A 288,358-nucleotide genomic window follows, 5' to 3' on the forward strand; every position below is an offset into this window, starting at 1 on the left:
TGGAATGAGGGTTACAGGGATGCCGGAATAGTATGCCCATTATTTTGAAATATTTTTCAAAATAACGGGTGCGTTTCAAAGAGGCAGGATAAATAGCCCCGCTCTCTAGACGAACCCTTAGAGATGATTGGGAAAGCCTTGACAAAGAGGGTGGAAACTGATTAAAAACTTCATCCCATTTTTTTTTAAGCAGGGCCAATGACACCCTTCTTTGTGGTCCTCGTTCTTTCTCCTCCCACTCATCTGTTCCTACTGCTGCTAGTTAGACTCTATTAATCTCTTGCTGCTCACTCACTTTCTTCTTTTGAGTCAAGCTCGTCATCCTCCAGGGCTCTTCAGTAATAACCCTCGCCTATTTCTCTGCTCGCAGTATAATCTGTAAGTGGCATTCTCATTGCGAATGATTTGCTGAGAAACTAGACTGATCACGTTTTGCATTGCTACTACCTAATCATTATAATAATGCAAATTTGTAATTCACATGGGTGACATTTTTGCCTTCCGGGTGAGCTTTCCCCCTGCATTGCAGGCTGATAAGCAGCTTGCTACAGGATTATACCAGTGAGAATTTACTTCATTTTGTTACGGGGCAAGAAAGAAAGAGAATGAAGAAGATTGGCCATAAGGGTCTCCAGAGATCTGTATTAATTTTCAGCTTCTACAACAGACTTCCTGTGTGACCTTCAGCAAATAACTTGATCTTACTGTACCTCAATGTCTCATCTGTAAAATGGAGATAATACAGTTTTTCTCCAGCTCTTAGTCTTGTGTAATCATGGGGCAGGGACTGTCCCTTACTAGGCAGTTATATGGTGCATAGTATAATAGAGCCCTAATCTCAGTTGAGATGGAATGAAAGTTTTTAATCAGTTTCCATCCCTTTCCACACTAGTGCCATAATGGAATAAACAGTTCTCTGTTCGTTACATTTGATCAACCAGTGTCATAGGTCAGTGGTTCTCAAAGTGATCTGTGACCATCTTGCAAATAACCTGAGTTAGTGCTCCAGTCTCTCCCCTACCCCATGAGGCTGGAGCGTCAGCTCCCCACTGCAGGGGGAAGAGACTCTCAGGCTGGATCCAGCTTGCGGGATGAGGAAGCGGCTTAGTGTGCTGTCGCTCCCCTTCCTCTTGGCTTAGGGGAACAGTAGCATAGGAAACTGCTCTCCTGGAGGCTTTCCCTGCTGCTCTCATTGGCCGGAACCACAGCTAATGGGAGCAGTGGGGGGGTATGGAGCCAGGTAAACCTGAGGGGCTGATTATTTCAAAATAATAACTCCTGCTCATCATGAGGAATAACACTTACTTCAAAATAGCGGTAGAGTGGTCACTCGGCTGCTGCTATTTTGGGATAACTACTCCCCAGAGTCATTCAAAGTAATCGCTCCCCAGTGCTTCCTGGTTCTCTAAGTCAAGGTAGCACGTCCACAACAATGGAGCCTGTCTCTGACTAATTTGGAGGCTCTCCCATAGTGGGGGCCTTCTGTTTTGATTTTGTTATTTTGGAGTTATTTCAAATTTAGTTATTTTGAAATAATTTCCTGTAGAAATGTAGACATGCCCCAATATAGCTACGGTCCACAGGCTTCCACTAGGCAGGCCCAAACTAAGACTCCCAGAGCTAGGGAGCACAGCATTCTCAGGACTGGAAATCCCAGCTGTGGAGTTCTTTACCAAAGTAGTTGTAGTTGTCTGGCAGCCTCTGGCGGGTATTGGGGCAAATCCCCAGTGTAGACAACTTCATCAATTGAGACACAAATTCCCTCCTCATTCATCCATAAAAGTCCCCCAATTCTCATGTGTATTTTGCATCCGCCAATACAAGATGGAAAGTCAATAGAAACGTGAAAAGTTAGCTGTTAAATCATACCCTTAAAAATGCTATTCAACCTTGCTCAGCAAGGTACTAATAGCACGGAGGGGGGAAATCCTATATATGTGGCATGGTGAAATAGCATTTGAAGGTCTAGTAAATCTCAGTACCACAGTCTAATCTTCTGAAACCAGGCAGATAATAAGAGGCACTACGGTTTTATTTTTCGGTCGAGTAACTAAATGGCTAGGGTGTGTTCCAGCTGGATGAGGACCCTATAATGCAATGTCTGAAAAACAGCTCTATATCTGCCATTAGATCACACTTCATTGGTAACCGAATAATTACTATATAATTTAATGCCAATGCAAACAAAATAAGCTAATGTGTTTGTTCCCCTATAGATCATTTTGTCCTTTAACTGTAACTCTACTAGTTCTTAAAAATCATCATGTAGCTCTTTGTGTTCCCTTGTCACTTTTACGTTATCTCCAAAGCAGGATATGAAAAAATTCAAAAACTGTCAAAACCTGTACCATATAAGTAAAGATTAAATAACTGGCCAAATTCCACTTTCCGTTCAGTCATGGACCATGGGCTGAGATTATAAATTCAGGACTCCACAGCCCCCTCCATCCACAAAAGCACATCTCTAATGTCAGCGGACAGACTAAGGTTAGAATTTGACCATTCCTGAGGTAATGAAATGTTTACTCTTACTGTATTTATGAAGCACTGTAGTATCAATTTCTGTATTATTCCTAGGGAAAATATGCCCCTCCATCTTGGGCCACTGCTGTTTTTTTACCTCTCTTGCTCTTCCTTCTCTGCCTTGTTCAGTTTCTTCCACCTCTTTTATGTGGCTTGTGTTCTAGGCTCTACAAAACAATTCCAAGTTTTAAACAACAAACACACCTCCAATAAACTGATTTTAGGGTGTGATCATGTTTCAGTTCCTGAGAACTGTGCAATAAATGGGGATAGCCTAAGTCTCCATAACAATGTGCTTAGTGACAGAGAACCATATTTCATGTCAGTTTAGATGCTTAAAAGTCCTTGAAAGCAAATTCCACCTAAAAATGGTAGTTTGGAAATAAAGCTGCACAGTGTATTGCCATGGACCCTTCTGTGATGAGGCACTGTGATGCACCATGGCGATAGCAGAAACACAACTGCATCACAGAGCTTCAGGAAGATGCTAGTGATGCATCGACTGCTTTCCTCTTATACACTGTAAAATTCCTGCTTTTGAGATTTGAAAGGTTTGAAGTACTGCCAAGGTTCGCATTTAGCACAACAACGTAAGAATGGCCATTTTGGGTCAGACCAATGGTCCACCTAGCCTAGTATCCTGACTTCTGACAGTGGCTGATGCCAGTGCTTTGGAGGGAATGAACAGAACAGGCAATCCTCAACTGACCCATTGCCTTTCATCTACTCCAGGCTTCTGGCAAACAGAGGGTAGAGACACTTGGGGCACTTAGGTCAAGTACCAAAAGTAAAAAAAAAAGCTTATTTTGGATTTTCACAAGCAAAACTTCCATATCAGATGAAAGTCTATGACTCTGTATAGGATTTTACTAGAGATTCCCATAGTCAGGTCCACTGATTGGGGGAGGGAAGCGAAAGGGGGCAATTACCTAGGGGCCTGGGCAATTTAAAACAGCCTGGGGACCCTGGATGCTGCCAGTATCAGTGCAGCGAGGCTATGGCCCAGCCTTGCTCTGTGTCGCTCCTGAAAGCGGCTGCCACATCCCTGCAGCCCCAGGGGGATGTTTCTCTGTGCACTGCCCCCTACCCTAAGTGCCAACTCAGCAGCTCCCATTGGCTGGTAACTGCAGCCAATGAAAGTTGTGGGGCAGTGTCTAGGGTTAGTGGTGCACATCCCCCACCTAGGAGCTGCTGCAAATGGGGTATACTGGATGCTTTTGGGAGCTGCTGAAGGTAAGCACTGCCCCTGTCCCACCTTCTCTCATAGCCCAACTTCCTGCCCCAGTCTAGAGCCTATGCCCTGCACCCACCCTCCTCTTCAGAGCCTGACTCCTCTTCCCTCCTCCATCCAAACTCCCTGCCAGAGCCTGTACCCTGCATCCCCACTCACACTCCGTATGCTAGCCTTGTGAAAGTGAGTGAGGGTGGAGGAGAGTGAGTGATGGAGGGAGGGCTGATAGTGTGAGCAGGTGGCAGGGCCTTGGAGAAGGAACAGGATGGGTGTGGTCTAAGGGGAGGAGGCAGGGCAGGGACGAGGCAGGGTCTTTGCGTCTGCAAGATTAGTTAGACATTTGGCCACTCTTATCAGGTGGGCACATAGAAGCATTGACTATACTGGAAGGCTACGTCTAGACTGGCATGATTTTTGGAAAAGAGCGTCTAGATTGGCACGGATGCTTTTCTGCAAAAGCACTTTTTGCGGAAAAGCGTCCGTGCCAATCTAGACGCACTTTTGCGCAAAAAATCCCCGATCGCCATTTTAGCCATCGGGGCTTTTGTGCGCAAAACAGTACCTGTGCTGTCTACACTGGCCCTCTTGCGCAAATGATTTGCGCAAGAGGGCTTTTGCCCAAATGGGAGCAGCATAGTATTTCCGCAAGAACACTGACAATCTTACATGAGATCGTCAGTGTTCTTGCGGAAATTCAAGTGGCCAGTGTAGACAGCTGGCAAGTTTTTCCGCAAAATCATCTGCTTTTGCGGAAAAACTTGCCAGTCTAGACACAGCCGAAGAGTGCACCTAGCAGTGGAGTTGGCAGCTTGCTGGGCACCAGCTAGTGCAGGAGCAGTACTGCCCAAATGTCAAGCAGACCACGTCTATGTGGATGTGGCTAGTGAGTGCGTGGGGCCCAGTGACTGTTCTCACCCATGGCCCAAAATTGCTGTTGGTGTGTTTGGCCATAGTAGAGTGGCATAGTGTGTCATGTCACAGAGAGGCCAACAGCAGATGTTTCAAAGGTGTGAACTGCTTTTCATCACTAAATTCAGCAGCTACCTCTGTTCAATACTAAACCATCAGAGGTTTTGGATTGATTTCTTCTCATTCAAAGTAGGCATTTAATTGAAGTCCTTGGTTAGGCAAAGCACCCATTGACTTCAACAATGATGTTTTCAGGAGCTGAAACATTTTTTAAGTCACTGGGTGCTTTGCCTAAGCAAGGACTTGAAACTTTGGGGTCAAATCTTCAACCGGTGCAACTCCCTGCTAGAGGATTTTGTGAAGACCAGGACTTTTAACAGGATTCAAAGAAGAGCTAGATAAATTCATGGAGGATAGGTCCATCAATGGCTATTAGCCAGGATGGGCAGGAACGGTGTCCATAGCCTCTTTTTGTCAGAGGCTGGGAATGGGTGACAGGGGTAGGATCACTGAATGATTACCTGTTCAATTCATTCTCTCTAGGGCATGTGGCATTGGCCACTGTCAGGAGACAGGATACTCACCCCATATCGCCAATTCTTATGTTCCTCCTGCCCATCTCCCCATCCTTCAGTAAAAGGTTAAAGTTCGTTTTGCTGTTTAAAGCTCTGATGCAGTGAATTTTGAAACAAGGAAAGAAAACGAGATTACTTACCTGTAACTGGAGATTCCATTTTCCACTGAGGGTCCACATGCCCTGCATCTGGAGCCAGAGAATTTGAAAGTCGTAGTGTCCATTGTCCCCATATTCATCCTTGCTCTGCCTCATAGTTTTGCCCGAGGCAATAAAGAGCAGGGTGGACAAACTGTGCCCTCCAGTTCTGCTGCAGAATCTTGGATATAAAGGCTGGCTGCCCTAATATGTCAGGAAGCAGTACACCATGCAAGGCAGCTGTCCTTGATACATGCACCCTCACGTAATGGGCTCTGTCTCCAAGAGGTGGGGGCAGTTCCAATAACCAATAGCAGAGAGTAATGTACCTGGAAGTCACTTGGAGATTCCCTGTGTGGAAATGGTCTGACCTTTAATTTATTCAGCTATAGTGATAAACACTCTAGATAGATGACTTCCTAAGTGGTCTTGTCTTCCGCAGGTAGAAGACCAAGGCAATGTGGACATTGAGGGACTAAATGTGCTTCTCCTCTGCCAAGATATGAAGCTTCAGAAAGAACATAGATAGGTGTATAGGTCGATTGTGATGAAAGTGTGCTACCACCTTCAGTAGAAACTCGGGGTGTAGATGGCAGAACACTTTGTTCACTATGAAATGTGGTAAACGGAGACTCCACCATCATAGCCTCCAATTCTCCTACCCTTCTCGCAGACATAACAGGTACCAGGAAGGCAATCTTCATAGAAAGGGAGCATGAAACCAGAGTTTAGAAGGGCAATTTCATTAATGTCAAGAGAACAATGCTGAGATTCCATTGGAGAGTAAGAGGTAGAACAGGTGGCTACATTTTAAGGAGATTCTTCCAAAACCTGGCAGTCAATGGGTGAGTAAACACAGAATGCTGTTCCACAGGGGCAGGTATTCGTAGTAGAAAGTACGAATGGATAGAATTGAAAGTGAGCCCCGAAGTCTTCAGGGACAGAAGGTAACCTAATAGATGGGGAACATCTATGTCCTCAGGAGCAAGGCCCCACTGTGGTGCACAGGAAGTTAAATGCTTCTACTAGCAGGCTTGTTGACTCTTTCCTGGTACTTGAGCTGAGGTCTTAAAACACCAATGAACAGTCCTGTTCAAGTGAAGATGCCCATTCAAAAACCAAGCTCTGATGAGACGTGTCGGTGGGTCAGGAAGCCTGATCCTTCCACTGTGTCACACGAGCAGTTCTGGTAAATCTGGCAGTGGAAGTGGGGGATGTGCTGACAAGCAGAGAGGGTGGGTTAGGCCAAAATGGGGTGACCAGAATAGTCATGGCCCTCACCCACCCGATTTTGTGGTAGACATGCGGCAGGGAGCAGTAGTAGGGAAAAGGCATAACTTATCTGGTCTGACCAGTGTATGAGGGAACCCCCTTGAGAATGGGTGTGAGATCCTCTGTGGAGCAGTATGAGATGCACTTGTGGTTGGCCAGGGAGGCAAAAATGTCCCTGGCTGGAGTTCCCCTTTGGTTGAACATGTTGCTGATTACAGTGTTGCAAGCTCACATTCATGGTCGATGACAAATTTCCTGCTGAGAATGCCTGAAAACATGTTCTGAGTCCCTGGAAGATAGGCTGCTGGTAACAGTATCGTGCGGGCAATGCAGCAGTCCTACATCTGCAGCGCTTCTGCACAAAGTGTCAGTGACTATATGCCCCCCTTATTTGTTGATATAATCAATGGCAGTAGTAGTGTCTGACACTATGAGGCTATGATGGGAGCGAATAGATGGGAGGCCTGAATGCATAACATGTTGATGCACATCATGGATTCCCAAGTGGTCCAAGTCCCATGTGTCATGTGCTTGCCCAGGTGGGCATCCCATCCAGCAAGTGATGCATCTCTGGTGATTGTCATGTCCAGGGAGGACAGAAGGAAGGATATTCTGCTGTGGACTTGACCTGGTTCTGTCCACCATTGGAGAGAGGAGAGTACAGCAGGGGGAACTGTCTGCAGGAGGTCAATGGTATGTCACGTGGGAGAACAGACCTTCTGAAGCTACAGCTGAAGGCAGCAAAGGTGCGGACAAGCAAAGGTGGTGACACATGTGCAGGCTGGCATGTGGCCAAGGAAAAGAAGGCAAGTCCTCATTGGGACAGATGGATCGGTAACTACTTTGGCAATCAGTTCCTGCAGGATCTGAAATCTGTTCCTTCGTAGGAAGGCTCATACCGAGACCACATCAGTGGAGGCCCCAATGAATTCTAGGGACTGCGTGGGATCCAAAATCAATTTTTCAAAGCTGTGCTCATCCCCCAGGGGTAGGCGAATGAGGAATGTGGAGGTTGAGGCTCAAGCCCGTTCCCTGCTAGGAGTCCATCACTGAGATGTGGGCATATAAGTACTCTCTCCTCCCCCAAGGCTGCTACTAGAGAGAAAATTTTGGTGAAGGCCCATTGAGTGATGAGCCCAAATGGTAGGATCTTCTTCTGGAACTGCCAAGACTGACTGAGAATCTCAAGAACCTTCTGTGGGATGGATGGATGTCAATATTAAAATAGGCACATTGAGAACTGTAAACCACATGCCTTTTTCTAATCAAGTTTCATATGGTTAATTTTTTTCTCCTAAGATGATCATATAAAACTTCAGCTTGTGTATGAACCAATTGAGACAATGGAAAGTTTACCTTCTCTTTTAACTTAGTCTAAAGTAAGAGACAAAATAGGGAAGATGACAATAATGAACAGTAGGGATGTGAACGAGTAACTGGTTAACCAAGTGATGCTTACCGGGTAATGGTTAACTGGTGCTTGGGAGCAGCCCCCCACATGTGGCCTGCTGTGGATGGTGGGCTGCTCCAGCCCCTCTGGGAGCCAGCAGTCCCAAGGCAGGGTCAGGAGCTGGTGGCGGCAGCCCCACCCCAGTGCAGGGGGCCGCTCCCCCACTCAGGATCCCACTTAGTCGGTTAACTGGTTAAACGTTAGGTGAACCTAACGTTTAACCAGTTAACTGATTAATCGGGATTTTACATCCCTAATGAATAGAAGAAAGGTCTTAGCCTTAGGGGGAGTGCAGGATTCAGAACAATGAAATCCTGAAGTGTTTCTTCCCAAATCTAACATGGGAGGAGAGATTGGGGAGGGGTCAATCCTCAGAGCCTTGCTCTCTCACAGCCTGAAGGGGGGGCCACTGGAGGCCAGGAGCAGACCCCAGAGCCTAGCCCACCCCAAGCAGCCTGCAGACAGCAGCAGGGCCCTGAAGGCCAGGGTCAGCCCACAGAGCCTGGCCAGTCCCCCGGAGCATCCTCCCAAACAGGCTGCAAGATGGAGAGGGTCTCTGGATGCTGGGGGTAGCCTCTGAAGCGCTGCCTTCCCCAGACCAGCTGCAGGGCAGAGGGAGAAGAGAACTGGAGGCTGGGGTCAGCTTGCAGAGTACCCTCCACGCAACAAGCTGCAGAATGGGGATGCACTGCCCCAAGCAAGGCTCCCCCGGGAGCATCTGCAGGTTGGGGATGCCCTCCACCAAAAGGCTGCAGGCTGGGGATTGGGAGAGGGTTGGCAGCTGGAGGCTAGGGCTGACCCACAGATCCCAAACCAGCACAAACCCAGAATAATTCTCTGACAAGCTTCCTCCTCCTGAAGCAATGGAAAGCCATCTTGGCCAGATCCAGGAGACTGACAAGGAGGTCTCATAACTTTGTGGAGCCACAGATGCATGGCTACATCTACACTGCATGCTTTTTGTGCAATAACTGTTTTGTGCAAGAGTTCTTGTGCAAAAGGTCTTCCACAAGAGCATGTCCACACTGCCATGTGCTTTTGTGGAAGAGATGTGCTTTTGCACAAGAGCATCCATGGCAGTGTGGACGCTCTCTTCCACAAGAAAGCTCTGATGGCCATTTTAACCATAGAGGCTTCTTGTGCAAGAAATTCATGTTGGCTGTCTACACTGCCCTCTTGTGGAAGAGCTCTTGCGCAAGAGGGCTTATTCCTCATGGGGAGAGGAATAACTCTTCCAGAAGAAGCCTTGTTTTCCAATGCTAGACTGTAAATTTACTTGCGCAAGAACGCGCGTGCAGTGTAGACAGCCGGCAAACTTTTGCACAAGAACACCTGTTCTTGCGCAAGAAGCATGCAATGTAGACACAGCCATGGAGTGAAGGAGGCACAGAAGGCATGGGGAAAGGTTCTGGAGGAGCCAAAAGAGAGGCTGCAACCTGACACCGCTTCATATATGCATGACAGGGTCTCTCTCGTTGGAAAAGGGGCAAGTGTTGGGGAAGTCTATGAACGGTGCCAGATGCCTTATGGCTCCATAAAGGAGCCATCAGCTGATCTCTCCGGTGGCCCACTGGGATTCTTCGCTTTTCTTTGGTGACAGCAGGTCCTGCCACATAGTATCAGATTGAAAAGTGAGTAAGGAATGAGACGGGGGACTGCAGGAAGAGAAGGGAGTGTCACATGGTTAAGGCAGTTAAATGCCCCCATAGAGATTTTAATTCTAACCCTGTTTCTGCCACAGAATTCCTACATGATCCTGGGCAGGTGACTTAAAACACTTTTCATAGCTGGGAACTAATTTTGTGGTGTTCGTTTTCTGGGTACCTGACTTGAGATTCTGGGGTCTGCTTTGCAAAAGTGCTGAGCATTCACAGCTGCAGCTGATGTCAGAGGAAGCTCTATATTGAATATAAGTACTATATAATGCTAGGTACTCTTACAAATCAGGTTCTATGCAACTCAGATTGGGCATCCTAAACTATAAGAAACTTTTGACCTTAATCTCTGTGTCTCAGCTCCCCACCTGTGGGATACTACCTCATCTCACAAGGGTATTGTGAATATATTCATTAATATTTGTAAAGCAAGAGATACTAAGGTGGTGATTGCCAGAAAAAAGCCCATGAGGAAATTCACAGTAGGGGTTGAATAGTTTGCAGCAAAAAAAATCTAAGACCACACATTGAACAGTTAGGGAAAAACAAAATATTGAATAGCTGGTCATTCAGTTAGCACCATCTATCCTGTGCACTGAATAAGATTCAATGGAAAAATGTGATCATGTAATTACAGACTATATCATAATGTGTATGCACAAAAGGGCAGATTTAAGATTGCCCAGGCAATCTAAATTCTGGCATCTCCTCCCTTTTTAATCTCAGAGGGGTAGCTGTATTATTCCGTAACTTTAAAAACAGCAAGCAGCCCTGTGGCACCTGAAAGACTAATAAATATATTATATTTGGAGCTTTTGTGGGTAAATCCGACTTCCATCAGATGAGTTGGAGTGGAAATGGAATGGAAATTTCCACGCCAACTCATCTGATGAAGAGAGTTTTATCCATTAAATCTATTTGTTAGTCTCAAAGGTGCCATGGGACTGTTCTATTGTTAGTGTTTGCCTTGGCGGTCTTAATAATGTTCTGTTAACATAATTAAAGCAGAAGTCTGAGATTCATGGTGTTCATATTCTTTCCATCCTAAAGGCCAGCTCCTAAATTGGTGTAAATCAGTATAGCTTCTTATAAGTCCATGGAGCTACTTTAGTTCACGCCAGCAGTGGATCTGGCCCACAAAGCTTGCTATAACCCAAGGCTCTATAACCCAAAGCTGATGATAATCTGAAGGAATAAACAATGGAGAAAGTGTCGGATTTGTGCCCCACAGAGACAAACTTGGACCTTAACTGACTGACAGACCTAGACATCAGTGGACTCTTTCCATTAGACTAGTGTTTCTCAACCTTTAATAAAGTACCCCTTTAAAAAAAAAAAAGTACCCCCCGTACCTACAGTTTTCAGACACACAAATTTTTTTTCTACCATTGCAACATATTTGTTTAAACAACTTAATCGTAGCCTGGGTGGGCGATGAAATTTTTGGGTGTAAAAAGTACAAAAATAATAAAGCATTGTAAAACTTAAAACAAAAATATTGTTTTCTCCAAATTTCAGTTGTGTTGATGTACCCCTCCAGACTCCTCTCGAGTACCCCTAAGGGTACTCATACCACTAGTTGAGAAACACTGCATTAGACTGTAATGAGCTGGCCCTAGTCCAACATCCCAAATCCAAGCACTCCCTGAAGATTATTTTAGCACATCTGCTATTCCTATTGCAGGCTGATATTTATCATCTGACAGAAATGTATTCAGGCCTTCATTATGAACTAAACAATTGCTTGTTTGTTTTTAAAGAGCTTGATTGGAGAATCTCCTTTGTAATCTTGCTCAGCCATCCATGTGGGCAGTAAAGCAGTTTCTTGTGTTGAACAGGGATATCCAAGAAATCCATTTTAAGCTAAAAAGGAAACCAGAGCAGATTTTTCCTTTTAATACCTTAAAACATAAGAATGGCCATACTGGGTCAGTCCAAAGGTCCATCTAGCCCAGTATTCTGTCTTCTGATAGAGGCCAATGCCAGGTACTTCTGAGGGAATTAACAGTGATCTATCCCGTTGTACACTCCCAGCTTCTGGCAGAGAGAGAATATGGGCACCATTCCTGCCCATCCTAGCTAATAGCTATTGATCAACCTATCCTCCATTAATTTACCTAGCTCTTTTTTGAATCCTTAATCTTGGCCATCACAACATCCTCTGGCAAAGAGTTCCACACATTGTACATTGTGTGAAGTTTCAAGAGTTTAAAAATTTTTAGAGTTTGACAAGGTATTTTAATTTGCCTGTAACATGCCCACAAAAGAGCCAGCAACCCACCATTAACAACTAACCATGCAACAACAAATTAAAGGACCTGATGTTGCTATTAGCACTTGCTATCTGTATTGTGGTAGTATTTACTCCTGAGGTTGTTCTTCGCCAAAAAATAAATTCTGTTCCCAAAACTTAAAAATTCTGCACACGATACATCAAAATTCTGCAAAATTTTGACAAACATTATTTGTCAAAATAACACTACATAATCACACCAGTTTCAATTATTTTGGTAATTTATTTCAAAATACCTGTCTACAAATATGTTTGCAACAATACAGACACACACAAAAATTCCCCCAGGAGTATGGAGTTAAAGAAACTCCCATGATAACCCAGTTCCTGTTTCTCTGCCTTCCTTCTCCCCGCACCAGAGCCCAGCTAAGGGGACAGACCCTCACAGTCCCTCCACCCCAGAGCCTACCTGCGAGCCCTCCCAACCAGTACACTCAAACCCCCTCCTCCTCAAAGCCCAAACATGGGACCCCGTTACCTAGATACCAGCACCCCCTCCATCCCAGAACCCAGCTGTGGAGGGCCGCTTGGCCCAGTGACCTGCACTCCCTAACTCCCAGAGCCCAGCTTATCCAGACTCCCATACCCCTCCCCACTCCAGAGATCTAATGGGAGAACAGCCTTATGCTTGGTCTCAGACATGCACAGAGTTTCCTGCATGCAGCCGTCTCCTTCCTCAGGGCATGCTGGGAACTGACGCTGCCAGGAATCCTTTAGTTCTATTTCCCTTCCCCCAGCTGTGACTTCTATGCACAAGCTGGGCTCTGCAGAGTCCAGTGGCCCTAGTGGCAGTTGGCAGCCCATTTATGTGGCGGAAAGGAAATTCAGAGTGCACAACATTAATTTCTGCAATACAGGAGTTCCTCGCGATTTGTGGAATCACTACTGGTGGTTCCGCTTATTTGCGGGACTTCTGTCCCAGACTGGGGGGTGGATGGTGGGGTCTGGGAGCCGCGGTAGAGTTTCCCGCAGCTCCCAACCCCTCTGGTGAGTTTGGGAGCCATGGGAAGCTCACCGTAAGGGCCAGGAGCCAAGGAATGCATCCACCACGAATGATGAGTGTTTCCTGTATTCTGCATTGTGCTGTGGCGCAAAAATCCCCCAGGGCTGTGGCTAGACTGGCAAGCTTTTCCACAAAATCATCTGATTTTGCGGAAAAACTTGCCAGCTGTCTACACTGGCTGTTTGAATTTCTGCAAGAACACTGACGATCGCAATCATTTGCGCAAGAGGGCGAGTGTAAACAGCACAGTACTGTTTTCCGCAAGAAAGCCCCGATCGCGAAAAAGTGCTTTTGCGGAAAAGCGTCCTGCCAATCTAGACGTGATTTTCCAAAAATGCTTTTAATGGAAATCTTTTCCGTTAAAAGCATTTTCGGAAAATCATGCCAGTGTAGACGTAGCCCAGGAGTATAGTATGTATGTATCGTATGTAAGAGCTCCAGTCATGGACTCCAACCCTAATATGGCAGGTGCTAGACAAACAGAAAGGTGGTCCTTAAATTCCCTAAAATGGTTGTAAAACTCCTACTGAAATCAATGGGAACATGAATGGTTAAAAGAAAGGAGGAACGAGCCCAAAAATCTTGTCTGCAAACACAACAGACAAAATCAAATGTCAATTTTAAGCTCCTAAGGGTATGTCTACACTACAGTGTTATTTCGAAATAGCTTATTTCAAAATAAGGTGTCTACACACAAAATGCATTTTGAAATAGCATTTTGCTATTTCGAAATAGCCCGTCCACACTGAGTGGACTCTGAATCGCATTTAAGGCTGGTCAGAACCAGTTCCAGCAGGGCATCAGGTCAGGACTTACTGGCTATGTCTACACTGGCATGATCTTGCGCAATAACTCTTTTGCGGAAGATTTTTTGTGCAAAAACTCTTCCAGAAGAGAGTGCGTTTGCGCAAGAGATGTGCTTTTGCACAAAAGCAGCCATGCCAGTGTAGATGCTCTCTTGCATAAGAAAGCTCTGATGGCCATTTTAACAATAGGGCTTTCTTGTGCAAGAAATTCATATTGCCTGTCTACACTGGCCTCTTGCGCAAGAACAGTTGTGCAAGAGGGCTTATTCCTGAGTGGGTGCATCATAGTTCTTGTGCAAGAAGCACTGATTTCACACATTAGAACTTCAGTGTTCTTGCGCAAGAACTCCCCACCAGTGTAGACAGGCAGAATGTTTTTGTGCAAAAGCGGCCGCTTTGGCGCAAGATCACGCCAATGTAGACACAGCCACTGTGTGAGGCTTCTGCCTGAGGCTATCTGAGGTCTGTGCTTAAAGGGACCCCCCCCAGACAGCCAGTTTTCAGGTTTCCCTGCTTGCTTGTCTACCTCGATGAGGGACAGCAAAGCACTTTGTCTCTGCGTGCTCTGGTTGCCCTGACTCAGGACACCACAGCACTCTGCAACAAGGAGCCAAAGCTGCCCCATGGCACTCTGGTGCTTCTCTTGGATGCATTGCTGTGAGCCTGGCTGCACTTTCTGCAGGCTGCCATCTGGGAGGTCCATCGGGGGACTGTCAGTATCCAGAAGGCCCTGTGGGAGAGCTTCCACCCTGAGGAGCAGTAAAAGCCTCCCTGGTCTGCCCCACAGGGGGCTTGTGCCTCATTCCCCCCCTCACGTCCTTCCACTTACCCTTCCCTAACCCCCCTTCCTGAAGTCAAATAAAATACACTATTTTCATGAACATAAACTCTCTTTATTTAACAAAACTGGGGGAGAGGGGAGGGAATGAAACTCTGGTGAGACCGGGGAAAGGAGGCAGGAGAGGGGAGAAGAGAGGGTAGGAGAGGGTAGGGGAAAGAAAGAGGAAGAAGGGGGAGGGGAAGCTCAGGACTCAGGGTTGGGGGTCTCGCCGGACCAACTTGATTGTCAGGAGAACCTGCTCCTGGGTTCGCACGTGGCCTTTGGTGGCCAGGCTGGCAGCTATCCTGCCATAGACGGCCACATTCCTTTGTCTAGTGCAGAGATCCAGGACGTTGGGAGCATCCCCCCCAAACCTGAACAAGGTCCATGATCTCCACCCTGGACCAGGAAGGTGTCCACCTTCTCCAGGCCCTGGCAGGCTTCTGGGAGCTGGCAGACTGCTCCTGGGGAGCAGTGGAGGGCTGGCTGCCAGTGGCTTGCTGGCTCATGTTTTGGGGCCACTGTGTCAGGGGCAGTGACTGCTGGCTCTGGGCTGGCAGGCTTGGAGCTGGCACAAGCACTGTGGCCAGAGTCAACCCCTTTAAGGGCTCCGGGGGGGGGGGGGGGCGGTAGGGGGGAAGGAGAGAAGTGTTCTTGTTTGAGACTGGAGTGGCTACCAGGGCACCCTGGGAAGGCTGGAGGCCCCCTATTTTGAAATAAGTGTCTACACTGCACTTATTTTGAAATAGCTATTTCAAATTTGGCATTATTCCTTGTAGAATGAGGTTTACCACATTTGAAATAAGCCCTCCGCTATTTCGAATTTATTTCAAAATAGCAGTTTGTCTGTGTAGATGCTAGGAAAGTTATTTCAAAGTAAGGGCTGTTACTTCGAAATAACTTTGCTGTGTAGACATACCCTTTGATAGTAACTACTTAGGGTACGTCTACACTGCCACCCTAGTTCGAACTAGGGTGGCTAATGTAGGCAATCGAAGTTGCAAATGAAGCCCGGGATTTAAATATCCCGGGCTTCATTTGCATCTTGCCGGGTGCCGCCATTTTTAAATCCCCCTTGTGCGGACTCCGTGCCCGCGGCTACACGCGGCACGGAGTAGGTAGTTTGAATTAGGCTCTCTAATTTGAACTACCGTTACACCTCATTCAGAGTCTGCACTAAGGGGGATTTAAAAATGGCGGCACCTGGCAAGATGCAAATGAAGCCCGGGATATTTAAATCCCGGAGTTCATTTGCAACTTCGATTGCCTTCATTAACCTCCCTAGTTCGAACTAGGGTGGCAGTGTAGACATACCCAAACAGTGCAAAATGGCAGTTGAAAGTATCAGCGTCCTCTCAGAAAAACAGAACCATTAGCAGTAGAAACTAATTTTGCTTATAATTTCCAGCCTAGCTGTGTGCAATTCATCTCTAATATGCCATTGCTGCAGTATCTATGAGCTCAAAAATACCCACTGGAGTCAATGTAAATTTTGGCATTGACTGCAAAGGGAGCAAGTAAGCTCTAAGCCAAGTTGCTATAGAAAGACTACACTGCACAATCTTTACTCTCACATTAGTTAATTTACACATTTAGCTCACCAACAGCAAAGTAAGCATTGAACAAACTAGACAAATGCAAACAAAGGGAAAATGGAATTTACTTCTCAAACCATGCGTCCCTTTCAACAATGAACTAAACAACCTTGTTATAAGAAAGCTAGCTTTAAGTGGCTCCATTTAAACCTCAGTTACTCCAGCGCCATTGAGATGGCTACTCTTAAAGATGGCTAGTCACAACTAATAGGACATTTAGGCCCCATTCACTGCAGAGATTTAAAAATAAAGGAAGGAAAAAGTTACAAAATGTTGTCTTTGTTTTATTGAGTTACAACAAATGAGCAACAAGTTAGAAAAGTTGATTTTATTTCAATTCCCTAGAATTATTTTTGTGCAATGTACTAAAATATGGATAAGTCTCCAAAAGACATCTAGTCAGATTGCAACATTTTCACCAGTTCTCTTTCATGCGTGCTTGTTCATACTAAAAATAAAAGGTTAGGGTTATTTGTAAAAAGTGCACTCAGGAATCTAGAACTCATCTAACAATTTAGTGGCAAGGGTTAAAGAGAAATCCATGTTGTGCACAACAACATCTAAAGCTGAAGGGCAGACAAAAATATAGTCCATCTTTGTACCGACTAAAGAAATAAAAACAAGTTCATTTACGAAGAATCTTCATTTCCCCATTGTCACCCCTTCTTGGGGATGTAATGCATGTAAAAAAGAAACAAAAGGTGCTCAAATAAGACAGAGACATGCTATTAAGGTCTTCAGAGGTCTGTTGCTCTAGTTGGTATTTGCAGGTTGGGTAAGGGTAAGATACAGCAGTTGGAAAGGAGATTTGCCCTTCCATAGCACAGAAATGCGGAGAGTTAAATAGTTTAGCCAATAGCGGGCAAGTTTTTTTTTTTTTTTTTTTTTTTTAATAAAGAAAGCTGAATAAGCAACAATACCACAAACCCCTTGATGCATCTGGCAGGCTTAAATGTAAACCATCATTGTGGGGAGAGGGAGAATCCAGAATCAGCTAGTGATGCACCACATTGAAAAGAGTCCGAATTTTTAATATTTTAAAACTGAAGCAGATATAGTGGTTACTAATTCTAAAAACAAAAGAACTCCAAACTTTGCAACAGTATGATCTGAAAATTAACTTGCACCAATGAAAAAGGTAACAAAATTCCCACATTGTACAAATCCGTTCCAGTAGAGGAAGAAGGTGAGAGGAAGGGAAAGTAGGGAGAAACTTATGTACAATGACCCTTTCTTCTTTAATGCAGTAGTAGCACTTTGGCACTATGAATAACTCGGTCATCAATGCTCCATGCTATTTTTCACTGTGCCTCTGCAAGCGTGGTTTGACTCAGAGCTGCAACTCATTAGTTATCTTGTCCCAAGTAGGAAAACAGACGGTTATCCTATTTTCAGAGACAGATTTCCTCCTTGATTATCACAACAGCATGACTGGCATCCCTACAAAAAGAGAGAGAGAGAAATATTTGATTTTTTAATAGATGAGCAGACATTAGCCCTGTCTAAGTACCTTCACATTTTTAAAGAGAAAACAGTTTCTTGCCACTTTAACCAGAAAGGACACTCTCTAAATGACTTAGCCACCTGCATTCTGCTACAAAGACCTTTTACATCTGCACTTGAAAGGGAATCCTCTGAACTGTCATTCATGTTAAAATTCGACACTTGCCAACAAGGACTTAACAAGAATTTGAACTATCTCACCCATTACCAAGACAGTTTCCCCAATTATCACCTGTAATACCATTAACTCACAAACATCCCACTCTCCCTACCTTTAATATCATCAATTCACAGACACTTACCTTCATTCCTCCCCCTTCCCCCCCGCCCCCCGCATTCCCCTTCTGTTCTGCAATGTGATTTGTCCTTTTCATATTTGTTCATTTTTTTTAATTGTATCCTTTGGTATATATGGTTGTGACTACTTTCTTCCACTATTTGATCTGAGGAAGTGGGTCTGGCCCACGAAAGCTCATCATCTAATAAACCATCTTGTTAGTCTTTAAAGTGCTACATTGTCCTGCATTTTGCTTCACATTTTTAGTGATATGTTTTTATATTAACTGTACTTTGAGGCCTTTTGAAGAGTGTGCCAGAGTTTTTCAATTTACAGAGCATTTAAGAGATATAGATTTCTATTGCTAACATAAAACGGACCTGATTCTGCAGTGAATCTGTATGATTTAGCAGGGCCTGATTCTTCACTCCCTTGTACCTTGTGTAGCCAATGATGCTTCTGTGAAGTGGGTATAATATTCCACTATTATTCTGCACAGGTGTCAATGATTACACAAAGTGCCAGGTAGTGAAGAATCAGGCCTTTCCGTGTTACATAATTTCAGGGCTACCCACGCTTGCTGGCTTTTCTGTGGTTTATTGGCTCCAGCTATAGGGCCGAAGCCCCGAGTGCCAGCAGCTCCCCTCCCCGACTGTGATGCTGAAGCCCTGAGCACTGGGAGCTCCTCTCCCCCACCACCGCTGCAAGGAAATATGGGATAATATACTTGTTTTTTTTTAAAGTTAGGATGTCGGAAGGAAGGCTTAAATAAGAGACTGTCCTGGTAAAAACGGGACAGATGGTCACCCTAACTATACTAAAAGACACCCCGAGTTCTCATGGCATTGTGGATGGGAATGTACTGGACCAGTTTACAAGGAGGTTATTACAATAGAGGTTTGTTTTCAAATATGAAAATTAGTGAAATGGTGAGTCTGGATGAAAGTGCAAACATCTGTTTACTCTGAACTGAGGTTGAGTAGTGGCTAATAGGCAGAGTTTTCAAAACCTATTGTACACCATTGTGTGAAAGCATGTTTAAAAACGTTGTGCTAGTCATTCATTACAGACCTTTTGCTAACATTGCTAATTAGTCTGTTATTTTCTGTTATTCATCATTCAGGACACAGGGCAAACCAGCCTATTAATGTGAAATGCTGCACATGCATTTGTGGTAAAAAATTTCCCAGGCCCGTTTGTCTTTGTTCAGCAAAACTCCCATTGAAATCATTGGGAATTTGCAATTGTTGTATTAGGCCGAGTTGTTTCATCTCTTTAGATTAAAGATTTACATCCTGCTTCTGAGAAGCACTGAGTGCCAAAAGCCCCACTGAGTGCAGAGGGAGTTGTAAATACTCAGCATCTCAGGATCAAATCCACGGAGCATTCTCAACCATGTTGGGTTCACCCAGCCTTTTCTGAGGTCAGTCTCGATTTTAGCAGGAACAGGATCAAGCACTTGGGGCAGTCCTTATCCCAATAGGCAATGATATCAAAAGCAGATGACTTTTAGGATATAGCCCTAAATCACTAAAGAACTGAAAACTTGAATAAAAAGGGAGGGAAACCCCAATACTGCAACTATCATTTTACCAAACCAATCACCCAGCTAGGACCAGGCCAGGCTATGTGACAGGCTGAGTGTGTTCAACTTTCTCATTGAAGTTGAAGCTGAGGGAGCCAGCAGGCACCATGAAGTACAGGGTCTTAATGCACAGAGTGATTTTGCACATTTGGCAAACAGTCAGAAACTTCTTGGATACACTTCCCAGGTTGCCTTTGGTAAATTTCTGCAAAGCACCACTCTGTGCCAGACTCATTTGCAAAGCAAAGAACACTGTGGCACACCTCTGCAGTGAGGGAGTGGATAAAACTGTGGTGGAGAAGTGGATTGCCTAGAACAAAGAAGGCACATGGAAGCATATCAGCAGAGGAGGAATAAGAGCCTCATAGTGGATGGAAACAGCTCTAAATAGGATGCCAACTGCCAGAAAAGGAAGAAACCACATCTTTGTACTGGTGGTCTTTGAAAGTAAAAAGCCTGCTTTGGACTGGAGAAACACTGATCTTAGGTCCGCCCCAGAGGGAGACAGCAGTGTGAAGGAAACCAGGGATAATTACTAACTTTGGTGGCAGTATCTCTTCCCATTCCCATATCTGCCCACATTTTTGTGATTTATTTAATTTAGGACCAAATTCTGCTTGTCCCTCAGGTACCACACCAATATAAACATGATGCAAATCATATCAGAATTAGACCCACAGACATCACTGTGAGTAGGATTTAGGGCCTCATTTGTGGCAAAGCTCCTTCAACAATCATTGTCTTCAATGCACCTGGCAGGAGTGAATCCTTAGCTCCTAAACTGTAATCTCTCTAAAAATACATACAGGTATTGCAATCCTATGCTATATGATCTGAGTGTTGTACCACTGCAGTCAGTGTTGAGTTTGTCGGTATAGAATCAAGCCATAATAACAGGCCTTTTTATATTCTGTATCTGACCAAAATCATTCTGTTCTGACCAAACTCTGATCATACTGAATAGAAGCATGTTCACTATACAAATAGCTACTAATAATTTAAGGACCTACTAAAATTACATTTATCCATTAAAAACAACCTAAGACATTTGTGAAATATTTTTCAATTTTTATGGAAACTTGACATGAACTGTGAAGACAACAGAAGTATCAAAGATAAATGCTGAAAACATTTAAAGTAACACTAGGAGTGCATTTCTAAAATGCTATTGAATTAACATAAAAAAATCACTAATTTTCAATTGATGTGCTAGGTACAAGAAAAACAACTAAGAATATAGAATCTAATTTCTGTAGGTTTCAAAGTTCATAAACATTACTCAGTCCCAAATTTAACTAGATTTACCTCATTTTAAATGTAATTGCATCTAATCACATTAGGAAAAGAAGGTCTCTCATTATTTAAAAAATGATCAAAGTCATCTACTATTATTAACTACCCTCAGTCAATCCTTTAATCGGTTTGGACTCTAATAATAATAGTCTACCTAGCAAGAATCCTCCTCTGCTTTCACTAAATACGGTATTAATCTTCACTTTGGCTACATGTACACTGTAGAGCTATTTTGGGATTTCAATAGATTTTGTTCCACGAAGGAAAATCCAACGTACGTACTTCCAGTGATTTTGAGTTACTGTGGATTTACATTGCTTTAAACCAAGAAAAGAATCTGGTCTAGTATTAGGTGCCTTAGGACCACAATTTAGATTTAATGTTTTTAAACAACTTGTACAAAACTTGATAAGAAGAGGGGTCATAGATTTTTAAAAATGAAGAAAATTAGAACAGTCGGTCTTGCAGCAAAAGTGAACAACTATTTTCTTTTCCTTCCAATTTGAAATCATTCATAATGTTTTTGGCAGATGTTTTAATACAGTATCTCTGTGTTCTCCCAGTAACTTGCAGTTATATTTCAGGGGCTGCCAGAGCCAGAAGAGTATAAGCAGCATGCTACTTTTAGGCAAACATACCAACAGATAACGCCAAGCATGTCAGAACCTCACATTCTGCCACTAGAGGGCATGGCCTCACATTGTGACTACTGAAGTGATATTAGATTTGTATGAAGGAAAAAAAAATAAAGGCTTCAGGCTTTTATCCAGCACTAAGGCCATTGTGCTAAGAAATGAATATACTAACAGAGGGTAAAGTCTTAATTTTTTGAATAATCTAATAGGTGAAAGTCCTATTAACTCAAACCATTACATGATAGAATCACTGTTCCTTAAAACGTATGTTTATTTTACTAGCCTTCATATAAAAATTCCTTGTAAAAAAGATAAAATAGTTGAAATTTAATAGATGTTCAAATATGTGTTATATTTTTAAAAAAGTCTCTGAACACATCACTTCAAGAATATCTTTGCATGCAAAAGATGTTGCCACGGTGTACCAATGTTACCAGCACTACTGCAATTACTCGCATCAGTGCATCCAATATTGCTGCAGTAGTAGTGGGCACTAAAAATACAGACAACTGCATTTGCACTGTTGCAATTAGTTCTTCCAGCACAGTCCCACAATGTACCTGCAGCTCCTTTAGTGATGACTGTATGCAATATGCATCCTCTCATATGCCTAGGATCATTTTCTTGCTATAAGCTACTGCAGTCTCTGAAAATGCAATGTGTGATTATTTTAAATATGGTGCATTGCATGCAATCCTAATGCCTTTTTAGTTTAAAAATATTTTTGCCATTCTCATGCTAATTTTACAAAATGTTAGTTTAAAAAAAATCTATATAGTTTTCAAAATGGTTGGTTGTTACATCTTCAGATTATCACCAGCAGATGTGTGTGTGTGTGATGCACAAGGGACTTTTGGAAACAGGCTTTATGTAGACTGCTGAAGATTGTGCACTAAGCCAAGACGGGTAGCTTGCAGTTGTTCAGTTCAACTGAACAATACAATTCTCTAGTGTACACAAGGCTAAATGTCAGTCATAGCCTTGAATCTTCTGGGTTTGCTAAAAATTACAATGTATTTCAATGGAAAATTGTTACTAATTTCCAGAACAGATATTATTTAACAATGCATTTCTAATACATGTTACTTTTTCTAATGGACTAAGGAGAGGATAGTTAAAGGAGATGCCATGTAACAGATTTTGATCTCAGTTACAGCAGGGTAAATCTGGAGTAATTTCAATGAATTCAAGAACTCTTTCAAGTCTGTTAAGTCAATGGAGTTATTCCAGACATACATTTGTATAACTGAGATCAGAAACTCATTCCACGTTTTCCAACCACCCTTTTGCACTTTGGCAGATCTTAAAAATATTCTTAGCAAAGCTCCTGCAGTTCACTGTTACGCCAAGTCTCTTATGAAGAAAAACTGCTAATCCATACTCAGGCTGGAGTGATTTCTGCGCTTCCAGAATAGTGTGTGCACCCCCATGCCTCTGTGTTGTTTATCGTTAGAAAGGTCCCCTCATCCGTAGGGGAAAGAGAGCTCATTTGCACAAGCCATTTCTGTTCCCACTTGGCTTGACATTTGGTTACTTGCTGTGGCAAGTAACAAAAGAATATTTTTGCACTGGGCCCAAGCATCAACTCAACCTCTTCTCTGAGCAGGGCAGACTGCTGCGAAGCCAAGATCCATGCTGACCTGTTGCAAAAATAGTCATGGCCTCTATTCATTGGAGATCATCATTATGTGAGCAACATGGACATTAGTAACTATGGTTACCTACTTTTCCTTTGCATGGCTTCATTGGCATGCTTTATGTCAGGCTCTAAAGTGGTTATGTGAGGTCAATTAAAGGCAGAGTGTTTCAGCTTAATGAGTGGTTCTGAGCATCCTTCCTTATCTAGCATATGACAAACACCAACACAACAAACAAAGAAAAAGTTCCCAGTTCCTCCCATATTGAACATTTAGGCTACGTCTAGACTACACTTCTCTGTCGCCAGAGAGATGTAGATTAGGCATGTTGAAATTGCTAATGAAGCCAGGATTTAAATATCCTGCGCTTCATTAGCATAAACATGGCCACCGCTTTTTTTTCAAAACGGAGCTTTTTTGGAAAAAAAACAAAAACAACCCAGCAGTCTAGACACAGATCTGTCGAAAATAAACCCTTTTTTGACAGATCCTGTAATCCTCATTCTTTAATTACAGGAATACAGGTTCTGTCGAAAAAGGGTTTATTTTCGACAGATCCACATCTAGACTGCTGTTTTTTTCCCGAAAAAGCTCCATTTTGAAAAAAAAAGTGGCAGCCATGTTTATGCTAATGCAGCGCGGGATATTTAAATCCCAGCTTCATTAGCAATTTCGACTTGTCTAATCTACATCTCTCTGGCGACAGAGAGGCGTAGTCTACACACAGCCTTAGTTTAATATACTTAAGACAGGGCAGCTCCCTTGTGCTCAAAAATCCAGTAGACACACAGTATGCATCAGGAACGTAATCCTGGGATTTAAATTGAAAAGGGGCTATTGACATTGGGGAGGACTGAGGCTAGGTCAGATTAACAGGGTAGTGGTAGTGTTACCTGTCTAAATATGGGAATTGTCTCCAGATACACTTTCAGAATCAAAATCTGCTAACTCAGCTTGGCCTTCCGGTGCAGTTTGACTCCAGCTGTCTGTACAGTCTGAGACAGCATCATCATCCTCTACTGTCACCTCTACCCAGCTCACATCTCCAGCATCCTCATTTTCTTCACTCCCATGGCCGTCTTGGCTATTGCATTCCAATCTGTCCTCAGTTTGATTCCCTAAGAAAGAGTCTTTTGGTGGTTCATAGTCTCTTGTTGACCTCATGAATAGTTTGTCCACATTCTCTTCATTCAACTTTTTATGATGCTGAGACACCTGGTCACAGTTCTTTGGACTCTCATTTTGTTGAGAGTCATTTTTCTGGTTTTGCTCATTATGACCATCAACAACATACTCCTGTTGGTACCGGTCAGTCCATTTTAATGTCCCAGTTCTTAGGGAGGATCTACTCTCCTTGAACCAGCGGACTATGTCGGTTCTTGTAAGCCCAGTTTGAGCTGCTAACTGATCATACTCTTGGGGTGATGGCCACTGGGTTCTTGCAAAGGTGCTCTTCAGTAGGTGAATCTGCTCTTTGTTTTTTTTGTTAAATGCTGCGGAGGATTCAGCTCCAGACAAAGAACTGGGTAGCTGGGAGCTGCTCAGCAACTCAGTCTGGCTTATTGTACCATTATGGAGTCCCTTGTCCATATTTTTTTTGTTGGATCCCATAGAGTCTAAGACAGCTTGTTCCATGCTATCCCTTAACTTCCTCCTCTCAGAGAACCAGGAATCAACCTCTCTTCTACTCAGTTTGGTTTCCACCCTAAGCCTGTCCAATTCTCCTTGGGTTGGAAAAGAGCTTCTAAGAAAACTTTCTTCAAGAATCCTAAGTTGTGTGTGTGTTTTCTCTTTAAACCTGTGGGGTGTGAAATCTGCATATGTATGGTACGTACGCCCGTGCCGCACAGCTGCAAGGGCTAACTGATCTTTTGCTATGGATTCACTAGTGATGTGAACAATACCTCTTTGACTTCTGTATCTGTGATCACTAAACCACTTCTTGATCTCACTTCTGGAGAGACCAGTTACTTCTATTAGCCTGTAGATTTCTGCATTGTCAGGAAATTGGCTCATGATAAAACTAGCTTTTAGTTCTGCTATCTGTTCCTTGGTTTTTTTTCGGTCGTTTGTTGGAGTCAGAGGTGCGGCATTCAGCTTGGGTGACACCTCAGGTACATGAACAACATGTGGACGCTTGACTTCTGGGGCACCTGATAAGGTCTGCATTGTCCGTTTCTGCCCTTGATTAGCAGCAACAGCAAGTGTAATTGGTGAGCAAGAAACTGTTGATCCATTTGACACTTGAGTTAAAACCAGGCCCGTCTGGCCAAGTATCTGGCAAGGCAAAGCTGTCTGGATAATTGGCTGTGGCATTTTTGCAGGTGTCAGATGAGCTGGCAGAACAGTTATGGTCTGGGGTACTGACTGGATGGTTCCATTAAACATCTTCTTTCTTGCCTCTTCGACCTCTTCTGGAGACCAGCTTATTCCGTGTTTCAAACGCTGGGTAGCAAACCAGATCCGGATTTGCTCCTCTGGATGTTTAGATGCTGCTGTCAACCAGGACAGCTCTGCCTGTGTTGGGTAAGGGAATTTATTAAAGGAGTTGATCATGGTTGCATTAGTGTCCAGTGCACAGTTGTATTTGGTACTGTTCAGAGGGACCGGGACCTTGGGAACAAGGTTGATATTTGGTGGCAGCTGTACAGAGGGCATAACATGAGCCAATACATCATGAAGAAGGTCAGCTCCATTGATACAAGCAATAGATTCAGTGGTTTCTGTAATCACACGGGGGAGGGTCCCATCCACATGGTTTTCCATACCTCCTTCTTCTGTCTTTTTGGGACCCTTCTTGGTCTCCACTTTAGGCTTTCCCTGTTTCATGAGCAGGGTTTTACTTACATTGATCTCACCATGAAGGGTTTCATCAAACTCTGCATTTTCTAGTCCACTGTTTGTGACAGTGACAACACTGTTTGTTGTCTCAATGGATTGCTCTAGCACAGTTTGATTATTGCGTTTGATTAGTTTCAATTTAAAATTGTTCTCTCCTGGGTGATATTTTGTGTTGTGATCAGACAAGGAATCATATTTTTTGGTTGTAAAGTTACATTCTGCACACACGTAGAGGGGGTTGAGGATTACGTTTGGGTGCTGTGTGTCAACATGCTCCGTAAATTCATTTAGGTTTTGTGTTGAATAAGGACAGTATTTACATTCATAGCCACCTTGGAGTTTCTTGGATTGATTCTCAACTGGAGCTTTACCATCCACCACTTCACATTCTTTGACAGAACTGTCTGTATCAGCAGCCCAGCCATCTTTAGAATCCTGCTGTGGAGTGCCTGTACCCTTTTCTTTTTGGGCTTCTCCATCCTCAGGAACAGCCTGCTCCGTTAGCTCAGGTGTTCGCAGCATACATGGAGTTGTTGACTTTCTTTTGCTAGCCATAGCACCTATTATGATATGCAACTGTTTCGGACGGTGACGCTCTTTTGGGGGAACAAACCCAAAGAAGCTCTCAATGGCTTTGATTTTCCTTGAATGTTATGGCCTGGTATGTTTCCAAAAGAGTTTCATTGCCATCTGTGATTGTCAGCTCCAACTGCCACACATACTGGGCTGCATGATACCTGCAAAAGAAGACACACAGGTACATATACAATTAGATTCTTATTTAGAACGAATGTTTAAAAAGTCACCCCCCCAAGACACATGCATATAGGATTCAATCCTGGAGAATGCTGAGCACTTTCTTTTCCTAATACTAGGCAGATGGACAAGAAAACACTGGTTTACTTCGTGAGTCACCAAGCATGAGAACATCTAATATTCTTTTCCCAATGAATTCAGAGGCAGGACCAGAGTGACAAAGAACAAAGGGAAAGAGCATCTCAGAATGAAATTCATTAAAGGTAGAAAATGGAACAGAAATGAAGATGATCAGACATAATGTTTAAGATGCATAAGAAAGCCAACATATTTAGTTGTATAAAGGAGAAGACACACAGTATTTGGTATATATGGTTGTGACTATTTTCTTCCACTATTTGATCTGAGGAAGTGGGTCTGGCCCACGAAAGCTCATTATCTAATAAACCATCTTGTTAGTCTCTAAAGTGCTACATAGTCCTGTATTTTGTTTCAGTATTTACAGATGTCTCTTTCTTTAGAAGCTACATCTTCTATCACCATTATTTTTAAGTCTGCAGGTTTAAAATGCAGTGTGTTTTACATTAAGCTTAATTACTTTCCATGGCGGCTTGCATATATATATATGGCTACTGGATGAATGTTGTAACTAATCCAGGGTAATTTCTAAACAAATTATATCATGATGGTCACTTGAACTACATTACATGTAGAATGGAAAGGAGACTTAGGGAAAAGCAAATATTTATTATACACAGCCACTCAATTTCAAAACTCTACATCTTATTTTAGATTAGGTCAAAATACACAGCAAATTGCTGCATCAGTTCTTTTTGAAAATGCTATAAAAGTTACAGCTGTATAAATAAAGTTTCCTTAAAGAACACTTTGCACTGAAAATTTACAAAGATGACTGAGGGAAATTTCTAGAAGGCCCTCTCACATCCACCCACCCTTAATGTACTTTGCCCCAACTGGTATTAGGATCGAACTACACGTTATAGGTTGAATTTTCTGAAGAATTTCCTTGGCTTCTATTTAACTATTCCAAGGGCTAAAATCACATAATGTAGGAATTTGAAGTCCTGGTCTTCTACACAGATTTTTATTTTTTTAGAAATAAAACATTAATTTAAGAACATGACATCAGCACCAGTCAGTACAATAGCAAACAAAAAGAGAGTGACACAAGTTGTATTGTGAACTCTGTGCTGATCAAAGGAATGGAATGTAAGTGTCAAAATACCTTAATGTATCTAAAACAAAATACTGATGTTGGTGTAAATTTCACTTGGAAGCATTAAAAAGGGACAAAGACCTTCTGAAAAATCTGTTTCTAGGTAAAAATGGCAGATTTTTCAGAGGTGCCGAGAACCTGATGTTCCTGCTGAAGTTAGACGGAGCTATGGATGCCCAGAACTGCTGGAAATCAGGTTAAATTCCAAAAAGGCCAAATGCTACTCTTGGTCAACACAGGTATAAATAAATCCAGAATAACCACACCCCTTGGCTTCAACACCAATGGATTTATCTCTCTTGTTCAAACTCAGGTATAGCTACTTCAGAAATAGACTTTAAAAACCTTGAAAATGCTGTTCACGTTTCGAATGGTTCCAGCTCTGAAAGTGCATCTCACTCAGGAACAGAGGCATTTCTCTAATTCACTATCAGACTTGGGTTTGGTTCACTTTGGGACCACTCAGGAGTTCAAGTTAGTGCAGAATAAGACTGCTTGCCTGGTGCGTGGTGCATCAGGCAGAGGCACATAACACCAGAGAACTGCTTCCATGTACATTTCTGGGGGGGAGGTCAAGGTGCTGGTTTTAAGCTATAAAACCCGAATGGTTTGGGACCGGGCTGACTGACCCCTTTCCTTATGCAGTGTTACCAGTCATTAGCAAAGACATGCACTTGAACTGAAGCCCCCCTACTGACAGAATGTTTTCTTTGATGGGTCCTTATCTCCAGTTTGTTTCTTCCCTTGATCAGTCAGAACCTGGATTTTGTAAAATGCTGTGCATGCTACAGAACCCATCTTTAACTAACTGGCAGCCAGGGTTCATAGATGGAGAGGCTGGATACGGAAGTGGACTTACGGAATGAGTAGACAGAGGGACTTTATTTTTGTGAGAAGACAATTCATTGGAGAATTTAGGGATCAAGGTATTGTATGGCCTGTTTTTAAATGCTCAGAGGAGCACAGAGCAGGGATGTAAGCAACCAGTTGACTACCCAATAAGCATATACTTATCAGGTAGTTGAGTAGTCACTTGACTAGTCGCTCCCCTCCCCACCCCCCTTGTTGCCTCTACTAGAGAGAGGCAGCAAGGAGAAGGGGAGCAGGAGCCACTGCTGGGGGAGCCGGCTTAAAAACCAGTTCCCCCCGGATCCTCTCCGAGGGAGACAAAGACATAGTGGAGGGACCGGACGTGAGCTGGGAATCAGCTGTCCCCCCTCTCACTCCTCTTCCTTTTAAATGTAGTAAGAGCCTGGCAGTTCTTAATACAGTACATTTAAAAAGCAGAGGTGTAGCATCTGGGATGGAGGCGCAAGCTGGGACAGCTGATTCCTGGCTCGCGCTTGGTCCCCACTCTGTGCCTTTTACTTTTACATGTATTAAGAGCCTAGTGGCTCTTAATACATTTAAAAGGCAGAGCTGCAGCAACTCTGCAGTTTCCCCCTTATCAACTAATCAAGTAGTTGATGGAAATTCTATCGACTACTCGATTAGCTGATTAACACATCTAGTGCAGAGCCTTTCAGAGACACCGGATGAATCTAAATTGAATAAATGATATTAAATTCCATAGCAGTTTTAACTGGAGACAGTGTTCTCCTGTCCAGTCCTACTTTGCACTATTAAGCATCTCTGGCATTCCAGCCCAAAGGTGGCTTCATTTCAAGGTGGGTGAAGTGATTCCCTATATTTTGCAGTGTGGAGCACTTGGGCATGAAAGCCTCTTACTGAATGTGAGTTGTTAAAATGATACAGCTAAAGTATGGAGGAAAACCCGGCTGAAATTGCTGTTTGTTACATAACAGATGGCTTAACATACATGCATCTATGCTGTCTTGGTCACAGTCTGCTTCTTCTTATCATCTTTTATTAGTATGGCCGGCTCTATTTCGCATGCTATCTGAGACCATGCTTTGGTATCCTGGGGAAGTATGTGCATTTGTCCCCAGTTCAGCAAAGTACTGATGCATGTGCATAAGTCCCATTGGCTTCAATGGAAACTAAGCACATCTTTATGTGCTTTAATGAATAGGGAAGGGACTATTTCACATGCTTCAGGTTAAGCATGTGCTAAAATGCTTTGCTGAATCAGGGCTATTATGTTCCATTTCCCTCTAAGCTGAGAGCATTGTACACCAGAAAGGACAACGCTATCCATTTTCCCCAGCCTTGTGGTGTCTGAAATGGTACATCAAGGAACTATACATCTGGACTGACACATGTAAGATTTCGCCTTTTGTTTGAAGACTTCACACAACGGGGCAGAATTCAGGATGCACAGCATTTGTATGCATTATGATACATATATTAATTACATGGTCACATACTATTTTTACTACAGGATGCTGTCTGTGTTGAGCATCACCGGTAGCAACAGTTATTTTGTGGAAGTAAAAAGGGCTCACGTATTTTCATGACCATTGTGCCTAAACCTGCTCATAGCTGAGTTAGATGCTGCAGTGGTGAAATCTTTTACCACCACTGGTGGACCTGAGAGATTTAGAATAGTGCTGGGTAGGGGTGGGGGGAGGGGTTTCACAACCATCTCTCTTCATCTCCCCCTTCGTATGTGGCAGACTATTCCATCAAAAAGAGCAAATTCAAATTTGTCCATTGAAGAAACAAATTTTTACACTGCAGTGACCACAGTCAGTTTATTAATAGATTATAAAGCCATGAAACCAATCTGATCTGTGGTACAACAAGCCATGGAAATTCCCTGAAATAATTCCTCTTATATGTTTAAATTTCCATAATATGGTAAAATCCAGACATTACACAATGGAATACAATTGCAGACACTTTTTATAATTATTTCCAAGCTTCTATTATTCTTGTTCTAAAATACAGATTAAAGGGAGGGGGAAGAGAGAAAAAGAGGCCATTTTGGTTTTTAGACATCTCGCTTTCTTATTTTTGCTTCACTACTCTGAAATAACAATGCCACCTAGTACCTCAATCATCGATCTTAAAGTGCATTACCCCTGCATTATTATTATCCCCATTTTACATATGGTAAAACATACACAGAAAGGTGAAGTGACTTTCCCAAGGTCTCTGAGCAGGCCAATAGCAGAGAAAGGAATAGAACCTAGATCTCCCAATTCCCAGTCCAGTGCTCTATTCACTAGGCCACAGTGCATCCCTAAGATGATGATTTATTTTATTTTGTTTTATTTTTGCTAGAAAAACCCTGAGGTAAAACCAGACTAGAAGAGAATCAAGGAGGCATCAAAGCCAAAACAACTTATTAAACGTGTGCGTAGGTGTCAACTCTGTGGGTGCTCTGGGGCTGGAGCACCCGTAGGGAAGAATTAGTACATATTGGCAACCAAGCTCCCCTTCTGTTGCCTGCCTCCTTGCACCTCCCTTTGCTGTGAAACGGCTGTTTGGCAGCATTGGGACATGCTGGGAGGGAGAGGGAGGATCCTGCAGGAATGCAGCATGATCAAGGGAAGGGACTTGGGGTGAGGGACTGGCTGGGGACAGAGCAGGGATGGGAAGAGGCAGACCAGGGGTTTGGGGGAAGTGGTGAAGTGGATGCAGGGCAGAGACAGAGCAGGGGCAAGAAGAGTCAGGATGGGGCAGGGTCTTGGGCGAGGGGTGGGGTGGGAGGAGTAGGAGGAGTAGCAGGGAGTGAGGGGAAGGGGTGGAGTGGGGCCAGGATGGGAGTCAAGCACCAGGTGGCTAGGGGAAATCAGTGTCTATGAGTGTGTGCTTGTGAGGATACTCAGATAGAGTGGAGAAGCTGAGATCCACAATGCTGGGTACATTATAAATAGCTACGTGGACAGATGGGCAGATAGATGTAGGAGAAAGCAAGACATTGTTCCAGTTAAGATTGTGATGATTATGGCTAAAAATTGTACACGGTTCAACTTGGGCTTCATCTCAAACAGCTCCCACACAAAAAAATGTGGAAGGTCTTTTTCTTCCTTTGAACTACTGTTTGTAAATTTTTTGTTAAAAATTAGTTCCACTCAAAACCATTATGACCCTATGTGCAAATTAAAGACAAACCGTTTGCTTCTCATTAAGGATTTGTAAAAAGTTATCTCCATTTTGAATATAAGTGTCTATTTTCAGGAAAAGAGCCTTGGATATTCTCCCCAGTCCCTGATATCAGCGAGATCTTTGTGATGGCAGAGTGAACCACCTTGACCTTTATGTGAAATGGCCTGCCTGCAAAAGGAGGAAAAATAGGGCACAAGTCTCCACAGCCCCTGGAGATGTATCTTAAACCAGCTGATGCATACACTGCCTTTTGCTGTCAGGGTGAGGAAAACATCTCTCCAGCATTTGACCTCCTCGATGGGATGTCTGCCAAAGTGCAGTGGTGTTCTGAATTCAGACGTTCATGGCGCCTGCCCCTCTGATACCTTGCCTCACGTCTCATTTGTGATAAGTTAATATAAAGTTGTTAGGAAGCCCCCTCTGGCCCTGAAGCTACCAGTCAGTTCTCATACGAAATGAGGACCACATATGCCAAATCTCAAAGAATCACACCTTATGAATTTGGAGGGGCTGCCACATCTAATTTAATAGCTTTTTACAGGCAATGTCAGAGAAAATAACAGAAGTGTCTCAGAGCTTTCCAATAGAAGCATATTGTTAGGACATCAAAGCCCTCAAAAGATGGCTTTTAGCTTCGTCGGGTCTTCTGACAGAGTTGTTAAATGATTCTGCCTCTGCTCCTCTGAAGTGGGAGTCTCACAGATTCTCTTGTGCTTAAAATATAACTAAATCAACAGCAGCAGCAGAATTCCAACTTACTAGCACGGAGACTCTCTCACCTTTTTCTTTCTGAGGCCCCTCCCCCCACAAAAGCTCCACAGCCCACAATACAGGAAACCCCTGACTTGTGACATGATTGCTTTCTGGGGAAGTGTCACAAGATGGGGGCGTCGTAACTCGAGCCCTCATTTACGATAGGTGCCGTGCGCCGTCATAAATGCGGGCTGAGGATGTAAGTCAGGGGTTTTCGGCCTCTTCCGCACTTACAAAAATGGTTGTAAGTGCGGGGGGTCGGAACTTGGGTGGTCACATGTCGGGGGTTTCCTGTAATGTATTCTACATATAAAAGTCAGGGGTGGCATTAGAAGTTAATGAGTAGGGCAGCAGCCTGAGGCACCATGACATAGGGGTTCCCACAAAGCTACATTGCTTAGGCTTTGGCTTCAGCCCTGGGTAATAGGGATCAGAGCCTTGGGCTTCAATCCCTTGTGGTGGGGCATCAGCTTTCTAGCCGAGGCCCTTGACTCTTGAGTCTAATGTGGTCCCTGCTTGATGGCCCCCCTCTTGAAATCTACTTGCAGCTTCCTCAGGCAGGGGCGGGTAATGATTTTCTCAGGGGAGCCATTTAACCGATAAGCAAAAGCGTATAGGTTAATGCTATAGACTACGCGCATTTCCCTCTCTCCTTGCCAGTTTTTAGTAGGCTGGCCAGCAGCCTGGCTCAGTCCTGGCTTGCAAGGGATTTGGGGACCTACCCCTGCTGTGACTCTGCATTTAAAGTATTTTAAGAGCTGGACAGGCGGGCAGCCTGACTCAGTCCTGGCTCACGCTGGGTCTGGGACCTACCCTCGTTTCAGCTCTGCATTAAGAGTCGGGAGGGCAGGCGTCTCAGTTCTCGCACACTCTGGGTCCAGCAGCTCAGACCTCCCGAGACAGGGGTTGCTGCCACCCCGCACTGCTGCCTCTTTCTCAGAAGCAGCAGCACAGGGCAACAGGCAGCCAGTTTGTGAGAGAAGCTGGATTTTAAACTGTCTCCCCTCGCGGACCAGCTCCCACCTGGCACCCTGCGCTACTGCCTCTCATACAGTGGCTGCTGGCTCCACCCCCAGGGACTATAGAATAGTCGACTAAGCGATATAATGAGGTTACTCAACTATTCAATTAACCGATATTTAACATCCCTACTCACAAGCCGACTCCACCCACCATCCCCAGAAGGGGTGGAGGGTGGAGTGGAAGGGGCGAGGCTGGGGACTAACCTCCCTCCAAAGTTCTCTGGGGTCAGAGGCTTTGAATTAAAAACACAGAAAAGGGCTCCTGGCCCCACTGCTATCATATTGCTTGGCAGCCGCTGGCGTTGCTGCAGCTATTAAAAAAACTCAGAGCTCCAGGTCCTGCTGCGGTAGCGCTGCTACCAGGGGCCATTTAAATAAGATCGGTCTGCCTAAGCCACCATCTGGAAATTCGATGGCAAGGGAAGCAGGATAAAAATAGAAAGTGGCCCGAATTAGGGTTGCCAGATGGTTTCAGCAAAAATACTGGACACACAGGAAATTACATCACAATCTACATTACATCTTATTTAGAGAATACCAGACATTTATATTTTCTCAATTTGTTTCCCAACAGTAAGCTCAAATACTGGACTGTCCCGTTCAAAACCGGACACCTGGCAACCCTAGGCCTGATGCAGTCTGCAGGCCGGATCAAAGTGTTTGGTGGGCTGGATGTGGCCCCTAGGCCGCATCTTGTCCAGCCCTGTCCTCGGCGTTCCTAGACCCTGGTTGACAACCATTGTGCAGGGGCTAGCATGAGTACACTGTACCTACAGATAGCTGTTTCTGTAACCAGTAAGGATTTAAAACACACATAGATGCTCTGCTACAGCCTAGCTTTGTTTCACAGCAACAAACAAATCTACATAGAGAACAAAAGTTAAATCTCATCTCACAGCCTTCATTTAATTTTTCAAAAAAGATTTTTGGAGGCCAAATTCATCCCTGGTGTGAAGCTAGCGGTATTAAGCCAGGAATGGAGTTTTTGCCCCAGTCATGCACAGCCACCCTCACAGCCTAGCCTGTTTTGTTATTCTGGTTTCATGACCACTGGGAACCCAGAGACCTGACCTTCCTTTCAGTTGCTTTTGTTGGCAGCAGCAGCCTCAGGCTGCATGGAGTGCAGAGAAGAGCTATTGTTACTAGTGTTCCATTACAGGAGCCATGGAACTCCATCCCAGCAAGCACATCAGGCAGAGAGGCCTGAAAGGAGAGACTCATTCAGGCGGAGCATAGATGATTCACCCGGATGAAATGCAGACTTAGCACAGCCAAACCCTTCTTCCTGCACCGCCATCCCTTCGAGCAAGGCTGCCATATTTCCTTTGTGTCTTGCCATGCTTGAACACAAAATCCTGATTTTGGGCAAGCTAAGACACAGTAAACTAAAGAGCAAGTTAAGAAATGAGACTACTTGTCTCTAACCAGACAGCTGTCTGCCTGAGCTTGGTCCAAATCAAATGGTGCTTGTAGTAACAAGAGCCTTTGATTTGCTCTGCTGCTGACACCTGGTTTGAGCTGGGTGCATACAGGTCAAAACTGACCTGCTCCTTTAAGTATATCTTCTCAAAATCCATTACAGGCAGTCCCCGACTTACGCGGATCCGACTTATGTCGGATCCGCACTTACGAACAGAGCTTTCTCGCCCCGGAAGTCGGGGCGAGAAAGCCCAGTTCGTAAGCTGCTCCGGTGCCCCTGGTCTGCTGGAGACCGTCTCCAGCAGACCAGGGGCACCGGGCGGGTTCCCGCGCTTCTGAGGCTTTGCCAGAGCAAAGCCTCAGAAGCGCGGGAACCGCTGCTGCTGCCCCTTGAGATCCGGTGCCTGTGGTCTGCTGGGGACGGTCCCCAGCAGACCACAGGCACCCTGACTGAAGCCGCAGCCGCGGGGGGGTCCCACGCCTCTGAGGCTTTGCCAGAGCAAAGCCTCAGAGGCACGGCACCCCGCTGCCGCTGCGGCTCTGCTCCCCGTGTCCCTGGTCTGCTGGGGGGGGGGGGGCGCAGCTAGTGTGCCCCCCCCCCCAGCAGACCAGGCTTTTGTTTTGGACTCTGGGGCAGAGCAGCTGGGGCGCTGCCGATTTGTCCTGCAGCGCCCGTGGGCACTACTGGACCAACCCGGAAGCACCCCAGCTGCTCTGCCCCAGGTCCTGATTCAGCCGCTGCTGGTCAGTTTCAGCAGCGGCTGAATCAGGACGTCTGGGGCAGAGCAGATGGGGTGCTGCTGGGTTGGTCCAGTAGCACCCCAGCTGCTCTGCCCCAGGCGTCCCCAAGTCAGCTTCTGCTGAAACTGACCAGCGCTGACTACAGGAAGCCCGAGGCAGAGTTGCTCTGCCCCGGGCTTCCTGGAATCAGCTGCTGATCAGTTTCAGCAGCAGCTGACTTGGGGACGCCTGGGGTTCTTAAGTTGATTCTGTATGTAAGTCAGAACTGGCGGTCAGTTTCAGCAGTGTCTGAATCTGGACGCCAGTTCCGACTTACATACAGATTCAACTTAAGAACAAACCTACAGTCCCTATCTTGTACGTAACCCGGGGACTGCCTGTATAGCTTTTGCAAAAGTGGTCCCAGTAAATGACTTTGTTACTGTTTACCTCTGGGTCAGCAATAACTCAACGTCCCCCTCACAAGGACTTTTTATTACAGGGAAATGGTTCTACAGATTTGATTTGGGGACAGAGGGGCAACTGCTTTTGTCCATCTATGTGAGAGAAAACCCTAGATATCCTAGCTGGGTCGACAGGCACTGAATAGAGGACAAGGTTGGGGCCATTGACTGGGGTCTTAAGAACCATGCAGAGCAGCAGGCTGAGGAAAATGAACCAATGCTTGCGCCAAACTTACACTAAAAAAGGTTTGCCAATATATAGCCAATACCAGGGTAACTATACCAGCAAATCCTTCCAGCATAGATTAAGCTTATACTGGCAAAAAAGTTCTTTTTCTGATACAGCTTAAGCTCGTTCCCTGAGCTAAATAACTTTTACTGGAAAAACCACTTTGATGTCAGTATAACTGTATCTAAACTAGCACTTTTATGGATATAGAAATGTGAAAAAAATACACTCTCCTATCTGATGTTACTGTATTGTCAAAAGTCTCTAGTGTAGACCTGGCTTCCAGAGTTATTCTAGCCTAGGACTGATCAGACCATGAATCAAAATTCTTCACCTGTTGAACGCTGAGGGTGTGTCTACATGGCAAAGTTATTTCGGAGTAATGGCCGTTATTCTGAAATAACAATGCGAGCATCTACACAGCCATTCCATTATTTCGAAATAATTTTAAAATAACAGATGGCTTATTCTGACTTTTCTAAACCTCATTCTATGAGGAATAGCACCTATTCAGAAAAAACTATTTTGAAATAAGGCATGTGTAGACGCTCTACTGCTGCTATTTTGAAATAGCCTCTCCCCAGGGCCATTCTAAGTTATTCCTCCCCAGGGCCTCCTGGGGTTCTATGTTGAGATAGCACATCCACATTAGGGAAGCCCACCTTGGACTAATTTTGAGGCTTCCCTGCAGTGCAGACATGCTATTTTGAAAGAAGCTATTTCAGAATAACTATTCTGGAATAGCTTATTCCGAAATAACTGGGCAATGTAGATGTAGCCTGAGATTTTTGAGAAGTGGGCATTAGCCCTTCTTCATACTCTCACATTTGTCTCTTTCAACACTTGTGGCCTGTACCACTGGCCAGATGCACCTTCTAAACCTATTTTTGTGCTCCTTCCCCACAATTATCTGTTTGAGAAACAGTGCTCGCTGTAAGCTGGCTTCTCAGAGGAAGAGTCGGAGTGGAAATTTTCTGTAGCAGCTGAGACACTGTCCATTTGCACAAAGCTCAGTCCACAATCCAGAGAAAAGCAAGTGCAATCAATATGGCAGAGAAGGCGAGAGATGTCTTTGATACCAACATGCAGAATAGGAGAGGCACCAGAAAGGTATTTTGCCACATCATCAGAAATCTTAAGAAACCTTTCCTTACAAAGCAGTAAGGTGAAATCTGTGTTAACTTGGAGAAAGGAGAAAGTCAGCAGAGATGGGTCCATGCCACACAGCATTCTGCTAATGTATCAATACTGGCCAGATATGACAAATGGGTAAGAGATGAAACCTCAAACTCTCTGAAACTCTTTCCGGGGTGCATAATACTTACTGCAGACTTGATATCTGAGAGGTCTGTCTATAACTTTTCTTTAAAATAACTCAACCTCATCCATCAACACACTTCAGTATCACTTAAATAACTTGTCATGCCACAGAATCTTACTAGGGTTGTTAGAGGTTAACTAGATACATGACCCCTAACCCTACAATGGCTCATCTGGCAGGACCTTGGCCATGGCAGGTGGTGGGGCTGGTGCAGTCTTCGCGGCTGCAGTGAGAAAGATCAGTCCCCGCTGACTGCGGGTGTGGAGAGCTGGGGCTGGAGCAGCCCCCACTGCCCGCAGCCAGTGGTTAACAGGTTAAACAAATTGTTTCTACATCCTAAATCTTACTAATCTCTCTTACTCAGTTGTCTGCTCTGCTATACATCATTATAGAGAGACCCAGCACCTGTCTTCATCCAGGAATTTGTGGCAGGGGAAAGAACAACAATAATCAAAAGAAAATATAAATTCTTATACACACAAAAAATTGGGGTTTTATTTCCAAGATTTAAAAAAAAAAAAAGGTGTTTTTTTTTGCTAAATCTTCTGGTTTAACTGATCAGTAGCCTAACCTCCATAAAAAGTATGTTCTTGATGATAAATTTCCTGAATACAACAAACATCAGTAGCCACAATTCAAGGAATTGCTTCTTGCGACTCAAAATTGCAACAATGAAAAAAAAAAAAAGCTACAAGAAACAATACCTGAGCTTGAATGTCTAATTTCACTGAGGGTGTGTCTAGACTATACCAGCGTCTACACTACCGCTGAGTTCTGTCGACATAACATCGACAGAACTCAGCAGTTTTGTCGATGCTGGTATACCTCATTTTACGAGGCATAACACCTTCTGTCGACAGAACTCTGTCGACAGAAGGTGTTATTGCCTGTAACACTGCGTCCAGACTACCGAGTTCTGTCGACAAAGCAGCTTGCTTTGTCGACAGAACTCAATGTGTCTGGACGCTCTTTGTCGACGGAAGTTTTGTCGACAGTATCTGTCGACAAAACGTCCGTCGACAAAACACGGTAGTCTAGACGTACCCTGAGTTCTGACCTGCCTCACATAGTTCTCCAGTATTTTTTTTTGTAACCTGCTCCTCGCAGTAACAGATGAGGTTCATAGAGCAGTTGGGGAATACTTGCTGAAGCTTGCTAGAAGGGACATCTCAGACACAGAGCAGCCAAATGCAGGACAATGTAGCACTTTAAAGACTAACAAGATGGTTTATTAGATGATGAGCTTTCGTGGCCGCCAGGTCTTTATGCCTTCAGGTTTCAGGATATTATCCCAGCTTACAGTACAACAAATCAATCAGACTGAAAAACAATTACAGTCTACATTCATTCCGTTCTTAGATGCCATTCAGATATGGGCTCTCCAAATCACAAACAGCCTGAGCAGTTTATAAAGTAGAAAATCAGCTGCATTATCTCCCCTTATCAACAGAATTTCCTACTACTATCAGCACTCTGTAGCCAAGCACACCACCGTACTGCATTTGCTCTATACTTGAACTGACTGGTTAATTCCTGACTAGCTTCATTGATGGCTTCCTCTCTACTTAACCTTTTAGACTTGTGTGTGTACGTTTTCTACCAGACTCAAAGTGTGGTGGTGCATGCTTGACTTTGAAATGCTTGACTCCAAGAGGCATGGCTGTGCAAGTCATTCTCAAGGAGTTTAGGCCAGTGCAGATTTTAATTAACATTACATGGTCAATCATCATACAACACACCCCACCATTTTTCATCACACAAAGGTCATAAGAGGGGGAGAGGGTAAAGGTATGCAATTAGAGTTATTATCCTGTTCCCATTCAGAAAAACTAAATGCATGGTCTTAATGTGAGATTATATTATTCCCTCGCAAATCCAGGAATGTGAGATGAGAGTTACATTTCAGTGTTTCCTCCCCTTATAGCTGTTTTTAGTGTGCAGCTGTTACAGTAATATAAAAAAGCATATCAATTAGGATAGCGAAAATCCATTACATTCTACTGTAATTACATGCTTAGCACATTTTAATCATGCACAGGAGAATAAGCACTAGTGGACCAGGGCAAATGAGACCCCTAAGAAGGCTGATATATAGCAGCTGCTTATAACTTAAATGGTTTATAGAAGAAAAAAGTAGAAGGGAAAAATTTTGAGAAGATCTCCTACTTGGAAGTCAGATTAGGGTTTACATTCGGTCAACGTGCTGTGGAATATAGACTAGATCTTCTCAACTTCTATTTATATGAGAGCTGGCTAGAAGCTTGAGACCCTTTCAGTTCTCTGTAGGTTAAATAAAATGGAATTAGAAGATGGTTCTGAATAAGATGTATAATACTTGTATGAAAATCTTAATGTATTAGGTTAATGTTATAGATAAATTATGACTTGAATCATTCTATTATTTTAGCTTTGTGTGTGTTCATAGTGACAAAAGGAATGGTTGTGTTTTAAAAAAATATTGCCATAAACAGAGCAGAAGTTGAAAACATCCAGGTGTTTATAATTATGGCTGTTTGTTGATTTCTAGAACTCTGTGACTAAAGGAAAAATTGATTTGTAGTTTGTCTTAAAAATCACATGGTCAAGATTTTCAAAAGTAACTAGTGATTTGGGGGACTTTTGTTTTTTTGGTACCTAGCCTGGGACACTACAAAGGCTCTGACTTTCTGACAGCTGCCACTGAGCACGTCCTGAAAATCAGGCCCTCTTAAGGTATTTCAAATTGGGGCACCTCCACCCAAAAAAGAAGGCACCCCAAATCACTAGTCACCTTTATCACTTTTTAAAGCCTGGAGCATGAACTCATCACCCTGCCAGTTGGTTAAATCCATGTTGTTGTTGTTGGGGTTTTTTTTTTTGGGGGGAGGGGGGGGGAGGCAGTGGGAGGAGGGAAAATTTTCAAAGGCACCAAGGGACATTGACTGCAGAGGAAGGATGACCCAGTGGTAACAGCACTAGCCTAGGACTTGGGAGACCTGGGATTAGGTCCTTGTTCTGCCACAGGCTTCCTGTGTGGCCTTGGGTAAGTTATTTAGCTTCTATGAACTTGAGTATTCCATCTATAAAATGAGGATAATAGCACTGCTCTACCTCGTAGAAATGTTGTGAAAACAAATGCATTACAGATTGTGATGCACTTTGAGATTTACTGATGAAGAGTGGTAGGTATTTATTATTATTATTATTATAAGTCTTATCTGACGTGGCTCAGGTCTTTCAGGGTAGGGGGCTGGCAGTGTGAGGGATGTAGGAGTTAGGGTTGGGAGTTGAAGAGGTGCTCAGGGCAGGGGAATGGGGATGTGGGATTGAGGATGAGGAACGGTGTGGGATGAGGGGTGCAGGTATCAGAGCACCAGGCTGGGGGGGGCCTCAGGCTTTCCCAGCTATGTTAAACTAAAATACTGTGTGCCATAACATTTTTTTAAAAAAATTCACAGCTAGGATCATCAGGCAGACTATTTACAGTTGATGGCTTAAAGTTAGGTTCTTAAAACCATGTTTAGGGTCCTAAATATAACTGCAAAAGTTACTCACTAGTCCCAGTGAAATCAACAGGAGATTCAAGTGCTTAGCACCTTATCAAGAAGATTACATTTAAGTGCCTGAGTATAGTGTTAGGAGCTTGCCTCCATTCAGGAAACACTGGCCTTGTTTTTGTATTTTTGCCATATGAATCATCAAGGAATAATTTGTCCAAAAGGAAGTTTCTCCTCCAATTCTTTTCACTTGATAGTTTACACCTTGAAACATAATTATTTTCAGTACAGTAATACATGGGGGTCCCACCCATCAGGAAGGCCTTTGTTTAGCAAACATTGCACAAACACAATAAGAAAGAAGAGAGTTTACAAGTGAAACAAACAAGGGTTGGGAGGGAGAATGAACCTAGGGAGGTGAAGTGACTTGTCCAAGGTCACACAGAAGATCAGTAGCAAAGCTGGGTATGGAATCCATGTTTCCATACTTCTTGTCCAGTGCTCTATCCTCTGGAATAGTTTCTGCAAGCAAGAAGGTTCATATCCTTTCATTACTATATTTTACAATATCCTGCTTTTTTATTCTAGGGTACGTCGACAGAGCAGGGCTAAACTCGAAATAAGCTATGCAACTTGAGCTATGCTAATTGCGAAGCTTAAGTCAAAATAGCCTATTTCGAATATGGGCATTTCAACACAGCACTTATTTCGAAACAGAACACTCTTCCTCTGACTTCCCTTACTCCTCATAAAATGAGGGTTACAGGAGTCGGAGTAAGAAGTCCTCCAGCTGGACATTATTCCGACATGTCAAATAACTGCTTGTGTGTAGACGTGCACTTTGTTATTTCGAAATAACATCAGCAATTCCGAAATAACAGTGCTATGTAGACATACCCCTAGTGAGTGTTCTCAATATCCAGAGAAATGTCTAACCTCTTTTCAAATCCTTGGCTTCAATTCTTTCCAATGGCGGTAAATTTCATGGGCTAATTATGTACTATGTAAAAGCTTTGTTGCTAGTAACACTGTGGTTTGTTGGGTTTTTTTTGTTTTGTTTTGTGTGTGTATAAAAAAAAATTGTATTTCTAAAAAGGATTTTTTAAAAGTTGACTCTCAATTTTCTTAATAGCAAAAGTATAAAATGACACAACAATCACTCTAATCACTCTCAATTCCCTGCCTATTCAGCTAGTTGAATTCCCATCATTGGATTCAATTTTCTCCATGCTGACTTTAACTGTAGCCATAAGATGAGAGGCACGTGATTTATGGGACCCTCTACTACACTGGAAAAGCCCAGCTGTGTCCACATTTGCTTTTATATGGAGAAAATGAGTATTTAGTTTCTTCTCTTTTTGCAGCACTAATGACACCTTTACAGAAGAGCGAATTATTTCTGGGGGGTTAAAAGAGCACTCTTTATTCTATCAACTTTTAGAAATCAACTCCATTTGTTAAGATAGCATCTAAATGGCACCTCCTGGATTTCCTTTCTTCTTCCTGTGATCTCTTCCATGATAGCTTTTCCCCACCTCAATGGGATATATTCTCACACAGAAGTACTTTTATCCACTTCAAACATAAGGTAAGAACACTATCAGGTTAAGTGTCTCCTGACCATAAGAAAAAAGCACGGTCTAAGATCTAGCCAGGTCCTTCATAATTTGATTGCTTCTCTTTGTGTGTTTACAATTTTTAATCAATAGGACAAAGTGTTTACTCTTTTGTGTTTCTAGCATCAGTCCATTCTAACACATATGTCTGTCTACACTAAGGGCTCGTCTACACTGGCCCCTTTTCCGGAAGGGGCATGTTAATTTCACCTATCGTAGTAGGGAAATCCGCGGGGGATTTAAATATCCCCCGCGGCATTTAAATAAAAATGTCCGCCGCTTTTTTCCGGCTTTTAAAAAAGCCGGAAAAGAGCGTCTACACTGGCCCCGATCCTCCGGAAAAAGCGCCCTTTTCCGGAGGCTCTTATTCCTACTTCAAAGTTTGAAGTAGGAATAAGAGCCTCCGGAAAAGGGCGCTTTTTCCGGAGGATCGGGGCCAGTGTAGACGCTCTTTTCCGGCTTTTTTAAAAGCCGGAAAAAAGCGGCGGACATTTTTATTTAAATGCCGCGGGGGATATTTAAATCCCCCGCGGATTTCCCTACTACGATAGGTGAAATTAACATGCCCCTTCCGGAAAAGGGGCCAGTGTAGACGTAGCCTAAGAGTTTTATAATCTTTGTCATAATCAGACAAATATCAACTTTTCCATGCAACAACATCAGTTTACAGGCACTCGAGAATGTTTTAAAGTTGAATTGCAAAGTTAATGAAAACATAATTAAGCTTAGATGTACCTATTTTATGGGGCATTCAGCACAGAAACAAGTTTTAACTACCTTTGGAAAAGATATTTCGTTTGCCGAAAAATATCCCATAAAGCACTGTTCTCTGGCTTGATAAACATAACATATGGCACATGTCAGGAATGATACAGGAAGCCAGGCAGTGCCCAGGGGATTTCACAGAGAAAACTTATTATTATGCTAAAAGCTCCCCATCCCCCACAAACCTGCCTAGTTGGGGGCATTCAATACATGACTGAAGTCTCAGCAGAAATGCCACAGATTAAACGTATGAGGAGACTCACTTCTACAAGTGATTCAAGCAATGAGGGTTGAGCCAGGCTGGTGGTTTGTGGTGGGAAAGCGTTCCTTGCTATACCTGCTCTGTGAATTTTGGGCTTCAGTTTCCAGCATCAGTAATCTGGCATTTTTCACAAGCATTGAAAACTGTTTATTCTGAAGAAGAAAAAAACAGAAGGGAAGGAAAACGAATCTGTGTATAATCAAAAGGACATGTTTGGATGACAGACATCCCCTCTCAGCTCCCACCCAAATAGATTTTTGTACAAGTAGGTTATTGACCAGTTAAGTTCATAGCATATAGCTTGTAAAATGGACAAATAAAAACAAAAGACCTTTAAAAACTAATGATGTACATTTGTAACCAATGACTGGGTCACACAAAGAGGTTGATAAGCCTGCAGAATCAGGCTAGAGAAGTGAGTCTTTTAGTTCCAGCATAGAAAGCATTCATGCTTTCAGATCCAGAGATTCTGGGTTTGATCCCTGCTCTGGGTGACACACCCATTATTCAGTCTTTACATACTGGACACCTGTTCAGTGTTGCCAGCAGTTGTCATTTTATTGTTTGTTTTGTGATACTGGAAGTTCTTAAAGCCTTAGCACCAGAGGGCAAATAGAAATTTTATATTATATAATTTTAAAAAAACCATTACATTGATTTAAAATAATGATTTAAAAAAAACCTCTCTATATTATATATACTTTTTTTTTTAAAAAAAAATCATGATTTAAAGTCAATTTCATGACTTAATCATGGCTCATGATTTTTGAAAGATTAGGGTTTGTGATATTACCATTGCACAGGGGTATGCTTCTGAAGGAAAATCTAGCAGAAGTGGAAAGAAAAATAAATGTTTTATACACACACACACACACACACACACACACACACACACACGCACATGCAAGGGGTTATCAAATGCTTAAGAAGTATCTGCTGAAATAATGGCAACTCATCAAGATGCACTACTAAAAAATTCAAATGGGCGGCATGATTTAAATGATTTCTTATGTAGCTGGATCACTATCAATGTTCCCTTCATTCTTTCCCATGCATGTGCAAAATTAGTTTTGTTATCTGCACCAGTATGAAGATGATGTGTGACACATGACTTCCATATTAGTGCACATAAGAAAATTCATGTGGCTGGGGTTGACCAACGGGTTCAGAGTGTGGGAGGAGGCTCAGGGCTGGGCAGAGGTTTGGAGTAAGGGGAGTGAGGGCTCCAGCTGGGGGGTGCAAAGTCTGGGGTGAGGCAGGAATGAGGGGTTCAGAGTGTGGTAGGGAGCTCAGAGCTTGGACAGAGGGTTGGCTGAGGGGGCATGAGGGCTCTGGGGTGGGGTCAGGGATCAGGGGTCTGGGGAGCAGGCTGCCCTGGGGTTGCAGCGGGGATAGAGGACTGTCCCCAGCTCTCCATGAGCCAAGAAGGAACTTATTGGTCACTACTGTAACTTTGTATTTCCCTTCTCACAGGGGCTTCTCTTTACAGTGCTGAAGGAGGAACACAATTTATCTGAACCTTTTTTTTCCCCACAAATTAGTAGAGGGTAATCCAAGAAAGGGATAGCTTTAAAATCTTCTTCCTACATGGTGGTTTCAACTTTACTTCCAATACACTGCTATTTCCCCCATTCCATTTTCTTTATTTTCATCCTCTAACAACTCTGTGGTGTCTTTGATGCCAGCTATCACTTGTAGTCATTTAAACTGGCAAGGGTTACGAAGGATGAACTTCAGTTCAGCTCAGAGTCTGTTTTGGCACCTCATGGCAGGTCAATAGTTCCCATTTTTAAAAACACCAGTTCCAGTCTGGAATGCAACCAGATTTAAAATCCCTCTACTAAAAAGTAACTCCTGAGGCTTCAGTGCCTTAATGCTTCAAAGAAGGTACAGGATGCACTCCAGGGTGAAACACAGTAGACGTATTTGCACAAAAACTATGCACTCCAAATGTTTAAAAAATAGGAGTTCTTAGTCTGTATTTTGGCATCTAAACAGTTTGTTTTCATAGGTTCTAAGCATCCAGAACCTCTCAAATTTAACCAAGAGTAGCTGCTGTGTGCTTAGCACCAAGAAAATCAGGCCACTTGTTTTGTACCTAAAGCCATGATTCAGTGAGGAGGTTCTCAAGCAGATGTCTAACTTTAAGCAGAGGAAAGTCTTTGGTACCACTCACATCCCTAAGAAACCGCGGAGTCAGGACCTAAATATGGACTTAGGAGATGAACCTCAAGCATCCATTTTGAAAATCTCATCCTTGCACTTCAGCCATTATTCTTCCCGTCACTGAGGAAAACAATTTGGTAAAGCTCCTTCCTAAAGTTTGAAATAGTTCCTCTGCAGTCAGTCAATGCTGGATGAAAACTCACCTCCCCTAGTTTTAAAAAGGAACATATCCCAAGATAAGACAAACATCCTCCATAAAAGTATCTTTATAAGATAGAGAAGCTTTTCATAGAGATCAGTTGTCCAAATTTATACTGCACCATTGTGAGTGATTACTTTGTGGTGGTAACGGTTTGCTTTTTAAAATCTAGCCAAAATGATACAATGAATAATTGAATTTCAATGGTTAGATTTTTCTAGTCTATTTTTTTAATCCCTAAGGGTACATCTACACTACAACGTTAATTCGAACTAACTTAGTTCGAATTAGTTAATTCGAACTAAGCTAATTCGAACTAACGCATCCAGACTAAAAAACTAGTTCGAATTAGCGTTTTGCTAATTCGAACTAGTATGTCCACATTAAGTGGACCCTGAACCAGGCTTAAGGATGGCCGGAAGCAGTGCCGGCAGGGCATCAGAGGAGGACTTAGAGCGTGGAGATGCTGTCTCAGGCTAGCCGAGGGCTGTGCTTAAAGGGTCCCGACCCCCACCCCGGACAGACAGTTCTCAGGGGTGTCCTGCTTGCAAAGCAGTCCTGGCTTGGATTGCCCGGAGTACCCACACTGGGCACATCACAGCACTCGGCCATCAGACCGGCTGCACTTGCCGCAGGCTGCCATCTGGGGAGAGGGGGCAATTGGGGGACTGCAGGAGAGCTTCCACCCCCAGAAGCCTGCAGAGCCAGCTCAGTCTTCCCCATCGGGGGTGCGTACCCCATTCCTCCCTCACCTCCTTCCACTTACCCTTCCCTAGCCCCTCTTCTTGATGTACAAAATAAAGGACAATTGTGTTCAAAAATGGAATCCGTCTTTATTGAACAAAACTGGGGGAGACTGGGAAAAGGAGGTGGGAGAGGGGAACAGAGAGGGTGGGAGAGGGGAGGGCAACTAAAATGATCAGGGGTTGGGAACAGGTCCCATATGAAGAGAGGCTAAAGAGACTGGGACTTTTCAGGTTAGAAAAGAGGAGACGGAGGGCGGACAGGATAGAGGTCTCTAAAAGCAGGAGTTGGGTGGAGAGGGTGCATACAGAAAAGTTCTTCATTAGTTCCCATAATTAAGGACTAGAGGACACCAAAGGAAAGGAATGGGTAGCAGGCTTCAAACTAGTAACAGAAAGTTGTTCCTCACAAAGCAAAGAGTCAACCTGTGGAACTCCTTGCTGCAGGAGGCTGTGCAGGCTAGAACTAGAACAGAGTTTAAAGGGAAGTGAGATCAAGTCATGGAGGTTGGGTCCATGGAGTGCTATTAGCCAGGGGATAGGAGTGGTGTCCCTGCCCAAGGTTTGTGGAAGGCTGGAGAGGGATGGCACGAGACAAATGGCTTGGTCACTGTCTTCGGTCCATCCCCTCCAGGGTCCCTAGGATTGGCCACTGTCGGCAGACAGGCTACTGGGCTAGATGGGACCTTTGGTCTGACCCAGGACGGCCATTGTAAGCTCAGGGCTCAGGGTCGGGGGTCTCAGTGGACCACCTTGATTTTCATGCACACCTGCTCCTGGGTGGCCAGGCTGGCAGCTATCCTGCCCTAGATGGCCACTTTTCTGTGCCTAGTGTGGAGGTCGTGGACGAGGTCCACGATGTCTGCACTAGCCCAGGCGGGTGCCCGCCTCTTGCGGTCCCGGGCAAGCTCCTGGGAGCCACCAGCCTGGTCCCGGGAAGAGGGGGAGGGCTGGGGGGCATCAGATGGGTGGCTTGATCTGTGCCAGGTGCAGGGTCTGCTGGCTGGGTGCTGGCAGGCTTGCACCTGGCACGGGCACCATAGCCAGCCCGTGCCCCTTTAAGGGTCCGGGGCCGGGAGGGGGGCATACGAGTTTCCCTGGTGTTGGCCAGAGTGGCCACCAGGGAAACCTGGGGAGGGCTAGCCTCCCACTAGTTCGAATTAAGGGGCTACACACCCCTTAATTCGAACTAGCTAGTTCGAACTAGGCTTAATCCTCGTAAAATGAGGTTTTCCTAGTTCGAACTAAGCGCTCCGCTAGTTCGAATTAAATTCGAACTAGCGGAGCGCTAGTGTAGCGCCTATTAAAGTTAGTTCGAACTAACGTCCGTTAGTTCGAACTAACTTTGTAGTGTAGACATACCCATAGTGATTAGATGACTTAGTTTCAATGAGCGGCTTTTGTACAAAAAAAACCCTGGTGTAATTGGGATCCAATCTAATCTTGTCATATATTTTCAATTAAAATGTATTTTATAGTAACTTATTTAAAGGAAAAATTATTTTCAAAAATATCATGTGGATATCCATCAAAATGCAACACCGCAGCTAGCAAACATTTTTCTTTTAGAACTGTTGCCTGGTGATTTCCATTAATGTAAGCTAAAATGCTTTGCAACAATTTGAAAAGATACCATTCTGTGTCCCCTCAACACACAGATTTCTAGCTTAGTTACTTATCTCTCTGTGGTACTTATATCACCCCCATCACTGTAATATCTGGACACCTCAATCTTCAATGTGTTTATTCTCACAACACCCAGGCTGTGTCTACACTGAATCCCTTTTCCGTAAAAGGGATGCAAATTAGACACATCGCAATTGCAAATGAAGCGGGGATTTAAAATCCCCCCCACTTCATTTGCATAAACATGGCTACCACTTTTTTCCAGCTCGGAGCTTTGCCGGAAAAAAGCGCCAGTCTAGACGGGGATCTTTTGGAAAATAAAGCCTTTTCTGAAAGATCCCTTCTTTTAAGGAAGGGTTGTGGATGACATGGCAAGAGAAATGAGGTAAGAGTATGGGAGGGAAGCCTGGCTGGTCCCTCCCTCCCATCCCATGATCGAGTGTGTCCAGTATTTGGGGGGGGGGGGATCTACCTGGTAACCCTAATTATAGCAAGGGGATGATGGGTCTCAATCAGATTATAGGGTGCTATTTCAGTGGGCCTCTCTGCAACATTAGCCTACAGGTCACTCCTGGGGAGTCTCGCAGTTGATCCATGCCGTTCCATTCCCAAAAGTAGCCAGTTGCCCCCTGCATACAGAAGAGGGGTTGGGGTGGGGAGCAGGAGTCTTTGTGCACTGCTCCTGTCTGCAAGCTCCCATTGGCTGGGTATGTGGAACTGTGTTTCCTTTGTAAAGGGAAATCAGCCTTCACTAAGGGTGTGTCTAGACTACCTAGTTTTGTCGACAAAAGTAGACTTTTGTCGACAAAACTATACCAGCGTCTACCCTACCACTGAGTTCTGTCGACATAACGTCGACAGAACTCAGCAGTTTTGTCGACGCTGGTATACCTCATTTTACGAGGCATAACACCTTCTGTCGACAGAGTTCTGTCGCCAGAAGGTGTTATTGCCTGTAACATTGCATCTAGACTACGGAGTTCTGTCGACAAAGCAGCTTGCTTTGTCGACAGAACTCAATGTGTCTGGACGCTCTTTGTCGACGGAAGTTTTGTCGACAGTATCTGTTGACAAAACTTCCGTCGACAAAACGCGGTAGTCTAGACGTACCCTAACTGTGGGAATGTGGGGGTAGGCAGGAGTGATGCTGGCAAAGAGAGTCAGCCCACAGTGCCATGCGTCCTCTGCTCATGGCCACAAGGGTGCATTGGCTCCTTCCTGGCATGGCATGAGGCCTCACTGCGCCATCAGTTGGGACCTGCTGGCTGTATGTGCTGCCTTGAAGGAGGCCACACACCAATCCCCATCCCCATCCCAAAGCCAGCAACATCCCATACCCCATTGTGCATCTCAAACCCCTGCCCTAGCCTGATCCCCTCCCAGAGACAGTACTCCATACTCTCCCCTGTACCTGAGGCCCCCCTCAGAGCAAGCATTCCACACCTGCTTCTGCACCCCTGCTCCAGCCCTGACTCTCCTCTCAGTTCCAGAAACCCGTACCTTCTCCCCTGCATGGACTCCTCTCCCAGAGCCAGTTTCCCACATCCCCTCGTGCATCCCAACCCCCCTTGAAAGAGAATCAGCTGAACTGTCATTCATACTTAATTTCAACACTTTACGCCTAAGTTTAAACAAAGACATTAATTATCTTACCAATTACAAAGACAGCTTCCCCAATTATCACCTCTAATATCATTAGCTCACAGACATTTACCTTCCCCTCCCCCCATCCCCCTTCTGTTCTGAAATTTGATTTGTCCTTTTCATATGTGTTCATTTTTTTTATTGCATCCTTTGGTATATATGGTTGTGACAATTTTCTTCCACTATTTGATCTGAGGAAGTGGGTCTGGCCCACGAAAGCTCATCATCTAATAAACCATCTTGTTAGTCTCTAAAGTGCTACATAGTCCTGTTTTTTTTCAGAATGGACAGAGATAAATAGTGGTGTCCCTGCTCAAGCTATTAATAAATTATCTGAAAAAGGGGTCTGAGGCTAAGTTTAATGTCCTGTATTGGAGACTCTGGTCTCAACTTTACAGCAAAATTTGCAGATAACTATTCTGAGTAAAAATTTTGTAAGTCCAAAGCAGACTGCAGAGAGTTACAAAGGATGCTCACAAAACTGGGCAACAAAATGCAGATGAAATTCAGTGTTGATAAGTGCCACAAAGTGCACTGGTAACATAATCCCTGTTATGCATCAAAATAATGGGGTCTAAATTAGCTTTTTCAATGCAAAAGTGATCTTAAGAATCATTGTAGACAGTTCTCTGAAAAAAAGTCTGCTCAGTTTGCAGTGGCAGTCAAAAAACTATCAGAATGTTAGAAAGCATTAGCAAAAGGATAAATAGCAAATCAGAAAATGCCTCTCTATAAATCCATGGTATATCTACATCTTGAATACTATGTGCAAATCTAGTCACCCCATCTCAAAAACAGATATACTGGAACTGGAAATGGTACAGAAAAAGGCAACAAAAATGATTAGGGTATAGAATAGTTTCCTTATGAGGATAAATAAAAAGACTGGGACTTTTCAGCTTAGAAAAGAGAGGACTAAGAGGGGATAGGATAAAACCATGACTGGGATAGAGAAAGTGAATAAGGAAATGATATTTACTCCTTCACATAACACAAGATCTAGGGGTAACCTAATGAAATTAACAGGCAGCAGGTTTAAAATGCATAAAAGCATCAATGGCTATTAGCTAGGATGGGCGGGTATACTGCAACATGCTCTGTGTGAGCTGTGAGTGGACAATAGGGGATGGATTACTCGATGACTGCCTATTCTTTTCATTCCCTCTGAAGCACCTGGCATTGGCCACTGTCAAAAGACAGAATATTGGACTAAATATATCATTGGTCTGGCGCAGTATGATAGTGTAGAGACTTTAATATATTGCTCATTAAGTTCCAGGATTCTTCTTGCTCTCAAGCAACTTTAAAGATGTATGAGCAAACAAGAGCAATAGCAATCACTTTCTTTACACTTCTACATTTGGTCATCCCTAGAACTGTCAGTGGTTCACCTGGTGTCCTGTCTCAGATAGATACAAGGCTTTTAAAGGAAGGTGCAAGAAGTAGTGAATAAATCTGTAATAACCTGTTATTAGGAACAGTTTTGTTTTTGGCTTTTTGGTAAACCCAGTCAGTTAGAGTTGCATAGAGAATAGGACAATAGACTAAGATAAATAAAGTGATTAAATATTTGCAATATAAGTAACTTAGTCTTAGTCTGGTGTCCATAAAGCCAATGAATGGACTTCCATTGAATTCCATAGACAGTGGAACAGAACTCCTTCAGAGGACCTGAGCTCCCAGGATTCCAGTTGAAGTCAATGAAAGGAACAGGTATTCAGTGCTCCTGAATATCGGGCCCTTAGTCTCTTATAAGCACCGATGAAGGGGCAGCATTAAAAAGAACAAAGAGGTGATTGTGAAAAGCAGCATAGGAGTACGGAGGCTGACATCATTGGTGGTGTGAGAGGTTGTGGATGACATGGCAAGAGACAAAAATGAGGTAAGAGTATGGGAGGGAGAGATGAAGAAGAGGAGATGAAGCTTGGACAAGTTAAAATGGAATAGAGAACTAAGCCAAGAGAAGAATTTAGAGGGTGTACTGCATGTGACAAGATCGGATCCACAGATAAGGAATGTGGTCCTTAGCAGTACTGCTTTGTATGGAATGATGTGGGAGAAGGCCCTATGGATGCAGGGAGGCCAGAGATAGGTGATAAGACCTTGGACAAGAGTTTTAGGAACCAACCTGAAAATTGCATAGTAAGCTGATTATTTGGGTAACTACATTTTTTTTAATTAGCCACCAGTGATACAGCCAGTTACCAAGGAGATGTAGTCTGGGCACCTAGTAATTTCTATAGTTTTGATGAGGCTATTGAGGGCACTATAGCCAGGCAGATGGTCTGTGTCCTTGGAGTAGAGAGACTGGGTCAGATTGTCCTGTCGTGAATCCAGCCTTGTCCCACCTTTGCCCTGGCTGGTCTTCACAATAAGAGCTGCTTTCTACTGCTGTCAGGTCCTACTGCCTGCTTTTAGCCCACGCAGCTGCAGGGAAGAAATATGTCCAGATGAATAAGACTGCTATAATGTATCTTGAACAATGGGTCAAAAATGCAGAAATAGGGACTTGCGTATTGACATTTCAGTGAGTCACAGGGATCTCTTGTTTTATAATGAAAATGCTGACAATTATACAGAAAATACCCTCTCAGAGGCATAAATCTCAGTTCCCACTTAGTAGGTACATTTGATTTGGTCTTTTTTGTTGTCGTTGCCAAGTTTAGTCACTTCACAGGTTTATTCTCTTAACAAGTACTAGAAGATTTACCTAGCATTGTTGAAGTCCTACACTCCATTTTTGGTTTTTCTTCATTTAAATCATTTCTCTGGGGTGGGGTTGGGGATGAGGGGTTCAGTAAGCAGGCTGCCCTGGTGAGAGGGGACTACCCCAGCCCTCTCTCACTACAGCAACTTGGGGCAGGGTGAGAAGCCCCTCTCAATGACTTCTACAGCTCCAGTGAGCATAGCTGGAGGAGGGGTGCATGTGCCCTGGCTGGGGCAGGTCCAGGTTTGTCTGCCCCCTGCGCTCCCCAGCCAGAGTTAGGAATGCAGCAAACTGTGCACTTTCATAGAATCATAAGAGCTGGAAGAGACCTCAGGAGGTCACCAAGTCCAGTCCCCTGCCCAAGGCTGGACCAATCCCAACTAAATCAACCCAGCCAGGGCTGACACTTAAATACCTCTAGGGATGGAGATTCCACCACCTCCCTAGGTAACCCATTCCAGTACTTTACCATCCTCTTAGTGAATAGGGTTAACAGGTAGACCACCCCAAAATACCAGACACACTTGATCATGGGCGGGGCGGGGGGGGGGCGAAGGGACCGTCCGGGAGGGGGGCTGGGCCAGTTGGGAGGAAGGAGGGTGGGAAGTGGGACTGGCGGGGGGAAGGAGGGGTCGGGGGCCGCGGGGCTGGTGGGGGAAGGTGGGGGTCGGGGGCCGCGGGGCTGGCCAGAAGGAAGGGAGGCGGGCTGGGGGGGCTGGACGGGGAGCCAGAGGAAGGGGGGCGGGAAGTTGCAGCCACTGGCTGCAGCCAGAGTCCAGCAGGCCATGCCCCCGGCAGGCACTCTCTCCACCCGGCTTCTGCACGCAACCAGCGGCTCCCAGCTGGGAGGTGGGGCTGCGATCACAGGGCTCCCAGCTTCCCAGTCGCTCTCCCAACCCCGCCAGGCTTCCACCCGGCACTCAGGCGGAAATTCAGAAAATACCGGACTTTGCACATATCTGGTATTTTCTGATTTTTTCTACCGGACAGAGGGTGCAAATACTGGACTTTCCGGTAGAAAACCAGACACCTGGCAACACTATTAGTGAAATAGTTTTTCCTCATATCCAACCTAGACCTCCCCCACTGTAACTTGAGACCATTGCTCCTTCTTCTGCCATCCGTCACTACTGTGAACAGCCTTTCTCCATCCTCTTTGGAACCCTCCCTTCAGGAAGTTGAAGACTGCTATCAAATCCCCCCTTACTCATCTCTTCTGCAGACTAAACAGACCCAACTCCCTCAGTCTCTCCTCATAGGTCACGTGGTGCAGCCCGCTGATCATTTTGGTTGCCCTCCCATGGACCCTCTCCAATGCGTCTACATCCTTTCTATAGTGGGGGGCTCAGAACTGGACACAATACTCCAGATGTGGCTTCACCAGAGCTGAACACAGGGGAAAATCACTTCTCTAGATCTGCTGGCAATGCTCCTTCTAATGCAACCTAATATGTCATTAGCTTCTTGGCTACAAGGGCACACTGTTGACTCATATCCAGCTTCTCATCCATTGTAACCCCCAGGTCCTTTTCTGCAGAACTGCTACTTAGCTAGTTGGTCCCCAGCCTGTAACAATGCTTGGGATTCTTCCATCCCAAGTGCAGGATACTGCACTTGTCATTGTTGAACCTCATCAGATTTCTTTTGGCCAAATCCTCTAATCTGGCTAGGTCACTATGGACTCTATCCCTGCCCCCCAGAATATCTACCTCTCCCCCTAGCTTAGTGTCATCTGCAAAGTAGCTCAGGGTGCAATCCATCCCCTCATCCACGTCATTAATAAAGATATTGAACAAAACCGGTCCTAGAACCAATCTTTGGAGGACTCCGCTAGAAACCGACCAGGCCCTGAGATCTGGAAGCTTCTCTCAGTAGTCTGAAGAAAGCCTTGTCTACCTCATCCGCCTGATCTATAGCACACACCAATCACAACATCACCCCTGTTGCTTCTATCTCTAAACTTAATCCATAGACTCTCAACAGGCTTTTCTTCCACTATATCAGGGTTTCCCAACCTATGGGTCGGGACATAAATATGGGTCACCATTTCATTTCAAAAGGGTTGCCAAGTGTCTCCCCAGATGGCTCTGATCCCTCTCCTCCCCCCGTTTCTGAATTGCCTTGGGTCACCACCAAATCTTCCTGAATTGTCAAAATGGGCCCCATCTGGAAAAGGTTGGGAACCGCTGCTCTATATAATGGAGCTCTGAGCAATCATACTGCTTTCTTATATACAATGCAACTCCTCTTTTTCTCCCCCGCCTGTTCTTTGTGAACAGTTTATACCCTTTCCCCTCTCTCCCTGACAAAGGGGAATAGCCAGCACCGTTCCCATATAAATTGGAGTAGGGGAAGTTTACCCTGCCCCCCCTCCTCCCTCCTTAAAGGATGCCTGGGATTGGTAGGCTCAGAACCAGAGCAGTCCCAGATAGCTGCATGCCCCCCGGCAGCCTCTTTCACCTGCCTGGTGATTCGGTCTCTTTTCTATATGGTTTTAGGAGAAGCAATCCTATTCCAGGGACAACCTATTTTCCTGGCACAACTAAGCCCTTATCTTGCTTTAAATTATGATAAGAGGAAACTGTATACTGCATTTGATGGTCCTAGCTCTTATTGTTTAGGAGGAATTCTTGAACACACAGACAGACAAACTCGCTCAAATATATAGTAAATTTGAAGAAATTATTTAAATACTTCTTGTAACAAATCCATTCCTCCAAAAGGTAAAATGTATTAGCTCCCCTCCAAAAGGATTACATTAGGATGAATGAAATACAGCAAACATAAAATAAAACACAGCTGGTGGAAGTACGAAAGTATAAATAAGCTCAAAGCTTTGCAATTCTGTGCCCATCTAAATTAGCAAAAAGGAAGCAGGATCTAGGCTCAGGTTTGAAACATCACTGTTTTCCCGCTTATGTTTTATGATTCTTATTCCTCACTCAATTTTTTTCCTTCTTCTGCTCCAACCCCCGATGCTGTTATTCCTCAGTTTCCGTATCTGTGAAGTGCGCTCAATACCACATCTCTAATTTGCAGGAATGAGATGAGGCGCTTTGAAAACCTCAGATGGAAGGTATTATAAAAATGCTCCGTATTATTATTTCAGGAAAGATCTGTCGTTCGGGCAGCCTGGACTGCCTTTCAAATTAAATGGAGTGGAAAGAGGTTTTCAGTCAGAAACCAGTCAAAATTCTGACTGAAACCAAACATTGCACAGAATTTCACAGTTTCATGTGAATTGCTCTTGGAATCTTAATTTCCAAATAACCCACAAGATTAAAGGTGAAAACAAGGGTATGAATCCCACCTGCTACCAAAAAAAAAAAAAATCATTTTTGCAAGAAGTTAATAATCCATAATGTATCACAAAGTGTGAAAAGCACAAGGACATCTCTAGACACGTCTCTAGACACATCTAAAGAAGGAGGGCAACAAGGAGATCAGACCTGGGTTGCCAAATTTCTAATTTCTGAAATCTGGACACTCTTATGCCCCACCTTTTCCCCCTGAGGCCCTGCCCCTGCTCTGTTTCTTCTCCCCAAAGCTCTACCTTTGCTCTGCTTTTTCCTCCAAGGCTCCACCCGCTTGCTTGCTCCATTTCCTTCCATTGCTTATTGCTCTCCCCACTCCTTCTTCCTCAACACTTCCTCTGCTCCAGGGTTGGGACAGAAACTGCAGCCTGATGAGGAGCCTACTGCCTGCCCGCCTGCCCATGAGATGTAGGTAGGAGGTGGCCCAGCTAAACTGGGCTGCATGGGTTGATGACCCGGTGCTTCCCTCCCACATCCTATGATAGCCAGATTTTTGATGTTCAGTCAGAACATCTGACTGGACACTGCTGGTTCTCCTTTTTGGTTGGACTTCCTGATAAAAAAAAACCCAGACCTCTGGCAACCACAGAACAGATTATATACTGGTTTCTCACTCAGTTCAGTTAACACACACTTCCACTGCTCCCTTCCTCCACTCTGCAAAAAAGGCCCCAAACAAACAGTCTTTAAACAGCGACAACAGACATATTAACATTCAGCAGTATATTTGGCAGCAAAGTACACAAAATCCTTAGACAAGGAAAAGCGCTCAACAGTTACAGTACAGGCTACAGAACTATAACCTGCTAGTGCTAAAATACATTTTGTAACCTGCTAGTGCTAAAATACATTTTGGGTTGTCTTCCAGTTTTGAAACACTTCAGTAAATTCGTGTGTGTGTTGTATAAGCTGTATAAAAATCACACAATGATGTTGCAGTTCTTTCCATGGCAACACACTAGGATACAGAGCATGCTTTTCTGCAAGGACTCAAGTGGAGAAGGGAACAGGAGGGAAAGGATTGCTAAAAAGCTCTGGCTTGGTTACTCTAACGCAAGAACAGGCCCACTGACTGGAATTTCTGGGCCCCAGGACAGAAGAATCAATGGACTCCTCCCATTTCCCTCCCTCAGCCAGAACCACAAGCCCCTACCCGTAGCCCAGAGAAACCCTCAGCTGCCTTCCCCCTAGCTGCCCAGAGGAGCCCCTGTGCCAGCTGCAGCTGCGCTTCTCCCTTCCCCAGACCCAACCCCTGAGATATTTGTTACTCAGATGCCCCAAAATTTGCACAGGGCTTATCAAAAGGGTCTTCGAAGAGACGCTTTTCCCCAGAGCAGGTTGGGTCTGGGGAAGGCTTGACTGTTGCTGGCCTGGGGCTCTTCTTGCCTGAGGATGGGAGGCACTTAGGGCTTCTTTGAGTGGCATTGCTCCAGAATCACAGGAGTGACGGGCTTCCCACATCCAAAGAAGCAGCTTGTCTTGCACAGATGCAGGTGGAGACCACCTCCCTGGCTCTAGTGAAGGACGCTGGAACTTGTTCCTGGAGTTCTGCTAGAAGGAGTCTGAAGTCAGCCCTGAAGCAATTAAACTTGGTTCACATTTTCAAGCTTTTATTTGCAACTGTAAAGGTTAGAAACAATGTTTTCCTTTTAAAGGAAAGCCTACATTTTCGCATTATCGAACTGCTCTGGTGGCTGGGGTCCTAAGCATAATATCATAGGCATATGCTTATGTATAGCCATGCCACTCAGTCCTTTAGTTTTGTGTAACTATTTTGTCTCCAAATCTGATCCCAGTTAAAGCAGTGTAAATCCAGGGATTTTCCGTCCCTTCTAAACAATATCCCACTTCCTTCTTATCACTGGCAAAATTCTACGTGGATCATGCCTGCTTAATAGAGTGTTGAAAATCTCAACGACCCAATACAGAAAAATGCATCAGTTTACTTAGTATCAATGGCCTTGAGACAAGACATGAAATAGTAGAAGCCTGACACAAAGAACAGCAGATGAGTGGGTGAAGATGGGAATGGTACCTCCTTTACAACCTTTTCCCCACACAACAGGAGCAGAAGCAGCAGCTTGTGCTTCTTTTTATCTTTTGAAACATTTCAATCCTAAGTAAAAGTTCCCACCCTTCATATGAGAAGGATAAAGAAAAAGTAGAGGAATTTGAAGAGGTACGACAGACACTTCCCAACAGATTACCTCGTGTCTGCTCATGAAAATAGACAAATACATAAAATAAAGCAAATCTGATGAAACACAATCTGAAAACAAAGAGAGACTACGCATAAACATGTTCCAGACCTACATTGGTTTCTGCTAGAATCAGTCTCAAACCAGAATCATTTATCCACCCAAACGGTGGGGTTTCAGATAAAATAGGTCCAAAATCCAAACCATTATTTTCTTTTGTATGTGTGCAGGAAGGGGGCAGAATCATCCCAAATTTATGCCTCTCTCTAATACTTGGATTATATCTGCCTGTATTGAATGTGAATTTAGAAAGTTTTTCAACTGCCAGCATTCAAACTTAGAACCTCTTGCTCTTTTGTAACATTAGAGGGCATCACATTCACTCAAAGAGGACTAGGCATTTTTTCAACTCAGGAGAAAAAAGAACAAACCCTTGATCTTAGGTCTATATCTATCTATATCTATGCACTCTGTTAAAGATCCGGGATGCTGACCTTTAAAAGAGAATGGGCCAGTTATTCACCTTGTGTAAATCTGCCTAATTCCATTCATCCAGGGTGTGTTAGACCAGTTTATACAATCAGAGGATCTAGTCAAAGTGTTTAGTGTAGTTTAGTTCAGTGTTTCTCAACCAGTGATATGACTACCCTCAGGGGTACTCGAGAGAAGTCTGGGGAAGGAGGAGGGTCCGTCAACACAACTGAAATTTGGAGAAAGCTGAATGCTTTACAATGCTTTATTATTTTTGTACTTTTTACATCCAAAAATGTTATCACCCACCTGGCGACAATTAAGTTGTTTAAACAAATGCATTGCAATGGTAGAAAAAAATGTTTGTGTGTATGAAAACTGTAGGTACTGGGGGTACTTATAATTTTTTTTAAAGGGGATACTTACAATTTTTTTTAAAAAGGGGTACTTTATAAAAAAAAATGTTCAGAAAAACTGGTTTAGTTCACCTTTTAGAAACCGATGGCCATATTGTTGTCAGTATAGATGTGTTTGAAGTTGGAACAATTTACTGTCCATAGCAAGAAATAGAAAAGTCCCTTTTTCTAAGCAGTCTAAAGAAATATTTTCATGTTTTAAAATGAAATAAGGTGGCTCCTGTGAGAAATACATTACATTCAGAATGTAATGCAAGTACAGTATTTGCTGTGAAAGAGGCCATTCCCAGTTCATGTACCAACATCCAGCTTGAAGAACGCTGTTTACTTTGTGTCTCCGGTCCTAGAGATGCAAGAACAATAAGCCACAAGGGAGAGACTATGTTATTAAACATTGAAGAGCACCACAAATTATTTAACCCATTGAAAGATATATTGGATGTGATCCAAGGTTAGCATTTTAGAGAAGAGGGAGAAAAGTACAGCCCGAGGCCTGTGTGAAAACATATTGGGAAGAAAAAGGGGAGAGAAAAGTGAGTGAAAGAGAGAGAGAGAAGTTTTCTGTCAGGTCCAGTGTGAGAAATCAAATGGATATTTAATAAAAGAAAATGTGTCTTCCCTCCCTGAGTCCACAAAAAAAATTGATGTGAAGATATAAAACAACTCTGCATGTGGTCACAATTTCTTTGGGGTGCAGCTAGCTCCAGGGGAGGAACACCTTTTAATACAGCCCTCGATCCAACCTTCAGTAGCTCAAAAGGAGCTGTCTGAAGATACACAGCACCAGGTCAATCTCTCCTAGCAGGAAAACAAGTTATAAATCAATAGCTTTTTTCTCCCCACTGATGCTTGCTGGGAAGAAGTGAAATGGGGAAAAAAAAAGCAGAGATGAAATGCACCTGTATCTCTTTAATGCAGCAGGGAAGTTCTTACAATGATGGAGCACAGAAAGGATTGGGGGGTGGGGGGGGGGAGAGATTTAAAAGAAAAATCTAGTCCATTTACACCTACTCCAGATGCTTTGAAAGCAGGCATTAGGTGGGTCAGGACATTTTCGATCAGCCTTTCCTAAAACCAGAGCTTTGATTATATTTCACAAGTCTTTCCCGTTTTTAAATACAGAGATTTACCCTGGTGGGGCAGTTTAGATTGGTTCCTGTGTATATATTGCTGCATCTCTAGCTTTGTGAGGTGTGATCTTCAGATGGGTCATGGTCACACCCCCAGCAGATGGGAAGAAAGGGGAAAATGAACAGAATTCTGAAGTCACGAGGACCCAGAGAAAATGGGGGTGGGAAATAAAGGAGCAACTTATCTCCTCCCCATTCTCCTGATGCCCTTTGCTAATCAACCACATGAGAGCGCGTTCTCTCTCCTTTCCCTCCAGTCCCAATGGAGCAACCATTCTCTCTTCCATAGCACCTCTCTGTCTTCTGTGCTGAGCCCTGAGGCAAAAGAAGTAGTTCTATGTGGGGAGGGTTGTGGGGAGGTTTAAAGCAGTCTTGGCCTAGAGAGGAGGCCGAGCCCCTGCACAGTTCTGAGAAGCTCTGTGATCTCTGGGTGTGGACTTGTGAGGAGCTAAGCAACCGAGAGTTGTAACTGAATTCCCCATATCACTTGGCGCTTCCTGTTTACAAGGGTCTTGCCAATCTCCCTTTGTTTCTAATTGCAGATGTTCACAGCAAACTCCCAAACTCTGACCAGTTTCAGACTGAAGCCATTACAAGTTGCAGATTCTGATGGAACATTCTTAATGATGTAAATCTGTCCAGGTTCTTTGAAGGGTCAGAAACCAGCCCAGGTCTGGGTTTATCATGAAACCTGGAACCAGGCAAGTTTTGCCTGCAACACAGTTGTGATGAAAGCATCATCCAGGTTTTTGATAGTTTCATCGTTCTTCCTCATGGTGAAACTGGCAGAGGCATGCAAAAGATCTGTCAGTATCTTCAAGCCTACTGATGGAAACAATCTATTGGGGAATGTGTATTAAGCTTCACTCCTTCATACCCACAGAAGTTGTGAGTCTGCTTTAGCTTAAGAGACTGATTCTTCAGCTCAAGCTCCAGACAAAGTGCATTCCTCCCACACCATCCATCTCCGAGCCCTGCCTACGAATCCTGGACAATTTAACACACACCCCTGCTCCTGGAACATCTGGTGCCACCACCGTAGCACAGGGTGTTAGAGTGAGTTCTGGCTGCTAGCTTTGCGCCACTACTGGCTTGTCCCTTTGGCCCGGGAGAGGCGTGTGCAGAGCTGTCCCATCCATAGGACAGTTCGGTACGGGCGCCCCAACCATCGTATGAATGGGATGGTCCCCCATACTCAGGTTAGCTCACGGGGCCCTGGGCAAGCTGGGGCCGGCTGCAGGGGTCGGGCCCCCCTGCACTCACTATGGCAGCGAAAGCCACAGGGAAATGGAGCTACACATCAGCCTGCTCCACTCTGCCACCATCTCCCAAGCCAGCCTGCACTGAGGCTGAGAGGCTTCGCTTCCTGCTACCTCAGCAAAGCAGCGTGACTAGGCTGCTGCATTTCTCTGCTTCCCCACAGTTTCCATTGCTGTGGTGAGTGCAGGGGGCCCGATCCCTGCTGCCACCCTGTGCCAGGCCCCCTGGCACTCCCTGAGGCCATGTCTCTCAGGAGAGGGGGCTTGAGGGAAGAGGTGCATGGGGGGGGGGAGGGCTGGGAGAGAAGGCAGAGCAGGGACAGGAAGAGACAGGGCAGGGGCGGAGCATGGACTAGACTTGGGGGAAAGGTACAGACACCCTCCCTCCTCAAGGCCACAGGGACTTACATACCAGCAGCTGTGTGCAGGCCAGACTGTGGAACTGCTCAGTCCGCAGCTAGCTCCTGGGCCATGAGTTTGAGACCCCTGCTCTAACAAATGCAGAGAACTGGTTGGTGAGGCCCTATGGGATGAAATGGGACAAAGCGAGTTCAGGAATGCAGGCAGCCTCTCAACAGACAACATTAAATGCACAATAGCAAACTATCACAAGGTGAAGAAAAATGACGAAGACTAGTAATATGTCAGGAGCTCTTTAATGACCTGAAAGTCAAAACAATTCCTACAAAAAATGGAAACATGCAGTGTAGCTGAGTACATGGAACATAGCAGGCTGGGCAAGTGAAGCCCACAGCAGGTGCTGGAACATGATCTTAATACAGACCTTCCTAGCAGAGGGGAGGTGATACCACTTCATTATAAACTACTTTGAAGGTAAAAAACATTTAGGTGCTAAGTATTGTTGTTCTCCTGAGTCACCACATCCTCCTCTGAACTCTGTTAACCATTTACACCACTTTAACATTTAAATTTGAGCAATATCCTGGAAATGCTTTACAATTGGTTGGTTGGTGGCAAAAAGCTACTTTGTCATTGATATTCATGATACCTGTCCCCTTGTATGTTTAAGTTTAGTGAAAAAAACAGGTGTGGCTAGCAGCATTATCATAGCTACCCCATCCACACTTGCTAACTAGGCAATTTTGCTCACCCCTTTTAAAAGAGTGCTGGTGATACTGTCACCTTGCAAAAATCAAAGAATAGCTTATATGGTCAGGGAACCGTCCGTTCTCTGCTACACTGGAATATATTCCTTGGATAGTCTATAAAAAAGCACTCACTTTAGTTAACTGCTATTCTGCTTAAGGTAGGGCTGCCTTCCTATTCCACCAACACATCACAACAAAATTTGGCACGAGGTTCCTGCTCAACAGACTCTCAGTATCACAGCATACTGGCAAATCTGCATGGGAAATCTTGCGCAGTGCAGCAGCACATGTGGGTGGCTCTAGCCATGGTATTGGTGTCTAATCTTCACACATATCAAATTCCCCTAGTATAGTGGCTACTGCTTCAGAATAGGTTGGACACCACATTCCCAGAGGACATGCCTCACAATTATGGGACCATTGAACTCGGTCATTTAGTGTTTTCATTTCCTTTGTGGAGTAAGATGTCCTGTCATGTGTGAAGATGCGGCAAGCCTTCTCCTCTGATCTAGGGGAATCTGCTATCTGCACAGTAAGGAAGGAAGAAGACTCTGATAAGAGTTACTGAGATAACTATCTATGGATTAAATTTTAAAAGTATTTCCTTACAAACACCACAGACAAAATGGGATTTAGGAGATGTCACCAATACAAATCTTGGTAGACATCAGGTAAGGTAATGGATCGCAGAAAGGTAGGACTGGAAGGGACCTCAATAGATCATTTAGTCCAATCTTCTGCACTCAAAACAAGACTAAGTAATAACTAAAATATTTCCGAAGCTTCAGGGGGTAGTCGAGTTAGTCTGTACAGGATAAACTTAAAAAAAACAACAAATAGTCTGGTAGCACTTTAAAGACTAACAAAACATGTTGATGGTATCATGAGCTTTCATGGGTGGGCACAGCCCACTTCTTCAGATAACCAGAATGTTGGAGTATTTCTGATAGGTGTTTGTTACCTGTTCTTGTTACCTGTTCTTGAAAGCCTCCAATGACAGACCAATTTCCCCAAGCAATTTGTTTCACTGCTTAGGTAGGCTGACAGAAGTTTTTCCTAATGTCCAGCCTAAACTTCCCTTGTGCAATTTAAGCCCATTGCTTCTTGTCCTATCACAAAAGACAATTGTTTCCACGGAGGTTAATGAAAACAATTCTTCCTCCTCCTCCTTAAAGCAACCTTTTAGGTACTTGAAAACTGTTATCATGTCTCCCGACAGTCTTCTCTTCTCCAGACTAAACAAAGCCAGTTTTTTTAATACTTCCTCCTAGGTCATGTTTTCTAGACATGTACTACTAAAAGGACTGCATGTACGAGCTCACTGAGTGCAGTCAGTGAGGCTATAGAAAAGAAGGCACAGCTTCTACCCTCAAGACAATACCGTATAAACAATGCACTGGATAAAAGTCAAAATGATTTACTTTAAAATCATCACTTACAGTGGGAAATATGCTTGAAAACTCCATAGAAGATACCTCTTTCACTGAGGCTGTGTCCAGACTCAGGGGGTTTTTCGAAAAAAGTAGCCTTTTTTCGAAAAAACCTCACCTGCGTCTAGACTGCAGCCGCGTTCTTTCGAAATTAAATCGAAAGAACGCGGCTTTTCTTTCGATGGCGGTAAACCTCATTTCACGAGGAAGAATGCCTTCTTTCGAAAGTTCCTCTTTCGAAAGAAGGCGTTCTTCAATGTAAATAGGGCTTCTTCGAAAGAGAGCATCCAGACTCACTGGATGCTTTCTTTCGAAAAAGCAAGCCGCTTTTTCGAAAGTTCAACGTGCAGTCTAGACGCTCTCTTTCGAAAGAGGCTCTTTCGAAAGTATCTTTCGAAAGAGCCTCTTTCGAAAGAGGCTTGCAGTCTAGACATAGCCTGAGAGCTTTGAAGGGAGAGAGTGTGGTTGACACAGCATCATTTCAGTGCTCAAGACAGTGCATGTGTGAACTCCTGTACAAGAGATATGGAAACATAGCCCACTGCCCAACATCACTTTTCCATTAAACATCATGCCATAAAGCACAGCCCAAAGTCCATTATGCTGATGTCAGGACCCTATCCAGATTTTTAGGTCTCAGGCATTTATTTCGGCTGGAAGGAGAGAAGAGACTGCTAGAACTGGGTTCTGTGCAAATACAATCCCTTGCATATTAATGCAGAGTAAGGTATAAAGTGCTGCCTTTAAGTCTTTTAGAAGTAAAGAGTAGAGTCTCTCTTAGATTATCTAATGTCACATTAAAATGTGTTTTAAAAGACAAAGCAATAAAGTGGTTTCGGTATATTTAAAAATATTCAGCTGCTTGAGCTTAACGATTTTGTAACAGAGAGAGAAAAGCTGTGTTATAAAAGGGAGGCGATGGAGATGGTCCCTTTGGGAGTCTATTTCGACAATCTAATTTACCATATAAATCTATTTCAGTTTTTATTCTTTTTAATTGGGAGTTTTATAAACACTGAATCTAAGCTGTGATAATATCCTGAACAGGCAGCACGAAAGGGCAGTTCAAAGGACCAGAAGTGCAGCAGCACATTCTGCTACAGCAGCAAGATGTAATGAAGCAGAATGTAATCTGCAAACTAGGCCATGGCCTGAACTGGTGACGTGAAGAGTGGCTGATAAATACTGACAGAGACGGTGCATGGAGAGAGAGAGAGAGTCTGCCTCCAGTCAAGTTTGCAGGAAACTCCCTGCCACTCCTGTCACATAAGCAGTGCAGTGAACCCTGCTTCTGGAATTCAAGTGCCTCTAGGCCTCAAAAGCTAACTCTGGCCAAGAAAACCCTGCTGGAATAGAAAGAAGAGGGATTTGCTTGTAAGGTACAGAGCTGACTCCATAAGGACCTGTGCAGTGAAGAGAACCAAGCCACTGGAATTTTTAAAGTGGCTGCGGATAACTCTACCTACTGTTGCATGGCCTTCAGACACAACAATGTTACTGTGTGCACCATACTCATGAATGAAGGTAGAAATCCTCTTCCCTTATCGTCAAGATTTTGATGTTTATTTACGCTGCAGCTATCTTATTAAATCCCTGACATGCCCATTCCCATCACAGATTTCGATTTACTCTGCCATTAAAAGTTCCTTTGAGATCACTTCGCCTTTAAAACTAGCTGTAGTTAGTATAGTAAAGGAATCCAAATATATGGCTACACCATAGTTGCTAAAACAGCAGCTGTTCATTAATTCTCCCATTTGACTCCATTTTCTCTCCCCGCTGTGTCTATCACTCCTTCAGCAGCATGTCTATGCCATTAGCACAGTAGAGGGAGGGGGTCTTCTTGGGGGCTCTGCACAGTCCTCTGCCTTGCCAGCCCAAGGCCTGAGGATGTGTCAGAATCGGTTCTCCGTTTTGGAGGGACATGTTGACTAAAGTAATCTCTCACACTGTGCTGCCATTGGTCCACTAGGAGTGACTGATCTAAACAATGTGTGTGTGTTAAATGTTTAAAAAAAAAATTCCATTCAGCTTTTTAGGATCCAAAATTACAGTTTCTGGAAAACTCACCACAGTACTAAACATCAGAGTTTGACAGCTGTATACCTCTCTAACTATCAAGGACCTAGTGCTGATCTCACTGTGCCACTCCAGTGTAAGCAATCATTGCTTAGTCCAAAAAGTACAGTGGAGCCTTGTGTGGATACAAAATTTGTATCCGCATCTGCAAAAATGAGCTGTGGATATCTGTATCCAAGGATTTTCAGGGCTGTAGCAATTACCCAGACAGGAGGTCTTGAAAGAGATACTTCCAGATTCTCACCATGCACCTGAAATGTACACTTCAGGGTTTCTGCACAGACAAGAGGCGTAAATAGCTTTGAATCCTTTCTCATTAAAGTAAATGCCAGTATTCTAGAGTAATGGATCAAAACACTGCAGTATCATCACAGTAATCAACACTGTTTCAGACCATTGCTACAGAAGGCTGCAGAAATTCTTTTCTTTTATAATACAGGCTGAGGCTTTTATTAAGGGAATGCAGAGTTACAACTTTTTTTGCATGCATATATTCATCTGGCACATTCACTTTGTCTACTTGCCTATTGCTCTAGTGCCTACCAAACACTTGGTTAAGGGCCTGATCCTGTCTCAAGGAAATCGATTAGACTTTTGCCATTGAATTAAGAGGTGTAAGATTAAATGCCATATGCATAGTACCACAAGACATATGAAACAAGCTGTCCCCCTTTCAGAGATTCAGATTCTAAGGCCGTAAGACACCACTGGGATCATCTACTGTGACCTCCTGTATAACACAGAGGCTATGTCTACATTGGCACCCTTTTCCGGAAATGCTTAAAACGGAACAGTTTTCCGTTATAAGTATTTCTGGAACAAGCGCGTCTACATTGGCAGAATGCTTTTCCAGAAAAGCACCTTTTCCAGAAAAGCATCCGTGCCAATGTAGATGCGCTTTTCCGCAAAAAAACCCCGATCGTCATTTTCACGATCGGGGCTTTTTTGCGGAAAACACTACTGTGCTGTCTACACTGGCCCTTTTCTGGAACAGTTTTCCGGAAAAAGGACTTTTGCCCGAATGGGAGCAGCATAGTATTTCCGGAAAAGCGGCTGATTTCTTACAGTACAGCGTCAGTGCTTTTCCAGAAATTAAAGGGTCCAGTGTAGACAGCTGGCAAGTTATTCCGGAAAAGCGGCTGATTTTCCAGAATAAGTGGCCAGTGTAGACACAGCCAGAGGCTATAAACATTCCAAAATAATTGCGAGAGCAGAGCTCTTAGAAGCATATCCCATCTTGATTTAGAAATTGTCAGTGATGGAAAATCCACCATGATCTTTGGTAAATTGTTCCAAGGGTTAATTACCTTCACTGTTAAAAATGTACAGCTTGTTTCTGGTCTGAATTTTTCTAGCTCTGACTTCCACACATTGGCTCACGTTATTTAACCTTTGTTAAATTGAAAAAAATTGAGCTTCTTGAGCCTATCATAGGGATGGGCAATAATTTTCAATGGGAGGCCCTGCCAAGAATTTGGTAAGTGGTCAAGGAGCTAAATATTGCACTTTTCTACAATATTAATGGAGGGATGCATGGACCTAGGATGGACTTTGGGTGCAGGAGAACGTCGTGACCTGGAGCAGGGAGTTGGGGTACAAGGGATGGGTGCCAGGTGCAGACTTTAGTTGAGAGACGCCTACCACTGGTGGGTTTTGGCCAGTGGTGCAGCAGGATCTCTGGCAGGCTCCCTGGCTGCTGCAGCCCCACACACTGCTCAAAGCAGCCAGCGGAGTGGTGCGTCCTTTGGAGGGGAACTGTGGGTCTCTGCAGCTGTGTGTGGCTGCAAGCACTTCACTTGTAGCTGCGAGAATGGTGCTGGGGGAGGAACAAGGCATGGATTCCCTTCCGCCCCTCCTCTCCCCCTCTCCCTGTAAGGGGCATGTGCAGTTCAGAGATACACTTTGAGTAGCATATGGGGCTGTGGCAGCCAGGGAGCCTGCCCCAGGATCCAGCTGGGCTGTGGGCCATATCCAAATGTTTGGCAGGCCATAATTAGCCCATAGGCTGCATTTTGCCTGCCCCTGATCTATCACTAAGGCAAGTTTTCTCATCTTCTAATCATTCTTGTGGCTCTTCTCTGAACCCTCTTCAATATACCAACAGACTTCTTAACTGTGGGCTTCAGAATTAGAGACATAGTATGTCAGCAGTGCAGGCATTGTGCTAAATACAGAGGTAAAGTCAAGTCTCTACTTCCCCGTTTGTGCATTTCCACATAGCATCACACACTGAGTGCATGCTCATCGGATAACCCACCACCACTGCCAAATCTTTTTCAGAATCCCTGCTTCTCAGGATAGAGTCCCCTATCCTATAAGTATGACCTACATTCTTCCTTCCTAGATGCATACATTTACATTTGGCCCTATCAAAGATATATTGTTAACTTACATCCTCTTTGCCAAGTGATCTGAATCGGTGACCTGCCCTCTTCATTATTTACCACTTCCCCAATTTGTGTGTCACTTGCAACTTTATCAGTGATTATTTTATTTTTTCTTCCGGGCCATTGATGGGGATGTTAAATAACGTAAGGCTATTAAAGAAGAACCCCATGGAAACAAACCTGTTTGAGTAGGGTTCCCCTTTTACAGCTAGATTTTGAGACATATTAATTAGCCAGTTTCACATCCATTTACTATGTATCATGTTAATTTTGTATCTTTCTTGTTTATTAATCAAAATATCATTGGGTACCACAAACACTTTACAGAAGCCTAAAATATATTATATCAACACTATTACTATTATCCTTATTAATCAAACTTCTGCTCTCACAGGAAACACTATCAAGTTAGTTTGACAGGTTCTGTTTTCCATAAACCCATGCTGATTTGCATTTATTATATAACCTTTCTTTAATTCTTTACTAACAGAGTCCTGTCTTGACTGCCCCATTATCTTGCCTGGGATTGATGGCAGGTTTGACAGGCCTATAATTACCCGGGTCATCCTGTTAACCTCTTTTAAAAATGGCATAATATTCGCTTTCTTTCAATATTCTGGAACATCTCCAATGCTTCAAGACTTATTGACAATCAACATTAACAGTCCAGAGAACACCAGCTCTTTTAAAACTCTTGGATGAAATTTTTCTGAACCTGCTTATTTAAAATTGTCTAACTTTAGTAGGTTTTGTTTGAAATCCTATAGTGATGCTAGTGGAATGGAAGAGGTGTACTCCATGGATACTGGAAGGAAAGCCTATTCTTGGTGGCTCTGGCTCATGTTTTGGCACACCAGAAAAACTGGCAGAGAAAAGGTTTGCACTAACAGCAGAAACCCATTAAATGGTTTAGCACAAAACCAAAAATCCACTTCCTCCTTCTGCAAAAACAAAAAACATGTTCCTTCTCACCCACTATTATATTTTGAAAAATGCCAGCATTAATACTGTACAATTCCCTGTAATACTGGATCTTAGGACTTTGGCCTTAGTGACTTCTCAAGATTGCATTCTCTCTCCTCTCCTACACACATAAACATCTTAAACTTGCTAAGTGGATACTGTGAAAAGGTACTAGGTTAAATTCACACGTGGCACTGCTGGCTGGGATCCAGACAGTGCTGAATGGCATTGCAGACTGGTTTTAGACTTTTCAGTGGGAGGACTGTACTTTGGGCAGCGTAGAAAGGAAAACATGACAGATTTGTTTAGATCTGACTGAGTGATGACTAATGTTGACAGTAAAAACTGAGAAAATTCAGACTATTATTGTACTCCAGTGTGTGCACAGTGCATTTATAAAATACTAGCCTAATTTGCTTAAAAGCAAAATCAGTGCTAAGCACAAATTAACCAATGCAAATTTCACATCACATGGGGCTAATTATGATGCAAATCACGTGAGCTGCACAACAGGGGAGTGTGACAGAATTCTGTTTCTCTAATGCATGGCTGGAGTAATAGTCATAAGCAATCCATTCTCTAGAAAACCAACCCGGAGTTATTTCCACATTCGTGTTAGCCGATGCACTGAGGAGCACTCACCAGGAGGATAGTGCTAACAAAGAGTACCTGTGAAACAATTCATTGTCATGCTATTGGTGTTATTGAAGCAGCTCTCTGCAGTGGGTCTCTTTTCCCAGTACTGCTAAAGATTATGCATTAAATAGTCTCATAGAATGAGCTATTACTGAAAAGCCAGGAGAAACTGATCTAGAAACACAAGCACTGACAATCAGAAAAGTGCAATAATGTTCCACCTAGCACTCAGTCCTCTTTCCAACAGTGGACTGTGTCAGAAGTTTCTCATCGAATTGGAAGCAACCATCACAAATACCTGCAACAGTTTTTAGAGCTGCCTTGGTATCATCATCTGTTACAGGAAACTGAATCCTGAACTCTGATCTTGGGTGCACTAGCTATTCCTATGCTTCAACACAGCAGCACAGCTGAAGCTGCACCTCTGCAGTCACTCACTACTGTGCTGGGAGTGGGTTTCCCAGTGCTGTAGTTCATTCATCTCCCACTGAATTCTTCCATCCTCCTAGTGCTATGTACACAAGGGGCTATGTCAGCTGAACTACAGTCAGTCCCCGGGTTACATGGATCCGACTTACATCGGATCCCTACTTACAAACGAGGTGAGGCAACCCCGCACTAGCTGCTTTTCCCCCTATCAGACCAGGGAGACACAAAGCTAGCGTCCCACCCAGCAGACCAGGGAGATGTGGAGCAGCTTTTCTCAGCAGACACCTCAGCTTGAGAATAAAGGACTGAGGGAAGTGAGGTGTGGGAGAATAAAACTGAGCTCTGGAGAAATGTTTGGCTAGAGTTTCCCCTACAATATGTACCAGTTCCGACTTACATACAAATTCAACTTAAGAACAAACCTAAAGTCCCTATCTTGTACGTAACCCGGGGACTGCCTGTACATTGCTCTGGGTGAGGATTTTTCTATGCCCCGACCAACATAGGTAGGTTGACCATAAGTTCTTATGCTCTTAACTAGACTGGAAAAACCTCCTAGCATAGAGCTGTCCTAACAAACAAACACATGAACTATGCTTTCTTTCCAAGTTGGCTGATCCTTGGGTTCCCCTCTCTATCCCAGCCCCCTAGCCTTTCTGCTCAGAGCTCCTTTTACCTTCCCTCTATCCAGGATAATACAGTTAACAAGCCAGACCTACCAGTTGTTAGAGAAAAGAAACTGCCCCCCCCCATTAAAAAAAGTTTGGCCAGGCCGCTCTTGTTCTGCAGTACTCCTTGAGAGAAACTGGCCGCATCCTTCCTGCATACCATTGCCTTTAGAAAAAGGAAAGGTGTGAAAAGGGGAAAATAGCTTCAGACTCTCCCACCCGTCACCTTGGCATGAGAACTGCGGGGCTTACCTGGTCGCATGAAACCTGCACAGTTTCGGCCCAACCCCTGGGACACAGACCCCCCCACTTGGTGACCACTGGGCCATATATGGTAATATGCAAGCGCGGGCAAGCGATGTGCAGATTTGGGGATAAATACCCATCGCACAGTTCGCTCTAGGAGGTCTTTGCAACACACGTACCACCGTGCGTGTGCCTTCTCGTATACTTCAAAGCGCTGCCGGCCTGATCAACCGACCAGCCACCTCCCCCGACTCTCGGGCGTAACCAAAGCCTTCGCAACCGAACCGATATCTGTGAAATGTTCCGTGTGCTGTGTAAGTTGGTATGTATGATTTGATTTTTTCCTGTTGTATAAGCTTAGTGTTGTAGTTGTTTTTGGGTAGTACATAAGAGTTTGTAGTTATCACTGTTATTTAATTACTGTAGCTGGATATTTTAAGATTAGAGACTATTCCCCTTGCCATTCCCATCCTTATATCTCTGACACGTTTTACTAGAAACCATAGAATAAATATAATAAATACTGTAAATCCATTATTAACACGGTCTATTAAAAATCTTAGAATAAATACTATAAATTCACCACTGTCATAAATATTTTTTTTATTTGATAAAACTGTCCACCTGGCTCTGTCCTTCCCCCCTTGGGTATTCATTATCGGGCCTGTGATTCTCACAACACCAGGAAACCGCAGTTATCGGTCAGTATTGCCCAGGAGGGCAAAACTTCCTAAACAGGGTGGGTCAACAGAAGAGCACTACCACTTCGTTACATCGCTAGAGCATTACCTCCAATGTCATCTCCTAAACGGTTTCATCAGCAAGTGATACACAGTGGCACTGAACTTCTGGTCTTTCCTCCCCAAACCTTCCTTCTCTCCTCCCATTCTATATCATTGCAGACAACATGTGTCACTCAGACCCATGACCTGCATCCCTCACATCTAGGTAGCACACTAATCCTGCTGCTTTTCCCTCCCTGTTATTTCCAAAAATCTGACCACACTGCTACGTCTACACTGCACAGTTATTTCAGATTAAGCTATTCCGGAATAGTTATTCCAAAACAGCTTATTTTGAAATAGCACGTCTGCACTACAGGGAAACCTCAAAATTAATCCAAGGCAGGTTTCTCTAATGTAGATGTTCTATCTTGATTTAGAGGCCCAGGAGGAATAACTTAGAATGGCCCTGATGAGGGGCTATTTTGAAATAGCAGAAGTGGAGCGTCTACACACACACCTTACTTCGAAACAGGTGTTATTCTTCACAGAATTAGATTTAAGTTGGAATAAGCCATCCATTACTTTTCAATTATTTTGCAATAACAGAGTTGCAGTGTAGATGCTTGCATAGTTATTCTGGAATAACTTTGCTGTGTAGACACACCCTGACAGACCTCCTGCATGGCCTTACCCAAGTCAGTTTCTCTCTCTGTGCCTCCGTTCTCCAACGTTAAATGTGGGTAACTGCACATTCCTATCTCACGGGGTTGTGGCAAGGATAAATGCATAAGAAAGTGAGATGCTCAGATACAACAGTGATGGGAACCACAAAACTACTTAAGATATCTAGAACAGAATAGAATCTTCTGAAGATGTCAAAGCACTCTACAAAGAAACTTAACTAATGTCCAGATAATTTTATATCAAGCAAATAGCATTATGCAACATAAATGCTAAATATTAAACTTGCATTATATAGCATTACTCATACTATGTTTCCTTATTATTTGCGAGAAACACAATAAATTCTTCAGAGGCAGCATTCTTATTAAAAAGCTCAGCAACTTTTGATACTATGTAGACAATAAAAATAAAAAATAATTTAATTCAGAAAAAGAGCTTTTAATTATTTGTTGGACTTGGTTCTCTGTTAAGATTCACTCCAGAGTCTGATCTGGATAGAGCAACTGCCTCCTCTACACTCCAGAGTCTGATCTGGATAGAGCAACTGCCTCCTCTACAAGCGTATAGGGGGGGAAAAAAGGCATTCAATCTGACACACAAGGAACATGAAACAAACAAAATCAGAATGATCTCATCAGGCAGGCAAAGGTAAAACGAGGAATTCCAGCTACAAAGAAATGTTTAATAAATGCTATCATACTGCTATGCCCTTATATAGTGGGTTGACATTACACACCGAAGAAGTGACAACCTTCAATTGCAGAGTGTAACTGCGGATTTGCATTACATTTGCTTTGTGTCTTGGGAACAGGCTTACATATCCTTACAACTAATGAATTACAGTGATTTTTCGGGAGCTGACAGTTACGGGGGAAAATATATGGCTCTGAAATATTAATCTCTGCTAACCCTTTGTAGTAGTAATTGTAGTAGTTCTTACTCTCGCTTTTCAGAAGCAGTTTTCATTAAATATTAAAAAGCTATTTGTTAAAATAATGTTACCATAGCAACTATAGAAAGCTAAAATACTTAGTGCTGCTGACTCACAGCATATTAATCAACCACTAGCTATTATTTAATGAGAGCCCCCTTGAAGGCCTCACAGTAATGGCAGCATTGATATGAATACACCAGTCGCTGAATCAATAGTCCCTTAGCGCAGTGATCATCTGTGGTTGGACTTCCGGTATCTGACCTCTTTGTTTTGGCTAATGCCTGTTGCACTCAGTGTCTGTCCTCAACATGTGGAATGTGCACCACAGGCCCCTATTAAACAGGGACTACATGATGGAATAGGGATGTATCAAGGTTTGAAGTTTAGAATGGCTGCTTTGCTCACAAGTGATGAAGGCATGAATAAACTATGCAGATTATTCTAACCAAGTGCTAATGAAACCTTTGAATAACATATAATTTTGTATGGTGTGGCATTTATGTATCATGTGTCGCAGAAAAACTATTTTAGTAAAGTATATAAAAAAAATTAGGACTGTTTCTTGTAGCTGGTGTCGTAAACTACCATAAGCCAGGGTTCCTAAACTTTTTGTTGTCATTTTAATGAGTTACTGCTTCCCACAACCCCAGACAGCATGCAAGAGATGATTCTGTACAGTAAAATGGCATCTTCCGCACAATATGACTTCACTTGCACTGCATGTGTGAAGTCACATGCATGGAGGATTCTATATTGCTCTACATAATAGCATCCTCCACACAGCATAACCGTGTGTGGGTGCAGTCATAGTGTGCAGAGGATGCCTCTTCATAGCGGGAAATGATGTCCTTCATGCATCGTGACCTTGCATGCCCCATACAAGAGAGGTCATGCTGTGCAGTGCAAAATGGCATCCTGAATACATTAGGGATTGCTGTTAGGGTTGCAAGGTGTCTGGTTTTCGCCCGGACAGTCCATTATTTCTGGCCCATGCAGTTAAAAAAAACAAAACAAAACAAAAAAACCCCACAAAAACCCAGAAAATACCTGCCATGTAAAATGTCCGGTATTTTCTGTTTCTCTCAGATGGAAGGCCGGCGGGGACAATCTTCCCTTGCCGCATCTGGTGTGGGAAAGTGAGGAGCATGGGGATTCTTAAAGGCACAGCAACCTTTTTTGGGGGGGTTTTTTTTTTTTTTTGCTCAACCAAGTATTTTTCCTGCCATGTTCGGGATTTTTGGTGAAAGCATCTGGCAAACCTAGTTGCCGTGACCACATCTGCTGATGGCATGGTTTCATTTGGGATCATGACCCACAATTTGAGAACCACTGCTGTAAGTCTAACTGGGCAGGGCTCATAAGGAGAGAAAAATTAAACCTGATAAATGTAAAATCCTTTCAAAACTAGCATAGAAAAGCTTTTTCTTTATAAATAAAAATGTCAGCACTTTTAAGTTTGATATCTCAGCCCCTGCCAGGCATTGGGCTCCATAGGGAAGGTAGAAATGTGAGTCTTACCTTTCCAGTGGCATAAAGCTCTTATTTCTAACTTTATAGGATCCCAAAATACCATATTTTACAGATATGGTATTTTATAGAGAAGAAAATAAGTCTTTGGTGTTAGGACAAAAATCTCACTTATCCTGGGCCCTGTGCAGGTAAATTTTGGGGGCATACATTTTTTATTTGGGGGAAAAGGAGGGACCTGTTCTTACCACAGGTTGTTTTATTGAAAAAACGGTGGAGTCAAAGCTGCTCCAGGGTTTGGGATGTTAGTATAAGTATTTGGGAGATGGTTAGGAGGCAGGCAATGTTGACATTGGCCTGAAATACATTTATTTATCACAGCAGTTTATTATATGGATATCGGCATGTGTGCAATTAGGGCTGGCAATAGATTTGCTAGGACTCTAGGCAAGGTGAGGAGGGGTTTGGCTTTGGGGCTCCAAGTGAGAGGGATGGAGCTGAGAGCTAGCCTCCCCCAGCAAGCCCTCTGCATTGCCTGGATGCGGGAATTTAAAGGCCCAGGGCTCTGGCTGCTGCCGTTGCTGCCATAGTAGCAGCAGGGGCACCCAGAAGCCCTAGGCCAGGGGTGGCCAACCCGTTGAAGGCAAAGAGCCACAATAGTTGGGGATATAGCGCAGAGGGCTGCAGGGAAAAAAAGACCCAGCGGTGTTTGGTCGAGAAAGAAAAAAAAAAGAGCCTCAGCCATGTTTGGTCAAGGAGAGAGAGAGAGAGGGAAAAAAAAGGACGCTGCCCCTTTAAACTAAACTCTGGGTGGCTTTTTGGCCACATCAGACTCCCATCGGCTGGTGCCTTCTTGTCGGCACCATTTTGCTTCGCCATGCCAGATGGTGAGCACAGGGAACCGGGGGCCAATGAGCCATTTTTAGGGGCACAGAGGAAGCTTCACAAGCCACAGGGAAGGCTTCGTGAGCTGCAGTTTAAGGGGAGGAAGAGCCACATGCGGCTTGCGAGCTGCGGGTTGGCCAGCTCTGCCCTAGGCCCTTTAAAATCACGGGACCCGGGGCAACTGCCCTCATAGCCCCTCTTCTCCTCCACGAGCCACCCTGTGTGCAATGACTTTTGAAAGACTGCCCACTGAACAATTACCATTGAATCACCTTCCCCCATTCCCATGGGAAAATCCTGGGCACATTAAATAAAGTCAAAGTGTTACCACTGACTTCAGTGGTCTGGATTTTACCCATGTATCCCTACCAATAGACCCAGCTGCAGGCATTCTTACTGAATCATAAATTCTAGTGTCATGGTAATGCTTAATTTTGGGGGAAGATGAAAAAGCAAGTTTTGATTAAAAACCTGCATCAAGGCATGGGAAAAAGATGGCTAGGTTTCATTCCTTTTTAAAAAAATGGAAAAAATACATAAATTAGTCGTTATTAATCAGAAGAATGTGATTAATGTAACAGCTTTTGGATGCCAGCTTTGGTTCCTTGCTGCTTTGTTTGGGTGTTGCAGGCGGTGACTATGACAACCACAAGCAGGTCTTGGGTTGATGCAATTCATGGTATCCTGCTCAATTAAAACCGGCCCTCCTCCCTACTCGCAACTTTAAAAACAAAAATTGTTTTGGTTCTTTTTCTTTTAAATGCTGCAATCAGGCCCTGATCTAGTGAGTTAGATCTGAGATATGAATGGGATGGGTGCCGTATCAAAACTTAGAACAGAATAATGGATTTCAGCTTTGCAACTGTCATGTTTTGTGACTGCTTTGTAAAATCTAACCCCCATGTGTGAGAACTATGTGATCCAAAAGGTGCCTTCCATTTCTGGTCACTCTGACCAGGCTAGCTGTATTTCAATTCAGACCCTGTGGGATTCCCCTTACTCCCTGATCACTTCCCTTGCCTCATGATCTTTTTAAGTGTGTTCAGTTTTTAAAAGAACACACAATTAGAGATGTAACTGGTTAATCAGTTATCTGGTAAGCATCACCTGGTAATGGTGATGTTTACTGGTTAACTGGCAGCCCAAACAGGCCCACTGTGCTATGCTGTGCTGCTTTTTGGTGAAAGTGCAAACGAACATTCTAGCCTTCAAGGAACTCCACAGCTGGAACTGAATCTGTCAGTTCACATAATAGAAGAGGAGAGGGAAGCCCAATAAACCACTATCATGCTGCCACATTTTGCACAGTCATTATTGTATGTACTCATGGAAGTTTCTTCTTTGCTTTGTTTGTCTACATGGTTACAAAGCGTAAACTCAGGAGTGAATACAAACCCACCCCCACCTTTTCTGTGAGTGAACTGTCAGCTACGACTAGCAGCATTTTTATATGGTTCATGGAAAATCAGAAATTTTGTGCCATACACAAAAGCACTATCTCCTGAATCCGATACTGGATGTGCAAACATGCATTTAAAGCAAACCAAACACCCTGAAGTGAACAGGGAGATATCACAAAATAAGTTGGCTAAAATCAATACATGGACTTCTGATTTACACTGGAGCACCTGAGATTAGTCCTCTTGGGCACACCAGCAGCTGTTAGGAAGCTAGGAAAAAGGATGTTCTCGTTGTAACCAAGGTGAATATTTGATATATCTGAACATGTAGAAAACATCAGGGGCCACATTCAGAGTGAGTCTAAGCAAGATTGTTAAATTCATACCCACTTAGCCACGTGTAACTCACATTCCCTCACACAGGATTTAATCTGAGTTTTACTCCAGATCCACACTTTCATGCCTGGGACCTACGTTTGGTCCCTGTGCTCGAACAAGATGCTGAACTGTGGTGGCTTTGGGCTTAGTTCCTGGATGGACTTTCAGATCTTTCTTAAGCAGCTTTTCCAAGTGCCCTTTGGGGAAATGTTGACAGGCTCCTGAGGGAGGAGAGCAAGGGAAAAAAAGACAGGCAGTATCTAGCTCTGCCTGGGTTAGGGAAAGCTTATCATGAGCTTCAGGGGGTAGCCAAGTTAGTCTGTACAGGATAAACTTAAAAAACAACAAATAGTCTGGTAGCACTTAGGCAGGAGAACTGAAGAAAGGCAAAAATGGTGACGGGATCGTAAAAAAGGATTGTCCTTCCTCTCTAAGTCTCAAAATCTCACCAGATTGAACATGACAATTACACTTAAGAACGTATTTCTGAATAACTAACTATGAGGCCCTTCAACACTGGTTACTACAGGAAACTACTCAAAGGAAATGCAGACAGCAAAGGTGCAGAAACCAAACTCTTCCAGTTCCAGTTTCTCCCCCACCTCTCGAGCAGTATCATTTCCCTCAGTCAGTGGAACTCTGCTGCAGACATTTTGCATTCCTCAGGTCATCACTCTCTTTATACACACTTCTTCCAAACAGGATTTAATGTGCCAGTTTCCTGGAAAACAGGCAGATGAGGGGGAGGGATAGTTTAGTGGTTTGAGCACTGGCCTGCTAAATCCAGCACTGTGAGCTCAATCCTTGGCTACGTCTAGATTGGCAAGATTTAGCGCAAATACTCTAAACGCAAGAGTTTTTGCGTTAGAGTATTTGAGTAAGAGAGCGTCTATACTGGCATGTGCCTTTGCGCAAAAGATTTGCTTTTGCACAAAAGCATCCAGGCCAGTGTAGATGCTCTCTTGCGCAAGAAGCACTGATTTCATACAGTAGAATGTCAGTGTTCTTGCGCAAATACTCGTGGCCAGTGTAGACAGGCGGCCGCTTTTGCACTAAATCTTGCCAATGTAGACACAGCCCTTGAGAGGGCCATTTAGGGATCTGGGGCAAATCTGTCAGGGATGGTACTTGGTCCTGCTATGAAGGCAGGGGACTGGACTCAATGACCTTTCAAGGTCCCTTCCAGCTCTATGAGAGAGGTATATCTCCATATATTTAAAAGTCTGCTCTCACTAATCTGCAATGACCACATAATTTTACAGTCTCACGAGAATAATGCACACCAATTATCAGGATGGCTTCCAAGTGGCTTGTTACCTTAGTTTAATTCTTTGCTATCTCAACTCCTCTGTCATATAGGGGCACATCACTTCACTTTCGTCTGACTTAGAAGACAGACATTGTTTAAGTTGAGCTACCAGCCTGGTTTTGAAGAGTGAGCAGGCAGATATGAATGAGTCTCCAATCTTCCTCCTGCACTCAGTGCTAATTTATTCCACTTACTGAACCTAGCACTATACTAGAATTCATAAGAAGAGAGTGGTCTCAGAAAAGCCACAGGATTCTTGCCAGTTTCTTGACTGGCCACTTAGAAGAAGTGTGTCCAGAGAAACAGCAGAAGGAAGGAAGGAATGCCATGGAGTGCATCTTTGGAAAAGTGATTTGTTACTACAGAAAGGGGGCAGTTCCAGAATATGAGCTTTATAAATCATAAAGAGATAAACCAAATAACTAAACATCCCACACTCCATTTTCAAAGGTCAGAATGAATTTTCAAAACAAATTAACGTTACTTTTCAAGCTATGTGAAGAAGCCACTTTAAAGTGGCCCTCAAACTCATGGTTATGTTCAGAAAAGAGACACTAGGTAAAAGATGGCATCTACCTAATACATGCATCCCCTGTGATTGTTGTGTTGTATCTGCTGAGTTTATTGACACAAACAACCTTTATTCTTGCTGGCACTGCACAGACAACTGGTCTGGCTCATGTATCAGAAGCAGCATGGCCTCTGAACTGACTGCAGAATCTTACCTGCTGACTGAAAGAACACAGACAGATTTTTAGAACTCAGAGGTCATTTGAAATTCTGGTCGTTTAGAGAAAAAAATTATGAAACTGAAGAATGTGTGTTATGGAAGTTATCAAGGAGAATAAAAAAATCCCATGATAACTCAGAGTCACTTTTCTAATTATAACTCTAAAAAATAGCTTCTCTTCCAAAATATTTGCCTCTTTATGGTTACTTTAATATTTTCAGTGTCTTCTACAAAAGACACAGAATTTCCTATTGCAGAATTGTTGTTTTATAACTACATTTTTCAGTTCCTAAATAATTGCTAGATATTTTAGTGACCATTTCTTTTCTCAGCATGGCTGGAATCGGTCTCTCTCTTCTTAGCAAAATACAGTCCTTGCTACTTCCCTCCCTAACTGGTTTCAGTCTGCAGTCTTGTTCTGCTCCTTTTTTGACCCATACTCACAGTCTCATTCTGCTCTCTCTATGACCCATTATTTCCATTGAGGCAAAATAAAATGCAATTGTGTTTCTACTTGAAATTCTGCTCCTTTGGAAGTAATAACAGGCATAACTGTACAGTGTGGATAAAAGCTAAGTTTACCCAGATCTTGCCCATTTTAGTACCAAAGACCACAACTTACAACATAAAAATAGAGAGTAGACTAACTTGCTTATGCGAATTCCCTCCACCCTCAGCCAAACACATATGTATCCCAGAATAACTTCACACTAAATCCAGGGTCTGGCACCTGGATCCAGCCAATATTTTGCTCTTCACCCTCCAAATTCCAATGCTTAAATGGAGAGGCACTCCTCTTACACCAAAATAAATCTGGATTCCATTACATCCTGGAGAAACAGCATGTAAATGCCTGCATCCTAGAGTTTTTGGCCCCAGTTTATCCCTGGCATTTGTGCTGCTCATTCTCCCACTCCTGTCCCAGGATCTAGTTGTTAGACTTTGATGCTATTTGCTCTGGGACAAATTTGGACTGGCTTTTTCTGGGAACAGTAGGAACAACTAGACCAGTTTTCTATTTTTAGATGCTAAGGTACAAATATCATAATCCTGATAGAGCTCCCCCCCCCACACACTTTCCCTTCAAAATATGCAGATTTTCCACCAAAGAAGAATTCTGCACCTTAGATTTCCGATGACATGAAAATCAGAATTTCATCTATCCGTGGCACAATAGCCCTTGAAAGCAGTAAACAAGCTTTGGACGGTGCCACAAATCCATTTTGTTGTCTGCTTTCTCTGTTAAACGCACCCATGTGGCCTGCGTCTGCAGAAAGACTATTATTCAACCTATGCGGTAACACAGCAAACAGACCTTATTTTGCAGTTTACAGGAGATGTCAAAAATCACACTAGTTCCATAACAGTGGATTTTCTCATTTTACAAAATCTCTTAAATAAAGGCATTTTAACTTTCATTTTTAGTCTTCCAGCTCCTTTCTTCTGTTTGACCAAACCCAGATTCCTCATTTTAAACAAAATAGAAAATGTTATCACCAGTAAGATATTCCGTACATTATGGCATTACAGTATTAATATTTTTAACGGCACAGAATATAGCAGAACTTCAGATGCTAAAAGGGGATGTGACTCAGGAGGGAATGAAAATGTACCTAATCAGAAAGGAAGAAAAAGCAAATGCCCGCCACTATTCTTTTTAACAGCAGGTAAAACAAAAATTAGAGCATGGGGGGGGGAGGGAGGTGAAGGGAGAGAGAGAGAGAGAGAGAGAGAGAGAGTGTGTGTGTGTGTGTGTGTGTGTGTGTCTGTCTGTCTGTCCGTCTGTAAGACAGAGTGTAGACCAGAAGTCTTGGAGTGCAGCTCATATAGATCCAGCATTCTTTATCTTGGTGATGTACGGAAAAAAATCCATATTGCTTTGGCTGAGCAGACAATGGAAACCTACCATACATTTTGGAATTCTAATATATTGCTGCTAATCGTATATATTAGAACTAACCCCAAAAGGTCCACCACCAATAGCCATATTCCACCAAAACACAATCTACTCTGCTTGTCCATGGAGAGATGGCACCCTGACAAAGAAGTCACACATCAAGGATGTGGTGAAAATCTGGAGGGAGTAGGGGCATCTGCTGACAGAAGTCCTGCTGCCATTTTCCTCACCCCTTACCAGAAGGACTCATCTGATGTGACCCAGATGTTACGGTTTGCTTGACCAGTCACTGTTTCTTATCAGAACGATAAGGGATGAAAGGGAAAGTGCTGTTTTCAGCAGCTATAGCAATGGCCTTGACCAAGGGTGGGCAATAATTTTTGCCCGGGGCCCACTTAAAAAATTTTTGAAGCAGCCCCGAGCTACCCAGAAAGGGGCGGGGCCTAAACAGGAAGGGGTGGAGCTACCCACCCCCACAACATGATTGGTCTGGGAGTAGGGGAGCCCCTTTGCTCCCCCTTCCCACTAAGCACCCATGCCCTGGAAGAGGCTTGGCACGTGCCCTCAGACCAATCAGGGCCTGGGAACAGGGGAGCACGGGAAGCCTCCTCCCACCCTGCGAGGAGCATATGGCACTTTGAAGTGCCGCAGACTCCTCGCAGAGCCGGGGTAGGGTGAAGGAAACCCCACGCAGCTCCCCCGCCCCCAGACCCTGATTGGCCTGGGGGCGGGGGAGCGCACGAAGCCTCCTCCACTCTCCCCCCACCCTGTGAGCAGCATGCAGTGCTTCGAGGTGCCATGTTCTCCTGGCAGGGTGGGAGGAGGCTTTGGGCACTCCCCTGCCCCCAGGCCCTTATTGGCCTGGGGGTGGGGGAGCAGCAGGGCCTCTGTGGGCCAGATCCATCCGCTTGGCGGGCTAAATTCGGCCCGCTGAGGCCCTTTTGCCCACCCCTGGCCTTGACCAAAGGTCAGCATAACTCTTAAGGGATGTGTTTCTGGGAGTCAGCCCAAGGCTCCTGCCACCAGCCCACATGTGGCTGACCTGAGGTTCCCCTTATCCTCCCCAAGCATGGGGCTGGTCCAGCCCAAGCTTTTCTCCCAAGCCCTCCCGCCTGTGCCAGGATGGTGCTGAAGCTCGCCCCTTGCACCTGGGGTCACATCCCTTTCTGTTGGCAAAACTGTGCATTTGTCCTGTTTGCTTTTGCCACCTGATCATCAGCTAGCAAGAACAAATGGGATAAATGCCCAGATTTGCCCAAAAAAGTTGGGTGGCTCTAAAAGGGGTCTGCCCAGGCAAAAATGGGAGGCATGTCACCCTAACTGCTATTAAACATCTCTGAAGCTCCAACCATGAGCCTGAGTCAGCTGACATAGGCCAGCCAGGGGTTTTCAATTGCAATGTAAACATACCCTTAGTTGTCCTAGTTACACCCCGTCCCACTCTTTTGTTCTCTGAATGCGCCCTCCCCACAGTTGTAAGACCATATGCCTTTATTATTCTTCAAAGAGAATTCTACAATTCCCTCTTTTAGACTGGGTCCCAGCCAGCCACAGTCCCCTGTGTATTAACCTTGCTCAAGCCAGCTGGGTTTGCTATCTACAGTTCTTCCCTTTGGGAGTTGCGAGCCCTGGATCAGAATGACCCAAAACAGCCTTCTTAAAACAAAGCATGTCTTAAACTTACCAGCAGGAGCAAAGCATGGCAAAAGAGAAAAGGCTTTAAAAAACAACAACAACAGGTCTACATGCACGTCTACCTTACCTACAACCCTAGACAGACCTATTTTACCCCAGACTTCTACCCTCAGGGAGGCTGGGTCTCAATCTGTTCGCCTTGACGCTCTCTCACCTTGTTGTTGAGGGTCTGGCTTTTAAATCCAACCAAAGCTCTTTGTTCTCAATTCCCCAGCCTCTTTTACCCTGCTGCCCAAAACCAGTCTGTTGAGCTCAGCAGGGTGTCAGAGGTGGAGTTTCAAAGTCAATGGCTTTTGTGATGTCCTGAGAGAGCTGTTGGATGGTGGCAATTTGAGGACAGTGTACTCTTTCCTGCCTATGTGCAGCCAGCCTCCTCTTGAATTAACCCTTTCTTCTCATAGAGTAACCTCTCCCCCCCTTACAACATTCAAACACATAGAGTAGTGATTAAGTTACAGGCAGCTCCAAATCTATCACAGTAACAATAAGCATTTCTGAACGGAGCATAACAGACAGCTTATTTTCCTGGAAGGTGATGAGAATTGTGACCATAGTAGAGAGTGCCCCATCTCCACTCTGTTTTTAAAGGAAGGATCATAACAAATCTACAGTGTTGCTACTTCTTAGGATTTGATGGCGAGTATTGCTATGTTAGATGCTTTTTGTAAAGCCCCAGCTCCTACAGTGATTCTATGACAGCCTCAACTCTAAAAAATAAGTTTCTACTCTGCATAGGAGTGGACAAAGAACTGAAACCATAACTATGGTGACCATATTTTATGAACCAAAAATAGGGACACATTAGCCACACCCCCGATCCCTTAGGCCACACCCACCTGTCACAAAGTCCCACCCCTGAAGGTAGTACTTCCGGGGTTAAGATGGACATGCGACTGGAAATAACAGGTGTTGTGTGACCACTCTAAAAACTCCTCCCACAGTCCTCGGCCAAAAGGGATGGGTTTGGCCCCAACAGGACCCTCCCATACAACTATACTGAAATTGCAATAATCCAACTTGCATTGCATTAATTTGGGGGGAAAAGCCGGGGGTGTCTATTTAAGTGGTTCTCAAACTTTTCGGCCTGTGAACCATGTTGCTGAATGTAAACCTTGCTGTGAACCACCAGTTGCTTGTAGAAACTCACTATTTATTACATAATTACACTCAAGCCATATTGCTAGTGCTGCAGCTGGGGAGAATGGTTTAATTTAAATTATTAAACAGATTAAGCATTTTAACTTTGTGATAGTTTATCAAACTTCATTTTAAATACAGGCAGTCCCCGGGTTACGTACAAGATAGGGACTGTAGGTTTGTTCTTAAGTTGAATCTGTATGTAAGTCGGAACTGGCGTCCAGATTCAGCCGCTGCTGAAACTGATCAGTTTCAACAGCGGCTGAATCTGGACGCCAGTTCTGACTTACATACAGATTCAACTTAAGAACCCCAGGCTCCGCGGCTTTGCTCTGCTTTGCTCCCCGTCCCCCTGGTCTGCAGACCAGGGGGATGGGGAGCAAAGCGGCGGAACACACGGGCAGCGGACAGCCCAGACGCGTGGGGACGGGGGACGGGGAGCAAAGCAGAGCAAAGCCACACAAGTGAGAAGCAAAAAAGCTCCTCTAAAAACCCCCAACCCTCATTGATTTGGCCCCCAACTGGGACACCTCACTCCTCTTGTGTTCCAGCTCCACAGGGTGAGGGGATGGGACAGAGAGGAATGAGGTTTAAGGTAAGGATGTTAAATTGCAATCAATTTCCCCCGGCCTTTTCTTTTAAAAAAAAGGTCCTGTGGCCAAATAAAATTGGAAAACACTGCTCTAGGTTATACAGACCACCAAACTAGATGATTACAGTGGTCTCTTCTGCCTGGACTCTATGAATCACTTGACTCCCTATTCTGTACTCTATATGGCCCATGCTGCCTTCTTCAAAGGGTCTCAAACTGAATGCAACATTCAGATTGCTATTAAAAAAAGTTGACAAGATCTTATACTAAAACTAATAGTTGAAGGATTTTTTAAAAAGTCTATTAGAAACAATTTTTATAAACACAAACATTCCCATACAGCTTTTTTGTGGCCCATACATTTTCATTGTTGGAGCTGAAGGAAACAAATCCCCAAGATGTACAAAGATCTCTGGAAATCTGGAACATACATCTAGGGCAGATGTTTCTGTGGAATATGGGGTGAAAAGAGGAAATAACGATACCTTTTAATAGCTTAGTAAAAAAAAATATTTTGAAATTAACTGAATCTAAGAAAATTATCAGTTTTGTATAAGAAAATTTTATGATAGAAGTAGGCGTCCTTGAACTGTTTGCGTTCCTTAGCTACGCTTACTCTTCAAAGATTTTTCCTAGAAGATGCCAACATGGTATAATTTAAGCCTTAGTGAAAGTCAACAGAAATGATCAGTGTGCAGCAGATAATGCAAAACATCTGCTGGCAGAGAACAGCCTTGGGACTCTCTTGGTTCCTCCTATTTAGACTTAACACAGTCCATTGGTGAGCAGATACAAACCTTCTGGTTTCAGCCTTCCCCAGGCTGTCTATGATGCAAAGCTTTAGTGGCAGTAGGGCAAAAGCAATTGGCATGTGTTATGATCCCCCTATTGACAGAGATATAAAAATAAGTATCATGAAGTGCTGCTTCCCTCCTGAGCTACAATAAGCCCACATTTCAGTCTTACTACTGAAAAGAATGGCCATTCATAATAGAATCATAGAATCCTAGGACTGGAAGGGCCCTCGCGAGGTCATTGAATCCAGTCCCCTGCCCTCATGGCAGGATGCAGTTCTGACTAGAGTTAGAACATCCCTGATAGACATTTATCTAACCTGCTCTTAAATATCTCCAGAGATGGAGATTCCACAACCTCCCTAGGCAACTTATTCCAGTGTTTAACCACCCTGACAGAAAGTTTTTTCCTAATGTCCAACCTAAACCTCCCTTGCTGCAGTTTGAGCCCATTGCTTTTTGTTCTATCCTCAGAGACTAAGGAGAACAATTTTTCTCCTTCCTCCTTGTGACACCCTTTTAGATACCTGAAAACCACTATCGTGTCCCCTCTTAATCTTCTCTTTTCCAAACTAAACAAGCACAATTCTTTCAGTCTTCCTTCATAGTAAACGAGTTCTCTCTCTCTCATTTTAAAAGACACTGTGCTGTACTATACTTGTTTGATCATGGAGTATAAAATGTCCTGATTCATAGTTAGGAAACCTTTCTCTCTCCAGATAACCAACATATTCCAGATTTGAGCAAGACAGGCTTACTCAATTTGGTGATTATCCTTCTGTCCACATGCTGTGCAGTCAGCTTTTCTCAAAGAAAATGTTCTCATCAGAGCATTTGCACTGCCCTGCCCTTTCCATGTCTGAATAGAAGAGGGCTGGCTAAAGGAAAGAACAGAGATCAGAGGAAGTGTGATAAACACTCTATCCAGGCTATGGTAACAAATATTTTGAGGCAAAGCATTAATCTGAACTTGTGACCTTTCCCAGGCCTTCCAACCCACATTCTCTGCCAACCAAGGCTGGTATGTTTTTTATTGTCTATATAGAGCTTTCTCCCTGCAGAATCACAAACTCTCTGACTTGAGTTCTGACAGGGGCAGAAGCAATTAAAATTAATCAGACCTGTATATGAGAAAGAGGTACTGGGGATGGACGGGGGAGATGCAGCTGACACCAAGCTTGCGATCCAATGTGTACTGCACTGATAGTTGCAAACCTGCCACAAAGGTAGCCAAGATCTTTGGTCCCTGTTCCAAAGATCTCCCATAAAGTACTCAAATATATCATGAACAGGACAGACTATGAACAGGAGGCAACCAGACAATTCACCACTAGTTCTGGATATCCAACACTCTGGTCATTTGAAGAAGTGGGCTGTGCCCACGAAAGCTCATGATACCATCTTCATGTTTTGTTAGTCTTTAAAGTGCTACCAGACTATTTGTTGTTTTTTAAGTTTATCCTGTATAGACTAACTTGGCTACCCCCTGAAGCTTTCAAATATAAGAAACATTCTGGTAGGCAGAGTGTCAAAAAGAGCATTATAAACATAATTCTTGAAAGAGCTCCAATAAATGAGAACCCAAGACTCGTATCTGTTGAGCATTTAAGCCACAGATCTCAGGGTTCTGATATTTTTACCCTACAACGTGGATTTCCCTAAAATTACCATAATAAAAATTACAGCCCTATTTACTTGAATTATTTGACATTGAATTCAGTATTCACAGCTGCATTGGAATTGCATGGTTTTCAGTCTGTAGATTATATGCTGTTATTATGGTATAATTAGCAGCTATAAATTTTCTGGAAATCTTCTGTCTCAACATGCTGAAAATTCAATTCATCCTGGGAGATCCCGGTTTTTCAGGACAGATATCAGTTTTAACATATACAATTTTGGTTTTCTAAGCTTATTTTAAGCACTAGGCAAGCTTTGCTGCAAGAAAATAATTTTTTTCTTCAGCTATTATTGAGCAAACCTCATACAAGTACCCTTTTTAGTCAGTAACTTTGGGTAACAATATACTTTATACGCATTGCTACAAGAACAAAAAGCACACAGAAGAGAAGTATGGCTTTACAGTGTGAGCACAAGATTGGAATCAGAGTATCTGGGAAATACATCAGTCTCTGCCACAGACATCCTGTGTTAGCCTGGGCAAGTCATTTGTACAGCCTGAACTTTACATCAATTTTCCTATTTGTAGGACGTTTACATGCTTGACAGGTGTATTAGGAGGGTTAATTAATCCATTTCCTCTTTGTTTCCCAGAAGCAAGACCCATGAAGCAAGAGAACACGTTTTATAACATTAATCAACATTAAATATAAAATAATGGAGTTAAAGAATACACTTCGGAATCTTTTACAAACAACTACAATGTCACAAGCCATGCAAAGTGTCAAACTCTTGGAAATAATAATCCCTGCCCTTCCATCCCCACTGATTTGTCCTTATCCCATCTGACTGGCTTTCTCTGGTGTTCTGAATGGAGCTGAAATGAATATGGCTATTTTCCTTCAACAGCAGCTGTTGTTGGAAAATCATAATTTCCTTAAAGGAACCCTGACATTTTACACTGCCCCCAGAGAAACACATAATTCAATAAAAGGCTTATGAACCAAGACTAACTTAGAAAATAAAGTACATGATTTTCAAATGGATGTCTGCATTTAACAATTTCACCTTACGTGCACCTTGTGTCTAAACATCTTGGTTTGTGCACAGACATCGTTGATCAAGGTCAGCACAGCTCTGGGGAAATCTTGTTTTGTTAGTTAATAGCTGCTACAGAGCCAGCCGTGGGAATCTACCAACATCCCCTCCTCCACCCACTGGGTCTCATTTGAAATGATGGTTGGTTTTTGACTACTGACAGCAGAATATTTAGTTAAATAGAGAATAAGAGAAGGACTAAAGACTTGCTACAAAAATCCTGACAGAAACTCTTTAAATGTAAGGGGGTAAAGGTCAAGAAGAAAAATTTATCAAATCCATTTGAACTATCAGGTTAATGCAACAGTAAACAGAAACAAAGCTACAGCTTAGATTGGGCTTGTTCTTTACTGCTATCCCAGGAGGGAACAGACCCCCATTTCACCCATCCCATTTGCATCATTTTGTGGGCCTGGCCACGTATATCCGGAGGAAAAGGAGAGGCACATGCACACAGCATTTGTGGTGCAAAGTACACACTTGCCCTGGACTCCAGAGTGTTCTGAGAAGCAAATGCTGGTATCCTAGGGGGGAAAACTCCACCCAATGAGCGCCAAGTCTATGACTGGAGTGCTGAGTCCTTAATAATGTTGCACAGACAGCTGTTCATTACCCAGCATCCGAAGTAAGTTTCAGGAGTAACAAACTGTTGTCCACCCCCACACTAAAACTGGATATCACGGGTTGTATTTCAGAGTTCTCTTTGGCCCTGGTCCATAGAGATATTTGCTCTCCAAACATCCATTGATTTCTAACTCCCATTAATATCAATGGAACTAAGGAGTCTAAATAACTTTGTAAGTCTGGGCCCACTTTCCTATTTGACACCTGTCTTAAATTACAGCAAGACAAACAACAGACTAGTATTTTATTTAATGTTTTTTCCTGGGAAAAAAACCTGGGACCTGCAGAGCTTAGTGCGTGAGCCTCTATCAAGATGGCTCTCAGCTAAGGCTGTAAAGCACACTCATTCTTTCTCTCTCTAAGTGGTGTAAGTGCCACTACATGACAGAAGGTGTGTGGGTTATACCTAAACCTGATAAACAGCTGCTACCTGCACATCTGACAGTAGAAATTTGTTCACCAACCTTGTGTCTCTACACTTCACCATGGTGCATGTGATCAAAGGCCCACAAAAGAGAGACAAATCATGGTCTAGTTGACTCTAGTAGAACCATATGTAGGAGGGGTTTATATTGCTGTAGCATCTGAGTGCCTGCAATGTAAAATCAATAGCAATCGATCCTTTCTGGGATTTAAACAATAAAAAAGGTACACATCTACGGATCTATTTCATCACACACTTAATTAGACAGGTCACACACACTCTCTGTTCCTCAGTATCCCCATCTTCAGATCTTACCAGAATTTTTCCTAGTGAAAAGCCTTGCTCAAAAGTCTTTTTCCCCTCAGTAGTTTTCTCATCACACCTTCTAGCTTTATGTGTTACCTGTGAAACAAACAATCACACTACCTTATTTATTTTTCCTCTTGCTTCTTTATTCCTTCATAAACTAGCCTTGTGTTTTCAGAACAGCTGAGAACTATCCTTTTTGCATGCCATTTTACACTGACAGTATTTTAGAGACAGGAGGAGAATGTTTGAATGCATAAGAAATTCAGCCAAAGAGTAGTGTTTGTCCTGATGGATTCTGGCTGACCAACAGAAATTCATTAACTTATTTGGCATGAAGCACATTTAAGTAATTTTAAAGTATTTCTCTTTACATCACCTCCTCAATTCTTCACAGTGGAGCTGGACACCCTTTAAAAAGTTACACACTATGCAACTCACTAAGGGCATGACTACACTGTAGCTTAAACTGTGCTAATATGTGTATTGGAAAGCTGTTTCAGACACACTTTGGCTGGCACCATGATTGATAACTGTTTCCCATCAAGGTTGTTGCAAGACTGTTTTTCCTCTCCAGCACACACGCAGTGATTTAAAAAACAAACAAACCGCTGTGCTATGGACCTTCCACCCAACTAATTAAATTACAACCCAATTATGGCCACTGTACTAAACAATGTTAGATCAGATCTGGAGAGATATGCTTGGTAGAAATACACAAAGGAATAGGTTAAGATTGATATTAACAGCAGTAATGAATACAGGGCTTAGCTCAGTAACCACATGCTCTTTCCCCTCACCACAGATCATTCAACTTGTGACAGAGGAAGGTAAAAGAGTAAAACTGACCATGTAGCCACATTTCAAACCAGACTTAGCTCAATCTTGGTCTGCATTTTATTGCCCTAATCATGAAAGATCAAGCCCTGAACTAATTATTGGTTAAAGTGAACTTGGCAAAATGGAAAGAAGATAGTGAACTGATTATAGTTTAATCTTTAATGAGAATGAATAGGTGTCACACCATAATGTGCATGACCAACAATAATTTCTATGGCTATTCTACATTGGGCTGCAGAGGGCAACACTCTGCCTATGCTAGAGACACACATTTTCCACAATACCCCAGTTAGGTAGGGCAGTACTATTATCCAGTAAGGCCAGGTCTATACTGGGAGAGAGAATAGATGCAAGATATGCAACTGCAGCAATGCAAGGAGTCGACATGGGGCAGTCCCATAGTGGGAGGTCAAAACAAGAAATGCTCTCATTGACTTCCCTTACTACTTGTGACAGCGAGGTGTATCGGAGCTGACAGGGATGCCCTCAGCATTTGATTTAGCATATTTTTACTAGACCCACTAAATCAAACTCCAGAGGTTTGATTGCAAGAGAATCGATCCTCCAGTAAGTGGAGAGATGGCCTAAGAGACTTTCCCTAAGTCACACAGGAAGTCTGTGGCAGAGCAAGGAATTAAAATGGGGTCTCTCAAATCCCAGTTGCTTCCCATCCACTGGTCCATGCTTCTGCTTACACACAGAAAAGTGTCCCCTTCTTTCCTTTCTCCCTAATCTGAAAAAAACCCCCAACAACAAAAAATAAAACTGAAAAGAAAATACCGAGGAGGCCTCCTGTGTCCAAATTTTGTTGTTAAAAAAAAATGTGGTTTCTCTTATCAGGCTGTTTGGACTATTTCTCGTTTTGACTGAGCTGTAGGCATCAGAGTTGCAATTTCCTGCCAAACACAGCAGCAGCCAGAGCAAAAGCAGAAAAGGAAATAATATGAGCACAGGATGTAACAATAAAACAAGAAATCACTTCACCCCTTTTCAGATGATTGTACTCGGATTTCATTGGGAGCAGCTGCCATTAGGCGTTATCTGGCCTCTCATTTTCAGTATGTGCATGTATGTATTTACATTTATGATGTTACATGAGGTGCAATTTGGACAGCAGCCCATCAAGAGCAGGCCAGGTGACCTATTTTCAGCTAAATGTTATCATCAAGGAAGCATTAAAGACTGTGGATAAGGATGTCAGGAGACCCCTTTACACTGGTTTATTTATCATTTACCATTGGTTGGTATTATGCGTCAAGTGCTCCCATTATGAGAAACTATTGAACCAGCCTATTTTATTATATAATCTGGGGTGAAATCATGAAAGAATTTCCAACGCGGAAACAACTAAAACCAAGTCTAGCCATTGTGCAGATTTTTAGATATCTCCCTAACCTCACAGTATGCAGACAATAAGAGCTGTCATTCTCAGCAATACCCTCCGAGTTGTTATTTCCTTGGGACACAAAGCAAAGGAGAATATTTTTCAGACTGAAAAAAACATAAAAAGTTAAAACAATATGCCCGGCAGGAAGCACATCCAGCCACACATCCATGGTTGTGGAAAGTCTCCACAGCGGGTCCAGTATGTATGGGTATTGCACATCATTTAACAGCTTTCGTGTCTCTTGCTATAGCAGTGTTTCTCAACCTTTTTTTTTTATATAAAGTACCCACAGTACCTACAGTTTTCAGACACACAACATTTTTTTCCTATCATTGCTACACATTTGTTGAAACAATTTAATCACAGCCAGGCGGGTGATAAAATTTTTGGGTGTAAAAAGTACAAAAATACTAAAGCTCTGTAAAACTTAAAACAAAAATTCAGTTTTCTCCAGATTTCAGTTGTGTTGATGTGTTCCCCAGATGTCTCTCAAGTACCCCTAAGGGAACTCATACCACTGGTTAAGAAACACTGTGCTATAGCATCCAATTCTGGTCCTACCCTCAGCTTGGGTTTGCAGAGGCTACTGGGAACTGCTGCTCTGTGGTCTACCACAGAGATGTCCGGTTCACAGCCTGCTATACAACTAGATACTGCACCAATGGATTTGGCTTTAAAGTTATAATATCTTGTGTCCTCCTCTCCCTTACATCAATATATTACATGTTTTTAAAAGCTGCAAATATAAAGATATAGAATGGACTTTCCCTTAGTATCCTATTTTGTATTGGTTTATCATAATCACAGTCATTCTGAACAATTATTTATCTCACATCAAACACCATCCCTGTCCCTGAACTTTAGTAGGAGTTTGGGGAACAAAAGGTACTCATGATCAGGGTGCTTACTGTAAAACAGGCTGAAATAAATTTCCTTAGAGATCAATTTTTTGATAGATTAGTTTTAAGATTCATGTGTTCTAGAAATGTTAGAGGAAACATTGAATGTGACCTAATTTTTGCATCCACATGCTGAATAATTTCATTATGTGCACCGAGGCAAGTGTGGATATGCACCACCAGTAGAAACACATGCTGCAGGCTGTGTGCGCTCCACTAATCAGCTGGGCAGCATTTGAATCTTTCCTGCATGGCCACCAATATTACCTGTCATCTGTGTGCTTGTGCGGCTGTCCAAGAGAGATTCAAATGCCACCTCGCTGATTTGTAGAGTGCCCACAGCTAGGTTTTTTTGTTTCTACTAGTGATGCGTATTCACACATGCCTTGGTGCATGTAACAAAGAAGTCTGGATGAAAAGGATTAGAGGGAACATTGGTGGCTACCCAAGAGCTCAGTTTGCAGGGAACATTGGTCACATTTGCAGCAGCAGATATAGCTGGTTTTGCAGACTTCCCTCTGACTAATAATCCAGGACATAATACATTCATCTGACATTTAAAATAGAAATTTACCATTGATTACAACTGGAGCAAGATGATACTAGAATACAGTGGAGAGAGAGACCAGATTTATTTTTTTCTCTAAAAACTGTGTTCCATTGTGACGAGTGGTTCAGAATAATGGCATTTTCACAATGTAAAAATCTCACCGAATGGGTAGCATACAAACATTTAATGAAAGAAAATGGCATTAGTCTCTCCTTCCTTAGTATATTTAATGTGTGCAAACCTCTTCTCCAACGCTCTTCTAGTATTCTTCAAATATGATTCTTCAAAGCTGCTTAGATCCTACATGTTACCTCCTTTGTGAAGGATCAGATATATTGCATTAAAAAGCATGCAGGAAAAGTTCTAGGGCATGAAACCAATTTTCACACATTTTATCTGGGTCAGAGTTTCTACTGATTCTGCTTTTTCCTTGATTGTTTGTTTTAAACTTTTTTTAGTCTCTCCCTCACCGCATACATTATAACTTAAGTCAGAACTTTCAGACGTGTAAAGCAACCTTCCTCAAGCAGTGTGCTGAACTGTAGCACACAGACACCCAAATGAGATCTGCTTTAGAGCAGTGGTTCCCAACCTTTTTTACACTGGACTGGCAAACCCATTCACAAACTCTTGGCAGACTGGTAACATTTTATTTGCGTATTTACTATGGTAACTAATTTTAAGAGGTCACATGTTATATTACATCACATCTGTATGCACACATGTTGTAACAGATCAGAGTTTGCAGATATCTACAACACTAAAAAAAAAAATTCACAGAAAGAATTCTCCTCTGGCTGCTGAGTGGGGCAGACCCTCCCACAGGGGCAACTGGTGCTTGCAGAGGGAGGGGCTCAGGAAGGGAGACCGATGGGGCAGGGAGCATGTGGGGCACCCTACTTAGCAACTGAAATGCTGTCGGGGCATAGGAGCTGGTGCCCCCTAGTGCTACCACCAGTCACTTTTGCCCTCTCCCCCCTCCCGCCCCATAGGGTGAGGGAGCTGCCATTGTATCTTCCCCATCTCCTTCTGTACAACCCCTGGGTCTCTCTCTTCCCCGGCTAGGCTGCTCTTGCTCCCACAGTGTCTCTGTGAGCAGCGGCCACGAGTCACTTCCTGCTGCGGAGGCTGAGCCCAGCCTTGGCTCCCAGTCCCAGAGCCCATGCTCGCTGCTGCTGGGTCCTAGCGAGCAACCCGCCACGCTGCAGCCTCTGCCCTTGGGGGCCCTCCTGCCCTGGGCTTGGGCAGCATCTTCCACATCAAGGCAGCATCATGCAGAGATGCCAATGCAGCTCTGGGTGCCAGGAGAAGAGACAATTCCGGGGAGAGGAGAATGGGGAAGAAGGGGGTTGCTGGGCAGACTGGGCCTTGCTCCAGAGTCCCGCCAAGCCAATCATCAAGGCATGGGTGTGGCGTGGCATTGTGCCGCGGCCTGGCAACTGGTCCCCAGACCGGCCATTGGGAACCACTGTTCTAGAGAAGCGTGATGCCATTGCTTTGTGGAAGCTGGCAATTCCCGATTGCTACCATTCAGTTGGAGTGGGGAAATCTACAGTCAAGGCACCACTTATGCAAGTGTGCAGGGCAATAAATCACTGTTTGCTGCCCAGGACTGTGACTCTGGGAAATGTGGATGACATAGTGACTGGCTTTGCTCACAAGGGCGTTCCAAACTATGGTGGGGTAATCAATGACACATTCCAATTGTAGCGAGGAGTCCTGTGGCACCTTAAGGACTCCTCGCCGCTTTTGCAGATTCAGACTAACACGGCTCCCCCCTGATACTATTCCAATTGTAGTACCACCCCACCTTGCCTCAGATGACATCAGTCATAATGGGTACTTCTCCATAGTGCGTCAGGCACCTGTGGATCGCCATGGGCATTTCACAGACATAACTGTGGGGTGGTCTGGAAGCGTGCATGATGCATGCATCTTCAGGAACAGTGGCTTGTACAGGAGGCTGCAGACTGAGACTTTCTTTCCAGACCAGAAAATTGCAATGGGGGATGTGGAAATGCCCATAGTGATCGTAGGGGACACAGCTTACCCCTTACAGCCCTGGCTCATGAAGCCTTACACAGGGCACCCGGACAGAATTAAGGAGCGGTTCAACAAAAGGCTAAGTCGATGCCATATGGTTGTTGAATGTGCCTTTGGCAGATTGAAAGCGAGATGGAGGTGTCTCTGTGGCAGGCTGGACCTTTGGGAGGATCATATCCCTAAGGCAGTGTCTACATACTGTTACTTACATAATTTGTGTGAGAGTCAGGGGGAAGCATTTGGTTATGGGTGGAATAGTGAAACACAGTGGCTGGGTACAGAGTTTGAACAGCCAGAAACTCATGCTGCCAGAGAAGCCCATAAAATGGCCATCAATATCAGGGAGGCTTTGAGGAATCACTTTGACAATGAAGGGCGTTGACATTTCTGTGTTGGGGTTGCTTCCCTGCCTCATCCCACTGCTCTTCCTGAGTGAGGCATTCCCATGAAACCCAAGGGATATTTCAGGCTTCTACATTGGCCAGAGTGATTAGTGTGGATTGTGTCACAAAATAAACCCATGGAAATCTGCATCAGATTTATTTTTATTGGTGTCTTTAAATCAGGATGCGTGGTAAGGTATGGTAAGGGTGATTGGTATGCCAACCCATACATCCTGGATTTTCCGGGACAGTCCTGAATTTAAGTACTGTGTCCTGGTGCCCCCATCAAGCACTAAAATGTCCCAAAAAAACCCACTGCATCTGGCTTGTGGAGAAGCAGCAAGCTAGAAACAGCATCGTGCACGGCCATTTCCCTTCCCCCAGCTGGCAAAGCCTTGCAGAGACTTACCTCCTAGCATGGCACAGCAGAAATGGTCCCCGTCCCCCCCCGCCGACCTCAACAGAGCATGTAGGTGGCTCCCTGCCTTGGTGCTCCAGTGGAGCATGGTTTCCAGAATTCCCCGTGTTCCAGGGCGCCTCCCAATGAATCCTGCCACCTCCTGCCCCACCACCACACACCATGCGGCTCCCTCCCTCCGTGGGACTGCCTCTGGCTTGTGGAAACGGAGGACACTTTATAGTTTCACAGTAACTTCAAAAAATGCAGTTGTAGCACATCTCATTAGGGATGTAAATTCCCATTAATCAGTTAACCAGTTAATGTTGGGAAACACTGGGGCTGCCGCCGGCTCCCAACCACTTCAGAGCAGCCATTGTCCACAACAGTCTGGACTCCCCATGGAGAGAGGCTGTTCTGGACACTGGTGCAGTCCCTGCCTATGGGACCTCTGGGTCCCCTACAGACAGGGGCTGCTCCGGACAAGAGCAACCCCTGTCTGCAGTGGGCCCTCTGTAGGGCTGAAACAGCCCCCTGCCCACAGCAGGTGGGGAGCTGCTCCAGCCACATCTGATTACCATTTAATTGTAACTAGTAAGCACCATCCATTAAGAGGACTAAGGAAGTTGTCCCATGAAATTGTGGGACAGTTCTGGATGAATCGCAGACCCTGAGTCAAATGGAACTGCATTTACAGTAGATCTCATCTTGAATCGAGATTGGACCTCTGGCACTTCCGTGTCAAGGGACCCTAGGTCTGGGGCTTGAGTTAATGGAATTATAGTATAGTGGCATGGGGGACTCCTATGGTGCCCAAACTCATCCCTATTGGTAGAGGACGGTGGGAGGAGTTGTTAGAGTGGTCACATGACACACTTTACTTCTGGTCATGTGTCCAACTTAACTTTGGAAGTACTACCCCCAGGGCTGGGATTTCCCATGGCAGGTGGATGGGGCCTAAGCAGTCAGGGGGCATGGCTAAAGTGTCCGCATTTTTGGTTCATTAAATATGGTCACTGTAGTTATTGAAAAACCTCACAACGGTGTTAACGTACAGCTGTTATGTCACAGCTGCTTTCACAGGGAGTGAAGTGTGCTGGGAAAAAAACATGACTTTATTGTGAAAATGAGTGTGTTGGCAAAGAGGGAGAATTGCTGGATAAAGAATTTTGAACATGCAACCATGGAGGCTGATGTGTTGGTGTTGAGGGACACTTGCTGTGAAAAGAGTTCCACATATTTTGACAGGGAGGTCTTTAGTTGTGTTCGCTTTGCACCTTGGTAAGACACTTTAAGAATCTTGTTTTGGTCTCCCATGAGCTTTAGCATTTGCTCAGTGGTTTGTGTTCTCACTTCCATCTCTGTAACTCTTTGTTCTCTTTTCTCTGTTTAAGCCTCGGAATGATACAGCACATTCTTGACCAGATCTTTCCTCATCTTCCATGGTTTTTTCCTTAGTTGATGGAGTCTTTCTGCTAGTGAATGTGCCTGACTTCTCATAGTCCGGTCTGGAAAAGTAGCCATTAACGATGGAGCGACTGTACTATTCAGGATAAACATTGTAACATTTCATTCACATCCACGTCTCTGAACAAAATTTGCCACTTTTCTTGTTATCCTAGAGGCAAACACAATCTCTCCAGACCCTGTGATCATGGTGAGTTTTAAAGGTGGGGGGAAATGGAGGAAGGAGTGCTGGGCATGTGTCCCCAAGAAAGTACAGTCTACACTTGTGCAGCAGTTGCATTTGGAAACAATTCCTACGCTTGTCCATAGGCTGCCATTACTCTGACTGACATATCCTTGCTGAAGATTAACAGGCAAACTTTGCATGCATGCATGCATGCATGCAGGCGGTGCTACACTCCCTATGTGGCCAAACCCTTTCCCACCTACATTCCTTGTAGTGCACAGTATGAGGAATGGTTTGGGAGAGTGTTGTACCACGGTGGTGGAGAAATGGCAGCCCTGCCATGAACTCTCTGTGAGAAAGTTGATAAATACATCAGGCAAAGCTTTGACACCGTCTCCCAGCAAGATTAGATTGATATCTGTGTGAACATCCATGCTCTGTTTGGACATAACGCAGACCCAAGCAGGACTGACTGAAATACAGACTCCGTTCGTGCCACCACAATTCCCCTTTCCAGCTGAAAGAGCAACTTCCGAAGCCACCGCTCTCCCTGTCCTATAGCCATATACAGCAATGTACTGCCCTTTGCTGCTGTCACCTGTTCCACTCACACCCTGCTGCAATACACAGCGACATGCTGCCAACCAGACTGCCACTACACTCCACCTGCCCGGCAACTTACCTTGCATCTCTTCCCTTGCTTCATGATTCTGCAGCTCTTCCTTTCTTTCCCATCTCTTCCCTTCCTTCACACATTTACTCCACGCACAGTTGCTGAGAGTCCTCGCAAACATCAGGACTTGAGAACAAATCCTCACTGCCTGGTGCATTACTGGTCACTGGATTGAGCCCAACCCCTTCGTCTGCTTCCATCTCTTCATCAATAACTTCGGTCTCTGGGACCAAGTGTTTCTGACTCTGTCCCATAACACATATCTACATTCTCCTTGAATGTGGCTGTGGTGTTCCCGCCCAGGATTGCATCCAGCTCTTCATAAAAACGGCATGTTGTGGGTGTAGCACCAGACTGGTTTTTTATCTCATTTGCCTTCTGGTATGTCTGCTGGAGTTCCTTTATCTTGGCTCTGCATTGTGGGGCATCTCATTCATACCCCTTCTCACACAGGGCTCAAGAAATGTGACCATGTGTGTCCCAGTTTGTATGGGTCATGTGCAATTGTGAGTGCACCGATTTTTCACTCCACAGACTGATAAGATCCAAAAGCCCTGCATGGCTTCAAGCAGGAGAGTGTCTTGAGCAAAAGCCATCCTTGGTTTCCCTGAGAAGATGCCAGGAGGACAACTTCACAATGAGACAGACACCAGCAAATAGATTAAAGTTCCCGGGTTTGCAGGTGGGAGGGGCACATCTGTTTGCCTGTTTATGTGGCTGCAGAGTAGCAAAGTTCAAAGCGCTGGCTAGAGTGGCTAATCAGGCATTGTGGGAAACATGCCAGAGATCAATAAACTCCACAAAAAAAAAACCTTGCTGTAGTACATACTACATGATTGTCAATGATAAAGGGAGGGGGAAGAGACAAAAAAGTCTCCTGCGGAGGTGGAAGTTTTTTGTCACCAAAACTTGGCATCTGTTGTGACTTTTGATGCGTCGCTCTCTGGGTTTTCTTGCCATAAAGGGTTTTTGGGTTACAAATCTTGCAAGTGTAGACAAAGCCTTTTGTCTTGCTGGGTAACTTCTCCTCAAAGGCAGGTGTTTTGTTTTTATTTTTATTCGTCATTACAATGTTAAAAACTTACTATGTATCTGGACTGATTCTTGGAACCACACAATTGTTTTAACACGTTACTTCTTTTTTTGAAGAAACGCTCTTTCACACCTCTGCTGTGAGGCCTACACATGACAGCTAACAATGGCTAGCTAGGTAGTAAGCAGAGTCTGCTTACTGTGAAAAAACACATTTGTGTCACTGTGTTTCTTCCACTTCTCTGCTGCAACCCCCACACCTACCCCTGTTGGTTTCATTCACTTGTTGGGCCCTGTTGAAACCCAGCTGGTAAGCCAATTGGTGCAGCAATGGTCTTTTTCTTTATTGCTTGTACCAGGAGACTTACCTGGAGTTGCCTGGACGTGCCCAAAAAGGAGGGGGCTGTGCAGGCTTCTCCCCATGGCCAACCCAGGACGTGGGGGAAGGGCTGCACAGGCCTCCTGCTGCCTTCTTCTTGGGGCAGCAAGGGGCCAGTCTGGAGCAGGGTGGGCTGCACAGCATGGTAAGCAAATGGTCCCTGGGGGCAGCCCACGGCAGTGGGGGTAGTGCTGCTTGCCATTACCTGCTCCCCGGGGTTGGGGTGCTTGTTGCCCCTCTCTGATCGTTCATGAGTACAACTGCTGCTGCTATTACACTCCTCCCTCTCTGTCTGATGTGAAGCAATTGCATTCCAAACACATCTTATTGTGCTGGCAGAACCAAACCCTGACCTTGCTTTAAGTCATGATAAGAAGATGCCAAATTTAGTTGTCCTATCTCTTACAGTTTAGGAGGAGTTCTTGAACAAACGGACTAACAGATTGACTGACGGACACACAGATGCACAAACTCTCTAAGATATGCAGTAGATAGCAGGCAATGCCATGAGATCCTGGTCCCTGATTGGCCCTCTAGAGGCTATTATAATAAAATAAATAATAAGATATCAGCATACAAGGGTTGGATACCATCCTGGGCGAGACCTGCTGCAAACACTTCCATGTGGCATTCACCTCCTGTGGACACTGGGAAGGGAAGTGGGGAACATGTGCTCAAAGAGGTGCTGCCTCTGAAACAACACAGTTGGAATTGTGGTAGCTCACAAAAAAATAAAAATAAAAAAATCACTGAACACTCAAGCAGACAGCTGAAAGGAATTTATAAGAGGCAGGGAAGACTAATTAACTTGCAATGAAAACAAAGAGCTAACGAACAAGCTCTCAAGTGCTTTTCAGGATGCAGCTCCTTTAATTCTGAGAGATGCCCTTGCATATTTTGTTGGTGGTGCAGCATCTAAACGCTGCCCAAGAGCCTGATTAACAAGTGTGCTTCTGCTGAAAGCTGGTTTAGCACTTTGGCAAGGCTCTCGTATCCTAGGGGAATAGGCACACACGCAGGAGCAGTGCACTCATATGTCCGAATGGCAAAGGCCAGGAGCAAACTGCCTAAGGGTATGTCTACACTACCCTCCTAATTTGAACTAGGGTGGTAATGTAGGCATACCGCACTTGCAAATGAAGCCCGGGATTTGAATTTCCCGGGCTTCATTTGCATAAGCCGGGCGCTGCCATTTTTAAATCCCAGCTGGTTCGAACCCCGTGCCGCGCGGCTACACGCGGCACGAACTAGGTAGTTCGGACTAGGCTTCCTAGTTCGAACTACCATTACTCCTCATTCCACGAGGAGTAACGGTAGTTCGTGCCGCGTGTAGCCGCGCGGCACGGGGTTCGAACCATCCGGGATTTAAAAATGGCGGCGCCCAGCTTATGCAAATGAAGCCTGGGAAATTCAAATCCCGGGCTTCATTTGCAAGTGCGGTATGCCTACATTACCCCGCTAGTTCGAACTAGCGGGGTAGTGTAGACATACCCTAATGTGGCTGATCTCTTTCCTGACTGCAGGGCTCAAAGAGGCAGAGGCAGACTCGGAGGGTCATCCTCGATCTGATCCGTGACTCTACCCATGTCAAGGAGCAGCAGTTTTTTTTTTAAAATGTTCCCAACTAGGGGGCTGAGAGTAGAAAGGGGAGGAACAGTTTCCAAAAACTGTTCCAAACCCATCCTTTAGGACTAATTTAATGACTGTGCATTACAGAAATGACAAGGGCAAGGTAAAATGTTACCAATTTGGGCTCTGTCTATGTACTGATGTAGCTACATCCTGTAAACCCTAGCCAGCGGTGAAAGTAACTTAAAATTTCTTACAGGTACTATCTTATTGCAGCCTGGGACCCTGCCAGCTCTTTAAATAGCTCCCTGCTGGCTTTTGCTGGGGCTCAGACAGCTCTTGCCAGAGCTGCACACCAGAGTGCACCCGCTTACCTAGTGTAAGCGCATTGTACTGGTGCAAAGCCAGGCTTGACCTGGTGATGCTGAGTCTGGCAACATGTAGAAGTCAGCTGCACAGAGGTAAGCCCTGCTTTGTGCTGGTGCATTGTCCATAACAGAGGCTTGTGCTGGAGTAACTACAACAATATAGGTAAAGTGGAACAGATTTCCTTTATGAAGACAGGCTCTAGATCCACACTCACAGAATCCTTCATAATCCACACATTAGTCATTCACTCTCCAGCCAAAGTAGCTGTTAAATATCTTCTTCTCGGTTCTCCTCCACAAATTCTATACATTTGCTTAAGTATATCTTTGTATTTTTGACTGGCGAGGTGAAGCACACTACCCTTCACTCCTACATATAGATGACTGACTTGGTCTCTCTCCCACTCTAATACTTTCCAGCAGTAAATCAGAGAACTAACACCAGTTATAGCCCCAAGTAAGGGAGCTTGCCGTAGCATGTGCCTAAATGCCTTCCTAAATCAGGACAAAAGCATCCTTAATAATGCGCTTAGGGATCCAGTTATGTGCCACCATACAAATTCTGAAATGGCCTTTCTTGTATACACTATTCATGGTTTTAAATCTAGTTTTCAATGTATTAATTGCAGGACTGGTGTACTACATTTGACTTCTGTCTTATGCTGTGTGTTAACTGATTGCTCAGAGCTTTGTGATCTTTAGCAAAAGCTCCTTGAAAAACAAGATTGGACAGAATCACATTAAACGAAGAAAGGAAAATGAACTGCTAGTTATGCAGGAAAAACTAGGCCAGGGCTCTCTTTACTAAGTCTCCAGGTATCTCTCAAACAGTAAAAGGATATGATGATCCTTAAAATATGCATGCACTATTACAATGTCTGCTGATTAAAAGATGGCTTACAGTGCTTAGTAAATTTAAAGCATTAGCAGTGAATTTTAAAATTATACAGTCATTAGTAATTTTAAAGGAAACCTTTCATAAATACTGTGCTGCTCATTTAATTCCTTTTTTTAGCTTTCTCTCTATCTGTGCAAGATATGTTGTACAAAGGTCTTCTGAAAAATGTGGGATTTAAAACATGAGTCTTGGGTTCAAATTAAAATAGTCGTTATTCTAAGATGTGCCAAAGATCAAAGGTCCCCTTTTTAACTGGCTGACGGAATGAAAACCCATCTATTTATACGGAAGGAGACTGTATTTTCAAAATAAATATGTTCTTCATGCTGACCTCTTTCTTTGATCAGCTCTAGACCCAGGGCCGTCCTTATCCATACACAGAATATGCAGTTGTGTAGGGCACTTGAAAATTTAAGGCACCACTGGGTCTTAATGTCCACCCACTTGCCACTTCCTAGCGGGTGGACTTCTGTGGCTCTGCTTTCTCCTGAGAATATCTAGTTAATAGCCTGCCAGACCTATTAGCAGAACATTGAACCTGTGAAAGAGCCATTCAAGTGGTATTGTAGCCATTTAACAGGCATTTGCCAACCCCAAGTATATACTGCCCATTTCTGAATGTACTGTGTTACTGTGCAGGACCTCAGTTTAAAATTGGCTTTACAAATATTTCATTAATATGTTGCTGAAGACTATAAAAATCACATTTCTAAAAAAATTGCCCCTTCCCCCTCAGCTGCCGTTTGGCATTGGGGCATCAATCTAACAGCAAAATAAATCCTCAAGATGGCCCTGTTCATCGGGGCTGGAAAAGCTTCACCTGCAGCTGGGAAAGGCTGAGCTTTGCTCCCCCCACGCCTTCCCTCCTCTCTGGTAGCTGGAAGGACCAGAAGGCATTCATCCCCTCTCTTCCTCACATCAAGTGAAGAGCTGGAATGTTGGGTTGCTTTATTTATCTTGCACCCATCACTTGTGAGATGCTGTGCTGCTCAAAACACAGATGTTAAATTTTACACGGTGAGGCAGGAAAGTATTATTACCCCCTTTTCACAGATAAGGCACATGTAACAAAAACGTGTATTTGTATATTGGTTATAAGCAGGGCTCGACAAATAGTGTAATAGTAGATTACGCCCCGGAAGAACTGGCACGGAGCGATCTGAGCATGCGCAGAATGATCTGCGCATGTGCAGAGCGCAGAACCATGAAGCTGGCAAGCGGGGCTTGCCGCCGCTTGGCAAGCCCTGGTTATAAGAATATAAGTATGATGCATAAGGATTTGATGTAATGACTTGCTTATAAGTTCTCTAGCTTTGATTTCTCTCTCTTTGCATCTCTCATGATTAGATAATGTTTCCTGCAAGGCCTTACTCCCTGTTAAGTATTGCAAATTAAGTTGTACCCTTAGTAACTATTGATCTTGTCTGAAACTCTATACAATTGTTTGGTGTGAATGGAGGGTGTGTGTGAGTGAAGGCCATCACAGATTCCCAGGTGTTCAAGAAGAAGTGGAAATTTTGAATAGTAATAGAGATGTAGCCATGTTAGTCTGATCTTGCTGAAACAAAAGAGGACTGTGCAGCACTTTAAACCATCTTGTTAATCTTTAAAGTGCTGCACAGTCCTCTCTTTTGTTTCTGAAACTTTGAAACATCCATTGTGTCTTGAGGCTGAATTGGATTAGCAGCATTGATGTACCCTGGAGACAGACAGAGACCCCCACCAAGAGTGAAAAACAACCATGGGAACTCTGACAATCACCATCAAAGGAACACAAATTAACACCTCTTAAGGATGGATGACTGCAGCATAACACTGCAAAACCCATAGACTCCAATGGAAACTGACATGGATAAGAAGGGAAGCTTTTGCCATGGGACTCTGGCAAAACCTCAGAGGAACGACTCCTCACTCAGTCAGCCTTGCCTAGCCAGTACGACTGACTTGAGCCAACATGGACTAGTAACTATGCATCATATGTGGGGGGAGGGGGAGGTGAGGTGTGTGTGTGTCTTTATAAAACATAGTCTAACAGCTTCTCTACTGTATTCTCAATAAACATGGTGTATTGCCTTCTCCCTTGAAAAAGATCCCATGTGCTTCTTATAAGCATAACACACAAAGATTAAATGACTTGCCCAGGGACACAAAGGAAGTCTGTTGCAGAATCCAAGTCCTTCACCTCACCTGCAATGCTCTCCTTCCTGCCTACCACCACATCTGCGATCTCCAGGATCACATAAGTCTTTGGGTGGAGAAACTCCATATTTAAATGCCTTATTTATGCCACTTACCAGGATAGTTGTACAAATTAGTTAACACATAACAAGATATGGAAATTGAACTTGAACCAATTCACTTCTTCTGAATCCAGAAATGAACAGAGACAAGTTTACTTAGAAGTCAATGGGAATGTGCCTAATGAAGCTTAGATCTGCAGAGGCTTTAAATATTTTATATAGACCTGCAATTGGGCAACATTACCTTTAATTTTTTTCCATCCACGTGTGGAATAAATTTTGTTATATGCACCAAGGTATATGTGGATGTGTACCATCAATGGAAACATATGCTACCGGCTGTGGGTACTCTGCTAAACTCTCCTTGGTGGCTGCCGAAGCATTCAGCTTACAGGGAATACTGGGTGACGTCCTTAAATGAAGCTCAAGAACCCTATAAATCCTCTCCAGGTTGTTAGAGCTCTCTTTAGCTTGTCCTTGGTGTGTTTTTAAAGTGTTTTATGAAATCAGTCATAACTTTGCTACCTGGTATGTTTCTTTTGTGACATCCTATAACATATTCGCTATTAAGTGAAGAATAGTAGAGTGTTACCAACATTCCTCGCTGCCCAAATGTAAACTGGGAACCTGTGGACGATTACATTTAATTCAGACTCAGGATTATTAATAATTCACAGTCAGCCTTCCATACACTAGCATGTTCCAGACTGTCAAGGTGTGCATAGGTAGTCTAAGCAGAAGCCTGGGACCCCAGATCTCCAGTGCTCTTGTCCCAGCTGTCAGTGGCTCCTATCTGTGATCCTGAACAAGTTGAGCTCTGTGCTTCAGTTTGCTCATCTGTAACCTGGGGACTTACCTACCACACATGGGTGTTGCAAGGATTTGCTGGTTAATGTTGAGAGATTCTCTGAGGGAAGGTGCTATGCCACCAATGCAAAGAAAGGCCCCAATCCTGCCAGCGGTTCAGTGAGACCAGGCCTGGCCCACAACATTTTGGCACCTGAGGCGGGGAGCTCAAATGAAGCCCCCATGCCCCCTTGCTTTGGCCAAAACTTTGAAAAGTCTCAATTCTGCCTTCTTCCTGTTCTACTCCTCTCATGGTACTGCTCTGCTACCTACCCCAATAAAGGAGAACTAACAACTTTAAATGCCTTGTTCAAAAGTACATATGCACCAGCAGCAGACACAATTTTCTACACTCTGGGTCCTAGTGGCGCTCCCCCCCACAGTCTGGCACCTGAAGCGGCCGCCTCAGTTCGCCTCATGGTAAGGCCAGCCCTGAGTGAGACTTTGCGTGAGTGCAGGGTCCAGCACACGAGTTAATGGGGCAGCACTTGGGCAGTCTACCTCATCCTTATGGAAAACCCGATGGTGTGGCACTATGTCTGTAGCGCTTTAATAATTAACAGCGCCATGGGCTGTTACTCGGGGAGCAGGCTATCAATCTACCCTTTTTGCAGCTCACAAAAGCTTTCCCCATTACACTTATTAGGGAGGTGTTACTTAGCCCTTCAAATCATGGAGCAGTCTGCAATGACACTAGTAAATGAAGAGTGAGAAAGTGCCCAGAAATAAAGATCCAGGGGCCAAATTCTACCACTAGTCACAAACCTGAAGCTCCCACTAGGGTTTATTGCAGAGATATGAAGGCAGAGTTTGGCTCTCAGACTTTGCACAACTGTTTGCTGCAGCACACAAAATTCCAATTTAAAGTTTTTAGCCTGTAGCCTAACCACTGACTGGGTCATCAGCTGCAAGCTCTTATTGGAAGGTAAAGCCAAGGTAGGATTTTATTCTTGGTGAATGTAAAGCAGCAACCTTTTCTGTTAATCAACCCAGGCAGACATTATAAAATTAGAATATGTATGTAAAATATACATGCAAATTACATGCAGCCCTCTGGCAAGTTATTAGTGCAGCCTTACAGCATCCTGCAAAATTATCATCCCAGCCCTGCAGCTCCTGGCAAGCTACCAGCTTGCCCCTCCATGATGCCAAGGTCCTGGATCTAGAGCTGTGGAGACGTTATGTATTTATTTGATTTTAATGTATGTTAAAGCACCTCAATGACATGCTGATAGAGGTTTAAAAAAAATGAAGCACAAATAATCCCTCCATTTCCAAAATAACTTTTATGATTTAATCAAGTGTTGCCAAATTCACCTGGCCTCTCAGAAAACACTCCAGGCTACAACTTCATCTATCAAGAACAATAATGCTTCACCCATTGCTGATCTCAAAATGCTTCACAAATGTTAATTAATCTCCTTGAAAGCCTCACTGAGGCTAACCAGATATGGAGGCAGCCTGGTCCACACTATCAAGTGAGATCGGTTTAAGTACATTGGTCAGGGCTGTGAAAGGTTTCATGTCCTGAGCATCATAGTTAAAACAACCTAAGTCACGATATTGATACTGCTAGATCGATGAAATAATTCTCCTGTGGATTAGCTACTGGTTTTAGGGTATCCATCTTACTCTCAGGTTACTGGCCCCCCAAAGCCCTACTCCATTCTTTGCCTCTTCCCTCCAACACCCCACCTCCTACTCCACCTCTTTCCCAGATTGAAAAATAGACATCAGGGCTTTTTGAATGGCACCTGGACACAGCAAACTGAAACCTGGACTGCCCAGGGGGAAAACCAGACAAGTGGCAACCCTAACTGCTTTCAGAAAGGCGCATTTACAACAGCAACAGAAACCCCCCTTCTGTAGTCAGTGTCTATGCTACAGCTGTGTCACTGTAGCATTTCTAGTACAGATATATCCTGAGATACTGGGTTACTTGTCCCCAGGACATGCAGCAAGTGAGAGGCATATCTTGGATTAGAACCCAGGAGTCCTATCTCTGTTCTTCCACAGCATACTCACAAGACTACATTCCCTAAAAATGGCAAAAATGTGTGAACCTCACCGCCCTAAATATCACTGCCTCAGAGCAGTGTTAATTTCAGAGGCTATCTAAACCCATTAAAATGCTATTGTTTAAAATAACTGCAGATGGATAGAAAAATGAGAGTGCAGAGACACCTCAGCTGAAAGGCCTTGTCTAAGCAATAAAAGCATGGGTGAGGAGTTACTTGTCATGAAAATATTTGCATTAACTTCCTGCAGATTATTCCTCACTTTAAGTCAGTCTTTGTGACATAAGACTCTTTGAGTGCGTCTACACTGCACCATTATTTTGAGATAACTAGCATTATTTCGAAATAACAATGTGAGCATCTACACAGCCATTCCATTATTTTGAAATAATTTTGAAATAATGGAGGCCTTATTCTGAAATCTACAAACCTCATTCTATGAGGAGTCACGCCTATTCCAAAATAGCTATTTCAAAATAAAGCATGTGTAGACGCTCCACTTTTGCTATTTCGAAATAGCCCCTCACCTGGATCATTCTAAGTTATTCCTCCCCATTGCTTCCTGGGGCTCTAAAATGAGACAGCACGTCTACATTAGGGAAGCCTACCTCGGACTAATTTTGAAGCTTCCCTGCAGTGTAGACGTGCTATTTCAAAATAAGCTTTTTCGGAATAAGTATTCCGGAATAGCTTATTTCAAAATAAGTTTGCAGTGTAGACGTACCCTTTATAACATAATAATCTGGGGTCATTTGCTCTTCGTTCTGATCTTTGCAGTGTTTGAAGATATTTGCAGAGTTTGGGTTACTTGTCCCTAGGTCATGCAGCAAGTGAGAGGCATAGCTTGGATTAGGACCCAGGAGTCCTATCTCTGTTCCTCCACAGCCTACTCACAAGACTACACTCCCTAAAAATGGCAAAAATGTGTGAACTTCTCTGCCTAAAATTAAGCATATGCTTAAATCTTAATGGCTTCAATGGTTCTTAAGCACATGCTAACGGCTGTCCTATTTCAGGTCTGAGATCCCTTTGCAAGTTGTCCAAATGTGATGTTTGCCTCAGTACCACCAGTTTATTATCAGCTCTTCTTTTGTTTGTAATGGTTACTACAGGTTGAACCTCTCTAGTCTGGCATCCTCTGGGCCTGACCAGTACCGAATCAGAGAATTTGCTGAACCACTGGAGGTCAAATATTGTCTAGCAGCATTACCAACACTTCCACTTCCACCATGATGAGGAGGCAGAATCAACAGGACAGCATCAGCTGCTGACCTTACTGCATGGAAGACGCCATGCTAAGACTAAGTACAATGACTATGGTTATGGTATTCACGTAACTGAAGTTGCAAATCTTAGATCGATGTGGGGGAAGAGGCATAGTGTAGACCACGCCTTAAAACACATCGCATAACAGCTCTGTCCAAGATTTCCACTCACTGAGGCATCTGGAATCCCTGGCATACACCCAACAGATTTGATTACTCAGTTTCTGTTCTTTAAAATTGTGTTGTTGTGAGATTTTATTTGCTCTTCTTATTGTGCTTGACTAATGTTACTTGCACCCAAATTAGACCAAAATTGTCTGTCTACCAGGGCAATTGGCAATGTGTATGCATGTATATGTGATATAGGTAGCAGCAGTAGTAATATGATAGGCAGCCAAATTCATATCTAGGCCCCTAAATAAATACTGTACCAAAGGTGCTGAGGATCCACAACGCCCACTGAACTGGCTGTGCTCAAGCTACTCAGACTAGAGATGTTAAATTTCGATTAATCTAGTTGTTGATGGAATTTCCATCGACTACTCAATTAGTAGATATGGGGGGCACTAGCTATCCCTGCTGCACCTCTGCCTTTGATATGTAGTAAGAGTCCCGCGCAGCTCTTGCTACATTTCAAAGGCAGAGGCGCACCAGATTCCTCCCTGTGGCCCCCCCGTCCATCTCTCTCCCGCCCCCGCCCCACACCGCGGTGCTGGGGGAACCAGTTTTTAAGATGGCTCCCCCCAGCATTGGCTCCTGCTTCCCCCTCTCTTGCTCTTTCCCCCCTCTGATATAGAGATGGTGGTGGGGAATGCGAATAGTCAATTCGACTACCCAATAAGCCTAGGCTATTCGACTGCTCTTTTACATATCTAACTCAGGCATGTGCCTAAAACCAGATTTAGGTACCCAAATTTAGGCACCTACATTTAAAAATTTGGGCAACCATTTTTATCTTGATATGACATCTCAAAATATAATAGCAACAAAGGAGACTGGAAAATGAAATGAAACAATCGTAAGAGCAGCTAAGGATTTCATGCAAGTTAAAACTGTTCAAGGCAGGATTTTGTTCAGGCCAGCGAGGATATTTCTCAACTGACATAGGTTTTTCCTTGGAAATGTATTCCTCAGTTTGGTGGGGAAAAGGCACATATTCAATCACATGAGTTGGAAGCAGCTCTTCTTTTAGTTCAAGTTACAGCACCAATAGTTAGAGGCGAACCCAATTTTTCTGTTTCTACAGACGTTTCCCACTTTTTTTTCCTTGGTAATCTGTAGGTTATAATTACATTCTTACCTACTGGAGATCTTCATCACAAAACCTGCTCCCATTGAAGTCAAAGGTACTTTTTTTGCTATTGGCTTCAGCGGGAGTAGAATTCGATCCCAGAATTAGGACCTTTACTGAAACATCCTAACCCACACAGGCTGAAAGCAGGCTTCCTACCTGGGTTCCTATAAAATGCCTGCATCAGCCCATATCTACAGCTCAAATTCATTGGGGAGCAAGAGATCTCTCATACTGCTCCCACTGATGATAGCAGAGGTACAAGCACAGTGCAAAACAAGTGCATGTCTTATGTGTTACTTTCCTGTCCAAACTTGCTCAGAGCATTATTAGAGGACACCACGGTAAAATAATACCTCAACTCTGGCAATACTACGGCTTCCATAATGTGGCCTGTGGAGTAACCACACTGGTGAAGAATTAAGCAATGTGCACCGTTGTACGGCCCAGTTATCTACTTGTTCTCTAATTTTTGAGTAAATCGCTTTAACATATTCAGAGTGCCTGGTGGTAACTTAGGGGCTTGGGCTTAGGTCCCATCAGCACAACTGACTTTAAAATTTACAAATCAATTCTCAGTGATGTGTGTGTGTTAAAATTGCTTAGTACTGAAAAATGGTAAAGACAGTGTATATTAAAGCTAAATTCACATTTTCTCTAACTAATAAGCCTATATTAGTACTTCACAAATTAAATAAACTGTGCTCTTTTCAATGTATTTTTGTTCGATCACCGTTTTCATCAACACAAGTAGAGTTTTCACCCCATCACAACCTTACCAAGAATATGCACAAACATTTTAAACATAGCAGTCGATTCCCCAAAACCCTATTTTCACTACAAAATGTTGTCGTATTTGAAACTGACTCTTCACAGTCCTTTTCCTTCACATGATGCTGACTGTGAATTTGTAGGCAGTACTGATCAAGGACAAAATGCTGAGCATCATGTCAGCTGATTGTTGCCAAACCTTACTGGGACAAGGAATCAGCCAGATAAGCTGACAGGTTACCGACCCTGATCTATTCTTGTTCTATGCTAACTGAAAATTCATGGTCACCAGAGTGTTAGCTACCTCAACTCTCCACAGTATCCCAACAGGAGAAAATTCTGTAGTGAAGATGAGCCGTTGGACAGCTGCTTTTTTGAAGGGTGAGCCTTGTAACTGTACTCCAAGTCCACTTCAACTTTGCCCTGCTGCTTCCAACAAATGGAACTAATGTGTCTAGTGAGGAAACAAAATATCCTATGAAATTTAACATGAAATGGGATGAAAACACTGTAAAAAGGGAGGCAAATAAAGGAGAGAGCATTTTAATGTGTATCTGTGTTGCCTGAATCCTTGCTGCACTTCAGTGCCAGTGGTAAATCCAGAAGCAAGAACATTAAAAATAGGCCACTTGTGATACACTCTACATGTTTAAAATGCAGAGCTCTTATTACACTGGTGAAGGCAAGTTGCACAGAAAAGGAGGCATTAAAGCTTTATACAGAATAATCTTGTTTTTTTATGATACTGTACATTGCGGTCTGTTGAGAGTAGAGATTTGCAATGAGCTCAATGAGATGGTATGGAATCCCCATGTCTGCCAGTATCCTCCAAAGACAGTCATGTCAGAGGCTATCAAATGCTTTTGAGCAGGTCTGCCAACAAAGGGGGCAAAGGGAACAGCTTTAAACCACTTTAAAGTGTTGCTACAGCCCAGGGTGACACACTCTGGGCTGCGCCAAGGGCTGGCTGGGGGGGTGGGTGGATGGGGACAACGCATAGTGCAGTCCAGGTAGCGCTGAGGGCTATCTACCCTAACCCCACCTCTTTCGCCCAATATCCTGCCCCTTCTGGGAGTGCAGACATCCCCCAACCCCATCTTGCCCAGGGTCCAGCAATTCACTCCAGTCAACCACTCCTGCTTTTGAGTTGTCGTGAAGCGCATAATCAATGGGCAACTGTATTCTGCATTTTTCAATGTGTTGCTTGGCCCTCTCTGAAATCAGCTTACACTGGTGGTACTTCTGCTTTCAGGTGATTCTGGATTATGAACAATGGGAATTTTGCTTGTGTGCACAACCTGGGAGATGATACTACTGTTACTACATCTTGTTATACAGCTCCCTTCCTTGGTCAGGGCAGAAAAATGCCTTTCATTCAGTTCTAACAATTCTGCAGGTTTGTTATCCACCCCTTGTACAGTCCTATAGCAAGTTCCACATTAGTGCTTATACAGCATCTGCCCAGAAGGTGTTTAAAGTGCTAGCACAGGTGAAATGAGAACACAAAAACTGGAATAAAATGAAAACCATTATGCTTGAAACTGTCAAAGCACACATTCAGGAAAGAGTATTGGACTGCACAATAGTTAACTGAGGAGGAGTTTGAGCTGGTGGAAAAAGGATACAGTGGAAGAGAAGGACTTGGAGATAGAAAAACAAAGGAGAAAATATAAAGAACTAAGCACACAGATTGAAAGGCAGACTAGACAAGACCGAATATATGACAACGTAACATATGAACATTGAGAATTACGAAAAATAATTAAACAAGAAGTATGTTTGTGTGGTCAGATTTTTTACCCAAATGGTTTCCCTGAAACCAAACTTAAAAGGGATCATGATTTCAGAGCCTTACTGAAGGTGATGATACTAAATACAAGTAGAGAGATTACGGTGTCAATCTTTACGTCTCACCAGAGCCACTCATAAAACATGATGACAGACAAGAGTGCATGGAGCCAGAGCCATCAATCCTGTGAGAGGAAGTGGTAAATGCTACTGAATCAAAAGCCTGAGCAAAATTTAGAAAAACCACATACATCCCCAGCTGACTGATTGCACCTCAGCCTTGGACAAACAGTTTAACCTTTGTGCCTAAATTTTCCCATCCTTAAAAGGGAGATAATAATACCTTCGACTTAAGGTTGTTGTGAGGCTTAATTGGTTTAACATCTCTAACTCATAGTCACACCAGAAGAAAACACTACAGCCAAGGCAGATCATGTGCAGATTAGATGAAACTTTGTAGGAAAGTGGGGACAAGTATGTAGGTTGTGTTGCATTGGTTATGAATCTGCTCTGTTGCAGAACTTAGCTTGGAGCATAGACAAACATACAGCTTGGGATCTGTTGACTCACTGGTGCTTCAAAACACTGTCAGTTGTATACAGGCTGTTTGACCCTCCAGCTAGATGTGCAGTGCAATGTCAGAAAGATAGAAGAAACTGCCTTGTTCATATTCATGAGCTCTTTAATAATGCCAAATGATACTTGAAGGCATGTTGTTATCTGCTGTTGCTCTTGCCCTTTGCATGTGAGCAAGTGATAAATATTTCAGGAAAGAGCCCAGAAAACTTGCAAGATTGGTTCTAGCCCTCCAGAGAATTAATGAGCAGGCCATTAAGAATTGATGAGACAGCTGTGGCTGGAGCTAGAGGAGGCAAGAACAGAAGTAATTGCCAGTGAGTGCAGTGCAAGAAGGTGCAGGACTGTCAAGACCTCATCATCAATTACCCTACCGGAGCATATCTACACTCTTCCTTACTTATAAAAACTTTTATTCAACATACATGGTAAGAACATATAGTAAGAACCCTAGAGCGAGCCTTGTAGGAGCATTAGCTATTTACTTGCTCTGAGCTGCTCCTGATGAGACAAATTCAGACTGACTCTAAGCAGGTATCGTTCCACTGTCCAGAGTAGCTACATCAATTTACACCGGTTTTGAATGAGGTGCTCTGTGCAGAAAAGAGCTTACTGAAATATCTTTTCCCTCAATTATTTTCTCATCTGACCCTTAAAGTCTGGACCTTTCCTGGTGAACTCCCATCCCCCAACCATCTCAGACAAAAATCCTACTGGATGTTCTGCTGTATGGTCTGACACCAGAAGAGACCACTATGATCACCTCGTCAGACTTACTTGCCAAGTATACGCTATAGAATTTCACCCGGCATTGAGCTCGCTAAGTTGCAGCTGCACTAGAGCATGGGTTCTCAGCCTTGGAGTTGTGACCCTTGGTGAGATCTCAAACAGGTTTCAGGAACTTGCAACCAATTTTAGGGCTAGATGGGAAGGGGGTTCTAAAACATTTTTCTGTTGCTATACAGGAGCCATGGTATGAAAAAGGTTGAGAACCACTGAATAAGAGCATCTTTTTTTTCCAAAGTCTTCCATCCTTGGTTTAAAACTCCAAGGCTGTGTCCAGACTCAGGGGTTTTTTCGAAAAAAGTAGCCTTTTTTCGAAAAAACTTCCCCTGCGTCCAGACTCAAGCCGCGTTCTTTCGAAATTAAATCGAAAGAACGCGGCTTTTCTTTCGATGGCGGTAAACCTCATTTCATGAGGAAGAATGCCTTCTTTCGAAAGTTCCTCTTTCGAAAGAAGGCGTTCTTCAATGTAAATAGGGCTTCTTCAAAAGAGAGCATCCAGACTCACTGGATGCTTTCTTTCGAAAAAGCAAGCCGCTCTTTCGAAAGTTCCGCGTGCAGTCTAGACGCGCTCTTTCGAAAGAGGCGCTTTCGAAAGTATCTTTTGAAAGCGCCTCTTTCGAAAGACGCCTGCAGTCTAGAAATAGCCCAAGTGATGGAAGCTTTACTGTCTCTCCTATTGATTCCCTCATGGTATCCACTTGATGGTTACCCTCCCTTGCAAAAATTTGCCTTGGATTTCTGCCTTCAAATGTTCTGACTTGAGCTTCCAGTTATTAGACCCTGTAACACCTTTGGCCACTAGATTGTTTCAGATCATTCTCGCAATCCTCTCCAAGTTTTTCCAACATCATTTCTAAGTCCTGGACAGTAGTACTGGACATAGTATTCCAGGAGTGGTCTCCCTGATGCTGTATGCAGAAGTAACACAGGTTGAACCTTTATTATCCACACTTCCATAGTCCAGGAACATCTGTGGTCCAACATCCTTGTGGGTGCTCACAGGGAAAAATTGGGCCTAATGCTCAGCAACTCCTCCCCTATCCTCTCAGAGCTTCCAGAGCACCACAAATGACTCATTTGCAGTGCTCAAGCGCTCAGAGAAGGAAGGAGTGGGGACTGGGAGGGGGCAGCTCAGAGAAAAAAGCTGAACTCCAGTCACCCTGCCTCTTCCCCATCCCAGTTCAGTCAATGCCAGCTCCTCTGCTTTCTCTGGAGTGGAGCCCCACAGCCAGCAGCAGCAGCAGAGGGGTTAGGACTGACCTTCCCTGGTCTGGCACATTTCCTGGTTCAGGTCTCAAGGATGCCGGACCAGGGAGGAACAAGCTATACTCACTGCCCTGCAGTGGGGCCTCAAAAGTATCGAGCACTCTTTGTTTCCATTGAAGACCAAGAGACTTGAGGGTGCTCAGCACATGGACATGATCCAGCATGCCCTATCTGGGCAAAACTCTCCTTCTTCTTAAATGGTGTTTTACTCAAGTGAGGAATGAAGAATCAGGCCCTGTACACTAAGGGTATATTTGCAGCCTTTCGGAACTGCAAATCAAGCCCGGGATTTAAATATCCCGTGCTTGATTTGCATCTTCCCGGCCAGGCACCATTTTTTTGTTTTTTGGGGTATTTTTTGAAATTTACAAGCCCGGAATAACTGCCTGCGTCTACACGCGGCAGTGAAACGGGCGTTCAAAATAAAACCTTATTTTGAACTACCTGTTAAACCTCATTGCAGGAGGAAGAACAGGTAGTTCGAAGTAGGGCTTTATTTCGAACGCCCATTTCACTGCCGCGTGTAGACGCAGGCAGTTATTCCAGGCTTGTAAATTTAAAAGAAATGGCGCCCGGCCGGGAAGATGCAAATCAAGCACGGGATATTTAAATCCCGGGCTTGATTTGCAATTCCGAATGCCTACGTTTGCAGCCCTATTCCAAAATAGGCTGCAAGTGTAGACGTACCCTAACAGCAGACTGCCAAAAGATATATCTTTTGGCAGGTTTGTTTTAATAAAAGAAATGTCTCCTGGCCATCAGTTCAAATCCAGCCCAGGGTTTGACAAAAGTTGTAACTAGCTGATGGCTGCTCAGATGGGCTGCTCAGAGGCCCATCTGATAAGAATCAGGAGTCTCCACCCGATTCTTGTTTGATCAGAGAATCTACACTGTCAGTATAAATAACTACAACTGGTGTGACAACTGGCAGTTTCAAGAGACAGTCCAAAAACTGATCAGGCAACTAAACTGGCCTGCATAGTTGCCTTAGGAGATGTTCCTTCCAGGTTGTTAGCAGGGCAGCTTGGGGGAGCTTTCATTACCCTGCTGCCTGACATGTACCTGTGCTGATGCAACACAGAGCACTTAGATTCTGAATTGACAGCCTTGCACCATTCAGGAGCTCTAGATTAATTGAGCAAAGTCTGGTCTCTGTTACACCCATGCCAATCTGGAGTTACTCTGGTACAAATGGGTGCTGGGTACATTTGGCTCAGTGTTTTGCAAACAAAACAATTTAAATAAGATTTGGACTAAGAAACCTTCACGTGGAAAAGGAGAACTAAAACACTCCTTTCCCTCTCCCACTAAAAACAACAACTCCAAACAGCCTTTTCATGTAAGAGTTTGTGCTCCTCTTAAAACTAGAAAGCAGCTAATTTAAAACAAAAATAGTCCTCTTCGTTCCACATCAACGAGATCCTGTGTGTCAAGTTTCAGTACAAAAGAGAGGGGGGTTTGATTTTTAAATCCTCAAGGTATAAAGCCCTTTAAAATAGGAATTTATTATCATAAATCATACTAATTTTTGTACTCAAGTAATTATTTATCATTTGGACCAAATAATAAAGTGCATAATTAGCAATACATTCACAAGAGTTTCCCTTTAAGACCTATGAGAAGCAACATTTTTCATATTTTAAATGTGAAATCTCTTAAATTGATTATAACCCTTGATTTAAAGACTTTAATATTTTAAACTGTTTAAATCATATTAGGTTGAAACCTGGCATACAAAAAACCTGTCGAGCCTAGATGTGTGGGTTTTTAAAAAAATAATAAACAATATTTACATCTTTGAAAATACACATTAAAAATACAGAACAGCTCAATAACCAAAAATGTCACCTAACTCAGTGATTCTCATCCTTTCCTGGCCGCTTTCTGGAGTCAGATTTGCCTTCCATCTCCCCAAGTTTCAGTTCACTTAAGAACTACTTGCTCACAAAACCAGACATAAAAATACAAAAGTGTCACAGCACACTTACTGACAAATTGCTTACTTTGACAATTTACCATACACAATAAATATCGTACTTACATTTCAGTGTATAGTATAGAGAGCACCATAAACAAGTCATTGTCTGTATGGAATTTTAAATTGCACTGAATTTTATAGTGCTTTTTTATGTTGCCTGTTGTAAAATTAGCCAAATATCTAGATGAGTTAATGTATCTCCTGGAAGACCTCTGTGAATTGCCAGCATATAAGTCAGATACTGACTTCAGATACTTTTTAACTGGCCTCCAATTTTTATATATAACAGCTTTTATTTTAAAACAAAAACAAAATAAGATTTACTGAAATTAATGTAAGGATGGAAGGTTCCTAACTGTCTGGAAAGGTGCATTATTAATTATGCACAGAAATTTTTGAATTTTGTAAGAGGTTGGGTTTTTTTTGGCTTACAGATTTTAAAATAGTAAATTGCCAATGACACTAGCGTAAGCCAAAAATGTATCAAGTTGACACCAAAGAGAGGGACCCAACTGGCAGGACCAAAAGGCAAGTGATGTTTCAAAATGAGTAGTATGTTCTTAGAAAAAGAGTAATAATGAACCATGTCAATGCTCAGTCCCTTTGCCCTGTGTACAGGCCAGCTGTAACACATTCAAGCAGAAGAATGGTCTCCCAACTGATCTATGCCAGAAAGCTAATGTCGGGGAGGTTTTCCAGAAGGAAGCTATTGCAGTGCCTAGCTGCCTGTAACAAGTGGGATGCCAGCATAAAATTACAGCATGAGGTAACTGCCTCCATCTAGAGATCCAAAAGGAGGAGCGAAGGGGGAAGGGAGACGAAAGAAGTGAATTTGTATCTCCAGTGGTGTTAACAAAATACACTGAGTTCCAAAACCACGTCATTACTGGAAAAGAGCATGATACAAAGACCAAAACAGGCTCAGCGCTAGGCTCTACCGATATCAGTCAGTCAATCTGTGCAAGCAAAGAACGCATCAGATGGGTCTGGCCCACGAAAGCTCATCATCTAATAAACCATCTTGTTAGTCTTTAAAGTGCTACATTGTCCTGCATTTTGCTTCAACTACCCCAGACTAACACGGCTACATTTCTATCAGATACAAAAGTATTTTAACAAATCGATACTATAAAACATCAATGACTTAGCATTTTACGCTTGCTGCTGATCCCTAGGAAATTTTTGGAGAAAATGGGGCTAAAACCCACATCTTCCTACTCCAAAAATCACATCCCTCCTCCAACCTGTGCTTATAGGAGAATCTGATTGCACTCTAGTGCCTATGATACAAAGGATTTGATTCCAGACAGCAGTGGCAAAGCCACACACCAGGTCACATTATATACCTTTTCAGCCAAGAAGCAACTATTAAATGCCACTTAATAAAGTATAGAATCCATCAATTTTTGGAGGTGATCTGGGAAGTACTTCTAGAATACCAATTTCAGAACCCCAATCAGAACCTTGATCCTACTTTCATTTTATTTGGCCTTCTAGGACTCTACTTTTCTCAAATAAGTTGATACAAATAATGGCAATACTGCATACTTTTTAAAAAAAATTCCTTGTTGTCACGAAACTTAAATTAACTAGATTAATTTATACCCACAAGTCAGTGCTGTGATATTCTGGTATTTGAGAAGAGACAGGATAGAGCAAAGATGTTTTGTATGTTTTGGCACAAGATTCCTTGTGACATTCCTCCCCTGCCTACTTGGAGATATCATAAATACTCTCGCATGTGGCTGGATCATCTGAACTAAGGGCACATCTACACAGCAGGGCTAAAGCCGAAATAAGCTACGCAACTTGAGATATGTCAATTGCATAGCTCTAGTTGAAATAGCTTATTTTGGCTTTTGGCACCGTCTACACATCAGGAAGTCCAAGGGAAAGCACTCTTCCTCCAACTTCCATTACCCTTCTTAAAATGAGGTTTACAGGATTCAGAGTAAGAAGTCCTCCTGCTCACCATTATGTCAAAATAACTGCTTGTAGTGTAAACATGGACTATGTTTTTTGGAATAATGTCAGTTATTCCAAAATAACACTGCTGTGTTGATATACCCTAAGGGTGCTCTCCATCAAATGGAGATAACAAAGGAGAACTATCACCAATGAGTGGGATGACAGCCATCCAGAAGAGCATATTTCACTGTCCAAGTTAGTCAACAATCACAAAGCTTCATTCAGTCTTTCTCAAGTGACAAATCTGTACATCATGGCAGGCACGAAAAGCTTCTGGAATACAATAACTTATGAGAAAGGCAATGGTTTCCAAATGGATAATAGAACACAAGGAGAGTTTAGGGTGTTTTGAATGTCTGGATGCTCTAGATGGTACGTGGTCTTGCCGTGAGGGCAGGGGACTGGACCTGGTGATCTCTCAAAGTCCCTTACAGTTCTAGTGTTCTATGAAAAGCAAATCAGTTGAGAGAGTTGATGGATTTTCCTAACCTTCTAAGATCTGGGGTTTGGAATCTGTGCTTGCCTCACACCAAACAACGTGATCACAACCACCTACCAACCCCCATAGTACAATTTGCTGGTAACTGCAATTGGGATCATCTGTTTTCAAAGGCAAATACAAGAAATCCCAGACTCAGGAGGTAAAGGAGAAGTTCCAAATAAATACTGCATTTGACAATGTAAAAAGCATGTCTGCATGGATATTTTGTTCCCCGTTTGGCATCTTAAGCAAAACAGCTTCCTTTATTTGCTCCCTTTTCACCTCCATCCCAAACAATCCTCTTCGAGAAAAGTTCACAATCTGTTCCTCCTATAAGCTAGGCTGTGCTAGACAGAGTGGGCAGGAAAATGTTTTAAGATAAAATCTTTCTAGGGCTTCTCTAGTGCAGTATTTCTCAATTTTTTTTTATGAAGTAGCCCTTTAAAAAAAATAAATTATAAGTACCCCCAGTACCTACAATTTTCAGACACACAAATGTTTTTTCTACCATTGCAACACATTTGTTTAAACAACTTAATCGTAGCTGGGCAGATGATGGAATTTTTGGGTATAAAAAGTACAAAATAATAAAGCGCTGTAAAACTTAAAACAAAAATTAATTTTTCTCCAAATGTCAGTTGTATTAACATATCCCCCCAGCCTTCTCTAAAGTACCCCTAAGGGTGCTTGTACCACTGGTAGAGAAACACTGCTCTAGTGGATAATGTCCCAAACTGGAGGATTCCTTCAAACCTGTACACTGGTAAGAGAAGTGAATGCTTTTTTCTGAAACATTTTATCACCTTTACTCCTACAAGAAGAAAATAATTGAGTCCTGTAAAAACTAAAGGGTGGGAACAATGGGACTTCTCTAACAGATTGGCCCTGGACGTGGATACTGTAGAAGTTCAGGATTGCTTTTTCAATGAACTTTACAGAGAACAAACAGTTCATGAATGAAGCTGACATCCCAGGACAGGGGCGCCAACAGGCCTGCTGGGCCCTTAGGTGAGGTGGACGGGGCCAGCTCTGTGCTCCCAGAAGGGACAGGACCTTAAGTGGACAGGATCCTTTTAAATTGCCACGCTCTGGGGCAAGTGTCTCCTTTATCCTCCCTCCTTTTCCTCTTATAGGCCCAGCTCAGGTTTTATACAGAGCATAGAGGATCTGCAAGAGCAAAATCAGGTGGTGCTAGGGGATAATGAGATCTATACCAGTGTTGAGTCAACACAATTTTGTTCTTCCCCAGATGACATTAATTTCCTCTCGCAAACTGAGGCTAATTGTCTACATGGGAATTCAGATTATTCCAAAGGGATAGACCTCTCTGCTCCCCACTATGGCAATGTAGACAGTATCTAGTACTCCAAAGGTGTCCAAATGCTTTCCAGTGATGAACCTCACAACATTTTAGTGAGAAAAGCATCATCACCCCCCATTCTACAAAAAAGGGAAGGCACAGAGAAACTGACAGACTCATCTTCAAAAGGTGCTCAGTCTTTGACTCTTCTGGAATGTGTCCGGTGTTCGCCACTTCTGAGCTCAGTTCCTAGCATTCTTGTCCAGTGCTACACAGCAAGAACGTGCAATGAGGAACCACACCCAGACTCTACTCCCAGTCCATGCTTTAGCCACTAGACCATGTTCTTGTCTTATTTTGTTTTAGGACATATTAGTAAAATAGCAGCATCATAAATGTAGTACACTAAAATGGATACTAATGAAATGGTTAACGTGGCCTGGGCCCACTAGTGAAGGCATGAACCAGCATCAATGACTACATTTGACCAAGGACCTGGGTGATCCTAAGCCTGCTACAAGACATCCATAGCACTAAGACTGAAGGTGATGACAATTGACAAGATGGTCCATCCTCTATTGTAGTCTGCTACTATCAAAAGCTTTCGATGCAAGAGAGCCAATTATTAAAACTACATCCTTGCTTCTGAATTACAGGAAACAAATTAGATTTGACTTGCTGTCACTCTGCTTCAAAAGAGTGAATTGAGAGTTTTTTTGATAAATGCAGCATCTTTACTTATGCAGCATCTTTACCCAAGATCAGAATCCCTTCTCTCTCTGATAACCTGATCTTTCATAAGTTTCAAGGAAGCCATATCAAAATGTGGAAGAAAATTAGCAACAATATTTGCACCATCAGTGCAGCCTCAGCAGAAGCGTGGAGACAAGATTAGAAGAATTCTCTGTAGCTCCTTACAGTTAGCGCTAAACAGTAGGCAGAAGGAATTCAACAACATGGGTCTGCTTTCATGATGAAAACTATTATGTCAAAATCAAAATTGCAGGTGAAAATATTCAAACCTTGTTTAGGGAAGGACAGTCTCCAGCTGGCAGTGAGCAAGGGCCTGTATCTCTGGCAGCTGCTCAATGAAAGTTGAAGGTGTTCAAAACCTTGCAAGATTAGCCCCTAACATTTCTAATCATAGAGTCTTAGTATGTGTTCCATGTTTCAATCTCAAACTTGAGATGAAACTTTCTGCTCTTTGGCTTTTATGTGTATGCATAAAGTATATAAAAAGAAGCAACTTCTAACATCTTACTGAAGTGTAACATTATGTAATTGAACTAAGAAGCATGAAATAGAAGTTTAGAGATAAGGAAGGGGGAAAAAAAATCCCAGAAAGGTTGGAAAGCAGGGAAAGAGAATACCTATGTCAAAAGGTTATGTTTTTTTTTCCTTCAGCATTGTATTAAGCCTCTTCCAAGCTGTCTACAGAATTAACTGCTAGCTCTTTTTTTTTTTCTGTGTGTGGGTTATTTTTTAAAAGAAACATTTTTTTTTTTTAAAAAGAAACAAATACAAAGATGCTGTTTAAGGAGGCAGGAATCACATTTTTTCACGACAACTTCTGTCCTAAGAGATATACCAGAAGCTATTTCTTTTATCTTCCCTACACTGGTCTAGACAGTAGGTTAACTAACTTCTAACAAGCAGTGTAAAATGACTGTAAGCTTCCTTATTTCTGATCATTCGCTTAGGCAGGTCAGAAAAGCACTCAGAATCTGTTTTACTGGTCAAAGCCCAAATGAGTGACACAGTTTCAGCATTTACTGATGAATAGCATGCTGAAAACAACAGACAAGTAAGAGGGCTTGAAATCTACAGTTAACTGGAAGGTTCAAATAATAAACGGAGAAATTATTTAGAAGTTAATTGGGAGTAAAAATAGGAATAATGGGCCTAAATTAAGAAAGGAAAACTGAGTGCATATATTAGGAAAATTTTTGTCAGCAAAAATGATACATTAGTGCATGGAACAGTCGCTGAAGCAGATCCCCAAGAGATTTAAAACTAGTCTGTATAAAGCATAGGGAAATTCTGATTCATAGAGTTTAAGGCCCATGGGCTGGATCTGGTCCCCTGCTTAATTTGATCCAGCCCATGGCAAGTCTCCACACTGAAGACTAGAAACTCCAAGCATTGGCTATCCCTGTGGGTTGAAGCACAAGCACAAGCTGGCCCAAACTGGGCAAGACCTGGCACTCCCAATTTGAATGTGTGTGAGGGATGGGGTGATTTTTGTTGTTGTTGGTTTTATTTTTTTGCTTCTCGCTTAGGAGTACGTGAGAGCGAGGGGGTTGTTTGCTTGTGTATGGACAAGTATAGAACAGGACACCAATATGTCTATACTGGCAAAGTGTTACCACCGTAGACCTGGCCTTGGGATGGCTTTTCTTCCATAGCTATGCCCAACAGGATCCTATCACCAACTGTACTCAATCTCCCCTTTCAATACCGACAGCTGAGGGAGCACTGTTGCCTTCTCACAATGGTGGGATCATGAGCACTTTGGGCAACAGAACAACTGAAGTATGATGGTACTCTGCCAAACAGCTCCTATCACATGAACACCAGCAGCAGTGCTCTACTGCTTACAAACATTGCCTTCCCAGCAGCCACTCAACACACAGGGCTCTCCAGAGTTCTGATGCTCTTTGTGTAAGCTTGAACAGCTTTTCACACCATCAGCAAAGCCTGGCTGGATGGCACGGTTGTTCCATTTTCCTCTCATGGAACGTTCCACTATGGAGGGAGGGGAGCAAGAGAGCTGAAAGTAAAATGTGGAAAAATAACCACAATCTTTATAAACAAAAGTCTAGAAAATAGACTCATATTCATTCACATTATAGGGACAGAATTCAATCAAGAAATTCTTATGGGGTACGTGGTCATCATAACTCTAGTTGCATCATTTTGTCCTTTTAACAGAGTGAAACACATTTCTGTGAAGGAGGCTCATGGAATTCTCTATTTATCATCCATGCTCTTAGCCCAGGAGATATGTGAGGCACAGATCTTTCATCAGATCCTCCACTGAATTTCACCCAGTGTGTTGCATTTAGCTGTACACAATACACAGATCTGCTTCCTCACAATTTGCTTCCAGTTTCCTCCTCAACATGTCTTGCCCAGACACGCTCGCTGTCAGCTCCTGCAAATCTGTTCCCACTACCAAACATGAAGATCCCCACTGATTCCTGGACAGCTGAATGGCAGCAGTAGCACAGGGCTGTCCTGGATCAACAGCTTAATTTCATAAGGCAGAGATGTGCTCTCACATGGGTGAATTTCAAGATCCTTTTTTGCATTGATTGCAATGTGTTTAACATTGTAATGCAAGTATTAATCTATTAGAGTGCATGTCCTCAAAGGTACCTCTTATGTAGGGTTGGAAGGATTAGAATTTTATCAGTAAGTGTTTTTATGGTAAAATGTTAATTTCACTATATACACACAATTGATGAAAAATATTTCCATCGATAATGTATCCATCTATAGATTTCTGTTAAGAAAACTGCTCCCTGAGAAATTATTAGAGCTGGATTTAAGGCTATGTACTTTGCATGTTCTGGCGGGAAGTTGACACTTTGTGTTTTAATGGCTATACAGTTTTAATCTTTGAATTGTAACAACTACTTCATTAAATAATTATTTCTGAAACTCTCCAAATTTCCTGCAACTGAAAATTTATAACAAAGACCTTAAAACTCATAATTTTATACAGCTGTGAAAATTTGTAAGATAAAAAGCTTACAAATAAACATTGATATTACCGGTCAAAATTAATACCATGGAAATTGAATTGTCACGTTTATTGTAATAAGTGTCCTGGTGTTGGCTATATAGGTTGGCTGTGTCTAGACTGCACCCCTTTTGCAGAAAAGGGATGCAGATTAGACACAGCGCAATTGCAAATGAAGCGGGGATTTAAATCTCCCACGCTTCATTTGCATGAACATGGCTGCCGCTTTTTTCTGGCTCGGGGCTTTGCCGGCAAAAAGCGGCAGTCTAGATGGGGATCTTTCAGAAAATAAACCCACAACCACTCACTCCCACCGAACACACATCTTGTGTGGTTACTACCAAGAACAACCAAGCTGGGAACAAATGGGAAGACAGCAGAGGCTGCTCTGCAAAAGCAGCCGCCTGCTACCCAAAGTAGAGAGAGGCAGTCCCCGAGGCAACACACTGGCCAGGAGGGGGGGGGAAGAAGAGGGCGCCTGTGGTTGCATGCAGAAGCTGGGCAGTGGGAGTGGCTGGGACTCCCAGCTACTCCCCTCACCCATGCCAGGCTTTTGTATGCTACCACAGGCTCCCAGAGCCGATTGTGTCCCCGCCTCCCAGCCACTCCCCAGCGCCCAGCTGGAAAAACAGAAAATACCAGACATTGCACATGTCCGGTATTTTCTGAATTTTTTTACCGGAGAGAGGGCACAAAAACCAGACTGTTCAGTAGAATACCGGATACCTGGCAACCCTAAGTGGGCCGCCTTCATGGTCCTCCATCTCAGGGGGCTACAAGACTGTCAGAAGCGAGATGGTCTCCCCGGATAAGGTAATTTCGTTAACTGCACTTGTGTATCTACAATGTATAGGGTGTGCCAACTGAACCATAGCTTTGATTGGATGCAGAGGAAACACTCAGCTCTCACAGTCAGTGTGTGTAATCAGCACGCATCTTTCTTCACGTGCTCTTGCTCTACATGCAGGTCACTTTAGTAATATCGATAGGGGGAAAAAAAATCTATGTAGATAGAAACCAGCAGAACCTGGTAACCTTCCACATGGGCAACAGCAAACAAAATGTCTCGCAAGCCACACATAGAACGCTGGTGGGCTGCATGTGGCCCACCACTGGTGTGGACAGTACCTACGCTGAAGCGAGATATTTCTCCCAAAGGTATTGTTAATCTATCTCAATGAAAGGCAGTAACTAGGTTGAAAGAAGAATTTTTCCTTTAACCTAGCACTGGCTACTTCAGAGGTCAGACTGGCTTAACTGTATCACTCAGGGATATGGATTTTTCACACGCCTAAGTGACATAATGGGCCAATCTAACTTTTTAGTGTATGCCGGGTCAGTGTTGCCAATTTTCACAATTTTATCTCTAGTCTCAGTATTTGACACAAGACATGTAAATATCATCTTTCATATAGAGTGAGATCCTTGTGGCTGGAGAGAACAGCTTGAAAACATGAACCCTAGAGGCTCAAAATGCCAGGATACGTACAAAGAACCAAAAGTATATTGTTCTTAAAAAAAAAATCTAATTTTTGTAAGTCAAACATTAGGATATTTTGGGGGCTGATTTATGATTTTTGAATGAGTGAGGATAGTCGCACTCATACTGATCTCTCCTGGATGGTGCAAACACCCTCTTCATTTCATCCAGGTTTTGCTCTATATTAAGGCATATGGCAGGGGTGGCCAACCTGCAAAGAGCCACAATAGTTGAGGGGGGAGGGGAAGGGAGAGGAAAAATTGTCGAGGGGGAAAAAAAAAAAGACGCTGCACCTTTAAAAACAACTCTGGGTGGCTTTTTGGCCACATCAGGCTCCTGGTTGGTCGGCACCATTTTGCTTTTTGCCACGCTGGACGGTGAGCACAGGGAAATTGGGCCGTTTTAGGTGCACAGGGGAGGCTTTGCGAGCCACACTTGAAGGGGGAAAAAGCCATATGCGGCTCACAAACCACGGGTTGGCCAGCCCTGGCCTATGGAAATAAAATGCTATGTCCATAAAAGCTGTTGCACATTAAGAACATTTTCAGTGCAGTTTTGGGAATCAAAAGGGCCTTCATAGCTTAAAGTGTATTATCAAAATAAATAGGCACTGAGTAACAAGCAGATGTGTAATAAATTTCAGAATTATAAATTTTTGTATCTACTATATATTTGCCAGTGTGTGTGTATGTGTCTGTTCAAGAACTCTTCCTAATCGGTAAGAGCTAGGATTACCAAATTCGGTATACAGCTTTGTTTTATCATAACTTAAAGCAAGAGAAGACTTTGTTTGTGCCGGGAAAATGGGATGTGCCCAGAATGGGATGTCTTCTCATAAAACCACATAGGAAAGAGAATCACTAGGTAGATGAAAGAGGCTGTCTGGGGGTGTGCCAAACCTGAGCCTCCCACCCCCAGCTACCCTTTAGGCAGAGCAAGGGGAGCTAACGCATCCTCCCCCGCCTCTGGTGCTGATTCGTAGGGAAACATTGCTGGCTGTTCCCCTTCATCAGAGAACATAGGGAAAAATGCACAGTTTGCTGCATTCCTCACTCTGGCTGGAGAGCGCAGGGGGCAGATAAACCTGGATCTGTCTCAGCTGGGGGACATGAACCCTTCCCCTGGCTGTGCCCACAGGAGCTGCAGAGGCCATGGAGAGACATTTCTCACCTGGCCCCAAGCTGCTACAGTGAAAAAAGGCTGGGATAGTCCTCTCTCTCTCTGGGAAAGTCTGTATACTGAACCCCTCATCCTCAGCCCACCCCAGAGCAATAATTCAAATGAAGTATGTGCATTTTCATTTTATTTTTCCAAAAAACAAAAATTGAGTTAAGAAGCAGAGCAATGCTGGGTAAACCTTCTAGTGGTTTATAACAAACAAAAAAATTAATTACAGCTGATGTAACACTCATATACACATCTGCACACCACTCTGGCTATATCTACACTGCAGTTCTTTTTCAGAAAAAGGTATGCAAATTGTGAACCGCAATTTGCATATCTTTTTCCAATTCTTTTTTTGGAAGAGGCTTTTCCAACATGTGGCCCCTCTACATGGGACCAAATGTGGGAAAAAACTCCTCTTTTGGAAGAGCCCTTATTCCTCATAAAATGAGGAATACAGGGCTTCCGAAAGAACGCGCCTGCTTTTTCAGAAACTGATCCAAAAAATGGATGTGTTCCCTGGACGTGGCAGAGTTTTTCCGGGATAGCCTCAGTTAATTCCTTTGGTGGGTTTAAATTCAGATCTATATTATTCTTGTGTTTAGTTGTATTACTTATTTTAAATGTGTACATATGCTTCCACCAGACAGGTTCACAAATTAGGGCAAAATGTCAGTCAAGTGATACTGAAGTACGGAAAAAAATCCTTTTTAAAGCCAAAATCTAAAATACACAGTCTTGACTGAAAACTTAAACCTAATTTTCCTATTATCCAACAGACATACCCTCAATTCTGAAGGGATCTGGTTTTGCTGCAATTCTGCCATAAATTATACCCATTAGATTCTTTATTTATTTCCAATAGGGGTTTTTTTGTCCTTCAAACTCAGTGGGGATTTTGAACAGTAATTTGGGCCAGGATAAAAACAAAAAATCAAACCACACCCAAAACATTAACTGTGCTGCAGCTAAGATTCTCTGTGAGAATATTCAAGAAAAGGGGGAGTAAAAAGTGAAGTCATGATACATGCAAATATTGTGATGTCATTTCTGGCATTAAAACCAGGAACTTGCACAGGGACAAGCAGATCCAGGCCTGGTCAATAGCAGTCAGATACTTTGGGGATTAAGGGGAAAAAATGATATCTTTATTACATTCATGTGCTGTCTTTGGATATAGTTTCACCAGCAAAAAGAACAAACAGATGTGATGGTACTAACATTTAATACTAAAGCCAGCATATTCGTTTTATACATGCTGCTTAGAAAATATATATTTATCAGAATTTGTAGAAGAGGATTTTTGGAACTGGTGAGGAATTATTTAGCCAGGAATGGGTTATTTTCAAACACTTTCAACTAGCAATCTACTTGGAGAAAACCTGAGAGAGTTTCTGCTCTGTATGTGGAACAGCAGGTGGGAACTTAGCATTCATTTTATACATGAGTAATCCACACAGATGCCAATTGGACCACTTATATGCTCACATTTAAACACGTGCTTAAGTGCTTTTCTGGGACTATAAGGGTACATCTACACAGCAGGGCTAAAGTTGGAATAAGCTACACAACTTCAGCTATGTCAATTGAGTAGCTTAAGCTGAAATACCTTACTTCAGCTTTTGGTGCGGTCTACACAGCAGAAAGTCAAAGGAAGAACACTTTTCCTTCAACTTCCCTTACTCCTTGTAAAATTAGGGTTACCATGAGTTGGAGTAAGAAGTCCTCTAGCTTGATATTATTTTGGAATAAAAGCTTATAGTGCAGATGCGCATTTTGTTATTTCGGAATAACATTGGTTATTCCGAAATAATGCTTCTGTGTAGACATACCCTAAGGGTTCTGGAAGAGGGGATGACCAAGTGAAATCTTCCACCTGTCTCTGGTAGAAGTTTTGGAAAGAATGAATAGGTTAAAAGGAATAGAAATAAAATAAAGGTGTTCAAACTTGAAAAAGCTTCTTAGCATTTAATTTTTCAACTGTCATACCATGGAGTACATTTGCTTTCTTTGAGGAAATTAATAAATAGTTAAAGTTATGAATATAAATGGTTTTACTGGGTTGTTAAGAGCCTCATACCTGAGACTGAAGCTTAACCCATAGCAATGAGAGTATGAAAAAAGAGCATAGTTTTAATACAGCGGAGGCAAACTACCTGTACATAAACTGAAAAGAGATCACAGAGCACTTCCACAACTAGAATATTTCCTTTTTATAAAAGGAGTTTGAATAGTTATCATTTTAATGTGGTAGGCCCTGATTGAGGAAAGAATTTACCTAAAGCTTCATACACTTGAAGATAAGCATGCTTTTTTAAACAAGTAGTATTTCACTGGTGACAAAGCACCTGTGAGAGCTCCATAACTACCTGGTGATGTTAAAAAAGACCTTTTTCCAAGATATATATTCTTGTTGATAGTCATCTGATGCTTTGTGGCATTGCTGCCCTGGGACATAAATGTAATGAGATAGTGAAATATAAAGCTCTTCTAAATATAAAGTTATTTTTTGATTGAATACCTACTTAGCTCTCCTTCCCCTCTTCTTCAGTATCTTCCCCACCCCTGTCTAGTTAAAACTTGAAGTATAAAGTGTTGTTTTTGTTTAGTTTTCTCTTTTGGCAAGTCTTCAATCCTGTACAGTTCCAAACCTCTGCAAACAGCATCCGTATTGACAAGATCAGGAACTTTCATTCAAAAAGTTACCAGAGAAGATCAATGAAAGGAAAATATGTACGATGTCCCTTTAAAAAAGCAGGCTTTGCGGAAGGCTGGATTCCCACAGTCAAAGCAAACAAAAGGCACTCAGGAAATAGTTGAGGGCAGAGATCCCCTCATGTCTTTGAAGTCAATCAATCAGGTGGAACTCCTCAGCAAATCACAATTTTCCTTCCTGAGAACCAAGTTTTATTCCTATCCACACAGAAGGAGGGGGAAAAAAATCTGTCTCCCCCCCACACTCAAGGCAGCCAGAATAGACCCCAAATTACAGATGTGATGCTTTAGAAAAATCAAACAAAAAAAAACCTGCCAGGAATCTGGAAGTCTCTTCCCAAAAGTGGATGAAAGATGCTAAGAGACAAGTTTACCAAGATCTCTGACCACTAACGTTGTCTTTAAAAAGCAAGTGGCAACAAAAGCACTGAAAACACCACCACCAGCAACGAAGATTAACATCTGAGGGGATGGTTTAAAGCACCAGCCACTAAGGGACTTTTTTAAGGAAGAAAAGAGGGATGCACTCAGCAGAGAGAGAGAGAGCAACTCAGTTTGAAGGATGATCAGTGTCGTGGCAAGTTGTATTTGGTGGTAGCGTGTTGGGGTAGGGGTGTCAACCTCTGCCCACCTCAGCAGAGAAGCACCTTCTGGCTCATGATTACAACACATCTCTGCTGCCTCTCTTCCCCCCCCCCCCCCCATCTGCAGTTACCAGGAGCTATTCGAATTTAAAGGGGCTGCACCCCAGCGCGTCATGGTGCCTGCCACCACATTAAGGACAAGTCGTCACTGAGAAAGAATAACCCCCCCATCTCTGCCAACTCAGAGGAGCGGGGCGGCGAGCGGTGCAAATGCCACGCGTTCCGGCGGCAGCCAGGGGACCTGCTCCCCTCCTCCCCCATTTAAGCACCCTGATCCGCGGGTGTATTCGCTTTAAACCAGAGGAAGCTTTTAAACCAAGGCAATAAAAAAAAATCGCCCTGCTCGCCTCTACGTAACGCCCTGTCGAAAGCGGACGCCATATTTTGTGTTGCTGATGTCGACAGCCACACAGGGAAACGTAGACATGTTTTTTCCCTTCCTCCTCCTCCTCCTCTCTTCCCCCATTCACCCAAACTTGCATTTTGGGGGTGGGTGGGTTGAAGCAAATCCTATTTTTCTCACCGGCTCCTCTCGGTTCAGCAATTTTCCTTCCCTCCCTCCGCCCCCTTTCCCCAGCCGAAGTTCCATTCACCAGCCCGCTTGGGAAGGCGCTTGCTGGGGAGGAAAAGTTGCGTGTGAGTGGCTGGCTGGCGAGGGGCAGGAGCGCTCGCAAGTGCATGTGGGCAGAGAGGTTCCGAAGGAGCCCGCTGCGCTTCCCCTGGCGGGTCGGGGTTTTCTGCGGGGGGGGGAGGGTGAATGGGAAGGGAAGCGAGGGGGGGGGAAGTTTCTTACCTGAGCCCAGGGCTTTAGGAGGCAGCAGCACGAACTTTCCCCCAGTGGAAGGGCAGTGCCTTTCGTAAGGCTGGGGAACGTGGGAGCCGGGCTCGGGATCCTGGGCAAAGCCCCCCCCCCGGTACCCCCCTAACAGCAGAAACAGTGGCAAAAAAATAAAATAAAATAAAAAAATCCTTCGATCAGTGGGGATCTACGCCAAAACCCACATGATCTCTGACGTCAGCATGCGTATTTGCATACGATACCACCAGCGGCTCTTCCACCGGGGGTCTCTTTATTTGGGAGAAAGTTAGAAACTGAAATTGACCCAGGCTCCTTTAAGAGTCTTAGGGTGATCATAAAATTTTCCTCTCCCTCCGCGATCCATCCACACGTGTGTGTATGTGGGAGGGGGGAAGATTTCCTTCCTTTTTGGCAACTTAAAGTCTATCGCTACCACCATTTTTAAATTAATTATTACTATTATTTATTAATTATGTAGCTTGGAGTTGGCAGGGCTGGGAAACAGATAATTGGATATTCCAAAAGCTGCATCTACCTGGATCCTGCTGGTGTCGTACCCCACGACTCCAAATTAACCCATTAAATAAACAAGACTTAACCACTCCCACCTCTCCTCCCCCCTGAAAATACCCCCCCCCGCAAGACATTCTTATGTAACCGTGGTCCCCCCTTCCCAAAATAAACCCCCTCCAAATCTGGCGCCTGGATCCTACTAATTTTTGGCTTCCACTTTCGAAATAGTAATGTCTCATAAAGAACAAGTGTAGACGCTCCTCTGACGCCTATAACGCCGTGGATCCCTTAGGGCCATAGCGGCATATGCAGAAATCGGAATCGGGTATGTCCAGTTTTTAGTTCTAGTTCCTCAAATGCAACTGCCTAAAGAGTGAGCAAACAGCAGCTGTTTCTGCTGCAACTTGACTATCCAGCCCATTAAGAACCCTGGCGCCACAGCACCTCCAATCTGGCATCTGTATCCTGGATTAATTTTGGCCCCCAAAACAGACACTGTGCTATCAGAACACAAAATAAGGATGACTCTTTCTCTCCCCACCCTCCATCACATCCTCTTAGCAGAGAGATGCAACCTGTATGCTTCTGGATCCAGCTGATGTGTGGCTGCATACATTATACCCAGTTTTCCTGTTTAAACGTAGTTCAGGTAGACAGTGGCATTGCTTGGCTCCTTAGGGCCCAAAACTGTGAGGGTCCAGCTCTGGGGCGGGGGTGGCGAATGGACCCGCTATTAGCAGCACTCTTTGTTCCAGGAAGCACGGTGGGTGGGGGGTTTGCTTTGTTTAGGCATTAATGGGAGGGGGAGGGTTGAATGCCAAAATGGGCATGTTCTAAGAGCGTTTAGCAGCACTGTTGGAGGAGTGCATCGGGACCGGGTGTTTTAGGAAGCAGCTCAGTTCGGTCTCTACTAGGATCTGAGGTCTTGGATACAAAGAACCAGCAGGCTTCGGGTTTTACCCAGATCTCTCAGGGACGCTCTGCTCTAGTGTGACTAGAAGGCAGGGGCGGTGAAATCGACAGTGTCCAAAAATCCCCACGCGAGTCCCATTTTCTCTATGAAAAGTTCAAGGTGTCACTGATCATGAGCTCGACAAACTGTTGATCCCGACCACGTGTAGCAGCCAGAGAAGCCGGTGAGAACAAGGAAGGAGGCAGCATTGCAAGAAGCTGGCAGCATGCTAAACAGCCTGTGCTCCTCGTTTTTTACACGCTGCTCATAGCTGCCTGAATTGTGTCTGTTGGTGAAACATAACAGACCCGAGATCAGGCAGGAATGGCAGTTCTGGACTTTTCGAGCTGTGTGACTATCTGCATTTTGGGTATCAGCTGAAAATAAAGTTCCACTCATTGTTTACATTTTAAGGGCATTGATGAATCTGTCTCCCTTATATAACTAGCTCTTTTAGAATCAGGTCAGGCTACCCAGTGAGGTAGGGTTTTTTTTCATGCTCTACTTCTAATATGGCTTTTAAAACCTTTTTTATATTTTTAAGATTTCAGATTACGCCTGTTTATTAGTTTTTGGAAATTACTGTTTCTCAGTTAATGCCTAAAATTCCCATTCATCTACTATAAGCAGAGGAATCCTTTCAACATTTAAAATTAAGATTAATGACATTTTGGCTTTAAACTACAAGGATGTAGTGCAGATAGGTTGCATGGTATTTTTTATTTACATTAATTCATTTTAAATTCATATTTACTGATTGCATCTGAGTTCTAAATACCAGCCACAGGCTAATATGACTTTTGAGAAACATGTTATCTGAACAGCAAAGGCAGGTTATTTATTCTAAATTAATATTTTAACTGCATATATAACACTCCAAAAACCCAGAATCTTGACATGCTTTTAGAACCACCCTGAAGTTTTCAAATTGGCTTTATGTTATTAGAACTGTGGGGGGTGCATATTTAGAGCCCAGATTGCAGCTTTTAAATCATCTATACAATCTTGTTTGTTGAACATTTTGTTTTTTTGCTGTCTAGAATGGGGCATTGCAAGATTAGAATGTTGGACAAGAAGCACCACGTTATTGTAACTAAATAATCATCTAAAAAGGTAAATATGTCCAAGTGATGTCGAAAGATTTCTTTAGAGGGGCACTCTCAACTGAGTAGGCGTGTTTTTGATTTCTTGATTAAGCTTAATATCTGAGAGTGATTTAATACCAAAATTGATTTCTGCCTTTCTCTGTTGTGGTTCCAACTGAGGTTTCTGTTTATCTTTTTATGCTCTAGATCAGTGGTTCTCAAAATTTTTGGCTTGTGGCCCACTCTGATCAATGCAAACTTTTCCATGGACCACCAGCTGACCACCCATGATGACAAAATGGGTGCAGGGCGAGGTGGGAGTGTGGGGTCCAGGTTGCAGGAACGGGCTGGGGTGGTGGTCTGGCTGGGATTATGGCCAATGGGAGCAGAAGGAAAAGTCTCCAGGTGAGTGGTTTTCTGCGCTGCTGTTTCCCCAGCTGGGAGAGAAGGAAGTAGCAGGGTGCGAAGTTGCTTCCCCCTGTAAGTTGGATTCAGCCTGTGAGGCTCAGGACTCCCTTCTGCAGGAGGAAGCCAACCTCACAAGGAGTGGAGGGACTTGCGAGGCTGAACCACCTGCTTGGGCTCCCTGATGAAGGGGAGATGCCCTGAGCCCATGGCCCACCTGCAAGACCTAGTGGTCCACAGACCACACTGTGAGAACCACTGCTCTAGATTTAGGTATTAGGGATGGATAGACATACCCACTCTTCACTTCTTTTGAGGGCACAAACAATGATTACCAGAGCTAGTTGGAAGTTTCCAAATTTGTATTTACTTTTTGGGCAAACATTTTTATTGGCAACATTGATTTATTTAAAAAAAACTTTTTCAATGTAATATTTTCAATTTTTCTGAGAGTGGGGGTCAGCTAGTGAGGGGCAAGTTGACTAGCTACATAGCCAGTGCTTAATTTTTAGATGTTTGAAAACGAAATAAACTTTCAAACATTTTTAAAAACAATCTTTGATAAGTGACCTCATGTACGTGATCTGTACAGTGTGTAGGGGGGAAAGGTATGTCTTGCTGCATTCACGTGTTTGTTCCAAAAGGAATAGATCAACAAAAAGAAGGTAAACATCCATCTGCTTTCAAAATGTCCAGATTTTAATTTACATTAGAGCCCCTTTAAATGGGTGGTAGTGCAAAAATATCTGTGGATGGGTGTAAATTACATTTGTGTCCATTTTAAGTCACTTGTACACAAGGTAAATGAACATAGATGTAAATGAAAATCAAGCATAAAGAGTATCCTGGACATTTAAAGGGCTGATTCTGCCCTTGGGTCCATAAAGTCATATAGCAGTGACTGTATAATTTGTCCTAACAGTGGCTTTTACAGTAAACTATCTGTTGGGATTTGTTTGTCCTCCAAAATATGTATTATATCAAAAAGTTGTCAGTCATACGGGCCATCGTTTGATCATAAATTTCTTACCATTTGAAATGAATACATTGGGAGCAAATTTCTTTGAGAGTAGCTTATTTCAATTTAATGTTGGAATAATGGATATTGCTAATACTCAGCAGATGCAAAACTTCTGCCAGTGTTGGTCTGGTCACGTGATTTTGCATATTTCATCTAACTCACTCATCCCTACAAGCTCTGTTTTGCTTTTGTACATCATGTTGATTTGTGACTTTGGTTTATAAACACAATCGATAGCCTCATTCCTCCATATGTAACCTTGAAAATATTGGTGACAGATACATGAATACTTTTCTTAACTTTCAATAGATAATAATCACTTAACACGGCTACATTTCTATTATAATTAATGCAACTTTAAAACTGTGTTTAATGGATTGATGGCAACGTAACTGAGCAGAAATTGTCTATACATTGTATAGGACCTGGTTCTCAGTGGATAACAAAACAAAAGCCACATTGATAACACAGCACAAAATACCCATGAACTACTTCCCAGGAAGGTGAGAGCAGAGATCCGTCTTGTTTTACATATTATGCTGTTTTACTTTCTTATGATCTGATTGTGTAAATAATATGATGAGTTGAGCTCTACAGGTAAAGCTATGAGCCTTGCTGTAAAGTGATACATACCACCTTGCTGAATTATTTGGATTTTTGTTTGTTACTTATGGCCAGGAATAGGCTAGGATAAGGACATATTCAATTCTTTGGTGTCTCGTATATTTGAGACCATCTTTGGATCATACAATTTCATTCAATGATTATTTATTCTTCATAGCACACTAATCAGAGTTAATATGTTAAATCTAGTAGAGAAATGACTAGGAAGTTTGTTCTGGATTGAAGGAGGTGCATAGTTTGCCCAGAAACGTTTCAGTTCAGCCAAACACATGACTTTACTTTGCATAAGCATGATAGGGGAATTCTGACCATAGCTTAAAATAAAAAAAAAAGTGAGCATGTGACTTTAGTTTTGCTGCTGTCAGTGAGGCAGAGATCCACCTACCTTTTATATCTTCTTTTGAAGAAAGGTCAGTCTTTAAGAGCATGTAAGGGCTATAGTAAGTTGTGAAACTGCTGCTGATCCTGGCAGGAAGCTCACCACAGGGTTAAATTACCTCGTAGGCAGATCAGCTTCAAATGGCGCATGCACTGCTTAAGAACCACTTATGCCTTACGTTATTAATTTCAATCATAGTAACACTAAGATCCTCACCCTCTCTCCAACCCCTTTGTGTTGAGTAGAAGGCCTGAGCAGTATGCAGGTGGCTGATAAACATCATATCAAGCTGGGAGAGGCCCTTCCTGCCTCTAGACAGTTAAGAAGATAGCCTAAAGTGGTCTGACCATGGATGGCTCCTTTCAGTACTGGGACCAATGTTCCCTCTAATCTTTTTCCATCCATGTGTGGAATACATTTCTTATGTGCACCAATGGATGTGCAAATGTGCACCATCAGCAGAAACAAAAAAAAAGTTTTGGGCACTCTGCTAATGAACTGGATGGCATTTGAATCTCTCCTGTAAGCTGTGCACTTAGACGATTGCTCAGGAAACACTGCCTGGGGCCTAAGTCTTTGGGGCTAAAAGAAGTGGTTGTCTTCTCAGCCTTTTGCTTTGGATTACATGCATAGCCATCTATTCTGTATTGTTACTAAGCAGGGTGATAGGCATTTTGTAGATTCAAAACAAAATAAATCTTATCACTATTCATTATCTCTTTGTTTGTTACAGCTGAAATAAGAGTACCTTTCCAGTGTATTTTTGATCTGCTTGCGTAATGAAAATATACTAGCTAATTTGACTTTTGTTCTAATCAGTTTTGCTTTCAGGCTTTCACCTGCTCAGCTGTAACGTTGGGTTGCCAACACAGCAGTGAAATCTAATCAAAACCTGCAGTGTATTTCCATTTATTAAAAAAAAAAAGTTAAGTATAGATGATTATACAATTAATATTCTTATTTAATTTTGTGAGATTTTTCCGTTTGAAATATTCACAAGGGTTTTGGGTTTTTTTTGTTATTTGCGCAGCTTTAATAATGAGAGTTGTAAAACATTTTGATACCCATTAAAGTAACCAAAGTTACTTGACACTGTCCCTTTTTAATATAGGATGTATTCTCTGGCTGGAGATTTGGAATTGATAGTGTAGGATGAGATCTAGCTCCTGGGAGTCTTTCAGTTGACTTCAGTGGGAGTTAGATTAGGCCCCTAACAGGTAATTTCATTATGACTGTTGTTCCCTTTGTCCCATAGTTGTGTTATGGATGCATTTATAGATCTTCCATTGAATTGAATGGTGATTTTTATTACAACTTAATGGGTAGATTGAGCCTTGTACTGTCATCTGTCTCAGTGGAAACTCAGGTACCTGCAAAATATTGTTCAAACACAAAAGCCAGAACTATTTTCTTTTGCAGAGATCATGATCTCTGTGTTAATGGCAGGAAGTGGTGTTTGGCTGATGGTCAGCACACAGGGTACAAACAAATGGTGGAGAGACAGGGTTTTATACAGTCTCAGTTTGCCCAATCCACCCTCCCCCAAAACCAAAAAAACAAACCCTAACCTCACACTTTTTTTCTTCTTCAAAGAAATGTCACAGTGAAGCTTCCTAGGCTTACCAGGGCACTTTGGTTTGACAGTTAAATATGTTTTCTTATGCATTTAGTTGTATAAATCACAAGCACAGGAAGAGCAGAGAGAGGCTGATCTGATGCATTATCTGAAAAATAAGGCATTAAAATAAATGTACAAAAAAGCACAGCAGTCTAATTAGATCAAATCTTGGGCAGAACTGACCTTCTGATTTTCCATGCCCTGTGTTGGAGGAGGCACGATGTATTCCCCTCGGGTCCTGTGGCGGACTGGACAGATTAGTTGCTGAGTCTAGAGTAAGAATCCCCAAAGTGCAACACCACTAAATATTTGCTTGTATTGCCCTAGCTATAGATGAGTCCTGGCAAGAGGCACATGTGCACTGTCTTTTTCTGTTTCAAAAGCTCAAGGAGTGCTGATCACTTATGGTGGGAACCTTCTGGTTTCTTCTTATAGCGATCAACAGCTAGTCATTGAACAAACTAGAACATGCAGCATTTCACTCTGCTCTTGATTAAATACATAGGGCTCAACCTGACACCACTGAAATGCTGATCACAATTAATACTTCAGGCATAGAAGGGAGATATTTATCTTCAGCATTCTGCCTTGAATGTTCATTTTGCCTTGAGATTGCTGAGCTATTCTGCTATGGAAGAGTGTGTATATGGTCATGCCAATTTTCTTCCACTATTTGATCTGAGGAAGTGGGTCTGGCCCACGAAAGCTCATCACCTAATAAACCATCTTGTTAGTCTTTAAAGTGCTACATAGTCCTGTTTTTGTTTTAGCTAGACCAGACTAACATGGCTACATTTCTATCCATATTCTCTGGTGATCCTTCTCCCTCCTCCCAGCTGCAGACCTCTGGAAATCAAAGGCAATGCAGAGCACTGATATCTCCAGGTGAGGTCCCGGAGAGCTGTGTGTGCCCAGCAGTTGTGAGAACAGGACCCAAAACATCTAGCTTAGAATAGTGTTTAGGTCACTAGCCTGGAGCTCTGGATTCAATTTACTGCTCCACCATTGGTTTACTGTATGGCACACCGTCTTTGCTTCAGTTTCCAACTGTAAAATGGGGATAATATGACTTCCCTACCTCACAGGTGTGTTGAGTAGATAAATATATTTTAAAGATTGTGAGAGGGTCAGATACTATAGTAATGGGAGCCACATAAGTATCTCATCTGGTTCTCCAAGTAGCCTTCCTAATTCAGGAATCCAAATCTCCCTCTTTCATTGCGAGGTGTTTTTAACAAAGCCACATGCCTTCTGCATCCCTCCCATCTACCACCTCCTGCTAGGCCTTTGCATAGCCTAGCTAACTGAAGGGTTCTTTGAGATGCAGGGAAGTTTGAATTCCATACCGTCGCTCTTGGCTTCCTGCAGTCAGGCAGATTACACAATTTTCAAGCCAGTTGGGGAACCAAAGTGCTGAGTCAGCTCATGGGAGCAGCCCCCTGACAGTATCCCTCTTCTTGGACTTGCAGCAAATGAGAGAAAGATGAAGCCATTAACCTTTAATGAGATTTGTCATCATTTTTTGTAGTGTGCTTGCTAATTACCAAAGCATTTAAAAAAAAATTAAATGAGAGGTTCCTCCCTCACAGACCATCTGCTGTGAAATCATAATGGACGTAATTTGGGACTTTAAAATCAGTTCCCACACTATCTCATCAGAATTATGTGATCAACAGAATTATGATCTCACTGCAGGATCAGTCAGGCAAGGCTGTGTTGAGATGAAGAATTAAAGAACAATCTACAATAAGGCTATGTCTATACTGCATGCATGTTCTTGCACAAGTACATTTACTGTAAAACATCAGAAAAGAGGCTTCTTGTGCAAGAGTTATTCCTCTCCCCATGGCTAAAATGGCCATCAGAGCTTTCTTGTGCAAGACAGCGTCCACACCACCATGGACGCTCTTGTGCAAAAGCACATCTCTTGTGCAAATGCACATGGCGATGTGGATGTGCTCTTATGCAAGATCTTTAGTGCAAGAGCTCTTGAGCAAAACAGTTCTTGTGCAAGAAGCCTGCAGTGTATACATAGCCGAATAATAATAGGAACTCAGCTACAAACGGGGAAATCCAATTCTGTGAAGAAGTACTAAAGCCTTATGCTGAACCTCTGCAGAGGTATGACTTTCACCCACAGTGCATACACTTATCACTTGCTTTAATGGAAAACTCCTCACTACTTGGATTTTCATATTATTTGTAGTATAAATAAGAACATAAGAATGGCCATGCTGGGTGAGACCAATGGTCCATCTAGCCCAGTATCCTGTTTTCCAACAGTGGCCAATGCTAGGTGCCCCAGAGGGAGTGAACAGAGCAAGGAATCATCAACTGATCCATTCCCTGTCATCCATTCCTTGCCTCTGACAAAAAGAGGCTAGGGACGCCATTCCTACCCATCCTGGCTAATATGTATTGATGGACCTAACCTCCATGAATGTATCTAGTTCGGGTGGTTTTTGTTTTTTGGAACCCTGTTGAAGTTCTGATCTTCACAAGAGCCTCTGGAATGTTGGGGGAGGGGCTTTTGTTCCTCGTCGTCAGCCCTGAAGACCAAAAATCCTCTTTTCATCCACAGGACATATTGTGTGAGTAGTGGCAGTATGTGTTTTCCCCATGCTACGCTACCACAATCCTTGTCAGAGAGACCGCCACTAGGGGGCAAGTGGCTCAGTTTTCAAGCCTGTTCTCTCTTCAGCTGCTCAGCTAAGATTGCTGGTGAGGGTGACAGTTGTGGGGATGTGTTGTGGACAACTGGACTGAATTGACCAAATTAATTCCACAGGGGCTACCTAACGGCCATCACATCAAATGCTATCCACTCTCAGACACTAACAACTGAAATCAATATCACTCTCACTGATTTCAATGGACTTTGGATCAGACTATCAGTTACAACCAAACTCTGATACTGCAAATACATACTCACACAAGTACCTTTAATTCACTGAGACTACTTGCATATAGGAAGGTACTTACATAGTATGTACTTGCAGGATCAATCTCCTAGGCTGGATTTGAATGAGGGATAATGATGTGCCATTAATTTTTAGTCAGAATTGATTAATGGGAAGCCTATGATGGGGATTCTGATTAAAAAGTAACAAAAGAAAAATCAATGGCACAGTATGTCCATGTTTGGCAATTTAAAGGGAAAAAGCTAATGTATGTTACTAAGTTTTGGCTGCTACACTTCTATACAGTGCTATAAGTGTGTCCATGGTGCTTTACACCAGGAATTCAGATATGGTTCCCCTCTCAAGGAACTTTCATCTAAATGGAGAACAACAAAACAGGATGCTGGCAAGGTGGAGGAAAAAATACAGAAAGTTATGCAGTTTCTTGGCACAGTATATCTCAGATTCTAATATAATATTTATATTGCATTTGTTTTCAGAGGCTCTAGCTTGGATTATGGCTTCATTCTGTTTCATGCTGAACCAGTATAGCTAGCCTCAAAATAATAAAAAAATTATGAGAGTCGACTCGCTCCCCACCATGAAATTAAAAAAAAAATCAAATCACACTTTTAGACTGATTTTGGCTTTTAAAATTCTCCTTATTTGCCAGTGTGGATATGATAATTTCAGATTAAAAATATCCAATTTAAATGTACACAGAAATTAATGCTTTTCCTTTGTGCTTTTATAGAGACTCAATTTACCCTCTTTTTGCCACTAAAATAGGAGAACTACCATCCATTCCCTATTGCCATCTAGACTCCCTGACCTCCAGGTTTATTTCATTTGATAAGAGAGCAGGATGATAAACAATGATCTAATTAATGCGTCATGGATTCACACTTGCATATAGAATTGATATTATTTGTGGGGGTTAATGAGTTACAGATATACATGTTACAGAACTTTAAACTTATCAATAGTTCATATCAATAGTAATATCACAGTAAAACAATAAAGGATTCATATAGCTGTTTGCAGGAAACAACATTCACCCACTTCTCCCACCTTCCCATTTATGTTTTTGCCTGAGACTGGGCAGAACGCCTTCTTCCTACCCCTGACCTGTCTCTCTCTGATCCTTTCTGACCTCTCAACCTTCAGCACTTCATTTTTATGCAGTCCTTACATATGCTGACTTCTTTCCCCAGTGCCTTGCTTTCCTTACTCTCTCCATGCATTTTTCACAGTGACTCTGCTGTTCCTAACATTCTCTGTTCAGTTTGCCCTGTCTGACTGGATGGTCAGCCACGTTGCCCATGGGGGTGGCTTCCTTCTAATGCAGAGGTGGGGAATGTAAGGCCCAGGGCCTTGATGCGGTCGCCTGCTTGCCTGGATCCAACCCCCACGGCTCAGAGCACCTCCCCCCCAGCACTGGGAAGTCCACACAGGCCCCCGCCCGAATGATATTTCACTGGCCCCTCACCCAAAAAAGTTTCCCCACCCCCGACCTAATGGAAAATAATGGGAGGTGGCATCCTCACTTCCAAGCATAATGATACTGGAGGGAAATGATGTTCATCTTGAAGGCTTCAGCCCACTGACTGTCAGTGGAGGTGGTAGCCATTTGAATGAAGGGAACATTCACAATTTGGTGCCTTTCATTGCATTTTGATGAGATAAGTAACATTAAAACAAACCCAGAGTCACTGGAATTGCAGGAAAATGGTGAGAGATGGCAATACAGTGCACACACACAGGACAGCACCATTGCCCCAAAATGTTCCTCTTATTTTGTAACTGTTCTAGAGGGGTAACATTAGGATGGCCATCTTTGAGGTACAAAAAACAGGATATCTAGGAAAATCCTTAGCCTATAGAACTGGACAACTGACAGTGTTTACTGAGCACCTTTACAGATTTTCCAGAACTGTCACCTCAAAAAAGGGACAATCCTGGGAAAACCAGGACAAGTGGCAACTGGTGTGCCCTGTAAGATGAACTCTTGGGTGGCCATCCAGAAGAGATTCAAATACTGCCCATTAGCAGAGTGCCCACTTTTCCCATAGCCAGCAGCATGTGTTTCTACTGGTGGTGCACATGCACACACACCTCAGTGCAAATAACAAAAATGTGTTTTGCACATGGGTGGAAAAAATTAGAGGGAACATTGGTGGCAACTCTAGTTAAAATCTCACATACTCAGTTTCCCTGCCACTGCCACTCACTACATATAATCTGTATAGCCCATGATTGCTAGTAACAACACCTACTATTTATATAGACCTTTAATCTTCAAGACACTTTACAAAGATTAGCCAATTAACCAATAAAATAAAAAAGTTGTCAAACTCTTGTTGAACTTTATTCTTTAAACAGAAGCAATTTTGGAGACACAACCACACGTTTTAAGACACAAACAACAAAAATGAGCAACACAATGGGATCATTTTCTCCTTCCAAAATTGGCTTTGAAAATACTCCTGGGCTCAGCTTTTTCATGCTAAATTTCAGCCTCTGGCAATTTTTTACTGCTGACTTACATTCCAACACCCTGAAATTAAAGCTCAGCTCCTGAACTATTGAAGCACACGTGGCCCAATTGTAATTGAGAAAGTTTCAAGAGAGAGAGGTCAAATGTTATATTAAAAACTTATGTCAATACAGTTTAACAGCAGGAAGATGTAAACGTATTTATCCTGGACAGCTTTAATGTCATCAGTATACTCTCGTTTCAGGAAAAGGATGTAATTAGTTTACTGGTCCCTGGCTGGTGTATACTAAATGAAAAAAATATGATAATTGGTGCTTTTATAGTGCCTTCCATGTAAGGATCTCAAAGTGTTTTCCAACATTAAAGTACTAAGTCTCACACTTAGAACTGAGTGAATAGATTTTTCAATTTGGTGACTGAACAAAAAAACAGAAGAAAGACAATAATTTCAGTTCACCCTGAAACAAAAAAATATTTTTTTCTCACCAAAATGGAAAACTGAAGAATTGTATTTTGGATAAAACAATGTTTTGTTCAATCAGAATTTTTTTGACCTTTTCCAACTTGTTTTTAGGTATTTTATATCTTTTTAATAATAAATAAAATCCAGCTAAAATTCAGAAGAAACATTCTGAAAAATGTTCAACAATTTTTTTGACTTTTTTTTAGAATCTCTCCCCTTTTTCTTTTAAAGTTATTCACAAAATAGCTTTTGTAAACCTGAAACTGCTTTGACAAATAAACGATATATCCAAAAACTTTGCTTCACTTTACTTAACTAGATTTGCCTACTACACAGAGACAAGATATCTCTTGTTACAGATAGGAAACTGAAGCAGAGAAATTATGGCTCTGATCCTGCAGTGACATCTCATGGGTGGATTCTTGTTCCAGACTGGAGCTACTCTGAATTAATTTTAGTTTAGAAGATAGGATACACAAAGAACAAGTTAAAAATCACTTAGGAAAGTTAGATGTCAGCAAGTCACCAGGTCCTGATGAAATGCATCCCAGGATACTCAAGGAGCTGATAGAGGAGGTATCTGAGCCTTTAGCTATGATCTTTGAAAAATCATGGCAGACAGGGGAGATTCCAGAAGACTGGAAAAGGGCAAATATTGTGCCCATCTATAAAAAGGGGAATAAAAACAACCCAGGAAATTATAGACCGGTCAGTTTAACGTCTGTCCCAGGGAAGATAATGGAGCAGGTAATTAAGGAAATCGTATGCAAACACTTGGAAAGTAATAAAGTGATAGGGAATAGCCAGCATGGGTTTGTGAAGAACAAGTCATGCCAAACTAATCTGATAGCTTTCTTTGAAAAGATAACGAGCCTTGTGGATAAGGGAGAAGCGGTGGATGTCATATACCTAGACTTTAGTAAGGCATTTGATACGGTCTCGCATGATATTCTTATTGATAAACTAGGCAAATATAACTTAGATAGGGCCACGATAAGGTGGGTGCATAATTGGCTGGATAACCGTAGTCAGAGAGTTGTTGTTAACGGTTCTAAATCCTGCTGGAAAGGGATAACAAGTGGAGTTCCTCAAGGGTCTGTTTTGGGACCCGTACTATTCAATATCTTCATCAATGATGTAGATATTGGGATAGAGAGTACTCTTATTAAGTTTGCAGATGATACCAAACTGGGTGGGGTTGCAACTTCTTTGGAGGATAGGGACATAATTCAAAATGACCTTAGCAAGTTAGAGAAATGGTCAGAGGTAAACAGGATGAGGTTTAATAAAGAGAAATGCAAAGTGCTCCACTTAGGAAGGAACAATCAGTTCCATACATACAAGATGGGAAGCGACTGTCTAGGAAGGAGCATGGCGGAAAGGGATCTAGGGGTCATAGTGGACCACAAGTTGAATATGAGCCAACAGTGTGATGCTGTTGCAAAAAAAGCAAATATGATTCTAGGTTGTATCAACAGGTGTGTTGTAAGCAAAACTCGTGAAGTCATTCTGCCGCTCTATTCTGCACTAGTTAGGCCTCAGCTGGAGTACTGTGTCCAGTTCTGGGCGCCACATTTCAAGAAAGATGTGGAGAAATTGGAAAGGGTACAGAGAAGAGCGACAAGAATGATTAAAGGTTTAGAGAACATGACCTATGAAGCCAGGCTTCATGAACTGGGCTTGTTTAGTTTGGAAAAAAGAAGATTAAGGGGGGACATGATAGCGGTTTTCAAATATCTAAAAGGGTGTCACAAGGAGGAAGGCGAAAATTTGTTCCTCTTGGTTTCTGAGGACAGGACAAGGAGTAATGGGCTTAAAGTGCAGCAGGGGAGGTTTAGATTGGACATTAGGAAAAAATTCCTAACTGTCAGGGTGGTCAAATATTGGAATAAATTGCCAAGGGAGGTGGTGGAATCTCCCTCTCTGGAGATATTTAAGAACAGGTTAGATAGACATCTGTCAGGGATGGTGTAGACGGAGCTTGATCCTGCCTTGAGGGCGGGGGGCTGGACTCGATGACCTCTCGAGGTCCCTTCCAGTCCTATTATTCTATGATTCTATGATTCTATGAATTGGAGCACCATGCAGGGGTCTGTGCATGCAAATGCCATTTCAAGACTGGGGCCGTTGGAGTTTTCCAAGATCACAAATGAAAAATATGACAGTTCTGGGTATTAATGCCAGATCTCTTGAGTTCCTTAGTTGTGCTTTAGCCACAAGCACATCCTTCATCTCAGCAAGCTGCCATTGATCTCAGCGGGACTGTTCTAAGCACTACACAGTTTTTGTGGGATCGGGGCCTAAAGTTGAAGTGGAATTTCTTCCCGTTTTCTCTATTTTAGATGTGATAATAAAAACATTCCTTCATCCTCAGAAAACAACTTCTATATGAAGTCCCCCCTTTTTTAATAGCAGAAATATTATGGTGATCATTAAAATAAGTTGGAATCTTTATTCCTTAGGGAATCAACTATAGTATGTTTCCCGTGTTTCATGAGAGACCTTTGGATGTCTGGAGTTACAAGGATGGACCATGGTAGGAATGAAGTGTTAGGGGAAGCATGAAAGGTGGTTCTAGTTACAGAAAAGCTGAGAGAATCCAAGCTTAGATGGTTTGGGAATGGGAAAAGAGATTGGAAGAAAACATAGGAACTTAGAAGTGGAGGGTCAGAAAAGGGTTGGAAGACACAAATCTAGATGATGGATATTATTAAAAAAATGTGAATAAAAGTGGAGTTTCTGAGGAATGGCATCAAGACAGACTGGAAGGGAGGAGGATTCAAAGAACTTACCCCATATAGATGGGACAAAGACTAGAAGAAGTAGACAATGAAAAACAATGAGACCCAACCTGACTCTACAGTATATATATCTTCCCTACAGGCTGCAGTAACTCCATGATTTTATTCTGGTAAGAATGCTTTGTTAGTGATTTTCTTCATGCTAATATTAGTTTTAAAAATTCAGTTTTCTTATAGTTGATGTGTTACTGAAACTGAAGAGGAATATTTGTCAGATCCTGATAAACTCTGGAAAAAATGCAGCATTTTCAGATCAAAATGTTTTGTCACAGAAGTCACCTTAAATGTCAACCTATTTAGTGACAAATTTATGGTGACATTATTTCACACAGTTAAGCTTGGCTCAAGAGTTACTTGAAAAATGTTGATTTCCCTGCAATCCCAGAGTGTCTAGGAAAAATCATGATAGAGTGTGTATATATAATTTGATTCACAAAAACATGTATTTGTTGCCTCAGCTGCTGGATGCATTTACATAACTGAGGGTGCGTCTACACTGCACCCTAAACTTGAAATAAGATATGCAATTTGGGCTATGCAAATTGCATATCTTATTTCGATTTTATTTCAAAATTGCTTATTTTGAAATTTGGTGCATCTACGTGGTGTCAAATTTAGAAATAAAGTGCTATTTCGAGCCATCCCTTATTCCTTGTGCAACGAGGTATACCAGGATGGTGAAATAGCTTGCCCTTTATTTCGAAAAATATTTTGAAATAATGGGCGGCTTGCGTAGACACAGGGTAGGTATTTCGGGATACCTTCGATATCCTGAAATATCCTTGCAGTGTAGACATATCCTTAAGACACAAATTAAATTTAATTTCATGTTGCCAACATTTATGTAGCATCTAATGTTAAGCAAACAGAGTGAGAATTAGGCTTGGTTTACACTACAGAGTTAGGTTGACACAAACCACCTTGCATCAAACTGGTTGTGCATGCCTCTACAGTTTTATCTCACACAAATGTAAGCCCTCTTTTATACTGACCTCTTCAAGTTGCTCTTAGCCATTGTTGATCTACTGACATTAACACACCATGTCGTGTAGACGTTGCCTTACCAATGCCAACATTAGCAGTCCTCCAGCAGCTGTCCCAAAATGCCACTAACTTCTCTAGGCACAGTTTTGAACTTCACTGCTCTGAGGTCACATAGACTGGCAGGCCTCCCTTCCCTTTTAAAGCCCCATGAATTTTTGAAATGCCCTTTCCTGATTTCCAGGACCTGATTGCCTAGCTTGGTGAGTTCACCTAACCTTTCTCTCTTGTGTGCAACTTCCTAGCTGACCATGCTCCAGAAGTGCTCCAGCGTGGAGGAGACAAGAGATAATGGATCTATGGGGCCTGTGTTGAGAGGAGAATATGCAAGCACAGCTAGGGCGCATCTACACAGAAGGGCTTAACTCGAAATAAGCTATGCAAATCGAGCTACATCAATTACGTAGCTTATTTTGAAATAGCTTATTTAGAGTTTTGGTGCTGTCTACACAGCATTTATTTCGAAATGGAGCACTCTTCATCTGACTTTCCTTACTCCTCATAAAATGAGGGTTACAGGAGTCAGAGTAAGAAGTCCTCCAGCTTGACAGTATTTTGACATTATGTCAAAATAATTGCCGGCTGTGTAGACGCAGACTATGTTATTTCAAAATAATGTTGCTGTGTAGACATAGCCCTATAGACCAGCCTTAGGAATGTCAACATCTATGAGCAGAGTGCATGGGGAATGCAGGAGAAGGGGTATGACCCATGTGAAAGTCAAGGTTCTGTGGCAGACATATCAGAAAGCCAGGGAGACCAACAATTGACCCAGTGCCAAGTGACAGACATACTACTTTTACAAAGATCTGCAAACTGTACTTGGCCAAGACCCCCACCAACATTCTTTAGACCACCATGCCGTTGATACTTCCAACAAGACTCCTGGCATGAACAACAAGCATGAGATGGAAGAGCATGGGAGACATACCACCAAAGGGCCCAGCTGTGCAGCAAGTCAGGACCTGTTTGAAACTCCACCACAAACCAATCCATCCCAGCAATTGAGCTAAGATAAGCCTGATGCAGGGCAAGGATCCTCAGGCAAGTGTGTAAATCCTCTTGAGATATTTTGATGAACACTACAGTTCTCTACTGAAGGTTTCTAAGCATGGCTGCCGTATTTCTTTCACCACCATGGGACATTTTCTGTGCCAATCAGCAATAATTTTGGCTGACCTGATTTCCGTATACAGGCTAGCAGCATATGGGCTTGTGAGGCTTCCTAATGGCAGGGAGCACAGTTACTACTGACTTGTGCTACCCTCAGGAGTGAGATATCTGCTAAAATCACCACTGCCTGTGGAAAATGGTGCCTATTCTCATGGTTTCATGCAACAGAGCAATTATCTTCCCATTTCCCTCACGCCCTTTGTGGACCACATCCACCCTGGCTGATGCTGGGAGTGGTGACAAGCACTCTACAGCAGAAGTGTCAAAAAACAGGTCCAATTTAAAACTTTGCCTTAGAGAAGGGAGTTCTGAATCTTCAGTTATGCTTTCCTTTGTGACCAGACTGACAGTAGTCCCTTTGTGTGTTTTATCTGCAGATGCTGCTGTTACAGCTTTCTGCGTCTCCCTCTCCCTCTCCATGCTGACAGTACACCTGAGCCACATTAGGAAGAGAAAGAGGAGGCTGCAGGGTGTTCTGTGATATCTTTGCAAGCCAGTGCTGTATGAAAGCATGCATGGGCGATGTATGTGGATGGGGGTCACAAAGGGTCATGTCCCTAACCCCCAATTTCTGCCACACTTAAGGAAGTAGCACATCTGCAGAGATGTGCCTAGGAAAGGCATCAGCAGCTTGAAATCCTGCTCACTAGGGCTGTCAGCCTAGCTCTCTGCCAGAAGGTACAGGGTAGGAATTCTCTCCCTTCTTGGCCAGTAGCTGCTCAGTGACATACTTAGATTGCTCTGCCTGTGTGCCACTGCCTAGGGTGAACAAAGCAAAGCAAGCTTGGGGAGGCGGGGTAATGGGAGGGAAGAAAGGGGGGCCCAGGAGTGGCAGCAAGACCCATAGGGTTGGTGGAATTATGTAGAGGGCTAAGGGAGGCTGCAGGTCCCATAGAGGATGAAAGGATTGTGTGCTGGGCTGTGGGGCAGCAGGGACTTTGGGATGTGTGGAGGGCTGAGGGAGACAGAGGGGCCAAGAACTATGAAAGGTGTCTGGGGAAGGCAGCCCCATGAGGTAGAATGGGTGGGGGAGCCAGCCACAAGCTTATGGCCTGGAGGATGAACACTGCAGGAAGCCTGGAGAAAGGAAGGAGTGGAGAGGAGAGAGGCCAAGGATAAGGAGAGGGAGATACATGAGGACAGGACACAATGGGGCTTCTCCAGCAGCTAACACAGATGTTGCAGACTCTGGTGACTACAGATTCAACAATCCCAGTTTCCCCTACCGCAGCAGTCAATCAAGAACTCCATTGCAGTATTTCCCTACCCCCTGCCTTAAACGTGCCAGGTAGCATCAGGGGTCAAAGACAACCACAGCTTCACATATACCAACTGTGCCTGTTACAGGTCAGTGTATGTGCAATTAAAATGGACATGAATGTCCTTTCTCCTTAAGTTCTGTTCTATTAATGTATTAAGTTTTTAATGTATTTGGTTTACAATTGTAGGGATTTTTCTTTTTATTGATTTTGTTACAGAATAAAATTATTTGGAACATAATTCAGCTTTATTTAGTTCACAACATGTGCTGTGAAATGCCTAGCAGTTCTGAAAGCAACTAATGACTTGTTACAGTATGGTGCAACAACTCATAGGATTGGTGACAAATAGAGTGCAATAATCATAAATGTACAGCAAGCATTAATTAAGTTCATTGATAGATTTATGTTTGTACATGTACATTGAGCACCACAAATTCCTAAAAGGCCACAAAACAGCAGGGCGAGGTAACATACAGTACTTACCCAATGCATTACTGTGGTTAACTGCTGAACTGCTTGCACTTCGGCCTGAGTTCCTTTCATAGCCCTTCATAGCTGAGCTGGTAATAGAATCTTTTCTTGGTGCTGTTGAAGTGGCTGGTATACAGCTTCATGAGCAAAGGGTAGACGGGGTTCCCCAGGGTCACTATTGGCATTTCAACATCAGCAGGGGTAATCTGCTGGTCAGGAAAGTAAGTCCCTGCTTGTACAGCTCTGTGTTCAATATGAGCATTATGCACCTTCCCTAAATATCCAACACTGATGTTTCTGTAGCGTCCCCAGTGATGCACCAGTTCTTGCATTGCCATTAAAGATAGAGATGTGAATGGGTAACTGGTTAATTTGTTACTCAGAAAGCACCACCCTTACTGGGTGATGCTTACTGGGGAAGGGCTAACCGGTGCCTGCCTGCCTGCCATGGCCGGGGGGCTGCTTCAGCTCTGCTGGGCCCTCTTGCACGGCTGCTGCCTCCTCTACCTGGGATCTGGTTTAGTTGGTTACATGTTAAGTTCACTGATTTAAATAGGATTTTACTTCCCAGATAGAGTGTCCCTTTGCTTTGATATCCTCTCTGGTAAGGGTGATCTGATGCCAAAATCGGGATATGTATGCAGTCGACTGTGACACCGCAGTTTGGGAGCCCCGTGGCTGCAAATGCATCCACGATGTCCTGCATATGGCTGAGAGTCACAGTCCTGTGTAGCAGGAGATGATTAATAACCATTAATGTTTCCAAGATAATGCCCCCCTCTTCCGCACTGGATAATTCAACTCCAAAATGATTTCCCCACTGCTGGTAGCAATCTAGCATTGTAAGTATCTCCAGTATGATCAGTACTTGCTTTTCTGTGATTGGTGCAGCTTGTAGTGCCCCTGCTCTGGAGGGCTGGGGTGAACTCAGCACACACATCCAAGAATGTGACCCTTCCCATTCTGAAAGTTCTGCAGCCATAGCTTGTCGTCCCAAGCCTACATTCTGATATAATCTCATGAATCAGTGCTCATTTCTCAGGCTCAGAAGTGTTCCATCTGCAGCTGCACTGTGAATGCCACCAAAAGCCTTGAATTGGTTCTACATCCTAACTACAGCAATTTGTCCTCCAAGAACTCATCACGTTCCCCACTGATTTGTCTCTTCTTGTGACTCTGCAAATACTGGAAGATCATGACTCATGTGCTTGCAGTGCCTATGCCAACAGTGCAGACTTGTGCCAGCTCCATGCTTTTGTTAGAGATAGCAGACGGTGAGAATTCCCATGGGGTTTGCTGGAAATTGGGAAAAAAAGGGGGTTGAAATTATGAGAGAGAGAGAGAGAGAGAGAGATGCACACAGGAAAGTTGAGCCATTGCTCCCAGTCACCCCAGAGTGAGTCATTTTGACCCCATCATTCATTGCCAAAACTTCCCAGAAGACAGTGCGCTGGATGGTGATAGGTTGCATACTCCCATGAACTTAACTGAATGACATTTAATATTGTTGAGGATTTGAGCATTGCATCCCTCAGGCTATGTCTACACTGCAGCCTTTGTCGGCAGAGACAATGCAAATGAAGCACTCATTAGTATTTCTTGTGCTCTCATTTGCATAGTCTCTTCTGATCCATTTTGTGGAAGAGGTTTTTGCGCAACCCCCCCCGCAGTGTAGACGGGGCAAAAAACCCCTGCTTTTTTGAGGAATAAGGGTTCTTGCGCAAAAGGGTTTTTTTTTTTGCGCAAAATGGCCTCGTCTACACGGCGGTTTTCTGTGCAAAAACCTCTTCTGCAAAATGGATCAGAAGAGACTATGCAAATGAGAGCATGAGAAATGCTAATGAGCGCTTCATTTGCATTGTCTCTGCCAACAAAGGCTGCAATGTAGGCGAAGCCTCAGAGTGCCATCAATTAACTTGCCTACCAGGAGTCAGAGATGGACTGACAAACTACAGCTAACAAGAAACTTCTATCCGTCTGCAAGCAGTGTTCCCTGTAAGCTGAGCACTTGGGCAACTATCCAGGAGAGATTCAAATGCTGCCCAGCTAGTTAGTGCCCACAGCAGCACCATGTGTTTCTACTGGTGGTGCACATCCACACATGTCTGGGTGCACATAAAGTTTATTCCAAACACAGATAGAAAAAAAAGAGGGAACATTGGTCTGCAGTAATATTTGTATGTACTGTACTGTAAACATTTAAAATAGGATGGTGGGGGTGGATTGTCTCAGCTGGGTTGTGAGTGCCTGTTCCTGCTCTTATTGAAGTAAATGGACAAAATGCTATAAAGACAACAGATTTCAGTAATAACGTGATTGGAATGTAAAGCTTCCTAGCGTGGCCAGTCCATCTTGATCTGAGGTCCTTCACATATCACTAGCTGAGCAGAGGTAATATCATTATTTGTACCACAATAGCCATCACTGAGATCAAAGTCCCATTGTGCTGGACACTGTTTGTACACACAGTAGGAAATTGTAAGCTCTCCAGGGCAGGTGCTATCTAAATAGACAAGACAAATGTGGGAGAAAGGAAGTATTACTAGCCATATTTCACATTAAAGAATGAAGGCAGATAGGCACATCATTTAAATTAAGGCCACGCTGCAGAGCTAGATATTAAACCTAGATCGCCTCTCTCCTGGACTGGTTCCGTAGCCACAAGATTAATCTTCCTTACCAACATAGCTTGCTGTTTAGACGTGTGTCTTCCTAGAACACTGAGATCCTGCTGGAAGTATGGTGATGATTCAGGAGATGGTACTCTGAGCCAGAACTGACTCATTTCCCTTGTACTATGGGCAGGTTGCTGTCTTTTAGAGGAGATGTAAAAAGTAACTGTGGTCCTTAAAGAGCCAATAGCGCTTTCCATAAAAATAGGGTGATTTACTCTTTTGTTCTAAGCAAATTCTAACAAGCTGTTTCTTTCTGCTAACTTGTATTTCCCCAGCAGTTTCCACCTGGTACCATGTCCTTTACTTTCTGTTGTGTAATCTTAGTGCGCAGTATTAAACAATAACTACAGTGCACTGTAGAAGTATATTAATTGATTTTTGTATATTTTTTGCCACACAAGGTGGTTATGAGTTATACTATCTGCAGGACATATTGAGATCCTCCAATGAAAGGCGCAACAAAAGGGAAAGGAATCTATGAAAGTTATTACATTCATAATACACACTTCTGTCAAGATTGCCAAGATCATTGGGAAAGTTGGGGCATCCTTCATGCTTCTCCCTTCTACTTATTATTACTAGCAGGCTGCACCCTGTGCTCACCCTCCCTTCTCTCTCTGGCTGCTTTCACAGCCAGAGAGCATGATGACATCATTCTGTCACCCGGCAGGAAAAAACTTTTATATACAGAGACACTAGTGGGAAGATGTTCCAGAAAAGAGAGCAAAATATTTAAAAAAAGAGCCAGATTTTGGTAGACTATAATATTTTAACAGAAGACAATGTAAGGGAGGTACAAATGTACCAACCTGAGGTTTTGCCCATAATAATCTCAGGATATGATCAAATAGAAATAGCTAATGCTTAATCTCTCTATATATACGAAAAAGTTTTTTCTGCCCAGCAACAGAATGACATCATCATGCTCTCTGGCTGCAAAAACAAAAGCAGCCAGAGAGAGGGGCGTTTGTGAGCATAGTGAGCATGGGGCACAGCCCATTAATAATAATAATAATAATAATAATAATAATTAAAAAACCCTTATACCCTAATTAAACTCTGTTCCAATATTTATCACAGTGGAAGATCTAGTTTGCTAGATTTCAACTTTAAAATGTAACTGGTAGCATAGTGAGTTGTTAAAATTAACTCATCTTTAAGTATGCAGAATTTATACCACATGAAATATGAGAAAAAAATCTAGCAAGCATAAAACACTTACTGGCTGAAAGAGAAGGCAAAGAAGCTAATTGCCAACTGGCCTCATTAAGGCCTTAGCTGTTGCTCCCTGTTTTAAATGGCCAGTGACCTAAGGAAAGCATGCTGGGAAAAGCCATCCTCCCCTCCTTAGCTTTCCCTTTCCCTCTCCCAAAATAATGAATCTAATTTGAAGAACTGATTAGTATCTGGTAGCAGATCTGCTTAATGTTAGTGGCTAAATTCCTAACACACTAAAGGTAACACAGAACAGGTGTTATTCATCAAATTGGTGTTAATGGAGTTTTCTGTGCTGATGTTATTGTCGTTCATGGTAAGTCTTACAGGGAGTTCTACTGACAAATGAACTGCCTGGGATCTTTCGATATATGATCACAGAATATTGTCAATATATGGCTGTGTGGCACCCACATTTGGGATAAGATTATTGTAAAGTTTAGACCAGGGGTCACCAACCAGTAGATCGGGACCTACTGGTAGATCTTGGAGCCTCTGACAAGTGAACCTGACTGGTTTGGCTAAGAGGCTATCAAGCACAGCACTTCAGCTGCCCCTCCCCCCACTGCTGCACCCTTTGCCTCAGAGCTACCTCCCCCTACCCCAGGAGCTTTCTGCTTGCTGTGCAGAGCAGGGAAGGGAGAGGAGGGGGTGCTGATGTCAGGGTGCCCCCTCTCCCACCCTGTATTCTATCACCACATAATGGAAGGGGGGCACAACAGGGTTTGGGATGGAGGGAGTTTGCTGGCTGCTATTGAGAGTGGTGCAGGGCCTAGGCGTGAGCCTTCCTTAGCCCCACTGCACCACCATCCAGGAGCTGCCTGAGGTAAGCAGTGTCCATCTGGAGCCAGCTCTGAACCCCTGCCCCAGTCATGTACCCTCTCCTACGCCCCAGGCCCATACCCTAGCCCTGAGCCCAAACTCTCTTACAGAGCCTCTACCTCCTCCTGGACCCCCAACACCCTACCACTGGCTTAGCTCATCGCCCCTCTCACACTCTAAATCCCTTAGCCCAAGACCAGATCTAGTGTCCCAGCCCTCTGGTGAAAAGGAGGGAGGATGGGAGAGGAAAGGAGACAGAGTGAACAAAGGCAGGGCCTTAGAGAAGAGGCACAAAAGAGGTGGGGCAAGGGTATTTGGGTTTGAGGTAGATCCTGGATTGCATTTAAATTCAAAAAGTGATCTTGTGCTTAAAAGGTTGGAGATGACGGGTTTAGACTACAAGGGGGGAAAAAGGCAAGAAATATAAGAGGTAGGCAGGATTCTCACTTACCTTCACCTCAGCACAGTCAAAATAAAATAAGAAAGAGATTAGAGTATTCTTCTGAGATAAAAGAGTTTGGAGAACATCCAAATCTCAGCTAAACTTTGGAAAATAAAAAAAAAAAAACCCCAAAACTTGGGCACTTCGTAGGATCAGAAGACCATAAATTGACCACGGGAAAGAATCTGAGTGGAAGGAGAGCAAAGATGAGCTAAGAAGTGATCTGATGTTAAATGTAAATTGCTTGATGGTTTGTACTTTGGTAACTAGCCCATGCATTGCCTGTCCTGCTGTGGCCCTGGTGCTACTTTTCGTGAGAGAGCTCTATCAAAGCTAGCTTGGGAATGCTGTCCTGATTGCAGTGTAAACACACTGCAGCAATGAAATCCTGTCCCCTGTGAAATTAATGGAAAAACTCCCACTGACTTCAGTGGGGCAGGATTTCACTCCATAAGTGCTAATCTTATGTTAGTGTGATGTTATGAATGTAAATACTCAAATGCAATAAAATGGCAATGTTAAGGTCACAGTAGCACAACTTGATAAGTAATTTCTCACAGGCCAATGTACCTGTATAGTCTAGTAGTGCTTGTGTGTAATGTGTGGTACAGCTGGATGAATCAGGAATTGGTAAAGAGCCTTCTGTATAGGCTATAAGTTCAAATCCAGCCCCAGTCAGTCATAGTATAATAGCTGTTTGGTTGCCTAGGTGACATGAGATGGGTGACTGATCAGTTCCTAGTAGATTGGTGTTTCTCTTGCAAAGTTGCCTCCTCCTGAAGCAGAAAACTGTTCTCTAGCAGCAGGGTGATGTGGGGAAGTTCGCATACCTATTCTATGGTTGGAATGCTAAGTTCAAACTTAATGAAGGCATCGTGAAACACAACAAAAGAGAGACAAATAGTGCATGAAACATGTGGGTTGTGCCCATGAAAACTCATGATACCATCTACATGTTTTGTTAATCTTTAAAGTGCTACCAGACTATTTTTTTTTAAGTTTTTCCTGTTACGGACTAACTCAGCTACCCCTCTGAATCTATTCTGATTAGTAAATATAAATATTAGTTCAGTGGTGCATATGGTTGGCCCCTACCTTGCACCAATGTAACCATTTAATCAAATACTTTTATCATAGCTACCTATTAAGGGAGAAATATATAGGGGAAAAACACAACCCAAGTTTGTGGGCAGCAAGAGAAGCAGCTTTATTTTGGAGCTCCACATCCTCAAAGATATTTATCCTCCTACCTTCCATAGAAATTAGTTGAAATTAGGAGCCTAAATACCTTTTGAGGATTGAGGCTTGACTGTCCTGGCTTTTGAAGATCTGAACAGGTTCAACTTTCATGATAATTTCAAGCAGTTTTGCAGTGTGAATAGTCAATTCTTCCTAATAGAACAATTCTTCAACTCTACATTAAAGGCTATAATAGAATTGTATGCAACATTTATCTTCAATATCTCAAAAACTGTCTCTGATCAGACACTTCGATGGATTCAGTTTGACATGTTTTCTCTGTATTAGATTCTTAAAAACTGATAGTCCACCTCCCCTTCTGCAGTAGACTGCCATTTTGTGTTTCCAAGGAGACATGTGCAGACATAAGGACCTCTTATGAACACCTTGCTTTTGTTTTTTCTTGTTTTGTTTTTTAAATTGAAAATAAAAATTATCCTGGCTGAAAGGATTTGGTTGCTATTGGTCACAAGAAATTCTGGGTTTGACTCCAAATACTACAAATCCTAAATACAAAGGGATTAAGACTAGTAATCCTCTGTTAGTAATTTAAAGAGCCTTCACCTCAAAAGCATCGTGTCCTGTCACATCTTTTTCTAAGCCAGTGTCTTGCCTTATTCAACTGGCCAGCATTAGCAGATAGTGAAGAGCAATACATTCGGAGCTGAAAAAACTTAAAAAACAACGAATAGTTCTGCATCACCTTAGAGACTAACAAAAAATGTAGATGGTATCATGAGCTTTCATGGACACAACCCACTTCTCCATCTACCTTTTTGTTAGCCTCTAAGGTGCTGCAGTGCTATTTGTTGTTTTTTAAGTTTTTTCAGTTACAGACTAACATGTAAAATGAAAACTATGAAACTGTCACAGCTATTTGCTGCCAGAGCAGAAATGGCAAAAGGGAAGTATGCTGCTATTTTCCAGCTAGCCAGAGGTGGAAAAAATAAGAATAATTATGGGCAACCATAATGTTGGTGTATCTACACAGCAGGGCTTAGCTTGAAATAAGCTATGCAAATTGAGCTACATTAATTACGTAGCTTATTTTGAAATTGGGAGCATCTACACAGCACTTATTTTGAAATAGAGCACTCTTCCACTGACTTCCCATACTCCTCTTACAATGAGGGTTATAGGAGTTGGAGTAAGAAGTCCTCCAGTTTGACAGTATTTCAATACCATATCGAAATAACTGCTTGCTCTGTAGATGCAGACTAGGTTATTTCAGAATAACGCTAGTTATTTCAAAATATTGTTGCTGTGTAGATGTACCCTTAGGCTGCGTCTACACTGGCATGATTTTGCGCAAAAGCAGTTGCTTTTGTGCAAAATCTTGCCGCTTGTCTACACTGGCCACAAGTATTTGCGCAAGAACACTGACTTTGTAATGTACAAAATCAGTGGTTCTTGCACAAATATTCCGATGCTCCCGCTCAGGGATAAGCCCTCTTGCACAAGTATTCTTGCGCAAGAGGGCCAGTGTCGACAGCTACGTTAATTTCTTGCGCAAGAAAGCCCGATGGCTAAAATGGCCATCGGAGCTTTCTTGCGCAAGAGAGCATCTACACTGGCATGGATGCTTTTGCGCAAAGCACATGCCAGTATAGACGCTCTCTTGCGCAAATACTTTTAACAGAAAAACTTTTTTGTTAAAAGTATTTGTGCAAAATCATGCCAGTCTAGACGCAGCCTTAGTGATTAACTTTTACAAGAAACAGCTTTGATATCAGAGCTAGATATATTTTTTTTACATCACCATTTAAAGGCACCACCAAGTTGATTAGTGCCACAAACATATATTTTGGCTGTTCAATTCAAAATTCAATGCAGGAGACACTGGTGGGATTCATGGTGACCTATAGGGCTGATCTTTAAAAGCGTATTGGTTAATTGGAGGAAGATTCAATTGCTTTATAAGAGCTTTGACCCTACCAGGTCCATGTGGGCTTCAGGAACTGAGGGCAAAAAAGAAAAGCTAAAGCTCTTCCTTTCCTCTCTGCTTTGAAATGTCATTTACAAGGCGAGTATCTAAAGTTCTGTGTTTTACATTTTGATTTTCCTCTTTCCCTGCTCCCCACTCTGCTGTTCTGTACAGCTGTGCCTTTTCCAAATCACCTGAGCCGTTCAGATAATAAAATACCATTAGACCTTTTGGGAGGAGCTGATACATAGTTGCCAACATTTTGTAAATGTTTTTCATGGACTAGTTTCCAAATGAACCAGAGGGGTAGGTGGGCTTGGGAGCTGCTGGAAGCCTGTGTGCTCATTCTGATTAATTTTTGATAGGCTTTAAGAAAAAAATATGAATAGCTTAACATCTATGGCCTCACATATGCTACAGGGTCTGGCTGTTCCCAATAAAGAGTTTCTTTTTTGCAAAATTAAGGATTAACTCTTACATCTCTTAACCCAGATATTGCATTGACATGATGCATATTCATACTGTTGCAAAACATTATAAGAGCAATAAATCCCATCCCAAATCCATAAAGCAAAAATGCACGTGAACCTAGTCAAGAGAGAACCCCAAATGTTTAGAGCTTTAAATAAGAATCTTAAAATTTGGTAGCCTGCTTTTCAGTGTTGCTAAGCAGCACTCATGGCACCTTTTTGAAGCCAAAAGGAGCTGCTGGTATGTGACACCCCTGGAAATGAGTCCATTGCTTCTTATCCAAATGTATGGCAGCTCTCAATAGCCCCATGCCGTTTCATGATTCCCTGACTGCCCACGGCACACTGCTAACCTCTGTCATCTAGATGAGAAGCCCCGGGGTCCTGGTGGGATTGGGAGTGGTCAGTTGGTCTGTTCTCTCTTCTGGTATATTTGTAATGTCTATCATCTCGCTCTCTCACCCTCTCGCTCAAGCTCCTATAGTCTTTCCCTGAGGTGTCCTCCCTTCTTCCATCCCTCCCTCACTCTGACACTGTTCATCTCCCCCGCTCCCATAAAATTCTCCCTTCCTCTTGCTCTCACCACACAGGGGCAATGTCTACACTGGCGAGTTCTTGCTCAAGAAATCTTGCACAAGAGTTCCTGCGCAAGAACTCTTACATAAGAACATGTCCACACTGCCATGTGCTTTTGTGCAAGAGCATCCATGGCAGTGTGGACACTCTCTTGCTCAAGAAAGCTATGATGGCCATTTTAGCCATAGGGCTTTCTTGTGCAAGAAACCCCTGCCAAGCCTCCACACTGCCCTCTTGCACAAGAGTTCTTGCACAAGAGGGCTTACACTTGTTAGAAAAGAGTGTAGCTCTTGCGCAAGAATCCCTCTCTTACCACACCTTACTTTAAATCTTCTTGCGCAAGAGCGGTACATGGGCAGTGTGGACACGCTGCGGAAGAACGTCCATTCTTGCACAAGAACCCACCAATGTCGACATAGCCTCAGTCTTCTCTCCTTCAGAGAGGGCCTTGGTTGGAGTTCAAATGGAGCTTGCTGCAGATGATCTCCCTGCTTATGACAACCAGCAGATTCTGGTAGCTGCTGTGTGATTTTTACATGGAAACAGGGCATGTTTAATCCAGCAATCAGTAGAGGAAAATGAATGTGGGGCACCTCCCGATACCAGTTTTTATAGGTCAATGTTCCGGAAAGAACAGCATTGTAATGGCTGGCGGCCCAGTGCTATTCCCAGTGAAGTCCTCCATGCCAAAGCTCCCATTAGCCCAGGAGTGGGCAATAATTTTTTGCTGGGGACCACTTCAGAAATTTTTGAAGTGGCCCTGGGTCACTCTGGAAGGGGCGGGGTCTCAAGCAGAAGGAGCGAAGCCAGGATTCCATGATTGGTCTGGGGGTGAGGGGAGAGCGCCTTTGCCACCCCCAGAGGTTCCCGCTAGGAGCCCATGCCGCTGACGGTGGGAGGAGACTTTATGCGCTCCCCCTTCTGTCCCCAGGCCAATCAGGGCTTGGAGGTGGAGTAGCGCACAAAGACGCCTCCTGACCTGTCAGGAGCACATGGCACTTCTAAGCGCTGCGAGCTCCTGGCGGGGCAGGAGCAGGGCGGGGGAAATTTGCGCACTCCTCCTGACCCCGGGCCCTGATTGCCGCATGCTCGTGGCAGGGTGGAGGAACCTTTGTGCCCCCAGGCCTTAATTGTCCTGGGGAATGAGCTTGAACGTTAATAAACTTGGATGTTAGTAAACTTGGACATTAGTAAACTCATTACATTCTTTTTTATTTTTGATTAAACTAAATTTGTGTGATTGCCAGAAGAGCCAATCTTTAGAATTGGAAAACAGTCAGGAAACTTAAACCAACAATATAGAGAATGTGTGTGGGTGACCCAACCTAGTTAGAAAGAGAGAGAGTTATTTATTGGCACAATGATATTGAGGAGCATTATGCTGAGGACCTATTTTCTTGAACTGTGCAGTTAATGGTTGTGCTAATTGGTAGCTGTCAAGTTTGTTTTGTGTCTCCTTGGAATTTCTGTGTTATAACGTGGACTTGATAGCAAATTATACAGTTAGGCTACGTCTACACTGGCCCCTTTTCCGGAAGGGGCATGGTAATTTTTGAGATCGCAATAGGGAAATCCGCGGGAGATTTAAATATCCTCCGCGGCATTTAAATAAAAATGTCCGCCGCTTTTTTCCGGCTTTTAGAAAAGCCGGAAAAGAGCGTCTACACTGGCCCCGATCCTCCGGAAAAAGCGCCCTTTTCCGGAGGATCTTATTCCTACTTTGAAGGATCCTCCGGAAAAGGGCACTTTTTCCGGAGGATCGGGGCCAGTGTAGACGCTCTTTTCCGGCTTTTCTAAAAGCCGGAAAAAAGCGGCGGACATTTTTATTTAAATGCCGCGGGGGATATTTAAATCCCCCGCGCATTTCCCTATTGCGATCTCAAAAATTACCATGCCCCTTCCGGAAAAGGGGCCAGTGTAGACGTAGCCTTAAGGTTGAAGACCATTGTGAATTATAAACCTATTTCTATGTGCTTGCAGTTTTGTGAAAACTTCATAATTTTACCTCAAGCTTTACAATGTAGCATCTGTGGGTGTTTTATGTATTTTGAAGGGGATGTTTGTAATACCTTTGGGTCTTTGAGGCAGAGACAATTTTTTTAAATTATATGTGGGTATACATATTGGTACCCAGTGCAATCTGGTCTTGATCCCTTATTGGGGCTTAAAGCAAATGCTGCAAACAAAACAGAGCATTTCAGAACCTCAGAATTACAAACACCTCAGGAATGGAGGTTGTTTGGAACGCTGAACAAAATGTTATGGCTATTGTTTCAAAAGTTTACAATGAACATTGACTTACTACAGCTTTGAAACTTTACTATGCAGGAAAATGCTGCTTTTAACCACCTTATTTTAACTGAAACACACATGGAAACAGTTTCTGTACCTTGTTGAACTTTTTTTTTTAATTCTCTTTATATTTTTAGTAGTTCATGCTTAACACAGTACTGTACTGTATTAACTTTTGTTTGTCTCTGCTGCTGTCTGATGCATACTTCTGTTTCCACATGAGATGCATGGTTGATTGATCCGTTTGTAACTTTGGTGTTTGTACCTCCTGAGGTTCAATTGTGTTTTGCTCTGTGGTGCAAATTCTATGCTTAGTTTTTGCATTTGAATCGCAGCAAATCTTTTTGCACTCCTGATGGCATTTCATTTGTCCTGCTTGACAATAGCAATTCTGGTTAACTTTGTTGGCCATCTTGTGCAATTTGAGTATATATATATTTATATATACACCAGTCACATTCCAAAATGGTAGCAAACACTTCAGGGTCATAGCGTGGGAAGAAAACCACGACCTCCACCAACCATGGACAGTGCACATCGGGGGGCAGGGACGCGGGCCATGGGCTGTCCTTGGACATTCCAGCTCACCACCCAGGGCTCCCCACAGCAGCCCGGGCTTTCAAGATGGCTCTTACCATGGACTGGCTCTAGCTTCTGGCTTGGTGAGGATTCAGGGCCTCAAGGGAAGAGAGAGAGAGTAGAGGGTGGGGGCTTGGGGAAGAGGAAGGGCAGGGAGCAGGGCTTTGTGGTGAAAGGGGGCTAAAGGGGAAGAGGAGGAGCAAGGGTGGGGCCACAGAGTGAGCAGGTGGGTGTCCCAATGCACGTGTCCCACTTTTGCCTGTTGAAAAGGTGGTCACCCTAAAGTCAGCCCAGAGCATTTTTTTGTAATACAGAATAGAAATTATACTGAAAATACCAACAGATGCTTCACTCTGGTATTGTGAATGGCATTACTGTAAAATGTCTGAGTTTGTTGCTTAAGGAAGTGAACTTGCTATGTCCTCAGAATGCACAAAGAAGAATACTGTGTTTTAGTGGGTCTTGCTATGCACCCTGAATAGGACTTCTCCTAGCTTCACCTAACCCTGATTCATATTCCAAAAATACATTACCGGGACTTCCATCCTTCATCTGTAGGGGCTGGTAGACAAACTTGCCCTTCGTCACTCTACTTGAGTAGCATGCCTGTATGTCAAAGTACTATAGCTCACCAAATGCTGTGTGAAAGTGAGTAAGTATCTTTATCTCTATTTTACAGATGGAAAAACTGAGGTAGAAAAATGTAAATGACTTGCCTAAGGAGGCAGAGTGAAACAGGGGCAGTGAGAGGAATACATAGAAACTAGAGCTCTTCGATTGGAAGTCTCTCAGAAGCTGACTGAGAAACACAGGCAGACATAAAAAAACCTCAGTTTTTAAAGTTTATCCTGTACAGACTAACTCAGCTACCCCCGAAACATAATAAAAAAACGGAGTCCTTAAAAGCTCAGTACTCCAGTGATGCCAGGGTTTGGTGCCAGAATTGAATGGATAAAGGAAGGAGTCTGCATCTACTTATGGAGAACACCTCAGTTCCAATATAGATTCTTCTGCTCACCTTCTCCCGTTTGTCTTTGTCCCCCTTGTGATATTTTTAATCAAGGCCCCATACTGCCATCTCTCTGCCCACTGAATTCCCATTGACTGTTGCATGCTCTTTGGGCTAAGACAGCAGGTGCTTTGGAGCAGGGGAGACCTGTAGTTTGAGTTGCCTGAAAAACACCATGCATGCCTGTTGAATAATAAACAGCTAGCACAAATGGTTGGTCTCTTGGGATTGGTACTCAGATTGTGTGCTGAAATGCTAGCTCCGTAGTACTGTGGCGCTGGCTGGGAGGATTAATATACCCGTCAATGGGGAGTTTAATCCCCACATTGAACAAACTGTTCTGCTTTTTTGAAGTTTAATATCTTTCAATGGCTTGTTAATTTAATTTTTTTGTTGATAGGCTTTCACACTTCCTTTGTTTGGAAACCTGCCAGCAGCCATCACCCCTCCCCCCCAAATAAAAAAAATCACATTTTCAAGTGCACCTATGTAATTTAAGAGCCTAAGTTCCATTTGAAAAAGTGACTTTGGTACTTAGAAGCCTAAGTCTCAGTGACAGTCCACAGAAGGGCTAGATGTTTAAAAAGATTTAGGTGTTTGTTGGCTGGATGCAACAATGCTAACATCAAGGTGGCAATTCCTAGTGGAATTTTCAGCCCTGAGTTAGGCAGCTTGGTGCCACCTCAGCTTCCTGCAGAGTGAATGGGGATAGTGAAGAGCATAAGACAGGATTTTCAGAAACCTTCCCGCTGAGCAGGGAATGGCCTGTGATAGTTAGGTGTGAAATACCCAGGAAAGGGGTGGGGAGAGGGCGTGAAGAGAACTTGGGTTCCATACCTAAATGATTGACCTAATGGGTCAGATGGAAGCACATACCTCCAATTGGGATCCTCAGATGTGGACCTTCTCCTGGAGTTAGGCACCCAAACCAGGTCATGCCCCAGCAGCTGAAACCGCCTCTCTTTCCAATTAAATAAAACTCCAGAACAATAACCCAAAATTCCAGTCACGGCAGTGACAAATCACAGCAACAAAAACCAAACACCTGAACTCTCCACCCCATCCTAGACCTCCTGAGAACTAAAATGTGCATTTGATAGCAAAGCCCCCCCCCCCAATGCCAGCTGCCATTTGGCTGAACTCATTTGTTCTCAGCCATTGCTAGCAATTGAACTGCAATTGAATGGTCCAAATTCTGTGGACTAGAGTTTTGGGCAAGTCATTCTGCACCTGACAACAGGCTGAATTCTGGATCTGTCATGGGCAGCAGCAGGACTGCATGGAGGGTGGAGGGGGTGGAAAAACATTGCCCCTAGTCTCCCATTTCAGAGCTTCCCCAAACTTAGTGGTGTTCCAACCTCAAGCACAGTATAGCAGTGGCACTCAGATTTGGTACTGTGACTCATGTGCTACGTCACAAAGCCCAGAGCAGGGAACTGGCCCCAGCCCTATGGAACAGGAGCCATGCTACAAGGTGAGTGCAAGGTGTACTTGCTCTTTCCTCCTACCATCCTCCCAGACTTCCCCTTAGTGATTTTTTGGTACCCTCAATGGGTGCGTGCGTGTGTGTGTGAGTGTCAGTCTGTATTTTTTCAGAAGGGCAGGGTGGAAGTTGTCTCAGTTTCAGACTTTGCCCTGGCCCTCCAAAATGTGTGTGTGGTCTTGATGGCTAGTATAAACACTGCATTAACAACTCCAGTCTCAGTGAGAATACACGGTGGATATCTGTCTTTTCTTACAGAGGCTGATGCTAAACCCTCTGGTGTTGGAAAACAGGCTAAAAGCCAGTTGTTCATATAAGTCTCACCATTCAACAGTGTCACTCTCAGTGTTAATAAAGTCATGCAATTCTAAATGTGGACATTATGGTACAATTTCTATTATTCTACTTTAGTCTCCTCTGATTCAGATAGGCTTTCTGGGTGAAACTTTTGTCTATGTCTCTTGCTCTGGCTTGATTAGTTCATTAGTTGTGGCATGGCAACATAGAGCAGATTGCTTTGAAAATTCTCACTCGAGGAAACTTGGATGCTGTGGGAACTTAGGTACCTAGGTGGTTGGTTAAGTGGCACTTAACCTTGAGTTTTGAAAATGTCAGATACAAGTCCATCTTGTGGGCACCACTATCTGCCTGCTTTGGCTCTTAAATTTCTTTTAAAAATTGTCCCTACGTGCCTAGGTCACTTTTGAAAATGGGTCCTTTAAGAATTCCAGAAAATTTTACTCAACACCTTGGACATTTTTATTTAATCAAAAGAACAATTTTAAAAGGCAGGATTTGCTATTGAATGTGAGGTAAATAGGGAGAAAATGAGCACAGTTCCCATATTGGAGATACATTAAAAGGGAAAGATGAAAGAATTTAGCATCATATGCAAAATATCCATGCTCTATTTAACAAGAAATGCTAAAAACTTGGCAGATTTTCAGTAAATGCGCATTGCTCAGCTATGGGTAATAGAGAGGCGAATGCCCCAGGATATATACAAAACTGCTTGATTTGTAAAGAGAGAACACAATAGTTTTCACTTGGGCAGGAGTCTGCTGCCTCATGGTTGCAGGATCTGATGGTTGCTCCTTCTAGTGACTGAAGCCTCCGGAGGTCACCCTACTTGGTGATCACAGTCTCTGGCAGTCACTCTATTTAGCAAGTACAGTAGGAAGGGTAAGGGAACCCAGGACCTCATGCTCCACCAGGTTCTGCCTCAGGGCTCAGTGCATCATGTCCATTAGGTGTTCTTATATTGGAAGAGCCCAAACTGCATGGGGAAGGTGGCCTTCTTTCATGACTTGACACTACCAGTAAGCTTCGTAAGGTCAAGGATAGGTATATATTTGGCGATCACTCGTCAGTCTAGTAGCTCATAATCTGGAGCATAGTCTACACACTAAACTCCAGAAATTGCTGCAGAAGTCGGCCTTTGAAACCAGCATGATGAGGTTCTTCCACTCATTATGGGTTTCCTCAACTATTCCCGGCTTCACCATGGACTGTATTTCCTGGGGGACTGTCTGCACCATTTTCCTTCACAGGAGCCAGGGTTTCTCCATGACCCTTTTCTCTGGTTTGGTGTCTACATGGTGTTGTGCCAGGGGCACATATCCCAGTGGTGTGGTGAACACTGAGGGCAAGACTTCCATCAGTGGGTGAAGCGGTACTCTTGTTCAGGATGGAAGTCTTCTCTCAGTGGTGTGGGTTCAAGATCTTCTCATGGGGTATGTGTGGGCCGACATGCAGCCTGGGTGGATATGGTGCTATGAGAAGGCCCTCTGGCTAATGCCAGGCTTTTAGCAGGGTGACATGGTACATTTGTGTCTTCCCTTCGTTGTCCGGGTGGTGTATCTCATAACCAACTGCGCCTACCTTCCTCACTATCTCAAATGGGTCTTGCCATTGGGCCATCAGTTTTTACTCTGAGGCTGGAAGGTGCAGCAAGACCCTGTCCTCAGGTTTGAACTTTCTCATCTGGGCCACCCCCGTTTATAGACTGATTCTTGGTCCTGCTGAGCCTGCAGAAAGTTTTTTCCAGGCAGAGGCTCCTAACCCCTCTGAATCCCCCTCCAGAGGGATTACCTATTGGACCGCATTGGAGTTAAGGGGTGGCTGCTCTTTCCATGTCTCTGAGAAGAGGTCCAGCACTCTGTGGGGTTGTCGACTATACAGAAGCTCAAAGGGCGAGAACGCTGAAGAGGCTTGGGAGGGAGAGGAGCAGGTGTGCTAGTGTCATGAAGCACAATAGCTTTTGTAGGCCCAGCTAGGGATGTAATAGTGTAGTCGATTAACCAATAAGCAAAAGCTTATAGGTTAATGCTATAGACTACACACATTTCTACACACTCCACCCTGCCAGTAAATTTTTTAGCAGGCTGGCCAGCCGCCCAGCTTAGTGCTAGCTTGCAACTGGGTCCGGGAGTTACCCCTGCTGTGGCTCTTCATTTGAAGTGTATTAGGCGTCAAGCAGGTAGATAATCCGGCTCACACTGAGTCCGAGAGCTCAGGCCACTCCCCCTCCCCCAGACAAGGGCTGCTGCCACCCTGCACTGCTGCCTTTTTATCAGAGGCAACAGCACAGGGTGACAGGTTTTTAAACTGGCTCCCCTCACAGACCAGCTGCTGCCTGGCACACTACAATGTTGCCTTTGATACAGAGGCAGCAGCATGGAGTGGCAGGGGATTCCTTGGGAGTGAGGTGCACTGGCTTCTGGTCCCACCCCCAGGGACTATAAAATAGTCGATTAACCAATAAGAATTCACAAGGTTACTCAACTATTCAATTAACCGATATTTAATATCCCTACTCCCAGCATAAGCACTGATTTTCTCTCTATCTGGAGAGAGACCTAAGCACAATAAAGCCTAACATTTTCTCCTTTATTATCACATCAAATCTCTTGTCTTGTGGTCAGAGCATAAAGCATAAATCATGGCAATTGAGATGAAATAATTGTGTGGTTAAATGTTGTAATATTTAGGTTAAAATGTATGTATCTAAAACCGCAAACGTGAAAATTGTGTGAAATAAACATCATATAGTACTTGCACATCAGTTTTATATGCTCATAACTATCACTCATCTTTATTTGCAGAGTGGCACATGTTTTTATTGCTAATGATTCTCATTAATAGCCTGTTTCAGTTTTATTTGTATCTCTTTTTTGTCATAAAATCAATCGAGAGGTTACAGTTATGTTTCTGGGTAAATGATGCTGTTTACATCATGCTGATCTTTATATCTTGGACTTGGCAATCCAAGTGGGATCACAGTGCATAACACCAACTAGAAGATATCAAAGGACAGAGGTAAATAGTTTACAGCCATCATCAGAGTTTATGGTGCTGGCAAAGAATGTTAAAGAAGAGCTACAGGGAAGCCTTCCCCATTCCTAGATAACACTGGAACTCCAGGGATGGAATCTTACATCCTATTGCAGCCCAGGGGCAAGAAATTTTGATTGAACTGTAGCTGGGAATCTCATATTTTCTTTCCCTGAGCACACTCAATGCCCCCTGTGTGATACTATGGTTAGAACCCATGTAGATCACAGCAACTACGCTGCTTCACGGGAAGCAGAAGATATGGAATGCCCTATGTGCTGGCTTTCTAGCTTGCCTCTACTTTTCTCCTGAGCATAGGGATGATACAAATCCTGTTGCTGCTGGAGGCCCCAAATGCTCACAAAGGCTACATCTACATTGCAGTGCTATTTTGGAATACTGGTGGTATCTCAAAATAGCTATCCTGTGTTTTAACATCAAGCCCATTATTCCGAAATATAACGGGCTTGCTATTCTAAAGTCCCTGTAAACCTCATTCCTTGAGGAGTAAGGGACATTTCGGAATAGCAGGTTATTTTGAAATTTGGCGCTGTGTAGACAGCGCCAAATTACAAAATAAGTTATTTCGAAATAAGATAAGCAATTTGCATAGATCAAATTGTGTATCTTCTTTTGACCTGTGGTGCAGCGTAGGACCCAAAGCGACAGACAGAACCATGTAGGATAAGGATGTTGGCTTTCTCTTGCCTATGGGGGTAGAACCCGTCATACTGCAAAGTGATGCGAGCATTTTTAAAGGCCCATATGAGGTCTCTAAAAGGCACGCTTTTTGCATTGTTGGGCAACATGCCTCATGAATCACATTGCAGAGTCTGGAAAAATGTGTCAACATATGGATCAGAGTTTGGGGAAAGAACTGAAAACAAACCTCAGAACTTAAGCTGTTGCTACCTCTCACAGCATTTAGCATATGCTGCTCACTCTTTTCATTTGGGCCTCTCAAGTCCCTGGGATCATACCTGCCCATTCAGGCTATGTCTACACTGCGTGGTTTTTTCGGCAGAAGAGATGCAGATGGAGCATCATTTGCATATCTCATGTTCTCATTTGCATATCCTCTTCTGATCCTTTTTGAGGAAGAGGTTTTTGTGATAAAAAGCCCAGTGTAGATGGGGCCATTTGTTGGAATCAAACCCTTTTTTTTTTCTTAGAGCCCTTATTTCCTAAAAAATGGTTTTTTTTAAAGGTGTTCTGGTGCAAAAGGTTTTTTTTCCGACAAATGACCCCGTCTACGCAGGGCTTTTTATCGCATAAATCTCTTCCACAAAAAGGATCGGAAGAGTATATGCAAATGAGTGCACGCTATGCAAATGAGTGTTTGCATATCTTCCCCAAAATAAATGCTGTGTAGACGTAGCCTCAGTGTTTCATACATTAGCTCTCCTGAATAACTTGATCCCCTTCATTTAATAGTATTTTGGAGGGCAAGTGGCAGATCTGCTGACCTGAAGAAAATGCAGTTGTTGCTGCTTACCCTTTTTGCCAAGAAGAGCTCCCTTCCCCTTATACTCATGATCCATGTTAGTTCTAAGTCTCATACATTGTGCAATCTGATAGGCACCGTAGAGGATCATACAACTGAGCCTTTAGGCAGCAGCTCAGAGTTGGCATTGGAGGGAGTGGTTGGTCTCGTGACTATATTAGTTAAGTCACTGGGCTAAGACTCAGGAGACCTGGCTATGTCACAGACTTCCTGTGTGATGCTGGGCAAATCACTTCATCTCTGTGCCTCAGTTCCCTATCTGTAAAATGAAGGTAAGGGTATTCCTATCTCCTGCTGCTTGTGTGTCTGGATTGTAAATTCTTCATTATGTGTCTGTACGTTGCTCATCCAATGGGATCCTACCCTGAGCTGTGGTGTGTAGGTGCTACTGCAAAAGAGCTAGCAAATCAGTTACATTTGAAAGAAAGAATATTTGAAATAATCCAGCTGTAGGAAAAAAGAGAGAGATGTAGAACTATCCCATCCATTAGAATAAATTTACCTGAAAGCAGGAGCTCAGCAAGAGTCCAGATTGTTAAAAATCCAAATGTTTGGTGGGACAGTCTCACTCCCGGCAGCTGCGTACTTCCTCCGCAGGGAAGCACACCTTTGAAAGTCTTTCTTCTCTGCTTGAGCTGTTCCATGAAACATAGACACCTGGGCTACGTCTACACTGGCCCCTTTTTCGAAAGGGGCATGCTAATTTTCCAGGTCGTAATAGGGAAATCCGTGGGGGATTTAAATATCCCCCGCGGCATTTAAATAAAAATGTCCGCCGCTTTTTTCCGGCTTGTAGAAAAGCCGGAAAAGAGTGTCTACACTGGCCCCGATCCTCCGGAAAAAAACCCTTTTCCGGAGGATCTCTTATTCCTACTTCAAAGGGCTTTTTTCCGGAGGATCGGGGCCAGTGTAGACGCTCTTTTCCGGCTTTTCTACAAGCCGGAAAAAAGCGGCGGACATTTTTATTTAAATGCCGCGGGGGATATTTAAATCCCCCGCGGATTTCCCTATTACGACCTGGAAAATTAGCATGCCCCTTTTGGAAAAGGGGCCAGTATAGACGTAGCCCTGCCGAATATCTTTCTGTTGCTGCTATTTTGGAGCCCCCCCACTTGTGGAATATCACTTCACAGTCTGAGACCTGAGAACTGCTGCCCATTGGGGAATCTTTTTTTCAGCTGGATTTACAGATGTGAATAGTACATGGAATTGGGGCAAGGCACGTTTGTTTTATTCTGTTGTATTCTCATCTTTCTCAGTGGGACATGTCCCACTATCCCAGTGGCAAACCATTACTTGATACCACCTTTTCAGGCCCACCTTTGTGGAGGCTATAAATCATTCTGGACTTTTTTTTTCAAAGTTGATGGGTGTATTATAAACTTTAAAATGAGTGTCTGCTTTCTGAAAATTGCACAACACCCATTGCCTGCTTCATCTGTTTATCAGGAAGGTTTTTGGAGACTGTTGGGGATAACTTCTTGGTACAAGTGCTGAAGGATCCGACCAGGGGCCATGCGCAGCTTGACCTTCTGCTCACAAACAGGGAGGAACTAACAGGGGAAGTAGAGGTGGGTGGCAACCTAGGAAGCACTGATCATGAGATGGTAGATTTCAGGATCCTGACTAAAGGAAGAAAAGAGAGTAGTAAAATACACACCTTGGACTTTAGAAAAGTAGATTTTGACTCCCTCAGAGACCTGATGGGCAGAATCCCCTGGGATGCTAACATGAAGGGGAAAGGAGTCCAGGAGAGCTGGCAGTATTTTAAACAAGCCTTATTGAAGGAACAAAAAGAAACTGTCCCGATGCGTAGCAAGAGAGACAAACATGGTAGGAGACCCGATTGGCTTACAGGAGAAATCCTTGGTGAACATAAGCACAAAAAGGAAGCTTACAAAAAGTGGAAACTTGGACAAATGACCAGAGAGGGGTATAAATATATAGCTCGAGAATGCCAAGGGGTTATCAGAAAGGTGAAAGCGCAATTGGAATTGCGACTGGCAAACGATGTGAAGAATAACAAGAAAGGTTTCTACAGGCATGTTAACAAGAAGAAGATGATCAGAGAGAGTGTGGGGCCCTTACTGGATGAAGGAGGTAACCTAGTGACAGATGATGTGGGGAAAGCTGAATTACTCAATGCTTTCTTTGCCTATGTATTCATGGACAAGGTCGGCTCCCGGACTGATGCGCTAAGAGACGCAAGATGGGATGAAGATGGATAGCCCTTGATGGGTAAAGAACAGGTTAGGAACTATTTAGAAAAGCTAAATGGACACAAATCCATGGGTCCAGCCGTAATGTATCTGAGGGTACTATGGGAGTTGGCAAATGTCATTGAGGAGCCTTTGGCCATTATCTTTCAAAAGTCGTGGAGCAGTCGGCTTGTGGGTGAGTAGGCTATCGTGCTTTCGGCCTGGCTCCTGTACACGGGTAAGCCTCTCCCTAGGGACTTACGGGCCTAGAGTAAACCCAGGTTAGGGGCCTCTGTGCCATTAACGAGGGTGCCCCGATCCTACATGTCCCCTGGGTGCGGGTGGGTACATAACAAGGTCCTCCAAGTCTAGAGTGGTTGAGAGGAAGCAGCCAATCAGAGGGGCTGCTGGAGCAACCAGTCGGGGCCAGGCGAGCCTTATAAAGGGAGCTGCAGCATAGCGCAGTTAATTAGTTGCTGCTTGGAGCTGGAGAAGGAAGCAGTATGTGCCTGGTTGGAAGAACAGCAAGCGCAAAGCAGTCTGCTATCAGGGACCAGGAGAGCAAGAGGGTCCTGGCTGGCTGCTAGGACTGAGCCAAGACAGCTTGCTGGCAGGAACTGTGGGAGTGAGAGGCTTCTGAAAAGCTGCTATGACTGAGGAGGGGCTGAGCCTGAGAGGCCACAGGAAGTGTTTCCAAGGAGGAAGCCCTGGGGATACAGCCCATACCAGGATGAGGACTACTTACTGAAATGGAGACACACCCAACCAGAGGGGATGCTCATGAGAGGTGGGTGCTGACCCTATTACACTGGGACCAACAATGTGCTTAAAGTTAGGCAAAAGCTTAATAGCTCTGTCAGCTCAGTGCTTGGATGTGATTAATGCTTTCCAAGATTGAGTCCTACAGCAGGTTGCTGAGAGATTACCATGAGACTGCTGAGATAATACTTGGCTCATGTAACATCATGACACTCTTCCAGAAATCTGCACATTTCACTGAGGATGCCTGAGCAGAATTTAGCTAAACATGTGCCTTCCTTAGTATAAGTTCTTGATTAAACGTGTGTATTCGAATCATTGTCCTGTTTAATACTGATAGAACTGCAGTACCTCGCTGGAGTGTTACCCACACACTTGGGTTTGATTCACTGTCCCATCTAGTGGCACCAAAACCACTTACAGAAAGAATGAATCTGTGCTACAGCCATAACTAAGAGCAGCTGATTTATGGTTCCTGTGGCTGAGAACCATGAATTAGGGCTCCTGAGGTCTGAGGTTTGATTCCACCTACTGGGCTCTGATAGTATTGTATGAGCATACAATGTACAGACATTTATTGTACCAGTAGTTACTGAATTTGTAAATGCAAATCTTTGAGGTTAGCATGCTAAGTATGTATGTGCCTTTCATGGAATCACAGCTTAAGTGATATCCTCTTAAAATGGGTCCATTTGTGTTCTAGTCTTGTTCTCATGATTTTTTCCTTGCTTTCATTTACTTTCTCATACAACTGGGCAGCATGGAAAAATAAAGTAAGTACTATGGAGACCTCTTCTGGTCCAAGCCTAGGAAGAAAATTGTGGCAACAACCAAGTTCAGCCACAAGTTATTGGTCTTGATTGAGGAATTACTGGGTGAAATGCTGCAGTCTATGTTATGCAGGAGGTGAGGTCACAACGGGTCCTTTTGGCCTTAAAAACTGTGTCTCTTCAAAAATATTGGAAGGGTCCGGATAGTGCTGGGCACCCACCATATATTACTTTGCATTTACTCCTAATCTCAAACCCAGATTGTAAATGCACAAAGACCATATTAACAAAAAAAGGTCCTAGTTACACAGAAAGTGGTTTTAAACTAGGGATGTTAAAACAGTTAACCAGTTAAGTGATAGTGCTTAAACAGTTAGCCATTTTAACTGAGGGCCTGCCACCTGGTCCCACCACAGCTGTGGGATCCCACCATGGCTGTGGAGTCTTGCCACCCTGCCTGCAAGGGCCATGGGGTCCCACCCCCTGGCCTGTAGACCTCTTCGTGGCTGGCCACTGCCAGAGTTTACCACCAAAGGCCAATTAACTGAATAACATCCTTATTTTAAACACAGCAAAGGTTTGGCTATTGTTTTCAGGAACAGGGGAACCTCTCTCTATTACTCCTGAAATTAGTCTTACAGCAGACAGGACTGCTATTACAGGAGAAGGTTGTGCTTTAGTATGTAACTGGAGATACTTCGTTTAGGGAGAAAGGAGGAAGTACAATTCTCAGAGTGCTCTGAAAACAGTGAACTGGGAAAGAGCATCTTTTAACTCTTCTTTTCCTGAGCCAATTGGCTTGTGTGTTGTCACGTGTTTTAAATGTAAAAACTCTTTCCCACCTCAGAATATCATTCCAAATGATCCTTAGGCCCAAGTTCATAGCAAGGCAGGGTTCCTGACAATTTTCAAGTTTATTGGATTTTTATCATTGGTGCCAGAACAGCTGTTTTGTCAGTTGCCAAAAAAAACCATAAAAAACAAAAATATATTATTACTCTGTTTCAAATGGGCAGGGTGTCAGGATGACTAACATATGCTACTTTTGCTTTTATTTTTTTCCACAATAATTTACATGGGGAATAGATATATTATACAGCAAATTGTTCTCACTCCATTCTCCATGGCAGGGGAAACTAGAAATAAACCTTTCCCTGCTGCTTAGTCCTTGTTTCAACAAGTAATATTCTTGATCTGCTAAGTCTACTTTTTAATATGTGTTGTGTCATTTAGTGATAATTCACCCCAGTTGGACCAAATCCACCCCTTGTGTAACTTCAGTGAAAACAGTGGATTATTTGCTTATTTTTTTTACCATAATTCTTTTGGACATTGCAATTTCTCTTAAAATACCCTACTAATTTCCTGGGTTCTCCTGCCATTGTATCCATTCCTCTGGCACCTTTTTGGTGTTTGTTCCTTGACTAACGCACTGGCATTCAGCCTTTTCAGACTACTGTATCCCTTTCAGGAGTCTGATTTGTCTTTTGTATCCCTGCATTTCACCTCACTTAAAAACCACTTGCTCATAAAATCAGATCTAAAATTACAAAAGTGTCCGAGCATAACTGGAAAATGGCTTATTTTCTCATTGTGACCATATAATTGTAAAACAGATCATTTAGAACAGGGGTGGGGAAATTAAGGCCTGGATGCAGCCTCTGGTTTGCCTGGATCCGGCCCCTGAGGCTCGTGCTGGCGCTCTGTTGCCCCTGCCATCCCCCTGTGGGGCTGGAGCACACAAGCTACTAGCTTGGGTTCCCCTAGGCTCTGGTGTGCGAAGGGAATGTGGGGACTGTCTTTGTCCTTCTCAGTCGGGGGCCGTGTCAGTGAGGGTTGTGGTGGTGGTATTTTTTTGCTTCTCACCTGTGTGCAGCCCCCGACTGACTGTGGGACAGTGGTTTCCAACCTGATGTAGAAAATAAATATTATACTTGCATTTCAGTGTATGGTGTATAGTGCAGTATAAACAGGTCATTGTCTGTATGAAATTTTAGTTTGTAATGACTTTGCTAGTGCTTTTAATGTAGTCTGTAGTAAAACTAGGGAAATATCTAGATGAGTTGATGTACCCCTTAGAAATATCTAGATGAGTTGATGTACCCCTTAGAAATCCTCTGCATACCCCAGGAGTACACATCCTTGGCTCAGAACCTCTGGTCTAGCGCAACTTGGGCACCAGGACTGGAACCCTGGGCATAAATCCTGCTCTGTATTGAGAGGGTGGAGGGAGGGAAGGTTCATGCAATAGAGACAGAGTTTAAGTGACTTGTCCATGGTCATTAACAGAGCTGAGAATAGAATCCTGGTCTCTTGACTCATAGTGCAATGTCTTATGCAATGGATCATGCTGCATCTTACTGACTATGGCTGTTGAAGCTAGAAGGTAAATTGTATTTTTAGTCATTTGTCTAAGAGAAAGCATTTAACTGACTCCAGTTTCAGTCTCCCTATCCTCCTATTGGCTTTGGGCTAAAAGGATGAAGCATTCAAGAAATTTGGGTTTCTAGACGGTCAGATACCCATTCAGCAGTTTTGAGCCAGGGTGCACTTTCTGGGATTTGATCATAGATGCATCCTTCCAGTTCCTGATGTTCTAAAATCAGGCTGAGTTACATTTTAGATGCTGCTGCAGGGCTCGTTAATGGAGGTAGACTAGACAGCTACCTCTGCTGGGTGCTTTAAAGACATCCTGTGTGATACTAGTGGAGGTTTTGATCCCATGATGAAGGTAGATTTTCTTTTGTGTGAGTAAATTGTTAATAAATGCTGTTTTTCGAGTTCTTTTTATTGAATTATTTAGCCTATGGATTGTCCATGTATGCATGATTCACTGATTTGCCATACAACACTGTTTACTCATTACAAAGTGAGTGACAAAGAGGTGAGTTCATTGCCTTTTATGTGCTTTGCAGCTTGCTACCTTTAGCATCTTATATTCTGTTTGGCAAGCTTTTATCATGACATGAATAATTCTAGCTATGCAGTTTGTATATATGTGATTTTGAAATGTTTCTGATTTCCTGAGATGAAGCAGTGCAGAATAAATTTCCCTCCTCCCCAGTAAACAAAATTATCAAACAGTTACCTTGAGGATTATGAGCTCACTTGTTACTGGTGATGTGGTATATGTTCACTCTAACCAGGTTACTACTACTAATAAATAAGTTCAATTTTTCAGTGGGAGCATCAGACAAGTGTAATAGTCTTTCCATTATAAAGAGGAATTTTGCTACCCACATAGACATCACAATGGAAATACATTTGTGGACTACTGGCATGCAAGGTGGGATTCTTTGATTCCGACTTTGGAGTGGATTGAGCACTGTTGGCTTACTTTGCAGGTACTAGTGCAGACACATTTTCCTTGACTGGAAAATTTTTCCTACAGTTTTTTAGTCCTTTTAAAACTCTACAAATTGGCATTGTTCATGATAGTCAAGCAACTACAAATTCATCCCTCTCCTCATTAGATTATGTTTTGATTTTCCCCAGAAATACATCTAAATAAAATAGCTAGCATTGCAGTAATACAAGCACCCAAGAGGATCACCGCAGTAGTTACACGCTGTTTCTGTGACAGTTTTTATTACTGAAGAATCCCTCTTCTTTAAACCCTTCCCTATGTTCATAAATAGGATCAAGGGTGGAATTTTCCAAAACTCTCACAGGAATTAGGCATGTTTGAATATTCTGTCCCTGGAATAGTGGGTTTGATCAAATATCTTAAACTGTTTATTTGTAAACCGTTGAAGAATGACACTCTAATAATGAGATATTATTACTGGCTTGTTCCACTATCAAGCATATATTCAATTTGATTGGATAGATATTATTTGTATTTATATTGATTATTTACACTGGGCATAATAGAGTAGTGATAGAAATGTAGCCGTGTTAGTCTGGGGTAGCTGAAGCAAAATGCAGGACAATGTAGCACTTTAAAGACTAACAAGATGGTTTATTAGATGATGAGCTTTCGTGGGCCAGACCCACTTCCTCAGATCAAAAAAAAGTGGGTCTGGCCCACGAAAGCTCATCATCTAATAAACCATCTTGTTAGTCTTTAAAGTGCTACATTGTCCTGCATTTTGCTTCAGCTACTCCAATGTAGCACTTTAAAGACTAACAAGATGGTTTATTAGATGATGAGCTTTCGTGGGCCAGACCCACTTTTTTTTGATCTGAGGAAGTGGGTCTGGCCCACGAAAGCTCATCATCTAATAAACCATCTTGTTAGTCTTTAAAGTGCTACATTGTCCTGCATTTTGCTTCGACATAATAGAGTGAAATTCTCTGAGTCTTCTTTATATTCATTGTCTAAACTATTTCTTTACTTAAGGAATCTAATAATCCCAGACTCTTCTTCCCTCCCTTCCCCAAGAATACTTATATACTTGGCCTGATTGTAACCTTAAATGTTTCACAAAATATACTGTCTGAATTTATTAACATTTTCATTCCTGAAATTGGCCACTGAAGTCTCTACTGATGAGTAGAATTTCTGCTCTATCAAAAGAGAGGTATTCAGAATCTACAGTTTTAAAATTAGAAATACTGAAATGTGCTCCAGACAGGAAACACATACTGCAATAAGAATTATGAATTGTCAAAAAATATGAAAAAATGTGTCCCTTATTATTATGTTTGTCTATTACTGCTTCTCACTCACCACCTAGGATTATTTAAATATCCTTTCTGGAAGACACATGACTGCAGTATCCTGGAAGAATTCTGAATTTGCACTGTTAAGATTGTATATACTTTCTAAAATTTAATTTCTTGGATCTAAGGCAGCTTGCAAGAACAACATGTATCTTCCCTCAGGAACTTTGCAAAGGCCTTAACCTGCAAAGATTCTCAGGTGTTTTACATGGTTTTGAGTAGTCCCATTGAAGTATACCACTTGAAGGCAATGGCAACTCACAGGGTGAAATCCTGGCTCCTTTGAAGCCAACAGAAAACTTCTGTTGACTTCAGTGGAGCCAACAGATAATATAAAGTTAAGCGTGGGAGTAAGTCTTTTCATTATCAGGACCCGAGTTTGGATGCAATGGCATACAAGACTTCTGTGAACTAGGATGTAAGTGCCTCTTCCTTTGGCGGTCAAAGAAGAATGATATAATATTCTGAGTCTACCCACATCTCTTTAATTCTAGTTGTAAGCAAGGACTGATCAAGGTCTCCCTGGACATCTAGTGAGGATCTGCGGGAAAAGACATCAGGAGCAAATTGTGTTGGCATAGAAATGCACGCTCTGCTTAGCTGTGCAGCAGATGGAGCTGCTGTGCCAAAATCATCAGTTTTGTCTGGCTTGGGGTTACAAATCACTGTACTAGTCAAATACAGGGATAATGAAATGTTATCCTTATTGTATGAATAAAGGGCAGCAGAACTGTGCTTCACTATTCTGATGGAGCGGGGCTACCTGAAACTGAACCTCACATGCTAAGCAGGAGGCAGGGATGTCAATTCCCAGTGAAGATGAGAGCGGGTGGGGCTAGGTATTTGTATCTGGTGTGGATGCGGTCCGAAGAGTCCTAGCTACAATTTGTCATAACTCTCTCCAGTGTTTAATAGCACAGCTAATAAAATTCACTCGAGTCCTTGTTTCTGGCTGGTGATTCTTAGTATTGGCATAATGGCTGAACAAACATAGAAGCTATACTTCAGATGTTGTGAGGAGATAGTGAAAGACAATGCAGAGACTGCACTAGCTGTGAGGTTCCCCACTACCTGCTGAAATCCCTGAGAGCTGGGTCAAGTGGTGGAATGTCAGACTGTGGTGCTCCAGGAGCAGTAAGTAGTGCTGGCTAGGTGTAGCAGCAGAGATCTGTGGCAGTGGAAAAGCAATGGCTACAGAGGCAGTAGTGGAAGAGAACAACAGCAGCTGTGAGCCAGTTGCAATGGCAGCAACAGAAACATTGCTTGATGCCTTCACCAGTGGTCAGAGATGAATCATCATGAAGGCACCTCTGAACTCCAATCTTCCTTAACCAAGGACAGTCAACTGTGAGTTGGATGGAGGGGGAGTGATGTGTTAAGGACGTTCATTTGTCAGACTTACATACCACAAGGTGAGAATCTGAAATAAGACACTACCTAACACACTGGTAGGTGGGTGTTTGCCTATGATCACATGCTTTTGAAGTGTGGTTGTGGTGTTTTCCTAAATTAAAGCTGGGTTCCCTTTTATTAAAAGCTCTCTCTTGTTATACACAAACTCAGTGCTTATGAGTGGAGAAATACTCTCTCCTAGAGGCATCTAGGGAGATGTTAGGTTTTCCCAGATTATTGGCAGGGGCGGGGGCAAGGGAGGGCTTGAGCCAGTTCTATTTTGTGGTAAGAGACAAGATCTTGGACTAGACAGATCTTGGGTCTGATCCACTGTAACAATTATCTGGTTTTTTTAGATGGCTGAGTCCCCCTACATCCCATGAATATATTAAATTTATGCATCATAAACAATTGCTAAATGTTGCTTTGTTGTTGTTTTTCAAAGTATGTTCTGATTAGTTGCCTGAAACAATCAAAATTATAATGACCATCAAAACATCTGTATTTAATTCACACTTGCTAAGTAACCTAATGCTTGCCTCAGTGAACCCTTCTGGGTAATCCCTGGCACAGATTATAAGGATAATTATCCTTATAGATGATGTGCTAGATCCTCAGCTGGTGTAAATTGGCCAAGTTCCTCTGAAGTAACAACACCAGTATTGTGAGACTTGCAATGAAAGCAAAAGAGTTGTCAACAATTCATTTATAAACTGTGATACAAGGCAGTCATATGGATTAACCTTCTAAATTAATTTCTACTGGCATTAATCTTAAATCAACTAAATATAATTTAAGTAAAAGGTATCAACTAGAAACCACTGTAATCAATTTATTTAGTACATTTCATCTGATCAGTTTGTTCTGAAACCTTTTATAAAATAAGTAGAAAAAAATTCATGCTTAATGGAGTATTACATTAATACTGGATGATGCAAAGGCTGCAGAGTGAAGGGATGTCTCTCTTTGGGGTATAGATTGTTATTACACTCTTGGTGCCTGCACCTAGCACAAACATAATGTCTAGTTCTTAAGTACTTTCATCAGTAGTTCATAAGCCCTTTTCAAAGGAGATCAGTATCATTATTCCCATTTTACAGACGAGAAAACCAATGTGGTCGGCTTCTGGATGCTACTGTATTGAAAATGTTTGGTAATAATTGACCTTAATGCCACACTTTTCATATTTCCACTTCTTGATTTTTTTAAAAGTTTTACAGTAGCTTAATATTTCTGGGGGGTAGCATGGTTGGTTAAATTTTACTCTTTGGCATTCTTTGAGTCTACTATCCCCTTAAATTACATTTTAGTAATCTTAATTTCATCATGATATCATTTTTGGTTTGGGAATTTACACCCCAATCCTGTAAACACTTTTATACACTTTTATGCCTAGGGAGGTTGTGGAATCTCCATCACTGGACATACTTAAGAGCAGGCTGGGGGATAGACCACCATCAGGGGTGATCTAGACCAGGAATGGCCAACCAATTAGAGACAAAGAGCCAAAATAGAGGTGGATAGAGTGCAAAGAGCCAAGTATTATATATTTATTTGTATATATCTATATAGAAAGATATATAGGTATAGTACACAAAATGTAGTGATTAAAAATAACATTAAAGGACATTTTGGACAAAAACTAATAAAAAAGTCTCTAGTCACTTAAACTCACGTCCAGTCCATAAATCTTCAGCGAACTTGACAAGGAACAAACATCAAATTAACAAACAAACAAACTTAAAAATACAGTAATATTCTCACACTTAAAAAAAAAAAAGCACCCCCACATGTATTTTAAATTTAACGCTACTGCTCTATTATGTCCTGTGAGATTTTTAAAATTAAATTGAACTGAGAAGTAAATTAGCACAATTTGAAGTGCTTGTCCCAGACTGCAAATATGAGAGGTTCAAAAACAATAAGGGCGAGACTCATATCTCAGAATAATTGCTTCAGCCTTTGAATTTTCTTTAGAGAAACACAGTGTCAACCAGGTACATGCTGATTCTTTTTTTGTCCTGGAATTTAAATATGACATCTGTGTTGGCTGCCTTATTCTGCATCCATAAAGACTTTGAGTTTAAGGTTCTTCAGCCCCTGCCCCCAAGAGTCAGGTATTCCCAGCCGCCCCCCCCCCCCAACCCAATGCCTCCCTTCTCCCCTATAGCCAGGCACTCCCAGGCTCCCCCACCCCCGCTCTAATCCAATGCTCTCCCTCTCCCCCAGAGCCAGGCACCCCCAGCCCCTCCCCACTCTAACCCAATTCTCCCTCCCTCCCCCAGAGCCAGACACCCTGCCTCACTCTAACCCAATCCCCTCTCCCTGAGCCAGGCACCCCCGCTCTAACCCAGTCTCTCTGCCCTCCCCCCGAGCCAGGCACACCCCCCCCCAGCTCTAATCTAATGCTTCCACCACATGCGTCTCCGTCCAGGTGCTGGGACGCCGTGTGTGAAGCGGCCGGCCGTGAGCACTCGCCAGGATGCCATGCGCAGAGTGGCCGGCCATGAGCATGCTCAGGGGAACATGCAAAGAGCAGCCCAGCTGTGAGCAGGTGTTGGGGCACCTTGCGCAGAGCGGCTGGCCCGAGCAGTCTGGGCACACGGCTCAGAAGCAGCAGGAGCCGCATTTTTTAAATCAAAGAGCCACATGTGGCTCAAGAGCTGTGGGTTGGCCACCCCGATCTAGACAGTGTTTGGTCCTGCAGTGTGAACAGGGGATTGGACTTGATGATCTCTCAAGGCCTCTTCCAGTTCTAGTATTCTATGATTCCATACATGTGCTTATTAATCACAAGAATGTGAATAGGCCTGTTGATTTCAGTGGAAGTACTTGCATGTTAAAGTTAAGTATATGTACAAGTATTGATAAAGATTGAGATGCTGGCCTATTAGGGCCTCAACCATAGAATCAGATTTGTAAAAGTTGGCCCCTAGGCCTGTGTGGAACCCACTGATTCTAAAGGGAAATGCCTGGATTGGATAACAGGAGTGAGGCGTAAAATACCTACGCTAACAGAAATCAGAAACAATATTAACTTTTATTAATATAAAAGTATAATTACCTAACTAAAAATATTTCCCCTCCAGGTCTTTGCCATTTATAAAATCCTTTCTGGGTTAGATACTGCAGGAGCTTAAATACATGGTTCTTGGTATACATTTCAATACTTTTTCAGGTGATATAATAAAATGTAATAATACTGAATGCATTTTGGGAGTTGAAGCAAATACCTCCCAACAAATTTAATTTAAGCAGTCGATCACAAGTCTGAGATATACTATAGCTGTTTGTAGTTGCTAGTGAGCTTCTGCAGTGGGAGACAGGTTGTTCTCTACTTTGCTGACACACTACAAAATTTAAAGCTTCCTCAGGGTTTTGTAAAAATTTCACTTTCCCATTTAATTTAGACCTGACTGATGCCGGATGTAACATGGAATGTTCTGTTGTATTTTATTGTTCCTCAGGAATTTCAAGTAGTTGTGATTGACATTTCTTGGATTTCCAGGGCTGAAATCAAGGGCAGAACAAGGCAGAACTCAGTACTGAGTTAAAGGGGGACCAGGATTTACCCCTGGCTAATTTTAAGGAATAGTTTTGTTGTCCTAAAAGCTTAAGCTGTTAAAAAATTTAAGTGTTCTTGTGAATCCTCCTGAGGGGACTGAAGTCAATGGGGTAATGTGGATTTACCCCAGCTGAAGATCTGACCTTGAGGATTTTCTGAAAACCAAACCAACCTACAAACCATACTGAGATGCATCACTTGGGATCAGATCAGGGAGAAGCTCCCAATAGCTGAGGAGTTTGCCACCACTCAGCACAAGAATACTTTGTTTACCCACAAACTCTGGGGGCAAGGAAAATCTTGTTACAATTAGCCAGAGGGAAATCCACAATTCCCTGGACCTTTGCCCTGAAATCTTTGTCCTTCAATGGAGCTATCATGAGGGGCTGGATCCTGCTTGTATTCAAATGAATGGAAAAACTCCCATTGACTTTTGGTGCAAGATCATGGCATAACTGGCATTCCTGGTAGACTGAGTACATTACCCTCAGGCAAGCCCTCAATTCTGACATTATTTCTTCTCAGTCTCCTTCCAGATCCTTTTTCCTCCACCCCCACTTTAGGATTAGGGATGTGAATGGGTAACAAGTACCTGATAGCATCCGGTAAGGTTTGGAAGGGTGGGGACAAGAACGGGAGCTAGCTGCAAGAGCTGGTTACCCCACTCATGAGGAGGTCAGGAGCAGGAGCTGACTGCCACACATGTGGAGGGGCCGGGAACAGAAGTCAGCCCCCTGCACTTGGGTTTGTAACCTCCTGCTGCCGCTAGCCTGGAACATGAAGGGGGAGAGGCTGGGAGCAGGATCCTGCTTAGTCAGTTAACTGGTGAAACCTCTGATTTAACCGGTTAATTGACTACCTGGGATTTTACATCCCCATCAGGATTAAAATATTGTTGTTGATTCCCCTCCTCACTGTGTCCAGAGTGGTGGTTTTCTCCGCAGTGCCTCCTAATTACCGCTCAGCTTCTGGGGCATTGATACCTGGAGTTGGAGAGAATGAGCCAAGCAGCTGGGTTCTGTACATTCCATCCTTTGTTTCTGTCTCTTCCTCAGCTTGCTCTGGTTATCCTTTTTGCTGACCATGATGATTCCCTTGGCTATTGGGAGAAAGCGTGAGAGGTTCTTGGTGTGGCAGCATTCCTGGCATACCTCTTGGATTCAAAATGCAGGACAATGTAGCACTTTAAAGACTAACAAGATGGTTTATTAGATGATGAGCTTTCGTGGGCCAGACCCACTTCCTCAGATCAAATAGTGGAAGAAAGTAGTCACAACCATATATACCAAAGGATACAATTTAAAAAAAATGAACAAATATGAAAAGGACAAATCACATTGCAGAACAGAAGGGGGATGCGGGGGGGTGGGAAGGGGGAGGAAGGAAGGTAAGTGTCTGTGAATTGCTGATATTAAAGGTAGGGAGAGTGGGATGTTTGTGAGTTAATGGTATTACAGGTGATAATTGGGGAAACTGTCTTGGTAATGGGTGAGAAAGTTCAAAGACTTGTTAAGTCCTTGTTGGTAAGTGTCGAATTTTAACATGAATGACAGTTCAGAGGATTCCCTTTCAAGTGCAGATGTAAAAGGTCTTTGTAGCAGAATGCAGGTGGCTAAGTCATTTAGAGAGTGTCCTTTCTGGTTAAAGTGGCAAGAAACTGTTTTCTCTTTGTGATCTTGTCTGATATCTGTTTTGTGGGCATTAATCCTTTGGCGAAGTGTCTGAGATGTTTGTCCAATGTACATAGCAGACGGACACTTTCGGCACATGATAGCGTAGATTATATTTCTGGATGCGCAGGAATATGTGTTCTTGATCTTATAACTCACTTGGTTAGGTCCAATAATGGTATCAGCAGAATGAATATGTGGACAAAGCTGGCAACGGGGTTTGTTGCAAGGGAAGGTACCAGGGTTGGTATTAGTGTGGTATGTCCTGTGGTGGTTGGTAAGAATCATTAAGTCATTTAGAGAGTGTCTCTTGGATTCAGTAATGCCTCTAACCGGAGTGAACAGTCTGTCAAATTATCCCCTTCTTAGTCCCACATACAATACTGCTTTGAAGAGTGACATCCATTCCTACTTGTCAGTTCTAGACATCATATGGATTCAAGATAATCTGACCACTTACAGCTTTCCTTGATCAAGGTCCAGAATAGGCCAAATTTCATTTTAAATATTTTATTTTATTTTTCAATTTCTTTTTTATACGGCTCAAAAAGCATAAAATAGCCTGGGTTTTATTTAATACCCAGTGCTTGTCTAAGCTAGTTTGATTGAAATTTCTCTAAATAGTGTGAAATGCAGTTGAAATAATTTCCTATAGGTGAAGACATTTGTGTGTGAAATTTCACATTAATGTATTTGTCATATTTGGAGCCATTTTGCCCCCTAGACATTTTAGTTTTCCTAATCATTTTGCAAAACGGCCAGATTCACATTACAACACACAAAGCCGTTTGGAAAGCCCTCTGAAAGGCCGTCTCTTTCAATGTTAAATTAATTAGTCTGTGACATCTATAACCTGAATCAAGAAATGATAGGTGGCCTTAAGGGTAGTTGGAGGGAACTGATCATTATTGATATAATACAAAACCAAAAAAGGAAAATAAAAATGTGAATTGCTGCAAAATCGCACCCACAGGGGGACATCCGTGCCTACGTGGAGCATTACTGGGACTTAGCACAGGGTTCTGCCTATGTGGTTTGTTCTGAAGAATCAAGGCCTATATTTGTATTTTTAAATTGTGTGTATTTGGTATTTTCCTATCCTCTACCATTCATATGTGACTTTTAGTCTTTGGCCCGGATTCTGTGCAGAGTCCTTTAATAAGTTACAGCATGGTTGAAGGAGTTGAAGTATGGAATTGTGGCCTTACATTATAAACACTTTGGGTAAGGACTGTGTCTATCTACTTGTGTTTGTACAGCACCTGGAAGAGTGGAGCACTGTTCTTCTAGGTCGGTGTTTCTCAAACTGTTCCTATTTTATATATGGAAATATTGAGACCCTAGAGAATTGGCCCTATTTGACAGACTGAAGCAGTGGGGGGAAAAACCTCTGTTCTCCTCATTCTTTTTGTTATGGGAACTTATTGGCTGAGTTCTGCTATCAATGGTTGAATCAGTGACAATTTTTCCAAGTGGCAATAAAGATAAAGCAAGACATTTTTGTGACTATTAGGGTAGGGTTGCCTTGTGTCCAGTTTTGTACTGGACAATCTGGTATTTGAGGGTTTTGTCTGAGAAACAAATGGAGAAATTACCAGACATATAAAATGTCCGGTATTTTCTAATTAGGTAAGTTTTATTATAATTAGGTGTATCAGCCCTTAGCTGTGAATTTCCTGGCTGGTAGATGTGCTCACACTGCCTGAGTGTGTTTACCTGCCAGGCAGTTCGCAACTACTCGAGGGAGGGTATGTGGGAGGGAGGGGGCAAAATGGAATCCCCAGCCAGACTCACTCCTCTGCCAGGGTCTGTAGGGTCTGCATGTGCCCAAGTCAGTCCCGTTCCCCCCTTCCCACACCTTCTCCTCCCGATCTCCCAGTCAAACCCTGCTGCCCCCGTCCAGCCCTGCTTCCAGCGGCCAGTTCCCCCCACCTCCCACCAATCTCCCCTGTCAGCCCTGTTCCCCCAGCGACCCCCCCCCAACCAGCCCAGCTTCCCCCGTCCAGCCCTGCTTCCCGCAGCTGGTTCTCCTGTCCTCTTCCTCCTGTTCTCCCCTGGCCAGCCCTCCTGCCCCCCATCCAGCCCTGGTTCCTCCGCGAGCCCTCCCCAATTTCTGCTGGACAGCCCCACTGCCTCCAACCCTGCTTTTGCTACCTGCCCGCCTGCCCCCCCCATCTCCGTGGGACAACCTCCCTAACCCCAACCTTGCTTCTGCCCCTGCCAGCCTCCCCCATCTCCGCAGGACAGTCCCGCTGCCCCCAACCCTGCTTCGGCCGCCCGCTTGTCCCCTCCCCCCATCTCCGCGGGACTGTCCCGTTGCCTCCAACCCTGCTTCTGCCGGCCACCCACCTGGACCTCCATGGGACAGCCCTGCTACCCCTAACCCTTCTTTCTGGTGTCCGGTTCTCCCTTCTCCCCGCTGCCACCTCCTCCCAGCCCACCCCACTCTGCTTCCCTACCGGCAGCTACGCTGAGGCCCTGTATTTTTTTCCCATGGCCCGGTATCGGGCCGCTGCCTATAGTTTGGGAAACGCTGCCCTAACTAATAAACTAGACTCTATTGGCAAATTAATTTGAACTAGTTCCCTGGCTACTTGTCCATTTCTAACACCTGCAGAAGATTTTGAAAGACAGCAACTTTCTTGTTTTGAATGGCAATATATGTGGTATTACAGTATTTGAAAGGCCCAAACCAAGGCACTTCTTTAAGAATGATTTGGCTGCACCAGCATACATCTGAAATAATCAGTAATTCTTGCTTAGTTTGCTGTCTTGATTTCCTGAAAGCTCTAATCTTCAGAAAAACTTGGGATTTGCTTCATAAAAATGTAGCATTCTTTAAATGTTCCTCCTCTATCTGGTTTCTTCTCGCTGGCTGATAAATACCCTATCGTTTCCCATTCAGACTGATGTACTTACCAATACATTAATTTTCTCCTAGCAGAGATAATTTCCTTTTTCATTATAATCTCTACAGGTTACAGATGGAAAAGACCTAATATGTCATCTAATAGGGCTATTTCCCTAACAATACAGGATTGTTTCCTACCATGTATAATTTTGGCGTGGGCCTGATCCACTGATTTCACTGATTATATTGAGGTGTATGAAGCCTTTGTCCTTTCTTCTTTTAAAAGTCTCTGTATAGAACATCTACTACTTTAGACATTTTGCAGACCCTGCTGAATCTGCTTTTTGGATGAGGACAGCCTGTTTGTCTAAGATCCAGGAAAATTCTGGCTCCACTGTCTTTTGGGATTCTTCCTCTTAGCTGTTGCTCAGGCCTTCAGTATCATCTTCTCTTGAGATTCACCGATGTCACTCTGTTCGTAGAAGATGATTTTAATTTCCTGTCTGTTAAATTTCTTGATACTGTACAAGATTTTTTGCTTCTGAACCTTCTGGCTAACTTCGGATCTCCTTGTTGAAATAAGATTCTGGGAAGGCTCTTCCATTTGGGTTCATATGTATTTTAAACATATCAGTATAAAACATGCAGGGGAGTTCACAGCCTCTGCAGGCTCCTTGGCAAGGTGTGTGTGAGGGGAGAGGTGGCTCCATGCTCTCGGAAGGGGTGGGGCCTTGGGGAGGAGGAGTGCGGCCGGGAGCAGCCAGCCCTCCATGCCACCTGGAGTACAGCGCCCCCCACCCCAGCACTGAAAGCTGCATGGAGGCAGTGCTCTGAATCACTGGGCCTGGGTGCATGTTCCCCCTTTACCTCGACTCCTCCATCCCCATTGGAAGGCCTGAAAACATGTCTAGAACAGAAAGGCGCCACTGTGGGATTTTGCTTTGAGTCTATCCACGAGACTAGCATCATATAGTCACTATTATGGTTGTGCCACAGTTCTGAAAATCTTTTCCTAACACTTCTAAGAAGCTATAAATTCAGTTCAAAACTCTCCGTTGTAAACTTGTTTGGCCTAAGTTTCGTAGCAAGGTCCTTGGGTTCCAATTTATTCTGCTGCAATGGACTGGGAATTTTGTGGCAACTTCGTTTATATTGAGAGAGAAGATTTTTAAAATGAGTTAATTATGAAAGACTAGTGCAGTCTGTAGTATAACCTCTTCAGTGGTGTTCCTTTGGAGATTCCATAGGATTTATTTCTCACTATTTGCATACTTTCAGTTTTCAATGTGACTCATTTTTGCACTGGCAATGCCTAACTGCATCAAAGAACAAAGGTTGGGAGGGAAAAGAAGGCAGAGGCTGTGGAAGCTGGATGAGGTCAGGCGGTTCACTTGGCAGCTGAGGAGGTGAGAGAGGCGGTTTGGGATTGTGGAATCAGCATGGTGGCTGGATGTGGTTTCTAAAATTAATCATCATCTCCTTTCTCCAGTGCCAAGGTTGCATAGGGGTGAGGTTATGAGCTGATATTCTTGCTCATTTTGTTAATTTCCTGTCTTAAGTAGGTAACTACACTGCCAGCTGCTTCAAGTCTAGGCAGCCCCCTCCTCTTCACTACCCATTAAAAGTGCAAGGGTTGTACCATGACGAGATTAGAGTGGGACTTATAGCAGGGGCTGAACTAACTATTGGCAAATTGAACAATTGCCTAGAGTGGTAGATTTTGCTTAAGGCAGCTGGAGTGGCTGAGCCAAACCTGAATGGTGCTGCAAGCCTATGCAAGAGGTTGCCATTCTGCTCCTTCAGGTTTGGCACCACTGCCCCCATCAAGATGGAAGGTTGACAGGCCAAACGTGAGTAAGTTGTGCTGTGATTTAACCCTTAGCATCCTCCCACATCTAATGACCAAACCATCAAAAGGCTCTCTCCCTCCCCTCCCCCACATAGTCTGACATGCCTCCTAGAATGGAGGTTCTCATTTGAGGGGGATAACAGGGAGGAAGGACATTGAACTTATGTCTAGGGCAGCAGGTTGTCTTGAGCAGCCCCTGAGTTATGTGCTGTGGCCTGGTTGGATCACCGCTCTCACATAATATACCATGATGTTGGCCCTGCTGGTGTTTGACCTATCAGCAAGATCAGCTAGCAGGAAATCCACTCCCCCTTTGCAGCCCTCTTCTAAAATGATCAGCAGTGAATCAGTTATCCAAGCTGACATTTCTCTGTCACTGTAATCAGGACAGAACATATATAGAACCAAAGCCATGTGCCCTTAATCAAGATGTTATATCCTAGTGCCAGATTTTCATAATTGCGTGTGTATGCATTAGTATGTATGCTTTGTATGTAGCATAATAGCTACTGCATGCACAAATCTGGATACCCATATACAGTTTTTAAAATTATTATTTATATTTATTGGATGGCACCCACACATGCATGAGGAAATTATGTATAAAAGATGGGGCCCTACAACTCAATATTGGGAAGGAAGGAAAGCAGGGGGGCCAGCTTTGCTGATCTCCTGGGTAAGATGGGGGGAAAAGGGGCAGAACTGAGCTCCTGGAAGAGGAGGGGCCTCCAGCAGAAGGGGTGGGGCTGGGGCCTGCCTGGAGTGTGCTGCGCTGGCTGCCTCTGACCCCCGATACCTTCTCAAACTGCCCAGCTGGCTGTGCCCATGCTTTGCCCCCAGTCCTCTCCTTCATTCACCATAGCTTCCCCAGTCTCCTGAGGCTTCTTGGCCTTCACCCCCGTAGAGGTTGGGACTGTGCAGCCAGCCCTCCTGTGGCACTAGTTAGGCCTCAGCTGGAGTACTGTGTCCAGTTCTGGGCGCCACATTTCAAGAAAGATGTGGAGAAATTGGAAAGGGTACAGAGAAGAGCGACAAGAATGATTAAAGGTTTAGAGAACATGACCTATGAAGCCAGGCTTCATGAACTGGGCTTGTTTAGTTTGGAAAAAAGAAGATTAAGGGGGGACATGATAGCGGCTTTCAAATATCTAAAAGGGTGTCACAAGGAGGAAGGAGAAAATTTGTTCCTCTTGGTTTCTGAGGACAGGACAAGGAGTAATGGGCTTAAAGTGCAGCAGGGGAGGTTTAGATTGGACATTAGGAAAAAATTCCTAACTGTCAGGGTGGTCAAATATTGGAATAAATTGCCAAGGGAGGTGGTGGAATCTCCCTCTCTGGAGATATTTAAGAACAGGTTAGATAGACATCTGTCAGGGATGGTGTAGACGGAGCTTGATCCTGCCTTGAGGGCAGGGGGCTGGACTCGATGACCTCTCGAGGTCCCTTCCAGTCCTATGATTCTATGATTCTATGATTCTATGATTCTATGCCACCCATGTTCTGGGGCCAGGGCAAGGCACATGCCACTTACCCTAACCATGCTCCCAGGGCTGAGGAAGTCTGGGGCTGCACTCCATCCACGAGGTGGGGTGACTTGCCCCTACTGTGGAGGGGGGCTGGTTCCCATGAGGACCCTCGGTGGCAGGGGTGGGATCTCGGGCACAAGTGGCGGGGCTGGAGCTTGCTTCCCCTAGCCCTAGGTTCATCCACAATCCACGAAAAAGTGCACAGGCAGTTCAGTTTCCAGAAAATAGCTGAAAAAAACTCAACATTCTTTCTCAGGAATGATTTCATATAATGACAAGATGACTTTCAAAAACACCCAGGATTGTCATTTACATTACAAACCTCTAGAGCAGGCTGGAGACCTATTTTGTGCTGTTACATAGAAGAGGAGAGCTCTGAAAGACTATAAGAACGGCCGTACTGGGCCAGCCCAAAGGTCCATCTAGCCCAAGTATCCTGTCTTCCAACCGTGGCCAGTGCTAGAGGGGATGAACAGAACTGGTCCATTCTCTGTCATTCATCCCTAGCTTCTTAGAAAGGTTCAGGACATATTGCTTCCCTGTCGCTCAGACTGGAACTGGTCAGATAGAGATGTGAGCAGACTGAGATTCTCTACCCATTTAGGGGCCATCCGTCATTTTCATCATTACGAGTGCAACTGTTCTCATATGGGCGTTGGAGGATGTCAGTGTAACATCTGGGATTCGGAGATCAGATAGTGACAGAGCAGCTTTTTACTGAATGATAAGTCTGCCAGTTTGATAGATCAACCATCCAACTTAACAGTGCTCCAGGACAGACTGCCTACCATAGAACATGCAATGTGTACAGCCTAAGTACTACAACGGCAATATGTGAGGACACACAAGGCATGAAGTCTATAGCAGTGGTGGGCTACCTGTGGCCCATCGGGGTCCTATTTGTGTGGCTGGGGAGACATTTTGTTGACTGTTGTCCATGCACAGGGTTGCCAAATTCTGCTGGTTTCCATCCTCATAGCTTTTATTTCTACTGCTGTTACTAAAGTGACACATAAAGCAAGGGCACGTGAAGTGAGGTGCATGCTGACTACACACAACATGGATTGGATACAGAGGGAGTGTGTGGCTCTCACAAAGTGCTGCTACAGTACAATTGGCACACGTGGCAAATTCTAGGTACTCAAGTGCAGTTAAGAAAACTACCCTATTTCAGGAGATCATCTTGATTACAACAATCTTGCGATCCACTGAGATGGAGGAGGCCCACTCACTAGTCTAGGTTGCTCATCACTGCTGTAAGGCTGACTGCCCTCAGATAGATACAGCCCGGAATACAGTACGTGTAGTCCTAGAAAAGCAGAAGACAATTGGGGCCTAATACAGTCCCTATTATGGTTAGTGAAAATATACTCCCCTTGACTAAATAACACAATCGTGACACACAACGCAATTTGCTGGATTGTCCTCTGCTTTTCTTTCTGTCTTTGGTTAGCTGACTGATAATAAAATTTTCTAACAACAAATCCAAAGACACTAGGTATGTAACTATAGTGGCCTAATAAACCAGAACAGCAATTTAATGTATTGTTCTGGATCAGGAAGATATTATTGGGCATCTACTATATTTGCATTTCCTCTCACATCAGCTTCAGGTAGCTGCTGGCGCCTGTATGCGAACAGCTTCCTTCCCATATCCCATCCCTCTTTATACAGTCACAATTTTAAGGCTGCCTCACTTATGCTCCTGTGGGTGTTATTCACCTCTTAATGAAAATAAGAGTCGAAGTGTTGCCTGCTTGGGAGTAATAGGAGGCATATGGCTAGATTCAGAAGGGGAATTTGGCTGCCTAACTGCCACTATAGGTGCATAAGTACAATATTTTGGGACCACTGGTACTACTCTGCGGTAGTCTGAGATCTCTAGGCATCTAAGTTTCCACTGTTTAAATCCCTGAGTTGCCTAAATATTAAAGGCTGATGATGCATTCAGCCATCCAAGGGCAGACTGAATGGGGAGGGTGTGTGTGCAAAAGGGGCAGTTGCTCTGGGGCCTGATGAATCAAAGGGGCCTGGGACTCTCAGCTACTACTACCGGCAGCAGCTGGAGCCCCGGGCCCTTTAAATCAGAGGTTCCCAATGAACCCCTGTCTGCTGGGCTGCGGCACATTGCCAGGCTATGCCCCCAGCTTTTATTTAGCTCCACCCACTGGGGTTCCTGGGAATTCCCGCCCTCTTCCCCACGCAGCAGCTGGGTAAGTGGGGTGGCTGGTAGCCAGGTGGGCTGCAGTTGGAACTGAGACCACGATGAGGGGCCTGGTTCCAGCTCCAACAGCCATTATGGGGCCTGGCTGGTGGGGTCAAGCGTGGGGCAGAGAGTAGCTGCCCCAGCCCCACTGAATGTCACGTGGAGAGCGACTGCCCTGGATGGCAGGGCCAGGTGTGGGGCAAAGAGCGGCTGCCCCGACCAACAAGCGCTGTGTGTTGGGCTGCTGCCCTGCAATCCTGTTCTCCTGCCTCCCTGCTCTGCGGGAGCTTCCCGATGGCCTTAAGCTTCTCCCAGCCAGCGGGTTCATACATTATTATTATGCATTATTAAGTGCATAGGAAAATACGAATGTGCAGAATGTCAGCCTTGTTAACCGCTGCCTCTCTAATTCTGGTGCAATTGAGGCAAAAGCTTTAGACTGCAGAATACTCTTTAACAATTACTAGCAACTATGTGTCAGCCGATGGTCAGGGCAATGTGTGTGTGTTACACACGAGTTTTCAACTGCTGGGACACAAGGCCCCGTCGCAGCGGGCAGTCTAGGAGAGACTGACGGGCACCCCGAGAAGTTTAACGTCCGTGTCTTTACCGCTAGGACTGGGGTCCCATCGCGGAGGGCAGCCAACAGGCTGACAGACACCCCAGAGTTTATAGGAAGAGCTTATTACATCTCAGATTTCAACTGCTAGGATACAGGATCCCTTCGCAGCGGGCAGTCTAGGGAAGACTGAGAGATGCCCCCAACGGATCTGTCCTCTGGAAGTGACATGATCCAAAACACCCAAGCTCTCCCTATACCTGTCCCTTATGACCAGCTGGAGTTCTTTTAAATTGTGCTTGGTTCTGTTACAGCAACTGAAGGAGTCAGGTTAAAACTTAACCAGTTACAGGTTTATTAAAAAGGCTTATAAAGCATGTGGTTACAGTGGCTATTGCTCTATTTCTTAACTGCTAGCAAATATAGATCTTAAAAATGCTTACAAAGAAAATAAAGATAGAAAATAGAAATAATGGTACCAAGTGACAGCTTAATCTTTAAAGAGCTCTAAGTCTATGTGTACACTTAAGACAAAGGACCACATCCAGGTACAATTTTTACCCCCTTCTGTGCCTCTCGACTCCAGCGGGTCAAGCCAGGGCCGGTCCCTCTATTCCTAGGAAAGACGAATATGAGGTGGGTGTCCCCATGGAACCTCGGGAGGCCAATCACCTAACCCGACCAGCAGATAGATGGTAGATTGACACTCAGAATAAGTGTGCTGCTGGACCCATCTTTATACCCATAGGGGCCCGTATCCTCTTTCTTATCTAAGATGCCAAATTGTACTGGTCTGTTTTTGTGGCGCCAGTTCTTACAAGCAAGTTTCAAATAATTTACACTTGAAAAAGAGATAACTAAATTGTGAGTACTGCACATTTTTTCACTGGGCGAGAGATTCCTCCCCCCGCGGACGGCTGTGTGTTCGTATCAATATGGGTTTCAGTCAAGGACACTCCTCGGCAGCCTCTTGGTCAGCAATTGGCGTATCTCTGTTTACAGCCATTCAGGGTCACTGAGCTGGCATATCCGGGCCTTCTGTTCAAGGCTTTTACTGCTCTGTGTGCCCTGCATGCTCCAGGCAAGCAAAAATGGATGTTACAGGGGGGTTCCTGTCTGGCTACACTATGTTATTGGTTTTCTTTAAAATATGTATGTGCATACAGATGCAATTTAAAGCAACATGTGACCTCCCAAAATTATCATAATGAATATGCAAATGTGCAAATAAACTAATTACCATAATGAATATTTCTGTGCCGGTCTGCCGACAGTTTTTTAATGTATTTTCCAGTCCATGGTATAAAAAAGGTTGGGAACCACTGCTTTAAATCACTGTTGCATGCACAGAGGTACTCTGAGGGCTGGGGGAGGGCTGGGGGAGGGCTTCCCTGCCCACAGACCCTGATTGGTCTGGAGGTGGATGAATGTGTGAAGTCTTGGCCCCCTTCCCACAGAGAACTGCCAGCTGTTCTGAACAGCAGGTGGTTCCCTCTAGGCCAGGCATGACCAACCAGCGGCTTGCGAGCCACATGCTGCTCTTCCTCCCCTGTCAGTGTGGCTTGCAAAGCTGCCGCCGCGCCTCCTGAACATGGCCTATGACTCCCGGCTCCCTTGTGCTCTCCATGGCAGGGGAGCTGTCCGGATAAACATGGCGGATCCAATATGGAGGCAGCGGCTGCTGATGGGAGCCTGCTGAGGCCAAAAAGCCTTTTTAAAAGGTAATTTTTTTTTCTTTTTGGGGGCTTTTTTTTTTCTCTACAACTCTACAACTTTTTGCCCTGGCTCTTCGTGCTGGATCCATTTGGATCTTGGCTCTTTGTCAGAAATGGGCTGGCCACCCCTGCTCTAGGCACTCACGCCCCTGGCGGTGGGAGGAGACTTTGTGCGTTTCTCCCTTTGCCCCCAGTCAATCAGTGCCGGGGGGGGGGGCACATGTGAAGTCTCTCACTTCCTGCCCCCATCCTGCAAGGAGCACGTGGTGCATAGAAGCGCCGCACACTCCTTGCACAGTGGGAGGAGTGTTTGGGCACTCCCCACTGCCCCCAAGCCCTGATTGACCTGGGAGCAGGGAGAGCGTGAAGTCTCTTACTCCCTGCCAGCTTCTCCAGAGCTCCAGCTTCTGCAGGATATGGCTGAGAGGATGTTGAGATGTGGCAGCTCTGACCTTGAGCTGTGTCCTTGAGTTTGGTTCCAGAGAACATCCTTTTGGACCCCAGTTTATATAGTTAAAATGTGGGTCCTATTTAGCAAGACCTTAGTTTAAAACAATTGGTTACAGTTCTACAAGACAGTGGGTTTTTTTTTTTAACCAATCCTGGGCGCCACTGAAACAATTCTTCAATCATACCCCACCATCTTAGCTGATTTAAATTTTGGAAAAGTAATTATGCTACAGACAAACTATCAAAGAACCCGACAGAAACCATACAGATAAACAATAAAGACATAGGGACCATAAAGGCAAAACAAATGTTGATACATGATTCCTTCCGAGACAGAATGCAGTCAAAGTTTTCTTTAAACCCCTGGTTGATTTTTTTTTTTTTTAAATCTGGTATTGGTGAGTGCTATTGGGACAAAAGCACCGTCTTAACAGCCTGTTAGTATATCGTTTTGATTCAATTTAGATGGAATGAGAACATTTTAGCTCTTGACTGCTGCCTATTGTAGCGCCTGCTTCTTGCTGCAGCCCATACACAGCCAGGACTGTGTTCAGGGAAGCTAGCCTCTCCCATGGCTACCCTGCTGTTTTTAGCATAATAGTTCAAGTATATCTCCTTGAGTTGGAATTTACAGCTTCTAGTCAAAGCTCAGCCCTCACAGCGACGAGTAGGGACTTGAAGCTAGGGGGTCCTACCTTCCAGGTAGGTGCCTTAAGCATTGGACAGTGGCTTGCAGTTTCTCTTGGAGTTGTTCCACTGGGTAATGAAATATTCATTAGTACATGGGGGTTAGAATCAGGGCGATGTGTGTCGGGGGGACAGCATGAGTAGGCACATGTCCCTCCCGCTCAGCCATGGCATTGAGACAAGGGGCTGGTCAGTAGGCGGAGTGGCCAGATTCCCTGGGAGGCCCAGTGGACTAGCAGGGGGCCTGGTGTCCACAGCAGGGATCTGTCCCCTCGCACTCACTGGCAGTGGCAGGGAAAATAGAGCAAAGCGTTGCTCCTCTGGTTGCTTCGCTTGGTCCTGCCATGCTCCCACCCGCACATTCACCAGTGGGAAGCAGAGTGACACAGCTGAGGCAGCAAAGTAAGCCAGGGCCGCATTGCTCCACTGGTGAGTGCAGGGGGGCCCGACCACTGTTGCAGCCCCAGCTCGCCCAGGGCCCATTGGGCTAATCTGAGTATGGGGAACCATCCCATCCATAGGATGAGTGGGGCGGCTGCTATGGGGCCCTCCAAAGCACGGGACCTGGGGTGGCCGTGCCGAGCCATCCAATGGACAGCATGGATGTGCACAGAGCTCCCCTGGCAACAGGGACATACCAGCAGTGGTGCAGAGCAAGCAATGGGAATCTGCTCTAACACCACTATGTTACCAGTGCTGGTGCCAGAAGTGGTGGGGGGAGTAAATTGCCAGGAGCAGCAGGTAGGGTTGGGGGACACACTGGGGGTGTAGCCCTGCACCCAGAACCCTGCCATGGAGGGATGCCCGCTGGTCTACTAGGAGGATTTGAGGACTGGCATTTGAGCCCTAAGGTACACTTTTGAGATCCCTGATTTTAGTTATATGAAGTGGGACAGCTTCAGCCAGGGTGACTGAGAGAAAATGCATTTCTGAATACGTCAGAACTCTGGCAGGACTTGGGGAATCAGAAGCCCTTTTGAAGGACAGGTATTAGGTTGCACCCCTTCCCTTCACATTTTTCTATTGGCTCACTTAGGGCAGCTCCCCGCTCAGCATGCTGGGAATTGTTGAATCCCATTTTAGGCACCTAACCCTGGGCCTGGGGGTTCGTGAATGTCATTAGGCAAAAATCTATCCCTGATCTTGTGAATTTCACCCATTGTGCCTTTCCGAGACGTATTGCCTTCCAGCTGGGGCAATGTACTGCTCTTTCCTCCAAGTCCTGAATTGTTGGATTATATTCATTATTATTATTTGGGCAGCACACCCAGGGGATGAGCAAAGGCAAGAGTGGAACCAAGAGGGGCGAGTGGCAGCTGCACCCCACTGGATGGAATGGAGACCAGGAAGTGAGACCCAATGGACCTGTGGTAGGTAAGAACCCCCAGTATTTTCCTTCCCAGCTTGGAGCCAGCTGTCTCCTGCCAACTCTCAGTACCTATCCTCAGCACCAGTGTTTTCTCTAATCTTTTCCATCCATGTGCAGAATTTTTGTGTGGATTGAGGCATGTGCAGATGTGCACCACTAGCAGAAACAAAACCCTAGCTGTGGGCACTCTGCTAATCAGGTGAATCTCTCCTGAGTGGTTGCACAAGTGCACAGTGTACAGCGAACACTGCTCAACACCCTTAGTCCTCCCTGCTTCTTCTCAGGGGGCTTTCAGCCATCACTCAGTTGAGGATACGATGGAACTTTTCTTTCATAAGTAGCCTGCGTGAGCTATACAGATGTTTTGCTGAGTCTGATTTAGCTGATATTGTAAAACTCTGTTGGCCTGAGCTAGCAAAATCAGTTCATTTAACAGGGTGCTGCAGCAGTAGGTAATCTGGTGTAAATCTCTCTTGCTCTTTCTAATGCAGATAACAGGTTGGGGGTACACTCTGCAGGTACCTTGCGGTGCCTTTGCCTGCTTTTTAATCTGCACTGTGCCTCTATTTTGCTTACCGGGGAAAAATGCTGAATTCAGGGAAAAATATTTTCTTCTTCTATAGCATCTTTTCATCAAAGACCTCCAGCTTTAGTTGCTGAAGCCACACAACAACCCCAAAGTGGTTTTATTCCCCTTTTGCACATAGGCAAACTGAGGCTGATGATTATTAATCTTAAGTAATGATCAAGATTGACACTCCATTTTGCTAGGCACTCTACAGACAAACCAATGGTAAAAGACAGTCCTTGTCCTGAAGAGACTGCAGTGTCAATACACAAGGCAGACAAAGGATGGGAAGAGAAACAGGTAAGAGATGTTAAATGACTTGCCTAAATTTCCACAGCAAGTCAGTGGCGGAGCTGAGAACAAGGCCCAAGCTTCCTGACTTGCAGTCTAACGATCTCATAGGCTGTATTTGCACACAGGCTGGGGGTGTGATCCTAGCTCATATGGACATTATTCATGATAGCTCTGATCAAGCGAATGTGCTAAGAACAATGTAGCTGTGATATCGTGGGCAGCAGAGAGCGGCGGCATGGTCTTGCCATCCTGAGTAGACATTCATAAGGTCCAGGAAGGTGAGTACTCAGTGCAATTAGCTCATACCCCTGCTGCTGTGGTGACACTACTATTTTGAGCATGCTAATTCAGCGTGATCTAGAGTGAATATGGCTAGGCAAGTGGGGAGTCACGCTCCAAGTGTAGCTATAGCCAAAGAGGGAATCAAATCATTTCCCACATGAGTCCAGGTTGTTCAGTCTCAAGTATACATGGACCTTCTAGATCAGTGGTTCCCAAACTTTTTTATACTGTGGACCAGCAAACTCATTCAAAAACTGTTGGCGGACATGCATGGAAATATTTGCATATTCATTATGATAATTTTGGGAGGTCACATGTTGCTTTACATTGCATCTATATGCACACAATACCTGCGCGCGCACACACTTTAAAAAAAAACAACAATAAAATAGTTGCTAATATTTGTTAAAGAGTATTCTGCAGTCCAAACCTTTTGCCTCAATTGCACCAGAAGTGAAGCAGCAGTTACCAGGTCTGATGGGGCTGACACATTCATTGTTTCCTATGCACTTAATAATGCTTAATAATAATGCTGACTGGGAGCAGCTTGAGGCCACGGGGAGGCTCCCACTGAGCAGGGAGGCTGGAGAACAGAGTTGTAGGGGCAGCAGCCCATCACACGGTGCTTGGCCCTTCTGGATGGGGCAGCAGCTCTCCGCCCCACACTTGTCCCCACCAGCAGGGGCTGTGTAGTGGCCGTTGGAGCTAGAACTGGGGCCACAGGGAGGCTGCCTCAGCAGGCACAGCCTCACTGCTGTCCCAGTTCCAGTTGCAGCCCATCTGGCTACCAGCCGCCCTACTTACTCTGCTGCTGCATGGGGAAGTGGGCGGGAAGGGAATTCCCTGGGAACCCCAGTGGGTGGAGCTAAATAAAAGCTGGGAGTGTAGCCTGGCAGCATGCCACAGCCTGGCAGACAGGTTCATGGCCCGCCGCCTAGACTCTTTCCCAGTTCACTGTCTTTCCCCCCACTTAGGGAGGGCTTCCCAGCCAGCTCTTCCGAAGCTGTGTGAAAAGCTAATCTTGTTCCCTGCTGCTGCTGCTTCCAGTCAGCTACGGCTTTTCAGGATTCTGTTTCCTGAGCATTCCCCACTCACTGCAGCTATGGCTGCTCTTTGTAGCGAATCAGCTTCTCTCAGACAGGTATGTTGCTCCTCTTCCCCAAAGCGGGTGGGGGCTGGGGCTAGAGCAGGATGGCCAGTGGTCCAGAACTCTGGGAGCTTGGGACTGGTGCTTGGGCTGGCCAGTGCTTGGTGCTACTGGAGTGGTGCCTGACAGTGCTCTGGGGTAGGGGCCAGCAGGGGTGTAGGGACAATTTTAATACTGGGGTGGCTGAGAACCTTTGAACCAAATTGTGAACCCTGTAATGATGGAAACTGCTTCCAGCCAGAGGTTGCTGCATCATCTTGAGCACCTCTAGTTACAGCACCTATGTGCCTGTTGCTGGGGTCACCTGGCACTCCCGAATGACTGGGGCTTCTCTGGCTGTGGAGGAGTGTGTGGGGCTCTGGCAGGCAAAAGGGGAGAAAGAGGCAGGGCCTCGAACATAAATGGCCAGGCCAGTGTTACTGGCTCGGAATGGGTGGTTCATACACTGCCCAAGAGCACAATGATACAAAAGATTGTCTTTTTCAAGCAACATCATCTTATTTTGAAGGTAGCTAAGCCCAGATCGTCAAAGGGATGTATGAGTCTATCTCCCATTGATTTAAATGGGAATTAGAAACCTAAAAGCCCCAGAACGTGAGCCTTAATGGCTCCTCTTTAGTAAAAGGTATAAAATCTCTTTTTCTCTTTTGCAAAATGCGTAGCTGGATTTGGTTTACCTTAAGTCAAGCTGCTGCAGCATCTACACTGAGCAAGGCCAACGGGAGCACATGCTCCCATCGGCTTCCCTTACTCCTTGCAGAATGAGAAGTACCGGATACTAATGGGGGCTGTCCTCAGTGTTTGATTTGGGGGCGGTCTACATTAGACCCGCTAAATCAAATGCTAGAAGATCAACCTCCGGGGGGTTGATCTTCTCTGTAGTGTAGAAATGCCCTTTATGAAGTATGGGGGTAGGAATTGTGTGAGGTGTATGTACACAATATGGTATAGCAATGTCTTATGTTTTTTTTTCTTTCTAGAAGTTCAGTATCCTCAAATATCCCATCAACTTCTACCTTTCTCATATGACCCATCACAGCTACCCCACTGCCACTGAGGAGATTGCAAGATTGGAGACTGACAGTCACATACACTTGAAAAGTAAAGCTTTTGTCTTTGTATGTTGTTTCTGTGGAAAATTGTCCAATGCAGTTTAAAATACTTCTGGGGCTATTTAACACAATATTGACTAGTTTCCGCTTTTGGGAGCAGTTGAAGGTGATTATAAATCCCTTTTGAAATGACTGTTTGTTTCTTCTGTTCCTGAATCTATTTTAAAATTAAGACTTTTCACATATATTCAGTTCTGTACTCTTGGCTGGTTCTGCATCATTACATGTGATTGATCCCAGAAAAAATGGCTCTTGACTTTCAATGGTCACTTCTGATCCTGTTTTTGTATTGTAGAAAGAAGCAAAATGTCCAGATTTTTGTGTGTGTCTTTATCCCTTATTTGTGCAATTGCTTCATGGGTTGTGATCTCTCACATCTTGTGCATCTAGTCTGAAAAGTTCTATAACTTGCCTGGCACTTGCTCCATGTTGCCTTTGAGGGTTTATTACGATTGCTTTTTGCAGGTGTGCTATATTTCCTATTCTGACTTGTAAGTTGCTTCCTCTAGGTTTCTTTCTGGCAGCTACTGCTCTCTATTTTGATTTATTTTTAACCATTTCTGATTGCCTTGCAAGTTTCTATGGCTGCGGGAAGGACTCAGTCCTTCTCATTTACAGTTCCTCTGACAGTCCCTTGTCTGAGATGCCAAACATTACTCTGGCCCTAATGTGCTCTTCAGAAATCAGTTTTTTGCTATGTCATGCAATCCTCTTTAAAGATTCTTGCTAACTACATTAGGCTGAAGTTCAAAATGTTCATCAACATGGGGAGAGGATATCATAGGCCAGGGGAGGCTAAGCTTCCCCTAATCCAGACTGTGGCCCTACCCAATCACAGCCCCCAGGCTGTAGCTTTGCTCCACCTGTCCACTGAGGCTAGCATGCAAGATCCGAGTCAGGCCTGCCGCTAGTCAATGGCTGGGGCAGCACTTGGGTTGGCCTGGAGATTGGGCCAGCAGCTCAGGACAGTGTTGAGATGGCTGGTGGCCCCGTGCTTGGTCTGGTGCTCAGGCCAGGCTGGGAGCTGGGCTAGCTGATGCACCTAGGGCAGCCAGTGAGCGGCTCAGGCAGCTGGCATGGATCAAGGCTCCTCTGGCTACAGGGAGGGCTCAGGGCTCCTCCGGCTGGGTAGGAGGAGATCAGAGCCCTGGTGAGTGGGTGATGGGCCAGGGCCTCAGGCAGAAGGCACGGGGTTGGTGGGCTAACCTCCCCAAGTGGGGCCACACTCATCAAACTTAACCAGCACAGTGCAATGATTCTGGTGGCTCTCCTCTTCCAAGGCAAAGGATTTAATGATTTGTTCAGCATCCCTGCCCATGGGATAGCCAAGAGAAACTAATCTTCACGTTCTCATAGTCCTCATGATGTTTAGTTGCAATATGAAAATGTACAAACCACTCCTTTCCAATCAGGCCAGCTGATGGTTGAGAAAATCTGAAGTTCTTAGGGGGATGGAATTTTGGCATTTTGATGAAATCCTGCAGTCTCTCTCTCTGTCTCTTTCTCTATCTCTGTGTTTTAAGACATCAGGTCAGTCACAGAGAGGTAGAGGTAAAATGGGTGGTGGGCACAAGAAGAGCTTCATTGTAAGAAAGAATGGAGATTGCCTCCAGCACTCAGTGAAAATGTGCAGCTGCGTTCTTCACACAGTGCCACCTAATGGCTAAATATTGCTACGTAGTTTGAGCTTGCTATCCCGCAGTGCATTCTTTAAAAGACCAGAGCCAACACTGACATATGAAATAACTTAATTGGTCTGTAAAACATTATAAAAATGAATAAATGCTGTAAAATATTGTACCAGCCCTTTGCTGCTACCACTGTTAATACATATTGCTAACCAACTGCTGCATATCATGCCAGAGGTGGCGGCATCTTTGTGGTGAATGAAATGAATGCTTATTAAAACGAGGTACAATTCTGCAGCTGTTCTAGCTCCATAATCCCTATTGACTTCATTTGGTTCTCAATCAACTTCAGGATAATTGTGCCTATAGGAGCTACCAGAATGAGTCTGGTTTGTCCTAAGAGATGTAAGGTGATTATTTTTGTCAATGGTTAAATAACCTTTTTTATAGTTTGAGTCACTGGAAAGTCATTTCAGTTTCTGCACAGCTAGCTTATAATGCTTTTTGCAAGTAAGATCTGTGATTTCTTACCATAGAGTGCAGCCTTAAAAAAAAATACATTTTGCTACTTAGGATAATCTGTAGAAAGACTCTAGCATATTTCCTAAAGTGTAGACTTCAGAAAAACCATTCAGACTAATAACAGTAGTGAACATTGTGTTCTGTCAAATTCAGATTCTTGTGCTATTTCTAACACCATGATATCGGACTCCTTTGGCATTTTTCAGATCATTGCGATGACTATTATTATTGTCCCCATTTTATGGTAGTAGTGAGAGAGAGGTGAAGTGACTTGCTTGAGGCAGGCCATACGGTGAGTCATTGTCAGAGACCGCGTTAGGACTCAGGATTTCCTGTCTTCTCAGGATGAGCTTTATTCCTTCAGATCATGCTCAACCCACTAGTCAGTCCTTGTTCAAAAAGAATAATCTAAACCGGCACATGTCTCACAAGTAAGTCAAAGTGAATTGTGTGTGTGGACTGGAACTGAAGCTGTATTTATTTAATGTGAATGTAGCATTATAACTGTTCTGGGACTAAAGTTATGAACATGACCAGTTGCTGGGAGTGGATGCCAAGTAACCATCTGATTTGTTTTTACTGACAGATATGCTAAACTCACTCTGTCTAATTCAGATCTGAGTCATGCCAATTCCCAACCCTGTAATCCAGTCAAGGATATAATATCACTGTAACTAATGCAGATTTTTCTCTGGCACTTAGGAGTGAAGCACATGCCAGAGATTCATGTGAATCATAAGGAAACTGTTCCCACTCTCGAGTACATCAAGTTAAAGGAGAGAGCTATTTCCATAGTAACCACATACGGTAGGTCAGATGATGACTTTCCAGATTTCCCACTAGTGGTTTTGATACTGAATTATTTATATAGTGAATTTCGCTTCTCAGGTCTAGTTGCCTGAGACTCTCCATGTTAACATATGGGAGAAAAGGGAAATTTTATGTGTAACATTAAAATTGCTTGGGCTTGATAGTTTTTATTCATAAATGAAATATCATTATTTTCATGGCAAACATCAGTGTATACAACAGTGAAAACTCTTAGGACCAGAGGTGAAAGTAAAGGGGTGCGTGCTGGCAAGAGCTGGCTGAGCTGTGACAAAAGCCAGCAGGGAGCTACTTAAAGAGCTGGCAGGGACCTAGGTTGCAATGAGACAGTACCTGTAAGAAATTAAGTAACTTTCACTGCTTCTTAGGACCTCTGCTAAGAGCTCTGAGCACTGTAAACTGAGTGGAACATATTATAGGTGAAGCTGGTAGCAATGTTTGTAGTTAAAGATGCCAAACACTGTTATAAGGATCTGTGATTAGATGCTTTTAATTTGGTAATCTTAAACAGTTTTAGGCTGAAAGTTTCCATGCCAGAGGTCTGCCTTGGAAAGACTGAGCAAAAACAGTTTAGCCATATTGAAGGCTGCAGGGCTTGATTAAGCTTTTTGTAGGCCATAGGCACTCTCATAATTGTAGGCTCTTAAATTAGACTACGTAGGGCAACTCTCCCTTCTGTTTCTATCACCTGTACGCCTAATATCACCCACTTCAATTTTTGCTCTTGAAAGTGGTGCAGCATGTCAGAAATTCATGGTATTTCATTCTAAAATAACAGCCATTTTTTTGTATACTTAGGGTTGCCAGGTGTCTGGTATTGAACCGGACAGTCCAGTATTTTCGCCTCCTGTCTGGTAAAAAAAAAAAAAAAAAAAAACACAGAAAAAACCAGACACCTAAAACGTCCGGTATTTTCTGATTGGCCCCCTCCCCCCCCCCCCCCGGGCCAGGAGGTAAAAATCCCGGGTGCTTACTGGGTTCCGCAGGGAAGCTTGTCCAGCTGGTGCAGGGAGGCAAGATGGTGGGCAGCCGTCGGTAGCCTGTTAGGGCCAAAAAGCCTCAAAAGCGTTTGGTCTCCCCCTTTTATTTTCTCAACAGAATTTTTTTTCTAGTGTTGGTTTTCTTGAGGGGGTGGGGGCGCAGTGTTCGGTATTTTTGGTTAAACCATCTAGCAATCCTATGTATACTGCAGTTATACTTACGTTTCACCTGATAGTTAATCAGGGAGATAAGGAGAAAAGTAAGGTAATGTTGCTGCTACTACGACTGTAAAATCCATAGAGCAATGCATTGGGCTGCAGAGCTGATACTTGGCAACACTGTGTCTCAAGATCATTCAACATCATTTATGAAATAAGGGTACGTTGGCAGATACTGGCTATGCATTTCCACTAGAAACAGTATTTAGTAGTAGCCTAGAGTTTCTGAAACACAACTGTTAAAAGCAGGCACTGTAGTAATAAGCAATGTACCCTCTAACATTTTCCATCCTTAGAAGGATTGAATTTTCTTATGTGCACCACCAGTAGAAAAAAAAAACACTAGATATAAATACATATTATAAACAGCTTGCAGGTATGGAAGACAAAACTTTTAAAACAAGGAATAATTAACAAGGAGCAATGCTTATGATGTTTATTTAATATCAAATCAAAATAAAATTAACATGCCCCTGGGACTACATGTATTTTATCATCCTTTCTAACAACTCAAGCGAGTGAACACCCCAAAATGTGTATTATCCACACATAGCTCAGCTTTAAGATGCTAAAGCAATCTGAGTCAACCGGAAACAGCCATGCTTTCCTTGCAAATATTAATATAATAGTTCCTTACACTGGAGAGGAGAGAAAAAGGCATGCATTCAGGCTTACACAGTTTCTCTGGCATGTCAGCTCTTAATTTGATTATTGTGCACAAACAAAGAACAGTAAAAATAAGTAATTAAGCAACACAGAAAGCAAATAAAGCCACAAATGTGAAGATAGGAAGGGAAGTAAAACAGATGGTTGGTGATGGGTATTTTAAATCCGTGGTTCTCAAACGGTAGTCCATGAACCACTAGTGGCCTGTGGCCACCTTCTAGCTCATCTCCTTCCCCTCCCCTCCCCTCCTCACAGCAGGGAGCCCGCACTGGTGCTCCAGCTCGGCCTCTCCCTCCCCCCGCAAGATTGGAGTACCAGCACTGGCTTCCCTCTGGGGGGAGGGCCTGAGCCTCCATGCCAGATCCACCTTGTGGGGAAGAAGCGGAGGCAGAAGTGGCTCTGCACGCTGCCCCTCCCTTCCCCGGGAAACATCAGAGCATTAACACACTACCTGGAGGCTTTCCCTGCTACTCTCATTGGCCGGAGTCTGGCCAATGGGAGCAGCAGGAGGCTGTGCCTGGGACACGATGGCTGTGAACTGCATGGGGAGCGAAAGCAAGTAAGTGCCCCCTCCTGCCTCCTCATGCCCAGATCCTGCACCCATATCCTGCTCCTGCACTGCCCCCACTGAGACCCCTCACATCCAGCCCTCTCCTGTACCCTTTCCTCTGCCAGATACCCTAAACCCATCCTTGGTCCTGCATCCTCCTTCCTGACCACACACTGCACCTTCCCTTGCTTTTGCCCCTTCCTCTCTGGCCAGACAGTCTACTCCCACCCTGCTCCTGCACTCCACCTCCCACCCAGATATTGCACCTTCACCCCTCCTCCTGTACCCCGCCTCTCACCCAGATCCTGTGCCCTCATCCCTATCCCACTCCCTGGCAGCCCACACACTGAACCCCTCATTTTCATCCCTACCCCAGGATTTAGGGGGATCTACAATATCCACTAACCCTGTAAAGCAGTTAGATGTAAAAGCAACCTAAGGGATTATGTGGCTAGGTCTAGTTCATGACATTTGCATGGTTATATTTCAAAGAAAGTTTATATAGGTGTTAATGGCTTAAGGTACAGAAAGATACAGATCAACATGGCAATCCAGTAAGAGGGAATGTGTCTTGTTTTATTCATCAATGATGTGCAGTTACTTTATTGATATATTGGGATCCAAAATTATAGTGCAGATAATATCTGAAATCAAGAAGGTAAAGTATTATGGAATCAATATCAATTCATCCCCTGATATTAGTCACACTGATCACCTTACAGTGGAGTTTTATTTTGTTATGTACTCAGTGATGGAAATGTGATTGAGCGATTTCTTCAGTTCATTCCCATTGAACAACATGATAGAAAATACTTATTCAAACTTTTGCAAGATAGTTTCAAATTTCATGGCATTGAAATAGCAAGCTACATAGGTCAGGTCACAGTCATATGATATTGCCCGCAATATGAATGGTATTTATTCAGGAGTTCAAGCTAGGTTTTGTGAAGTTAACAGTTTGGCTGAATGGGTTCCATGTGCTGTCCATAGTCTGAATTTGGTTGGATCAGCTACCGTTGAGTGTTGCCCTGCAGCAGCCAGGATTTTTTAAAATTTTGTAGTCACTCATTATGTTCTTCTCACTTCACCCCAGAGCTGGTCTACAATAGTAAATAACATGAATCAAAATACTTACGTTGTACAAAGCACATCAGAAACAAGATGGTCAGCATGGAGCAATGCCACTAGAGCACTTTATACAAACTAATTCGTCAGACTTTGATAAGCATAGTTGAAAATGATCTACAACCACCAGCAGCTGTCCATGGGGCAAAGTCACGGACTAAGAAGCTGGATCAGGTTTAGATAGCATTGATGTGCTCCATTTGGAACGACATACTACAAAAGACTAATCTTGTGAATAAATCTCTACAGGAGCCTGGCATTAAGTTGTGCACTGTCATGAATTTTCATGATGGACTTCAGCTTACTTTTCTGATACCCTCAATAAATTTAATGTGTTTGAGGCAACAGTAAAAGATCTCTCACCATCTGACTACTATGAGACCACACAACACAAATGACTGAGAAAGCAATTTTTGATGAAGTTTGTATGGATAACACTGTCTCAGATTTGAGTGCCAGGGACAAATTTCAAACACAGTGCTTCTGTCCTATCATGAATAAATGTATTGTTGAGATGGTCAGACAGACAACGAGCAGGATATGCCATGTTCATAGAATCATAGATCTGGAAGAGAGCTCAGGAGGTCATCAAGTCCAGCCCCCAGCCAGAGCTTTGTCAAGCTGCGACTTAAAAACCTCAAGGAATGGAGATTCCACCATCTCCCTAGATAACCCATTCCAGTGCTTCACCACCCTCCTAGCGAAATAGTTTTTCCTACTATCCAACCTAGACCTCCCCCACTATAACTTGAGACCATTGCTCCTTGTTCTGCCATCTGTCACTACTGTGAACAGCCTTTCTCCATCCTCTTTGGAACCTCCCTTTAGGAAGTTGAAGGCTGCTATCAAATCCCCCCTCACTCTTTTCTTTGGCAGATTAAACAAACCCAAATCCCTCAGTCTCTCCTCGTAGGTCATGTGCTCCAGCCCCCTAATAATTTTGGTTGCCCTCTGCTGGACCCTTTCCAATGTATCCACATCTTTTCTATAGTGGGGGCCCCAGAACTGGACACAGTAGTCCAGATGTGGCCTCACTAGAGCCGAATAAAGGAGAATAATCACTTCTCCATAAAGTTGAATGAAAGGTTCAGTTTTCTTGTGCATAGATCAAAGTCCAGTTGCCTCTAGAGCAAGGGCATTAGTAGATATCTATCCATCAGATCTTGAATATGCATTTACAGATGAATTTCTATTGTTCTCACATATGTATCATAGAATACTAGAACTGGAAGGGACTGTGAGAGATCAAGTCTAGTTCCCTGCCCTCATGGCAGGACCAAGCACCATAGATCATCCCTGATAGATGTCTGTCTAACCTGCTCTTAAATATCACCAGTGATGGAGATTCCACAACCTCCCTGGGCAATTTGTTCCAGTGTTTAACCACCCTGACCAGAAGGAAGATTTTCCTAATGTCCAACCTAAACCTCCCTTGCTGCATTTTAAGCCCATTGCTTCTTGTCCTATCATCAGAGGCCAAGGAGAAAAATTCCCCCTACCCCCCTTGCTGTGACAACATTTTAGATATTTGAAAACCACTACCATGTCCCCTCTCTGTCTTCTTTCCAACAAACTAAAGAAGCCATATTCCTCCAGTCTTCCCTCATAGCTCATGTTATCTAGACCTTTAATCATTTTTGTTGCTGTTCTCTGGACCTTCTCCAATTTCTCCACATCTTTCTTGAAATGAAAAATCGGTGGTGGAGGGGGGGGGCACACAAAAGTGAGAAGAAAAACCCCTCACTTACCTGGCTTCCAACTGAGGAACCCCTCCTCTCCTCCTCACAGATTCGGCCAGTGCCTTTGCAGAGCCACATCGGATCCCAGCGTGCCTGGAGTGGGTCAGTGAGACACAGGGAAACCCCCAAACCTCAACAGGGAGCTAATGCTGGTGCTCCAGCCATCTGGTGTGCGTGGGGTGACCCCTGAGCCTCGCGGGCTGCATCAAGGCAAGGTGTGGGCTGTATCTGGCCCACAGGCCCTAGGTTTTTCCACCCCTGCTCTAGCATTTCCATACTTTATTCAAGAGCTTGACATTTGACGTGCTTGACATTTGAGATGCTTTAATGTAAGGAATGTGCCAGTCCATTCTAAGCGCCATGCACCCTTTGCAGGGTGCAGGCAGGGAGCAAGAAACTTCCCGTGCTCTCCCCACCCCCAAGCCCTGATTGACCTGTGGGTGGGGGGAGCGTACGAAGTTTCCTCCCGCCAGCAGGGGCGTAGGTGCCCAGAGGGAACCCCCAGCTGTTCAGAACAGTTGGAAGTTTTCTCTAGGTGGGGGCAAAGACTCCACATGCTTTTCCACCCCCAGGCCAATCAGGATATGTGGGCAAGGGAGCACCTAAGTGTCCTGGCCCTGCCCCTTCCACCAGAGGCCCCACTTCTTCCGGGGTGGCCCAGGGCCACTTCAAAAATTGGTGAAGTGGCCCCCTGTCTAAAATTATTGCCCATCCCTGCCCAAAGTGCTTGCAACTCCTCCTAGCTTGGTATTGTCTTGATAAGATATTGAATAGAACTGGAGTCGAGAGAGATCCATCTGGGACATCACTGTTTGCCCTTTCAACTTGCCTATGAACCATTGATAACTGTTCGTTGAGTGTCATTTTTCCAAGCAATTGTACACCAATTGGTTTGTCTGGACTATATTTTCCTATCTTGCTTATGAGATGCTCATTTAAGACCGTATCAGAAGCCTTACTAAAGCTGAGATACATCACATCTATAGGTTATGCTCTATCCACAATTCTTGTCATGCTGTCAAAGAAGGATATTAGGTTGGTGTCACATGCTTTATTCTTGGCAAATCCACGTTGACTGTTACTTGTCAGTACCCAGAAGATAATAAAATGATAAGGCCTTTAACCCTAAAGCATGGGTTCCCAAACTGGGAGGCGTGCCTCCTCGGAGGGGCGGGGGCATGAAGAAATTCCGGGGGGGGGGGGGCGTGAGGCAACCCAGCCTCTCCCCCAGTCAATCCTCCCCACCCTAAGTTCCTAAGTTTTGCTGCTATTTTTATTTTTCGGTCCCGGTCAGTTCCTTTTTTTTTTTTTTGGCTTAACAAGTTTTATTGCTATGGGAGTGGGGCGTGAGGGTTTCTCAAATCAAAAAGGGGGCGTGATGCTGAAAAGTTTGGGAACCACTGCTCTAAAGGATCACAAGCCCTTTGGGTAAATGCTGCATATGCAGTGAGTACAAAGGATTCTAAGTCTCTCTTCTCTTACAGCAGTGGTCCCCAACCTTTTTGTGTCCAATAGCACATTCATGTTTTCCGAAGAGAGAGGTGGGCGCCAACAATTTTTCAAGGCTTATTTTGTATTTGTACATTAAATAATATGGAAAACATAATATTTAATATTACATAATATATGAATCCATAAGATAAAGGTAATTTTACATGTAAAAGGCATTAATTAAATTATTCGGCCATTACTCTTTCACCATACCATGTGAATTTGCTCTTTTTTATCTACCTGTAAGAGAAATTAAAGAATTTTTACAAAATAAATATCATAAACAGTTTTTATCTTATTTATTTAAAAAAAGTAAAACATTGTTGAACTGTTGGTCCAAATATATTTATTATTCTTACTTTAACATAGATAGCCAGTTATGGTTAATTAAAAAATATTCTCTGTATTGTCACTTGTATCTGGCTTTCAATAAAGAAACAAATATGAAAAAAAGTTAAACACAAATTAATCATACGCGCTCATCAGCACCTAATGGAAAATAGTGAAAAAAACCACGGTAATTTATGTGGTTTTTCTAATAAAGTCAGTGTGATTTTTGGCACTGCATTTCTTCAGCCAATTTTTCGTAGAAGTAGGATGATATTCCTGTTCGTAAGCAATCATCAAGATGAGCATCTGTAAGCCTAGATCTGTACTTTGATTTTATGAAGTTCATTGTTGAAAACAGAACTTCGCATAGATAAGTGGAACCAAAATAAGATTTTATTTTGTATGCTACATTTTTTAAGGCAGGAAACTTTTTTTGGTCAATCAGATTCCAAAAGTTTTCATCTGTTGCACAGGATTTTAGAACAATATCATTTTGAAGGTCCAAAATCTCCAGTTCCACTTCTTCTGTTCTTACTTGAATAAGACTCGCAATTGAGGTAGCCATTTCTGTTACCTCTATTTGGGAAGTAAAAGGATTCACAAGAAAGGCAACTACAGGCTCAATGATGGTGAACTGTTGAAATCTCTTTTCAAATTGTTCCAGAAGTGTTTGAATATGGATAACAAATGGTGATGGGTTAAAATCACTGTCACATACCATTTTCTTCATGCTTGGGAAATGTACAAGAGACTTTGTCTTCATATGTGACATCCACAAGATCAGTTTTGCTTTGAATGATTTTACAGAACCTATCATTTGAGCCACATATTTGTCTTTTCCCTGGAGCTCAAGATTTAAAATGTTCAATTTGTCAGTTATGTCAGCAAGAAAAGCCAAGTCCATTAACCAGCTGGAGTCTTCTAGTTGCTCGAAGTTCTGATTTGTGGACTTCAGAAATTATTTGATCTCTTCAAGTAGGCTTAAAAAACGTGCAAGAACTTTACCTTTGCTCAGCCATCGTACTTCTGCGTGCAAGATAAGATCAGATTGTTTATCATCAATATCTTCCAACAGGGCCTTAAAAAGTTGGTGTTGCAAAGGTTTCACTCGAATAGAGTTAATTATTTTAATAACGACATTCATGACATGTTGAAAAGAGAGAACTTTGACGCACAAAGCTTCTTGGTGGATAATGCAATGATAAGACATAAATTTTGGAAAGGATTCATCCTTCTTGCAGAGTGCAATGAATCCATTGGTGCAGCCCATCATTGCTGGTGCCCCATCAGTGGTGATCGCAGACAGTTTGTGTAGTGGCATACTAATTGATGTTGCGTATGATTTGAATAAATTATAGATGTCCTCACCTTTTGTTCGCCCTTTCATAGGCAATACTTTTAGTAACTCTTCTTTTATGGTATCTAAATACCATCCTCACCATAACTGCCAACTGCGCTGTATCTGATATATCTGTCGACTCATGAAACTGCAGTGAAAACCAGTCGCATATTTCCAAGTCATCCTTTAGCTGAGTTTGCATGTTGCTTGAAATTGCATGTATCCTCCTCGTAACTGTGTTGTCTGATAACTGCAAGTCTTGTATTGCCGACAAAATCTCATGTTTGTTAGAAAATCCTTGAAACAGGAAATCAGCACCAGTCAAAAATGCTTCCTTCAACAATTCTCCATCTTGAATTGTTTTTTTCTTCTTTGCGAACAGATGAGCAATTTTAAAGGAAGCAACAGTAGCACTTTTAGACTTTACTACTTGTCTAGTGAAAACAGATTGCTGGGCAGATAGGTTTGATTTGAGTTGATTAATTTTCTTCTTTCTCAATTCAGATTTAGGTGGATGTCAAAAGAGCTGTGATTAGTTTGGAAATGGCGTTCAACATTATGTTTTTTTTGGCGCTGCAACAGTACCACCGCACAATAAGCAAACACATTTCCCTTTACTGTCAATAAAACAATAGGTTTCTTCCCACTCTGCGTTGAAATAATATGTACGCTGTCTTTTATTTGAAACACTCATTTTGGGCAAAATGTTATAAAAATAATAAATCGCAAAGCACGATAAAACAGCAGTATCAGTAAGGGGCAGATGAAAGTTTTGCAGGGCCAGGGCATCACAGTTTCGCGGGCTCCCCTTTGGAGAAAAATTAGAAAAAAGGCGTCAAATGTGAAATTGAAGGCTATTTTCATATTAAATGTGAATTGGGTAAATTTGATAGAAGTTGGATAATTTTTATTTTAATTATATTGTAATTCATTTTTAAACAAAATTCTGCATTAATAAAAAGGGGGGGATGTCCAAATGTTGAGCAAAAAAAGCACCCCCCCCCAAAAAAAAATCACGGCACCTTTAAATCTCACACTCCCTTCCACATGGCAGGGGAAGAATGTCCCAAGTGGCTTTCCAGATGAGAAACTGAAAATACCAGGTATTTTACTGGTGGGGAGGGAGTCAGGCCAGGGATTTGGATTGCACTTCAGGGCAGGGGATTGGGGTGCAGGGTCTGGGAGGAGAGTTCTGTGGGTAAGTTGTCAGAGTGGGAGTAGCTGGGGGGGGGCTGGACACTTACCAGCCAGATACACGCTGCTCTCCTGTTTCTTCCACAAGAGCTGCCTGGCCATGTGCTTGGGGATTGGTAGGTTACCGCAGCTGCCATTGTCCAGGTCCGGCCAATGGGCTTGTGCGGGGGGGGCAGAAGCGGCCATAAGGGACCCTCCCTTGCCAGCTCACAGCTCCTGCACCACAAAGGGCCCCGCCACAGCTGTTTTGCGGGTGAGGGGAGGGGGGCTGTTGCTGCCTCACGGCCGGACCTGACCGGCCTGGGGTTTGCTCCAGCTGCTGAAGCACCTGCGCGGACTGCCTGCTGCGGTGAGGGCGGGGCTCGAGCCTCCGAAGCGCCGCGTCGGACTCTCTTGCGAGCTCCAGGTTGCCGACCCTGCTTTAAACAGGGGTGAATGTGCGTCGTTTTAAAATGCTGGCGCGGGCGCACATAAATGCCCCGTGTTAGGGACCACGGTCTTACAGTATATCTGCTATTCTCATCCATTAAGCATCACGTTAGGTTCTCTTGAATGCATAGGTTTGTCACGTTGCCTAGTATAAGACAGAGCTAAGAGCACCAATCGCATGTCACACTTACAGAATACCCAGACAGCTGGTATATTACTCTATCACTAAGTTTTACCAAAAACAGTAACAAATATGTGCTTCCAAAATACTGTACTTATTATTGAGCCACTGATGTCCCATTCAGACCCTCTAGTCCCGCATGCACTACCTAGGCAAAATACACTTCTATGATAACTAAACCCCCCAAATTACATGCATTAGGTACTTCCTGCTCCAAAGCACCAGACACCTACCACATGTCAATATTTACTTCAGAATGTTACCAAATAGCAAGCTGCAGCAAATATTTATTAAAGAACTTTTTTAGTCAATAAATGTTTATCATAGAATCATAGAATACTGGAATTGGAAGGGACCGCAAGAGATCAAGTCCAGTCCCTTGCCTTCATAGCAAGACCAAGCACCGTCTATATCATCCCTGACATGTTTATCTAACCCGCTCTTAAATAGCTCCAGTGATGGAGATTCCACAACCTCCCTAGGCAATTTATTCCAGTTTTTAACCACCACGCTAGTTAAGAAATTTTTCTTAATGTCCAACCTAAATCTCCCTTGCTGAAAGTTAAGCCCATTGTTTCTTGTCCTATCATCAAAGGTCAAGGAGAATCATTTTTCTCCCTCCCTTCTAGATACTTGAAAACTGCTATCATGTCCCTTCTCGGTCTTCTCTTTTCTAAACTAAACAAATCCAATTCTTTCAGTCTTCCCTCACAGGTCATGTTTTCTAGTCCTTTAATCATTTTGTTACTCATTTAAAAGGTTAAAAGGAATCATATCATTATAGTTAACTTCAGAATTTGTAGATTGGGTAATAACAATGGTGTTAAATCTGCTGCTTGCAATAAGTCTTTCTGGATCACACACAAGATTGTGGGTCCTCAGTCCACTGTTCAAACCTTTCCTTTGTTAGAAATCATGGTCAAGAGAGGGGGAGCAGGACATTTGCAAAGAGATGGTCACAGCCTTGATTTATATCTTCAGCCCATGTTTATGGAAAGTTATTGTTTCAAAGTTGGAGTCAGGGATCACATGCTCCACCTGCCCTACTGAATCAATGAGCCTCTGTTGTCTATATACCGTCTGAGGTGCCCTCAGGAAGAACTTACCGGAAGAGCTGATTTTCCTTAATGGCCCATCAACTTGTCTGGCTAGTCTGGATGTAAACTTACATAGAAACCGTTTAAAAGTGTTTAACAGTTTACAACTTTTCCAATGCTACCTTTCCAAGCATACTTGTGCTGTTGTGATAAATCGTATAAAGCAGAGGTGATACACCGGTGCTGATACCTGAATGTAAACATGGCCATCTTTTTCTGGTCATCTGAAGAAGTGGGCTGTGCCCACGAAAGCTCATGATAGCATCTACATGTTTTGTTAGTCTATAAAGTGCTACCAGACTGTTGTGTTGTTTTTTAAGTGTATCCTGTACAGACTAACATGGCTACCCCCTGAAGCTTTCTTTTTACGGTTATATGAGGCTGTTTATGGATTTATTCGGAGCTTTCACTACATCCAATCATAAATTGGATCATTTCAAACACTATTTACTAGATTATGTTGCCTTCTATGTAAGAAAGGTGAGAGCCCTGTGAGGTTCTTATGATCAGTGTCTAGAGTGTTTTATTCAGGATGAAGACCTCCTGCTGGCACAGTCTGGCAGCAGAGCTGAGAGTGAGGAAGTCACCTTGTGAGCAATCTTTTAGACTTATAGGCTGCAGGGCTTCAGGTTAATAGAGGAGGAGAGCCTCAGGGAAATCAGAGGCTCTGATTGTATTTAATTGTATCCTTTGGTATATATGGTTGTGACTATTTTCTTCCACTATTTGATCTGAGGAAGTGGGTCTAGCCCACGAAAGCTCATCAGCTAATATACCATCTGGTTAGTCTTTAAAGTGCTACATAGTCCTGAATTTTGCTTCAGGGAAATCAGGCAGAGTTACTTGCTCTCATTGTCAGGAGAGACCAGGCTGGCCTGCAGAGTTTGTATGGGATGTTCATACAAAGAGCCTGCCAGCTTCTCCTGAAGGCACAGGGTATTTATTTTATTTGTTAGACCATGGCTTGAACCCCACAAATAAAGCCCTACAAATCCATGGATATCTGCTTTATATCCACGGGTACCCCCATCCAGAGCCGGCCCAAGCTACGTGCTGACCGAGCTATTGCGCGGGGTGCCCCATTGCAGGGGGCGCTGCGCGGGGCTGCCGGACCAGGCGGGGGTGGGGCTGCGCATGTGCCGGGGCCGCTACGCACCTGGGGGCGAGGCCACGCATGCGCCGCACTCCCGGGGGGGGGGGGGGGGGGGCACCGTGCTCCCAGGGCCCAGGGTGCACGAAAGGCTTGGGCCGGCCCTGCCCCCATCCCTGGATGTGGATATCCACAGGTCATTTTTGTGGATAGAGATGTGAATGCATATACAACATTTGTATTAGGGCAGGACTCTACCTACAAGGAAAGGGAGGCAATTGAGTGAGCTCTCTGATGCCATATTTTTAAGATCCCCATCTTGGGAGCCCTGCTGGGCAACAGGGCCTGAGGAGGTATGGGGTCGCTCTGCTGAACACTGATACTTGCCAAGGTCTCCCAATATATGACAGGGTGATTAAAGTCCCCCATAAGAACCAGGGACTGTGATCTGGAAGCTTCTTTTCATTGTCTGAAGAAAGCCTCATCTACCTCATCCACCTGATCTAGTGGTCTATAGTAGACAGTGACCACGACATCACCCCTGTTGCTCCTGCCTCTAAACTTAACCCAAAGATTCTTAACAGACTTTTCTCCCACTTTATACTGGAGCTCTGAACAATCATACTGCTCTCTTACATACAGTGCAACTAACTACTCCTTCTTTTCTCTCCCACCCGTCCTTCGTGAACAGTTTATACCTTTCCATGACAGCACTCCAATCATGTGAGTTGTCCCACCACGTCTCTGTTATTCCAATCAAATGAGTGCTTTGATTGTACCAGGACTTCTAATTTTTCCCCCTTGTTTCCCAGGCTTTTTGCGTTTATGTACAAACACCTTAGATAAGTAGCTGATTGCTGTACCTTCTCAATATGATTCAGAGGTCCTCCTCTGTTGCACCTTTCTCTTTGTGTTTCTTCCTGATATCTCACTTCCCCACTTACCTCAGAGCTTAGATCACTGTCCCCTGATGAACCTAGTTTAAATCCTTTCTCACTATGTTTACAAGCCTATCTGCGAAAATGCTCTTCGCTCTCTTCGTTAGGTAAATCCCATCTCTTCCTGGCTATCCTTGTGCCCGGAACAGCATCCCATGGTCGAAGAATTCAAAGCCCTTTCTCTGACACCACCTGTGCAACCATGCATTTACATTTCAAAATTCAATGATTCCTACCTGGACCTTTTCCTTCAACAGGGAGGATAGTTTGAGGTGCAAGTTATGCTCTTACAATTCTTATCTTTCCTTAACAGTTGTGCCTTTAGTGTTGTTTGTTTGAGAAATTCAGCTCTCCTGAATTCCTTTTCCCTTAATTTTCTTGTCTGTGTTTTGAAGTCCATTGTCCTTATTCTCCTGTTCTTATACCCTCCATTCCTAGAATCAAGAAGTCTACCATTTCAACATAAGTTTCACCTACATTACCTTTCAGTTTCAAATTTGCAACCAATTTTTCTTGTTAGTTAGAATCAAATAAAAAATGGATGCTCCCCGTGGTTACTCCTTCCGCTTTCCGAAACAAAAAATTGTCCCTAATACATAAAAAGAATTTGTTGGAAATTTTATATTACTTTTCCAACAGGTGTCTAGGTTGTTTATTACCAGGCTTAATGTTTTGGACGTTTGTTACTAATTATAGAAATGCCTCTGCCACCTCCACTTCCTGATTTGGTGTCCAATAGAAGATTCCTACAATGACATCATACCTGTTTCCCCCCTTTTATCTTCACCTAGACACTTCCAACTTCTTTGCCTCTCATCCCCTTCTGGACATCACAAGTGTGTACATTCATGATATATGGTACAACACTACTTCCTTTTTAACGCTGCCTGATCTTCCTAAACAAATTATATCCCTCTGTACCAATATTCCTGTCATCAGATTAATCCCACGTAAACTCTGTGATGACAATTAAGTAATAATTTATCTTACATACTTTGAACCTAGTTTAACATGCCCCTGGCTAGATTGATGAGTTGGTGTTTAAAGCTGCTCTTTCCCCTTCCTGATCATCAAAGATAGTAATTTGAACAGATCCATAATTAAGCATTAGTGTGTATTTTGCATTGCTTTCAAGTTCTTTCTTGCTCCACTAGGGGGACCCAAATGCAAATAAAAAGCTGTCATTTCTCAGTTGCCAAAGAAAGGAATAGGATGAGTTAGCCCAGCTGAGTAGTGGGTGAAGTTTACTGAACGAAAACATGCTGCTTTTTATCCCCTTTAATGTATATTGCATCATTAAAGCCCTGATTCAGCATTCACTCAAGCCAGAGACACTACTGTTATATCTCAAGTTAAGCACATGCTTAAATGCTTTGCTGAACTGGGGCCTGCAATTTCACAATAAGGGATTTCATTGTGTAACTTGACTCAGATCTTAATAGTTGGAAAGACTGCTAGCCCAGTGTAAGCCTCAGCCAGGAACTCAAGTGTGCTCTTCTGAAGGCAGCAGAATAGGTCTGTCTGGGACATTTCTGTTGGGACAGCAGTGGGCCAGCTGACTGAGCAGGAGGGGTGGGGCAAAGAGGGCAACTGCCCTGGAATCTGGCAATTCAAAAGGTGCCTTTGCCACCAGAGTACTGTGTGGCATGCTCTGGGTGCTCTAAGGGCTGGGGGTGGAGTTGTTGTCCTGTGCTCCAGGCAGTGCTGAGAGCTGGTTGTCCCAGCCCCTTGCCTTCCACCAGACACCCCTCCCCTTCTGATAGCACAGACACCACACCCACACCTTGTCCAGGGTCCGGCAAGGCTGTCACTTCCCCAGACAGCAGAAATGATGCTAATCCTTTCCTGCCAGCTGACGATAGAATGCAGCTCCTGTTTTTGAGATGCCCTGTGCCTAGTGCTGATTATATAGGGGAAAAAATTACCACAGCCTCTGGTAACTGAATGTCAGCTAAGATATCAGAAATGAAAGCTTAAGAGAACAAAGGCCCAACTCTTTTTGTCTCTCCCCTTTTTTCTATTTTGCCACTAAAATGGAAAGGGAGAAAGGGAAAAGGGAGAAAATCAATATTGGAACTTTATTTTTTCCATTTTGAGAATCTGCTGCATATTTGGTTTATCAGAATGTTTGTTTTTTGTGTGTGTGTTTGTGAACTGATTTTTTTTCAAGTGAACGATTTCTGCCATAGTTTTAGTTTTAAAATGGGCCCTTTAAAAATGCAAAACACTTTTGATCAAAAAAACTTGATTAGTGCTTTCTGAACTCAGTAATGGTATATCTACACAGCAGTGTTATTTCGGAATAACTTAGGGCATTTTTCCAAAATAACATAGTGCATACTTATGACTATACTACAATTCTTTATTTTGAAATAATATCGAGCTAGAGGACTTCTTACTCCGACTTTTGTAACCCTCATTTTATGAGGAGTAAGGGAAGTCGAAGGAAGAGTGTTCTTCCTTTGTCTTCCTGCTGTATAGACAGCGCCAAAAGCTGAATTAAGCTATTTCGACTTCCGCCTATGCAATTGACATAGCTGCATTGCTTAGTTTGAGTTTAGCTCTGCTGTGTACCCTAAGAATGCTGCCTCTGGAGCAACTACAAGATTAGCTACGGAAGAGGATCAGACAATAACACTACTGAGAACTAACAAGAATAGAGGATTTTATCTTTTTTAACACAGAGATCTTTCCACTAGGTCCTGCCAGTCGCAAACTGGAGGGAAAATATTAAATTATGTCCGAAGAAGAAAAATTCTGTTGCTGAATGTAAAGGGTGCCAGTGTGGTTATGCACCTTCTGAGTTCAATCATGCAAAGTGCTGAGCACTTTGGCCCCAATCTGAAGTACTTAAGCACGTGCCTAACAATAAGTCCTGGTCTACACTAGGGATTTATTGTGAAATAACCTCCCTTAGTTTGAATTTATAAGCGGAGTGTCCATACTATCAAGCCCATTATTTCAAAATAAGGGACTGCTTATTTCGAAATTTGTATGCCTGCTTTTCTCAGGGAATAACACAAATTTTGAAATAGCAGTAGTGTGGATGCTCCAGTGCTGCTATTTTGAAATAACTATGCCCCAGAGTAATTCTAACTAATTACTCCCTAGTGCTTCCTGGGGCTCTAAGTCTGAGGTAACATGTCCATCTTAATGGAACCTGCCTTGGACTAATTTTGAGGCTTCTGTTTAGCGGGGACATGCTATTTCGATTTTGTAAAATCAGGAGTTAAGTCTAATTTAGTTATTATAAAATAGTTTCCTAGTGTAGACATGGCCTAAATGTCCTATTAACTTCAGTGAGACATTAATAAATAGGAGGAAATTCAAAGGAAGGCAGTTTGCCTAGTTCCTAAACAGAGGTCACTCCAGCTGTGTCTCTGCTGCGTCCAGGGAATGCATTTGCTTTTCTGCAAAAATATAAAAAAGCGGAGAGAAGACGCACTCTTTCAGAAGCCCTGTCTTCCTCCTCCCACGAGGAAGTAGGGCTCTTCTGAAAGAGGAGGCTCTTCTGAAAGAGTAGTCTTTTCCGAAATTTTGGCCCAGTGTAGACGGGCCAAATTTTGGAAAAGCCTCGTCTGAAAAAACTATTGGAAAAAGGTACGTAAATTGCGGTGCACAGTTTGAGTACCTTTTCTGATAGATCATTGTAGTGTAGACATAGCCTCCCATGTGAGAGAGAATCTACACTTCACCCTCATTGGTGGTGTGTAGAGTACATATATTGCATTCCCTCCCCAACCCAGAAGAAATAGCAGTGTAAATGGCGAAGCATTGCTTAAGCAAGTAAAGACATGTCAGGACCTTAGGAAATATACTTTACATCACTCTATTCATGCGTAAGCAGTGTTTCCCCCATCTACCCTGCTATTTTTAGCAGTGTCGTATCCCACTGCTTGAGCCTTTCCACATCACAGGGAAACACTCCAGTGGAGGCAGGCAGTGTGAAAAGGCGCCCTGTCAGAGCCTTTCAGTGCTGCAGATAGCTACACATTGCAATGTGGCTGCAGCCTGCTTTTCACCACGATAGGTCACTATGTATATCTTACATTCCACCACCAGTGTTCCCTTTAAGATATTCCATCCATGAGCGGAGTGAGTTTTTGTCTTGTGCACCACTGTTGAGGTCTGTTAAATCAGAACTTTCACCCAAGCATCCTTATTATCATGGCTGACTAAGTGCCAAAGTACTGTATCAAGCCATCAGTTGCAGATAAGGTAAAAAAACATCTTTCCTTCCCTCCCCCCACATACCTGCAAAGTTTGAACAATAAGCTGTTTTTCTTAAAGCTGTTTTTCTCAAGTTATAGTGGGGGGAGCTCTCAAGTTATAGTGAGGGAGGTCCAGGTTGGATATTAGGAAAAACTATTTCACTAGGAGGGTGGTGAAGCACTGGAATGGGTTACCTAGGGAGGTGGTGGAATCTCCATCCCTAGAGGGCTGTGTCTAGACTGGCAAGTTTTTCCACAAAATCATCTGCTTTTGTGGAAAAACTTGCCAGCTGTCTACACTGGCCGTTTGTCAGTGTTCTTGCGGAAATTCAATCTCATGTAAGATCGTCAGTGTTCTTGTGGAAATACTGTGCTGCTCCCGTTCGGGCAAAAGCCCTCTTGCGCAAATCATTTGCTCAAGAGGGCCAGTGTAAACAGCACAGTACTGTTTTCTGCAAAAAAGCCCCGATCGCGAAAATGGTGATCAGAGCTTTTTTGCGGAAAACCGCGTCTAGATTGGCCACGGACGCTTTTCTGCAAAAAGTGTTTTTGCGGAAAAGCGTCCTGCCAATCTAGACGCGGTTTTCCGAAAATGCTTTTAACGGAAAACTTTTCCGTTAAAAGCATTTTCAGAAAATCATGCCAGTGTAGACGTTGCCGAGGTGTTTAAGTCTCGGCTTGACAAAGCCCTGGCTGGGTTGTTTTAGTTGGGATTGGTCCTGCCTTGGTCAGGGGGCTGGACTTGATGACTTCCGGAAGTCTCTTCCAGCTCTATGATTCTATGCTGTGCTGCTACACAACACCAGTAATAAATGGTTTCCTTGGCAAAGAGCAACTGCTGCTGTTCTCAAGTTGCAGAACCTGACCTGCCACAAATGAACTGTTAATAGTAATTTGCAATGGCTAGAGAGATGGTGGCTGCTGGAGTTGGAGCTGGGGCCGTGGTGCAGCTGCTCTGGGGCGGTGCATGGTGAACCTATTATAATATGAGGGATTCTAATTATTGTTTCCTGTATCTTGGCTGAGATGTGGTGCTGCTTTCTTTCCTCTTGGATGTTCCTTCATCATCAACAGGAACTGTATCGCATTCTATGCTGCCTAAAACTCACTCCTACAGTTTTAAAAAATGGAGGTAAGGGAAAATTAGCAGGGAGTAACATACAAATGTTTTTTTACTCTAGTTTGTTCATAGATAACAAGTAGAGCTGATCAAAAAATGCTGAAAATTTCAGTGGGGGAAAATCCTACTTGTAAAAAAATATTTTTTTAATAAGAACATTTTTTGTAGAAATGGTTTGTTTTTCCAAAGGCCCAGTTTTCCTTCAAAACACTGTCCACCAGCCCTGGTAAAAAGCAGTTTTTAATCAGTATGGTGAGATCCAGGCTGTGCTGTCCATTTCCTTTACTCCAGTCTTGCCACCTTTTGTGATATTTATTATAAGACTTGCATTACTTTTCTTAAAGCCTCCTTGGAAACAAGAGCTTGCATCACAATGTCTGCTTCCACCTTTTAAAAACATTGTATTTGTAGTCCTCACAGTTACAGAAGAAAGCTAGAAAATATGAAGTAGGTGCACCATAAAGGCTCTGACCCCAGACAGAATTTTTTTTTCTTATTTGAGCAATGAATTGTACGTCATCATGGTAAAACGATGGCAATTGCTTTGCAAAAAGTGGCCATGCAAAACAAAGACAGACAGACAGAGACACTTAAATAAATGAGTGACAGTGACATTAATAGACCCAGATTTCTTGAAAATGCTGACAAATGTTGCGCAGCAGATCACTGAGCCATAAAAAACCCACTGCTCCTTTACTTAGTCTTTTTGATGAACGTATGATCTATGATTACAATGATTACTCTACATAAGAATGGCCAGACTGAGTCAGATCAAAGGCCCATCTAGCCCAATGTCATGTCTTCTGACAGTGGCCAATGTTAGATGCCCCAGAGGGAGTGAACAGAAACAGGTAATCATCAAGGGCTCGTCTAGAATACATCCGTCTTTTGAAAGAGGGATGTGAATTAGGCAGATTGAAAGTGTAAATGAAGCATGGCTTTAAATATCCCATGCTTCATTTGCATATTCGCATCCAATTGCTGTTTTGAAAAAGGGCATTTTGAAAGTGAAACCACAGTCTAGACATGGTTCTTTTGAACCCTCTCCCTTTTTTGAAAGATACCATACTCCTGAAAAAATGAGGAGTACAGGATCTTTCAAAAAAGGGTTTTTTTTTTTTAAAAAAGAACTGCATCTAGACTGCACTTTCACTTTCGAAATGCCCTTTTTCGAAACAGTGATTAGACACGATTATGTAAATAAAGCACGGGATATTTAAAGCCACGCTTCATTTTCACTTTCAATCTGCCTAACTTATATCCCTCTTTCGAAAGAGGGGTGTAGTCTAGACATAGCCTAAATGATCCATTTCCAGCCCCTGACACACAGAGGTTAGGGACACCATCCCTGCTCATCCTGGCTAATAGCCATTGATGGACCTAACCTCCATGAATTTATTTAGTTCTTTTTTGAACCCTGTTAAAGTCCTGGTCTTCACAACATGCTCTGGCAATGTTATGTGTGTTCTGATATTCTATTACCAGCTATCCCTTCCCCTTCCAAAGTTGGAGATTTTTTAATAGCTGGGGCAACAATCCTGCATGCCTATAATCCCATTTCCATCAAACTGGAAAGACTACACTTTAAATACACTCATGTATCATTTGTAAATTGGGTTTCCTTTACTTAACCTATGCTGTACTGATATGGCCAAGATGATATTGGGTTTTGTATTAATATAGCCTCACTGCCTACCTTGGAAAACATGGCTTACAGAGAGAGATCTACTGGTCCACTAATCCAGATAAGCTCTTTTCTTCCTGTCCACATGTTCTAATTACGGCATTGTATGATTGGTTACGGTACACTGAGACTATAGTGAAAAGATATATTACTGCTTTGTTTATAACATTGATATGATTCTAATGAAACTTGCATTCCTACCGCCTTCCAACTATACATTATTTTTATATAGTGCCTAGCTAGATGGCTAGACGTTAGATGACCACAGGCAGCATAGAGATCTTAAAAAACAAAAACAAAAACAAAGCCAAAAAACAAAAAGCACACGCCCACAAGAACTTCATACCCAGGATCCAGTCAATAGTGGTTATTTGGAAACCTCTATCTGCAGTACTTTTCTAATAAGGTCCCTATCACCCTGCAGCCCAACTATCATAGTAACCTGTAGTTACTAACATGTTGTGCCCCCAAATTGGAAAGATGCAGGATTCACATCAGGGTATGCCAGAAGCGACCTAGACGCTTATTTAAAAGCAGATGAGTGTTTCCAGCCCTTCCTGTCTGCGGCGGGGGGGAAGGACGGGGGACACGCAGGGGTTCACTTGTTAGAAGGCAGTGAGAGCAGTGACAGCCCAGGGAGCACTAGCATTACTCTCCCTCCAGTCAGCCTCCATGCCCTGGGCAAGGCACAAACCAGATGGGAGTGCATTGCCAGCCGTGTCCGACCCAATGGGGCAACTAGAAATCCCCCCCTCAGCTGCATGGCGCTAGCCTCCTGACTCTGGAGCCCCAGCCCTGTTGCCAAGATCCCATGGGCCTCTCAGCCTTGTGGCTGGCACCGCGCCCCTCCACCTCTTGCGGAAGGAGCGTGCCACCCCAGACCTCGTCCGCCTGCCAACTTACCCAGAAGATGAGGCTGAGGAAGACCAGGACAGTTTTTCCGGAGGAGATCCTGCACTGCCCCATAGCTCCAGTTCCTGTCCTGGCCAGGGCCACCCAAGCAGTCACATGGCTCCGGTCCCAAGTGGGGCTGCCCGAGCAGCCATGCGGTCCGTGGCTCCGGCCCTGGGGAGGGGCTGAAACTGCCAATGGGATAGTGCTGGGGGAAGAGGCAGGTCCTGAAGCTTTCCCCATCCTCCCCTCCAATTTTGAAACGGAAACGGGGCCCGGCAGCCTCGTGTCTGAGCAGCATGTAGGGTTGCCAGATGGTTGAAACAAAAATACCGAAACCTCCCCCCCAAAAAAACACCCCCAAAAAACCACCAGGAAAAAATGTTGTTGATGGAAAAATAAAAGGGGGAAAAAAAAAAAAACTCCAAGAACCTGGATCACTGCTTGGAGACTGTTTGCTGGGCCAGTCATTTAAAAAAACAAACAAACCTCGGAATATCGGAGGGGGCTGGGCTGGGAGGGGGTGGGGTTGGCTGGGAGTGAGGGGTGGGGCGGTGGTGCTGGCTGGGGAAATCAGGAAGAGGAACAGGCTGGCAGGAAGCAGAGCTGGGGAAGGGTGCAGGGGGGCCAGCGGGAAGCAGAGCTGGGGCGGGGGTCAGGGGCCGCAGGGCTGGCTGGGAGGAAGGGGGGCCAGAAGCAGAGCTGGTGGGGGGGCGTGCAGTGGCGCTAGCCGGGGAGATCAGGAAGAGGAACGGGCTGGCAGGAAGCAGAGCTGGGGGAGAGTGCTGGGGGGCTGGCCAGGGAAGTGAGGGAGAACCGGCCGGGAGGGGGGGGTGAGCAAATTGGCCGGTGGGGAGCGGGACTGACCTGGGCACTTGCTGCTTGTCCCACGCAGGTTCCCGGCACACGAGCGAGGAGGAGGCTTCCCCTCCTCCTCACACTCAACCAACTGAGGGCTCCTGGCCGCAATCGCGGCCCCGCCTCCCAGCTGGGACTCCCAGCTGCTCCCCCTGCCCACGCCAGGCTTCCATCTGATGTGCAGTCGAAAAAAATCAGAAAATACCGGACATTGCATATGTCCGGTATTTTCTGATTTTTTTTTACCGGATAGACCGCGCAAATACCGGACTGTCTGGTACAATACCGGATACCTGGCAACCCTAGCAGCATGTGGTGCTGCAGGGCAAACAGGGGAGCCTTCCTGGGCCTCCCTTCTGCCTCTAAGGGCTGGATCCAGTTGTTTGCTGGGCCAGATGTGGCCTGCGGGCTGTATTTTGCCCAGGCCTAGCCTAGATCCTGACTCAGGTTTGAACCCAAGCTCCCCTTCAGTCTGTACACATCAGGTACTCAGGTCAGCTAGCACTCAGAATGTCCGTGCAGCATAGATACATTAGCATGACCATAAGAACAGCAACTGTAAGCCTAGGTTTACAATGCAGTGTGGCTACTCAAAGGTGGGCTTGAAAGGCACAATCCTGCATCCACAGACCCAGGGTTACCACGCAGTGTACGCATATTGTAACCCCTTCTGAGATAGGGTCTGAAAAGTGATTCTAAAGGTTTCACCTTGTCACAGTGCAGGCTTACTCCCTGCGTGCCTTGTCAAGGCAGTTTAATTTATTAACAAGAGTCAGGTTTTCCTACTGTCAGGGAGGCAGAGCCAGTTTGGCTGCAGAATCTCAAGCTTATCTTTCTTGCCTAATGCATCATTTCATTGACAGCCTGTTCAGCAGAAAACACCCAGGGATTTCCTTTTGGCCCACTGGCCTTCTACAAAAGGACCCTGAAGCTGGAACTGTGCTGGGATACCATGCGGTTGCTGGGCTTGGAAGCAGCCATCCAAGCTAGTTGGAGTGGAGCATAGCAACTGGGGAGGGGAGGAACGTCTGAGTAGTAAGTACTACCACTACAGGCAGTCCCTGGGTTACGTACAAGATAGGGACTTAGGTTTGTTCTTAAGTTTAATCTGTATGTAAGTCGGAACTGGCATCCAGATTCAGCCGCTGCTGAAACTGACCAGCGGCTGACTACAGGAAGCCCGAGGCAGAGTTGCTTTGCCCCGGGCTTCCTGGAATCAGCCGCTGATCAGTTTCAACAGGCTGAATCTGGACGCCAGTTCCGACTTACATACAGATTCAACTTAAGAACCCCAGGCGTCCCCAACTCAGCTGCTGTTGAAACTGATCAGCGGCTGATTCCAAGAAGCCCGGGGCAGAGCAACTCTGCCTCGGGCTTCCTGTAGTCAGCCGCTGGTCAGTTTCAGCAACGGCTGACTTGGGGACGCCTGGGGCAGAGCAGCTGGGGTGCTGCTGGGTTGCTCCAGTAGCGCCGCTCCTCGGCGCTACTGGACCAACCCAGCAGCACCCAAGCTGCTCTGCCCCAGGCGTCCTGATTCAGCTGCTGCTGAAACTGACCAGCAGCGGCTGAATCAGGACACCTGGGGCAGAGCAGCTGGGGTGCTGCTTGGTTGGTCCAGTAGCGCCCAGAGCGGCGCTGCGGGACCAACCGGCAGCGCCCCAGCTGCTCTACCACAGGTGTCCGGAGAAAAGCCTGGTCTGCTGGGGGGGAGGGGGGGCAGGGGGCGCACTAGCTGTGCCCCCCCCCCCCCCCCCCAGCAGACCAGGGAGATGCGGAGGAGCTTTTCTCGTCCCGGAGGACGTGGGCAGCGGGACCGCGGCGCATCTGGGCGTCCCGCTGCTCCCATCCTCCGGGGCGAGAAAAGCCCCGTTCGAAACTGCGGATCCGACATAAGTCGGATCCACGTAACTCGGGGACTGCCTGTATTGCCTCATCAAAATCAGCTTTATTTGCTTGTATTAAATCTTTGATCCATGTGTGGCCACTTTCTTCCTCTTCTCTGGTTGGCACGCTTCCTACTGAGATCAGCCAGGAAGAGCTGTTTAATCTAGCCACTTACCTCTGCCTTTCCACTCACCCCTGTTATCAGTGCTAAGAAAGGGAGAAGCAAATGGCTCCCATAAATAACTCTTCCCGGCTGACCCCAGGAACAGACTTTTGTCAGAGAAAAGCACATCGCTAACATTCAGATGTAGTGCTACCTTGAATTTCCCTTTAGATTTCTAGTCAACTGGAGATGTGAGTTACCCACTCCTTCCTACTGGCACCTGAGTGAGGAAGAGGATGCTTGGATGTGGGACTCCACAGTCCAGTTTGTTGGCTTCCTCTAAGGCTAAGGCTATACAAGAACAAGCTTGTTGATAGAGCCATACTGGCAAACCCTCCTACTGCAGATGCCATTTAGAGCAGTAAAGAAATGCTTTTGCCTATATAGCTTTTACCACTTCCCCATGCAAAATCAGCACTTTTATGCTGTATCTATACTAGAGCTTTTTGTCTGTATGGAAATGTCATAAAATTAGCCCTTTGCAAAAGTTTCAAATTTAGAACTAATCTTTGTCTCCTATCCCTGTGCTTTCCCTACTTTCCTGCTCATCTTTATCTGCTACTATAGCACCAGCATTACCTGTCTTGTATATTTCTCTTACAATCTTTTGCTGACAGTTTCCTGTTAGGCACAATTTCTTGATTGCATATAATATAGGTGCCCTGTAAATTCCATGATTTATATGGACTATAAGCCAACAGTGTGCTCTTGTTGCCAAGAAGGTTAACAGCATATTGGGCTGCATTAATAGGAACATTGTCAGTAGATCAAGGGGAGTGATGATTCCACTCTATTCAGCAGCAGTGAGGCCACATCTGGAGTAGTGTGTCTAATTTTGGACCCCCATCAGAAGGGATGTGGGTAAATTAGAGAGAGTCCAGCAGTGGACAACAAAATTTATTAGGGGCCTAGGGCACATGACTTTTCTCATAAGTTTGAGGGAACTGGGCTTATTTAGTCTACAGAAGAGAAGAATGAGGGGGGATTTGGTAGCAGCTTTCAACTAGCCTTCAGTGGGGAAGGTCTAGGTTGGATAGTAGGAAAACTTTTTTTGACTAGGAGGGTGGTGAAACACTGGAATGGGTTATTGAGGGAGGCGGTGAAATATCCATCCTTAGAGTTTGTCAGGGCTGTTCCGCACTCTGACACTCTGGCTGTGTCTAGACTGGCCAGTTTTTCCGGAAAATCAGTTGCTTGAATTTCCGCAAAAGCACTGACTTCCTACTGTAAGAAATCGGTGCTTTTTGTGGAAATACTATGCTGCTCCCGTTTGGGCAAAAGTCCCTTTTGCGCAAAACTTTTGCACAAAAGGGCCAGTGTAAACAGCTGAGATTTGTTTTCTGCAAAAAAGCCCCGATCGCGAAAATGGCAATCGGGGATTTTTTGCACAAAAGCGCGTCTAGATTGGCACGGACTCTTTTCTGCAAAAAGTGCTTTTGCAGAAAAGTGTCCGTGCCAATCTAGACACTCTTTTCTGAAAATGCTTTTAACGGAAAACTTTTCCGTTAAAAGCATTTCCAGAAAATCATGCCAGTCTAGACGTAGCCTCTGAGTGCAGAAGGTGGAGGCCTGCAAGAGATCTTAAATACCTTGCCTCTATAGGCTCTGCTTACAAAAACTCCCCAGAGTCACAGATTTACTGACTTCGAGAGGCAGCTGCCACCATCAAGTGATTTAATCTCTAAAAAAACAGAAAGAAACACTTGAAATTCTTCCCTAGGGTACCCCAAACTCTTTTTCCACAAAAGAACTTAAACAAACAAACAAACAAACAAACAAACAAACAAACAAACAAAAAACCCCCACAGAAAACAAACTGTTTCCCTGATAGCTGACCTCACAGGCGAGGCAGACATACACATAGACCTCCTGTTACCTTCCAGCACACAAGAATCAAATCATCTCCTTAAAAAAGGGGATTTTATTAACAAAAGAAAAAAAGATATATTTGATAAAGCGTACTTGGTTGCTAGGTGTTACAGAGCAACTGAGAAAAGAACAGATGAAATCACAAAGAAAGATGGTATCTATGGGCTGTAGCTTAAATATGGTGAGTGGGCGAGGGAAGGCACATGGAATTCACATAGAGAAGTTTAACCAAACAACCAAAACAAAGACAAATATCCTGATCATGACTAAATACATATTTCCCCCCTTATTTACTCATGATCCCTTCATGGTCCAGTTCATTTCTATGCCCCAAATTCCTTGGAGTCATAGTAGTCCGGTCTGGGTTTAATCATTCTCTTTCTGCCAACTCCTGGCTTAAAACTCACACAAAGATAAAAGGCAGCAGGTATATATTTACAGTTTAAATTCCAGCACAGCATCTCATTGGTTCTTCTGGCTCCCTGCCAACAACACCTTTAGCTACTTGAGCTTAACCCTTTAGTCACTGAGTGTTGGCCAGCATTCTTCCTAGCCATCACAAAGGTTTTTAAGGCAAGGCCTGACAAAGCTCTGGCTGGAATTATTTAGTTGGGATTGGTCCTGCTTTGAGCAGGGGGTTAGACCTGATGACCTCCTCAGGTCTCTTTCAGTTGTAATCTTCTATTATCCTAATATTTGTTTTGAGGATAATACAAATACTATTTGAGTGTGTGTAAATCCTTTTTCTATAGATAAAAGCATTATGCCCCAAAGAGTTCCTCTTCAGAGTTTAGTGCAGGAATTTAGACCAAATATGAGATTGGATCCTAAGAATACACCCCAAGTTCAAGTCACCAGGGTCTCATGAAATGCATCCTAGAATGCTCAAGGAACTGACAGAAGAGGTATCTGAGCCTTTAGCTATCATCTTTGAAAAATCATGGAAGTCGGGAGAGATTCCAGAAGACTAGAAAAGGGCAAATATAATGTCCATCTATAAAAAGAGAAATAAGAACAACCCAGGAAATTACAGACCAGTCAGTTTAAATTCTATGGCGCAGATAATTTAGAAATTCATCTGCAAACATCTGGAAGAAAATAAGGTGATAGATAACAGTCAAAATTGATTTGTAAAGCACAAATCATGTCAAACCAATCTGAGAGCTTTCTTTGATAGGATAACAAGTCTTGTGGATAAGGGAGAAACGGTGGACGTGATATACCTAGACTTTAGTAAGGCGTTTGATACGATCTCACATGATATTCTTATCAATAAACTAGGCAAATACAACTAGTTTAGATGGGACTACTATAAGGCGGATGCATAACTGGCTAGATAACCATTCTCAGAGGGTAGTTAACAGTTCACAGTCATGCTGGAAGGGTATAACAAGTGGGGTTTCGCAGGAGTCTGTTTTGACTGGTTCTGTTCAATATCTTCATCAATGATTTAGATGATGGCGTAGAGAGTATGCTTATTACATTTGCAGATGATACCAAGTGGGGTTGGGGGTTGCAAGTGCTTTGCAGGATAAGGTCATAATTCAAAATGATCTGGACAAACTGGAGAAATGGTCTGAGGTAAATAGGATGAAGTTTTATAAGGACAAATGCAAAGTACTCCACTTAGGAAGGAACAATCAGTTTCTCACATACAGAATGGGAAGTGATTGTCTAGGAAAGAATACTGTAGAAAGGGATCTAGGAGTCCTAGTGGACCACAAGCTAAATATGAGTGAACAGTGTGACACTGTTGCAAAAAAGCAAACATGATTCTGGGATACATTAACAGGGGTGTTGTGAGCAAGACATAAGTCATTTTTCCACTCTACTCTGTGCTGATTACGCCTCAATTGGAGTATTGTGTCCAGTTCTGGGTACCACATTTCAAGAAAGATGTGGAGAAATTGGAGAAGGTCCAGAGAAGAGCAACAAGAATGATTAAAGGTCTAGAGAACATGACCTATGAGGGAAGGCTGAAGGAATTGGGCTAGTTTAGTTTAGAAAAGAGAAGATGATTGACAGGGGGACATGATAGCTATTTTCAGGTATCTAAAAGGGTGTCCCAGTGAGGAAGGGGGAAAAATATTCTCCTTGACCTGTGGTGATAGGATAAGAAGCAATGGGCTTAAACTGGAGCAACGGAGGTTTAGGATGAAAATTAGGAAAAACTTCCCGTCAGGAATAAATTGCCTAGTGTGGAATCTCCATCACTGGAGATATTTAAGAGCAGGTTAGACAGACATCTATCAGCGATGATCTAGACAGTGCTTGATCCTGCCACGAGGGCAGGGGACTGGACTTCATGATCTCTTGAGGTCCCTTCCAGTTTCACTTTTGAAATACCCTTTTTCAAAAGAACGCTGTGATGCAATTCTGCAAATGAGGCGCAGGATATTTCTATCCCCGCTTCATTTGCACTTTCGATCTGCCTAATTTACATCCCTTTTTCGAAAAAGGGATGTAGTTTAGACATAGCCCAACAGAAGTTGGTCCAATAAAAGATATTACGTCATCCACCTTATCTCTCTAATATTGTGAGATGGACACAGCTGCAACACTGAATCCAACATTGAACTTCCAGTTAATTGTTGTGTTGACACTTAAATTGCAATTACTGGATATCAGAGTGAACACATCCACTGAGATTTATAGGATAATTTAAACCTTTCTAGAGATGCTAGGTCATACTGTATTTTAGAAGATTGAGGCAGACTACACCATTTCGATTATAGGATTTCCCATTTATCAGAATTTCTTTGCAACCATAATGAACTAAAATGTTCTGTTTTAATAAAAGCTCAGGATTCTGAAGGACTGTTATTAGGCTTGGAAGGGTTTCATGTTTATTGGTATATACCAGTAAATGTCTGTTTTACCATATACACACAAAATGACAAAAATATTGTCATTGTTAATAATTGAAACGTCCAGATGGGTACACTCAGAGAAATGCTGCTTGAGGACTCTGAGTTAAAGATGTGTACTGCATGTGTTTTGGCATGTGATCTCAAACATTCACGTTTTAAAGTTTTATAATCCTTAATCTTTTTGAATATCAACGTCTACTGTCATGAAATAATCATTGTTGGCTTCGCCATGGTCTGCCTCTGCCATTATTTCCCACAACTGTTTAAAATTTAAATGGATAAAAATAAAAATAAAAAAACTTAAAAAGGAAACACTGGTGTTACTTACCAAAAATATAAAAAATTGAGTTCTCCCAAGCCTAACAATTATACAACATGAGGATTGAAAGCTGCAGAACCATGGAAAGAACAGTGTTTTAACAATGAAAAAGCTTGGAAATTCATAAGAAAGTAACCCATCTGCTCTCTAAACCCATTTTCTGAATTTGAGCCTTTGAAAGTTGGCTACGGGGCTGGCCCACAACATTTTGGCACCCGAGGCGCCAAATGATGCCCCCATGTCCCCTCGTTTGCGCCAAAACTTTGAAAGGTCTCAATTCTGCCTTATTCCTGTTCTACTCCTCTCATGGCACTCTACCATCTCTGTGCATCTAGAGCAGAGAAAATACATATGCACCAGCAGCAGACACAATTTTCTACACTTTGGGTCCTAGGGGCGTCCCCCCACAGTCTGGCACCTGAGGCGGCCGCCTCAGTTTGCCTCATGGTAAGGCCAGACCTGGTTGGCTATTAATCATTGTTGACATCTATGTATTCATAATGGCCCCCCACTTAGAGAATGCATCTCCCATGATACATTTCGGTCATGCAGCTTCCATGATGCATCACCTCCCTGCCCCAGTAGTCAGTCATAAATTTCAGTCCTTCAGGTGTAGCACCTCTGGCCCTGTAAATGAGAGCCATATCAACAGAACATCCAGATATGTATAATTTTCAATTTTGTGGGCATAGCACCTAAAGGATTTGAACTCTGCACCTCTGGCAAAAGTGAAACTACTAGGGCAGCCACAAGTATTGAGCTACAGTGTTTAGGAGGCACTGTGGTGGCATGTCAAAACTGAAACATTACAATTCTTGATTTTTCACCAACCAGTTGAAATGTGCTGACCAGCTGTAACCAAGACTACTTGAAAACAGTTTGTTTATACTAATGCACATGTTTATATTGCTTAGCCCTGTTACTAATATTCTCTAGTTCTTAAAAATCAGCAAAGACAAAACAGATCAAAGTCTTGATCCTTCTTTTGTTGAAGTCAATTGGGAGCTGTGCTCTTGGATTTTATCGGGAACAGGATGAAGCTCATTAATTCCATGTGATAAAAGAAAATAATCAGAGCAATACACTATGTTTTTAAATGGGTATTGTATTGTAGCTTTGGCAGAAAATAGTTTTTGCTTATTGATGCATGGAAGTTAGAAAGACCCAGGATTGTTATGTACTGTTTACTGTTCCATTCTCTGTTGCCAGCTGAAAGCAGAATGCCATTTCTAGTTTTGAGATGCCAAATATGTGGTTCTGTTTGCGTCTGTAGGTTAGAGGGCATGGGGGGGAAAACTAGCACAGCCTCTGAAGGTCCCAAAAGATATCAGAGATAAGAGTTTAATTTTCATTTTGTTGCTGCTTTAAATTACAGCATAAATTAGTTGCATCTGTAATAAGTTTACTGATGCCATAAGAAAATGGTTTGCAACTCATGAGAATGTTTTGTAGCCAAAAATATATGAAACTAATTTGGTAATGATTCCTTCCCCCTAAGTGGCTATGTGTGTAGCCTTGTATCCCTCACTACCTAACTGGCATAACAACAAAGCAGTTCTAGTATGTTGGATTGTGCTACAATCTGTTTGTTATTGTAAAACTTTGCAATCATCCAATTTCAAGATACCATAAAAAACTCACTGATCTAAACAATAATAATAAATCAGGGTTCCACGTCATTTATAAGTGCTCCCAAGGCTCTGTTAATCACTGAGTTGCACAGGGGAGGGCAAATGCTAGTCCATAGGCCAGATTCGGTCCACCAGAGTTAGTTCTCCACCACGATATTTATCTGCACGGCTGCAAATACTGGAGCTCCCATTGGCCACGGATCACCATTCCTGGCCAATGGCAGCTGCGGGAAGCAATGTCCCAGTCCGTGCCACTTCCTGCCACTCCCATTGGCTGGAAAAAGTGATCCACAGCCAATGGGAGCTGTGATTGCTGGTACCTGCATCCGTGCAGGTAAATATAGCTGCGGCGGCCCACCAGAGGCTAACCCTGGTGAACTGCCACTGTATTATTGCCCAACCCATTTCAGCATGTAATTGCTGAAACCTGAAGTCTTGCTTGCTGGTCACCTGAACCCTGCCTTTTAACTGACCCCCACACTGTCTGATTGCCAAGTAAAAGGCCTTTAATTCTTCAGCCCACAAAGTGAACTTATTCCATTTTACTGGAGCTGCTGTGTCTTCAGCTGTCTGCTCATCCCACTGAACTCTTTTCTTTAGCCTCACTCTTTTAAAGGACTTTCCCAGCATGCTTCACTCTGGTGACTGGCCTTTTAAATCTGGAAGAGACAATCAATTGCAGCCCCAAAATGGTCAGTGTTATAGTTAGCTGCTGCATGTAGTACCTCCTAGTAAATATTCTTGTTTCCTCCTAGTAAATATTCTGGTCTCTCCTATAGTTTCCCCTGGCTTTGAAATGCTCTCATAACTGAAACGATGGCATATCTCATAACTGAAACCATGGCATATCCTTATAGCATGCAGATGCTATGACAATTAGCACCATAGAAATGTGAGAAATTAATGAGCTGTAAATGATGCATGGATTACAGTGACTGCTCAGAATTTATGAAATTCTAAACGCTCAGTTTTAATGACAGAATTACTAAAAACCTGTTTTTATATAAACTGTGCCTAGCTTCTGTGCCCTCTCTCCCCCTCTAGTGGTAGCTAGGCCAACTAAAGATTGCGAGCTTGGGACAGAACTGGCTGGCTATTTCTACGCTACCAGGTTATTTCGAAATAACTTAAAAATAAACAAATCTTGGGCCCTGATCCTGTTATTTCAGAAGTGCTTATGCTTCCTCAGCAGAAGTGTAAGTCACAAGACAGGCTCACAGCTCCGGTGTGGGTCATTGGACTTATTCTATGGAACTTATTTTGAAAGAAATGTTTGCAAGTCTAAAGCTCACCATCTCTACTACGAAACTGACCTCAGAACTTGATTCATATTGGTATGTATAATGATATTTTAACTTATACTCTTTGCTTTTTTTAAAAATAAATCTTCATTTAGTGATGATGAATTGGGTGCAAGCGTGTATTTGAGTGTGATCTGAAATATTTGTTTACCTGGCAGATAATTTGCCCAATACTTTGGGACTGGTAGAATTTATTATATAATGAACAAGATTTTCAGCAATCCTCATGATATTTGACTTGGCTTTCTGGGTAGGAGTTCACAACTGGATTGTTTCAAGGGAACCATTTTTTTAGATTCTGGATATTGGGTTTTTTTGGCTTGTAAATATAATTATTAGAAGCAACTTTAATTTTTGGGGATTGTCTGCCCCAGACTTTGCAGTTTGTCCTGACTGAGTGTGCCCTCTGCCTCCCCTTCTCCCCCAAATCTTCGTCACACCTACCATTCAGTGTCAGGTGGGAAGGGATGTAGGGAATGAGGCAGGCAACTGTAGGAGTAGAAAGGAGGATCACATATGTAATGTTAAATGCTTCCCTGGAGAATTGGACTCTATCCCTGTGTCTCCCATAAACTTGCTACGTGATAGTAGACACATTCCTTATCCGTGAAAAGTGTAGTTACTAATGGCTCCTCTAGACTACATGGAAGATTTGAAAGAGGATATGCAAATTCCGTGGCAGAGCTTTCGAAAGTGAAAGTAGTCTAGATGCGTTTTTTTCGGCAAACCCCCGCTCCTTTTCAAAAAGCCGCTTTTCCTCAAAAAATGAGGTTTAGGCGGCTTTTCGAAAAAGGGAGAGGTTGCCAAAAAAACCCGCATCTAGACTATTTTCACTTTCAAAAGCTACTTTTTTTGAAGTGAGATTGGAAGAGATTTGCATATCCTCTTTCGAATATTCTGTAGTCTAGACATAGCCTAAGGGTACATCTAGACTGCAGCGCTATTTCGAAATATCAGAGTTATCCCAAAATAGCTATTCTGCATTTTTTGAACCAGCCTGTTATTTCAAAATCAATTTCAAAATAATGGGCTCGCTATTTCAATGTCCCTGTAACCTTCAATCCACAAGGGTTAAGGGATATTTCAGAATAGCGATGTATTTCAAAATTTGGCATGGAGTAGACAGCGCCAAATTTCAAAATAAGCTAGTTCAAAAGAAGATACGCAATTTGCGTAGCTCAAATTGTGTATCTTATTTTGACCTATGGGTGCAGTGTAGATGCACCCTAATTGAGTGTTCCTTATTTTCTGGGTGCCTTACTTGAGACAGGGAGGGTCTGATTTGCAAATGGGCTCAACACTCTCAGTTCCACATGAAATTAATGGAAGCTGTGCTTTGACTATGTAAAATGCTGAATAAACAGCAACTATGCTAAGAAACTGGGCTGTAAGCTTCTGAAACAGGGCAACCATAATTAGTGGCCACATGGCAATTTTGTCCTTAGTGTTTGTGCCAAAGTTTCTCAGCTGTAAAATGGGAGTAATAATACCACCTTACCATTAATGTTTGTGCAATGCTCATACTTCAGTAAGAGTAATAAAAAAGTCTACGAGGAAATTAATAATTCTGTATTCAGTGCAGGATTTGGGTAGCGTGCAGTAAATAAGGCAACAGGTCACACATTGAATGCTGAAGATAACAAATCATTGAACAGTTAATACTTTAATAATGTATTTGAATGCAATATGTAACAATTCATTCCTTGAGTGTCATCTGTCCCATGCACTGAAGGAGGCAGGAGTTCAGTGGAAAAAATACATGTGATGATGTAATAAAAGACTGCACTATAATACATTATGCACTATGAGCAGGGGGGAGGGGCCCAACAGACTGGCCAGGCCCTTGGCTAAGTGTGGGGGACCCAGCTCCATGCTCCCAGAAGGGACAGGCGGAAAGGGCAGGGCTGGGGCAGCTAGCCCTCAACGATGCCCACACCATGCCACAATCCCACTCCAGCCAGCCCCGAGTGCCTCCCAAATCACACCTTTTGAATTGCCAGGCCCCTGGGCAGTTGTCATCTTTGCCTCCCCATTGGTAGGTCTGACTGTGAGGCCAAATTAAGGTTGCACAGGTAACTTTAATTCTGGCATTTCCTAACTTCTGAATGCTCAACTTTGCAACTTTAATAAAGTATTTGAATGTAATATGTAACAATGAACAAAACAATCAGCATTATCGATATCACAGCTTCAGTCTGAGGATCTCAAATTTCTTTATGCAAATTAGTGAATTAAGATTAACAACTGCTGATGAAGTAATACTTCTACATATGGGGAAAGAGAGGTACAAAGACTTGATCCAGGTCATGAAGGAAGCATGACAGAGCTGTGAGTGGAGGGTATGTCTCCCAATTTCTAGTCCTGGTCTTTACCACCAGACTGTTCTTCCTTTTCGAGATGATAATTTATCATCTGTTGTATGATGACTTCCCCATGCTCTAAATTGTGAATGCTTCTTACATCAAATACTTAAATGTGAATAAATGCAAATTGTGATATTTACACTGAGCATTAATTAAGGCAAAGAAATGCAAGCCAGTTTGGGTAATGGCCCTTCAGGGATGTGTTTCCCTGGAGACAGTAAATGAGACAATATTAATGACAGTGCCTGTATACTGAAGCTTTGTAAAGCATCCACTATGATTAATTTAGAAAAATGCCTTAACCTGTATAGGAATGATGGAGAGAAAAGCAACATCCTAACATCCTTCCCTGATGACACCACTGCGCAACTGATTACAGATCTCTGACACTTTGTCCTCACCCACAACTATTTCCGATTTGGAGACAATTTACATCTTTAAGTCAGCGGCACAGCTGACAATATGGCCCCACAATATGCCAACATCTTTATGGCTGACCTTGAACAACATTTCCTCAGCTCTTGCCCCGCAGCACCCTTACTCTACTTACACACCATTGATGACATCTTCTTCATATGGACCCTGGGAAAGAGAACTTTGGAGAATTTCACAGGGATTTCAACAACTTCCACTCCACCATGAATCTCTGCCTGGACCACTGCACACGAGAGATCCACTTCCTGGACACTACAGTACAATTACATGATGGACACGTTTCCACCACCTTATACCAGAAACTTACCGACCGTTACACTTATCTACATACCTCTAGCTTCCATCCCAGATACATTTCTCAATCTATTGTTTACAGCCAAGTCCTAAGATACAACCGGATTTGCTCCAATCCCACAGACAAACACCTACAGAATCTATACAGAGCATTCTTAAAACTGAAATTCTCACCCAGAGAAGTGAAAAAACAGACCGACAGATCCAGAAGAGTACACAGACATCAGCTACTTCAAGACAGGTCCAGAAAAGAAAACAACAGGATACCACTTGTTGTCACTTACACAATTTAAACCCCTCCAACATATTATCAACAATCTACAACGTATCCTGGAAAATGACCCCTCACTCCCACAGGCTTTGGGGGACTGGCCAATCCTTGCCTACAGACAACCCCCTAACCTCAAACAAATTCTTTCCAATAACCACGCAACACACTTCCATCATACTCAACCAGGAACCCACCCCTGCAATCAACCCGTGTGCCAACTCTGTCCACAAATCTATACAAGCAACATCATCACAGAACCTAACCACATAAACCACCACATCAGAGGCTCATACAACTGCACATTCACTAATGTGATCTACGCCATCAAATGCCAGCAGTGCTCCTCTGCCATGTATATTGGCCAAACTAGACAGTCTCTACAAGAAAGAATTAATGGACACAAATCAGGTATCTGAAAAGGCAACACACAGAAACCTGTTGGGAACATTTTAACTTGCCCAGGCACTTATTAAAGGATCTCTAAGTCGTCATATTGTTTCAGGCCAATTTCACAAGCCAGCTGCACAGGGAAGCCTTAGAACTTAACTTCATTTACAAGTGTGATTCCTATAACAGAGATATGAATAAAAGCAATGGCTCGATGGCCTGCTACAATCTACATGCTAATTACATAAAAAACCAAACAATGGGTACTTAAGAACAATTAGCACCTTCTCTATCAGCTTCATGTAGCATGGACATTCTAATTGACTATTTCTCCTCCCCCTTTTTTTCCCTCCATCCTCCCTCCATCCCCTATTTTATTTAGAAACTGGACCTTTAATAACTCCATTCATCTGAAGAAGTGGGCTGTGTCCACGAAAGCTCATGATACCGTCTGCATGTTTTGTTAGTCTCTAAGGCAGGAGAGGGCAAAAGGGCTGGATCTGGCCCACCAAGCTGGTTGATGTGGCCTGTGGAGGCCCTGCAGCTCCCCCACCCCCAGGCCACTCAGGGCCTAGGGATGGGAGAGTGCATGGTGCTTAGAGTCAACCTCTAGGGTTGACTCTAAGCACCACGTGCCGGAGGGCAGGGAGCAAGAGACTTTGCGTACTTCCCCCCCTCGCCTCCAGGCCAATCAGAGCCTGGGGGCGGGAGGAGGAGGGGAAGTGCACAAAGTCTCTTCCTGTCTTGCCCCCACCCTGGAAGTAGTGCGCAGTGCTTAGAAGCGCCGTGTGCTCCTGGCATGGTGGAAGGAAGCTTCACATGCTCCCCCTGCCCTCAAGCTCTGATTGGCCTGGGGGCCAGGAGGGCCACACAAAGTCTTCTCCCACCCTGCAAGAGGCGTGGTGCTTCTAAGTGCTGCGCATTCCTTGCAGAATGGGGGAAGAGTGGGAGGAGACTTCGCATGCCCCCCAGTCTCAGGACAATCAGGGCTTGGGGTGGGGGGAGCACAAAGTCTCCTAGGAGTTGGCACTTAGTCAACTGCCAGCTGCTGCTCGGCTGGCGGTTGACTCTAAGCATGGAGCTCCCTTGCAGGGAAAGGGCAGGGAAGAAGAGGTTTCCCATTCTCCCTCCTCCCCTATGCCCTGATTGACCTGGGAGCATGGGGCGGGGAGAAGAGTGCACGAAGTCTCCTCCTACTGCCAGGCTGCCAGGGGCACGGGCGCCTAGAGCAGTGGTCCACAATATGGTGCCCGCAGGCTCCATGGTGCCCACAGGGCCATTTCTGTGTGCCTGCTGAGTGATCGGGGCCGGGCCTGCCCCTGGGCGCACAGCACAGGGGCGGCATCAGCCCCAGGCACGCAGCACATGGGCTGTGCCGGCCCCAGGAGTGCAGCACATGGGTGGCGCCGGCACCGGGCACGCAGCATATGGGTGGCCCCACCCCTGGGTGCGTGTGCAGCTCCACCCCCGGGCACGTGTGTGGCCCCACTCCTCCAAAAGTTTGGGGACCACTGGCCTAGAGGGAACTGCCAGCTGTTCTGAGCAGCTGACGGTTTTCTGGGGGGTGCGGGGACAAAGACTTCATGCATTCCTCCACCCCCAGACCAATCAGGATCTGTGGTCGGGGAAGCCCAGAAATGTTCTGGCCCTGCCCCTTCTGCCTGAGACTCTGCCCCTTCCGAGGCGGCCCGGGTGAAAAATGATTGCCAACCCCTGCTCTAAGGTGCTTCAAAACTATCTGTTGTTTTTTAAGTTTAACCTTCCATGTGTTCTGTCTGTTCTGCAGAGCACCTCCCTTTAGAATACCATTGCCAAGAAACTCACTTTGATACATGAGCTCTAATACCTGGCTTGCTCTCCTATTCAACACCGTCTCTTGCTGCCATGTGGTTGTGGTTTTCCTTAACCTGTTGGCAACAGGCTCCGTTTTTTAACTTCTGCCCTCCCACTCCTTTACTTCCGTTGAGGCCAGCTTCATCTGGCTTGTGACTCTCCTGTTCCAGTTTTCTACAGTACACAGGCTCTGAATTAGTTCTCCCCTGAGGTACTGGGAGAAAAGACTTCGGGAACTGACCTTGTTTGCATAGAACTCCTACTCTTCCTAGCTGTGCAGCAAAACGCAGCTGCTTTGCCCAAATGATGAGTTTTGGTTGGTGTAGGGTTGCAACTCACTTTGGTATTGGGTACAGGGGTAATACAGTGTTGTTACCCATGTTGTGTGAGAAAAGGGCAGCAGAACTCTGTTTGGCATGACCTGAATGAAGGTGGTCCCCTCAACTGAACTGCACTCACTAAGCCGGGGCAAGGGTGCCAGTGGCCAGTGAGGAGGGGAGTGGGAGGGGTGCATGCTTGTGTTAAGTTGTGTGATTTCTTCTTAACGAGTCTGAGACATTGTTTGACTCTTCCCTTCTTTACTGTTTAATGGCAGATCTGCTTAGACTCAATTGGGAGGGTTTTGTTGCTTATTCATCCCCAGAACGGAACGAATTAACCAGAATTTCAGGGGGGCAGTCTGATGTAGCAGGGATTGTGTTCGCTCTGTTTGCTTTATGTGATTCCTACTGTCCTGTGCTGCTCTGTAGTGACTGTGTGTGTGTGTGGAGGGGGGCCCAATGGGGGATGGGATCTTCGGGTGAGAACTCCTGAGAGAAGGCATGTAGGGAATGGCCCAGGCCGGCCTGTCACCTGACCCTATGCGGAAGATGGAACCAGTGATAGTCAGATAACACCTGGGGTCCAGGAAGTAGCACAAAGGAGGAGGCAGGGCTGCAGAGAGGGCTGGGACCAGTTGCTGGGTGTGTGAGTTAGTTTTTTGGCTGGCTTAGGGAGAAGAGAGGCTAGTTGGCTTGGGGGTGCTGGGCAGGAGCCCAGAGCTCTGGCTTTGGGTCCACCACCCCCAAGATGGATTGTACTGACAGCTCTTAGTTCCTGTCACAACAACTCTGTGCTATGTTGCGCCCCTGTTGACGAATAAACCTTCTGTTCTACTTGCTGTCTGAGAGTCACATCCGATTGCAGGTGGGGGTGCAGGGCCTGGTGACTCACTCACACTCTGCAACAGGCGCTATCTGCAGTGAACGTGAACCACCCTGCTCTAGAAGTTAGGCTTCCCACTAACTGCTGAAATCACGGAGAGCTGAGGTAAATAATGGGACCTTAAAAACATTACAGTTGTGCAGCAGCCACAGCATGAATAATGGTGCAGCAACGGAGTGGATGGTGGCAGAGCGGGATCAATGAAGTGTGAAGGGCACAGCCACAGCAACTGAGACATTGCTCGATGTCTTTTCCCCTCCCAAGAAGATGTGAGATACGCTCACGTGAACGCACCTCTGCACTCTGAGTCTTTGCTGACCAAGGACTACAAATGTGTGGGGTGGAGTGGCAGGAGAAGGGAGTGACTTGTTAAAGGAATGTTTGTTTCTCAGACTTTCACTGACCAACATATGCTGGGGTGGGTGTTTTGCTCATGGCTATATATTTGCAAATCACGCTTGTGGAAATTCTCCAAATTAATGCCAGGTTCTTTTCACACTTTTAATAAAAAAGGAAGTCTCCTTTCATGTGCTCAGATTCAGTGTTTGCAAGAGGGAAAGTATTGCCCCTTCAAGGTACCCTAGATATTGAACTTGCCACATGTTGCTGCTGACTGCACCAGGCAGAAGGGTTACCCACCCCCCTCGACCCACCGACTTATCATCGATCATACTGTATTTACTCAGATCATGGGGAACTTGCTCAGGCAAACCAGTACTAAAAACATAGCAGTACCCCCCTCCAGTAGGGGAGACCTCCAGTAGGGTCTCCCTGGCAGAGCTCTGGAAGGCAGGCTTAAAGGCCTCTCTTGTCCCTGACATCCCAGCTAGAACAACACAGCAATAGCGGGGGAGGGAATTTTTTTAGCCTGTGCAATATCAGATCCTGAATTTCTTCACATTAGCCCCATTCATTCCTCACCCACAACTTTGGACTCTTTCTGGTCTTTACTGGTTTTTTGCCTCATGCTACCTCAGGCTCTCATCCTCCTGAACTTGCCCTACCAAACCCAGTCCTTCCTTACTCAAGCCTGCTGTCTTCATCAGATGCCCCCTTCCAATAGCCCCTCTTCATCTTCCTCATAACAGAAAGATTCCTTGGCCTCTCCCAGGCCAGCCAGGCTTGCTGTTGATGACTGGCTGTATAAAATTGAAAAGAATCGTCACTAATCAGAGCTGTGGAAATGCTGTAAAAGCTCTTCTCTACACCCCTACATTTTAAACAAATGCCCTTTGACTCCTTTCACACCCATCTCAGGTTCACTTTCCATTACAAGGTAGTGAGTGACTCTGCAAACAGGAATGTTTGCAGAAATGTATTTAAGGCTTGAGCCAACTAGGTGCTAAACCCAGACATGTAACAGGCCCTGAGGGACGTGAAAACCTGGGACCTTCAATGCTAAAAAGATGGATGTCCTTTTGCTGCTTGAGGTAATGGAATAAGTCTGTTAGCTAGAAGCAGTAATGTGAAAAAGCCAGTAGATGGAGACAAAGATTCACTCTCTTTAACATGGATTATATCAGCATTTTGCAGGATCACACCCAGAATTTTGGGGCCCTGTGCATGGAAAGTGCCTTACCCCTCTCACATCTTCTTTAAACTAGACTAAGCATGCAACAAACAGTCTGTGAATATTGGAACATCTCCATTAACTGTGATGAGATTGGAGAAGATTTAAAAGTCTAAAATAAATATATAAATAGATCGTGAATATTTAAATATCCTTTGCAACTGCATTTTTAAAAAGCTGAATATCTCCTCCCTCCTCTTTTGTGGTGGGAAATATTTGCTATGTTGGCTAATTGCTTGTGTGCATTTATGAAATGAACTCCACCAGGCCGAGTTGGCACCCCAGTTATACGAAAAAGCGTTCCCAGTAAAAGTGGGGCATGCTGGATACCCTACACATCAGAAGAGAGCAAGTACATTCATTCCTTGGGTATTTTAGCTTCCTGCCATTTTGCAGCCTTTTATAAAACAGAGAGGAGCTATGTTGGCTCCCAGGGGAAAGGGAAATGTGTCCTGTCCGGGTCAGGACACAAGTTTAAACTGAATCAATATAAATAAGGACCTGACTCTTTATAATTGTTGGATTCTTTCCAAGAAGAGTGTACTTGGGTGCCATGATGGTCAGATACCAGGGCACCATGGCTCTGATGGCTCATGACATCCATGCCAGCAAGGAGACAGAATGAGCCAAGGAAGAGATAAACCCTAGAAAGGAACCAGAGAAACTAGAACCCTCCCAAACCTCCCGCCTCTTTTGTGGCTATACTCACCATGGCCATGCTTTGGTGCTGAGAAGAAGCCTGGTGACTTAGGGGCCAAATCTCCCTGACTAAGGCTGCAACTTGGGGTACCAGGTCGCAATGCCACCCACTAAAGTTCAGTATGACCATCTTCCCATCATGTGTCATGACCAGGGGGTGCGGGCGGTTGGACCAAATCTGATTGGAACCCAAATAGGATTGCTACATCTGAGAGGCAGAAAAACTGCCCATGGCCTTCCTCCACCAGCTTGAACCTCTTCTTCTCCTAGGAGTCCCAATACTACCAACAGCCTGACCCTTCTCTTCCCCTCTGAGGCACCCCTCTCAATAGTCTGATCCCCCCCCCCAGCCCATAGGCCCAAATACTCACTTCCTTCTAGGAGCTGTAGCCAGGGAGCCTCCGTACTGTCCTCTCCCGAACTCCAAGGAGCCCCTGCATTCCACACTCTGGTCTTCATTCCTTTCCCTGCTCCTCTGGTGAGCATTGGGTCTGTCCTGCTTCTGGGCACTTGGGTTGTAGAAGCAAATATATTGGTATGTTTAGGGCCCAGTTTGTGGAAGGGGACCTGAGTGCTGGGCTGGTAGTACTCTTAGTGGCTATGTTACCTGTGTGCTGAAGTGGGAGCAACTGCTGGTGTCTCCATATGTGTGCACAGCCACAGTTGTTGGAGACATTGTGTTGGCATTTTTCTCCCACTTGTAACTCATAAGTTACAAGGGACTCCCTCAAGCACATTGCAACCAGAAGTGTTGTGTGGAAAAAAGGTTGTGTGGTTAAAAAACAAAACAAAACAAAAAAAAAATGCAAGTGTACAGGTACATAATAGTTAATCCAGGCCTGATCAAATTATTTCCACAACTATTTGTGAAATGCAAGTTTCAAATCTATAAATTAGAATTTCAAAAATTCCTAATTTTTATCTTTTGCATTGAAAACTTGATTCTAAGGGATGGTCTAAAGTGGGAATTTACACTGGGGTCACTGTGTTGCTCAGGGGTGTGAAAAATCCACACCTCCAAGAGACATAACTATACTCAACCCAACTCCTGAGAGAGACAGCACTAGGTCAACCTAGCTACTACCTCTCAGGAATGTGGATTATCTACAGCAATGAGAGAACCCTTTTGTTGGTGTAGTGAGTGTCTACACAGTGAGTGGTACAGCGTGTATCGTTTTAAGTGAAGAGATACCGTAAGAGAGATTATTATCTAGTCTGGGAACAGAAGCAAATACCATGTGACCTATATGTCCAATCAAAACAAACAGCTTTGACTTTCAAATATCATGTTCTTGCAGTAAAATGCTAGCAGAAGAGCAACTGAGATTATTTGCAGAAATAACTTGGCAAACACTTGTGGATTCCCAATTTCCCATGTGTTTTTTTTTTCTCAAGAAGATGATTTGATCCAATGGCAGGGAATGAAATGTTTGCTAATGAATTCTTGCAGTATTATAAGTGATTGGTGTAAGGGGGCCAAAGAAAACAGGTAGAAGATAAATATGAAAAAAAAAACCAAACCCAGCTTATTCACGTCCAGCCAAACAAGGTAAATGTCCATTATTTAACAGCTCAAAAAGCAGTCAAACTGTACCTAGCCTGAGCAGCTTTTTTTTTTTTTAACTTATACCATTTAAACATGACAGCTGATTATTGTACCTTCTCCCTCTACTTGTCTAAAGTTATGTTTCTGGCTATTTGAAATATTTTCATTATGCTGGGAAACCAACCTAAATAAACAACTAACATTCCAATGCTCTAGAATTCTAATGAGATTAGACATTCAAATCTGAATTCAGTTTTCCCAAAAGATCCCATCATTATAATGGGCAGAGCCAAAATGCCAGATTTAAATACCTCTGAATTGTCAGGTGTTCAAAATTTAGATCCAGATCTGAATTTGATTTTTTGCTGCTTTAACCCATTAGGGTGGTAGGGAGGTGTTACAGCATCTGAAATCTACAATTAATTATAATCTGGTTCAAGAACAGAGGCTAAATTTGAATTCAGGTTGTTGTGTCTATTCAGCTAAATTGTAATTTGAGTTCAGATTGAGCAAAAAAAAATTGAATAATGTTCAGATTAAATTGATAAAACATTGAATTGTCTCTTTCCCTGTATTGAATGACTTATGGTTAGCAAATAATTTTTTAATGGGAAACATAGCCATACATTGCTCACAGTTACTACAAATGTGAGGATTTAAGCCAAGCAAAATAAATTTTAGGATTTTCTCAGCTTTCTAATTCTGTTATCACATTGTACCATAGAAGTTGGTCTGCATTAACTTTGCTCCTCGGCAGTTTAATAATCCATCAGGAGGGGGAAGTATTTCAATGAAAATCATGTGGTTTGATTTTTCTTTAAAAGATATTCACAGAGAATTAGACAACTTAACTTTTTACCGACTGAATCCTGTGCTGCATTTCTCATCATTTGACTTGGCTTTGGCACCAAGGGATCCTATGAATCATGAAACATGAGAGACAATCCCTAATCTGTGCTGAATAGAAAAGGCTTCCACTTTATAGCTGCTGAGAAACGTTAACTCTATAATAGATGTGTGGGGAAAAGGTAAAACTGGTTAAACGCTCTTTGATCTCAATGTATTCCTTTGTTCTGGCCACAGTGAATACTGTACCATCATTAGTATTAAGCCTTCTTCATAATTTTTTGGCTTTTGCCAGTGGAATTATAAAAAGGGCGCACTGTACTTCTCATTGGATTCATTTGCTTAGTTGCGAACCAGATTACTCCACGCCTTGATCCAGCAATGAGCTCCATGTGCACTCCCGCATCTGCTCAGTCAGTGTGGCTTTATGAAGGCATAGAGGTCTGCTCATTTATGGCAGTACTGATACTCCCATACAAACATCCCTTTGCAGCATGTGTTGTTCTGTTCTGTGAATCTATATGGGTCAAGGCAATTCATTTTTTCTGGCTGTGTGCAAAGTTTGTATTTGCAGTATTGCTTTAGCTCAGAGGTGGGGAACTTAAGGCCTGGGAGCTGGATGCAGCCCCCAAAGCTTAGGGCTCCCCTGCTGTCTCCCTGAGAGGCTGGAGCACACACACAATTTACTTGCCTGCCCTCCGCTGCCAGGCTTTGGCCTGTGAGGAGAATGTGGGGGTGTGTCTTTCTCCTCCTCCGTTGGGGTTTTTTTTTTTGCTTTTCATTTGTGTGCAGCGCCAACTGATTTTTCTGTGGGTCATCGGCCCCCAACCCCAAAAAAGATTCCTCACCCTTGCTTTAGCTAGTGGGAGAAATTAAGCTGCTGAGACATTTCCTTCTCCCTTGGTATTTACAAGATCTCATTCAGCGGTTCTCTGACTGGGGGTTGTGACCCCCTAGGGTTACAATGCTGGAGGTTGTGAGCTGCCACCCTAAACTGCACATCACCGCCAGCATTTATAATAGCACTTATTATAAAAAGTGTTTTTTGTTAATAAGGGAATCCCATTTAGTGGGTTCCTGTGCGAAAGGGGTCATCAGTACAAAAGTTTGAGAAATACTGATCTAGTTGGAGGCAGTGTATATCTTGGTGTGAATATCTGACCTTTCGTAACTTGCAGAACCTTGATCAATCTTGTTATGAATGTTTTACACAGTTCCAGAGGTGGTAGTCTCTTGTGGCCCGGTGGTTAAAGAAGATTGAAACAGTAGAGGGAGCTCTCACCTCACCAACAAAGGAGAAAAGAACAGTTCTGAGGATTCCCTGATTGCCTAAGCCGCAGATGGGGTTGGCTACCTTCTGCTTTCAGCAACCAAGGTGGAGCTGGGCTCCCTTCCACCCTGACTTCTTTTTCTCTAAACCCTGGGCTTGCCTTCTAAGGGAAGACCATGAAAGTCCTACTACTAATGATAATCAATGGAGGTTATTCTTTGGAGCTACGTCTTCAGGGCGGAGCTATTTCAGGATACTGGAAGTATCCCAAATTAGCTATTTCACGTCTTTTGAGCAATTTTGAACTATAACAGGCTTGCTAGTCCGACGTCCCTGTAAACCTCATTCCATGAGGATTAAAGGACATTTTGGAATTGCACCCTATAAGCTATTTCAAAATGAACTCGAAATAAGCTACACAATTTGTGTAGCTCAAATTGCATTGCTTATTTTGAGATAAGAGTGCAGTGTAGACATACCCTAGGTGAAACAATAGCATGGATACTGACTATGGACAGCATCCACAGGGAAAAAATAGTAGATGTTGTACACCTACCAGCAGCCAAGCTCTCCCCCGTGCATCCTCCCTCCCCCACCCGCACACTGGTGGCCATACTTACCAGATCCTCCCTGATCCTTCGGAGCACCACAAACAGCTGACATGTGACATTCAGGAAGCTCTGGGAGGGAGAGGGAAGATTGGGGACAGGGCACACTTTGGGGGAGAAGGTAGGAAAGAGGTGAGACCTTGGAGGATGGGAGCAGGGTGGAATGTGGAGGGTTGATCAGTGCCCATCTGGAGGGGAAGTTGACGCTTATGAATAGAATAGGTTAGTATTTTCAGTGGAGAAGGGCTTGTGTTCCATTTCCCATGCTGCACGCATGTACATTTAGCTATTTACTCATATGATATCACCACGATAGTATGGGAGCCCTTGACAAGCAGTAATGAATTTATAGTCAAATGACCCCTTTGAAGTATGGTGGTATTATCCTTACATTATAGATGGGAAACTCAGGCATTGATTAAATGACTTGAAAGATCACCTTGTCTTAGTCTATGCTACAGACTGCTGAAAGGTGTCCAGTAGAAATGGAAATGAGGGCACCACCATGTTAAATAAAGCATACAGAACGCTCTGGAGTAGTCTTTCTTAAACTTTTTAAGACCGAGGAACACCAAACGATATTTTTTTTATGAGGCACAAAAAAAGGGGGTGGGGATAAGGGTCAGGGGGACAGTTATTGAGGGAAAAAAGGATCAGGGGAAAGTTATTGAGCAAAAAAAAAAAAAAAAAAAAAAGTCACCTACCCCTTTAATGGTGGCCATTTTGAATACTGTTGTTCTCCACAGCACTCCGGTGTGCCATGGAACACAGTTTAAGAAACACTGCTCTGGAGGGCACTAGCATTTGGTTACTTCCAGTTCTGGGCAGATATGACGCTATAACCTACAAGTGAAAAATCTTCAAAACCTTCCATCTTAATCCTGTCAGTGGCTCAGTCTCCTGTGTTAATTATAAAATGTTCTTTGCATTTTTTCTATTTTCATATATTTTTTGAAAAATGTATCCAAAGAAAGTAATACATATGACTTCCTTCTGCGTGCACAATTGGGGATATTCAAGATTGCAGATACTGATAATTTTGATAGCATCTGTTCTTGTTTTGGACTGTTCAATCACAGTTGAGCAGCTTGCCAAAAGTATTAAATATAATTCAGCAGGACTCAATGATCAACCCTCCCCCCCAAAACATTTATTCTTGTAATTCTTTCATGTATAGAGTGGAGGTGAGACAAGGCTTGTTTACCAGTAGGTGTTTGCTATCCTTTTACATTTTGTTGTTGTTAAGGAACTTTGTAAGCTTCTGTAAATCCTATTTATGGGATACTCTTTTACTGTACTGCAGCACAAAGAACAATCCCTCCGCTGCTAGGTCCTTACTAGACAGGAACTGTTTCATGTACTGGTTTCTGGTTAAGAACGTGAGAGGATTCCATGGGCCTACAACTAAACTGGCTCTTTATTAAGAGAACTATTTATAAAAGTGCTGCACATGTAGCTAGCATTCCAGCCATATGTCCACAGGCTGGCATCCTGGTGCCTTGCCAAACTGTTCTCTCCCACAAACTGTGCTTCTTCCTCCAAATTCTATGCAGTTTGCAACTAAATCCCCGGTGGGGTAAGTGAGATTGTGCTGATCACAAGGGTACCATCCTTTACAGGCAATGCAGAACTGTGGTCTTAACTACTTTTCAGTATTAGAGATGTCATGACACTTTCTACAAGAGATGATAAATTAGGCCCTGTTCCAGCAACCAGTTACATATATGCTTAAGTTTGCTTTGGTGAGTTGGCCTGTTGAACCTACGGAGGCTACTTACATGTTTAAGGTTATGCATAAGTGTATTCGGGGTTGGGAATGGACAAAGTTCAGTTTTTTTACAACTGTGGCTGGGTGGAAGAGGCAGCCATGGTCCTAGGACAAGGGATCTTCCGGAAAAGGCTTTATTCCTAGGAATAAGGGATCTTCCAGAAAAGGCTTTATTTTCCGCAAGATCCCGTCTAGACTGGCGCTTTTCTCTGGCAAAACCCCGAGCCGGAAAAAAGCGGCAGCCATGTTCGTGCAAATGTTGCGGGGGATATTTAAATCCCCCGCGGCATTTGCAATTCCGACTGGTCTCATTAGCATCCCTTTTCCGGAAAAGGGTGCCAATGTAGACATAGCCTACCAGTGTAATAAATGATAGACTAAGCTCTTTGGGGCAGGGTCTAAAAGAGAAGACAATGGTGGCTCAGAAATAAGTAGGCTGGAATGGGGCTTGCACAGCTCTTCACCAGTCACTAGCTGTCACCGCAGCTCTGCGCAACAGGATACCATACTCAAAGAGGCTCTGGGAGACAGACCCATAGTCTCCTATAGACAACCACCTAACCTCAAGATGATTCTTACCAACCACCACAGGACATACCACACTAATACCAACCCTGGTACCTTCCCTTGCAACAAACCCCGTTGCCAGCTTTGTCCACATATTCATTCTGCTGATACCATTATTGGACCTAACCAAGTGAGTTATAAGATCAAGAACACATATTACTGCGCATCCAGAAATATAATCTATGCTATCATGTGCCGAAAGTGTCCGTCTGCTATGTACATTGGACAAACATCTCAGACACTTCGCCAAAGGATTAATGCCCACAAAACAGATATCAGACAAGATCACAAAGAAAAAACAGTTTCTTGCCATTTTAACCAGAAAGGACACTCTCTCAATGACTTAACCACCTGCATTCTGCTACAAAGACCTTTTACATCTGCACTTGAAAGGGAATCCTCTGAACTGTCATTCATGTTAAAATTCGACACTTTCCAAAAAGGACTCAACAAACACTTGAACTATCTCACCCATTACCAAGATAGTTTCCCCAATTATCACCTCTAATACCATTAACTCACAAACATCCCACTCTCCCTACCTCTAATATCATCCATTCACAGACACTTACCTTCCTTCCTTCCCCCCCCCCCCCCCCGCATCCCCCTCCTGTTCTGAAATGTGATTTGTCCTTTTCATATTTGTTCATTTTTTTAATTGTATCCTTTGGTATATATGGTTGTGACTATTTTCTTCCACTATTTGATCTGAGGAAGTGGGTCTGGCCCACGAAAGCTCATCATCTAATAAACCATCTTGTTAGTCTTTAAAGTGCTACATTGTCTTGCATTTTGCCCAGCCATAATGAGGAGAAGCCAGTGGAGGGACTCACAGAGCATGGCCAGAACAATGACCAAGGGAAATATAGCAGCTACATCTTGAATGGACTTGAGAAGGAATTATTTCCTAGAAGTATGCTATTGGAAGAGGGCAGAATTGCTGTATGTAGCCAGAAATGACAGAGAAATAGCCACATGCATCATTTATTTTGCATAATTTTGATTTGAGTCCCAGGCTGACAATGCTAATGTTATCTGAGGATAAACATCAGATATCAATAAAATTGCCATAAAGACAGCAAACCACTCAGGAAATAAGCTACCAAATCACCAGGTTCAGATTCCTCTGAAACACCCCAAACTATACGTGCTTCTATAGATTTGCGCTTGTTCTTTGTTCACTCTGTTCTTCGAAGTGTAGTTCTTTCTAGAGAAAAGAGCATAAATCATCACAGCTGGAACTTCCTAGACACTTATCCCTTTTTCCCCACTTCAGCTGTTTCCATTTTATTCAGTTTCCCCATGCTTCTTCCAATGTCTGGGAGGCATTTTGTGCAATTTATGCGGCTGCAAATCCAAGTTCTTCGAAGTCCTTACTTAGTATTTCATTCAGATGCCAGTGTTGTTCCCAATAAAGAAGCTGCAGAGGAGAACCCACGTCTGTATTTATTCTTCTGCAGGCCAGATGTGACCCCTGCTGTGCATCATAGAGAGGAGCAAATCCATAGAGAAAGCTGTAGAGGGGCCATACGTAGAGGGATAGCAGCTATGCTTCCAAGGCTATGTCTACACTGCACTGCTCTTCTGGAAAAAGCTACGCAAATTGCGAAATGCAATTTGCATAGCTTTTTCTGCTTCTTTTTTTCGGAAGAGGCTTTTCTGACATTTGGCCCAATTACGCTGGGCCAAATGATGGGAAACCCCCCTTTTTCGGAACATCCCTTCTTCTTCATAAAATGAGGTTTATCGTGATGCCAAAAAAGCACGTCTTCTCTTCCAAAAAAAATTTCAGAAGAGCAGATGCGTTCCCTAGATGTGGCAGAGTTTTTCCAGTATACTTGCGGTATCCTGGAAAAACAGCTGTGTAGATGGCTCCTTTTTGTGCAAAACCCCCCTGTTGCACAAGAGTCTACACAACTCCTTTTTGCGCAAAAGCGGCTGCTAATTAATTATGCAAATGAGGCACGGCGATATTCCACGCTGCGCTTCATTTGCATAAGCTTTTCCGCAAGAAGGCTACAGTGTAGCCGTAGCCCCAGGGAAAGCTGAAGAACCTCTGGACCCAGGCACTGGCCAGGAGGAGCCAAGTCCTGCCTGTGCCAAATCCCTTCACAGCGCTGGCCTGGGGAAGCGTCTCTGCCCCTCAGCTAAGCTCTGCAGTGGCAAGGAGGAAGCTACTTTCAGCCTGTCTGAGGCCCAACCCTGCAGGCTCCACAGCAGCCCCTCAGGCAAAGGCACAGCTCCCTCTTCACACACTGGCACTGCCCTAGGTCCTAACCCCAGGATATGCAGGGATGCTCTGTCCCCTTCCTTTTTGAGCCACCTCTCTGGCCAGCTTCACTGAAGCCCCTGCAGACAGATTCTCTGAGCTCTGAAGCACAAGGCAACCTTAGGCCTTAGCCTTTCCTGCCCACACTTTAGCCAGGGAATAGGAGGTGGCTGGGTTATGTCAGTGGCCAGCAGCATCACGGAGATGTTAGCTAGCTTTTTCAACACTGCACAGGCAAGGAGGGACAAGCTGCTTCCAGCCACAGGGGAGCAGGGTGGGAGGGTGAGATGGTAGAGATGACTTCTCAAATACATAGTCCAGGTCATCCCTACACCCCACCCCGACTCCCATTCCGCGGAAGCAGCTCCCTCCCGCACAGTGCTAAAAGGCTGCTGCTGGCCATGCTCTGATGTGAATCCTAACAGAAATCTGTGTAGAGGTGCTGTGAGTCTGTGTACTCCCCATGTTGCTTTGAGAAGATGCAGTACCTGGTACCAGGAGAGGCAGGTTCATGCATGGAGGCTGCGTCTAGACTGGCAAGTTTGCTTTTGCGGAAAAACTTGCCAGCTGTCTACACTGGCTGCTTGAATTTGCGCAAGAACACTGACGATCTAATGTAAGATTGTCAGTGTTCTTGCGCAAATACTATGCTACTCCCATTCGGGAAAAAGCCCTCTTGCGCAAATGTATTTGGGGAAAAGCCGGAAAAAAGCGTTTAGACTGGCGCGATCCTCCGGAATAAAGCCCTTTTCTGGAGGATCTCTTATTCCTACTTTGAAGCCCTTTTGAAGTAGGAATAAGAGATCCTCCGGAAAATTGCGCCAGTCTAGACCCTTTTTTCCGGCTTTTCCCCAAGCCGGAAAAAAAGCGGCGGCCATGTTTATTTAAATCCCCCGCAGATTTCCCTATTCCCGAGTTCAAAATGAGCATGCCCCTTCTGAAGAAGGGGCCAGTGTAGACGTAGCCCTTGTGTTGACCCAGTACTGTCCCAAGTTATGGACCTACTGATGCATGGAACATCTCTACGGGACTCTCAGGTCTCACCTGACCTTGTTCCATGCATGTCCAGGAGGACGAGTTATCAATCCATTCTGGGTGCTTGTTGTGGAGAATGTGTGTCCTTATTCCAAAGATACTGAGACAAGAGATATTAGAACAGCTGCATTCAGGTCACTGTGAAATTGTTTGCATGAAAGAAATTGCATGAAGCTATTTTCAATGGCCTGGCTTGGATGGTGCCTTTGAAGAGAAGGCAAGAGCTCGAGGAATGCACCACAGTTGGCGTCTCTACACCCATGAGACTGGCCTGAAAAACCATAGCAATGTATTCACATTGATTTTGGTGGCCCATTTGAAGGTAGCAAGTTCTCAGTGGTGGTAGATGCTCATTCCAAATGGCCAGAAGTCTCTATAATGCCATCCACTACTGCTGAGAGTACTATCAAAAAACTATGGGGAATCTTTTGTTGTTTTGGTCTTTCAGAACAACTTGTGAGCAACAACAGTCTGCAGTTTCTCTCTCAGGAGTTTGGAAATATTATGAAAACAAATTCAGCACATCACTTTAGCACCGTATCACCCATCCACCAATGGATTGGCTGAAAGGTTTGTGCAGACAATGAAACAAGTTTTGAAATCGACTAGAGGACATTCACTCATGCAAATACCTTCACGCTGTCCTACAGAAACACATCTCATGCTACAATCAAAATGTCCTTGGCTTTTCTAAAGATGGGACATCAGCTGCACACTTGCTTTAATCTGCTGAAATCTTCTGAACTGTGACTAATTGTGCAATGTCAACAGCAAGGTCAAGTCATCAGGTGTGAATCCAGAGCAAAAGACCGAACCTTTAGTCCTGGAGAGCCAGTTTTGGCTTGGAATATGCTTCTGGAGCTAAATGAGTCGTCCCTGCTCATTATTATTAGTTATTGCCAGGTTATGCCTGCTCTCAAGACACATCTCCAGTTGAGTTGCCTGACCTAACCACTGTTACCCCAAAAATTCCCACTGGAGACCACCCAGGGTTACAGTAGAATGGATTTATTGATTGAGGAATTAAAACTCCACTATATGCACTACAAGGTTAAACTAAAGAGGATAGAGCTTCCACTAAAGGTTTAAACTAAAGGGGGAACCAGCTATCCCACAAATACACACACACACACACACACACACACCCCTTCACTCATTCACACACATTCATACCTGCCCTCAGGCACTCATGCACACAGGCGTATGGGTTGCAGAAGGAGCCAAGGCATGTTGCACCTGAAGGGTCTGTCTGCTGATTGTGGCTGGGGAGCTGATCAGAAAAGAAACTGGCTGCAGAAAGAAGAGCTTCTCAGAAAGAGAGCTACTGCCACGTGCTCTCTCCTTTTATTGCCTTTGTACAACTCCTGTGACTCATCCACATTTGTCACCAAGGAGCATGCCCAGACTTCCCTTGATCCTGCAGAGCAGCAGTATCTCCTTAATTGGTCTGATGACTTGTCACCTGGCTGCACATGCTCAGCCTTGCAATTTCTAATCCCAAACACACTCCACTCACACATGCACATTCATATCTCAGGGGAGAATGAAGTTTAGAGCAAGTTACAAGCAAGGTGGCTGAGAGTTACAAAGATTACAAAGTTGCAAGGCTCAGCAATCACTAAACTTACAGTAAATTTCTGAGCTTACAAAGCAAAGTTGCTGAGTTACAAAGTTGCAAGGTTTTACAAAGACTACAGAGTTGCAAGGTTTAAGATTACAAGAAGTTGCAGAGTTTAAAAGGCAATGCAGCTGAAACAGTTACAAAGCTTCGGAGAATCATTTACAAATCATCAATAATGAAATGATTTAGAGGACAACTGCCCCCTTCCCCCAGCAATGCAGTCAGCAGGAGGTTTTTGTTAGTCTCTAAGTCATGTATTGGCAGGACCTTACAGTTTAGTATATTTCCAGAAAATCCATGTGTAAAATCAAGTAATAGCTCGGCCTTTATGCAACAACCACTGCTGGTGAGCTACTGTGTCAAGAATCACCAGTTCCTAACTCTCATTCTCCATCACTTCCTGCGGTGAACATAAACCCCCCTCCCTGAGCAGGCTAATCTGACAGCCTCACCTGTTCATGATTCAAGTTTCCAGCTTATTGTCAGGCCCACCCCCATAACACCTTCGGGTGCAGGAACACCAGATGTCCTCTGTAATCCAGCTAGCGAAAGAAGGTCTCCTCAACAGCTGGACCTTTAGTTAAGGTTAACCCACAGATGGGGCAAAATAATCCCCAGGGTTAGCTGGGATCTTTAGGCAGTCTACCCCCATTCCATCGTTTAGTATTTGTTTTATTAAAGGGATGTTTTTATTAAGGGGGGGAAGAATATGCTGTGTACCGGGTTGTTGTAGCTCTAGATCTTGTTGTTGTTATAATAACTGAGTTAGGTCACTAGTGGTCAGGCCAGCTGGTTTGGGCTTGTTCTAGTTAGCTCTGTGTTATGAAAGAATAGACACTTGCAAATGCTCAAGCTCTCCGTGTTTCCAGTGAGTTCTTTCTAAACTGTGGAACTCCAAACAATATAATATGCATGTTGGCTGCATCTAAGCTGGGGGGCTATGCTGGCATAGCTATGACAACATCGGCTCTGTAGTGTAGATGCACTCTCAGCTTTAATGTGAAAAATATTTCAGGTCCTCAGGTTTGCAGAGAAAAGGCTGAAAACATGATCTGAGTGTATCCTCAAGCACCAGAAAGCAAACACATTAATCTCATTTTAAGTCAGTCACACATTTGTTTTATTTGGCTCTTGATATTGGTCCACCTGAGGTTGGCTGAGTTCCCAGGACAAAGAATTTTGCATTGACATATCATATTTCTCAGAGGCTACATTTCATTTTTGCTGTCCCAGGAAATTAAGGAGGAGGCAGCAGGCAGCAGGACACTACAGAGTTATTAGGAGGTTGTATAAATTCTGGCTGATACAAGTGGCATGTAGACACAGTATTTTTGTTCCTGGGTTAAGTAACAGGTTTCTTTGTACAAAGAAGTATAGGGCCACTTAATGCAAGGGATGCTGATGTTTGACGGGCATACCATGTATCTGGGTTTTCTGGACATGACCTCCTTTTTGGTCCTCCAATGTCCACACAGATATTTGACATATGAAAAACTTGCATGAGAATCTACAACCACTTCCATGGAAGTTGTGAGAAAGGGTCTGCCAAGAACTACTGGGTGTGTTGGACCTCAGCATTGTAGAGGAATCCCCTAGTGCAGCGTTTCTCACACTGGGGGAGGGGGGGGCGGTCCCATCTCCAAAATGGGGTGACAAGACAAGTGCAATGGGGTTGCTAGTAGAGTCATCAGACATTTTTTTTTGGCTATGATCTCTTCTTTAGTCCTCTGATCTTTGTCCAGGCAGACTTTGGAAATATGAAAAGTGTCCATGAATTTTCCTTGCCTTCAGAGCTGGGTGGCTAAAGTGGCAGCTGCTCTCAGTCACCCAGACTGGAAAACTCTGTCACTGCCAGCAGCAGCTCAGAAGGAAGGGTGGCAATACCATAGCTTGCTATGTTTCCTTCTGTGCTGCTGTTGGTGGCACAGATGTCAAAGCTGGGCTCTCTTGCTCTCTCTAGCGTGGAAGGTAGAAATACCACCAGCAGTGGCACGAAAAGAAGGGTGGCAGCTCTATGTCAAACCATTGTTCCTTCCTGCTGCTGCTAGCAGCAACACTGCCATCTAAGAAGGCAGCCCCCCCACCAGCAGCAGTGCAGAAGGCAAGGTGGCAACAGTGCTGAGCATGGTATTATACTGTTAGATTCTCTGACTTTGTGGAAATTTGGAAGATCAGCACAGTCCTGAGGTTTCTGAGATTTATTGACAGGCAATAATTATTTAATTAGAAGAGTAACAGTGAGGTAGCTAGATAAAACAAAAGAAGCAGTCATCTAGCACTTTAAAGACCAACAAGATGTTTATTAGGTGATGAGCTTTCATGGGGCAGACCTGAAGAGGTGGGTCTGCCCCACAAAAGCTCATCACCTAATAAACCATCTTGTTAGTCTTTAACATGCTGCATGACTGATTTTTTTTGTTTTAATTAGAATAATTACTGAACTGACTCAGGTGACTCTTTGTATGGAAATTCAGGCAGATATATTGCATTCTAGGAAAGCTTTAGGTAAGCTGTATAAAGAAATCCTTCTATAGGAATATAATGAGTTGGGTAGAGATTAGACATACTGCTTTTCTAAGTAAGGCCTGGCCTAAGCCGGACTGAATCTTTCCCTTAACTTAAATAGACTTTGGATCAGATTCGTAGTGCTATTTATAGATGACTATTTGATGCTGCTCTTAAATGTTTTCTGGATTTTGAGACTATAGTTATTGTTTTTGTGCCATATAAAATTAACATTAAAATAAATGCTGATCTGAATGTTGTACCTTTTCCCCCAATGAATTTTCTGATCCATTCATTTTGAACTCAGTATTTGAAATTTCAGGTCTGTTTTTAGGCAAAATTTCTCATTTTTTGAGAATAACAGATATATAGTCTTTTAAAACAACAACCTGATCATTTTATTTTTGGTAATAAATACAGTTATGTAGAAACCCTAGTGTCACTTGTACAGAGCATGACATTACTTGAACTAGATGAAAACAGAGGCTAGACATAATAGTGGAGTGTACTATTGAGTCACAGAGCAATTGTGGCACTTCTGCTCCCAAAAAGATCTCTGAAAACAAATGACTGAGTTCCTGCATCATTAAAACATTCAACAAAAGAATCCAAGAGAGCCATTCATATAGCCCCTCAGTAGTAAAAAATCTGATTATATTTAAAGAGTATCTCCTCACCCATATTTTATATAAATCTAAATGGTGGCTCTTAAAATGTTTCTCCTGGGTTTCCTATAATATAGATAGGAAATGTCTCTCAAACAAATAATAACTTTCATATTAGTAAAAACATATGAAGTGCAACTACTGTATTTTAAAATATCTATATGTCTTCATACAGGGTTGGGGGGGATGCACCTATAACAATGGAGAAAACCGTGTATATAATTAGTCTCTGCATATTTTATTATCAGATAAATTATCCTGTAGCAGCTTTACATTTATTCTGTTCATGACTTTTGGTAAGTCATTTCACCCCTCTTTGCCTTAGTTTTTCCATCTATAAAATAATGAGGTGTTCACTACTGTTAACACTTCAGGATGAGTGGAATTTTACTTGCACTAGTAGTCTTATTAGCTCCAGTAGGAGTATTTGGATGAATAAAGTTACCTACATGCTTAAGTACTACAAGGTCAAAATCTTAGACCACCAAGTGTGTTTCTTTCATATGCTGTTATGTTTGTTTTCCTATATTCACCATTTTCTGGAACTCTCTCTTTCTTGAATAGCTGAAAATAATGGCACTTTGAGGGTATGTCTACACTAGCTCATTAATTTGAGCTAGGTAGGAAAATCAGGCAACCAGAGTTGCAAATGAAGCCCGGAATTTAAATATCCCAGGCTTTATTTGTATGTTCCCGTCCGGCCGCCATTTTAAAATCCCCCTTAGTCCATTATCTTTCGCTAGCACTAACTTCATAGTTAAAAAATATTATGTATTATGATTCGTGACTCCATAACCTTCCTCTTTCAGGGTATGTCTACACTAGCTCGTTAATTCGATCTAGGTAGGCAAATCAGGCAACCGGAGTTGCAAATGAAGCCTGGGACTTAAATATCCCGGTCTTTATTTGCATGTTCCCATCCGGCCGCCATTTTTAAATCCCCCTTAGTCCGAACGAACTGTCTGCGGCTACACGCGACAGTTTAAAGTTAATCTGAACTAAATCCTTAGTTCAGATTAACTGTTACTCCTCGTGGAATGAGGACTTAGTTCGGATTAACTTTAAACTGATTCTATTTAAACTTTTTATATATAGTGAGATCAATCACAAGAGAGTCATACCGCAGAAAATCCCATAGCCAAGTAGTTAGGAGGCATTGCTGCAATTGGGGAATATGAAAGCTCAAATCTTGGCATAAGAAGACTTGAATCTCACCCACCACAAAACTAAAACTTGTAAGGAGGGAGGCAGCATCTCCCCCTCCATCCATTTTGGGAATGCCATCTAAGGTCCCCCAATTTTTTTTGGCTGGAACTATTCAGTGAGTTCATGTCAAATTGGCAAATAGTATCAAACTGACCAATATGTCATTTTTGATGAATAAATCATTGTTGTCCAAAATTTTGTCCAGCTCTGTCAGTAGCACCTACTTCATCTTCTTCTTTAACTCTGATTCCTGATGTGACTCTGAGGGCATGTCCACACTAGGGTTGTAAAATTTACATTAATCGGCTAATCGAATAGTTGAAGCAATTTGCATTGACTATTCAATTAATTGATAAGGGCACCTCCACCTTTGAAATGTAGTGACAGCCTGAGGGCTATTGCTACACTTCAAAGGCAAAAGCGCTCTAGGGATCACGGGGCCAGTGGGGGACTAAAGCAGTCCCCTGCTGGCCCCGTGGTCCCCATGACATTTCAAAGCGGCAGTGCGGCATGGAGCCTGGGGTCTGGCCACGGCGCTGCCACTTTGAAGCTCCCTCTCCTCTTCCCCTGCCCTCCCCCCGGATGTCTCTTTCTGACAGAGGCAGGAAGGAGGGGAGGTGACTAGTCGACTAGCACATCGACTATGTGATAAGCATTTGCTTATCGGATAGTCGACTAGTCGTTCACATTCCTAGTTCACACTGGAGAGTTATTTTGAAATAACTTCCCTTATTTCAAAATAACAAGTTGAGCATCCATGTTACCAAGCCTGCTATTTTGAAACTAGCCAATTAGCTGGTCATAAGACGAGATTTTCAGGTCTCTCCTCCACGTCGGTCTTCTCTCCTGAGCCTCCAGTCTCTTGCTCAGTCTCTCTCTCTCTCTCTCTCTCTCCTCTTCCTACTGCCTCCCCGCCCCTCTCTCTCAGCTCTCCTCCACCTCCTGCCTCTCTCTCTCTCTCTCTCTTTCTCTCTCTCTCCTCCTCCCTCGCCTGCCTCTAACTCGGGGGACTGTGGAGCCCAAACGGCCGTTCAGGCTCCACGCTCCCCATGCTGCATAGGGAGCATAGAGCCCAAATGGTCTCTTGCGCCACTTGCTCCCCCGTGGCGGCCCAGCTGAGCGGCGCAGAAGTCAGCCGAACGCCACTGCGGGAGGCGAAGGGGGGGGGCGGTGAAGGGGGGCGGGAGGTGGAGCCTGGAGCCACTGTCATGCCGCACGTCACCACCCCACCTCCTCTTCGCCTTCCGCTGTGGCGCTCGGCTGACTTCTGCCCCGCTCAGCTGGGCCGCAGTGGAGGAGCAAGCAGAGCAAGTGGCCGTTTGGGCTCCCCCGTAGTAGCCTGGCTGAGTGACGCAGTCAGCCAAGCACCACGGCGGGAGGTGAAGAGGGGCTGGGCGGTGATGTACACGACCAGTCTCCGTCCCCGTCCCCTGGCCATGTATGTCGCTGCCCCGCCCCCTTCCCCTCCCTCCGTGGCGGCTCGGCTGAGTGTTGCGCACTCAGCTGGGCTGCCACGAGGGAGAAGGGGTGGAGCGGTGACGTACACGGCCAGGGGGCGGGGCTGTCTACATCACTGCCCTCCCTCCCCTCTCCCGCGGCAGCCCGGCTGAGGGGCGCACCACTCAGCACCATAACGGGAGGAGGAAGGGGTGGTAGTGATGTATACGGCCATGTTACAGACTCTCAGACAATGGGTTACAATATATATTATAATGGGCTTGTTATTTCAAAATAATAACTCCTGCTTGTGGAGAGGAATAAGCTTATTTTTAAATAGTTATTTTGGGAGTTACCATTTCAAAATAACTTATTTCGAAATACCCTTGTAGTGTAGACATAGCCTCAGGTTTGGCCTATTACACGCACTGCCCTCCTGCTGTTTGCTGCCTCTTTTGCTTGACTTTTGTCACACTTTTGCCCTATGCTTCACTGGCTATCTTGTTATAATACTTCACACAATAGCCTGCTGAATTCAAACAAGAGGCAACAGAGGGCAGCCAAAGCCATCTCTCATTGAATTCCCGTCTCCTGGTTTGACTCTTCTCCAGTAGTTCAATCCCTTATATGGATGGAGGCAACGGAGTTATTTTAGGCCCTGAACTCACCTGCCACAACTTAAATACACAGATTAAAGGGATTAGAGCTTAAATTAACATGCTTGGTGGGGTCTTGGAAAATTTCTCTATATCCTAGTTTGAATTTGGCCCTGCTGCAGATTAAAGCAATAGAAATGATTGATGATAAAACTAGGATTAACTCCTTGTCATTGTAACATCATAGAACACCTTGATGTAGATTCAAAGTTACTAGTATGAGTACAGTTTAAAAAAACACTGAATAAACACATCCCCTGGAGTTAGTTAAGATGTTTTTTAGAGCTGTTCCTTTGGGTTGGATTGGAAGGGCAATACAATTAGAAGCATGAAAATAAGAAGCTAACTCATAATTAGTTTGCTTTAAAAGTCTGGTATAGTTGGAGTTCAATTCCTGCTGTTTGAGTACATCTTTTAAATATGTCAATATGTCCTTTCTAATTGAATTCAATAGTATTTACAGTAAAGGCACCCTTAGTGCTGTTGATGTAGTTGAGGCTCCAAAGGTTTGTAAATTCACTGCTGCAGAAAATGGTCCTTAATACTTCATTGTTGCTATTAAAATGCAATTAGCCCATGTGCAATTAAAAAAATACAATAAACATGAAGATTAGAAGGCAAGAAAGAAACATTTGTATGTTTGCTTGTGAATAGAATAATTCCCTTCCAAAAACCTTGCAGCTAATCTATTTTAGCCATGGCCAGAATAGGCAGAACTGTAGCCTTGAATCAGTACCTGGGGGACTTGATGACTAACACATTTAACAGAGTTTTTTGTTCGGAGGGGACGCTTACACTTCTGGACTAGGTACCAGCTGTTCCTTTGAACAATACCGTGCTTATGATTGAGATCATGGAGGCTGTGTGGTAAGCAAACTAAACTGATTATTTCCCTCCGTATGCTTACTAGAAAAAAAAAGATGGAAAGAAGCTTTAGGTGGGCCCGTAAGATAGGGGAGCCTCTGAAGTACTTGTGAATCAGTTTCCTGGTATAACTGCAGCCACATGTGAATTTATTGAAAACATATGTGACTTTGATAAAAGATTACATTTAAAGAAGGAGCTAGAACAGGACGACAGACAACAGGGTACTGTGTTTAATCAGACATCGAGTTCCACATTTTCAAATGTTTCATGTTAATGGAAAATGTTTAGATGATTTTAAACAGTGCTGTGCTCAGTTTTCATTGCTAGTTCATCCCAGACCCCTTATGGGCATTTCTGTTATAGAATCATCCACTACTGCCATTCATTGAGTTGCTTGTGAGGGCAAAGACAATAAAGTTACAGCGTATTTACTGTAAGGAATGATATTGTACATTTTCATGGGCTAGAACTGGATGAAGGGCCTGGGGAAAAGAAACACCATTCAAAAACTTGCCCAAGATTCATGACTGAATCACCATAAACTTACCTTATGTTTTCCGTGTGTAAAAAAATATAATGATTGTAACACAGTGCAATTTTTGTTCACCAAATGTCCGAGGAGTCTTGGAATAAATTCAGATGATCATTGTTTCTGGGGTAATTGAGGGCATTTTCAGAGTAATTAATAGACATTGGAGGACTTGACCCTATTTTGGCAAAAAGATGCTTCAGGAAATAGAGGCTCAGATAATGGAAGTTGTACTGTAAGGTGTGCACTTGGTATTTGCAATATAAACAAATAATGCCACATTTAGGGTCTGAAACACCATTCCTGGAGTACATCTAAATTTGTGTTAAATGTGTGTTAAATTTGTATTACATTTGTATTATCAGGACTCGTCAAACACCAATCCTGGCCATCTAACAGGGTGTTACAAGGAGGGAGAAAAGTGGTTCTCCTTGACCTCTACTGAAAGGACAAGAAGCAATTGGTTTAAATTGAAACAAGGGAGGTTTAGTTTGGCCATTAGGAAAAAAAACTTTCCAACTGTCAGGGTGATTAAACACTGGAATACATTGCATGGAGAGGTTGTAGAATCTCTTATCACTGGAGATATTTAAGAGCAGGTTAGACAGATACCTGCCAGGGACAATCTAGATGGTGCTTGGCCCTGCTGTGAGTGCAGGGGACTGGACCTGATGACCTCGCAAGGTCCCTTCCATTTCTAGTATTCTATGATTAATAAAATACCCAGGACACCACCCATATAAAAATGTTACTCCACAAATGTAGGTTTATCTTTAGGTTCAAACTTGTATGGGCAAAATACAATGTCCACTGAAGTCAGTGGCATGATTCAGACTTGGCTTTGGTCTTATGTAAATAAATACAGTGGAATTCTGCATCCTTGATCACTGTTTACTGAGTTAAGATAACCAGGCATGGACTTAGAAGACCAGGACTGGCAGCTCTTCATCATACTCATTCTCAAGGTTTGGACAGAGGGGCAGAACCATGGACATTGACTATAGAGAGCAGCTACTCCTCAGCCAACTCTCCTGTAGGAGGGCTCAGTGCTCCAGTTGCGCTCCCGGTCCATTAGTGTGAGAGGAAGAAAGGGAGCACTGACTGTTGTACATGCTGAAGGGACATGTTTGTCAGCACATGCAAGAGCTCTGACTGGCTGTCCTTCCCCAGGAAGTGGGAAATGGAGTATGTCAGCAAATTAAATTAGATTTTATCCAAAAATGTACTGGAAGGTCTGAAAATGCTTGCAGTGACTAATCAGAACTGGTCAGGATTTTTTTTTTTGACAAAATGTCATCCCCTCCCCTCCACCTCCAAACTGCTGTTTCATCAAAACGGATGTTTCAAAGGAACATACTGATCTGTTGTGATGAACATTTCATCAGGAAGATTTCTGAGATCTAGGACAGAATATGAGAGCCTTCAACTCCTGAATACCCAATAACCAGGCTAGGATATTATGCTATTAGGGCTCTCACCTGGACTATGGGAAACACAGGTTGAAGTCCTTACTCTGGTTTGGAGCATGGATTTGAACCTGGCTAACCACCAGACTATTGCCCAGAATTTGATTGGTGCTTTCATGACACCATGAAAAAAGAAGATGAGAGGGGACATGATAACTGTTTTCAAGTACCTAAAAGGAGGAGGGAGAAAAAATATTCTCTTTCAGCTCTGAGGATAGGACAAGAAGCGATGGGCTTAAAATGCAGCAAGGCAGGTTTGGGTTGGCCAATAGGAAAAAATTCCTGTCAGGTAGTTAAACACTGGAGTAAATTGCCTAGATAGATTGTGGAATCTCCATTAGTAGAGATTTTTAAAAGGTTAGACAAACACCTAACAGGGTTTCAATAATGCTTATTCCTACCATGAGTGCAGGGCATAGACAAGATGATATTTCAAGGTTTCTTCCAGTCCTATGATTCTATGACATTGTCAAGGCTGTTCCCCACTCTTGCACAACGAATGTAGAAGTTGGGGGCCTGCAAGAGCACTCCCAAACCTTGTCTCTACAGGCTCTGGTACAAAACCTCCCCCTCACAAAATCCTAATACCCAGATTTTTGGGGGACCTGCTGCCACCATCCAGGTAATTCCAAGAAAATCAGGGAAGAGATGACTTGGGAAATCCCCTCCCTAAGGTAAAACTCTCCCCCCTACTCCAATCTCCGTTTTCCTTGGAGTTGGGAAAAACAGAGGGAATCCACAAATAACAATGGAATCTACCTTTGTAACTAGGCATTGAATCCTAAGGACACAACAATCAACCAATACCGGGTAATTAGAAAAAAACCCAATATTTGATTATCAAAACAAAACTACAGTTGCAAATATAGTAAATTGACTAGATGGAAAGAGCCACCATTGATATAGATACTCAGGGAAAGGCCCCTGGATTGAAGGCTTAGTTAGAAAAGAGAAAAAAAAATAATTAGCAAGCTCAGACATTATTTCCAAATCCCCAAACAAGAAAAACAATAAACCCTGATGGACTATCTAAAACTTTCCCCTACTTCTACATTGTAAGAAGTCTGTTCTTGGAGAGAGAAGCATTTCCTATCTGCCTTAATTCCTGGGAGAAGCTGTTCTGAATCTCAAACAAAGAAGAGAGACAGAAAAACCCCTCTTTTCCAGTTTGACTTTTTCCTACCATTAAGAATTGTTATTGGCGCACTGCCCAACACCTTGGCTAGGTACATGAGTTAACCCCTTAGTCACCACGTGCTGGTCAGCACTCCTGATTATTACAAACATATTTCAAAAGCTGTCAAGGTTGTTCTGCTGTAGAATGAAAGCAAATTCTGAAACCTCAAGCTTTTCATTAAACAGAATTCTTGTTTTCTGGCCAGCCCTACATTTAATTATATTTTGTGAAATGGCACTGATTGTCCTTGGATGTGCTGACAAACTATATTCACTATTGCTTCACCTGCACCCATTGCTGACACATTGCCTTAATAAAGTCAGTTTGTTTTACTGGATTGTAAACTTTTCTGATTGGGGACTAGTGTGATCCTATAAGATTGGAAGCCCCATGCCTCCCATTGATTCTGGATACCATTGTAATATTGAAAACAATAACTCCTATTATTGTTGCATTGGCTAAAATAGCAAACAATGTAGTTTTATATCAGTATCTGATTTGGGAATGTTTGTCCTCGATTTGAGAACTGTGACTCAACTATAGACAAGCAAAGGCTTTGTAACAAACCAAGAGAAGTTGACCTACAAAGCCTGCATTTCAACTTTCCTTCAACTAGGAGGAAAATTAAATGTCAAATGATGAAACACTAGAAAAATTACTCCCTGTTGTTTATTTTGTCAGTTTTGTTTTAAAGACATGTGATTTATGATTATTTGTTGTGGATGACTGAAAAATCCCTGCATTGCTAAAAGCCTCTAAAGTATTTCTTATTGGCAAACAATGATCATCAGTGATCTTTCTTTCAATGTACTCTTTGCAACATTGTTTTATTTTGCCAAATGAAGATATTGCCCTCAGGATCCCAATTTCTTTCAACAGTTTTTATTGGGATGGGTTATTGGGAGCTAAATAAAGTATTACCAAACACAAACTACATTAGAGACAGGTAAGTTTACAATGGAAATGCTTCATCTACCTCGAACTTCAACTTCTTATTTTCATACTTTTAAAGGGAAAGACTTGTGCATTCCTCTCCACCTTTGGATTGAGTGTAATGGTGCTAATAACACACTTCAGTGTATGGCTTCAACTTCCATCTCCAATAGATACCTAAATGCAATACATTCTCCACCTTCACCAAACTTGCACCCAATGTAACATCTCATACTACATTGAGATGGATATGAGGAGTCCAGTAGCACTTTAAAGAGTAACAAATTTATTTGAGCATAAACTTTCATGGGTAAAAACTAGTTCATCCATACATGTGACAAAGTGTTTTTACCCACAAAAGCTTATGCCCAAGTAAGTCTGTTAGTTTTTAGGGTGCCACAGGACTCATCATTGTTTTCTCACGTTTTGATATCCAGTATCCTAATGGATCATTACATCTCACTGGGCAGTTACTCTGCCTTAACACTACCAAATGCCACTGTTAAGATTCCCCTGCACTATATTAAGGGGCAGACCCTGATCTGGGGTAAATGGCATAGCTGCACTGAGGTAACTGGAGCAATGCTGATTTATGCCAATTGAGTAACTGGCCATATTTGTAAAGTAAAAATCATACTACATTATAATTCCAGCTTCACAGGGCACATGTCAAATATGTTAGTGTGCAGGAGAGTTGCACTTGTATTTGCAGTTTGACTCCCCACACACTACACTAAACCACCTGGTAGGGAGGGGAAGCCAAGGCAAACTCAGAGTGCCTCTCCCTAAGTAATCTCCTTGGGGGTTACATATGATTGATTCTATTAGAAAAGTTAAACATCTGCAAGTCACCAGGGCCTGATGAAATGCATCCTAAAATACTCCAGGAGCTGATAGAGGCAGTATCTGAGACTTTAGCTATCTTTGAAAAATCATGGAACTTGGGGGAGATTCTAGAAGACTGGAAAAGGGCAAATATAATGTCCATCTATAAAAAGGGAATAAGAACAATCCATGAAACTACAGACCAGTCAGTTTAACTTCTGTGCCAGGGAAGATAATGGAGCGAGTAATTAAAGAATTCATTTGCAAACATCTGGAAGATAATAAGATGATAGGTAATAGCCAGCATGAATTTGTAAAGAACAAATCATGTCAAACCAATCTGAAGGCTTTCTCTGATAGGATAATAAGCCTTGTGGATAAGGGAGAAGTGGTAGATGTAGTATACCTAGACTTTAGTAAGGCATTTGATATGGTCTTGCATGATATTCTTATCAATTAATTAGGGAAATACATCCTGGATGCAGCTGCTATAAGGTGGATGCATAACTAACTGGATAACTGTTCTCAGAGAATAGTTATTAACTGTTCACAATCATGCTGGAAGGGCATATCAAGGGACGATTTAGATGGTGTTAGGTCCCTCTGTGAGGGCAGTGGACTGGGCTCGATGATCTCTCAAGGTCCTTTTCAGTTCTACTATTCTATGATTCTTTTTCTACTTGTATATCAACCACCTGAATGGTAAGGAAAATAGGGATATGGCAGTTTTCTAAAAATCAATCAATTATCGAGTGAGCTAATAGTTATGTGATTTGAAAGGTGAACTACAAAGCAAGTAAAAAATTGTCTCCATCTCCCATGCTTGATTTTCCTCATTTGAAAAAAAAAAAAAGAAGTTGATACTTGCCTACTTCACTGGGAGGTCATGAAACTTAATGCTTTAATCTTGATAAAGCCATTCAAGGTCAGTGTATGGGATCGGCTATTAAATAAAATATTAAGAAACCCATGTTGAGGTGTTTGGCATCTTGCAAGAGTGCCTCAGATTGGTTGTAACATGATTTGAGAAATAACAGTTTTGTGGCTCAAGTAACTTGATTTAGCCTCTGGCTACATTTAAAGTTGAGAGTAAGTGGAGAACACCATCCTCTGATAGTCAAGCACTACAGATATAGTGACTAAATAGCCTCTGAAATAATATTATTTCTTATTGCTATTTAACTGGCTTTGATGTCCAGTAGACTCTTTAACTTAAATCCCTAAAGTAAACAGGAATTTCACTCCGTATCAAAGGGAGAGAAAAACTGTAAATGATTGCTATTTAATCAGAACCACAGTCTACATGGACATTTAAAATGTATTGTGATGCTTATATCTGTAGAAGTGTCTTAACAACAATTCCAACTGTTTTTGTGTAAGTCCACTCCCATCCTTATCTACTGCCTCAAACATAATAAGAAGGGGAATGCCTCATGCAGAATAACTGTGCCATCCATTATAGATCTTTCACTCCAGCAGCCCCTTGTCAGCTGTCTAACGAGCCATTTAGAAATGAAAGCTATCCCGCCCTGAGTGCATTTTCTGAAGTGACTTCCTGTTGTACTGGGTAGCATATCACTGGTCACCTCTATTCATTGTTTAAAGGCATTGCACCATCTGGACCACCTAAGAGAAAATTTTTTTAAAGGAGGTAAAATTAAGGAACAGGGATTTACACCTCAGCCCCAAAGGTAATTACCAGAGGGCAAATAGCTTGTTTTCACTTGATGACTCAGAATAACTGAAGTAGGTCTACTGAAGCCAGTCCTATTTAATTTCTAATCAACAGTTTCATATTTCAAGCTTCAAAGTTCTTTTCCCACCCTTTAAGCAGTGTTTTTAAGGATGTCCCTCATGAGAGTCTGGTGTTAAGTGTATGAAATTCAGTATATTATGACCCATTTCATACAGCATTAACTCTTTCAGTGCTCATGCTAACATGAGCATTTCCCCAACTGGAAGTCCAGTTTAAATCAGTGGAACGAGATGCAACATTTATTCATGTGAGTAGTCGAGTCAGCTCCTTAGGCATTGAGGTTAGGAAGCAGCCATTATAATTAAGGTTGGCATTCTATTCTAAACCTTCCACTCTTTTTTAATTGCTCAGAACATTTCAAACCCATTCCTCGGCATTTTCCATGCTTGATCTCCTCTCGAATACATTTTTTTCAGAAAGTTTGTGTAAATTAGTTCAGCCGTTTTTAGATTTTGTCTTTCATGCTCCAAGAACATTTTTTCTACATATTCCACACAGAACTGTAATATTGGACAAATTCACAAAACAATGGAATTGGAAGCCAAGGCTAATTCTGAAAACACTTGTATGATGGCTTACTTTACTTAGGTGAGTAGTCCCATTCTTTTCAGTTGTACTCCATATGTGAGTTTCTAGAATTAAAGCTTGATTTTGAAGAAAAGCAAACCAGTATGATGGTAATAAAAACAAGCAAATGATTGGTGACTTTTAAAAATGAATTAAAGTTGGATACATAAAAGTTTTAGTCTGGTGTTAATTTGCTAAAAAATAATAAAATGACAAGGTGGCCCATTCCTGGGGCATCCTCCTGTAGTAGGCCATACCACAACTGGTGCATCTGCCTTAATTACTCCTTTGACTGAGATCCCAGTAACTCCATACCAGAGAGCTCCACATATAAATAACCATTTGCAGGGTTAAATTACTACAGATTCCCTTAATCATAATCCAGAATTTTTCCACACAATTCAAACAGTAAGAACATAACGGCCATTCTGGGACTAACCAATAGTCCAGCTAGCCCAGTATTCTGAACAAAATAAGTCAATTTATCCGGTGATCCATCTCCCTGTTGTCCAGTCCCAGTTTCTGGCTTTCAGAATTAGGGACAAGCAGAGTTGCATCTCTGACCATTTTGACTAATAGCCATTGAAGGACCTATTCTTCATGAACTTATCTCATTGTTTTTTGAGACCAGCTATAATTTTGGCCTTCATGACTATGGTAAGGTGCAGCCATAGAAGGCTGTTTAGGATTGTTCCCTGATGTGCTGATTATGCCACTGACACCCAACACCTTGCTCTCCAGGGTTCCCCACCACTCTGTCCTGCTGGGCCTGATTCTTTGGTCACCCCCAGATGAGGTATAAAGTTAGGGTAACTGCTGCCCTGAAGAGCAATGGAGACACTGAACCACTTCAGCTCTGGGAGGATGTAGTTCTAGGACACAGCACCCAGGAAACCAACCCTCAAAAGAGATCAAAACTCCAAATAAATCCATCTTTCTTTGATTATAAATTTTACACAAAGAAAGCTCATGAGGATGTTCATCCTTTTTTATTAATGAAAGAGAGATATGCACACTGAGGGTGTGTCTACTCTGCACCCTAAGCTTGAAATAAGCTATGCAATTTGAGCTATGCAGATTGCGTGGCTTATTTTGAGTGTATTTTAAAATAGCTTATTTTGTAATTTGGTGCTGTTTACACAGTACCAAATTTTGAAATAAATTGCTATTCCAAAATGTCCCTTACTCCCCATGAAATGAGGTTTACAGGGATGTCAGAATAGTGCGCCCGTTATTTCAAAAGATATTTCAAAATAATGGGGCCACTGTCAAGGCACAGAATAGCTATTTCAGGATATCAGAAGTATCCCAAAATAATGCCGCAGTGTAGACATACCCTAATTGTCACCCACACCCAGGTAACAATTATTTACACTGGGCCTAACAGTAAACAAAGAGTGTTTTTTATTAAGTACAAACAGTAGGATTTAAGTGGTTGCATATGAAAGCAGACAGATCAAAGTAAGTTATTAAAAAATGAAAAGAAAACAGATAGCTAGCTCTAATTCACCAAAAATCTTATTGTAAGCAGATTCTTATCCTAAATAGATGTTCTTGTTTCAAGTCTTCAAGTCTTTTTTACTCTCACTTGGGTCTCCATCCCCCTTTAGAGTTTCCTTTGTATCCTAGTATGCCAGGCCATGTCCGAGGCCAGTAGAAGACAAAGACCTAATAACATCCCCTTGCTGAAATTGTCTTCCCCCCCAGGCTAGAAATCTTTTGTCTTCCATTCCCCCTTTCATGGAAAATTACTTGGCTCAAAATGGATTCCCAGTACCAGGTGGTATGGTCACATGTCTTACTAGTCCAATCACCTTTGGCCTTACAGGACAAACAAGGTTGTTTACACGTCGTTAAGTTGATTACCCAGTTGTTAAGGCCGGGGAGGGGGAGCATATTGATAATCACTCTCATTAGCACATTTTGAGCTATAAACAGTCTCATACTTCATATTTCTAACTTTTAATACAAGAGTGATATGTGCACCAAAATAGGATATACAGATCCAGCAGACTGTAACATTAAAATTGATAGGTTACATGAGGTATTTTGTTTATAGCATCTTCAAATTATGCATATCTATATTCATAAGCCAAGCTTCATAAAGTATGGGGGAGAGGAACCATCACAACAATACCCCTTGGCAATTAGTTCCACAGGTTGACTGTGCATTGTGTGAAGAAGTACTTCCTCATGTTTGTTTTAAACCTGCCGCCTATGGATTTCATTAGATGACTCATTGTTTGTGTGATGTGCTAGGTAGCACTTCCTTCTTCACTTTCTACACATCCCCCTGTTAGTTTTCTCCTTTCTAAAATGAACATTCCTAATCTTTTTTTATCTTTTTTCTTGTGCAAGCAGTTCTATAGCTCTAATAATTTTTGTTGCCTTTCTTTGTACTTTGTCCAATTCTAATATCTTTTCTGAGATGGTATGATACACACAGCATTCAAGGCATGGAGGTACCATGGGTTTATATATGGCATTAGGATATTTTCTGTCTTATTATCTATCCATTTCCTAATAGTTCCTAACATTGTTAGCTTTTTTTGACTGCCACTGCGCATTGAGCAGATGTTTTCAGAGAACTATGCACAATCATTCCAAAATCTCTTTAGTTAACAACTAATTTAGACCTCATCACATTGTGGCTGCATCTAGACTGGAATGATTTTGCGCAAATACTTTTAACGGAAACGTTTTTCTGTTAAAAGTATTTCCGCAAAAGAGCAGTCTAGATTGGTACGGATGCTTTTGCGCAAAAAGTGCTTTTGTGCAAAAGCATCCGTGCTCAGTATAGATGCGCTTTTGTGCAAGAAAGCTCTGATGGCCATTTTAGCCATCGGGCTTTCTTGCGTAAAAAATTAAGGTGCCTGTCTACACTGGCCCTGTTGCGCAAGTATTCTTGCGCAAGAGGGCTTATCCCTGAGCAGGAGCGTCAAAGTATTTGCGCAAGAAGCACTGATTTTGTACATTACAAAGTCAGTGCTCTTGCGCAAATTCAAGCAGCCAGTGTAGACAGCTGGCAAGTTTTTGTTCAAAAGCAACTGCTTTTGCACAAAATCTTGCCAGTCTAGACGCACCCATGTATGTATAGTTGAGAGTATGTTTTCCAATGTGCTTTACTTTGCATTTATCTACACTGAGTTTCATCTGCTATTTTCTTGCCAAGTCATCCAATTTTGTGAGACTCCTTTGTAATTCCTCAGTCTGTTTTGAACTTAACTGTCTTTAGTAATTTTATGTCATCTGCAAATGTGGCCACTTCACTGTTTACCCATTTCCAGATCTTTTATGAATATGTTGAACACAAATTGGTCCAAGGACAGATCCGTGGGAGACCTTTCTCCATTCTGAAAACTGATAATTTATTTCTATCCTTAACTTCCTATCTTTTAACCAGTCATTGATCCATGAGTGGATCCTTCCTCTTATCTTATGATTGACTACAAGCCTTTGTTGATGGTCCTTGTCAAAGTCTTTCTGAAAGTCCAAGTGCACTGTATCGATTGGATCACCCGTGTCCACATGCTTATTGAGGTCCTCAATGAACTCTAATAGATAAAGCATGATCCCCCTTTATTGACTTCACAACATATTGTGTTCATCTACGTGTCTGATAATTCTGTTGTTTACTATAATTTCAACCAATTTGCCTGGTGCTAACATTAGGCTTACTGGCCTATAATTGCCAAGCATCTCTATGGAGCCTTTAAAAAACAATTGTGTTTCCTTAGCTATCTGCCAGTCAATGATTATAGAAGCTGATCTACGCTGTAGGTTACATATCTTGCACTTCATTAGCATGATCTTGCCAGCTGTTTCGAAAGTGGAGTAACATTAGTTCAAACCAAGGGATTTGGTTTGAACTAACGCGTCCCGGTGCACACTTTCACTTTCGAAACAGCTGTTCAGTGGAGTAACGCGCTGGCGAGATCATGATAATGAAACGCAAGATATTTAAAAACAGTGACCTTTTTTTGAAAAAAACTTCCCGTGTCTAAACTGCTGCCACGTTCTTTCGAAAGTAAATTGAAAGAAAGCCGCTATTTTTTTGACCGTGGAAAACCTCATTTTACGAGGAAGAATGCCTTTTTTCGAAAGTGCTCTTTTGAAAAAAAGGTGCTATGTAATGCAAACTGTGTTTTTTTGAAAGAGAGTATCCAGACTGACTGGGTGCTCTCTTTTGAAAAAGTGGCTTGCTTTTTCGAAAGTACTGGTTGTAGTCTAGACACTCTTTTTTGAAAGAGGCTTTTTCGAAAGTATCTTTCGAAAAAGCCTCTTTCAAAAGAGGCTTGCAGTCTAGATGTAGCCTGTCTGTCTAGTCTCTTTCCTAGTTATCATATGGTATGAGGACTATCCAGTGGCTTCGTTCCTTGTACATTTGTAGGTTTATATTAGGAAGTTAACATGCAGACTACCTTTGGGTCTCAGCTCAGGATTCAAAGTGTCCAACATGTTTAACAGGGTCCTCTTAAATTTCTCTTGTTGAAAGTCTCCTTAGGAATTCTGATTCTTCAGAGTACTTCAACAGATGAATAACATTAAGTATATGAACTGTTCCAATTTCACAGAAGTTTTAACCACATTTTAAATTAGACAAACTTCTATCACCTCTTTCTGCCTCCCACAACTCAACCCCAAAATAGCATGTTACAAATATTTTTCCCATCCCTAATATATATGGACCAATATGTATGATCACCATAAGTTACATGGCATTGTCATGAGGAAGCACACATTTTCTGAGTATACAACAACTATGCCTTTGAGAGCGGGGGGAAAACACAGTCACTTATACATGCAAATGATGGTTTTCGGAGAACGCATAATGTTATGTTTGTTATGTGGTTTATGAACAATATTTATTTTTCTAAAGAATGCCTTAGGCTAGTTTATCCCTTTTGAAGGGCTTATAGATTCTGAACCAAAGGAAGGGAACATGATATTAATCTGAAAGCTTGTTCAACTGCACTGTGGTTATAATTTTTTGACATTCTTTTGTTTTTACACTAACTGCCAAAGTAGGATTTAACCCTTAAGGTGTCAGGAAGTAGCTTGCTTGGCTGTGGAGAGGCACTTTTGCATACTGGAAAATGATGCAGTATATCTTCTATACATAGTACAGGCGGATTAGGTTAGAAGAAATGGGTGAAATAATTGTTTCAGGAAATAACATAAGGAACAGGAATCCAAGGGAGAGATTATGTATAAAATGGAATAATCAGCTCATGATTTGCCCCAGACATTGCAAAGCCTGCTGAAAGAGCCCTATACAAAAGGTACAAGGCTGTAACATCTATTAATAGGGGGACGGAATACAAAGAGTTTATCTAGAAACGCAAATTGTTTCACTTTAACCGTGCAGGTATAGTTCAAATAGCACAACAACTCCTAGCTGGGGCTGGCAGCAGTGGGTGGCCCTGGCCGGGGAACCCCAGGAATCATGGCAGCAGTGGGGCCTGCCCAGCAGCAGGGCTGGTAGTGGCCAGGCGACCCTTGATGGGGAACTCCTGGAAACCCCAGTTGGCAACAGGGCTGGCAGTGGCTGGGCAGTTCCTTCGAGGGAACCCTGGTGGCAGCAGGCTGACAGCAGGGAAGGGAGCCCCCACTGGTCCAGTGTTAGTGGGGACAGTGTCAAGGCAGGGAGCCCTTGGAAGAGAAGTCTGGGAGTGGGGAAGCCAGCTAGAGAGCATTGACCTCCCCTGAGCTGGCAAACTCCCTGGTTCAGAACCACTCAGGTCCCAAAGGTGCCAGGCCAGGGAGGTCCAAACTGTATTAGAATTGAAAAAAAATGTACAAAGAAGGGCAAAAAATGATGAGATGTTTGGAACAGCTTCCAAATGAGGGAAGAGATTCTCATTGTGTGACAGTTCATCTTAGAAAAGAGACTACTGGGGGGGGGGGGGGGGAATATAATAGAGGTCTATTAAATCAGACCTCTGATTTTGGTGTGGAGAAAGCAAATAAGTATTATCTAAAACTTCACTTACGTCCACACTGCAATCGCATTCTTTCAACCCTCTCCCCAAAAAGCAAAATAACAGAGGAGTTTTTCCGACATTGGTAAAACTCTTTCTACAAGGAAGAAGCCTTTTTCCGAAAAAGCTCTTTCAGAAAAAGGCATGTGTGAATGGGGAAGAGGGAGTTCTTTCGAAAGAAGAGGAAAGAGGAAAAAGCACAGGTGCCCTGGTGGCCACTCCGTCCATAGTAATCACAGCTTATATGCGAGAGAGCGTCCATTCAGTGTGGATGCTATCTTTTGAAAAAGCAGATCGCTTTGGCAGTGTGGACGCTCTTTTTTGGAAGAAGTTTTTTCAGAAAAGCTTCTTCCGAAAGAAGCCTGCGGTCTAGACATAGCCTGGGTGTTCAACCTGAGCTTCTCAAAGGCCTTCCATTTCCTGGCCACCTGTACCCAAAAGATAATAGTCATTTCTCATAACTTTTGTAAGGGGGAGCTGAACTAAGATCAGTGCCTTGCATGGCTGATATTTGATTTGCTTCCTTGCAAGCTGTCAGAGCAGCAAAGAAGATGGCATATAAAATATAAATTAAGAGGACAACTTAATTGTCTGAGGAAAGGTTTGTTCCCACTGGAAAGAATAAACAACAGGGTGATCTCATGGAACTTAAAAATAAATGCTATGGTGATGGGGGCTATACCAAGAATCAAGAGAGAGAAAAAAAGCAAGAGACGGTTAGTGATACAATATTTAAACTGGCAGTGGGTTAAAAATTAAAGGACACTATATAAAAAGTCTCCATCTCTGCAAGAAATAAATAGGGGATGCACACCACTTTACTCGAGTATAATAATGGGTAGGACTGGTCAAAGTTTTCCCATCTAAAATTCTGACAGAAAATTGGCTTTTCAACTGACCAAACATATAACAGAAAGTACTTGCTTTCCACAGAAAATTCAGGCTTATAGTTGAAAATCCCATTCTCCCTCCAATCCTCAGGTTTTCTTCTATATATTTCCTTCAGAGGTTCCCTTTACTTACATTTTAAGTCTGATCTTTGCTCTTTGTGAAATCAATGGAGCTTTGCCACTGACTTCAATAAGAACAAGAGCAGATCCTACATATTTTTCTCACGTTTGGCTTATTTTAATTAGAAGTGGTATCAAACTGCATCATTTGACGGTGGTTCAAAACTTTCCCAAAGTCTAGGCTGTTTGGATTTATGGTTTTGGTTTGGGCCCAGCTCCAGTGATAATGGAGTGTCTAAACTAGTTTCAGAATCTGTTAGGCCTACTGTTTAGTGATATTTTTATTCTCTTTCTGGGTTGAACGATATTTACTGCACTATGAAAATATTACCTTTTCACTCATTGTTCAAGTTTTAGAACATTGCAAGCAGATGAAAATCAAATAAAGGTAGAAAAAATCAGAACATGGACAAGGTAGCTAGTGTGAAAAATTTTATTGGACCAATGAGTACGTTTGAAAGAACATACAAGCTTGCAAGGCCAAAAAGTTCATTTGAAGAAGGGAATGTTTTGGCTGAAAGGACTGTGTAGTTTTTAATTTTTCATTGGTCCATTTTATCTTCAATACTTGTCTAGTAAAAATAATTTAGGAAAAGAACATTTTGTCTCTAAGAACTTTGGACTAAAAGTAAATGTATATATTAAAAGTAAGTTCATAAGCACTTAAATTAATATATGATATTCTGTTTAAATGAGAATGAGAATATTTAGTATTTAAAGACTCTTAATCCTTAGCAGAATGTATACTGTTTCAGGAACTAAACTAACAATGAAAGATTATTTTTTAATTTACACGAAGTCTTGTGTCCTTGTATTTTCACTGTTATCATTATCACCTAAAGCAATGTAAGGTATGCAGCTCCCTCTAGAGTTGCCAGATGGTTTTGACAAAAATACCGGACACACTTGATCTCAGATGGGGGGAGCGGGGTTGGCAGGGGAGATCTGGGGGGAAACCAGCTGGTGGGGAGCAGAGCAGGTTGGGAGGGGATCGGGGGGAGTGGAGCTGGCTGGGGGAGATCTGTGGGGGGGAGGGAGAGGGGAACTGGCTAGCAGGGAGCAGGGCTGGTCAAGAGGAGGTTGAAGGGGAGTGGGGCTGGCGGGGGAGATCAGGGGGAATCAGCTGGTGGGGAGCAGGGCTGGTTGGGAGGGGGTTGGGGGGAGCGGGGCTGGCTGGGAGAGATTGGAGGGGGGGAGAACTGACTGGCAGGGAGCAAGGTTGGCTGGGAGGAGGTCGGGAGCAGTGGGGCTTGGGTGGGAGATCGAGGGGGGGAACAAGCCGGGGGGGAACAGGGTTGGTTGGGAGGGGGTCAGGAGGAGCGGGGCTGGCCGGGAGAGATGGGGGGGGGGGAGAACCAGCTGGCAGGGAGCAGGGTTGGCTGGGAGGAGGTCGGGGGAGTGGTGCTGGCCGGGGGGGAAGAGCCAGGGGAACCGGCTGGCATGAAGCGGGGCTGGCCTGGGCGCACACAGATCTCGTGGCATTGCCCATTCTGCGCATGGTCCTGGCAGAGCACATGGGTGAATCTGGCCCCGGGGAGTCCATCCCGCCTTGCCCCTGCCTCTACCCCTGCCCCCTCTGCACTGCGTAGTTGCGAACTGTGTGGCTGGTAGACACGCTCACACAGCGCGAGTGTGTCCATCAACCAGGCAGTACGCAACTATTTACTGATACTCATGGTAATAATAAAATGTATTTAATTAGATTAATTCGGATTTATATGTCTGGTATTTTCTCAATTTGTTCCCCAGACAGAAAGCTCAAATACTGGACTGTCCGGTTCAAAACCGGACACCTGGCAATCCTAGCTCCCTCCACTGTAAACTTTAGGTGCTGGAGATGTCAGGAACAGGTCCTAGTAGGTAAAACACTTTTCAGTTCACTTTAAAATATTTGTTTGTAGTGTTGTTGTAGCCGTGTTGGTTCCATGATATGAAAGTGATCAAGTGGGTTAGGTAATCACTTTTATTGGACCAAATTCTGTTGGTGAAAGAGATTAGGGAGCCCAAGGAAACAATGAGACAATACAGGTTTGCATCATAGGCAGCAATGTTCTTATATAGCCTATTGTCTGAACAAAGTCCATTAGAGCTGTATGAGCTCTTATATGTAAATGAAACCCTTTAGTGCCTAGCATTAAGGAAACTAACAAACTTCTTTAGCTTTTGAATATGAATCAGAAAAAAAATAAGAAGAACAAGCCGGAAAAGAGCGTCTACACTGGCCCCGATCCTCCGGAAAAAGCGCCCTTTTCCGGAGGCTCTTATTCCTACTTTGTAGACGAGCCCATCTTGTTTTCATGCTAGTCCCAGCTGTACTTATAAAAAGAAAAGAAAAATTATGTACATAGCTATAAAATAAGGAAAGAAATATTCTTGACAAAACAAAGCCTCAGGCAGGATGCACTGTTGGAAGAAACACCATTAGTGAGACCATAATAAGTGCAATCACTAGGGACATATACATCTGATTAGGAGACACAAGGATACCATATTGCTTGGGGGGATGGAACACAAGCTTCAGTAACAAGCAAAGAGTAACCATGGAAAGAATTGTAAAATAAAGCTGCAAAGACTTTTATTGGGGCAAAAAGGAACTAACTGTAATGGGTTTTGTCACAGATGTCTTGGCCATGACCTAGAGCCTAAGGCTGCCAACGTGCAAGCACTTAACCCATGGGGATAACTTTACTCACAAGGTAAAAGTTGGTTACTGTGTTGGGGTTGGGGCCTGAGGTGGAAGTTTGTCCCTGCCAGAAATTTTGTGACAAAATCCATGATTTTGCATACATGAGCAATCTGAGTAGATTGAGTAGTTTTACTGAGCACAATGGGACTAATCAAACATGTCTGTCTTTTCAGGATTGGGGATAAAGACATAAACGTATAAACTTATTTTTACAAAATTGGAATGTTGGGCACATTTTGACCTCTTGCTGCCTCTTCACAGTGTAATAATATTTCTAACGTAAGGAGTGATGGCATTTGATAACTTAGCCCCATACAAATTTACTTAGGATAAAATTTAACATACAAGATTTTGCCTCAGAAGAGAAGCTTTTATTTAAACAGTTTATAGCAAATGAAACAAAGTGGAGGGCTGTGTTAAGAAGTTAGCTCTATAGTTCTTGGTTCTGAAATGCTACAGGCCATTATTCCATGTCATAGACTGACACCTATATGTATTTGTGATTAAAAATGGCTAAGACAGTTTTTTACAGAAGTGGTTAGTGCATCTTCTCTATGATTTGTACCCAGAGGTGAAAGTATGTGGGTGCGTCCTGGTGTGCAGATCTGGCAAGAACTGACTGAGCTGCAGCAAAAGCCAGCAGAAAGCTTTTTAAAAAGCGGCAGGGACCTGGGTTGCAATAGGACAGTATCTGTAAGAAAGTTTCTTTCACACCTGTTTGTATCCAAAGAAAATTTGCTAAGGATTTGGAGTGTCTGGACTTAAGCTGCTCTTATGTAAGAGTTGCATTTTACCGTACTGTAGAATGACTCCAAAAGAACCATTTTGGTCTATTTGTTCAATTACTAGTATTTTAAAAAAACCATTCATGTGATAAACCATAATGACTCAGAGTGAGGATTATGGTCTATCAGGGAAATGCTATATTATTATAGAAAATCTTATATCGTATTTACTGTAAAGAACGTTTTACATATAGCACATATGAACAAAATTTCCAGGAATAATACTTCAGCCAGGCATTCAGTGTCTGTGAGGAGAGAATTAGGTTTCCATTTTCTGAATGTAAAGTGGAACTGTTCCAATTAGTCCTGGGGAAACAAGGTTCTCAGTGCAGGCTGGAGGCCGAGGAGTTCTAGTCTGACAAAAGTTAGGCTTAGTCTTAACTTCACTACACATGTGCAGTCCCAGTAAAATGAAGCATATACATACGTTAAAATAGACCTATTTTATTTTTGGTAATAGATTTTTCTAGATTAAATATTGTTTCAGTGATGGGTAGAGAGAGACTTAGATCTCAACAATTAAAAAAAAGAAAGGAAATTGTGTTGTAAATTTCACTATAAGGGAGGGTATGTTTACACAGCGAAGTTATTTCAAAATAATAAGTTTACTAGCTTCTACACAGCCAAACCGCTATTTCGAATTTGGTAAACCTCATTCCATGAGGAATAATGCCAAATTCGAAATAGCTATTTCTAAATAAGTGCAGTGTAGACACTTATATTGAAATAGGGGGCCTCCAGCCTGCCCAGGGTGCCCTGGTGGCCACTTCAGCCTCAACCAAGAACACTCCTCTCCCTTCCCCCTCCCCGGAGTCCTTAACGCGGTTGACTCTGGCCACAGTGCTTGTGCCAGCTCCAACCCTGCCAGCCCAGAGCCAGCAGTCACTGCCCCTGACCCAGTAGCCCCAAAACATGAGCCAGCAAGCCACTTGCAGCCAGCCCTCCACCGCTCCGGAGAAGGCGGGCGCATTCCTGGTCCAGGGTGGAGATCACGGACCTTATTCAGGTTTGGGGAAATGGGACCGTCTATGGCAGGATAGCTGCCAGCCTGGTCGCCAAAGGCCACATGCGAACCCAGGAGCAGGTTTGCATAACAATCAAGTTGGTCTGGCGAGACCCCAAGCCCTGAGCTTCCCCTCCTCCTTCTTCCCCTTGCTTCCCCCTTCCAGCTCCCTCCTCCCAGGTTTCTCCCTCCCCTCTCCCGCCTCTTTTCCCCAGTCTCACCAGAGTTTCATTCCCCCCCGCCCGCAGTTTTGTTAAATAAAGAGAGTTTGTGTTCATGAAAATACGTGTATTTTATTTGACATCAGGAAGGGGGGTTAGGGAGGAGTAAGTGGAAGGATGTGAGGGAGGAATAAGGCACAAGCCCCCAGTGTGGCAGACCAGGGAGGTTCTTAGTGCTCCTCAGGGTGGAAGCTCTCCCGCAGGGCCTCCTGGATACTGACAGCCCCCCGATGGACCTCCCGGATGGCAGCCTGAAGAAAGTGCAGCCAGGCTCGCAGCAACTCGTCCACGAGAAGCTTATTTTGAAATAAGTTTACTAGCAAGCAGGGAAAGCTGAGAACCAGCTGTCTGGGGGGTCCGTTTAAGCACAGGCCTCAGATAGCAGCCACACAAAGTAACTCCTGACCTGATGCCCTGCCGGACCTGGTTCCAGCCGGCCTTAAATGCAATTCAGCATCCACTCAGTGTGGACGCGCTATTTCGAAATAGCAAAACGCTATTTCGAAATGCATTGGGTGTGTAGACGTGTTATTTCAAAATAACTTATTTCAAATTAACTAGTGTAGACATACCCGTAGAGAATAAAAACATAGGTATGGATAATACAGAAGGATACATTTTAGTCATGAGTATTTTGCTAAAAGTCATGGGAAGGCAGTAAACAAAAATTCAAAACCTGTGACCTGTCCATAACTTGTGCTATATACCCCTGACTAAGTCTCAGTGTTTTGGGACAGGAGACAGCCATGGGGATGGCACAGGTGCTTTGGGGCAGGGAGCAGCCCAGGGCACTATCTGAGAGGCAGCAAGGGGGAGGGAGGTAAGCGACTAGTCGACTATCCTGTCGACTGTCCGATAAACATTTGCTTATCGGGTAGTTGACTAATTCTTCACATCCCTAGTTGTGATGTTCAGGCAACTGATATTAGTGTGTATGGTTCTGTCTGGTTCTTTGATTGTCTCTGTCTCTTGTATAACTAATTTTGCTTGTTGTAAATCAATGAAGGTGGTGGGATAAAATTGGTTATCTAAATTAATTATACAAGAGACAGAGACATTCAAAGAACCAGACAGAACCATACAGATAAACAATAGAGAGGTGGTGAGTGGGCCCTTGCCAGACAGAAAGCTACCAATCTGAGGCTATGTCTATACTACAATCCTCTTGCAGAAGAGGAAATGCAAATGGAGTGCTCATTTGCATACGTTGCGCTCCGATTTGCATTTCCTTTCCCTTTCCCTTTTGCGGAAGCCGGAAGAACAGCTATTGTGCAAAAGGGGTTTTTTGCGCAAAAAGGCACCGTCTACACAGCGCTTTTTTGCGCAAAAACCTCTTGCGCAATAGGGAAAGGAAGAGGAAATGCAAATGGTAGCGCAACGTATGCAAATGAGCACCCTATTTGCATTTCCTCTTCCACAAGAGGATAGTAGTATAGACATAACCTAAGTGTCTAGGCTCTTCCCATTATCTGTAGGCCGTAGATAACAGCCCTAAATTGTTGGAATGTGCCTTATTTCAATATGAATGCTTTGGAATGTGCCAAAAGCCTTAGCTTAAGAACAAGACCTCAGGCAGATTTTGTTCTTATATAAGCCGTTACAAGTAGGCCTGAATATCTATGTCCTAACAACTTTCTTTGTTCTCTAAGCTTCAAGCCTGTTGCTGGCAATCCCCTGTCAATGTGGAGACCAGCCTGTAACAATGAACTTCTCCCACCAACCTCCCCAGATCTCCTTGAAGAAATACAGGCCTCTGATAACACACCTTGATTGTTGGGCAAAGGGAATGTGTCCCTGGTGCTTTGGCCATTCCAGAACTATGTGAGTTATCCATGGTCCTGTGCAAGTAGTGGCAGTTCCCTCACCGTTGGGGTGGACTGGCCTGGCGGGATACTGGGAATTTCCCGGTGGGCCGTTGTGTTCACACGCCGTTGCCCCTCACTCGGAGTGGCTCCGCATCCACACTGTATGTGGCATGCAGAGCCCAACCCACCACCTGCTCCGTGTGCTGGACATGACACAGGGGGCGGGGCTTGAGGGGCACGCAGGAGTGATGTCATGGGGAGGGCCATTCTCAACCCATTTCCCGGGCCTATTTTGATTGCCAGTACGCTCCTGCTGACCGTGCCTAGCTCAAGAAGAAGTGCCCCTCAGCCGCTGGCAGTGAAAAAGGACACAATTTTAACCAAAGCTAAACATTTAGGGCAAACACCAGGGCATTTAACCATTAATTTAAATAGGATCAGGACTGACTTTTAGGGACTCTTGATCTAGTCGATTAATCTGTTCTATGTGCAGTCCTACCATAACCTGTCCAAATAGGAGTATGTAAATATTTTGTTTATTTGTTGCACTTTTATTCTCTACCATCCTGTGTTATTTCACTTTTACACATAACCCTTATGGTGGTAATACAACATACAGGTCCTTCCCTCAGTTTCTGCTGAGGAAATCCTTTGTCAACAATTATTATTTTTCTACCAGCAGGTGGGATGCCTTTGTGTGATTTAACCCTGACATTTGGGGACTGAGTAAAAGAAAAATATCCACACATTAATGCCAGATTAATGCTCTCAAGCCTCTTTTTACAGTTTTAATCCTGGATTTTTTTCAGAGCTGGTCTGTTTGGAGATGCCAGGTCCTGGAAGGGTCAGCAACATTGAGCCAACCTATCATCACAACACATGATATATATGGGAAACTTTGAGAAATACTGTTAGCTCAGATAATTCCTTCTCCATGGCTAGGTTTGCTTGGACCATGAAATGGAGATATGATGTTCACTAGATCCTTCTTGAAATTGCCACTACACGTTGAACCTCCCAGATCTGGGACTTTCTGGTCCGACAACATCCATGATCTAGCAGGATCACAGATGTTGCTGGACCAAAGAACATTGGAGTGACACAAGGGGTAGGGAGCCCTATCTGGAACAGGTAGAATCTGGGGAGTCCCCGGCCTTGCCAGGAACCCTGAGCATCAATGGGGCCGGGGGGGTGTTTGGGGAGCCCCAAGCATCAGTGAGGCTGGGGAACTCCCATCCTGGCTGGGGAACCCCCACTGTGAGTGGGGCCATGTGGCTGGGGAGTCCTGGCCCCAGTCAGGAACCCCCTGGCTGTAGCGGAGCTGTCTGTGGCAGAGTGGCTCCTACCAGGAATTCTGGG

At 43.5% G+C, this 288,358-nt stretch overlaps 2 protein-coding genes and 1 long non-coding RNA gene across 5 annotated transcripts; 2 read left to right on the top strand and 1 right to left on the bottom strand.

Moving 5' to 3' along the window:
• Positions 1 to 15,750: 15,750 nt before the first annotated feature.
• ZHX2 (zinc fingers and homeoboxes 2) lies at positions 15,751 to 133,105 on the bottom strand. 3 transcript variants are annotated; one of them, XM_075920175.1, is made up of 4 exons: positions 132,780 to 133,105; positions 44,096 to 44,246; positions 24,093 to 26,777; positions 15,751 to 17,709 (listed from the first exon to the last, which is right to left on the bottom strand). In XM_075920175.1, exon 3 carries the CDS (start codon positions 26,593 to 26,595, stop codon positions 24,097 to 24,099), a length of 2,499 nt encoding a protein of 832 aa, XP_075776290.1. In that variant the 5' UTR covers positions 26,596 to 26,777; positions 44,096 to 44,246; positions 132,780 to 133,105; the 3' UTR covers positions 15,751 to 17,709; positions 24,093 to 24,096. The 3 variants fall into 3 exon arrangements, with proteins under 3 accessions (XP_075776290.1, XP_075776289.1, XP_075776288.1); XM_075920174.1 differs by lacking the exon at positions 44,096 to 44,246 and adding an exon at positions 62,380 to 62,490; XM_075920173.1 differs by lacking the exon at positions 44,096 to 44,246.
• LOC142826948 (uncharacterized) lies at positions 132,173 to 151,757 on the top strand. The gene is made up of 3 exons (XR_012901234.1): positions 132,173 to 132,622; positions 135,291 to 135,363; positions 150,635 to 151,757. It is a non-coding gene; the product is annotated as an uncharacterized LOC142826948 (long non-coding RNA).
• Positions 151,758 to 181,132: 29,375 nt separating this feature from the next.
• LOC142827432 (uncharacterized) lies at positions 181,133 to 206,239 on the top strand. Its single transcript, XM_075923077.1, has 5 exons — positions 181,133 to 181,226; positions 199,678 to 199,789; positions 200,556 to 200,652; positions 203,056 to 203,176; positions 206,040 to 206,239. Exons 1-5 carry the CDS (start codon positions 181,133 to 181,135, stop codon positions 206,237 to 206,239), a joined length of 624 nt encoding a protein of 207 aa, XP_075779192.1.
• Positions 206,240 to 288,358: the final 82,119 nt, after the last annotated feature.

Source organism: Pelodiscus sinensis, chromosome 2, assembly GCF_049634645.1.
Source record: "Pelodiscus sinensis isolate JC-2024 chromosome 2, ASM4963464v1, whole genome shotgun sequence".
NCBI lineage: Eukaryota > Metazoa > Chordata > Testudines > Trionychidae > Pelodiscus > Pelodiscus sinensis.

Bases quoted from the DNA above. Each gene is read 5' to 3' on its own strand.
- ZHX2 (XM_075920173.1), bottom strand. From the start codon at position 26,595: ATGGCTAGCAAAAGAAAGTCAACAACTCCATGTATGCTGCGAACACCT.
- LOC142827432 (XM_075923077.1), top strand. From the start codon at position 181,133: ATGGCTACAGAGGCAGTAGTGGAAGAGAACAACAGCAGCTGTGAGCCA. The intron at 181,227-199,677 runs GTCAGAGATGAA...TTATTTGGGCAG, and splicing joins GCTTGATGCCTTCACCAGTG to CACACCCAGGGGATGAGCAA. The intron at 203,177-206,039 runs GTAAAGCTTTTG...TCTGGCACTTAG, and splicing joins CAGTCACATACACTTGAAAA to GAGTGAAGCACATGCCAGAG.